The sequence below is a fragment of the Vipera berus genome, assembly GCF_964194415.1.
Source record: "Vipera berus genome assembly, chromosome: 5".
NCBI lineage: Eukaryota > Metazoa > Chordata > Lepidosauria > Squamata > Viperidae > Vipera > Vipera berus.
Window position 1 is genome coordinate 16,632,920 of NC_138207.1, and position 288,358 is coordinate 16,921,277.

At 40.7% G+C, this 288,358-nt stretch overlaps 1 protein-coding gene across 1 annotated transcript; it reads left to right on the plus strand.

Moving 5' to 3' along the window:
• Positions 1-6,767: 6,767 nt before the first annotated feature.
• PLD1 (phospholipase D1) lies at positions 6,768-141,793 on the plus strand (the record flags this gene model as incomplete). The annotated part of the gene is made up of 26 exons (XM_081329791.1): positions 6,768-6,788; positions 55,848-56,030; positions 58,973-59,100; positions 61,431-61,576; positions 63,737-63,845; positions 67,630-67,695; positions 74,776-74,834; positions 77,956-78,048; positions 83,831-83,983; positions 84,137-84,286; positions 87,341-87,424; positions 94,736-94,817; positions 98,665-98,775; positions 100,534-100,740; positions 104,683-104,884; positions 105,752-105,880; positions 106,729-106,847; positions 107,022-107,135; positions 109,595-109,705; positions 115,249-115,337; positions 125,007-125,120; positions 132,016-132,065; positions 133,014-133,148; positions 136,837-136,990; positions 139,185-139,299; positions 141,569-141,793. The coding sequence occupies exons 2-26, from the start codon at positions 55,877-55,879 to the stop codon at positions 141,791-141,793; spliced, it is 3,099 nt and encodes a 1,032-aa protein (XP_081185917.1). The 5' UTR covers positions 6,768-6,788; positions 55,848-55,876.
• Positions 141,794-288,358: the final 146,565 nt, after the last annotated feature.

The window sequence follows — 288,358 nt, forward strand, 5'->3', positions numbered from 1 at the left end:
GGAGAAACAGACCATTAATAAATCTTTCAGCTAGCTACCCATTCTTTGCTTTATGGATGTTTTTGAATACATGACTCGCGGTAGATTTTGTCTAGACTGGGCTTGTGAGCATCTGCATACTTATTTGAAAGTTAGTGCCCTAAAACAGCACTGCAGAGCTTTTTAACTGAATGTAGAATTTGTGCACATTCATAAATGAGTTGTGAGATAGCAAGGACAATGTGTGCAAATCACAACAAGGAGGAACTGTGGTGTCCAGCCATGATGGCATGCCATAAATGGGCTGGGAACACAAACACACCCCCTCTCTTTTTCTTCCAGTCCTGATATATTTAATCTGTCAGAGTCTGTGAAAGAGAATTCAAAATTGCAAAATATTAGAGCTGGAACTTTTTCAAGTCCCTTTTGTATCAGGAAAGTGAGTGAATCTTCCCCATTGGTTTGAGAAGCAGACAGCAAGAAAATCAAAGAATCCCCATCTTAACAAACTGAAATGGGTTTCTGAAGGATACACATTCTGATTCCAAGATTCTGTAACCTAACCCCATTTTTCTTTTCAATGAAGCTGGTTACTGTAATAAAACCCTGTGAGAACCTAGCCTTTTTGATCTTGAGCAGCTGCTTTGGGTTTGACACCAAGGGGAAGACCTGCCCTCTTTGCAGTTACAGAATTTACAAGCCCTCACCCCAAACCTGACAGCTGACCCTCTGTAGCTTTGATCTCCACCGCTTTTACCTTTTTCAGGCTACAGAAAACACCTGGAGTTTTAGGATGTTTCCCAGGATTATGCAGCTATCATGTGAGCTTAAAAAAAGATATTTTTTATGGAAGTGCCAACAGGTATAGTATAGGTACCCAGACCTGCTTTGAAACACCATTTCAGCTTTGATCGAAGATGCTACTGATCCCTAGCCTAGGAGAATTTTTCTAATTCTATAATTCTATGCTAGCTTTCCTCCTCTGTGGTTCTCCTTGTTCCAAAAATTGTTTTACTGGGCTTTTTTCTGTCTCTGGTTTAACTTCCGAATGGTCCGGGTAAGGTTATTCTCTTTTAGGAAGCCATAGCTTGGATATATTAACTCTGTGAAAACAGGTTTGGATATGAAATGCCTCTCCTAGTTTTATTTTTGGAGTTGGTGTGGAGCAATACTGACAAAATAAGAGCATCAGTGACAGAGAAAAAAAAGTGTATCTGTGGGCAGATCTGGACTAAAGTCTGCACGAAATAGTTGTTGTTAGCTGCGAAGTCGTGTCTGACCCATCGCAACCCTATGGACAATGTTCCTCCAGGCCTTCCTGTCCTCTACCATCTTCTGGAGTCCATTTAAGCTCACGCCTACTGCTTCAGTGACTCCATCCAGCCACCTCATTCTCTGTCGTCCCCTTCTTCTATTGCCCTCAATCTTTCCCAGCATTAGGCTCTTCTCCAGTGAGTCCTTCCTTCTCATTAGGTGGCCAAAGTATTTGAGTTTTAGCTTCAGGATCTGGCCTTCTAAAGAGCAGTCAGGGTTGATCTCCTCTAGGACTGACCAGTTTGATCACCTTGCAGTCCAAGGGACTCACAAGAGTCTTCTCCAGCACCACAGTTCAAAGGCCTCAATTCTTTGGCGCTCGGCCTGTCTTATGGTCCAACTTTCACTGCCATACATTGCAACTGGGAAGACCACATTCTTGACTATGTGCACTTTTGTTGACAGGGTGATGTCTCTGCTTTTTAGTGTGCTGTCTAGATTTGCCATGGCTTTCCTCCCAAGGAGCAAGCGTCTTTTAATTTCTTGGCTACAGTCCCCATCTGCAGTGATCTTGGAGCCCAGGAAAATAAAATCTGTCACTACCTCCATTTCTTCCCCATCTATTTGCCAGGAATTGAGAGGGCCGGATGCCATGATCTTGGTTTTCTTAACGAAATAGTGGAATGTACCAATTTCAGCTAGAATTGGTTACAAATGAACTTTCAAAATCTTTTGTCAAATTGATGGGCAGAGAAATTGCATGGATTTCCCAGAGGATCAATTCTCCGATTCTTTGTCAAGGGTAGGATTTCTCTTTTGTGATGTCAGCCATCCCATTTATGGTGACACCCCTTTTTGGTGCCATCAACAAAACTCAATGGAAGAAGTTACCTTATAATTTAACTGAGCCATGGCATACCAGGGAAAATGCAGCCCACTGTGGAGGGCTGCAAAGGGCGGTGCAGCAAATGTTTCATGTGCCACCTGTGAAAATGTCTTAGAAACTCTCTTCAACTTTGAAAGAAGTCTCAAAAGCTAACTTTACTAAGAGTAATAAAAAAGTGTAGCATTATAAATACAAAAAAATATTTTATGTTTATTTCTTTATTTACACAATAAAGTATGACATGAATAATCTCTCTTTTGTATTCAATTCCTAAATGCTAATGATTAATCTTTGGTGGGGGTGGGGTTTGTACTCAGTTTGTAAATTTAAGAAAACCCCTAAAACTAATTCAGGAGCCCTTGGTTGCATAAATTTTATCCTGCCTTATGACCTCTCTAAAAATGCTTCTTCTTTTAGGAAGATGCATTGCTCCAGATTTCTGTTGAGCAACACTGCACTTAGTTGATACTAAGTGATACTAAGTTGATACTAAATACTCCCCTGTGTGTTAATGATTTACCTGTGGAGATGGTTACCAGCATCAAATTCCTGGGTGTGCAGATAACGAGTAGGCTGGCTTGGTCGTTCAACAGCGAGACACTGGTGAAGCAGGCACAGCAGCGCCTGCATTTTCTGCATCGCATGAGAAAAGCACATCTTCCTTCCCCACTTTCTATAGAGGGATGATCGAGAGCATCCTGTCATACAGCATCACAGTCTGGTTTGGAAGCATCACTGCTTTAGACAGGAAGGCAGTGCAGACAGTGGTGAGGATGGCTGAAAAGATCATTGGCAGTTCCCTCCCTTCCATCCAGGACACAGCACATAAGCGTTGCTTGAGCAGGATCCACAGTATTGTCTGGGATGCTACACATCATCTTCACGACCTGTTTTCCTTGTTACCTTCTGGGAGGAGGCTTCATGGTATCTAGAGCAGAACATCCAGATTCAGTCACAGTTTTGTTCCATACAGTATCAATCTTGTGAACTCTCAAGCTTCCTCTTGCCGCTACATATTCAAGATGGCCAGCGATCAATATTTATATGTATTTATCTGTAAGGGTGTAGGTATATACCTATGCATGTATATAACATGTTTATATGTGTGTTATGTACGTGTACACTTTTGAGAGCAGGGAACAGAATTTCATGTTTAATGTGTGCCCACAATTTAAAAAAATGACAGATTATCTATCTGTCTATCATCTATCTATCTATCTATCTATCTATCTATCTATCTATCTATCTATCTATCTATCTATCTATCTATCTATCTATCTACCCATGCATCTATCTATCTATCTATCTATCTATCTATCTATCTATCTATCTATCTATCTATCTTGATAGTTTTGGCATCAAAAAGGGTTAAGCTGTCAGTGTTCAAATACATGCACGGGAAATACATAGCAGAACACCCAGGCATGCCTGTGTGTGGTATGTGGTGTGTGTTTGTAATTCTGTGTAGCTTCATGCCTTGAGAATCTAGCATTCTGATACAGTAGCTGAGTCCAGCAGAAAGCACCATCCAGCATTTGAAGAGGCTAAAATAGTAAGCACACAGCTTTATAAGGAGATATAAATACTAGGGCTAGCAAAAACTTTGGATGCAATCTCCAAAGGGTGTTGTATGCTGTCAATCTTGTCAGTATGCAAGTATTTAAAGGTACAGCTGACATATTATGTTCTCCTGCACTTGGAAAATATTGCACAGCCCTAACTGAGAGGAGAGGTCCCAGTACAGAAATAGACAGACAATTGTGGCTTTCTCCTGGCTGGTCCTTTTATAACCATTTCATTCACTGCACCACCCAGTCTGTTGTAAATGAGAAATGGTCTAGATATGCCACAATACGGAGCAGGAGCAGTCATTTGGCAACAAAGCTTATGCAGAGAACAGGAAAATGTCTTCTCTGTTTTCTTGCTGCCTCAGCAAACGAAAGGTCTCAATTTAGAACCAGTTTGGTAAAGTGGTTAAGGCATCAGACTAGAAACTGGGAAACTTAGAGTTCTAGTCCTGCCTTAGGCACAAAGCCAGCTAGGTAAACTTGGGTCAGTCACTTTCTCTCAGACCTAGGAAGAAAGTAATGACAAATTGTGAAATCTTGCCAAGAAAACAACAGTCTTTTCCAGGTAGTTGGCAAGAGTCAAAAGACCAACTCGAAGACATTAAACAAAAGTTCTGAATTTGGCAGCTTCAGAGCCATTATGATTTAGGGATTATGTCGTATTAGAATGGGGAAATTTGGATTCAGTTCCACCAACAGATACGTGGGAACCCACTAGCAGGACTCAAGCCAGTAGCAGCAACAACTGGGGTTAAATTTGGAGAAAGGTTCTATCAAATAATAATACTATAGTATTTACAGCTAGAAATCCAACTCTCTTCCTCCTCCCCATGACAAAAACGTGTGTGTGTGTGTGTGTGTGTATGTGTGTGTGTGTATTTCAAGGATGTTCAAGGATGCGGCTTTGATCTCTTCAGTTTCACTCATTTATTTGCTCCTGAGGAACTCAAGACATCATAAATAATCCCCTGTCCTCCAGTGTTATCTAGATACAACAGTCTTGAGGGATTGTTTGGGATAAGACTTAGTGACTGGTGCAAGGTCACCAGGGAATTCCCACGTTCTGTGTAGAGCTGCATCTGGACTTTCATATCCCCATCCTGTCTACTACACAATGCTAATCTTTTGGTTTCCATTGCAAATTCCAGTTCCCCTCAAAAGTCACAAAACTGTGTGAAAGGGGAAGGTCTGTCAGTTTTCTTGATATATATATGACTGTGATATGCTGTTTGGACACCAGACCAGCCTTTCTCAGATGTCTTCCACATGTTCCCATCTAGCACGGCCACGTATACAATATAGAAGATGACCTTTTTTCATATTTCCATAATAATTAGGGCTTCAGTGACTTATTGCTGACTCAAGACGCAAGTCTTTTGAATAAGCATTGGCTGCAATTCAAGAGCATTTTGGAGCATCCCACAATGAACATGCTTGTGGCATGTTATGTATATGTGCTGAAGCAGAGCCTGCACAGAGTTGAGATTTATTTTTGGTGGCTAGATGGACATATCCATACAGTTTTCCTGGCAACATTGTGGCAGTGATTTGCCTTAGGATTCTTCTGGAATAAGTTTTTTTAAAAAATTTCTAAACTGTGGAAGGTTCTGGAAGTTTATCATTTAAGTACTCTCCATATCCAACTATGTTTAACCTTTTTGCTTACTTAGGTGCTGCCGTCTGAGTTGGGCATATAACTGAGGATCATAACAAAACTTGATTGTTAACCACGGTAACATTACCACTGAGTATGGATCAAGGGGTACATCTCAAATCTTCCCTCCTCATTAAATAACCACCACAGTGGCTGATGTAAGAGGTTTTTGAATGATCACATGTACCTAGATTATTATTTTGGTGCTTGTTTTAATAAATGCCACCAGACATAAATGCCCTGTGGTCCTAACAACATTGCACAATTATTATTTAATTTTCACCAGTCAGTTTACAACTGGTGATGCCACTTGCCTTCCTGTTCATCCTCTTCATAAGTAACGCCTGTAACTGGGTTATTTGTATAATAATTTTAAAAAGCACTACAGGTAGTCCTTGACTTACAGCCATTCATTTAGTGACCATTTGAAGCTGCAGCATAGCTGAAAAAAGTGACTTATGACTGTTTGTCAAACGTATGACTGTTGCAGCATCCCCAAGCTGTATGATCGAAATTCAGAGGCTTGGCAACTGATTCATACTGCATTTATGATGGTGGCAGTCTCCCAGCATCATATCGTCCCCTTCTGTGACCTTCTGACAAACGAAATCAATGGGGAAACCAGATTCACTTAACAACTGTGTTACTAACTTAACAACTGTAGCAATTAAGTTAACAACTGTGGCAAAAAAATCATAAAATGGAGCAAAACTCAATTAACAACTGTCCCGCTTAGCAACAGAAACTTCGGGGTCCATTGTGGTCATTAGCTGAGAACAATTAACCAGTGGAATAGCTTGCCTTCGGATGTTTTGGGGGCTTCATTGCTGGAGGTTTTTTAATAAAAGACTGGACAGTCCCTTGTCTGAAATGGTATAGGATCTCCTGCTTGAGCAGAGGGTTGGGCTAGAAGATCTCCAAGGTCCCTTCCAACTCTATTCTGAATTTAATTCCTTCATTGACATTCTTATTTGTGTCGTGGCTTAAAATCCTCCAAAGCAATCTGACGTTTGTCCTTTTTAGATCTCCGAAAGCACTGTTCAGAAAGCGCTTAATATCTTTGAAACAAAAACAGAACTTTGAGAATGTTCACTTAATATATTCTGGATGTGAGGCATCGGATGGCTTTTTTTTTCTCTCTCCACCTTTTAGGGTTTCCTCCTTCCATTCTAACATTCTGCTTGCCAGGGTGTGGTTTTCCCTGGCTGAGCAACTTCATAGGCTGAAGGATTTCGTGGGCTGGGTTTTCCCTCAAACTGCCTCTGGAACCAGCTCTGAGCTATCGGGTGCTGAAGAGACGTAGCAAAAACGCCGCCGACTGTTGCTTCCCCTGCACTGTGCTTCTTTTTCTTTTGCTGAACCACAGCATGAATATTTAACAAGGAGAGAGGGCTAAGTGTTGCTTTTTAGAAGGACAATGGGGCACTTCCCTTTCCTGGGGCACAAGGTTAGTAAACTTCAAACTTCGTCTTCCTTGTGTCAAATGTCCTGTCATCCCTCATGACTCCGTGGAGCAACCAGTGGAATAAAACGGTCTTTTTTTTTAAAAAAAAAAAAGACTGCTGTATGGCTGCTGAGAGGGGGGAAATGACTTTATATTTAAGGAAATGGTGTGTATGCTTTTGGAGGAAAGGCAAGGGTGATGATGGAAATTTGGTGCTAAAAATGTCCCTGCTGTCTTGTGCAAGCTTCTGAATTGCTTCTTTCGCTTGGATTTTTTGAGTCCTGTTTTTAGTTTGCTTTTGGTGGAGTTTCAGGAAAAGGAGCCGAGAAGTTTTTGAAATGGGGAATGGGGAATGAGCTAAACTTTTAGAAAAAAAAACGGGCTGTTCAAAGTTTCGGTTTGAAAGTGTGTTCTCCAGCTACTTATGTACTGTAGGTTAGACACCTCTGCCTATTTTGCTAAGTAGAAGGTGGAGAAATTGCTAGGGGTGCTTTAAAATCGGCATGCCTTTTATTCCCATGGGGATCTTTACCAAACAAAACCAGTCAGCATCAGGCAATCCTAAAATCAGATAATATGCAGATACTGTATGCACATATTTGACAACCATTCTTGAACTTGTAATGAATAATCATCAGATGGGTCCATAAACTGTACCAATGACACAAAAATATGTATCTGGCAAGGAAACAATTTGTGAACATGGAAGGACAGACAGACTGATCATATTCTTTAAAATTGTTCTTCGTTTAGCTATGAAACTCAGTGGTAACCTTAGACCCATCATTAGCTCCAACCTAACAGACTTTATAGGGTTAGTCATATGAAGAGAAAACTAAGTAAATGGGTGAAGAATTATGTAAACCATCCAAAGTAATGGGGACGGGGTAAATTTGTCAATGCAGATAAAACTGCAGTTGTTGAAAATGCCCTTTCAATTTAAACCTCCAGAGGGTGAAATGACAGTGGACAGTTTATGATCACCTGGATGGTTCTGGTCTGGTGTTTAGTATCCTATCAACTGCATCCAAGTGACATTTGCTGCAAGATTTAGAACTGCAGAGCAAGCCTAAATGGTGCCATCCAATTCTCCAAATTCTTGATAAACATGCTTGCCTTTGTAGCAATTTGAGTTCAGGAAATCAGGAAGCAGTGTGTGTCTTCTCTGCAAGACTCCCAGTATGACCTTTGCATCAATTGATTTGCCTAGAAAGCAGACATGGGGAGCAGATCTGATGTTATTTGTATTGTTCTCAGAATGAGGGATTTGAAACCAATGCATGTGTTCATACATTTTATAGATGGAAATGGAAGTCAGCTAATTAGGATTAGGGTAGGGCTATGAGATCTGTGTTGCAAAAATATAAAGCATCACTAGATGGTAGCAAAAAATATTGAAGGACCGCCACCCCTGCTGCCATCTTGTGGTAATTTGGATTTTTGAAGCACTGGTCTGATGGCCTAGGTAAGGGGATATAATCTTGAAAATAATAGAGGATGTATTGCATGACAAACACTGGAAGTTGTATTTCAACAACTCTGGAAAATGTCAGCTTGGTGAAAGCTATTTTTCAATATTCAAGGACAGACTCCTGAGAAATATACAAAATGTTTCTGCCGATACACTCATTGACAGAAATTTTGCATCAGTACTTCAGGTATAGGAGACTAAGTAGACCACAGGTGTCAAACCTGATCCTGTCACGTGATGTATTGTGACATATCACGACATTTTTTGCCTTTGCAGAGCCGGGCTGGGTGTGGCCTCCATGTGATGCATCCAGCCCACAGGCTGCCAGTTTGACACCCCTGAAGTAGACCATACTAGAATTGCCTTGTGCATTTGGCAACTCTTCAAATGTATTTGGACCTCCACTTATGGATTCTTGGCAGATATGGTTTTTGCATTGTCAGTGCAAAGGTTTGGAGGACTGCTTTCTGGAGATTGTTTCTCAGCCTCAGCAACTTTACCATGTATGAACTTTTCCTGAGTGGAAAAGAAGCAGTAATATGGATACAAAAAAGGAGGAGTGTTCAAATCACTGCACGTGAAGCTTTGATTAGCATTTGCATAAAGGAAAATCTGCCCAAGAAGAATTGCTTGCGGGCTTCTTCCTGAATGCTTCTTTTTAAGCATCAAGCATTTGGGAATTGAGCCAGCATTAATTCACCCGGTAGGAAATCGCATATTAACATTGACTAGAATATAAAATCAGTAAACCATTTTGCTCTGCCTGCATTTCTTCAAGTCATACATGTAGAAGGTAGTATGTTTATTGAATAACTTGCATGGCATTCCTTCAGTAGTAGTGTACTTCTTAAAAGGGAAAGTCAAGAGCCAGCTTAATTGTGTGACTTATTTATTGCTGAAGTTTTGGAATTCCTTGGAGCAAGTTTGCAAACGAGGGCTGGCAGGCTTTCCAACCAATGTATCTTGCTTTCTTTGCTGTCCTTGAGCAGAATCTATTCAGGATCAGTTTGGACCTTTCTGTGGTTCAGATGTGGGCTTTATGTTGAGCATCCACTGCTATTTGTTTAGCAATTACTGTTCTTTGAATGCAAAATTCTCTGGTTGCCTGTTGGAAGGCAGCATTAATGGTGATGGGTAGGTTGCCCAGTCAGATTTCCCCCTGATGTGCGGGGGATTGTAACAGTCAGCAAGGTAATTTTGTCCAAGTCCCAAAACATCTGGAAGACATCCTATTGGAGAAGCTAGTACAACAAAAGAACTACATTAGAGATAATTTTAGCTGCTTCTTTGTCCTAAAACATCACTTTTCTTTTTACTGAAAGTAAGTTCAAGCAGGTTGTAATAAAATAGAACAAATTTCAAAAAATTAAGCCCAAACTTGACATCATATCCTATCAGTAGCCGAAGCTCAACCCAAAGCATAGATGAATAGGTAGGATCTTTGATGATACAAAGGATTCAGCACCAGTTGGGCTTGGATGAGGAAGGAATTCCATAATTGAAGAACTACCAATATTGAGAACATCCTCTGCCAAGTTGCCACGGGATAAATATCTGGGAAGAATGCCATTAAGATGGCATCCCAATTCGACCTTAATTGACAGGCAGGTACATAAAGGAAAGGAAGATTCATTCACACTGTTAGCACATTTTTAAAAAATCTTCAGCCGTACCCATCCTGAACATTACACCAAATCATGGATGAAGTAGAGCTGGTCTGCTGTAGTGGTTAAGGCTCCAGGCTAGAAAATGAGACCATGGGTTTTAGCCTAGCCTTAGGCACAGAACTGTGACCTTAGGCCAGTCACTCTGTGTCAGCTGTAGGAAGAAGCAATGTCAAACTAATTTTGAAATTTTGCCCCCCAAATTGCAGGGACTAATCCAGGCAATTACAAGGAGTCAAAAACTGATTGAAAAGCACGTGTGTGCGCATGCACACACACACGCACATACAGAGAGAGAGAGAGAGAGAGAGAGATTGAATAATACACAAAAAGTACAAAAAAAGTGGCTGTAGCTATTGCTATCATAACCTGATCTCTAAATTTCTTTGTCAAAGATAAATTACTTGGAGACCAAGTAATCCAGCTGACAGTCCTTGAAGTTTAGCCTAGTCAGGAAACAGATACCATGATAATTATTGGAATTCTACTTTGTTGCTGTAGGATATATTAACAGAATCCCAAAAGCCTGGTAGAGATTCATCCTCTCCCTTATATACAACAGAGAATAAAGATGGGGTTATCTTGAGGGGTTTTTTTTCTTTTCATTCCTTCCTTTTCCAAGAGCTAAGCTGATGTTTATTTAACTGATCTTGCATTCCTTCTTCAAGTATATCTTCACACTTCTCTACACTAACCTGGACAAATAAATGGGGACATTTGTAAGTGTTATTGTGGTGTCCTTGCTACAACTCATATACTGTAGGTCAGACATGTCAAACACAAGGCCCGGGGGCCGGATCCAGCCCGCGAAGTGGTTTTATGTGGCCCGCGAAGCCATCTTGGAAACAGTGAGGGAACGGCCCCCAGTGTCTTGGCCCTGGCCCAGAGACCCTCCTTCTGCCAGAGACCCTCAGATCTGTCCCACTCCTGCCCAGGCCCCCATAGGCACCCTTGATGCGAACAATGTCGAGCTGGCCACGCCCACCCAGTAGGCCATACGCACTCTAGCCACGCCCACCCAGTAGGCCACACCCACCTTGGCCATACCCACACGGCCCCCTGAGGACAACCGCAATGCTGATGCGGCCCTCAATGAAATTGAGTTTGACACCCCTGCTGTAGGTGATTATGCGAATGGTTTGTGGTAGATAGTGTTTTTTCTTCTTCTTCTAAACTTGACAATACATAGGTGATCTTGAACAAGGCAAAAAACAACACCACACATTTGTGCTGCATTAATGCAGAAAAATTATATATACAGCATATATACACATGACATCTGAAATAAAAGTGAAATTTCAAAATTTCAAAATGTTGCCATGGCATTCATAGAATTATTATTATTATTATTATTTTGCTTTTTAAAAAAAATAGTGGGTAAATATGTCTTGTCTTCACACCAGATAAATCTTTGAAACTGGTCTCAAGTGGTACTAATCTATTTTGGTGTCATTGCACACCAAATTTATAAATGAGAGCCGTCTTAAAAATAAAACCAACAAATCTTAGTGCTGTCAATATATTGTTTGTTATTGTATTTTACGTAAGTTATTATTTTTATACAGTGCAAGCTGCATAAAAACATTGGTACAGTCCTCCTTCAGCCACTACTCCTTCAGTGACCATTTGAAATTACATCAGCATTGAATGGGAGGATTTTTCATAGATGCTTCATCACAACATCCCTGTGAGCACATGATTACCACTTGTGTCCTTGGCAACCAGTTTGAAATTACAATCATGGCAGCATCCCAAGGTCATGTGATTGTCATATGCAATCTTCACTGTCAGTTTCCAACAAGCAGTCGCATAGGTGACACAGATGGTAGCAGAAATTTGATCAATAAATAAAAGTCAATGGGGAAGTCAGCATGAGTTCACCAATGGCAAGCCCACAACTGCAAGACGCAGCAACTGCATGAGATTCACTTAACAATGGCTACTGAGGCTGCCATCGTAAGTTGGTGTGGTCATGTGAAGTTGCATCTTATGACCACATCACTCAGCAATGGAGTTCCCAGTTACAATTACTGCCAGTAATACCTTACAGTTTCATTCGTTATTCCAGGGGTTCTTAACCCCCGGGCCAGGGCCCACTATTGGGCTGTGGTCCATTCAGAACTGGTCCGTGGAAGTATACTCGCAGCTCCACTTGTGTGAGTGGCAGATACACGTGGTCATGCATGAAGCTCCTTTTGTGCAAGCCGGTCCGCCATGCTGCAAAGACTGGGGACTGCTACATTATTCCATACTTGTGCATTCATACCTTGAGGGCGATTGTTTTTCCCCCACAACATTTATTTACAGTCAACAGCAGATTTAGTCTGGATACATTCTTACTGCTAATAATACTTGTCTAATATTTTTCCCAGTCTTACTTCTGGCTTCCTGATTATCAAATCTTTTACTGAAGTCACAAAAGCTTCTGTTATGATTATTTCCTTAGTGGAAAGTTGCGGAAGGAACCATGTCTCCGCATCTTCCTTAGAAGGACTAGCTTCAGCCAAAGCAGAAATCAAAATGTGACTTTCGTCTGTTAGGAAAAGCTGGATTTCAGATTATCCTGGACATGTATGGGCGGGTTCTTACTGGCCAGGGATTGGATTTAGGAGCGGTGGTGGTACAGGGGTTTCTGAAAAAAACTGTTTTTAGAGTTCAGGAACTCCTTCACCCTTGCAAAGTGAATCTGGAAGAACATGATATCCAGTGAAAAAAATTGTGAGGCAAGGAACTTAATCGTTCCACTACCAGCTTAAAATGTTTGTTTCTCAATTGCGTTTTAGGCAGTAGCCAGGAGATCAAGATCTTCAGACTGGGAAAAGTAGTTAGGAGAGAAGATTTATTTGTGCTTCTTGTAAAAGGAAATTCTCCTTTGAATAGCCACCAACTATCAGCAAAAAGGCTTAAGAGGAGACATTCTTTCAAGTAATTAAAATTATTTTTTAATACTTCTTTTGAATACCCAGGATAGTACAGAGAGCTGTGAATGATAAGGCTGGTATTCTTATTTTAAATTTCTGGGAGCCTACAGGAGATGGAACTTTGCCAAGGCTATTTCCCTATAGCTGCAATCTCACCCTGTGATGTGAGAAATTTCAGCTAATAAGTAACTAATTATTATTGGAATTTGGAACACAGCATGCATTTCCATTGAATTCACATTCACTGACCTTTCATTGCAAAATATGAAGGTTCACACTCAAATAAACAGAATTGGATGTTTGTGATCAATCATACTGTCAGTTGAGGTCCAATTTTCATCATAAAATGTCTGAAATGTCCTTTGAGACTCCCAGATGGCCCTCTTTGGCATAAATAATAGGGACAAAATCCCACATCAGTTGTCAGAATGATTGATTGGCTTCTTTCTTTTATTCTTCCTTAGTAATTAAAAAAACCTTTCTCCTTTAGCTAGTTAAAGGAGGCACTCTGAGCAAGATTTGAAATAAGAAAATCTGGTTGTTGTTTTTTTAAACCAATGGTTAACTTTGCTGAACTACCTAGATCAGGAAAAGAGATATTAGTAAAGGTGATATTTGATTATTTCTTTTGTAACCCTTTTCTCCAAGCTAAATCTTTTATTACAGTACTAACATGAAAAATTATTTTTCTTTAATTCAAAACAATTTACAGTATCTTAAGCCAATTATCTTATTAGGATCCTTTTAGATCTGCTAAAAATATGGGGATGGGCCCTTTCTTAAGGTTGGTTGTCGACTTAAATTCAAAGCTATCTTCCTTTGGGAAAGATATGCTAACTGCTTTTTTTCGGGAGGGAACTTCAGACACAACATTTATGTCTGCCTTCTCCCCTCGCCCCTCCTCTTCCCCGCAGAGGTAATTGCATATAGTCTGTAATATGTATTTGGAGAAAAAGCATGCAAGGAAAGGTTTAAACACCTTTTACCAGAATGCTGTGTTTTTTTCTTTAATATTAAATAACAGGGAGTTAGAAGTTGCTAAGATGTGTAAAGGGACTAAAATGCTTACCCCTTCAGCTGTACTTATTGAAATAATAGGTACAGATATTCCTTCACTTGCGACCACAATTGACCCCAAGATTTCTGAGGCTCAGCAAAACACTTATTCAGTGAATTTTGCCCCATTTTATGACCTTTCTTGCCACAGTTGTTAAGCGAATCACCTGCAGTTGTTAAATTAGCAACACAGTTGTTAAGCGAATCTGGCTTCCCCATTGACTTTGCTTGTCAGAAGGTTACAAAAGGTGGTCACAGGGCCCCCAGGACACTGCAACCGTCATAGATGTGAACCAGCTGTCAAGCATCTGAATTTTGATCAGACCATGGGGATGCTGCAGTGGTTTTAAATCTGAAAAATGGTCATAAGTCACTTTTTTCACTGTCATTGCAACTTCAAACAGTCACTAAATGAATGGCTGTAAGTCAAAGACTCACCTGTATTGACTCAGCCTTCCATCCTTCCGAGGTCGGTAAAATGAGGACTCAGATTGCTGGGGGCAAGATGCTGACTCTATAAACCGCTTAGAGAAGCCTGTAAAGCCCTCTAAAGCGGAATATAAGTCTAAGTGCTATTGCTATCACACAGTCCCCTTTGCTTTCTCTAATTTAAATCTAATCTCATTCAAGATTCATTGGGTGCTGTCTATCATCAACAGGTTAAGTCAGGTTAAGCTGCTGTGCTGATCCTCTTCTGTGTGAGGAATGTCTCATCCTTCATCATCGGGGCTAAAATGTGTTCAGCCAGGATGTTAATTAGTAAGCAAGTCAACAAAGCAGAAGGTTCTTGATAAGTCTTCTGCTTTTTACCTTGTTAAAGGGTGAGTTAAATGGGGAAGCTCATAGGTTCAAAATGTTGAAATTCCTGGAACGTCAGCCTGTACATTGTGAGACATTGTACAGCAGTCAAAATAAGGCCGTGAGGAAATACATTTTCTGGATCAAGAGGAGTCGGAAAGATGCCACATTCCTGGCACGTTACAGTGCTAAATGAATGGAAATGGCCCAATTTATATGGCTTCAAAAAATAAAGACGCTTGAGTCAAGTTCACCTCCTGGTGGCTACACAAACACAGCTTCGTACAGAAAACATCTATTTATGTAGATCTATTTATATAACACTCAGATCCTGAGATTCCAGATGGCCCACAGTGTAGGACTAACCTAACAACCTCAAAAATAGATTTTTGGAAACCCTGCAGAAGGGACTTGTAATTGTCTTCCTTGTGACATTTTGCAGCTCCCCAGATTAACCTACTGACTCGAGAGGCTCTTGTGGTTTCCTACACAAATACTGCAGGTAGTCCTCAGATTATGACAGCAACTGAAAGGGGAAATTGTACTGCTAAACAATGCAGTCGTAAAAATGCAATGTCATCTGACCACATCACTTAGCACTGGCAATCCCGGCATTTCTGGCTGCCAATGTAACCCCAGGACTGCAAGTCATTAGTTGGAAAGAGATGGGAGTCTTAGTCAAGGAGTGAGGTTAGGTTGTGTGGGTGCCATGGGCAGGCACTAGAGCAGGGGTCTTCAAACGTGGCCCTTTTATGACTTGTGGACTTCAACTCCCAGAATTCCTCAGGCAGGCATGCTGGCTGAGCAATTGTGGGAGTTGAAGTCCACAAGTCATAAAAGGACCAAGTTTGAAGACCCCTGCACTAGAGAGTATGGGCAGGCCAGCAGGGGCCATGGGTAGGCATTACACAATACTAGAATATCAATTGGGGATATGGGTGTGTGCCCTGTGAAGCGCAGGTAGGTGGGTACTGCTACAAAGAGTATTGTGATACTCTGTGCTAAATAACCATGGTTTATTACATAAGGCATAATTGTCTCAATTGGCAGAACATGCTAAATTGTGATTTAGGGAAAAAAACAGAGGATGGATTTGGGCAGCACACTGAGACAAAATTCAACAAGGCCCCTTACAGCTTTGTATGTTTCCTGATCACCCCCACTGTACAGGTAGTCCTTGACGTACGACCACAATTGAGCCCAAAGTTTTATGTTGCTTTGTTGTTAGTTGCGAAGCTGTGTCCAACCCATCGCGATCCCATGGACAACATTCCTCCAGACCTTCCTGTCCTCTACCATCTTCTGGAGTCCATTTAGGCTCATGCCTACTGCTTCAGTGACTCCATCCAGCCACCTCATTCTCTGTCGGCCCTTTCTTCTCTTGCCCTCAACCTTTCCCAGCATTAGGTTCTTCTCCAGTGAGTCCTTCCTTCTTATTAGGTGGCCAAAGTATTTGAGTTTCAACTTCAGGATCTGGCCTTCTAAAGAGCAGTCAGGGTTGATTTCCTCTAGGACTGACCGGTTTGATCACCTTGCAGTCCAAGGGACTCGCAGGAGTCTTCTCCAGCACCATAGTTCAAAGGCTTTAATTCTTTGGTGCTCAGCCTTTCTTATGGTCCAAGTTTCACGGCCATACATTGCAACTGGGAAGACCACATTCTTGACTATGTGCACTTTTGTTGACAGGGTGATGTCTCTGCTTTTTAATGTGCTGTCTAGATTTGCCATGGCTTTCCTCCCCAGGAGCAAGCATCTTTTAATTTCTTGGCTGCAGTCCCCGTCTGCGGTGATCTTGGAGCCCAGGAAAATAAAATCTATTTGCTAGGAATTGAGAGGGCCAGATGCCATGATCTTGGTTTTCTTAATGTTAAGTTTCAACCCAGGTTTTGCACTCTCCTTCTTTACCTGCAACAAGAGGCTCTTTAGTTCCTCTTCACTTTCTGCCATTAGAGTGGTATCATCTCCATATCTTAGGTTGTTGATATTTCTCCTGGCAATCTTAATTCCAACTTTTGATTCCTCTAACCCTGCCTTTCTCATGATGTGTTCTGCATATAAGTTAAATAGGTAGGACAACAGTATACAGCCTTGTCAGACTCCTTTCCCAATTTTGAACCAATCAGTGGTTCCATGTCCAGTTCTCACTGTTGCTTCTTGACCCGCATATAGGTTTCTCAAGGGACAAATAAGATGGTCTGGTACTCCCATCTCTTTAAGAACTTGCCACAGTTTGTTGTGATCCACACAATCAAATGCTTTAGCATAGTCAATGAAGCAGGAGTAGATGTTTTTCTGGAACTCCCTAGCTTTCTCCATGATCCAGCGTATGTTGGCAATTTGATCTCTAGTTCCTCTGCCTCTTCGAAATCCTGCCTGTACTTCTGGTAGTTCTCGATCCACATACTGCTGGAGTCTAGCTTGTAGGATTTTAAGCATAACTTTACTAGCATGTGAAATGAGTGCAATGGTGAGATAGTTTGAACATTCTTTGACACTGCCTTTCTTTGGAATTGGAATGTAAACTGATCTTTTCCAATCCTGTGGCCACTGTTGAGTTTTCCAAATTTGCTGGCAAATGGAGTGTAGCACTTTTACTGCATCGTCTTTTAAGATTTTGAATAGCTCAGCTGGAATACTGTCACCTCCACTAGCTTTGTTGTTGCTCAGCTTTCCTAAGGCCCATTTCACTTCACATTCTAGGATGTCTGGCTCGAGGTCAGTGACCACCTCATCGTGGTTATCAGGGATGTTAAGCTCGTTCTTGTATAGTTCTTCTGTGTAATTTTGCCACCTCTTCTTAATCTCTTCTGCCTCTGTTAGGTCCCTGCCATTTTGGTCCTTTATCATGCCCATTTTTGCATGAAACGTTCCCTTCATCTCTCCAATTTTCTTGAAGAGATCTCTGGTCCTCCCTATTCTATTGTTTTCTTCTATTTCTTTGCACTGTTCATTTAAGAAGGCATTCTTATCTCTTCTAGCTATTCTCTGGAATTCTGCATTCAATTGGGCGTATCTTTCTTTTTCTCCCTTGCCTTTCGCTTCCCTCCTGTCCTCAGCTATTTGCAAAGCTTCCTCAGACAACCATTTTGCTTTCTTGCATTTCTTTTTCTTTGGGATGGTTTTAGTTGCTACTTCTTGTACAATGTTGCGAACCTCTGTCCATAGTTCTTCAGGCACTCTGTCTATCAGATCTAATTCCTTAAATCTATTTGTCACCTCTACTGTGTATTTATCAGGGATATGATTTAGTTCATAACTGAGTGGCCTAGTGCTTTTCCCTACTTTCTTCAGTTTAAGCCTAAATTTTGCAACGAGAAGCTTATGTTGCTAAGCCAGACATTTGTTAAGTGAGCTTTGCCCCATCTTATGACCTTTCTTACTACAGTTGTTAAGTGAATCACTGCAGTTCTTAAGTTCGTAACATGGTTGTTATGTGAATCTGGTTTCCCCATTGACTTTGCTTGTCAGAAGCTCACACAAGGTGATCACATGACCATAGGACACGGCAACCATCATAAATATGAGTCATTTGTCAAGCATTTTAATTTTGATCATGTGACCATGAGATGCTGCAACTTTTGTGTGAAAAGCAGTCATAAGTCACCTTTTTCAGTGCTGTCGTAACTTTGAATGGTCACTAAATGAACTGTAGTAAGTCGCGGACTCCCTATATATGTTATGGAATATATACACTTATTGCAGACCTTTGGAAAAAGATTGGAAGGACACATTGACAGTGTTGAGCAAATGGTGTTTCAGAATAGGTAGTACTCATGATGTTTCCATTTCTCAGTTTGTCAATGTTTACCCCATGAAATTAGCTTGGAGACCTTCACGACAATGTCTGTATATGCTTACTTTGATTTGTAAAGCAATTACATTGATGTAAGACCTGTCTTCCTTTTAATACACATTGCTTAGGCAGCAGAACCTGAGTATTGATTTATGCATCCATTTTCTGTTCATCTTTCTAAGCTCTTTAAAATATCTTCCCTTGCAATGAAAGGATAGAGGGAATGCTGTGTGGGAAGAGAAAGACTTTCAGCTTTCTGTTCCCCCCCAACCTCCATTTCATTGTTTGCTGCTGAGGTGATTGAAGATATAAAGGCAGGCAGATGCCTTCACTATTTCTGCCCACATATTTTAAATTACATAAGAATGAATTTCAATATATTGACCACGTAGCTTGTCATTTAGATGTTTTCCCAATGCACCATTCCACTCCCATCCACCCCAGAATGTTGTAGGAGCTTTCTCTCAATTAAAAGCAGATGAAACAACATAAGTGAAAAATTATATAATCACTGCTCTTCATTTGTCAGACAATTCACCCACTCTGATGTATTTTAGAGGTACTGTAATCACCAGGAACCATCTGCCAAAGCAGATGGAAAAGGAGAGAGGCTGTGAAGACTTCTAAGCGAGCAAATGAGCTTATGGGTAGAGTACATGTGAGAAGAAGAAACCACTACGCTCACAGTGGACAAGTTGACTATCTGTTTCCAACTTTGGGACTTATCCAGTAGGCTGACATTAGCTCAGAAGGAAGAGGGATGAAGACTCAATTAACTTACAAACATACAAGCAAAGCACATCTGGATATAGATGGACGGGATCCATCTACAAAGCAGTCAATCTTCTATTCTACATGCAGGATTGAGTAACAGAATAACAGAATTAGAAGGGACCTTAGATGATATGATAGAATAGAATAGAATAGAATAGAATAGAATAGAATAGAATAGAATAGAATAGAATAGAATAGAATAGAATAGAATAGAATAGAATAGAATAGAATAGAATAGAATAGAATAGAACCTTGGAGGTCTTATAGTCCAGTCTCCAGCTCAAGCAGGAGAACCTATACCATCTCAGACAAGTGGCTGTCCAGTCTCTTCTTAAAAACCTCCAGTGATGGAACACCCATGATTTCTGAAGGCAAGCTGTTTTTTAGTTCAACCCCCTGCTTAAGCAGGAAATCTTATACCATTTTACAAATGGCTGTCCAAACTTTTCTTAAAAACAATGAGGGATAGAGCACCCACAACTTCTGAAGACAAACCATTCCACTGATTAACTGTTTTAACTGTCAGGAAATTTCTCCTTGTTTCTAGATTGGTTCTCTCCTCGATTAATTTTGATCCATTGCTTCTTGTCCTGTCTTCAGGTGCTTTGGAGAATGTAGTACTAAAGACTGAGATTTCAATGCTCAAAGTGCCACCTTTTGGGATGGGTGGGAGATGTTTCTTCAAGCCAATCTTGCCTTCTCGTGACTACCTGAAAAAGTCTATGCAGTTGTCCTGTAAGTGGTTTGTCTTTGCCTTCTTTCTAAGAGAGAGACTGGCTCAGATCATCCAACTGGCTTCTTTCCTTAAGCCAAGATTAGAACTCACATTTCAACATTCCTGATGAGTACCTTAACCATTAGACCAGGGGTCCCCAATCCCCAGGCAGCCTGTTCAGATCTGGGTCATGTGCATGCCATATGGGTGCATGTGAGTGCTAAGCTCCCTTCACATGAGTGGCGCCCACCTTGCACTTATGTGTGAATCTCCCCTTGCGTGAGCAGCAGCACCTATCACTCGCAGGTCCTCTCCCTCCTCCCCGGCTGGGCCGCGAAAAGTTGGGGAGAAGTTGGGGATCACTTCAGTAGAACATGTAATTTTTTTCTTACTTGTTTATAATAGCACCAATCTTAGTCAGGGCTTTTTTTCTCATAGAACGCTCAGAACGGAGTTCCGGCACCTTTTTTGGATGGAACCTTTTAGGGTAGGCAAGGCGGGTTGTATGACATGTGTGAGTTCCGGCACCTTTTTCTTTTACAAAAAAAGCACTGATCTTAGTGCAGGATACATTATGTTAACAATGCTAGCTAAATAAATGCATCAGTAGAATACTCAACTTAAATTACACACACTTAAGAAGACCCATGTAAGTTTGCCCCACCCTAAGATAGTGGGGTGCTACAACTAAGAAGGATCTCACATGTTTGTTTAAGATGTAGATGGATTTTCTTCAGACATTGTTTCACATGAATAAGCTATATAGTATTTCTATGGTATGATGAAGAGAATGGTGAAATTATATAAACTATTATGTGATAGCAGTTATGAGTAGATTATAACTGGTGAGACCCGCATTCTAGTCTCTCTTATCATGGACACCTATTTAATGACTTTGAATTAGACCATATTTCTGGGGTGATTATTGTTACAACACAATGAAAACGGAGCTCTCTGTGAAATTTCTTGAGTACCCGGACAAAAAGCAAGATATTAAACTAAGATAGGATAAAATAGAAGATAAAATAAGAGATGTTTTCTTTACTCATTTTTGCAAGCATCATTTAAGTGGTTTAAGAAATGCAGATCTAAGCGTTTATATTTATTTATATTTATTATGGAGAAAAGCTTCCTAATTAATTTGGTCTGCTTTGGACCAGCATTTCTACGGCGATGCCCTCATGGATTAAGGAAAAACCAACAAACAAAATTGATCTTTGTTTAGGGAAAATGCAAAGGGAGATGTATGGTTTATTTCTTTATTTATATACTAGCTTGCTTCCTCTAAGTCCTGTCAGGTTTGGTTATTATGATGTATGGTTTAACAATCATTAAGAAAGGTAACAGAAAGTACATTATTTTATTTTATTTTATTCTTTTTATGGCAAATTGAAGCAGGAAAAAAATTCTGCCTCCACCCAAAAGAACCACAGAATTAAAAAATAATAATCTAGGGCAAAACCAAGATATTTTTTTTAAAGAATCAGCACACACAGCCATTTATGTTCAGTATTTGTAGCCAGAATATTTTTGCAGACATCAAAAATAGCAAGAAAATTTGAACAAATAAATTTGTCATTGTATGTGTGTGTGTGTGTGTGTGTGTGTGTGTAAATTTTTTTTTTGAATTGCTAACAAAAACTTAAAGGGAGACTGATATTCTTTGTTAGCAATTCCCCCCCAAAAATTTACACAAATATGAGCTGTCACTATTGTAGGAATGTTGTCCATGGGGTTGCGATGGGTCGGACACGACTTCGCATCTAACAACAACAACATCGTTTTTAAAATCTCTGATATATTTATTTTTCTCCCAGAGCTGCCTCCTAATTACCTCTGATCCAGAGAAACACATAATGTCTTCTGTCTTATTCAGTATTTTGGGATAACAAATTCAGCTCTAAACCTGAATTTCTTCCAACTCTGTCAGTCTAGTCTAGTCTAGTCTGGTCTAGTCTAGTCTAGTCTATTTGATTGGAATCTTTTAGAAATTTGCTTAAAATTAGCAAGATGTAACCTTTACAATAAATTTTAAAATAGTATTATGGGGCTAACAGTTGTTGAAAATGATGCCTTGATTTTTATACAGTTTAATAGCAACTGCAAAAATTCTCCATAGCTTTTCATTGGAAGAACTTAGTAAAATAGCATAAATAATAGCTTGGCGTTAATGGGCATAGACTGCTGTATCAGTCTCAGTTGTCTTTTGCCAAACTAACAAATAAGAAAGGCAATGAATAACTCTGTTCTTAGGTTTCATTATTGTAATTCACCTCTCTGTGTTGTTGTTTTCACCAGTATAATTAATCTAGATATTTACAGTAAAGAAAATTTGCAACAATTTAAGAACTACCTGGTAAGAATAGGCCATACTCTGCAAATTCTGTTTTCCAGAATTCTGTTTCTGGAAAAAATGTAATAATCCATCATGGAATTTTGCACTGTAAAAAATAATTAGGGTCTTTGTGTCCTTCTCTCTGTTCAGTGTAGGACTTTGGATAAAAGTTTTATTTTTGAAACTGTATGTTTATCTCTGAAACATCCAAACCTTGGTTATATAGTATTTGACCAGGCTGAGCCTGAGGGAAGGGTCAAACAGGTCATCAGTTATGAGTCCCTGCATGCCCACAAGAGATCTAATTTCCAGCCCACCTTGAGGTCTTTCTACTCTTATCTCCTGCTAATTTCCCTTGGCTGCTAGTTCAAATTCTTGTAGAGAGCTTACAATACATGTTTATACCCCTTTGAACTGTCGGGATCTCCCGATGGCTCTTGATAGGTTATTTCATTTTGGCTCCAGACTCTTAGCACACACCCTTTGAAATCACTGTTGGAGGGAGTGAAGTCTCATTTGATTTGGGTGCCATAAAGTTTTATATATATATAATGTCACTCTCATCCTGAAAGGCAAATTTCTTGATGGATATTAGAATCTGATCTTCAGTCACATATCTCCAAATGAGTTGCATGCCATGAAGTTGAGTCTGATTTTAATTGGCCTTTCTAGATCAGCTCCTAGATCTGTCCAAGATTTTGAGGAGTGGAGTTCCTTCCACTCCAGTATCCAGATTGCTTTATCTGGAGCTTCTGGAAATTAACTTTTGAGAATTGCATGAATATATCAGTGTGGATATATTCTAACATCATAGAACATGTAACCTATCCCTGTAGATCAGCCGTTCCCAACCTTTTCTATATCCTGCATCCCTTAGAATGCTTCTGATATATTCTTGCACCCCTTACAAAAGTTTGAAGTAATGGCAACGAATTATGCATATACATTATAATTTTGAAACTTTTAAACCCAAGTTTTCGCACCCCAGGTTGGGAACCCCTGCTGTAGATAATTGAAAGGGCAAACTCAGCTTTGTGACTGCCTGGTTATTTCTGGTGTTTGACTTGAAAAATACTTTTTTATCTCCTTGTGGTTTTGGGGCGGCAAAGCAAAATTCCAATGTTGCTTTAGAACATTTTACAATAATGGAACATTTTACAGTAATATACCCTTGTGTTTATTTCACATTAGAATTTTGCTACTTTCTAGTGTTGAAATACAATTCTCAGAAATTCTAATGAATAGACTGGCTAGGAATTTTAGAAAGGTCAGTCCCATATGGAGGTCAATAGGCTGATGAAAGCTAAGTCACTGCTAATTGTGCACTAAACTATAGTGGTTTCAGTGTGTTTATTCACATACCATCATTAAACAATACAACTGAAAACAAAATTATCTATGTTCGTTTATCCATCCATCCATCCATCCATCCATCCATCCATCCATCCATCCATCCATCCATCCATCTATCTATCTATCTATCTATCTATCTATCTATCTATCTATCTATCTATCTATCTATCTATCTATCTATCTATCTATCATATTTAGAAATCACCTATCTCCCTCATAGATAAGCTTAGCTTTCTCAGTGTTATTGTTATGTTTTCTTTTAGTGGTCCAGCCCCTGGAGTTAATTTATGATACAGTATATTGTGTGAACTTAAATCAGTTGTAATTACATTAAGCAAGCTATAAATGTGAATAAAGAGCTATGAGGGTATTTATAGACCAGCTGGGAAGTTCACCGATATATTGATGACCCTACAGTTACTCAGGATCCTAGTTCAGACTATTTTTTTTAATCAGTGGACCATATTGGTCTTATACAGATCTTCTCTTGATATTTCCACCAGGAGACATATAGTAACAATGTCCCCCACTAATGACTCCAGGTCAGTTATAAATATACCGTAATAAAACCAATAACTATAAAAATAATACTCACATAATCAGCAGCTGAGGTAAAAACAAAATCCTCAGAACTACCACTAGCAGATTAACATGACCTCTCCACAGATTCTGCCACTTACCCTGATCCCCAAGTGTGGTGACACAATCATGTCTTTTAAGTCCTCATGAAAGGCCAGTAGGTCAGGGGCAATCCAATTTCTGATTGCATGACATTCCATAATTTGTGGGGCTTCTGGGCCACCCCAGATGGTCCTCTCTAATAGATGGGACCCAAAGCATACCTGTCCTTCCAGACCTAATGGGACAGGTAGACATCATTGGAGAGTGACAATGCTCAGTTAGTCCTTTTGGTTGAAAGCTTGTGAAAAGAAATTGAAGAAATATTCCACAGTGAGTCACATCACATATTTCCAATGATATTTGCCCTGATGCAGGATGAAAAATATTATGAGGCTGTTCCTGCAAAATATTGAAAAAGTAAAATGCATTTTTATTTGAGCAGTGGTATTTTAAAATGTGGGAAATTGTTTTGGCTGCAAAAATGAACATAAGACAAAAAGAGATTTGAGAAAACCTATTAGAAAGGATAAATTTATTCAAAACTGGACATCATTCATTAGTTTTCTTAATCAGTTATTACTATTTGGACAAGATATATTCTGGATAGAATTGTTGTCTATGGATATTTGCCAAGATCCCAAATTATATGTGTTTTCATATACATCTAGTTTTTATTCTTATCATTGGTTAATTTTGCTGTTACTATTTTTGATTTAAAATGCACAAACATAATTCAGTAAGTAAATAAAGAATTCTTTATTTTGGTTCATCAGAATAACCATATTTTATTGAACAAACTACAATTTTGTAAATTCACATTTCATGTTAATTGATAAACCATGTCTTATAAACTTTAAAACCTGGGTAAAAATTATACAACACTACAAGTGAACAAACCACATTATGTCTTAGAAAAATGTATTCATCCAAATGTATACTTAGCAATAAAACTAGTTGGATCATCTTTGTTTAGTTGCTGTCTCTTACAATTTGGGCAAAACACCAGGAATTATTTATCACATTTTTAGTGCCATCCTGCTTCTTAAGAATACCTGTAATGTCTACCGCACCCCACCCCACAAACACACAATTGTGTTAGGTGATGGAAGATGTTTAGCCCAATTTGCCTAACCAGAATTACCCAGTTAGGATTAGAATGAATTAGAATACGGTAATTGGATTATAATTGAGTTTGCCATCCTTACAGATATACACATATTTCACACAATTATATATCATCTAGCTCTCTAAGATTTGTATGTTTCTCAGTAGCTAAATATGATTGCCTTTTTGAAGGACAGGTGGGGTCCTACTCCTAACCCCTCAGAGCAAGTTGGGAAAATTTGATATCTCCCAAAAAGATTGACTTAACTACCACCGATACCCAATAGCATCTGTGGATATGCAGCACAGAAATCTGTCTTTTTGCTTTAAAACTAGGTGGTCAATCATTACAGAAAGTCCCAATAAACAAAGCAATCCAATAGAATATAATCAGGAAGGATGTTGTGTAATGTGTTCTTTCCCAGTAAAGTCTAACTGGGAATATATATTTGGTAAAGTACAAGTTTTGCATGAAGAAAATACCAGTCCATCAAAGCTTCAAATCTCCTGCAGTCAAATGTTCTTAGAAGGTTTCATGAGAAAACAGCAATATCACTTAGACCTATATACCGCTTCAGAGTGCTTAACAGCCCTCTCTAATTGGTTTACAGAATCGGCATATTGCCCCCAACAATCTGGGTCCTCATTTTACCCACCTCGAAAGGATGGAAGTCAATCTTGAGCTGGTGACAATCGAACTGCTAACCTGCGGGCAGCCGGCAGTCAGCAGAATTAGCCTGCAATACTGCATTCTAACCACTATGCCATCACGGCTTTGTGCCACCCATTTGATGGCATAGAAGATCAGAGATGGGCAGAGGCCTTCCCTACATAATTAATTTGCCATTATTCTACATTAAGCAGATTCATTCTCTGTCCATGAAGAGGATGTTTTTCACTGTGGGTTGAGATGCATAGTGCAGCAATATACTGTACAATAGTAACCTACATGCTATGCCATAATGTGGTTTGTTTGCTTTTCGGTGTTCTCTTTTTCCATTGTTTATGGCTTATAATAGTTTCATGGGCAAACCCAGCCAGTGTTGGATTACTTAATAAGCCATTCTTAAATATAACTTGCTGTATAACAGCTGCATAAATTGTTATGAAGGTCTCAAAAGGGATTTATATGACCCCAGGACACTGCAACTGTCATAAAGATGAAATAGTTGCCAAGCATCTGATTTTGATCATGGGACAATGAGGATGCTGCAACAGTCATAAGTGTGAAAAGCAGTCATAAATCACATTTTTTTCAGTGCTGTTCTAACTTTGAACAGTCACTAAGTCAAGGTCTAACTGTATACTTGGCCCTCAGTAAGAGGATCTCTGCCAATTCAAGTACTGAAAACCATATAAGGAATGGCTGCCGGAATTGGGTATGTCCAGTTTAATGAAGAGAAGGACTAGGGGTGACATGATAGCAATGTTTCAATATCTCAGGGGTTACCACAAAGAAAAGGGAGTCAAGCTATTCTCCAAAGCACCAGAAGGCAGGACAAGAAACCATGGATGGAAATTAATCAAGGAGAGAAGCAACCTAGAACTAAGGAGAAATTTTCTGACAGATAGAACAATTAATCAGTGGAACAAACTGCCTCCAAAAGCTGTGAATGCTCCAACACTGGAAGTTTTTAAGAAGAAACTGGACAGCCATTTCTCTGAAATGGTGTAGGGTTTCTTGCCTGAGCAGGGGGTTGGACTAGGTCCCTTCCATCATCATCATCATCATCATCATCATCATCATCATCATCATCATCATCATTATTATTATTATTATTATTATTATTATTATTATTATTATTATTATTAATCATCGCACAGTCAGCCAGATGTTCAGACTGGATTTGGCATTTTTGTCTACCTAACGAGTCCTTACCAAGGACCTGGGATAGGCAGATGTGGATGTTTGATGGTATTACAGATATCGTCGCAGGATGGAAGCAGTTCCTAATAAGGCTGCCTTTTGCAATTGACTAATGGCGAATTTGTCAATGCCAATGGTGTTCAAGTGGTGCTCCAGTTATTTTGCGATTGCACCCAAGGCGCCTATTATTATTGGTACTACCCTTCCTTGCCTTTGCCACAGTCTTTCTATTACTACTACTACCACCACCATCACCACCACCACCACCAAGGATTAAGGGACCATCTCTTTTCACCATCAGTAAAACCAGTGTAACTGACTAGGTTGAGCTCTTATGATATGAAACATTGTCATCTCCTCTGTCTCAGCCCACTTGGTGCAGTGGAAGGAGTGAAGTGCCAGATAGAATTCCAGTGCTGTCATTCATTTTGACAGACTAGAAACATCATTCAAGAATCTGATTTGGCAGGTGGTTGCGCCTGGTCTCTTATATAAGGATCCCAGAATAGCTTTCAGAATGATATACAAAAGCAACAGCAGGGACTGGTACTGTATGTTGCTAGTGTTAAGATAATTAAAAGCATGCAGTTACTTTTCTTTTTTCTTTAAAAAAAAGACTCTTGGAAATATTTATGATAGCCAAAGAAAATGTATGACTGCAAATGCAAGTGAAACACTGCTGCTTTGGACATTTTCATTAAGCTAATAAGGAAAGCTTGGCACAAAAATCTATTTTGTCTTCCATATTCTCTTATATGCATTGTAAAGATTTCTGGGTTTTCTGTTTTTATCTTGCTAAACCACGGCTTAAGCATCCTTTGGTGAATAAACGTAATGGCTGTTTTGCACACATCATACGAAATAAAACCCAAACAAACCACATTATGGCTACATATTGTTGAAATGTAACCAGACATTTGTGCCTTGTAGAATTCTTATTTTAAATGGATTTCCTTAGCAACAGTAGAGCTTATCAGAAGTCAATGAAATTTTCTTACTTCAATAATTTGATATGCACATATATGCCCATAGCTCTGTTCCCTTTCGGGATAAGCAACATTATGCAAAGGAATAAGAAATTCAGAAAGGAAATATAGGTAAACTAGTTGCTATATTTCTGTATTTCTCCATAATTTTCTATTCCTGTGTCTATCCTCCTTCCTGCCTCTACTTCAATAATGATTTTATATAATGCCTTTTATCTTTTTTTATCTTATCACTGTTCTTTTAGAGGTTTTCATCAACCCTACCCAGTCACAACTTTTTCAGCCTATCACTTAGCTTCATATAGTCAACGAACCAATCAATCAATCAGAACAGAGAGAGAAGGGACCTTGGAGGTCTTCCAGTCCAACCCCCTGCTCAAGCAGGGAACCCTATACCATCTCAGACAATTGAATATCTAGTCTTTTCATAAAAACCTCCAGTGATGAAGCACGTACAACCTCTGAAAACAAGCTATTTTACTGGTTAATTGTCTTCACTGTTAGGAAGTTTCTCCTTAATTCCAGGTTGCTTCTCTCCTTGATTAAGTTCCATCCATGGTTTCTTGTCCTGTCCTCTGGTGCTTTGGAAAATAAGTTGACCTCCTTCTCTTTGTGGCAACCTCTCAAATACTGGAATACTGCTATCATGTCTCCCCCCCCCCCCCGTCCTTCTTTTCTCTAAACTAGCCAAACCCAAATCCTGCAACTGTTCTTCATATGTTTTAGTCTTCAGACCTATAATCATCTTGGTTGCTTTTGTCTGCACTTTTTCCAAAGCACCAACATCTTTTTTGTAATGTGGTGAGTAAAACTGGATGCAGTATTCCAGGTGTGGGCTTACTAAGGCTTTATAAAGCAGTACTAATACTTCACATGATTTTGATTTTATGCCTCTTTTTATACAACCAAGGATTGTATTAGCTTTTTTTGGCTGCTGCCGCACATTGCTGGCACATATTTAAGTGATTGTCCACTAGTACTCCAAGGTCCCTCTCACAGTTACTGTTTTTTAGCCAGATTTAACCTAATCTACATATAACAACAACAACAACAACTGGAAATAATGAACCAGAAAACTTAGACCAGAAAACACGTAAACTTTTGAATATGCACCATGCTCTACATCCACAAAGTGACATCGACAGGTTGTACCTGCCAAGAAAAATAGGGGACAGATGGCTATTGCAAATCCACCAAACTGTAGAAGAAGAAAAACTAAGTTTGAATGACTATGCAAATCAAAGTACAGAAAAATTGCTGCAGGCTGTGAAAACAGAGAGCATTATAAAGATAACAGAAACAAAGGCATGATATAAGGAAAAAGGTCTGGATGACAGATTAAATAGATGGAAAACCAAAGCTTTGCATGGACAGCATTTGAAAAACATTGAAGGAAAATGTGATAACAACTTGACATGGGCATGGCTTAAGATGGGAACCATCAAAAAAGAAATGGAAGGCTTAATACTGGCTGCTCAAGAACAAGCACTACAAACTAATGCCATGAAAGCGAAGATACAAAAATCCACTGACAATCCAAATTGCCGACTTTGCAACAATAAAGTTAAAACTGTTTCACATCTAATATATGAGTGCAATAAAATCATGCAAACTAATTACAGAGCTAGACATGACTGAGTTGCTAAATTAATCCACTGGACATTGTGTAAAAAATACGACTTGCCTGTGTCTGTAAAGTCATGGGAACATAGGGTGGAAAAAGTTGTCGAGAATGAGAGGGTGAACATCTTCTGGGACTTCCAAATACAGACAGATCGCCATTTGGAACAAAACACGCCAGATATCGCAGTTGTAGAGAACTGAAGCATACAGCTGATTGATATCACTGTACCAGGAGATGCCAGAGTCGAAGAAAAAGAACTGGAAAAAATTATGAAATACCGCGACCTGGCCATTGAAACTGCGTGATTATGGATGAAACGTGTAACAGTGATACCCATTGTCATGGGGCACTGGGAACTATGTCCAAAAACTTTGCAAAATACATCAGGAAATTGCAGCTTCCTGCAATAACTCCAGCAAAGCTACAAAAAACTGCACTACTCGGAACATTTTACATTTTAAGGAGATACCTGGTTGATACCTAGGATGCTGGCAGCAACCCGTGTCAACCATTAGTACCAGTCAGTTTGAGTGTTCAGTTGACTGAGTTTCATGTTTAATGAATAAAAGTTATATAATAATGATTTATTTATTTTATTTTTAATTCCATTTATATCCCGCCCTTCTCCGAAGACTCAGGGCGGCTTACAAGCTTAGCAGTAGCCTTCATTCTATGTATATGCCTGCTTTCACACACACCCCCAAGCGGCATTATTACAAAGTCAGCTTAATTGCCCCCAACAATCTGGGTCCTCATTTTACCTACCTCAGAAGGATGGAAGGCTGAGTCAACCTTATGATGATGATGATGATGTAATATAGTTGAATGGGACCTTGGAGGTCATCTAGTCCAACCCCCTGTTCAGGCAGGAAACCCTATACCATTTCAGACAAATGGCTGTCCAGTCTCTTCTTAAATACTTCCAGTGTTGGAGCATTCACCGCTTCTGGAGGCAGATTGTTCCACTGGTTAATTGTTCTGTCAGGAAATTTCTCCTTAGTTCTAGGTTGCTTCTCTCCTTGATTAGTTTCCATCCATTGCTTTTTGTCTTGTTTCTTTGTACCTTTGGTTTTTCCTGCCTAAGTGTAAAACCTTGCTTTTCTCCACATTAAATTTCCTTTTGTTGGCTAGGGCCCATTGTTCAAGTCTACATTGGTTTTGCAACTATTATTTTCATTCATTTTCTGTAGATGATCAGATCGCTCCACATCTTTTCATCCTGTTCATTCACCTTTAAGTTCTTTCCACAGTTCTTCAACACCCATTAATTGTTGTCTTATTTGACAACAGGCCCTTTAAGCAAAGCTTAAAGCTTGAATGTAATGGCCCATTTTGAGAAAAGGATGTCTGTTAAATCCACATATACATAATTGACCTAATTTACACTTGTATAAGTGTGCAGTCAACATTCTTACATCATTAGTGTCAATCTAGGTCAGTTGCACATTAAGTAACTACACAAGCAATGTAAATGAACAGGAGTGAGGGTAAAATTCTACACATAATAACACAGTTTAATGAAGAGAAGGACGAGGGGTGACATGATAGCAGTGTTCCAATATCTCAGGGGCTGCCACAAAGAAGAGGGAGCCAAGCTATTCTCCAAAGCACCTGAAAGCAGGACAAGAAGCAATGGATGGAAACTAGTCAAGGAGAGAAGCAACCTAGAACTAAGGAGAAACTTCCTGACAGTTAGAACAACTAACCAGTGGAACAACCTGCCTCCAGAAGTGGTGAATGCTCCAACACTGGAAGTTTTTAAGAAGAGACTGGACAGCCATTTGTCTGAAATGGTATAGGGTTTCCTGCCTTAGCAGGGGGTTGGACTAGATGACCTCCAAGGTCCCTTCCAACTTATTATTATTATTATTATTATTATTATTATTATTATTATTATTATTATTATTGTTGTTGTTGTTGTTGTTGTTGTTGTTATCAAATTAATTTAAGAGAAGACCTTCTTGATGAGTGATCTTGATAGATGAAGAAATGACTTTATTATAATAACTCTAACAAAAGAATTAGAATGCTACATATTAGTCCAATTAATAGAAAGGTCATCCATATTTGATGAAGACATCTTTGTTATGGCAAATCATAACATGGCAAATCATAACATGCAAGAAACTGGGAAACTGTAAAAGAGAAAGGGTTACCCATGACCTAGCATGGCAGGACAACAAAATAGCCATATTTTATGTTTCTTGAGTGCTATCTAATAACTATCCTGCTTTTGGATCTTCTACTCAAGTAGGGGGTTGGACTGGAAGATTTCCAAGGTTCTTTCCAACCCTGTTGTCCTATGTTCTACTATGATAGCAAAAGGCAGCAACAGATTTCCCAAATGGAATCCGATAACTGCATGGACGTTTCTATGTAAACTGTAAGTCACTAAAATCAAGCTTGACTTGAACAAACTTTTAATTATTATTTTTTTGAATAAATTGCTTGGATGGAAACTGTTTAAGTCTGTAATCTTGTGCACATTTATTTGTCACATTTTTAGCCTGCTCAATTCCTAAACAATTAATTGGTGTGAAAACCCTCAAAGTCCTTCTTTCTATGGATAGATGTGTTGTTAAGTTAGTCTCCAACTCATTTAGCCTATATTTGAGCTACAAACCAAAGAATTATGCTTTGGATTTTTTTGTATTTGACCTCAGCCCTTTTGGTTTTATTTTTACAATCTACAGTATGAAACTTCAGATATATTAGTGTACAGCTTTCACTAGCCAGCTAGTCTATTCAGACTTAACAGGTTGGCTAAGGCAGTTCTGAGGCCATCAGTCAGTCTTAAAATCTGTAGCTCAAAGATTGAGGAAAAGTTGTATATCAGCTTCTGTGAGAGGAAGGGATTGACATGAAAGGCTTAGAAGAATTGTCAGATACAGAATGATGGATAAACAGCTAAAAAGGAGCCACTGATTAGAGCAAAGACAATGTCTAGAGTTACTGGTGACTGGAAAGCCCTTGTGGACTTTTTACATAAAAAAGAAGAAAAAAATGAACTTGTGGTTCCTGGTTTTGATGATTAGATAGCAATTTTAGAGAGAAAGGTTAAAATACAATTGTACTTATAACTTCCGTGAAGAAGATCAGAAGCCACTTTTTAAAATCTTTCTTTATATCTTTTTCTTTTCTTCTACGTTCATTCATTTTGCACTGTTAGTTTTTTTCTTCCTTCCTTTCTTTTCTTCTTTGTTGTTCTATTTTAATTTGCATTCTTACTAGTGTTAAAATTTTCAATGAAAGATTATATAGATGGATGAATGGATGGATGGATAAATAAGAATTGTCAGAGACAATTGATACAATCCCAGAACAGCTGTTTCCAGATGAGTCAGGGATTGCCAATAAGAAAACTCTCTGTGGCATAATTATAACAACATTTTGAGACCCTGTAATTAAGGGAATGACTAGCTATGTTTAGTTCAGAGGTGGACCAAGCTGTGACTATGAATTTTGTTTTTATGTGGAGTTATTCAGCTGCAAAAAAAAGGTCCAGAAAGCTGGAAGTTTGTTTTGTCTCCATTAAAGTTACTGATTAAAACTCGTGCTGCTCTCTTTGCTCCATTACTCCTCAGACCTAAGAAGAGTTTGGCTGTGTTATTAATATGGATTTCTGAGGTGGGTTTTATGGAAGGATTAGCACTTTCATGGTTTTATTCTCCCGGTTTTATCTTTCCAACCACCTTATGTGATCCTTTGAGGCTAGAAGCTTCCTATTGTTGTAAAGTTATCTCACTACTTCTGATGTAATTACACCACTCTTTATCATCCCTCCATGTAAAAAAACACACTAAAATAAAATTTCTAGCTTTCATTGCTGTGAAGATAATGGCACACAGTCTTTGGGCAATGTAAGCTACAGTAATATCTCAGTAGACAGATGAATAAATTTGATTGATTGAGAAACATACATAGTTCTTCACTCCCCTTAAATGAAGGTTTTGAAGGGATTTTATTATGCTTAAGCTTAATATTAGCAGTGTTATTTATACTGATGTTAGTAGCGATATTTTATAATCATTTTATAAATATATATTTTTGTAATGTGCAGGCTGTAAGGTTCCCCTCTTAACTGCACAAACTTCTCTGGGATACTCAGGAATTTTAAAAAGCCAAAGAAACTCCTGAGCTGAGGTTTCAGCAAGAAAACAATTTTTATTTTGATCAAAACAGAGACAGGTGTCCTCCTCCCCTTTTGTGGCTGCTTAAAGAGATGAAGGTACACACAGAAAAGATTTCTTCCACTTTTTATACCCTTTCAGAACAAAGAGACTCAAGTCTCAGTACCAGGAGTAAGAAAGCACAGAAAAACAAATTCCAAGCTGGTGACTCAGACACATCAATCCAGGCTAGCGCACCTTCCCCCCCCCTCCCTGTTTCCTGGACCACTGAATCTCATCTTACTCCTTTCATGTAAGCTACACATGTCAAACTCCTGACGTCACATGACGTCGCGCAACATATCGGGACGGTTTTGCCATTGCCGGCAATGGGGTGGACGCGGCTTCCGGATGATGCATCTGGCCCACGGGCCAACAGTTTGACACCCCTAATGTAAGCAATCACCTGTATATAGAGCATAAAACATTTGCTTTTATATAAATAATTTCCCAATATAGGGCACCTACAAAGCTGCTTGCACATAAACAAAAATATATATTTATAAAATGATTATAAAATATCACTATTAATATCTCGCTTAAGCATAATAAAATCTCTTCAGTTTTCAAAATGTATCTGTCACTAAGCAGGGTTGTTGTTTTTTTGTTTGTTTAAAAATGAGATGCTTACAAAATGTCATTATGGCCTAGAATGCATTTATTCAAGTATAAACAAAACACACTGTAGCTTTTCATTATATGTGAATTAAGCCATTGACTGAATTCGTAACTCATGTTCCACCATGATTTGTTTTACCACGGTTTAATAAATAAGCCAAAATTGACTAAATTTGTGCGTCACATACTGAGCTATAAATTAGGCTATACCTCATTTGTATTATATATAGTATGGTTAGGTGTGTGTCATGTATGTGTTTCACTTTTTTTTATTTTTTATTTTATTTTAATTCCATTTATATCCCGCCCTTCTCCGAAGACTCAGGGCGGCTTACAATCTAAGCAATAGCCTTCATTCTATGTATATGCCTGCTTATTAGGGCTTTCACACACACCCCAAGCGGCATTATTACAAAGTCAGCTTAATTGCCCCCAACAATCTGGGTCCTCATTTTACCTACCTCGGAAGGATGGAAGGCTGAGTCAACCTTGAGCCTGGTGGGATGCGAACCTGCACTAATTGCAGGCAGCTGGTGTTACTTAAGGAGGCATTAGCCCACTGCTCCACCAAGGAGCAGGCAGCTAAATTTCATTTTTGATGTGTGCCGTTGTGCCCATAGTAAAAAAAATGACAATAAAGGTTATCTTATCTTATCTTATCATCTTATCTTATTGTCAGGGTTCTATCCAATATATGAACTTAACCAGTACTGATTAGTTGTGTTACCCAAAAAAGGTGAGTCAAGATACGGACTGAAATCAGCCTTTCAATAAATTCCTCCAGATTAAATAGAACCTGAAGTCAATAAGAAGAAAAACTCTTTGTTAACCTTTTGAGTCATCTTTGCAATTATTATCAATCTTATTTGATTTGAACACATGGTTAGGACCCCATCCAAGTAACAAGCTAGCAACTCAAGATGTTCTCATGAAAAAAAATTCCAAAGCTATCTATTTTTTTATTTTCCTCCTTTCCAATTGTGTATTCAGGCTTATGGTTCCTTGTGAATGTCTCCTTTTATGAGAAGCATGACTTTTTTAATGACTGTTTGTTTAACACTGTCAACATCCAATCTAGTGAAATACTATTTTTTTTTCTTTTTATGGCAAAGAAGGCCTCAAACATTCGTCTGAGTTATGAACACCGGGCATACTTCTTTTTTTTTCTTCTGAAAATGAACAGGATGTATTTTCTAACTGTTGTGCTGACCTGTGGTTTCTTCTTTCCAGACCAAAAAGAAAAACAGATTGAGATTTTCACTCAATTTAGTTTTAAGCCATTCATGCAAAGGGTTTCAGCTGTAGGAATAGTTTTAATGAGAACTTGCCTTAGGCTTCAGTCATATACACTCATCTCTCTATGTTTAAACCAAATATAAAATGTGAGGACACAGATTACATGTTGTTCAGAGATAATAGGTTTGGTTGTCTGCATCCCTTCAAAAAGGGGACTGGAGGTGAATGGTTGAAGCAATTGGGTATGTCTAGTTTAATGAAAAGAAGGACTAGGGGTAACATGATAGCAGTGTTTTAACATCTACGGGGCTGTACAGAGAAGAGGGGGTCAATGTATGTTCCAAAGCACCTGAAGGCAGAACAAGAAGTAATGGATGGAAACTAATCAAGGACAGAACCGATCTAGAACTAAGGAGAAATTTCCTGACAGTGAGGACAATCAGTGGAAAGACTTGTCTCTAGAAGTTGTAGGTGCTCCAATATTGCAGGTTTTCAAGAAGAGATTGGACAACCATTTGTTTGAAATGGGCAGTGATGGCAAACCTTTTAGAGACCGAGTGCCCAAACTGCAACCCAAAACTCACGTATCGTTGGGTGCTGGGTGGGCATGGCCCATTGGGTGGGCGTGGCTGCGGTAGTAGCAGACTGGGTGGGGGGGGGAGTTCAATCAATCAATTCCAACTATGCGAGATCTTTTTTTTCCCATGAGAAGTTGAAATTGATTGATTGATTGATTGAACCTTTTTTTTTGCACATGTCAGCGGAGACCTAAAGTGAAAAGGTTTTATAAAACCCAGCTGAAGGCCTAGGGCTGGGGCGACGGCGTGCATGCCCACAGGTGGCACGCATGCCATAAGTTCACCACCACATGCATAGGGTTTCCTGCTTGAGCAGGTGTTTGGTCTAGATGAAGTCCAAGATCCCTTCCAACTCTGTTATTCTGATAAAAATGGGGAGGGGGGAAAATAAATGGAGGACCCTAAGGGTTAGCAGCTGACATGTTTTAAGAAGATACGGAAAAGCTGAAATGAGTTTTACAAAATATGAAAATGAAGTGTGGATATTGTTGCAATAAGCTAGTCAGAAATATTCACGGAAAAGAAACATGGAATTCCCTGGCCACCTGTAAGCTAAACAAATCTAACACATCAGGAAAAGTCTGGTAAGACTATTTCTCTTGAGGTGCTAACGCCTGGTTTGGGAATTTTCTTAAGGAAAGTCATTTAATCACATGAGCCACCTTCTGTGATTGCAAGTGCCTAAATTTACCCTTTCGGGGATGAATTGGATCACAGGTTTTTTTGTTTTTGTTTTTAAAGAAAAATAGCTGAGTTGGAGGAGAAAAGAAGGCATAATGTAAATGCTGGTTGTTTGAAGGCTCATAAAAAGACCATAACTCTGGTCTTACGGAAACAGAAAAAGTGTTGAATACAGTAGCTTGTGCCCTGATAGGTCCTCCCTGTATTGTTTGCAGTGTTGAACGTAATGTAGAATTGCAGGGCAGTTCCCAATCATGCAAATCTGGCACCAAAACATTATATTGGTTACAAAAGAAATTTGTAGAGGTCGAGTCTGATGACTGACTCTGAGTCAGACCCATGCAGTGTTTCAGATTTTTCCATATTATTCTACAGGAAGTTGTGAAATATTTTGCTATGCATTTAAGTAACTTATAGAATATCTATTCTTATAGCTATCCTGGCTCCTCCGATCATCCCCACTTGCCACTACATTTATCCAGATGGTATATCTTAAAGTGTAATTGTAATATCCAAGGATGATGTCCACAGTGAAGTTGGCAATTAATGAGCTTTCTGCAAATTCTGCCCTTTTGCAGTCTTACCCTGGAGAATTTCTTGTTATTTTTGAGCACAGAAGGGGGTGATAATGGGAAAGATAACTGAGGTTTCCAGCCAGATATTCTGGAGATATAAAGGGATTTTTAAAATTATTTTTCAGTGGTGGGGAGAGAGAGACAGTTGAAAAGTTTGCTGAATTGTGCGTTTTTAAATAATACAAAGTTCACAAAGAGGGTAATTGTCCAATACCTATGATAGCTTCCATTTTGGAGAAACATGCCCATGAGTATCTTAAAATAGCTAACAAAGTTATAATGAATTCTTGCCTTGTTTGCTTCTTTTCTCCTGAACATTTATCATTTCAAGAACATTTTTTTATATGCCTATGGAGATTCTCACTCATCCACATCCTGGTTGTTCCAAGCGTGCTTTTTCAAAAGCAATAGCAATAGCACTTAGACTTATATGCTGCTTCACAGCTTTGCAGCCCTCTCTAAGGCTGTAAGAGTGCTTTACAGCCCTCTCTCAGTGGTTTACAGAGTCAGTATATCATCCGTAACAATCTGGGTCCTTATTTTACTGAGCTCAGAAGGATGGAAGGCTGAGTCAACCTTGAGCCAGTGAGAATCAAACTGCTGGCAGTTGGCAGAATTACCCTGCAATACTGCATTCTAACCACTGCGCCACTGCAAGAAAAGGCAACCCATTTGCACTATTCAGGTGACCCTGAGGGCACAGTTAAACCATCAAATGGCCTCAACCACTCTCAGAAAGAGTTCTAACAACCAGCTGACTGTAAGGAATATAAATGCTTCCATTCTCCACCATTCAGTCAGAACTGAAGAAGCTTCTTGGATGAGAAGTGAAACTCCTTCAAGGAAAAACAAAAAAAGTCCAGTTGCCTTTTGAAAAAAGCACCTTTGGGACATTTTTTGTTATAAAGCTTCCAGTCCAGGGGAGATTATGGCTGTTATGACAAAAAATAAACGGAGCATCCACAGCCTTCCCATTCTCCAGATGCGCAGAGTTCAATCCCACAATTTTCAGCTGCGTAAGAGTTGTATTGAGGAATTCTGGGAGTCAAAATCCACATATTTGGAGGGCAGCCAGGAAAGAGAAGACTATGCCAAGTCCTTTAAGCAGCTAAATTAGAGTTCGTTTTGAGTTGATCTCAACTCTGTGACTTTTATAGACACATCTATGTAATTTTCTTGGCAATAGCATGAAAGCACTTTCTTCATCCAAGATGCCTTTTGACTTCTAATCAGGTTAAAAGTTAAAAATATTCTTTCCCTGTTGAAATTCTTTAGGGAGGCATTCGCTCTAGAGGCAAATTTGACTTGAAAAATGGCACTTGCCTTCAGCCTGCTCATATTAGAAAATACTTAATAGGCTTTCATATGCTTTTTAAAGCTTTGTTCAAAGTAACATTGGTTTTCATTGTTTTCAGTGAAATGCCGTGAGTGGTACCAGTGAATTCAAAGAACAAGATATAAATTGCTTAATTAATTGAGCAATCAACTCTGGAAATGTAGGCATTTGGAGATGGAATGAATTCTGCAGGGCATTTGAAAATTGAATGAATATCTTGCAATATCTTGCAATATCTTGCGCATGCCCAATATCTTGCAATATCTTGCAATATCTTGCGCATGCCCAAGATGGCGGACGTGCTCGGCTGAGCTCCGCGAGCTCCAGCTGCTAGGCGTCCCTTGGGAGCCCCTCACGAGCCTTCGGGCTTTTGAGATGGGGATTGGGGGCTTATGGCATTAGGCAGCGAGGCAACTAGGAGGTCGACGAAGCTGGCAGTGACTTACTTAGACTCTATCTACCGAGCTGCCCGTCTGCTGGCCCTGCTGTCCTCCGGCTGTTTCCTTTTGCTGCTGCCTTTTCCGGACCATTTGCAGCTGCTCGTGGCCGACGCCGGCTGTTTTTCTTTCTTGCTGTTCCTTCCCGGACCGTCTGCAGCTGCTCGTGGCCGACGCCGGCGTTTCCTGCTCTTCGGGCCGTTTTGGGCCACCTTTGACGCTCCCAGACTGGCTCCGGTTGGCGAGGAGAACGCCCGTGGGTCTGTTCGGGCGGCGGCGATGGCGGCGACGGCAATGGCGGCGACGGCGTGGGCGTCGTCTCTGGCGCTGGTTGTGGTGGTCTTCGGGCCGCGCTTGGCGCCGGCGGCGGCCCGCGCTCGGCGCTGGCGGCAGCACGCATTCGGCGGCGACGGCGAAGATGGTGTGTTCTGGCCGTTTCCGGCGGCCAACAGCTGGTGGGACGTTTCTGGGGCCTGCTTTCGGACTGCTTTCGGCGGCACCGGCGTTTCTGGGACTGTGTGGCCCGTTCGCGGTGGCCGGTGGCTGGCTTTGGCGCTTTTTGGGCTTTTGGCCCTTTCGCCGGCGGTGGGGTCCCCATGTTGCCCTAGGTCGCCTCGGGCCGCTTTCAGCGGCGGTGTCGCCCTCGGGCCGTTTCGGCGGTGGAGAGGGCGATTGTCAGTCATCTTGGCGGCGACGGCGTCTTCAGGCCATTTAGCGGCGGAGAAGACGACCGCGGGTCATCATAATGGTACAAAGATGACGTGGTTCCTGCACCGCTTTTGGACTGCTTTTGCAGCGACGACGGTGACTTTGGACCATCTTCACTATCCTGGCCTGCCTACCCTTTTTGCCTCGGACATATGGACATATATACTTATCATCTTCCTGCCTACCCCCCCTCTCCCCTTGGATTTTGGACACACCTGGGTATCGGCCACGGTGGGAGAGTGGCTTGACTTTTCCATTTGCAGCCCCATAGAGGTGGGAGCTCTATGGGGTTTGCCTACCCAGAGGATATCTGGTCCACCTCCAGGAACAGAGTTGCAACCCGTCGTGAGAGGGCGGGGGGCGGCCTGTCTCTGGGGGCACCCAACTGAGTGGCAGTGAAGTTGGGTGGGGACCCAGATATCTGTCTTCATGTTTCGATCCTCCCATGGACATAACTAATGGGATGCCTATCCTGGACTTGCTAGACTCATGCGACAATACACCAGCACGGACTTGTACGCCCTCAGGGGTGCCCCCCTCTCCTGGGTGCGACCCGCCTCCTTAAACACTCCTAACCTCGATGACGGGCCCGAGTATTGGGACCCTGAGAGATGGCTGGGCAGGGGCAGGGGCCGTCAACACAAATTTAATAGAAGGCCTCTGATTACTTTTTTATCGAAATTTTTTATGGGGTTAGGGAGAGGGGTGGGAGATAGGGGTTGTCTGGCTATGGGGGGTGGCCAATCAACCATGGCTCAGGCCAGACTTGGGTCCGACCGCTCGGGGGGAGAACGGGGTGTGGTTGTCTCCGGGGCTCATGAGTGGGTCGTGGGATTACCGATTCCCACGACGGGGAATGGCAGCAGGTGGATAGACAGAGGGCCATATCGTTACCGGGAGGGCCATCTCCGCTATTTGCAAGCGGTGAGGCGCTCCGACCCTCTTCCTCTTCCTCGAGGTTCCGGGAGCGAGGATGTGCAGCCTCCTGAGCTCCGGCTGGTGTACCTGAATGCCAGGTCCGTGGTTAACAAAGCTCCCCTCGTTAGGGATTTAGTTGAGGGTGAGCACGCGGACCTGGCTTGCATCACGGAGACTTGGTTGGGCCCAGAGGGTGGGGTGCCTTTGGTTGACCTCTGCCCACCAGGCTTCCGGGTGCTACATCGGCCAGGAGCTCATGGTAGGGGTGGGGGTGTGGCGGTGACTATGAGGGAGACCTTATGTCCGCGGGAGACCACCGTTCCTCAGATAGTCGGGTGTGAGTCTCTCTTTGTGAGATTTGGTTCTGAGGCGCAGTTGGGCTTGCTGCTGGTGTACATTTCGCCTAGTCGCGCAGCGGCAGCCCTGCCCGAGCTGCTCGATATCCTCTCGGGGTTGGTGGTTGAGTTTCCCAAACTTATTGTTTTGGGAGACTTCAATCTACCATCCCTGGGAGGTTCATCTGAGCTAGCTCGGGAGTTCATGGCTTCCATGACGGCCATGGACCTGACGCAAGTAATTTCTGAACCAACTCACGAGGGAGGCCACACCCTTGACCTGATTTTTTTATCTGGACGGTGGTTGGATGATCTTGGTGGGGGCTCTCCATTTATTATGCCCCTGTCATGGACCGATCATCACCTCCTGCGGCTGGTCTTCCGTTTTGCCACCCCCCGCCGTGGGGGTACGGAGCCAATTAGATGGTACCGCCCCAGACGCTTAATGGATCCTGATAGATTCCAAGCGGCGCTGGGGTCCCCACCTGCCTCCATTGCTCACAACTCGGCGGATGCCTTAGTGGAAGCCTGGGAAAGGGCAGCCACTGAGGCACTTGACCGGGTTGTACCCTTGCGGCCCCTGACCCGGTGCAGATCCCAGCGAGCTCCATGGTTCTCCGCGGAGCTCCGGGAGATGAAGCGTCGGAAACGGGGCCTAGAGAGCTGCTGGAGGTCTAGCCGATCCGAATCCGACCGGTTGTGGTTAAGAACCCATATTAGGTCTTATCTCGCAGCGATGAGGGTGGCGAGGTGTAATTACTTCACCCTCATCGCGTCCGCAGATAATCGCCCGGCCGCCCTGTTTAGGGTGACTCGCTTAATCAGGAGGTGAGGGAGGATCCCTTGCAGGGTCGTGCCGAGGAATTTAGTCAACATCTGTCGGATAAAATCGCTCGGATTCGGACCGGTTTGGACTCCAGCTGGGCAGAGTCTGGCGATCAGGACACGGGCGGTCTTGTCAATGTTATCTGGGAGGAGTTTGATTCTGTGACCCCTGATGAAGTGGACAGGATTATGGGGAGGCTGAGCTCCACCACATGTTTATTGGACCCGTGCCCTTCCTGGCTGGTTTATGCAGCTAGGGAGAGAACACGAGGCTGGCTCCAGGCGGTCATATCTGCTTCTTTGAGTGAGGGTTATTTCCCCACCGTCTTGAAGGAGGCGGTGGTGAGACCTCTCCTCAAGAAGCCTGCCTTGGACCCAGCTGTATTGAACAACTTTCGTCCAGTCTCCAACCTTCGCTTTCTTGCGAAGGTTGTTGAGAGTGTGGTGGCGCATCAGCTCCCTCTGGTCCTGGATGAAGCAGATTATTTGGACCCCTACCAATCGGGTTTCAGGCCCGGGTACAGCACGGAGACGGCATTGGTCGCTCTGGTGAATGATCTCTGGAGGGCTCGGGATAGGGGATATTCCTATGTCCTAGTCCTATTAGACCTCTCGACCATGGTATCTTGCTGCGGCGTCTCAGGGGATTGGGAGTGGGAGGCACAGTTCTTCAGTGGTTCTCCTCCTATCTCCTGGGACGCTCGCAGTCGGTGTTGGCAGGGGGGCAGAGATCGACCCCTAGGTCTCTCATTTGTGGAGTTCCTCAGGGGTCGGTTCTCTCGCCTCTCCTGTTCAACATCTACATGAAACCGCTGGGTGAGATCATTCGTGGTTTTGGAGTTGGGTATCATCAATATGCTGATGATACCCAACTTTTCATTTCGACCCCAAACCACCCCAGTGATGCCCTCGCTGTGATGTCCCGTTGCCTGGAGGCGGTACGGGTCTGGATGGGGAGGAACAGACTTCAACTCAACCCTGACAAGACTGAGTGGCTGTACATTCCGGCATCCCGGGACATTCAAAATGTTCCATCGCTTTCTATGGGGGGTGAGCTCTTACCCCCCGTGGATAGGGCTCGCAACTTGGGAGTCCTCCTAGATTCACGACTTACCCTGGAAGACCATATAGTAGCCGTGACTAGGGGGGCTTTCGCCCAGGTTCGCCTGGTGCGCCAGTTGCGGCCCTATCTGGACCGGGATGCCCTGTGTACGGTCACTCATGCGCTCGTGACCTCTCGCCTAGACTACTGTAATGCTCTCTACACGGGGCTTCCCTTGAAGACCACTCGGAGGCTCTAACTGGTACAGAATGCGGCCGCGAGAGTTGTCTTGGGAGTTTCCCGGTACTCCCATGTTACACCTTTGCTCCGCGAGCTGCATTGGTTGCCAGTTGTCTTCCGGGTGAGGTTCAAGGTCTTGATTATGATCTTTAAGTCCTTACATGGCATGGGTCCGAGATACCTCGAGGACCACCTGCTGCCGGCGTCAACTCCCCTCCGCCCTGTGCGTGCCCACAGAGAGGGCCTCCTCAGGGTGCCTCCAGTCAGGGAATGTCGACTGGTGGCCCCCAGGGGGAGGGCCTTCTCTGTGGGTGCCCCGGCACTATGGAACCAACTGCCGGTTGAGCTCCGGATGGCCCTGGCTGGCTGAGGAATTCTGGGAGTTGAAGTCCATAAATTTGAAAGTTGCCAAGTTTGGAGACCCTGGTTTATATATTCTAGTGGCTTGCCTGTCAGTGTAGGTAGAGATGGTCTTAAGAGATTCTTTGGTTGGGCTGTTTGCTGTTGGCTTGCATGGCAGTGTTTTGATTGAGGTATTGTTTATTTCTTGATTATTAGTCTGATGTTAATGTTGGTGTTAATCTGTGTATAGGCTGATAATGTTAACTGATTTGAGTAATTAAATGTCTGCAAGGAAACAACCAAGCTCAGAGAGCACCAAGGACCCCTCATGTACATATGTCTCCACAATTCTACCTAACAACAAAACCATACTTACTGTTCTGCAAGAGGCTGGCTGGAGCCCTGAATACAAGAGTTCACTGTTGTTGCATTAATGCTGCAACATTACGTTTCAAATTCCATTTGTAATTCTTCTTCCTTCTTCATTGAATTAAAGATCAGATAATGTTCTAATTCTAGTGCCAGCCTGGCATTTGTCTTGGAGCACATTCCTTCCCCAAATGAAGGAATCCATGTGAACACCTGCCTTGTTTGCACAAAGTTCATGAAACCTTTACCTATCGTGCTTTTAATTATTTATCACAGGGTTCCAGTTAAGCTATTCATTATCAGCAGGCAGTAAAGGCGGAATTGAGAACCATCTTCTTATTAGCTGTACCATCTTGTGCTTGGCACAACCAAGTTCTGCTTCTCTGATTAATAAGGATTCTCCATTAATTAGTAACCTATTAACTCATTGTTTAGAGTTACCTGTTCAACACCTGTTTCCAATGGAACAGCTTGCAAGATGATAGAAGGACATTGCTATCCTATCCTGCTTTGATACGTTTAGCAGGATTTAACTACAAGTAGTCCTCGACTTACAACAGTTCATTTAGTGACCATTTGAAGTTACAACAGCATTGAAAAAAGGGACTTATGACTCTTTTTCACATTTAGAACTGTTGCAGCATCCCCGTGGTCATGTGATTTACATTTGGATGCTTGACAACTGACATTTATTTATTTATTTATTTATTTATTTAGTTAGTTAGTTAGTTAGTTAGTTAGTTAGTTAGTTAGTTAGTTAGTTTTATATACCGCCCTATTCCCGAAGGACTCAGGGCGGTTTACAGGGCAAAGTTTAAAAACAATATAAAAGTTAAAATAGAAACAGAATTAAAATAAATTAAATTAATTACTAGCCCAACAAATTAAAGCAAAGTTTAAAACTTAAAACCCCTTAGTCCAGGCCAGATAGATCAAAAAGCCACGTTTTCAGGTCCCGACGGTTGCAGTGTCCCAGAGTCATGTGATTCCATTTTGCGGACCTTTGGACCAGCAAAGTCAGTGGAAAAATCCGATTCATTTAACAACCCGTGTTGCTAATTTAAAAACTGCAGTGATTCATTTAACAAATGTGGCAAAAAAGTCATAAAATGAGGCAAGGCTCACCTAGCAAATTTCTCACTTGGCAACATAAATTTTGTGGTCAAAATTTGAGGACATCAATGGTGGTTGTAAGTTGAGGACTATCTGTATGTGTAAGTGTACAGGTAGTTCTTGACTTATGACCACAACTGGGAGCAGAATTTCCATTGTCAAGCGAAGCAGTTATTACACGAGTCACACCTGATTTCATAACCTTTTTTTTTTGTCTTGGTTGTTAAGCAAATCTGGATTCCCGCATTAACTTTGCTTGTTTGAAGCTGGCTGTGAAGTTCACAAAGGATGATCACATGACTCTGGGACATTGCAACCATTGTAAATACATATCCCTTTCCAAGCACTTCGTTTTTGATCATGTGACTGTAGGGATGTTGCATCAGGACTAGTTGTAATCATTTTTTTTAGTACCTTTGTAAGTTCACATTGTCACTAAATGAATGGTTGAAAGTCAAGGAAGATTCTTTGGAAATGTAAGGTGAAGTTCTTTGTCATTTATTACTGGTGTATTTATTGTTATGCGTTGCACAGTCTGCCTCAGTATCCTTGGGGTAAAAGGACAGAGCTTCCTTTTCTGACTTTTGTCCTTTCCCACTGGGTTCAGCAGCCTTTTTTTTCCGTTCAAGCAGAGCCACAGCTGGTCTCTGAAGTGAAAATTTTAAAAAAAGTTATCAATTCATTTCCTTTTAATTATTTCCATATAGCCCTTGGGAGCCAGGGTTTAATGCATTCAGCTGCAATGCTATTTGGAATTTTTACTTTTATTACTTCTATCTATCATGGGAAACACCAACGGTCTTGATAAATTATTCTTTCAGAGCAAAAAGAAGGAAAATTCTCAATAACGTGGCTGTACATTTCCATGTTGCGTGACAGCGCCAAGTTATAAAATGGCATGAATCAGAGACTTCAAACAAATATAAAAGTAGACACAAATGCTGTCTGTTTCTTTTTTAATCTTTAGTTTAATACGTTAGTGTCTTAAAATGATCTTCTGAGTGGTTTAGGATCATTACAAATACCATGTTATACTTCCATTTTAATTGCTCCTGGAGATCTTAATGCTAAAACAGCACCATCCACATGCCAACAAGAACACTGAATTTAGCTGAAGCACAAGATAAGAAAAAAGACTGACACCCCTCTTTTTCTAGCATGTTCACTGGCCATGAAACACTGATCTTGTACAAGCTTTTGGTAGCCAACAAGGACATTGATATTTTGGAGGAGGCTAGGAGTTGCAAATGGGATAGTCTGCTGGGAGTATTTATAGTTATAGTTATAGTTTATCATATTTGTATACCGCCCTTCTCCCGAAGGACTCAGGGCGGTGAACAGGGCACATATAAAATACAAGGTACAAAAGTTAAAAAGAGAATTAAATGCAAAGCCCATTAGCTAAAACAATAAATAATAATGTAAAAACCACAATAAAAAACCCCAACACATCCCCCATCAGGCCAGGCCGTCTTGTTCAAATAAATAGGTCTTCAGATCGCGTCGGAAGGAGCGAAGGTCGGGCCCCGTCCGGAGCTCAACTGGCAACCGATTCCATAAGTCCGGGGCGCCCACAGAGAAGGCCCTCCCCCTGGGGGCCACCAGACGACATTCTCTGACCGGTGGCACCCTGAGGAGGCCCTCTCTGTGGGAACGCACAGGGTGGAGGGAAGTTGACACCGGCAGCAGGTGATCCCCGAGGTACTCCGGACCCATGCCATGTAGGGCCTTGAAAACCATTACCAAAACCTTGAATCTCACTCGGAAGACAACTGGCAGCCAATGCAGCTCACGGAGCAGAGGTATAACATGGGAGTATCGGGAGACTCCCAACACAACTCTCACGACTGCATTCTGTACCAGTTGGAGCCTCCGAGTGGTCCTCAAGGGAAGCCCCATGTAGAGAGCGTTGCAGTAGTCCAAACGCGAGGTCACGAGCGCATGAGTGACCGTACACAGGGCATCCCGGTCTAGATAGGGCCGCAACTGGTGCACCAGGCAAACCTGGGCGAAGGCCCCCCTAGTCACAGCCACTATATGGTCTTCCAAAGTAAGCCGCAAATCTAGGAGGACTCCCAAGTTGCGAGCCCTATCTACGGGGGGTAATAGCTCACCCCCCATGGAAAGAGATGGAATATTCTGAATATCCCGGGATGCCGGTATTTAACTATGAGATGGTCATTTCAGGACTCACAACACATTCCTCATGTGTGCTCCACCTTAAAAAGTCAGGAAGGCTATGGACAACAGAAAAGTCCATAACTATGTTCAATCCATACTGTTGTGAGAGATGTACCATACCATTTCTTCGCTTTGAATTTAGAGCAGAGGTGACCAACCAGCGGTGTTCATGGGACAGAGTTCAGATTTGGTAAGATGGCAGATGGAATGTTGTAAAGCAAGTTCTAACTCTGTTGTATGTACAATCCATTTAAACATCCCCCCCCCCAAACAACCCTCAGAGTGCCTCTAAAGTGCACAGTGCCATCTTCTGACCATGATCCAAAAATGTGCAGCATGCAGTGTTTTGGACTTCTCTTGTTTTAGCCCAAGTTTCCTTTTACCACAAGACCTTACACTTCCTCCCTATTAGTGTCAGAGCCCAATTTAAACTCTTGGTGTGGTGGATGGCTGTTCTTCAGTCCCTGCCCCACCACATGGCTTGCCATGATCCTGTTTTTTTATTCAACTGATAGACTTTTTTCCATCCCCATTTCACAGGTTTTCCACCCCATTTTTTTGCATTTCAAAACCTGGTCTCTGATTATGAAATTCTACCTCACCATCTCTACCCCGCCAGGTCCACAAATTTTTGGGATAGGTTAAAGAAAGTTTTGAAAACATACATATTTTATAAAATAATTTGATCGATAGGAGAATTTGGATAGAAGTTAAAGTTGAATAGTAGGGCTTATTTGTTGGAAAAGATACTCAGACAACAGAGGTACCGTGTTTAGAGATTCAGGATTTTAGAGTTACATCATAATTACTTGTACTGTGACTGGGGTATATTGCCTTTGTATAATTTAACTGTTGTTAGTTTTTACTTAGTTTTGTTTGGACCTCTCCATGGGGCCCATTATGCAAGCAAATAGCATTTTTCTTTATTGCTTGCTTACTTGAAAGTGATTAATGTTATAATCTTGAAAACCAGAATGGGTGATTCTTGGTCCAAAAGTTCATGTGCCCCTTTTTTATTTCCCCTCACCCCTCCTTAGTTATGTTACTAAAAAAACAACAGCATTTATTTCTTACTACTTGGAGTCGGGGAGCTCAACAAAGATGGAATACAATTTCTAAAGTAGAGTTCACTTGGTTTACAAAGAAAATGAAGAAAAGTTCCTAAACTCAGTCCTACAACCCATCCTGGAAGAGGGTGAGTGCCATAATCTAAACCCTTCACTGCAACCTGTTGTTCTTCCCAGTGGTAAGTGTGATCTTTAGTCTCCAAAAAGTTCTCCACTCCTGTTACAACAACCAATACAGTAAGTCCCACCTCCATTGGGACATATTGCTCTGCTGTGAATAATACATTTCATAAATAAATAAAAGAACATGAATAAAAGATGCCTTCACTAGAATTTCTTCACCATGGCATGGTGTCTGTGCCCTCTAGAAGCAAAAGAATTTTCCTGTAGTGCAGCCATGGCAAACTGTTGCAGCTCCAAGCTTTTTTTTTAATCTGTATATTTCCCAGTGTCACTTAAAACAGAAGTCCCCAACACCCAGTCGATGGACTGACACCAGGCCGCAGCATGCCAGCAACCAGGCCGCGCAAACAAGTGAAGCCCCATCCATGGAATACAGGCAGAATGCAAAATCATGTCCCCCAACCAAACCCCTCTCCACAGAACTGGTCCCTGGTGCCCAAAAGATTGGGGGAGGCTGAATTAGATAGTGAGATGGGTGATGCATAAATTGGATGGATGGATGGATGGATGGATGGATGGATGGATGGATGGATGGATGGATGGATGGATGGATGGAGAGAGAGAGAGAGAAGCAAGCTATCTTAAAAGCTGATGATGGCCAGTTCTATTTGCCTCTGAATGACAAATCTCTTGAAGGGGGTTTCCTGACTTAGACAGAACAGCTAAAATAGGTAAAAGGATGAAGAATTTCTATTTCCGCTATGTTGTCTCATGATTTAATATGAATACGTGATGCAATTATTGATTGAAAGTTGTGACTCTTGAAGGATTATAAGGTTTCTTTGACTTCTGTGTTACTCATTATTGTCAGTAATTAATGTATTTGTTTGCATGCTTGTCCATTTCTTTTCTTGGAAGGTACTGAGAATTGGCTTGCAATAAGACAATTTAACAAAAATGGTTTTCCTGCAATTAGTTTGTCTATAATCCCGAAAAAGCTTTTCAGGACCAATACAATCCAAGGACTCCCTGTCTTCCAAGAAATGGTATCCATAAATTTAAAAAACCATCCTGGATGCCATGTGCAGTGCCCATGGACACAATTGCTGCAGGCAATAGAGCTGCACAATATTTAGGTGGCAACGCTGCTAACATCAGATGTTTTTGCATTGACAACAGATGGAAATGTAGCCATCTTTTCCCTTTCGCTTTTAGAGTTAGATGATGCTGGGGGGGGGGATGTGAATGAGAATCCAGCTAGACATAACAACACTAAACTTAGCGTGAGAATCAAGGTTATTGAGCTCAGAGCTGATAAAGAATTGGTGGGCTGGAGAGCTGGAGAGGAAGCCTGCGCTTCAAGCTAATTGGGGAATGTGATTTATGACTGTTAATTGGAGGAGGGAACTGTGCTTTGATACTATGTGCCCAGGGGAGGGGAATTCAGTTTTTGGCTTCGATTATGTAGTGCCGATATTATGCTACTCGAATAAAAGATCCTTTAAGGTAAACGATGCCTCAAAGTTCTTTTGAAGAGTTTCATCTGTCGGAACCATGACATTAGGATTCAAAGGCATCATCTGCTTTAGAGTATGGGGAAGTATGATTTTAGCATCTACCAGCAACTCTTTAATGTCTTTTCACAAGATCACATAGCAGCCTCAAATTAGATTGGCCTAAGGAGTTGAGGTAGACTCTATGTTTGACACCTGCTTCAACACTCAAAGTGTAATAGAAGGGAGAAGTATTTGTACTAGAATTTTTGCTGCTCAGTAGCGGTGCAGATGCAGGTAATGCACATCATTTCCACGCTGGACTGGGAAAGAAAATTTCCCTGAAACTCTGGAGTGCTGTTGCCAGTCAATATTGAACATACAGGTGCCACTGAATCAACAACTTGGCAGTGTAAAGCAGTTTCCTGTGTTCCTATGAATAGGATTATCCTATCTGAGCTGCAAAACACCAGACAACCGGTAGACAGCAGCAAAGAGTCAGAGCTTCTGTATCCTTTTGCTGCCATCTAAACATCTACATTTCTGTAGCCAGATATAATGGCTAAATAGAAGAGAATATCCGTAGCTCAGGGTTGAATGAGGTGGAGTCCTTGGTGCTCTCTGAGCTTTGTTGTTTGCTTGCAGACATTTCATTACCCAACTAGGTGACATCACCTGTGCTGGTGATTTGGGATTTTGCTCCCTATTTATATACCCTAGCTTACCCTGCCAGTGTTGGTGGGGTGTGGTTTTCTCCTTGGTAATTTCTTGATTGGGGTATTGTTTTCTGCTTGTTTGCTTGGTATTGATCCCTGCTTATCTGGGTGTTGGCTTCTGGAAAGGATGTGTTTTAGTCTTTCTGATTCCTGCCTAGATTTTTTATTGTCTCTTTTGAATGGTGTGTAAATATGGCTTATGGCTCATATGGTTTATGGCTCATATGTCCGAATGCCAAGTTTCCAGGAATTCCCTAGCATTTTTGGATTTAGCTTGGTCTAGGATGCTCACTGTTTCCCATTTGAAACTATGGTTGAATCTGTCCATGTGTTGCAAGATTAAAGAGTTTCATCATGTCTTCTGACTGCTAGTTGGTATTCATGGATGCACTCTGCTAGTTTTCTACATGTTTGTCCCACATAATGACAGTTACAGTCCTTATGTTGTATGTTGTACGTGACACCTGTTTTTTTTCTCCTTGGGCTACTCGGTTACCAAATCAACTCAGCTTCCAGACACAGTGGATGTATGGTAATAAAGTTGACTATTCAACTCATTTCTTGGCTCTTGCTACCAACTCTACATTCCTTTTCAACATTTATCTTAGCAAATAGGTAGATTAAACAGGGTAATATAGAGAGCATATAAATGAAGAGGGAGTCTTAATGTTTGATTTCCCGTTGCCTTGTCTGATCTGCCTTCTGAACAATGAACGAAATGGATGATGGCATGTCACTATTGTTGCAATGCAAAACAAAATAAAACACACCACCACCCACAAACAAGAAAAACCAGTAACCCATCTCTTTGTCTTAAGGGGAAATGACCCAGAAGACTATACATCCAAGGGAAAAATGCAGGACTTTTCATACAATTCGTACAAGAAGAACTGGAATTGCAACTCTGTTCTGTTGGACCCTTCCTGAAGCATGCACCTTGACTGTTCTTTTTTCTTGTGTGTGTGTGTGTGTGTGTATGTGTGTGTGTGTGTGTGTGTGTGTGTGTGTGTTTTAACACACCCAAGCTTGGTACTGGTTGCAAAGAGTGCGCACATAGTCTGTTCTTGTTCGGAGCTGTGTCCCTTTTAAAAAAATTCAGGTATAGCGGTAACCTTGTTGCTGCTGAATATTTTAAAGGAAGAGAACACTAAAATTGCTTGCTTAATTAAATATGTATGCCAGTTACAGGCTTTTGCATTTAAGATGGCTGGAATCAGCTTGGCAGGAGGAAAGGGAAGGATAATGGGGCAGAGAAATAATTCATTTAAAAAATTAATCAGTATATGGGCCCATTAGTGGGTATATGACAGAACAAAGTAAAACAGTCCAGCAAAAGCTCAGTTCTTTATTTGCATATACCATATAGACAGAATCTTGCCCAACTAAACCTTTAATACTCTCACCTCAATGGATATATCCTAGAGCAGGGATCTTCAAACTCGGCCCTTTTATGACTCATGGACTTCAACTCCCAGAGTTCCTCAGCCAACATGCCTGGCTGAGGAATTCTGGGAGTTGAAGTCCACGGGATATAAAAGGGCCGAGTTTGAAGACCCCTGCCCTAGAGAGTGGCTATCTTAAATCTCTTTCTCTTCCCTTGATCCAGCGCCAACTATGCTGTCTCTTGTCTCACTCCCCTCGTTGGAATGTGCTCCCTCCTTCCTGGATCCTGCTGCTTAACTATAATCCATCACACCGCCGCCTCCTTCACAGAAACATTCCATCACAGTATATTTCAGAAGGGACTTCAGCTCTCTGCCTTTCCAGTCTCTGACGATTAAAAAGACAAGGCCACCTTGGCAACAATTGGGAATGTGGAACTATTTATCTTTTAATATATCTGTTACCAAACATCTCAAACTGGTGTGGATTAATCTCATGAGAAGGGACGCGGTGGGTTAGGACGCTGAGCTTGTCGATCAGATGGTCGGTCGAATCCCGAGTGCCACATAACAGAGTGAGCGCCTGTTACTCGTCCCAGCTTCTGCCAACCTAGCAGTTCAAAAGTACGTAAAAATGCAAGTAGAAAAATAGGGAACACTATGGTGGGAAGGTAACAGCGTTCTGTGCGCCTTTGACATCTAGTCATGCCGGCCACATGACCATGGAGATGTCCTCGGACAAGCGCTGGCTCTTCGGCTTTGAAACGGAGATGAGCACCGGCCCCTAGAGTTGGAAAGGACTAGCACGCATGTGCGGGGGAACCTTTACCTTTACCTAATCTCATGAGTCAGCTAAGCAAGGACATTATACAGGTAGTCCTTGATGTATGACCACAATTGAGCCCAAAATTTTGTTGTTAAGCAAGATAGTTAAGAGAATTTTTACCAGTGGTGGGATTCAAATACCTGAACAACCGGTTCTCTTATTGGATGCAGGCCTGGGCGTCCGAGGCCTATAACGGACTTCCGGAAGTGGCATCCATGCACTTCTGGCAGGCCGTTCTAGGCCTGGGAGGCCTCCTGCAGGCCTCCCAGGCCTAGACTGGACTTCCAAAAGCAGTGTGCATTCAGCCAGTTCTCCGAACTCAGCAAAATTTAGCTATCGGTTCTCCCGAACCGGTGCGAATCGGCTGAATCCCACCACTGGTTTTGACCCATTTTATGATCTTTCTTGTCAGACTTGTTAAGTGAATCACCAGTTATGAAGTTAGCAACACGGTTGTTAAGTGAATCTGGCTTTCCCATTGATTTTGCTTGTCAGAAGGTCATAAAAACTGATCACATGACATCGGGACACTACAACCATTGTCAGTACATGCCAGTTGCCAACTGTCTGAATTTTGATCATGTGACCATGGGAATGCTGCAATGGTCATAAGTGTGAAAAATGATCATAAGTCATTTTTTCCAGTGCTGTTGTAACTTCAAATGGTCACTAAATGAATAGTTGTAAGTCGAGGACTATCTGTATGTGGGGAAAATAGGAGGAGGAAGGATTATGAGGTATGCTGCCACTTTGAATTGTTTATTTTAAAAAGAAACCCATATAAAATAAATAAGTGTATCATAACATAATTGTCAGATGATATAAATTGTATAATTTGCTCATTTGCTCAGTAACATCATGGTATGCAATACAATATTGTGGCTTGCATTGGACTCCAATTTGTGGAAGTCTGATACGTGGATTTGATTGCTGATTTTGTTTTATTTTAGGCTTCCAACTTTAGAGAATTCTTTATACATTGCTTTGTTTAGATGCATAGAAATCAATTCCCTTAATTAAGTTTTCTTGAAATAATAACTACAGTGGCTTGGTTCACACAATGTGGCCAGCCACAACGTGGCCAGCAAATCATATTATGGCTTAGTGAGAGATACAAACTTGTTTGTGGCTGTTGGTTTTTTCCTGTTCTTGTTAAGAAATTACTCCCTGTGTGTGTTCTACAGAAGAGGATTCTTGGAAGAATCCTATATATAACCCATATACCCTATATGATGGGTCTTCATCATTTCAAAAACAACCAGTATTGATGTCTATTAAACTGAACACATAATAAATAGTCTTCTCATTTATACATAGTACATGATCAAAACATTAGAAATCTGGTGCGCATAATCAGTGGTATTCCATACACATCTGATTGTCACTTGGTCAATAACCTTCCTTTTTGAACTTTTGCTTAGCTGGCTGAGGGATTCTGGGAGTTGAAGTCCATCCGTATTTAAGTCGCCAAGGTTGAGAAATGGTGGACTGTGCTATTTGCTTCTGCACATCATCAGAGAGATGAAATACTGAACTTTAGTTCTGAGACTTATTCTCAATGGAAATGCCAAATGTACAAATCTTATTGGCCAGAGTTGAGCAAAGGAGATGACTTAAGCAAAACCATGCTCAGATCCTGCTAGGCACCTTGTATAGATTCTCCAGTTTTTAAGTTTGGAATTCTCTGGACCATCACATGTTATGTGATGCTTTGTTTATACTTAAGCAATAAAAATAGTTTATATCCCAGAAATCCACATGAAATTGAATCACATGGAACTCCAATGACTGGTCATGTTGTTTGGTCCTTGCTAAGTTTGTATTTTCTGTATTTTCTGTAGTGATGTCTGTACATGTTGAAAGAGAACCAGCAATATGTTCTCCAGAGAAAGAGATTAGCTCACATGGTGTAATAAGATGGTGGATTTGTTGTCACTGTGAGTTGTGGTGGTGGGGGGCATGAAAGGAGGCTCAGCCAATCTCAATGTATACATGGTTGTACTTTGACAATAAAGGTTCATTCATTCATTCATTCATTCATTCATTCATTCATTCATTCATTCATTCACTTCCTTGATGGGCAAAATTAGCAAGCAGACTATGGGATTTTCCATTAATGTTCAGTTTGTATCACCTATCTAGCTCCCTCAAGAAGGAAAATAAATATTGTACTAATCTTGTAACTATTTCTCATATGAGCGGTGTGGTGGCCTAGTGGTGAAGATGCTCGCCTCCCACTCTGAAGACAGAGAGTTCAATCCTAGGTAGCGGCAGATGTTAGTCTCTTAGGGCGCAAAGAAAAAATATCTGCTGCAAACTCTGTGTGGTGTCAGAAAGGACACCTGCCTGAGCACCATCTAGTTGCCTCAACTCTATCCTGAATAGGGACTACAGGGTCGTGAAAAGGAAGGGTGCCTGTCTCTCAATCATGGCTTACATGAAGACGTAGAATAATTCTTCTGATACAAGAGTGGTCATCTGTTCTTTAGATAAACTTTTGGTTCTTGAGTTACTCCATTCTGTCTGAACTCTTTTTATCTTGCAAGATAGAAAGGCAGATGGTTGAATTTCTTGGCCAGGCAGGCATGCAGATCAATCTTTGGTGCAGCAACAAACTCTAGTCATAACCACCACCAGTAATGCATTTTCCTTGCTCCTTCTCTCAAACAGCCCCTTGTGCGCAAGTGTAAACCTTTAAGATGTCTCTCAGCAATAGAAAGCAAGTGAGCACTTCAACACTGAGGAAAATCGCTGCCGACATGAGTAACTTAATCGAAAGTCTGGACTCAAGGGAGCTTCATTTTGAAGGAGAAGAATTGGATAGTGATGTGGTACATGATCCAAAAGCTCCCGGTAAGTCAATAGCTCAAGCGCATAAAAGGCTTCTTTGAAACCTGAGGGTTCTTTTTAAAAAGAAGGTTGATAGTTCTTACTGAATGAGGGGGAAGAGATGTGATTCAAATGTGATTGAATTAGACTGAATCGGAGCTCCAGGAGCCTTGATGCCCTTTGTAAAGTCTTCAGCAACCATCCTGGCTAACATTTCTCTGTTTCCTGTACTATTAACCCTACTTCTTTTACCAATTAAAAACCAAAACTCTACATTTAATAACTCCAAAAGCTCCTTTATTTTTTCCAGGTGGTGAAACCTTCAAAATCCCAACAGATTATATAAGGCCTTCTGGTTACCAGAAAAAAAAAGTTTGAAAATTTGGACCCAGGTTTTTTTCTTCCAGGAATTTTTGGTAACCGGGTTAAGAGAGGAATAGGAGTGTTTTATGTCCAAAAGACTTGCAGTCCCATTCCTTCCCTTATTTTCCAGTTTAAATATGAAACTGCCAAAATCCAGTCCTTTTGTCACTGTGTTTCAGAGGTGACATCTTGCGCTGCTTTGGGAAACAAAAAGCTAAGTGTTTGGCAGCTGCATGACCTGTGCCTTTATCCACTCCTGTTTTAGAAGTCTTGGAGTCAAGTCTTACAAAGATCACGAGAAAGCAAAGAACTATACTGGGTGCAAAATTTTAACATTTTAAAATTTTTATTTGATAATATTTTGTTTTAATTGTTAAATTCCTCATGCTGTATTGATTTTTTATGTTTGTGTGTGTGTGAGTGAGAGAGAGAAAGAGAGAGGAGAGAGAGAGAGAGAGAGAGCAAAGGTAGGAGAATAGAACCAAATATTTTTAATTAATTATTTTTAATTCAGTATGGAATCTGAAGTGGTACCATCTATTCTCTTAATTCAGTGTTTGTCAGTCTTAATCGATTTTAAGATGTGTTGATTTCAACTCTCAAAAGTCCACACATCTTAAAACTGGTGGGGGAAAAACACCTTGCCCTGAATCATTCTGAAATACAGTAATGGCAGGGGGCTGTACATAACTAGAGATGAGAAAAACTTGGAATTTTCTAATCTGCTCTGAGCTTTCTCTTCAAAGAGGTTTGCTAACAACTGCAACTCCACATGACAATTAGGTGGAAGAAAAGAGATACAGAAAACCCCAGGCCTTTACCATTATTTAGCAATTACTGTGTTGGGATTGCTGTGGCTTCGACTGGTAGTGCTGGATAAATTACACATTGATAGATAAACATCAGCTAGTTGAGAAGGACAAACTTATTCATCCACCATCTGCTTATGCATGTATAAATATAGTGTTCCTACTTCTATCTTCGACTGAGCAACACGACTTCGCAACTAACAACAACAACAACTTCTATCTAGCTGAAGTTATTCATGTCCAAAGGACATGTTGAAACCAGTGTAACAAGTTAACTATAAACAACAAGTCCTGTTGTTTTCAGTGGCCTGGTTCATTCAGTGTGCTGTGCCATAATGTGATGTGCTTCCCTTAGAGGCACCCAATCAACTATATTTTATTCAACAACCAGTGGTTTAGTGCAATATGCAAGCCATATGGTAGTTAATAGTATCATTTTTAAAAAGCTTGTTTGTATGTAAAAATTACTATGGGCTATCTTGGATTGCATTGAGTTTACTAGCATTGAGTCCCTGATTATCAGAGGTGGGTAGGACATATCGTCAGAATGGACAACCACTGTATGACTTGCCAGTTGCTCTACAGTTGTACTGGAATCTGGGAAGAGACCTTGAGGTCAACCATGCAAAAATGCTATGAAAGAAACCCTTTGCTATTGTGACAACTAGCCAAGGGAAGTAGAAGCTAAAGCTGTTGACAAAATCTGTTGACGAGCCCTGTGCTATGAAGCCTCCACCAGAAAACCATGAGTGACAGCACCCACAGCTACTACAACAGTGTACTTCCAGGGACCTGGAAGTTGGAGATCCATTGTTGTAGTAGTTGTGAGTGATGTTGCTCATGGTTTTCTATCAGTTTTTGATAGTACCTCTCTTCAAAAGTGGTGGAGGCTTTAGATAGATAGATAGATAGATAGATAGATAGATAGATAGATAGATAGATAGATAGATAGATAGATAGATAGATAGATAGATAGATAGATAGATAGATAGATAGGTAGGTAGGTAGGTAGGTAGGTAGGTAGGTAGGTAGGTAGGTAGGTAGGTAGGTAGGTGGGTGGGTGGGTGGGTGGGTGGGTGGGTGGATGGATGGATGGATGGATGGATGGATGGATGGATGGATGGATGGATAGATAGATATACTGTAGCTATAACAAGTTGTGTGTGTGTGTGTGTGTGTGTGTGAGAGAGAGAGAGAGAGAGAGAAAGAAAGAGAGAGAGAGAGAGAGAGAGAATTTAATATATAGATCAGAGCATATATGTATATGCTACATGGCTGATTTGTTTTGATACAGCCCAAAGTGTGAATCAACCTTGATTTGTAAACCACAGTTGATTGACATTGTGTGCCAACTGTGTTTTTTATTCAACAAAGTATGATTAGACAAACTATAAGTTACTGCCTGATTTGATCCAGGATGTGAATAATGTTTTGCAGTAGAACAACCCAAATTCAGTCCCTGATCTTTCAATCCAAACAATCAATTATTTTAGGTTTTTATTGTGAAACTTGTCTTAAAAAATGTATTAAATTTCGTTTTCTTTTACATTTCACTCAAATCACCCTCTTGGCATCAGGTTTCCTATCTAAAGGGGAAGTGACTAATGCAAAATAATCTGGAGCTTTTATTCATTTGAGAGGAACTGCTACACCCCATGGAGCGCTTGGCTGAAGGAATCCCCATTGTGCTGCCATGTCTCAATCTGTCATTTAACTGCTTTTGCTGTAACCTGTTTAACGTGCGCTTTAAAACCCATGTAAATAACTGATACCTGGCCATCTCATTCTTTGCAGTGGGCATTCCATTCTCAGCCATTTATAACACTAAAGGATTTAAAGAGCCACACGTGCAGCTCTACCTAACCGGGTGTCCTGTCCGAGTACGGGTTCTAGAAGTGGAGCGTTTTACGTCAACAACCAAGGTCAGATCTACTCTCTCAGTCATACTTTCATGTTTGGCAAGGCTGCAGGAGGCCTAGTGGGTCAAAATATTTTTTTAAAAAAATAGACGACTATTTTTTTTAAAAGCATCGAATATTATGTTTAAAATCTTTTTAACCTGATCCATAGAAATGGCTGGGTAGGAAGTTTCTGTGTGCCATTTTTTAGAAATTGGTACACCTGATGATTTGCACCGGAATCGTCACTACTGAATCTTAATCTTTAATCGAGGGAAATTTTCACCAAGTGTGATAGAAGGACAAAGGAAAGGAGGAAGATTATTTTTTTCTTAAATTTATATGCCTGTCAGAATCCATTTATATCACATTCATAAATGTATGTTTAAAACATTATTTTCCCCCCCCCATGGATTCTGCCATCTCCCGAGGAAGGAGGAGTGCATGTGGATTCAGCCTGCCTTAGGTTATTTCAAAAACCAAGGGAACCTTTTGAACTGGGGGAACAAAAGGGAAGATTAGAGAAGAAGGCATCTGGCCTGTGTCTTCGTTTAATTCTGTAGAGGAAGAAGGCAATAGCCATAAAGATTCAAAGTTCCTTTTTTCCCATGAAAGGGATGACATGAAGTAAAATGATGGGGGCTGACCAAATGGGGTTGAGGGAAGGGGGGTTGAACCGGGATCCCTTTATAGAGTTTCAATTTGTAAAACAATACTAAGTCCTGTCTTGTATTTCCACAACCAAGCATGTCCTAGTAAAAATTCCTTTTGGACTAGAACTGACTCCAAGAGTTTTTGTTTTCCTAAGACGTGGTTTGGGGTGGGTCCTGACAATGCCCCTGGTTTCACTATCCAAAGATTGCTCTGAACCAATTTCATTCCAGTTTGACCTTTGTAGCTTTTCCATGCATCAGTGAAAAGAGGTGTTTTGTACAGAAGAGGATCGCAGAATCCATTTTGTGCCCTGGCAGACTTCCTCCTTCCCTCAGATTAAAACATAAAAATCAGATTTATCTGAAGTCCCAGTTACCCTTCAAAAGTAAAAAGGTGAAGTGGTTAGAATGCAGTATTGCAGGCAAACTCTGTCCACAGCCAGGAGTTCGATTCTACTGGCTCAAGGTTGACTCAGCCTTCCATCCTACTGAGGTCAGTAAAATAAGGACCCAGATTGTTGGGGGCGATATGCTGACATTGTAAAATGCCCAGAGAATATAACATTAAAGGTAAAGGTAAAGGTTCCCCCGCACATGCGTGCTAGTCGTTTCCGACTCTAGGGACCGGTGCTCATCTCCGTTTCAAAGCCGAAGAGCCAGCGCTTGTCCGAGGACGTCTCCATGGTCATGTGGCCGGCATGACTAGACACCAAAGGCGCACGGAACGCTGTTACCTTCCCACCGTAGTGGTCCCTATTTTTCTACTTGCATTTTTTACATGCTTTCGAACTGCTAGGTTGGCAGAAGCTGGGACAAGTAACAGGCGTTTACTCTGTTACGCGGCACTCGGGATTTGACCCGCCAAACTGCCGACCTTCTGATCAACAAGCTCAGCATCCTAACCCACTGAGCCACCAAGTGGTATATAAGGCTAAGTGATATTGCTATCTTGGTCCTATTTTGCTCTTGAATCACAAAAGAGGTTCTAGGAACCAGTTATAGTTCATGGATCAATTCTCTGTGATTTGTGGCATCCAATTGCTTAGGAAGAGCAGGTAAGTTACATCTTTTCTCTGAAATGGTACTTATGAGAGGGGTTTTATGTACTGAGCTATTTTTATGCAACTTTTATGGTTGGGGAAATAATGTCTAATTCCTTTCCCCATAATATGTTTCTTTTTCAATGACACTGATTCAGGATAAATCTTGCTGAAATGTAATACAGGTAGTCCTCGACTTTCAAACATTCATTTAGTGAATGTTCGAAATTACAGTGGCACTGAAAAAAGTGACTTGTTTGTCACACTTAGAACCATTGCAGCATGCCCGCATGGTTGCCATCTCCCAGATCATGTGATCATCACCCTTTGCAACCTTTTGACAAGCAAAGTCAATGGGGAAGCCTGATTTCACTTAACAACTGTGATACCGGCTTATCAAGCACAGTGATTTTATTAATTGTGGCAAGAAAGGTCATAAAATGGAGCAAAACTCACTTAGCCATCTTGCCTATCAACAAAAATTTTGGGCTTGGTTGTGGTTGTAAGTCGAGGACTACTTGTATTAAATGAGAGCCTTGGTTAATTGATCTACAAGAAGGTCACTAATGGACTCTCTGTAGAACGTGCTAACATGAAAGAGAAGAAGAGAATGACTAAATAATCTTCTTTGAGCCTTTAACGTCTGGTTCCCTTTTTGAAGGTGCCAAGCCCCCGTGTTTACACCATTGAGCTGACCCATGGGGAGTTTACATGGAAAGTGAAAAGGAAATACAAGCATTTTCAGGAGCTGCACAGAGAACTCCTTCGATACAAAGCTTTTATCCGAATTCCCATCCCAACACGAAGGTGATTGCATGCAAATCTTTCTAAGCAGGGGTTTTGTTTGCGTGTAGAGTGGGAAAAGCACTCATACCTACCCAATTTTCATCCAGTGGTATGCTATGATTTGGTGAGAGCTCAGCACATTGTGATGGCTTTGTGATTTTTCTCTCGGACAATATTGTTCAGAGTTGTATCAGCTTTAGCACTACAGTAGTCTTAGTATATCTGTACCACCATTTGCCAAAAAGTTCCAAGATGGCATAGTTGGTTCTTTCTCTTTTTTAAAAGGAGGAACATGTTGTTTAACTCTGTGAGGTTGGATAAGCTAAAAGATAGTGAATTACCTAAAGTAGGGCCGTCATGTTTGAATTATAAGCATGCAGATGGCTAGCTTTGTTGAGTAGCTGATATCAAAGAAATACAGAAGGTTCTGAAGCTTTGCCGCCACTAATTTTCTTCAGGGTTTTTGCAGTTTAGATATAATAGCTCTAACCTAAAACACTTCCTCACCGAACAAGATTTTGAATCCGTATTGCTCCTACACTGATGCTCTAACCCAGAGGTAGGTGGGTAGGCCTCCATGCAGTCTCCCAGAACATTGATTCAGCCCCTAAGCACTCTCCAGAAGTTGCTGTCATGATCTTATTAACACCGTTCTGACCCCATCCCCACTTTAACTACTGCTGGCTTTCAGTGGTTAATTTTATGGCATTGAACATAATGTTTCAAGTGGTTGGGGGTGCCCACAGATGCTTTTTTCAAAAGGCAACTGGACTTCCTTTGTTTTTTCCTTGAAGTCGTTTCGCTTCTCATCCAAGAAGCTTCTTCAGTGCACATTTGGGACAACCATGACCTGGATGACTGAGAATTTCCATAGACATTTAGGATGGGGGCACCGTTGCCAAAATTTCAGCAGGCCAAGAATTGGCTTCATGTAAATTAAGTTTCTTTGTGATTGCATGGGAATGGGATAGTAAAAATAAGCAATGTCTTAAAAGCAGTTATGAACATCTGTACCAAAGCATCATGCACTATTGTAATGGTTGGTCACATAGTCAGCCAGAAGATTAGACTGCATTTTGCATTTTTTGTCCACCTAGCAAGTCCTTCCCATGGATCTGCAATAGGCAGATATTGTTGTTTAATGACATTAAAGGTATTGTCAGGCCAGCACCCTTAATCACTACATCAAGCTAGCTCTTATAATGCTTGCTTGTTATTGCTAAGAACCAGGTGATCACCATGACTCTGGAAAATTCTTTGGCAGTAAATCCTGAAGAAGGCTGCTCTAGCTAATGGAGATTCTCTTCAAAGAAGCAAAATTGCTGAGGCAGCAGTTTTATGGGCAATGTAAATGCAAAAAATTAAACTCTTGGTTTCATTACCTACTGTATTTGTGATCTTTTCAGTCAGTTCTGGACAAATCCCTGCAGTTTTCTTGGCAAAATTCCAGAAGTGGCTTGCCAGTGACTCCTTCTTAGGGATGAGAGCATGCAACTTTCCCACCATCATCCAACCAGCTTCCAAAGAGGTCTTCTAGTTTCTAGTTTGATGCCTTAACCCCTGCACCAAACTGGCCCTCTCTTGGCTATCTACTAATGTTACTATTACCTACTATCTACTAGGTGACCTACAAAAATGATTGCTCTTAATGGTGTGAATGTTTAGTTTAGAGATAATTGAAATCACCACTTTCGGACCAAAGTAATTGTTTAAAATTTTCAAGCTACTGTATATCAGAGATAGCCAGCTTGATTTGGTTCAGAGATGTTGTGGTCCAATCACCCATAGATTTGAATATCTAAAGTGGCCTGATTTAGATATCTGAATTTCATTGAATCAAATCCAAATCCACTTGAAGATTCTAGGTAGATCAACTCAGTAATCCAAATCAGTTTTATGATTTTAATTGTTCAGAAACATTTATTGGCTAAGACAGTACTTAATTGTTTATGTAAGTGAAGTGTGGTAAGGGTACATTTCGGACATTTTGTGCTGGATGAAAATACAAGCCTGAAGGTGGACATGCAATTAATGTATCCATGTGTGTTTTATGTTATCTTTCCCAGTAATTAAAGAAATTTGAATCATTAGCTGCAAGTGTTTTCCTTTTAACAATGAGGATATTTCTATTGGCAAATTCACCCTTCATCTCTGGGACACATTCAATGTTGTATTTTTTAGACACACTGTGCGGAGACAGACTGTCAAAAGGGGAGAAGCAAGACAAATGCCGAGTCTTCCACGCACCTCTGAAAACATGGTCAGAGAAGATCATCTCTCCAGTAGAAGAGTAAGATCCTTCATCTGGAAAATCAGTTTTAAGTTGTTTTTTAATTTTAATTTTAGACTTTGGTTACATACCTAATTATAGTTTCCATAAATGAGGTTATGCATACGTTTCATGCATAGCATGTCATTTGTTTGTTCCTATTTCACTGCTCCCTTTACATGTGTAATTGATAAAGCTAGAGAGCTGGAGAGCTGAATATCTCTTATAACTAAGCTTTGAGCTATACTTATGACCTCCTAAGTATATAGGGTAGATCAGGGGTCTTCAGATATGGCCCTTTTATGACTTGTGGACTTCAACTCCCAGAATTCCTCAGCCAGCATGCCTGGCTGAGGAATTCTGGGAGTTGAAGTCCACAAGTCATAAAAGGGCCAAGTTTGAAGACCCCTGGGGTAGAGTGTATAGAGTTTAATCATTATCATTAATCATCAAGTACTGACCTTAGTTCTATTTTTGACTGGGCTTCCCCAGAAGGAGGTAGTCTGCAACTTTGGTGGTCCTTCTAGACTCATGGCTTACCAGTTGAAGCTATTCCTAGGAAAGCTGCTCGTGGCCTTCTTCATCACAAGGCTCTTAGACTCTAAAGAGATTTAGAGATGGCCTTCAGGAAAGTATGGAAGACTATTAAAATTGGGGAAGAGAAGAATGAACTGTTAAGCAGAACTTGGGGGCGCAGTTATGCAGTCCAGAGACTGAAGGAAAACCTGAGAAAGATATCCCTTGATTTTGTTTAGTATGAAGGAGGGAGGGATGATGAGAGAGAGGGAGGGGGGAGAGAGAGGGGGGGAGAGAGAAACTTGAATAGAATTTTAAGGTTCTGTTTTTCCATCTTTTTTACAATAATAGTAGCATTCCTGGAATCCTTGAATTGCTTGTTTTTTTTACCCCACCTAACTTAGAAGCCTTGTAAATCCCACTTTTGATGGGACTGGCTTTGAAGACAATGCAGTTGTCTGCATGTAAGCCATCTGATATCGTCATACTGTACCAGCGGTGTGGCATTGCACTGGTTGTTGGTTTATTTCCAAATAACAATCATGTTGCTTATTAAATTATGTAAAGCCTATATGGATTAGGACCAAGAATGCATTTTGAAAGTTACCTCTCTCCTCTGAGATGTGGAAAGAGAAGATGAAGCAGTGAGTAGTCTACCCTTGAGAACAAAGCCCTGTGTTCTTGAGAATAAAATCTCCTTTGCCCAGTATGTCTGGATTTCATTTTTTATTTGCTCTTCCATCCTCCTGGCTTGTGAGCCCGCAAATTAATCTGAAATAGTATAGGATCCCCTGCTTGAGCAGGGGATTGAACTAGAAGACCTCCAAGCTTCCTTCCAACTCTTTTTTATTCTGAGTAGCCTCTGAAATACAAGCAGTGCCCTCGAGTTTCGATCTTTATAAGCCTGCATTTGGAGACGGAGCAAGTTTGAGTGGGTACTGGCAATTATTACAAGTAGTCCTCGACTTGGGATCACAGTTGGGACCAGTATTTCCATTATTAAGCAAAGCATTTGTTAAGTGAGTTGTAGGCAGTTTTCCGAGCTTTTATGGCATGGTGAAGTGAATCATTCAGTTTGGTGATTCACTTGGTTGTTAAGCAAATCTGGCTTTCCCCAGTGACTTTGCTTGTCAGAAGCTCCCTGGAAAGGTCATGAGTGGCGATCACGTGACCCTGGCACCCTGCAACCTCCGTCAGTACATGCCAGTGGCCATGCACTTGAAATTTGATCAAGTGACCGTGGGGATGCTGAGATGGTTGTAAGTGTGAGTCCCAGTATAAGTCACTTTTCCAGTGCCGTTGTAACTTTAAACCATCGCTAAACAAATAGTTGTAAGTTGAGGACTACCTAATTATCAGATTTAGGATGATTGCGTATGTTCTATTTATTTTCTTTTTTACTCTTTGGATCATGCGATTCTGTTGGATGGCTTTCATAAACTGCTTGGATTTCAAATGCTCGGTGTAGAACTGGCTGTCTTAAATGAGCAAATGAGCCCCAACATTTCTGTTATTAAGCGAAACATTTGTTAAGTGAGTTTTGCCCCATTTTATGAACTTTCTTGCCACCGTTGTTAAGTGAATCACTGAAATCGTTAACTTAGTAACATGGTTGTTAAGTGAATCTGGCTTCCCCATTGACTTTGCTTCTCAGTGGGGAAGCCAGAAGGTGATCTTGTGACCCCAGGACATTGCAACCAACATAAATATGAACCAGTTGCCAAGCATCCAAATTTTGATTATATGACCACAGGGATGCTGCAATGGTCGTAAGGATGAAAAAGGATCGTAAGTCACTTTGAACGGTCACTAAATGACCTGTTGTAAGACGAGAACTACCTGTACTGAACAAACAACAGTGTTTCCACAACTTCCTTACTAGCGATGTCTGTGGTAGGTGGGGTCTCAGAAAAAGTCAAGATGGCAGTCATGACTCATGAGATCAAAGCCTTGCCCCTTTTTAACACATATACAATTCCTATTAAAAGGAATAGAGCTTTGATCTCAAGATTGCAACTATTCTTCTTTTACTTTTTCCACCTTTCTTCTGTAAACACTGCCGATTATTATCTTGTTTAACAGAGAAAGAAATGACCACATTGTATATAAAATTCATGCAGATGTACAGTACTAAAGAAGGATTATGTTGACATTCAAATCCTAGTCAAATTTTAAGCATGCTTTGTGTGCTAACTCCTGTCATGGAGATTTAAGGCTTTTGTTTTGTTTCGTGTTTTTTTTCCTTTAGTTTCTCTTTCCCAATCTTTTACTCTGTTTGCCAGAAAGAAAGATTATCTTGAATTTAAAAGATTCTCCCTGAGAGCAGTTGTAGGCAGAGAAAAAAGGAGGAAAAAAGCTTATCTTTTTTACTCTATTCTCAGCAAATCTAAATTCATCCTCCTGTCTTAAAAGTTAATTACTTGAGGGGAAAAAAATCAGTTGTCCTTTCATGTAAATCTCCAGCTATTTCAGATTGCTTTTTATCATGAGGCATTTCTCAGATTCAACTGCAAAGTAAAATCAATTACCTTTTGTTAATTATCTCATCTTTTCATTATCATTATCCTCATAAATCATCCTCCTGCTAAATCTTTATATCCTATTTCCTCTACCTCTCTCTCCACTTGCTCTCTTTCTGTCACCCATGCAACATTTCAGTGTTGTTATTCCCTCCAGAAGAGATCTTGTTGTTTTAGTTTGACTCTTCATAACAACTCTGAGCTTGGTTGTTTACTTGCAGTCATTTCATTATCGGACTAGATAACATCATCAATGCTACTGAATGTGGGGTTTATTCCCTGTTTATATACAGTGACTTGCCCTGCTAGTGTTGGTGAGGTTGTGGTTTTCTCCTTGGAAGTTCCTTGATTAGGGTATTGTTTTCTACTTGATTATTTTCCTGGTGTTAAATCCTGCTTATCTGTGTGCTGGTTGCTAGAAAGGACCTATTCAGGGCTTTCTGTTTCATTCTTAGTTTTTGAATGGTATGTAAATGTGGTTTACCTCTATGTGCCTGTTGATGGCTAATTTGTCGAGTTCCCAAGAGTTGCCTAGCATTTTTGAATTTAGATTAATGTAGGATGCTTAGTTTTCCAGCTGAAACCACGGTTAAGTCTGCCCATGTGTTGTGAGATTAAAAAGTTTTCATCATGCCTTCTGAATGGTAGTTGATATTCATGGATGTGCTTTGCTAGTCTTCTGCCTGCCTGTCTTAATAATGGCTGTTGCAATCCTTAACTGGTGTGTTTGTGTTTCCTTTGTATATTGTATCTCTGTGTTTCCTTTGCAGAAACAACTGGAAGATTATCTCACAAATCTCTTACAAATGTCCCTGTACAAGAATTATCATGGAACAGTAAGTGACCTTCAGATAGTATTTACTTTGTTAGTTAAAGTTATTCTGTGATTATTATCTGATTGTTTGGTAAAGAAAGATTAAATTAGTGGTGTCAGTTATAATTGACAAATTGACTTAAATATGTATAAATTATAACTTTAAGAGGTTTTCAAAAGGGTTTGGGCTGCCATATCAGAAATATTTGGATTTGGGGTTTTTTTTAAGGTGAAAGAAAACATTTTGATTTTGTAAATCCTAGCTTGTATTTAGAACAATATAAACCTAGCTAGTTACAACTTTTTCAGCAAATCATGGTCAAAGAACAACGCTAATCCAGCCAATCTGAAATTTATGTGTAATGTTCTTTATGATATCAAGGTGTTATTGGCTGAATCTTGTGTTATAAAGTACTACTGTAATGGAGAAATTAGCTCCCATTTTTCTTATTTCCTGTAACGTGGTTATCTTCTTGCTCTCTGTTTTCACTGCTTTTTTTATAAAGGATACCCTCTCATTCATTGAATTAGCATAAGACATGATCCCCAAAAATATAACATTTATAATATGTGTATGTAGTGGGAAGGAGCATATCACTAGATGTTTACCAAAGTTTAGGATTCAGTAAATTTGTGAGAACCCAGAGGCAACTACATCTAGTCTTCATTTAGTGATTGCCTTGTTTTGCAACCATTCATAGTTACTACAGTGATAAAAAAAATAACTTTGCAGCCAGTCTTTGTATTTATAACCTTCACAGGTCCGTAAAGCAGGGCTTTTTTTCTCATGGAACGCTCAGAACGGCATTCCGGCACCTTTTTTTTGCAAAAAAAAAAAAAGCTCCCTCTATTGGCTTTAGGAGTAAGCAATCTTGGCCCTTTTTTATGACTTGTGGACTTCAACTCCCAGAAATCCTGAGCCAGCCACGCTGAGGGGAAAGAGAGAGGTTTCCAAGCTGAGCCATGCTGGCTTAGGAATTCTGGGAGTTGAAGTCCTTGAGTCATAAAAGAGCCAAGGTTGCTTACCCCTGCACTAGAGGAGGACATTAAAATTATTTACAAGGTTACTTCTTTAGGAACTAAACTTTTAGAATCTAAAACAGCTAATTCAAAAAAGCCAACAGGAAAGAACCTCACATTTTTCATCTGCTTCTGTCTTTTGGAAGGTAAAATTAGATAACAAAATAATCTATTTCCTATGTTAACGTCTCTGCAATGAAATCAATAAAGGTAACAGGAAAGAAATGAGAAACATTTTTCTCAATGTAATATGTCTAATTTAGCTGATGCTAGAAAAAAATAGTATCTTTTGTACACTCTTGAAAACTATTTTGAATCTATAACAATCTATTACAACTTAACCACTTTAAATTAAACAATTCTTAAAAATGAAATATTCTTAATTTGGACTTTACTTTTACTGTTTGGACTATTGTGTGTTTTGAAAAATAGATTATTTAGAATCTAGTTATGTTGCATTTCAGTCTTTAAATAATTAACTTAGTATATATGATGAACAATATATGGTGTTTTCCATGGTGAGCTTAACATCAATAACAACATTTATTAAAAAGGCTAAAATAATTTCTGGTGGTATTATCTGTACATTAAAATTTTGTTTAGTCACAATCTTTCACTTTTCACATTCTGGACAAGCTGTGGTCATGTATCCTAGCAAAAGATTTTACTTACATATGTGCATAAGTGTAGTCAGTAGCATATGCCTTTTTAAAAATATCAAACATGCAAAGAAACAAAAATAAGTCCAAAATATCTGTATTACATCCAGAAATGCCAACTTTGCAACTAATATTTCTCATCCATAACTATGGCACCCTAAGGATACCTGCATACATGCAAATGCTTCTCTGGGATCAGTAACGCAGCAGGGATTGCTTTTTCCTTCCAGTAACAGATTGCTGGGAAATACCAAACATGGCCTTGAGAATTCCAATGTTTGTTACAAATTTTTCTGGATGTGGTTGGAAAGAGGCTGTTTGGCGCTGGAGACCACTGCCACAAGGAACAGAGCAGCTCCGGGTGGGGGCTCAGCATGGGCTGCGGCGTGGCAACTGCGGGGAGGGGAATCCCCATGGCAGTTGTGGGGAGGGGAATCCCCGCGGCATGTGGCTCCGAGCCGCAGGGGTGGAGGTGCAAAGGACGGGTGGCGACGCTGTAGCAAGACACCGGCATCGCTCCCAGTGACAGCACCTCTGAGTTCCAGCACCTTTTTTTTTAAGAAAAAAAAGCACTGCCATAAAGCAAAGGAAAACTGAAGCAAGATCATAAACACAGTTGTCATTTCAGTAAACAACTGAGTTGTGGCCCCAATTGTAGTTGCTAAATGAGGACTACCTATACTATTGAAGAGATTGCTACTCTTATCTTTGTTATAGCCAAGAACCTATCTACAAGGTGAGAGTTGTGGTGATGCAGTGGTTAGTATGCAGTATTGCAGGCTAATTTTGCTGACTCACCTGCTCAAGGTTGACTCAGCCTTCCATCCTTCCAAGGTCGGTAAAATGAGGACCCAGACTGTTGGGGGCAATAAGCTGTAAACCACTTAGAGAGGGCTATAATGCACTATGAAGCTGTATATAAGTCTTATTGCTATTGTTATCTCTACTTCACTAATCACATGCAAATGTGGGAATCTGAATTAATAAAAGTTTAATACAATAACGTTCAGCCACAATTTTCCCTTTCAGTTTCTCTACCTGTTTTATGGAACTAATATTGCATAAAAGACATTTCTGCTTGAAACATTGAAGAGTCTATTAGGCAGAGAACAATGCCGTCAGAAACACTTAAACTTCTATGTGCAGAGACTGTGTATTGCTCCTTCTAGCTGTTGGGATGTAACAAGAGAGAACTGTTTATGACATGTAGCATTCCTGGAATTGTCTAGTTGCCATTATTGAAACAGAATGCTGAATTAAACAACCCAGCAGGTCCCCTCCCCTTTATGTTTTTCAAAAGGTGATTATAATTTGTCACCTGTTTGTGTAGGCTTGAACTAGTGTACATGTGTAATAACATAATTGCCTTCTGTTCATAAATGCAATATTATGCCAACTTGGCACTTGGAAATGTTGAGTCATTGGAGAGGATTTAAGTAGACAGTGCTGCAGTGTAAAATTTCGCTCCTGACATGTTTTCATCTCTTACAGTGGTTCTCCAAGGTAGGTGTTCACTTTCTTTGTGGAATTGTGCTGCTTTTTCAACAATTAATTTCTGGTAAAGGTAAAGGTTCCCCCGCACATGCGTGCTAGTCATTTTCAACTCTAGGGGCCTGTGCTCATCTCCGTTTCAAAGCCGAAGAGCCAGCATTTGTCTGAGGACGTCTCCGTGGTCATGTGGCCGACATGACTAGACACCAAAGGCTCACGGAACGCTGTTACCTTCCCACTGTAGTGGTCCCTATTTTTCTACTTGCATTTTTACGTGCTTTCAAACTGCTAGGTTGGCAGAAGCTGGGATGAGTAACAGGTGCTCACTCTGTTACACGGCACTCGGGATTCGACCCGCCAAACTGCCAACCTTCTGATCGACAAGCTCAGTGTCCTAACCCACTGAGCCACCGCGGCCCTAATTTCTGGTAGCAGGAAGTAATTCAAGTCCATTGAAGAATTATTTCAGAGGCAGAGTTTTGGATCAAAAGGACAGCATACATGCACGGAAAGGAATACATGGGTGTGCCTGGACATGTATCCCAACAGTAATATTTCTTTGTTCTGCACATTCTGAAGAATAAAGTCACTTCCTGTATTAGGGAATACTTTTAATTAACAGATACTGTCTACGTCAGGGATGTCAAACTGCCGGCCCACTGGACATGTCATCCGGAAGCCACTCCCACCCCATTGCCGGCAATGGCAAAACCATCCTGATACGTTGTGCGACATCACGTGATGTCATGAGTTTGACATGTCTGGTCTAGGTTATGGTCTTCCAGGATTACTGTTTGTGTACTTGATAGGTTTGTGCCTTTTCTGCCTTCTGGTTCTGTTGCAATATTGAATGCTGAGTTACAATCCAGGATTCATCCTGAATCCTATTATGCTTATCTTTTATATCATTCTCTTGGATGCTTTGATTATAGTCATTGTTTATGCCAAAGATCCTCTGATCTGTTGGGCTTTTGTAGTTTTCAGTGACGTTGGATGGTCAACAGTGTGTTTGCAAGACTTTCTCTTGGGTGCTTTTTTCATCAGTGATGATCAGCTGATTCTGCATCCATTTGTAAAGAAAGAGATAAACAATCTGTGTCTTGCATGCGGTGCTTCACTTGGATCCCTATAGCCAAAGTGAGTCGGTGGGATTAAAAATGTTTACCCAGTTTTTCTGCTATTTGCATCTGGAGGGAGAGTTATTAAGGCCTGAAATTAGTGCTTTAAGCCCTTCCCTCTCCTCAAAGGGCAATTCACTCCTTTACCAGAGGATTAAGGCCAAAGTGGGTGTCTTAAGTCAGAGCACAAATCCTTAGTATGTTAAGCTAAGAATGTGGTCATAATCATAACTGCCTTTGTTTCTGGCTTAAAAGAACCTGAATTTTGTGTTTCAGGGCTAGCACGAAAGATCCTTTGGGACTTGTCTCCACCAAACAGCTGTTGCCAATTCACATTTAATTCTCCCTCCCTCTTAGAGGAATTTTCCCTACATGTTTCTCTTATTCCATCAGGAGATGTTGGATGTTGACATTGAAATCTTCACAGGCCTTACTTTATAACCAAATTCATTGGAAAATCTGGTTGAGACCTTGAGTATTCCTTGGGAGGTTAAGGGAATCTATAACTTCAGATGTAGGCATAGAACAGGGGTCTGCAACCTTGACAACTTTCAAGACTTGTGGACTTCAGCTCCCAGAATCCCAGAATAGCATAGCTGTTAAAAGATCTTAAAAGATGTTACTTTGCTGTCTTTTATGGGATTTTGCAGCTTTTAAGCTCAAGGCATTCTACAATACTTTTCTGCAGTACTGTTTCTCTTAAGGATTACTCTATAGACATGAAAAGATGGCAGAACTGCTGGACATACTGTGCAGAACTGCTCCATGCACCAGTATTTAGAAGGCGAGGGCTGGGCAGCACAAGCAAACAACAGCCAACAACTTAAAAGCCAGCCATCAACACACCCCAATAATCATCTAAAAAGTCACATACAACAGAACAGAATAGTACACACTCTGCTAGAGAGAGGTTTCCTGAGGATGGTCTCTAGCATGAGTCCAAAAGCTTGGAAGAAAAAACTATCCCATATTGGATCCTGCAACAAATCTTTTCACTTAATATGTTGGCAAGTCTAACCCTAGGCATCTAGTTTTTTTCAGTGCATTATCTTACCTAGAGACAACCATATTTAACAATGTTCCACTAACATGGCTAATATTTTTTTTTATTTTGGCCCTAAACCATGTATGACAGTACAATATGTGATTATAGCCAGTTTGCCTTATTCAACAACTAATTCTAAAACTAAAACATAGCTAGCGCAATGGATACGGTTTGTTGGAGAAGCCATAGTGCCTTTTTTCATGTTTAACACTGAAGCCATACAGTATAGCCTGGCTTGGATTACTGTGATGGTTTAAGTTCATCGCAGTAACCCAAAACCAAATAAATTAGTTCATTATTTATTAAAATATCTGAATTGGGGTTTGGCTCAAATATGGTTTGTGATTCCAGGAATAATTTATATTTTTCCCCATTATGGAGATAGCAACACCTGTATGTGCCTTGTCCCCAATAGAGGTTTCCTGCTGACCTCAACAACAACAACAACAGAAGTTATCCAACCTTTGACAAATGCAAACATTCCAAAGTATATGAGTACAAAATTATAGTTCTATCATCTATAGGCAATACAAATACTCAAGAAGCAGGAATTTTATATCATTGTGGACTTCTTTCTGTTCTCTAATCTTGGTTGTTTCCTTGCAGATGTTTTGTTGTCTAATCAGGTAACATCCTCAGTGAACTGGTGATGTTATCTAGCTGGGTAATAAAATGTCTGCAAGTAAACAACCAATTTCAGAGACCATCAAGAATTCCACAGTTCAAATCTGAGCTATATTCCCTTTTATTAGCATTGCATCATTCTTAACCTGAGTAATACCTCAACCCATAGCTTGCTTCTCTGAAGTTTTCAGAGCATCACAACAACAATTTTGTGGAGGAAATTTGGGCTGAGAAATGGTGGTTATCCAGTATCCCAATGAGGTATAGTGGTTGAATGTAATCTTGGATTTTCTCTGTTGTCAGCTGAACCACTAAAACACACTGGTCCTTTGCTTATAGAAGATTCTAGGTTCAGTTCCTCTCTGGGAGAAATAATCAAGAGTATAAACATTGGAGAAGCTTCTAGATGAATCCCGGGATATCTGCCATTATTCAGAGGCTGTGTTGCCATAACATGCCTACTGATAAGTTTTCTCAACCCAGGTCTCTGGTTTTAGACCAACCCTACAAAGGTTGGATTTACACTACATACTAAATACATTTAGCTTGTTTGTGGTTCTGCATTTTGTGTAGAGGCCACAGAATAAACAAGATGGGTCCAGATGAAACTGATTCACTTTAAGTCCACTTTTTCCATTCTCCTTGCCCACAAGAAGTTTGACCTCAGTAGATAATGGTCATCATGGAAGTTTTCAATAACGTTTGCTCTGGGATTTGTGGCAAGATTAAATGTTGTAGAATCCTACCCGTTTCACTGCTATTTTCATATGGGATCCTGTCAGGTGAAAGAAGTCAGGAACCAGGATAGAAAGTACTACACCTTTATTTCATACTACTTATACATAAGAATCTCAACCACTAATGATCAAGGTGAATTGGTCCCAGATAAGACTCAATGGACATCAAAGGGGCCTGAATTTAAATCTCTTATGGAGATGTACAGACTTCAAACTGATGATGCATTTAACCCTGCCCTCAGGCTTGGCCTAGTTGTCCCCTACATATCCCCTGTCACAGGAAATAAATCTGTTTTTGGTGGAAATTGATTTAGCATCCCAGTAACATTGTAGTAAAACAATACGTAGACTATTTTTGCATTAAATTAATGGAAAATGTTCCCTTTCCCTTTGTATTTTACTTTTCAGATGGAATTCATTGGAGTAAGTCAGCTGTCATTCATCCATGATCTAGGACCTAAAGGCATGTAAGTCTTGGCCTCTTTATGAATATGTTTATTGAAAACATTTCTGTTTCCTGTTCTCAGCTTCTGGTTTACAGAACATTTAAGTAGAACATATAACTGCTCTGGAAGGTAGGGCAGTTATATATGTATGGTGCCATTCATTTGTTTGTTTACTTAATTCCTCACATTTCTATAGTTGCCCATCTCACAGCAAAGTGATTTTAGGCAGCTTACTGTACAACGGAAACAATCCTAAAAATCCAAATGTGAAATAACTATGATTTAAAAAACAGTCAGCAATATTATTGCTGTAACATGACAGTGGACAGAACTGATGTTAAAAACAATGCAGACATTTCATTAACTCACCATTGCATTGAGATCCTCAGGCCTGCTGACACAGCCATGTTTTAAGGCACCTCTAGAAAGATGTCAAGGATGGGGTAAATCTCACCTCAGAGGGGCAGACAATATTCCACAGGGTAGGGGCCACAGCAAAAAAGGCCCATCTTCTTTTGTAGACAGGACCCACAGTATACCTCTTCTGCCTGACCTGACAAGGCAAGTAGATATAATTAGGTGGAGGCAGTCCCTCAGATAAACTGGCCCCATGCTAGGAAGGACTTTAAAAGTCAAACCCATCATTTTGAATTGGACCTGGAAGCAAACTGGTAACTGGTGCAGTTCATAGGACAGCAGTGTTTCAAAAGTGCTTTTTTTAAAAGGAAAGCAGCCTTTCTTGTTTTTCCTTGAAGTTATTTCAATTCAGAACTGAAGAAGCTTCTTGGATGAAAAGTGAAATGTCCTCAAGGAAAAACAAAGGAAGCCCAGTTGCCTCTCAAAAAAGCATCTTTGGGACAACCATGACCCGGATGACTGAGAATCTGCATAGACATAGGACAGGAGTGTAACATGTGCCAGCCTGGAGACACACATAGCTGCCTGTCCCGCTGCATTAGGCACCAGCTGAAGCTTCTGGATATTCTTGAAGGGCAGCCCCAGGTAGAGCATAGTACAGTAGTCCATTTGGGAGATGACCAGGGTATGAGTGACTGTGAGCAGAGCCTCCCAGTCCAGGAACTGGTGCACAACACAAAATACAAACACAAGGGCATTGAAGCTGTATGTATAACCACACACAGGCCCAGTTGATGCAGATTTTTGATCTTTCAAAGCTTTCGTAGGGAGAATTGGCTAAATATTCAAGTTGTATGCAGAATGATGCACAGGTGACAACACTTAATGTGACTAATTTTGAAAAAAGCTAAGCAGGGCAGTGTGTGGATAAGACTGTATGGGAGAACACTGGGAAATCTTAGAACTGTAGGATAGCTGAAGAAGGTATTGATAAACTACACTACATTCATGTTGTTGCAAAAACACGGTATGGGTGTGTTGGTGGGTGTCCATGTAATCACCAGAAGCTGCGCTCAACCTGAGGGAGATTTTATGCAGAAAGAGATTTGCAGGATGAGAAGCTGTGAATTTTTCAGCCACCTCCTGCTTCTATTTCTGTAGCAACTAGAGTTAGTGACAACTTGTCATGAAAGATTTCCCCCCTCTAATTCCTGCAAACTGCAACATTGCCTAAAGCGATGGCGAACTGATGACATATATGTCACAGGTGACATGCCATGCCTCCAGATCAAAGGCAATCCATTTACACAACCTGATTAAGAAAAAGCTATGAATGTGTGCATGAAATCATCTCAACTTGTGAATTCCAGAGAGTTGAAGGCAGATTCTAGCTGGATGTTCTTTTTTAAAAAAAACAAACTGGAATTCCTAATGATAAGAATTCAGCAGAAAGTTGGCAAGCTCTCCTTTGCTGATATATTTGCTGGATATATTCAAGCAGAGATGGCGCAACTTTCTATCCAGGAACATTGGATTCCTGTCCTGAACGGGATTGGATTTGATAACTTAAACATCTGCCCCTAACATTACAGTTCTGTAAATCTGAGACAGACACAGCTTTATAATCGGTCATGAATAGACTTGATTGTACTAGCTGGCTCTACCATGCTTCACCACGTGATTCTTTCAATGTTCCTGCTGGCTTATTTCATATTTATTGTATTATTTGCCTCTGGCTGGTAATCCAGGAAGCAAATCTTAAAGGACACATGCTTTGCTTTTAGTTTAAGGCTTTCACCTGTTACCAACCAAAGAAATAAGCAAGCCATTCATTCAAGAAGTCCACTGAGAAATAGATTTAGGTTAGAGCAGGGGTAGGCAACCTTGGCTGGCTCAGGAATTCTGGGAGTTGAAGTCCACGAGTCATAAAAGAGCCAAGGTTGCCTACCCCTGGGTTAGAGCATGACATGGTGCATTCATTGTCAACCAAGCATAAATTGTGATTGAATGCATCCAATTCAAGGTATTGGTATCAACACTTAAAGTCCTGCAGGGCAAAGGCCCAGGTTATCTTGGCAAACCTCTTCTCCAGGTAGACTCTGCCCAACCTATTCGTTCAGCCTGGGGTGGGATATTGTGGGTACCCTGCCTTCTAAGTTTAGAGGCGAAGAAGGCCAGAAGCACAGCTTTGCAGTGACCACACAACCCTTTGGGGTTAAATCATATGAACACTATATCTGACATATTAGGGATAGCAATGAAACGATTCAGCCAGCCTTTTGAAGTTTGAAAACCCGTGCACAGAATGCCAGTGAGTTTTATGTTAATTTTATGTTCAATTTTCACTCTGTAAAATTTGATGGATTTTAATGATGCTTTAATATTGGATTCAGTAAGGAAAGAGTATATATAAGTATCTGCCAATAAGTAAACCTTGCAGACAAATTATAGAGATGGTTCCTGATATGAAAAAGGAAATGCACCAGGTGTCTCTTCCTTCATGTTTGAAATTGGTTGAAAAAAACCCTGCAGAACTGCACGTTGTTCAGTGATATCCAGTAGACCAGTGTTTCTCAACCTTGTCCATTTGAAGATGTATGGACTTCAACTCCCAGGATTCCCAAACCAGCCATGCTGGCTGGGGAATTCTGGGAGTTGAAGTCCACACATCTTCAAGTGAACAAGGTTGAGAAACACTGCAGTAGGAAAAACAAACTCACAAATAGGTTTTTCTTCTAAAGATTTGCTTAAATCATTGCACCCCCTTTTTTCCCTTTGTTTCCAGAGAGGGTATGATTATGAAAAGATCTGGAGGACACCGGATTCCTGGCTTGAATTGTTGCGGGCAAGGAAGGCTATGCTACCGATGGTCAAAAAGGTACTTTTGTAGAAATTCTGAATTTCTTTCTAGATGGTCTTTTCCAGCATTAAGCTGAATATATTAGCAGCAAAGAAGGGTAGCTTTAAAAAAAAAGCTGCAGGTGGTACAAGTAATTTTTGCTCTCTTAACAGCTGTCTGGTACGTTTTAAGCAGAAGAAACATTTTGAAAAGACCTGAATAATATTACTCTCAGAGATGCAAAACTAGTGACAGATGGAGTTGTGTATATTAAATTGGACTCCTTTTGCATTCTGTTTCATGAATTACCTGGCAATAACTCATAGCTCACCTTTATTCAAGCACCAGGAGCCCATTTCTAATACTTTTCTGCTTTGTTCCTTTTCCTTTCAGAAAGACCAATAGGGATCAAAATTTTTTACCTTAAAAACAGCAAGGACACAACGTGGGGGCAGGGAATAGTGAATCCAGATTTTTTCCCCAGAACATATTGTCTAGATAGGTAGGACAAACACAGGTTTTAATGTAATTAAACAAATAAATACAGTTCAGATTAGATAGCCTTTATGACAAGGCTAAACGTTGGTTTACCTCAATGCTTTGTGTGAAAGTCGGCATGGAGATTCACAGATGGATGACGTGTTCAGGCATAGCATGAGAATCAAATGCATTAAAACTACTGTGTTTTTAGTTGATAGCTGGGGTTCATCAATCAATTCAAAACATTTTAATTTTAAAGACAGTGCCCTCAGTTAATGTCCTTATTATTACAGAGAGCCAGTCTGGTGTGGTTAAATTACCAAGCTGAAATAGGGAGATCATGAGTTCTAATCCCATTAAGGCACAAAGCCAGTGCCCTTGGGCCAGTCACTCTTTCTCAGCCCTAGAAGGAAGAAGAGAATAGCAAACCACTTTCAAAAATCTTGCCAAGAAAACTTCAGGCATTTGCCATGATTCAATATTCTCTTGAAGGTGCAACACACACACAAACACACACACACACACATTATTACTATTATTCCCATTTGATGAATAATCAATGCATACTTTTCTTCTTCAATGAATGATTCATTGATTAGGAATTGAAACACCCTCCTACAAAGGAACAGAGTAAATTGCACTTCAGGTTAGCAGCTAACTAAGCCATTTATTAATTCAATTTAAAGTGACAGTATATACTTATAAAATATGCCACAGCCTTACTTCAGGCTTGTTTTCAGGTAGGAAGGGCATTCTGCTCATTAACTATGGCTTCTCTAGTTCATGTTTTGTTTCTTTCTTTGAAACATGTTTTGCCTCGTAGACTCAAGGAAAATGCAGTACAAACCTTGGCTACCAATTTGCTGCCCAATGTTCCCGGACAATTGTTGTCCTTGGAGAGCACTGGGGTGTCCTGAAACATTTACAAAATCTCAATTCAATTAAGCAGCGTGGAGACAATGTAGGTTTTGTCCTAGAGTACATGGCACCATCCAATCACTGTCGCCAATAAGCAGGCTGGACGGCCTCTGTTGCTCATTTGCATTTTATGGAACACCAAGTCTCAGCCTCCCAAAGCAAAGAGACAAAAGCTGATCTTCCCAAGACAGAAAATAACAGAATCTGCTGCATGCGCAGTCAGCATGTCCAACTATTCTTCCACCACTACCCCATTCAAATTAAATAGCTTTTAAGATAAAATGAATACTATCTCGAGGCTCACAAAAGCTTCACTTACAGTTGATTGGAAACCCTCTTGCAGATTTTGTGTGTGTGTGTGTGTGCCTGCGTGAAACAAAAACCATGAGTTTAACGATTTATAGTTTTAGAGCGACTAGATTAAAGAAAGAAGTGAGTTATGTTGTAGCCCTAGAATAAGAAACCACTTTGTCCCAACGGTGCTTTTTCAAGAGGCAACTGGACTTCCTTTGTTTTTCCTTGAAGTCATTTTGCTTCCCATCCAAGAAGCTTTTTCAGTTCTGACAAAGAATGTCCAGTTGTCTCTTGAAAAAGCACCGTTGGGACAACCATGACCTGGAAGACTGAGAAACTCCATAGACAAGAAACCACTTGGTACGTGTTTTTTTTCTTTACTATTTTTTTTTCTTTTCTTGCACTTTTAACTCTCCTTGATTTCTTTCTTCCTTTCTTTTTTTTCTGTATATTAGTATTAGTTTTTAATCTTTTTTTAAAAAAAACCCCTTTTAATAAAATTATACCAAAATGAGGCTCACAAAAGTAACAGAATTTCAGGGCGGCCACCTGCTGCACTGTGCAAAACCTTGTGTAACTACACCAAATTCTCCCACAATCGTATACAGGTACCACCTAGCTTACATTGAGTTCGACTCTGGGCAATTCCACGGACATGTTATCTAATTTTCTTGGCTGTGATACAGAAATGATTTGGAACAGGCTACTTGGCAGACAGAAAAGGAGACAGCAATAAGTGGGCAAATGTTAATGGCTGGCAGATGGATGCTTCTCCCTAAGTAGCGAAACAGACTTAGTTTTGACGCTCTGCTATTAATGATGGCATCGCTACAGCACTTCTAAATTGCATGAGGAATTGGCACATGAGGTGATTTGGAACAAGTCATCATTCTGTAGCAACGAAGTGGAGAAATATACCAGTTCTGGTCCCGCTTGTGAAGAGGAACACTTTGAATGCTCCCATGACACGTGTTGTGAATTCATAAGAATTAAGAGCTTCACCTAGGGAAAGCATATGGCCAGAGTATGCCTATGGTTTCCCACCCCCGCCGCCGATGTGTCATTTCCTGTACCAAGAAATACAACTGTCAAGGAATGCATACCATCACAGATGAAGAGGCAAAACATAAAAATAACAAGTTGTTACTAGTCCTTATGAAGTAGTCTGGAGAAAGCCCTCCACCCCAGCCATGATTTGAGATCAGTGAAGAGTTCTTCCTTCTCCTGTGGAAAACATGCATCCATTTTGAGAACTGGTTTTGTGAAGCATTCACTTTGGTATTCTGAATATGGATGTGCATACCCTGACGGTAAAAATAGTTTGAATAGGAGACTTTCTCCTCCCCATTCCTCCCACAGCACTTAGGAAGTCTACACTGAACGTAGCAAAATCTGTTCAGTCTTCTCCTATCCCAGTGGTTTTGTGTGTGTGTGTGTATATACATGCACATGCACACACTTTTTCTCTCTCACTCTCTGCTGCACAGTCTGTTGCTTAGCAATACATCTTTTCAAAGCTAAAGTTGCAGTCTCCTTTTTATAAACTTTAATGGAATTAAGTTGGTGTGTTTTGTAAACAACTTTTACAGTAATAGCTGAGTCTTAAAGTGTTGAGTCTATAATGATGGGTGGAAGCGTTTCAAAACAATATGCTCCAGAAATTGGAGGCCAGGAATCACCTAGCCAAACAAACATTGAATACTATTTTTGTTGAATCAAGTCCTAGACTTAAAGGTGGTTTATGTTACCAGAGCACATTGACGAATGTGTCTTTTCTGAGTCACTTCCAGCATTGAGGCTCAGAAGACCCAGTGAGTCACTGAAGAGCTTAGCAACTAATTGCCTAGGAAAATTTGGACCTGGGTTGCATGGATATGAAAAGTGCCAGAATGGAATATTCCACTCTACATGGCCCTGGGCGATGTCATTTCTGAATTATAAAGTCGGAGACATGGAGAAAATCACAAATGCAAAGCAGAAAGGAACAAGTATAAAAACTTTAGTCCAATTAAAAACTCCACTCCAAAGCGTAAAAAAAAACATCCACATTAAATTGGGATAATGACAACATCTATAGAGCCACAGAAATATAAGGTTGAAACACCTAATTCTCACAGTTGTCTAATATGTATGTATATCAACCCTTAGAGTGTGGCAATGGTATTATTATTTATTCCTTTTATTATCTTCTTTACTTCCCCCTTTTATTGGTATTATGGTTTGTCACACAGTCAGCCAAATGTTCAGGCTGCATTTAGCACTTTTGTCCACCTATCAAGTCCTTTCTAAGGACCTGAGATAGGAAGATGTGTATTATGGTTTGTCACACAATCAGCCAGATGTTCAGACTAAATTTGGCATTTTTGTCTACCTATCGAGTAAATATTTTCCCCATTGACTAGCAAGTACACTGAATGCTTCTACCAGAGACAAATTCCTGGTATGTCTAATCATACTTGGCCAATAATGTATTCAATTCAGTTCAACTTTCTAACTGCCATAATGTTTAAGGGGGAAATCAGGGGTGTTCAACCTTGGCAACTTTAAGACTTGTGTACTTCAACTCCCAGAATTCCCCAGCCAGTAGGTTGAAATTGTAGTCCACAAGTCTTAAGTTGCCAAGGATGGAGACCCATGTGCTAAGCCTTTCAGGTTTGGAATCTCAGTTCTGGTTTGCTTTAGAAAAGGCAGCCATGTTTACAAAACTACACCTTTGTAACTGGGAATTGGGTTACCCTTAGTTGAGTAAGACATTAAGTCCAGGGCTAGAAGCTCACTCTTTGGGAATATTGCTACCTCTTAGCACAGTAGCCTCCAAATAATTTTTCTGAAGAATTCATTCATAAAAATGTCATCTTAGTCAGCCTTCCACATCAAACTACCAGCTCTGATTGTTATGTTGTAGCTTCAGAACTTCAGCAACTTCACAATTCCCAGCCAGCTGTTCTTTTTCTTTGCATCTGACCCATATGATTTCTTGTACAGCACCTAGTTCTTGTAGCAAAGTTATTAACAGAGGATGCAACAAAGGATTTTGTGGTAGATGCTAATTAGCACGTAGAAGCTATGACTAGCCCAAGGTGACTCAGCTGACTCCCACACATAAAGGAGAACTATAGATCCTGGTGCTGAATTAACTCATTTTCTAAGTTTCTGCTATACAAGAGCCAGTTTGATGTAATGATTAAGGTATCAGGCTAGAAACTGGGAGATATTGAGTTCTAGTCCCACGTTAGACCCAAAGGCAGCTGGCTGACCTTGGGCCAGTCAAGCCCTAGAAAAAGTCAACAGCCAATGACTTCCAAAATCTTGCCAAGTAAACTGCAGGGATTTGCCCAGGCAATCGCCAGGAGTCAACAGTAACTTGAAGGCAAATAAACAAAAGAAAGACTATACAAGGAACCATAAATTAAGGAAGTAGCTAAACAATACATTAAGCCACAATCAAATAACAAAATGAATGAACCAAAATTACTGGTTTGTTGCAACTAGCCAAAATTAGTAGGTTCTGTGAATGCATCTTTTAAATATTTAATTAACATATATTTGAGAGTATATCCAAGCAGTTAGAAGTTTGGGGGGAGTTATGACCTTAATGTGGTGTTATACTGCACATACAGTTTAGGCAACAATATCTTTGCTTACTATGTAGTTCCTAGATTTTTTGTTAAATGGAAATCAATATATTGGCAACAACCTAAAAGTAAGTTGAACTCTGTGGGAATGGAGCATATAAATATAAATAAAGTCTTACAGGTTCAGGTTAAGACAAAGCTGGTTTAGATGATTCACTGGTTACTTAACAGCTGTAAATTGGGAGGGTATTAACCATACTTACTGCTGTTAATACACCTTAGTGAACTGAGTCTGGAAATTGCCTACCTGCCTTCTCTTCAGAAGAGGAATAACTGTAATTGTAACTATGCTTTACCTAACCTAAAGCAATCCACAGAAAATATGATACAGGAAAAAAAGTATGCAGCAGGCAAATTGTGTTGCTTTAGGAACAGACTGGGGAAAAAGTATTGTTGGGATTATAGCAAATATGGTTTAGATGCATTAAATGTTAATATGATTAAGTTATCAATATAATCTACTGATTTTTTTTGTACTTGTATTCCTTCCCCAGGTGGTTAGTGGTAAAAGACTCTTTCTTATTGTACATGAAACCAGACAGTGGAGCTGTTTCTTTTGTCCTCTTGGTTGATAAAGAATTCAGCATAAAGATTGGCAAGAAGGACACAGAAACTAAATATGGGTTACGAATTGATAATCTTTCCAGGTAAGAAGTTCCTATAGTACCACATGGCTATCTCCCTCTGCAATTCTGGTTCAGTGGGTTGCAAATTGCAAGTTTTCTGCTGCTTGCTTATGGCAAATGGTGATTGTGTACAAGTAAAGAAGTGATAAAGCTGAGTGTTTGATTCTTCTCCAGGTCACTGATTTTGAAGTGCAACAGCTACAGACATGCTCTCTGGTGGGGCCAAGGAATAGAAGAGTTCATTCAGAAAAATGGCAAGAACTTCCTCAGACATCACAGATTTGGTTCCTACGCAGCCATCCAGGAGAACACCTTAGCCAAGTGGTAAGAGAAGACGTTCCATTGTTTAATAGCTGCTGATAGCACATGGCTGTAGGTATCTGTAGCAGAGCACCTCAACTTTAGCCACTGTTAAGATGTGTGGATTTCAACTCCCAGAATTCTCCCAGTCAACATTCTGGCTGGGGATTTCTGAATGCTAAAGACCACACTTGTTAAAGTTGTCAGGGTTGAGAAAGACTAGTCTGTAACAAGACAACATGTGTCATGTAGGGCATCACACCAATGATGCAATTATGTATTTGTATCATGGTATCCGTTCAAAATACGTAAGTCACACTGTTTGCAAGTTAATGTTATGATTCACATGTCATACTTTATGATAGATAGATAGATAGATAGATAGATAGATAGATAGATAGATAGATAGATAGATAGATAGATAGATAGACAGACAGACAGACAGACAGACAGACAGACAGACAGACAGACAGACAGACAGACAGAACCAACTGTTCTCCTCAGGATGTTAATAAATGTGGATGAGTCAGACTTAAGTCTCCATATGATGATAAAGTCAGAGTTTCAATGTAATTTTGTTTTTTCAAACAAAAGAAAAGAGAGTTTTCTCTGCTTTTGCCCCCACTGTACGTAACCACTTGCCCCATGAGGTGAGGTTGGCCTCTGCATTCTGGCCTTCCTGAAGAGTTTGAAGACCTGGCTCTGTCAACTGGGATCAGAGGATTAGAGAGCAGCCATCAATCCTGGGGGTGCCTCGTGCCTTGAGGGTGCTCCCTCCGTTTTTTAACTTGTTTTTAACTTAGTTTTTAAAGTCTGTTTCCGACCCCGTGTTCACAGTATTTTTTATGGTTTTATAGCTTTCATTTATAAACCACCCAGAGTCACTTAGACAATGAGATGGGTGGTATCTAAATGTTGTTGTTGTTGTTAGCTGCGAAGTCGTGTCCGACCCATCGCGACCCTATGGACAACATTCCTCCAGGCCTTCCTGTCTTCTACCATCTTCTGGAGTCCATTTAAGCTCACGCCTACTGCTTCAGTGACTCCATCCAGCCACCTCATTCTCTGTCGTCCCCTTCTTCTATTGCCCTAGATCTTTCCCAGCATTAGGCTCTTCTCCAGTGAGTCCTTCCTTCTCATTAGGTGGCCAAAGTATTTGAGTTTTAGCTTCAGGATCTGGCCTTCTAAAGAGCAGTCAGGATTGATCTCCTCTAGGACTGACCGGTTTGATCGCCTTGCGGTCCAAGGGACTCGCAGGAGTCTTCTCCAGCACCATAGTTCAAAGGCCTCAATTCTTTGGCGCTCAGCCTTTCTTATGGTCCAACTTTCACTGCCATACATTGCAACTGGGAAGACCATAGCCTTGACTATACGCACTTTTGTTGACAGGGTGATGTCTCTGCTTTTTAGTGTGCTGTCTAGATTTGCCATGGCTTTCCTCCCCAGGAGCAAGCGTCTTTTAATTTCTTGGCTACAGTCCCCATCTACAGTGATCTTGGAGCCCAGGAAAACAAAATCTGTCACTACCTCCATTTCTTCCCCATCTATTTGCCAGGAATTGAGAGGGCCAGATGCCATGATCTTGGTTTTCTTAATGTTAAGTTTCAACCCAAGTTTTGCACTCTCCTTCTTCACCCGCAACAAGAGGCTCTTTAGTTCTTCTTCACTTTCTGCCATTAGAGTGGTATCATCTGCGTATCTTAGGTTGTTGATATTTCTTCCGGCAATCTTAATTCCAACTTTTGATTCATCTAGCCCTGCCTTTCTCATGATGTGCTCTGCATATAAGTTAAATAGGCAGGGCGACAGTATACAGCCTTGCCGGACTCCTTTCCCAATTTTGAACCAATCAGTGGTTCCGTGTCCAGTTCTCACTGTTGCTTCTTGACCCGCATATAGGTTTCTCAAGAGACAAATAAGATGGTCTGGTACTCCCATCTCTTTAAGAACTTGCCACAGTTTGTTATGATCCACACAATCAAAGGCTTTAGCATAGTCAATGAAGCAGAAGTAGATGTTTTTCTGGAACTCTCTAGCTTTCTCCATGATCCAGCGTATGTTGGCAATTTGATCTCTAGTTCCTCTGCCTCTTCGAAATCCTGCCTGTACTTCTGGTAGTTCTCGATCCACATACTGCTGAAGTCTAGCTTGTAGGATTTTAAGCATGACTTTACTAGCATGAGAAATGAGTGCAATGGTGCGATCTAAATGTAATAGCTAAAATAAATAAAAATAGCTATGAGGATTATGTTCTGATTGATATTAGAATATTGGTCACTAATTGACTTGTTTATCACACCCCTGCTAGAAACATAAAAACTGCATCCGGTCCCCATTTAGCACAGCAGCATTTTGTGTGGTCAACTGGGTGCAGCCATGAAACTCAAAAGTAGGTTCACAGTCAGTGGCCCTCTTCTATTGTCGGTCTCCAGCAGATGATGCTTAAATATATTTTACCTCTTCTGCCGTTGCTCTTCAGCAATTGCTGCTTAAATAGCCTGCTGAGATTCATTGATGGTATGTAGCCACCCAGCCCTATTTTCCCTGAATTGTACAAATCCCTTTTTAAAACACCAAAAAACTGCTGGTCGTTGTCATGTTTAATGACAGCAATTTCCCCTGTATTACTATCTATGCAGAAAGCAATCCTTCCTCTGCCTTTGAATTTCTTTAGTATTTAGTTTCACTGGATGACCCCAAGGTTTAAGACTGTGAAAGGAGAGAGAGAGAAAAAAAACTTTCCACATTTTCTGCACCATGCATGGTTTCACATATCTCCATTATGTTTGTTTTCTACACACATCTTTATAGCTCCAGGCGGCGGGGGGGAAAGTTCTACAGTTATTGCTACAATCTTTTCTGTAAAAAGTCCTACAGTGATTGCTTCAATCTTTCCTGACTATGAAGATGTTCTAGTCCACTAGTCATTTTCATTTCTTTCATTTTTCCTGCATTTCCTCCTTTTCTCTGCTTCTTCCAATGTTAAAAACAAAACAAAACAAACGTACTGTATATTGTTATCTTTTGTTTCCGGAATTCCAGTCCTGTCTATTTGTGTAATGTTGTCATTCCTTCTAGGTATGTCAATGCCAAGGGGTACTTTGAAGACGTAGCAAATGCCATGGAAGCTGCCAAGGAAGAGATTTTCATCACAGATTGGTGGTTAGTATTTAACTGACATGATCAGATTCCACCCTTCCTGCTCAGCCTCCTTCTAGCCTCTCAAGGTACTTTCTAGAATATTTTAATTATAATGTAGCACTGTTAGGGTCCTTTCACATGGAAACTTAACAGCAGGACCAGATGGCTTGGCAACATCTTAGAGGAAGAAGCAGTGAATAAGAGAGACTGTGCTGCAAAGGTCTTTTCAGGACACTTGGCTGAGGAAACAGACAAACCAACTAAAACTTTTAATCTAACAGAAATTACTTTAATGTACTGATTCCTTTTCAGCTTGTCTCTTTTTGCATGGGGGAAAAAATAAAAATGGAAAGTCTCTTATTGGTGTTTCTTGAACATTTAGCAAGTACAGATAGTCCTCGCCTTACAACAGTTCATTTAGTGACCATTCAAAATCACAATGGCACTGAAAAAAGGTGACTTATGACCATTTGTCAAGTTTCCGACAGATGAGGTTTTCAAGTGACTCCGAGGCATTGTTTACCTTAATAGTCCTTTATTAGCCCAATACATCGGCAGCTGAGTGGCAGCGGCTGGGCGGAGGTCTGGGACACCTATCTATCCTCTGTTAGATCCTCCTTACTGACTTATCATCAACTATGGACTGCCTTCTATCTGGACTACTCCTTATGCCTTTCCTTAAATATTCTTGCACGGACTTGCTCGCCCTCAGGGGTGCTCCCCCTTCCTGGGTGCGACCCGCCTTTCTAGCCGCTTAGGATCTCGAGGAAGGGCCCATCTATTGGGACCCCGAGAGATGGCTGGGCACGGGTAGGGGCCTTCGACGGAAACCTAACAGGAGGCCCCTAGTTAGTTTTCTTTGTAAATTTTTTAGGGGGCTAGGGAGGGGGGAGGGTACTCTTTTTGGTTGTTTGGACAAGGGGGGCAGTCCAACAACCTCTGTTCAGGCCAGTGCCAAGGTAGATCGCGGGGGGGAGGAGCGGGGGTCGGTTGCCTCTGGGGCTCCAGGGCTGGTCGTGGGAATACCTATTCCCACGACGTTAGGGAATGGCAGCAGGTGCAGGAGCAGAGGGCCGTATCGATCTCAGGGAAGGCCTCTCCGCTGCTTACAAGCGGTGAGGCACTCCGACCCTCTGGCTCCGCCCCGAGGTTCCGGGAGTGAGGATGTGCAGCCTCCTGAGCTCCGGCTGGTGTACTTGAATGCCAGGTCTGTCGCTAATAAAGCTCCTCTCGTCCGTGACTTGGTCGAGGGTGAGCAGGCGGACCTGGCTTGCATCACGGAGACTTGGTTGGGCCCAGGGGGGGGGTTTCCTCTGGTTGACCTTTGCCCACCAGGTTTCCGGGTGCTACACCGGCCTCAGGCTCAGGGTAGGGGCGGGGGTGTGGCTGTTGTCATGAGGGAGACCTTGTGTCCGCGGGAGGCCACCGTTCCCCAGATAGTCGGGTGTGAGTCTCTCTTTTTGAGATGCGGCCCTGGTGCGCAGTTGGGCTTGCTGCTGGTGTACCTTTCGCCTAGTCACATAGCAGCAGCCCTGCCTGAGCTGCTCGATGTCCTCTCTGGGTTGGTGATTGAGTTCCCGAAACTTATAGTTTTGGGGGACTTCAATCTACCATCGCTGGGAGGATCATCTGAGCTGGCTCGGGAGTTCATGGCTTCCATGACGGCCATGGACCTGACGCAAGTAATTTCAGGACCGACTCATGAGGGAGGCCACACCCTTGACTTAGTTTTCTTATCTGGACGGTGGTTAGATGATCTTGGTGGGGGCTCCCCAATTGTCATGCCCCTGTCATGGACCAATCATCATCTCCTGCGGCTGGTCTTCCATTTTGCCACCCCCCGCCGTGGGTATGTGGAACCAATTAAATGGTACCGCCCCAGACGCTTAATGGATCCCCAGAGGTTCCAGGCGGCGCTGGGGTCCCCACCTGCCTCCCTTGCTCACAGCTCGGCAGATGCCTTAGTGGAAGCCTGGGAAAGGGCAGCCACTGAGGCTCTTGACCGAGTTGTACCCCTGCGGCCCCTGACCCGGTGCAGATCCCATCGAGCTCCATGGTTCTCCGCGGAGCTCCGGGAGATGAAGCGTCGGAGACAGGGCCTAGAGAGCGGTTGGAGATCCAGCCGATCCGAATCCGACCGATTGCGACTAAGAACCTATACTAGGTCTTATCTCGCTGCAATAAGGGAGGCGAGGTCTAACCACTTCGCTACCCTTATCGCGTCCGCAGATAATCGCCCGGCCGCCCTGTTTAGGGTGACTCGCTCCCTCCTGAATCAAGAGGTGAGGGAAGAACCCTTGCAGGGTCGTGCCGAGGAGTTTAACCAGCATCTGTCGGACAAAATCGCTCGGATTCGGACCGGCCTGGACTCTGACTGGGCAGAGTCTGTCGAGCAGGACGCGGGCGGTCTTGTCGATATTACCTGGGAGGAGTTTGATTCTGTGACTCCGGAGGAAGTGGACAGGATCATGGGGAGGCTGAGCACCACCACATGTTTATTGGACCCGTGCCCTTACTGGCTGGTCTATGCAGCCCGGGAGAGGACACGCAGCTGGTTCCAGGCAGTTATATCGGCTTCTTTGAACGAGGGTAGCTTCCCCGCCGTCTTGAAAGAGGCGGTGGTGAGGCCTCTCCTCAAGAAGCCTGCCTTGGACCCAGCTGTATTGAACAACTTTCGTCCCGTCTCCAACCTTCGCTTTCTTGTGAAGGTTGTTGAGAGTGTGGTGGCGCATCAGCTCCCTCTGGTCCTGGATGAAGCGGATTATCTAGACCCGTACCAATCGGGTTTCAGGCCCGGGCACAGCACGGAGACGGCATTGGTCGCTCTGGTGAATGATCTCTGGAGGGCTCGGGACAGGGGACATTCCTCTGCTCTAGTCCTATTAGACCTCTCAGCGGCTTTCGGTACCATCGACCATGGTATCTTGCTGCGGCGTCTCAGGGGATTGGGAGTGGGAGGCACGGTCTTACAGTGGTTCTCCTCCTATCTCCAGGGACGTTCGCAGTCGGTGTTGGCAGGAGGGCAGAGGTCGACCGCGAGGTCTCTCGTTTGTGGAGTTCCTCAGGGGTCGGTCCTCTCGCCTCTCCTGTTCAACATCTACATGAAACCGCTGGGTGAGATCATTCGTGGTTTTGGAGTTGGGTATCATCAGTATGCTGATGATACCCAGCTTTTCCTTTCGACCCCAAACCACCCCAGTGATGCCCTCAACGTGATGTCCCGTTGCCTGGAGGCGGTTCGGGTCTGGATGGGGAGGAACAGACTTCAACTCAACCCCGACAAGACTGAGTGGCTTTGCATACCTTCATCCCGGGTTTATTCGGATATTCCACCTCTTGCTATGGGGGGTGAACTATTACCCCCCGTAGATAGGGCTCGCAACTTGGGAGTCCTCCTAGACTCACAGCTCACCTTGGAAGACCACATAGGAGCTGTGACTAGGGGGGCTTTTGCCCAGGTTCGCCTGGTGCACCAGTTGCGGCCCTATCTAAGCCGGGATGATCTATGCACGGTCACTCATGCGCTCGTGACCTCTCGACTAGACTACTGCAACGCTCTCTACATGGGGCTGCCCTTGAGGACCACCCGGAAGCTCCAACTGGTACAGAATGCAGCCGCGAGAGTTGTGTTGGGAGTCTCCCGATACTCCCACGTTACACCTCTGCTCCGTGAGCTGCATTGGTTACCAGTTGCCTTCCGGGTGAGATTCAAGGTACTAGTAATGGTGTTCAAAGCCCTTCATGGCAGGGGTCCGGAGTACCTTAGGGAACACCTGCTGCCGGCATCAACTTCCCTCCGCCCTGTGCGTTCCCACAGAGAGGGTCTCCTCAGGATGCCACCGGTCAGAGAATGTCGACCGGTGGCCCCCAGGGGGAGATCCTTCTCTGTGGGCGCCCCGGAGCTATGGAATCAGCTACCGGTTGAGCTCCGGACGGCGCCCGATCTTCGCTCCTTTCGCCGCGAGCTAAAAACATACTTTTTTGAACAAGCTGGCCTGGCCTGATGAGGGGATTGGGGGGGGGTTGTTATTGTTATTTTATTGGGGTTTTAAGATGTATTTTTAGTATATGGGCATGTATTTAATCATTTTCTTAACTTTTGTAATCCTGTATTTTTATTCTTGCCCTGTTCACCGCCCTGAGTCCTTCGGGAGAAGGGCGGTATAGAAATATTATTAAATTAAATTAAATTAAATTAAATGCTTGCTAGAGGAAGCTGGAATCTGAATCCCCTCCCCTTTGCACAATATATTAAACACAATTCTCCACCCTTCTGTTTCTGTCATGAATCACATTCTCCAATTAATTTGAAGAATCAGTTTCTCTTCTGTTAGACAACCCCTGCCAAGTTCTTATCTTCTCTTATTTCAGACAGCCTTGAGGTACAATCTTCCTCCTCCCTCCTCCCGGAAATAATAATAATAATAATAATAATAATAATAATAATAATAATAATAATAATAATAATAATAATAATAATAATAATAATAATAATAATAATTTTATTTATATACCGCCCTTCTCCCGAAGGACTCAGGGCGGTGAACAGGGCAAATATATAAAAAATACAAAAATACAAAAGTTAAAAGAAAATTAAACATATGCCCGACTAAAAACAGTAAATACAAATATTAAAAATGACCATAAAACCCAACCCATCCCCCATCAGGCCAGGCCGGCTTGTTCAAATAAGAGTGTCTTCAGATCGCGACGGAAGAAGCGAAGGTCGGGCGCCATCCGGAGCTCAACCGGCAGCCGATTCCATAGCTCCGGGGCGCCCACAGAGAAGGACCTCCCCCTGGAGGAGTTAGTCTAATTCTAGAGTTAGAGTTAGTCTAATTCTAACTCTTAAAGTAATACACAAGTTTAACACGTAAAATAGCTACTTCTTCATCTCTTGTTAAGCAAGAACATTCGATGTTAGCAGCGTTGACACCATTTTTCAGAGTTCCAACCTTTGTAGTATCCCCATGAACATGTGATCAAAATCCAGGCACTTGGCAACTGGTTCATACTTAAAACCATTACTGTGTCCCAAGATTACATGATCACCTTTTGCAACCTTCTGACAAGCAAAGTCAGTGGGGAAGCCAGATTTAGTAACCATTTAGTAACCATAATTTAGAGCTACTAAATTATCAACTGCAGTGATTCACTTAACAACTGAAGCAAGAAAGGTTGTAAAATGGGGCAAAACTCACTTAACAAATGTCTCACTTTAACAACAGAAATTTTGGGCCCAGTTGTGGTCATACGTTGAGGACTACCTGAGCCACAAAAAGAATGTTCATATAATTGGAGGGGATTACAGGATTAGGAAAAGAGGGGTGAAGCAGTAGGGAATAGAGTAATCTGGCCCCATGTTACCTTGTTCAGCAACAAACAGCCACAGTGCTTATAAACTGGATTCTGAGTTCAGCTGACTATTTGGATCCAAGCCAAGTCCCATGTAAACATGAAGTTTTAAAGTCATACTTGTTGGTTTTCTTCACATGTAAACAATGTGCACTCTAAACTTGCAATAAAAAGTGAAGGTAATGCTGAGCTCCTGGTGACATCATGGATATGTCTCAGTCAACGGCAGTGTGGAAATGATTTGCTATTGCCATTTTCTGGGAAAATTTTGTAGCTTTCAAGGCTAATCTTTTAAGTCCTGGAATCTTTTAGTGGTTTCCCATCCCAGAACTGATTAAACCTAACCCTGCTCATCTTCCACCTTCAGACAAAAAAGAGATAAGCTGGACTATATTACTGAATAAATGGAAACTGCAAAACTTGTCATTGTAATGGCAGGTATCAAATTTGCCAAAGAGAACTGGAAAGTATTAGTGTGTTTCAAAACATAGAATCATAACTTTTGCTCTTCACTGAAAACCCTTTGATGACTTATTTTCCTCATCTGTATGGATGTTCTGAGCATCAAGGAAAGTTGTGGCCTATTTGTTGGGAGGTGGGAAATGCTGAGTATAAAAAGATGACCCCCAAAGAGCTATGGCATTTTGAAACAAGAGAGAAGGGGGGGGACTAGTAGCACTAGTCCAAAAATTTATATAATATAATTCAGATATTTTTCTCCCTAATATCTCATTCCCAATATTGGCTCTAGAATGGAAGAAAGGAACTTAGAGTGATTAAAGCAAGAATTGGATTTAGGCCAGTGGTGGGATTCAAATATGTGAAAAACTGGTTCTCTGTGTGGATGCTGCTTCCGGAAGTCCATTCTGGGCCTGGGCAACAAAAAATTGGCTACCAGTTCTACCGAACTGGTACAAACCAGCTGAATCCCACCACTACATTAGGCCAAGGCCCAGATGCTTTGAGGTTAATGATTGATGTAACATAAATCTCTGTAACCATTGGCAGCTTTTCAACTCTTCCCTCATAGCAACAGCTCAGATTATTTTGCAACCTTTAAATGAAAAGAGCGTGAATGTGAAGGAGAAACAAATCATAGGCTGGGTGTTAGTTTTGGGTATTTGTCCAGTGGAGGATGTATTCAGGTAATGTCCTCAATATTTTGAGACTACAGCAGTAATGACACCTGTGGAAGAATACCTACAGTGTGGAGATGGTGCCCCTTGTTTTCTTAAACCTGTTCGATTCAGTCTGTGTGGCACATTAGTTGACTATCACAATCCCAGAGTGGCCTTCCAGCACGGGCCTTCAGATTTTCCTAACTGTAATGATAATTTGAAAAATGGTAATAAAAATGCACGGTGACTTGCTGTTTGCTTTTACACAAAACCTAGACATCCTCACTTACTATTTAAGAAATATGTCATTTCCCTAGCTTGCTGACACCAAGACACTAGGGAAAGGGTTTAACTTTTTCTCATCATGCAGGCCCGCCGTCATTTGATGTGCTGCTTGTAACCTTGATTATTTTTCCCTCTGGCTTTGAGAAAAAAAGAAAAAAAAGGAGAATAAAACAGTTTCTATCCCCAAATTTCATTTGTTCGTATTTTTCCTTCCAAATGTTTTTGGAAAAAATAATTTTAGAATGAGAAATGAAATATGCAAGACAAAGATCCTCTAAAACCTAGGCAACAGAAATATTTTTCCACCCGGAATGGTTATATTTCCTGTTGGGAAGATCAGCAACACTTGAAAATGACTGTCAGTTTTAAGGAGGCATTGCTGTTTTATATTGTAATAGAAAGAGATCAGGGTCTTCTTTGCTGGCAGACTCTCTCGCTTAATTGCATGGATTGGGGCCTCTGCTCGTGTTCATTTCAGAAAGTGTAGTGAAGTGGACAACAGTTCCACCGAGAAAAGCTCGCTAGTGTATTTTTCAACCACACCTATTTGCTTTTCTACCTTTTTTTCATACAGGCTGAGCCCCGAAATATTTCTGAAGCGGCCTGTGATGGAAGGGAATCGCTGGAGATTAGACTGCATTTTGAGGCGAAAAGCTGTAAGTGTGCAGTATTTTTCAAGTCTTACAAATCTGCGAAAGAGAAAAGAGGTATCTCTCATTTTTCAGGCAGGGACTCAAGGTATGACTGCATTCATGATGTACTAACTGTGTCCACTCAACACTCTTAGCTTAAGTCAGGTGAAGACGCAGTGGATAGCCTTTGCACACTAAGCAAATATTGTGTCTTGGGTGGATGCCGCTGCAGATAACTGAATATGGTTAATCCAGTTTTTGAATTGCCTAACATGCTGGACAATGAACTTACATTACGGCCTATGTCAGGGGTAGGCCAGCTATGGCTCTGGGAGTTGAAGTCCACGAGTCGTAAAAGAGCCGAGGTGGCCTACCCCTGGCCTATGTTAATGCAGTATTCTAGGCTGTTTGGATGATGACTACACTAGTGTGCTAAACTTGCTGGGAAAGCCAGAATCAGTCTGGTGATCAGTTAAAATAATTATGGCTTATATGGTAAGTTCCAGCATGGTTTCCTTCTGTTCTTTTCTGCCAGTATCCAGATGGTATATCAGATGCCATAGAGGTTTCCCCCGTGTTTTCTTAGGAGTATGCTGTTTGCTTATTGGGGCGCATTTGTGTATTAATGGAGAGCTTTTTCTGTGTATGTGTGTATATATACAGATAGACAATCATACACATACATGGAGGGGAATATTGTATGTTTTAGCTTATCTTTGTGTTTGCACAATATGAACCCAACATTTGCCTGAATAATATTCCCTTCCCCTCCCCTCCCCTCCCCTCCCCTCCCTTCCCTTCTTCCTTCCTTCCTTCCTTCCTTCCTTCCTTCCTTCCTTCCTTCCTTCCTTCCTTCCTTCCTTCCTTCCAGAGCTGTGCCAAGCTCCTGTAAAACTGAAATATTTATCTTTAGATGCATTTATACTACAGCCTCAGTGCTCATTGCTTAAACTTCATTACATTTCCTGGACTGATTTTGGAAGTAGAGGAGTTTGCTTCAGTGGGCTATTCTTTTTTAGGTCCATCTCCAGGGATGGGATTCAAATATGCGAACAACCAGGTTCTCTGTGTGGATGCCACTTCCAGAAGTCCATTCTGGGCCTGGGCAACAAAAAAAATTAGCTACCGGTTCTGCCGAAGCGGTGCGAACTGGCTGAATTGCACCACTGTCCATCTCCCTTTCACACGACCACCTGTCTCATTTTCAGTAACCTTCCTTAACCTCTGTGCCAAAGCCCTGAATATTGTTAGGGATAGAAAGTTCCTCCTTCCTAAACCTCTCCTCGATTGTAGGTGATTCCAGCAACACTGTTCAATTTGCAAGCATTTTCCCATGTTCACTTTGAAGGCATCTGCACTCAAGAAGCTCTCGATGCAAACTGGAGGGAGTTTAGGTCTAATGCTAGCTGCGTCCTGTGTGATCATCTCTTTTGGCCTGTTCCCAGGGACATCGGTGGCATGAGCAGAAATGGTATAAATTGACTTTCCAGAGAGATGATGTCACAGTGTGATATGATATATATTCTATTATTCTGTGTTCAAAATGGACACTCATTAAATTGCTAGTGGTAGGCATTGACCTTCTCCAAGAATATAGGTCTAATTAGGAGAGTTCTTAACATGTGCCTTGTTATTGAGCTTGAGGTGACTAATTACTTTAATGGAAACTTTCTGTCGTCTTTATAAAATACTTTTGCCAATGTGGTCAAGGTCTTTTTTTTTTTGAGTTCTTGTGGTTCAGAAAGAATTATTCCCTTTGTGTCAAGGATGATCCCATCCTAGACTATCACCTTGAGATGGCGATCAAATCACTGATACACTTCTGGCAAACATAACATAATTTTATTGTGGCAAAAGAAGAAAAGGTCATGTCACAGTTGAAGTCCCTTGGGTTGCTCTGCTTCTAGATCTTAGATTTTAAACTGGGTGATATTTTTAGTTTTAATTTTGCATTTAGCAATATATATATTTTTAACCATGCACAGGTTGCTAAGTTTCATGGTTATTTTAGATTAAGATAATGTTTACCAGCATCAAAGGAACATAGAGCAGAAGCAGAGCTGTTTAGTGTTTTGGAATATTTAGTGAGCTCATCTGGAATTTTGACACCTCATTCTGGGCACACTCAGTAAATGCCTGCTGCAGGATGGATTGCTGGTCTGTAAATAAGACATGCATTTATCAAAAGAGAAACTTGTTCTTCCAGATACCTCCTTTAGTTCTGAATGAAGATCCCTTAGGATCTTTGCCTTTTCAAACTATCCAGAAAGATCTCTTTCTTTTCCCATGTCTTTTCTTCAAGGAGGGCGAGAATCCTGCAGATAAAGGGTGCCAGCCTCATATAGCATTTGTTATTGGGCATAGAATCTAGAATACTGGAATATCCAAAATGAAAAAGAACGAAAGGAAAGGAAAGGAAAGGAAAGGAAAGGAAAGGAAAGGAAAGGAAAGGAAAGGAAAGGAAAGGAAAGGGAGAGAAAGAGAGAAAGAAAGAAAGAGAGAGAGAAAGAAAAAGAAAAAGAAAGAAAGAGAAAGAAAGAAAGAAAGAGAAAGAAAGAAAGAAAGAAAGAAAGAAAGAAAGAAAGAAAGAAAGAAAGAAAGAAAGAAAGAAAGAAAGAAAGAAATTCTCTTCTTGAAGATGTGGTTGAAGTTCTATGCTACATCTGAAGTTATATAAATTGAAGCTTTCAGATTCTGGAACCTATTCATTTGTTAATGTCAACTTTTTTCTTTATATTAGTCATCAATAGCACTTAAAAACACCTCAGTCAAAACATCTTCAAATTATAAAAGTTATTAGCCAGAAAACCATATATGGAGAATAACCTCTGGACACTGCAGCTTACTTGTCCTGCTCAAGTATTCTCACTGCAAAATGAGAAATGAAGAATCCCTCTGGTAAGGAATTCCACATCAGAGGATCACCACCAAAAAGATCCTTCTCTAGGAAGTAGCTTGTCCCAGTTCAAAAGTTAGGAAGCCTGAAGTAGGCTTTCATGGATAGTTGACGCCGATACAGAAATCAAGCTGTAGCTCATAAAATCCAAATAGCAATAAGTAAAATGTGTATTTTGTTGCATTTAATGACTGTAGTCCATTTTCTTCCCATTTTTGTTTGTTTGTTTTAAGAGCGGGCAAATCAAGAGGTTTTTCAAGCCCCTTTGTTCAGCTGATTCACCAACTAAAGAGCCTTGGTGGAGCAGTGGGCTAATGCCTCCTTAAGTAACACTAGCTGCCTGCAATTAGTGCAGGTTCGAGTCCCACCAGGCTCAAGGTTGACTCAGCCTTCCATCCTTCCGAGTTAGGTAAAATGAGGACCCAGATTGTTGGGGGCAATAAGCTGACTTTGTAAAAATGCCGCTGGGGGGGGGGCGAAAGCCCTAATAAGCAGGCATATACATAGAATGAAGGCTATTGCTAAGCACATTGATTTGTGCTTCTTAGATTGTAAGCCGCCCTGAGTCTTCGGAGAAGGGCGGGATATAAATGGGATTTTAAAAAAAACTACACAGTGTGCTTACAGAAAATTGACCTCACATGTTCTTGCCACTGTCAAGAAAGAAAAAATTGTAAATTGTAATTCAAACTGTGAAATAGGTTGCCATATTTTTAATTCTGTGCAGAAAAAAATAAAACAAAATCTTGGCTTTACCCATAGATTTAAGCAATCCTACCTACTATGGGCCATTAGTAGCATCATTCTTCTTCTTAACATCCCTTCTTCTAAGTCTAACCCCTGACCCACAAAAGATTGCCCAGCTTGCTATTGTAGCATAACCCCAACAAATAAACACTGGTCTAAAGCAATCATGAATCTTTTAGTTGGTTCTGCATGCAGCAAATATGACTGGTATTTTTTTTGTTCTGACAGCAACAGGGAGTGAGAATCTTTGTGATGCTCTACAAAGAGTTAGAGCTTGCTCTGGGTATCAACAGTGAATATACCAAGAGGACTCTAATGCGCCTACATCCTAATATTAAGGTATTTGTATCCATTGTAACAATTACTGTTATGTATGGGGTGAGCAGCAGCTCTGCAGGTACCACCAGGGGACGCTGTGCTGTGGTTGGATTGGCTGAAAGGGTTTCGGCGGGAGATACAGATGGATGGATTGGCCAGAGCATCACCTAGCTAAGTATATAAGGGGTCCAGGTAACCCCCGTTGTCCAGTACGCACCTACCACAAATAAAGAGCTGACATGCGGTACTCATCTGCCTCCTCATTGCCATGCGGTCCACAACCCACTACACAATAATTACACTGTTTATTTATCTTCAGGAATAGCTGCTCCATGTTGAGGCGGTGAGTTCCATGGAGTAACTGTTGCTCTATTCACAAAACAACTTCAAGATTGGCATGGGAAGAAACAGTACTTTAGTGCTGTACTCAAAATCATGTTCTATTATGTTTACAAGGACATGTCCGAAAGATATACACAAAGTAGTTTCCATTCTGTCGTTTTGGCCTTGCCAGTAAATCAGTCCTGTTCGTTCTTCTAGAGAAAATCACATGCCTTGGTTCAGTTTTATTATAGTCATAGACCAGATCAAAAGAAATTCCAAGGATAAAACATACTGAAATATACATAACACATGCTATTCCCAAATAAACAACGCTATAAAGAACTGTGGAAATGTAATGTTGCCAGTTGTAATAAAGTAGAACTAAATAATCAGCTCATCTGAGCAAAATGATACCTAAAACCTTCTTGTTGATACTTATTGAATACTAGAGATAGCAAAAGAGTACAAGTAGCCCCAAAGGTGCTTTTTAAAAGGCAAGTGGACTTTCTTGGGGGGGGGGGTTCCTTGAAAACATTTAACTTTTCATCCAAGAAGGGAAATGTCTTCAAGGAAAAACCAAGAAAGTCCAATTGCTTTTTGAAAAAACGCTTTTGGGACAACCATGAACTGGATGACTGAGAATCTCTGTAGGCAGTAGAGGTGATCCTTGATTTACAACCACAGTTGGAACTGGTACTTCCCTTGCTAACCAAGGCCATTGTTAAATGACTCGCACAACTCGTACAACTTTGTTTTGTCATGGTTATTAAGTGAATTGCTGCAGTTGTTAAGTGAATGATGCAATCATTAAGTGAATATTTCCTTGTTGGAAGCCAGCTGGGGAGGTAGCAGGTCAGGATCAGATGATTCTGGGCTCCTGCAATTATCATAAATATATGCTGGTTGAACACATGACTGTGGGGATGCTGCAACCGTCGTTAGTGCAAGGACTAGTCGTAAGTCACTCTTTTCAGTGCTGCTGTAACTTCAGACAGTTGCTAAATGAATGGTTGTAAGCCAAGGGCTGCCTGTCTTTTTGGCTGCATTCATTGAGACAGTATCAAGATGATCAGACAGGTCAAAGATAAAATGAATCTGAGTGACCAAGGCATTTATCTAGAAGCAGAGATAACAACTCCAGACATAAATCGGGGACAATAAAATACAAAATGACTCAAAGTTGCTCCTTTTCCCTGTGAGCATAGAACCTTGCTTCACTGTTGAGTGTCAAGAAGGTGTTAAACCTAGCCAAAGAGAAAGTCCTCCTAAATTTAGGAATAATTACACAATTGGGGCAGCATGCTGGTTGAATGCGATGGAGAAAAACCTACTCAAAAAGGGTATCTTACGTATTTATTTACCCATATGGAATTTCTGATCATCTAAGGTTTCTACCTTAGATTAAAATCTTCATCTATAACTCACTTGATTTTAAGGTCAGTTTTTCCTTTCCAGGTAATGAGGCACCCTGATCATGTGTCATCTACTGTTTATTTATGGGCCCACCATGAAAAGCTGGTGATCATTGACCAATCCGTGGCTTTTGTTGGTGGCATAGACTTGGCGTATGGCAGATGGGATGACAATGAGCACCGACTGACAGATGTGGGCAGTGTGAAACGCATGACAGCAGCCAAATCTGAGTCTTCAGGGAATCTTTCTGTAAGTATGATTTCTACAATCTGAGAAGAGCACACATTGGGAAGAGCACACATTGGTGAGGTGGGACTACACAAATCAGGGAAGCTACTTGTGAGATTGGTGCTACCTTCAGCTTGTTCAGGAAACATCAATATCAAACCTGTTCCTAGAAACCAGGAGATTTTAAGTTCTAGTCCTGCCTCATGCATGAAAACTGGCTGGGCGACTTTGGACCAATCACCAGGAGACTGTGAGTTCTAGTCCTGCCTTAACCATGAAAGCCAGCTGGGTGATTTTGGGCTAGCCAATCTTCGTCAACGCAACCTACCTCACAGGGTTGTATTGTGGGGGAAATAAGGAGGACAAAAATGTGTTGGATATAATTGCTGCCTTCAGTTATTTGTAAAAATAAGGAAGGTGGGATATAAATAAATATTTGATTGAATTAAAGATCAAGACTTAAAAAGTAAAATGATCACAGTTAAAATAAGATTTTCTTGTTTGGCAATGTTCTGGAAACCCTTTAAGGACTTTTTGCTCACACTAGGATTAATGTTTTATGAGTTTGCTTATAGGTAAAGGATGGAATATGGAATGAAGAGATATTTATTTAACCTTATAGGGGGCAAAGAGTTGCTAAATTTGTTTTTATTTGTTTAGAACTCATTTTTCTTTATTCCTTTTTATTTTCCCCAGCACTTTCTATTCTTTCCTTCCATTACGTTTTCTTTCTCTATGTTGAGTTTTTATTACTTTTTAATACTTAATTAAAATTTTTAATAAGTTATATTATTAAAAAAGCAAATATATGTATCAACGTACACTTTCCCAAGATAATTTTGTCAAGATAAAATCATATTCACAAATACCTCATAGATCTGCGGGGTTGTCTTTTATGACCTTTCTGTCAGGTTCCAGAGAACTTTGATTTAGGAAACAACAAGGAATGTATGACATTTTTTATTTATGGTCCTTTCCTACCCTGATTTAAACTGATAAGATGCCACAAAGAAAAGGCAAAGGAACACGGGATGACTTCTATCAGATTTTGATTGGGGTTTTTTTCAGAGTTGATTTTGTATTTTGCTCACTTTGTTAAAGCTGTTATGATTCGGTGTCAGCCTGTGGTCCCAGCAGTGGAGTCTGATGAATCTGAGGAGGAGGAGGAGGGGTTTGGAGAGCCTTTGGTGTCAGAGGGAGGCTCTGATGCACTGCAGGACTCTCAGCCTGGCCCCCTACAGTCATGTTCCTCATGAGACTCAGCTGTGTGAGCACGAGGTTTCGGACTCAGCTGAATCTGTTCAGAGACGCTAGAAGCAGAAGGCAATCCAGCAGAGCAGAGCAGAGAAAATCAATGAGGCAACTCAGTGAGAGGAGGAGAAGGCAGTGAGAAGCCACGCCTTGGGACTGATAATAAAAGGTGAAGGTGTGGGCGGGGCTGGTTGCTGAAGGCAACCATTTGAAGACATTCTGAAAGAGTCCTGGTCTGTTCTTGATACTTCTGTTTAACTCTTGTCTGTTGACTCTTGTTTGATATTTTTATTTATTTATTGAAGGAAATATGCTGTTGCTTTTTTGTTTGAACTGTAAATAAATTTGGTTGGGTTTTTCCAGCCTGTTGACTGTAAAAAGGAAAAAAGGGGTTGTCCCTGACACACAAACAGAGTCGGTCGTAGGCTGGAACAGACAAAAGTGTGTGCTTTTTCTTAAAGAGATTCTAAAGTTAATTTACTAATATCCCCATCCAAAATTAAATTATACAGGTATCTTGCACTTTACTGATCTCCAAGTCCTCAGAACTTAGTGCTGCGTCTGTGTAAAATAAATACATACAAATGTTTTATAGGTCAGCTGCCTTCCCTTTTAAACTGTGTCTTTCAGAAAACCAACAAGAAATTGAGAAAGTAATTCTCCTACCTTGTTTCAGATTGACATTTAGACAGCTGCTCAGGTCAGTGGAGGTGCCTGGCAATTGGTTTAAGATTTCTACCAGGCTCAGCTCATGGGAAGTCATTTTATAAAGGGCTGTATCTATCAAATAAGATTTCCTGCATCCAGTTTCTGGTGCCTTTTAACCTGCAGTGCTAACACTGTTTTCCCTGCTAACAAGCCAATTTAACGTGGATTGCAGACACCCTGTGATGCTGTAGAAACTGAATATCTTATCTACCTTCAGTTTCTATCTGAATATCTTTTGCTGGATCAGTTGGGACACCCCAGGTCTTATTTTATTTTATTTTTTAGAATTTGAATTCTTTATTGCCCAAGTATGATTGGACATGCAAGGAATTTGTCTCTAGTGCATAAGCTCTCAGTGTGCATACAAGCAACAAATGATAAATCATGATCATAATCCTGAAATACAGTCATCATAAATCATAAGATACAACACTCAGGGATAGTCGTAGGATACTCAATAAAAGCAATCAACATAAATCATGAGACACAGACAACAAAGTCATAAGATGATAAAGGAATAGTTAATAGGAAAGATGAGAAGGATAATGCAGCCCTACTAACTGGTTTGACATCCTAGCATCAACCCTATCAACCCTAGCATCGAAGGCCTTAGTCTAGACACCTTTTTTTCCAGATCACATTAGCTGGTATATTTCTTAGAGTATCAAGGGTTTAATCAATGTTAGATTGAGAAGGCTAGGAGTTGCGATCTTGCCAGATTGGAGAATGCCGGTTTCTTCTTTCCTTTCAGTCGTGGACACACATGCATGAAACCATCTGTCCATACACCAGCATCACTTGATGGACCTAGTGGGGTTGTGAACTAGCTGGAGTTGTTTCAAGATTCCAGGAAACATTCTATATGGGCTGCAACTGTTAGCATATTCAGCCACACTGACATTTAGCTCAGAATCCAGAACTCATCTGTTGAAGAGAACTGTGATTTTAGATTATTGCATAAGTGTTTCCTCTAATATTTTTTTTTATAACATGCAGTGAGAAATCTTTTGAGTGTAAACACACGGAACCACAACTCGTTTTGCAATATCCATGCCAAAGAATTGGCTTGGATATTTACTTCTGTTTGCAGTTCCATTCTTGCAGTTCATTCTATGTGTTCCCTTTAAACCTGTCCATCTTTTCAGAAACGGCATGTGATGTAGTTCTTGTGGATCTGGGTCGCTTTTGAATGAAAATAGGAAGGCTCTTCTTCATAGCTCATTCGTTTTCCCTGGAGAGCAGCTTTGATTCATTTGGTCCAAAAGCATCTGTGGGCAAGGAGAGCAAGTGATGATAAATATGGGATGTTTTTGTTTTTTAAAAAGACATGATTTGCACATTTATATTAGACATCATGATATCATTACATAAATGCACTATTTGCATTATGACATCATGATATAGGTCCTCATTTTAATGTTGTGATGGCTTTTACGGATGTTGGCAGATTTGATATATCCTCATTTATAGGTATATGCATATAAGGGCTGTTACATATTCTGAATATACAGAGATACATGTTGATTACAATTGAGTAAAGGTAAAGGTTCCCCCGCACATGTGTGCTAGTCGTTTCCAACTCTAGGGGCCAGTGCTCATCTCCGTTTCAAAGCTGAAGAGCCAGCGCTTGTCCGAGGACGTCTCTGTGGCCATGTGGCTGGCATGACTAGACGCCAGAGGCGCATGGAACACTATTACCTCCCCACCGTAGTGGTCCCTATTTTTCTACTTGCATTTTTATGTGCTTTCGAACTGCTAGGTTGGCAGAAGCTGGGACGAGTAACAGGCACTCACTCTGTTACGCGGCACTCGGGATTCGACCCGCCAAACTGCCGACCTTCTGATCGACAAGCTCAGCGTCCTAACCCACTGAGCCACCACATCCCTTTACAATTGATTACATACCACCAAATCAGGTGTCAATTCTTAGCAGCCACCTTCTCCAAGACAGATACATAAGCGCATACTTAAATTGAACCTTATTTGTCCTTTTTCTGCCCTAAGTCTTTAGCTGAAACTGTTCAACCTCAGATGGAGCCTCCAGTAATTACACCTCTTCAAGGATGCAGTGACAATGCCCCAGAAGCTTCAAGAATGAAAGGAGTAGGGAGACCCAAGAAATTTGCCAGATTCAGCATCTACAGACAGCTCCATCGACATACTATGCATCACGCAGATAGCGTGAGCAGCGTAGACAGTGATTCTTGTGAGTGATTTGTTTACTTATTCATTGTATTTTTGTGCCATATTTCAGGGTCAAAATCCCTTCAAGGCAGGTCTCAAGAACTTTGAGGATGATATAAAAAAATGAAAAATAAAAATGAATTGATGGTTTTATTCAAATAAAATCAATCAATCAATTACCGTAAATTTCTTCATAAAATAGGGAAAAGTTGAGCAACATAAAGGTAGGTGGCACTCAGGTTATTATATATGCTGTACTCAAGGGAGCAAAATAATATCTCTTCTTATCTTCACAAGGAACATATGATGAAGCTGGGATGATTGAATGGCTTCAGGTCAATGAGATTTACAATCTAATGGCAATTTGGAACTGGGTCTCCTCATTCCTAACACCAACTATTGCTAGACTGATCTCCAGGATATATAAAGAAGGGTTGTGCCAGGCTTCTGAAATATTTTTTTAAAAGATGCTTCAGAGAGTACAGGAACATGAACATAACTCCTGTTCACACTTCTTTGTTAGAGTGATCACTTACTTCACTTAACTGTTACTGGTGATACGAAATCTCACTGTAATGCATGCTGACTAGTGTACATTGAAAGTAACAATAAAGATATTATTCTATTCTTTGTAAGATGGAAGGAACAGAAAGAAAATAGGAAAAAGTTCTTTGCTCTGGGAAATTAACACGTGTTGTTGGAGGCAGGGAAGGAAAGAGAAGAGACCCTTACTCTATTCAATAACATTCTGCTTGCTCTGCTTTGCGGTTGCATGACTGGTATTAATTTAAAGAAGATTAAATATTTTCATAATAATTGAGATTACTGTTAATACCAAGTTCCAAAAATCTGTTTTGTGTTTGTGTTGAATCTGTTTTGTTTGAAACAGGTAAAGGCTCAGTCCGCAGTCTGAAGACTGGGGTTGGAGAGCTTCTTGGTGAAACTCGATTCTGGCATGGAAAAGATTATTGCAACTTTGTGTTTAAAGATTGGGTCCAACTGGATAAACCCTTTGCTGGTAAGCATCACTGCAAGTTAGAATCATATCTGGACAGTCAGTGGGACCAAGGAATTTGTGACAATATTTCGCTAGCAGAGGGCAAAAGCCTAGATCAGTGGTGGCGAACCTATGGCACGTGTGCCAGAGGCGGTACTCAGAGCCTTCTCTATGGGCATGCCTGCCGCCACCAGCAGCTTGCACAGGTCCATTAGGCCACCAGCGGCACCCGGAGAGGCAGCCCTGCCCAGCACAAAGAAGGCAAAGCAGCCGGCTAGCAAGCTCGAGTAGAGGTGGTAGATCACACCCCCATGCGCTCGCTGGCCTCTGTGTGCAGGGGCTGATGGTGTCAGGCAGCAGCTGCCCCTGCCTCGCCTTGCCTTGCCTCACAGCAATGGCACCCCTGCCCTACCCCCTGCCTCACCCTGCAGGACAAGCCTCCTGCCCTCCGCCCCACCCACCAGAGACCCTCTGTATCTCACCCAATACTGCCCTGCCCCCACAGGCATCCTCCCATGAGCAACATCAAGGTGGCCACGCCCACCCAGTCTGCCATGACCACCACAGCCACACCCACCCAGTGGGTCACAACCCCCACCCACCCTGAGGGCACCCACCCACCCTGAGGGCACCACAATGCTGATGGGGCCCCTGGCACTTTGCGATAAATAGGTGGGTTTTGGGTTGCGGTTTGGGCACTCGGTCTCTAAAAGGTTCGCCATCACTGGCCTAGGTGATTGGGTATCTTATTTCCCACAATAGCCAACCAAGTGTTGGTAGCATACCCAAGAACAGCTGGTGGTTCTTTGGGCTGTTGACATTTTGTTTGTTTGTTTGTTTGTTTGTTGTTGTTGCTGCTTCCCTTTTAGATTTTATTGATCGCTACACCATGCCAAGGATGCCATGGCATGACATTGCCTCTGTAGTCCATGGCAAAGCTGCACGGGATGTAGCGCGGCACTTCATTCAACGCTGGAACTTCACAAAGGTGGGTTTCATATAATTTTTAAATTATTTAATTGAACAATTATTCAGTGATTAGGAAATCTTCTGAATCCCTAGTCTGTAAGAAGTAAAATGATGTCACAGTCATACTGCATGTTAAATCTTAACCTGAGTACATTTTTTTCCATTTTTTTCTTTTTTCTTTTTATGATACAAGATGATGAAATCCAAATACAGGTCCCTTTCATACCCTTTCTTGTTGCCAAAAACTCAGCGAACAGCTGATGAGTTGAAGTATCAAGTCCCCGAGGCTGTGTACGCCAAAGTGCAGGTAGGAATGTTGGAATATTCATGAAAACGTATAACTGCTCCATAACTGGCAAGTTAGACATTGGATTCCTTCTGTCATCATAAGAAGCCTTATAAAATGACTCCAAAATTGAAATTGTTCTGAACCGTAGATTAAATGCCACTTTTCATCTTTCTACATCCCTGATGGATCAGGAGAGGTTGTGGAAGAGATCCACAGCCTTTTATTTTTCTTACCCACTGAAAAATGTCTATATAAAATATTCCATTCTTCAAAACAGAGACAAAGTTACCCCTGAGGATATTTACTCGTAGGTAAAGTCACTCAGTGTTCAGCAGCCTTCTGGAATCTACTAACAAAAGACATTTCCCAGTTGTATCGCTAAAGTAGGCTTCCATTTACCACTTCAATTTCATTAAAAAAAACTTTTAAACAATGTGGCAGGAAAATATGTTTCTGGACTCCTAAATCATGAAGAATGGGAAAGGGAGAAAGAGAAGACAGATACTCTTCTCTGGAAAAGCTCTTCACATTTCTCAATTATTTGCGAGATTGAGAGTCGCAGTCTAAGATGATTTGAAAAATGTTAGATTGGGAAAGCTTGTTTCTTGTTCCACAGGAAATAAATCTTAGGAGTTGGAATGACTTGTCCAAACACAATTAGTTGGTAAGAAAAAGTTTCAAAGGAGGTGATTGTGGATGGGATTGATTGTTCTCTTGTAATGCTGTGAAATTGAAAATTATTTGTCTTCCTTGACTTTATGATCTGCTGGCCTTTGCTTTTGCAAGATAAGGCCCCTGGCTAGATAAAATTTATTTTCAACAGGAGAATCATCATCTCAAAGCAAAACAAACAAACAAAAAATGTTTATCAAACATTTTTAAAAATGAGAATGATTGATGGAAACTTTTGCTGGAACAAAGAAAGAGTTATTTTGCTCATTGTAGGCATGGAGCAGAGGTAGGCAACCTTGGGTCTTTTATGACTCATGGACTTCAACTCCCAGAATTCCTCAGGAATCCACGAGTCATAAAAGAGCCAAGGTTGCCTATCCCTGGGACAGTCACAGCAATTTGAAGATAAAGCTTTTCAAACTGAGCGTGACTCCTAAGGATGTCTTGTACACAACCATGGAGTTTCCTTGGTAACAGTACAACAAAAGTAACTTGCCACCGCTGTTTTCTGGATTATTATTATTTTTTTAGTTTCTCAGTCTAGATAGCCCTAAAGATACCACTTCTTGTCCTTCTCTTTTTGATTAGCTAGGAGGCAGCAGTAGCCACTAACAGACAGCTTCCAACAAGCAAAGTCAATGGAGGAAGCCAGGTTCACTTAACGACTGTGTAGTTCACTTAACAACCACGGCAATTCCCTTAACTTTGGCAAAAAAAGGTTGTAAAATCAGGCACAACTCATTTAAAAGTCAGCTTGCTTAGCAACAGACTTTTTGGTCTCAGTTTTGGTCATAGGTCAAGGACTATACCTGTACTAACCTGCTTAGGTTATCCAAAGTTGACTATATATTGCAATTTAAGCAGTTTTATCAACACATGCATGTACCTTTTGAATATAGACAATATAGGACCATTGGATCCAACTTGCTACCCAGTGCAAGAATGTAAATTAAAGTAGATCTTAGACAATTCCTTCTCCTACACATCCAGTGAGGCAGGACTCATAATTTCCCTTTGTCATATTGTGAAACTGTTCTTAGGAATCTGCTTTTCTCTTTTTTAAGTCCACTAGTTCATGACCTGCAAGAGTTTTAGCAGATGACATCATTCTTTTCAAACAAGAGGAACAAAATGCTTTGTTGTGTTAAGGCTGGTAAGAGGGGTAGGAGCTGTTTGAGGTTTTTCTACTGATTTTCTTAGGAAAACCATCTTCTGCTGACAGAAATCCCTTCCTCCTCCTTCTCCCTTTTGCCTCCTCAGATGAAGCTAGTGACAATCTGAGATTATTGTCTGATATTCCCTTAGTTGCTTCCTGTTTGGAAAATGGATAGAGTCCAGCAATAGAGTTTACCTCATTCTCAGCTCGCCAGTTCTTGCATGTTCAGTGTCCCAACACCTTCAGGCAAGGCTGAAAAGCAACAACTGCAGTCAGTCAGCGAGTGGGTTCGCATCTCACTCAGTGCCACTGTTTGCTTGATGATAAGCCACAAATAGGGGCTTCAGACGACATGCTAATCCAGAGGTCTTCAAACTTGGCATGCTGGCTGAGGAATTCTGGGAGTTGAAGTCCACAAGTCATAAAAAGGGCCAAGTTTGAAGACCCCTGTGCTAATCCAACAAAAAGTCATATTAAGACTTGCTGCCAGAAACTGATTCTTAGGAGACAGAGCTGACAGAGCCAAACCATTGCATATAGTTCGTTTTTTATGTTAAAACTGGGTGGGTGCTGTGAAACAGAAACTCCTTGTATATGATTATCTATCTATTTTTTTAAAAAAAACAACAACTGGTGTTTACTCTCCCAGGTGCTTCGTTCTGCTGCCGACTGGTCTGCTGGTATTAAGTACCATGAAGAATCGATCCATTCTGCCTATGTGAGCGTGATAGAAAACAGCAAGTACTACATCTATATAGAGGCAAGTAGTTGCTATGTGTAGAAGACCTGGCTCAGTTCAGTGAAAGTAGCGGGAGGCTATATTTATAGTTTTCATATAGGTTGAAATTCTTCAGTGACATAAATAGTGCTGTCTTTGCCTATATGTGCCCAAGTAGGAGTATTTTCATGTTTGGAGGCAGCTGCCTTAGAAGGCCAGGTGGGTTGTCCCCTGGAGTTGGATGGAATCATTGGGCCTCTTCTCCATCACATATCTTATGACTTATATGTTGTCTTCTGTAGAAATCAGGCCAACAGTAACATAAATGAGGCTTTCCCAGCTTGATTGCCCACCAGATGGGTGGACTTCACTTCCCAGAATTCTCAGTAATGTTCACACTAGCTGGAGGACCCTGGGAGTTGAGGTCCACATAACTGGAAGGTTCTCAGTTTGGGGAAAGATAATATGAATTTACTCCAGCATTTTATAGGAGTCTGCTTCTATTGTGTAATTTTGGCCTGTTTATTGCTTTCTGGGTTGAAATGGTAGACTTTCAAAGTGCAGAATGAGTCACAATTCATTATTTCCTTCATGCACACAGAAGTGTCATGTTGAGTGTACCTTCAGAAACTATGGCTCATCGTTGTAATAAACTTTTTGTGTTTGATGAGAATGATCAAGGATACTGAAGATACTCAAATTCTATCAATGAGAAATATAAATTAAACATTCCTTTGCAGAGCTCCAATAATTTCAATGCATTTTTTTTTGTTATTCTTGATTGATTGGTTGATTGACTGATTTATTTATTTATTTATTTATTTATTTATTTATTTATTTATTTATTTATTTATTTATTTATTTTATTTATTAATGGGATTTATATCCCGCCCTATCTCCTGGAGGACTCAGGGCGGCTAACAACAAAACATATAATGAGTACAGAGATTAAGATGAAAATAAAATTAGAATCATCTGAGCAATAAATTAAAATTAAAAATTAAAATAAATTAAAAATTGTAAATATAATTAAAATGCCTGTCAGTCCAGGTCAGCCAGGTGGAAAAGGAGTGTTTTGAGGCCGCGGCGAAAGGACTGGAGATTTTGGGCCATCCGAAGCTCAGGGGGGAGCTGATTCCATAGGACTGGCGCTCCCACAGAGAAGGCCCTCCCCCTGGGGGTCGCCAGTCGACATTGCCTAGCTGACGGTACCCTGAGGAGGCCTTCTCTGTGTGAGCGTACTGGGCGATGGGAATTCGTTCCCGGCAGCAGATGGTCCTGCAAGTATCCCGGGCCTAAGCCATGTAGGGTTTTAAAGGTAAGTACCAGCACCTTAAATCTCACCCGGAGGGCAACCGATAGCCAATGCAGCTCACACAGGAGGGGTGTAATATGGGAGTATCGGGGTGCTCCCATCACTACCTGTGCAGCTGCATTCTGCACCAGCTGAAGCCTCCGGGTGGTCTTCAAGGGCAGCCCCATGTAGAGGGCATTACAGTAGTCTATACGGGAGGTAACGAGTGCGTGGGTGACTGTACATAGGGCATCTCGGTCCAGAAAGGGGCGGAATTGGTATATTAGGCGAATCTGGGCAAATGCCCCCCTAGCCACGACTCCAATATGATCTTCAAAACTGAGTCGTGAATCTAGGAGGACGCCCAGATTGCGTGCTCTATCAATTGGAGGTAGCATCTCTCCTCCTATAGTCAAAGATGGAACCTCTTGGACTAAACGAGATGACGGTATGTAGAGCCACTCAGTCTTGGCCGGGTTGAGTCGAAGCCTGTTCTTTCCCATCCAGATCTGTACCGCTTCCAGGCAACGGGACATCACATCGAGGGCATCACTGGGTTGGTTCGGGGTGGAGATGAATAGCTGGGTATCATCAGCATATTGATGATATTTCACCCCGAAGCCACGGATGATCTCTCCTAGCGGCTTCATATAGATGTTGAACAGGAGGGGTGAGAGCACTGATCCCTGAGGCACTCCACAACTAAGGGGCCTAGGGCTTGACCTCTGCCCCCCTGTTAACACCATCTGCGAACGGTCCGAGAGGTAGGAGGAGAACCACCGCAGAATGGTGCCTCCCATTCCCAACCCCTCAAGACGACGCAGTAAGATACCGTGGTCGATGGTATCAAAAGCCACTGAGAGATCTAATAGGACCAGGACAGAGGAATAACCTCTATCTCGGGCACGCCAGAGATCATTCACCAGTGCGACCAATGCCGTCTCCGTGCTATACCCGGGTCTGAAACCCGATTGGTACAGATCCAGATACTCAGCTTCCTCCAGGATCAAAGGGAGCTGTCGTGCCACCACGCTCTCAACGACCTTCGCAAGAAAGCGAAGGTTGGAGACAGGACGGAAGTTGTTTAAAATAGCTGGATCCAATGCAGGTTTCTTAAGGAGGGGCCTTACCACCGCCTCTTTCAAGGCGGCAGGGAAGTACCCTTCACTCAGTGAGGCATTGATAACTGCTAGGAGCCAGCCTCGTGTAACCTCCCGAGATGCATAGACTAGCCAGGAGGGACACGGGTCCAACAAACATGTGGCGGCACTTAGTTTACCCATGATCTTGTCCACTTCATCCGGAGTCACAGGATCAAACTCTTCCCAAATGTTCTCAGCCAAATTCATCGTTTTCCTCTCGTCAGATACTGCCCAGTCAGAGTCCAGACCAGCCCGAATCTGAGCAATTTTGTCCACCAGATATTTACTAAATTCCTCAGCCCGTCCTTGTAGGGGGTCCTCTCCCGTCCCTTGATTTAAAAGGGAGCGGACCACTCTAAATAGGGCGGCCGGGCAGTTATCTGCGGACGCAATGAGGGTGGTGAAGTAAGCGCGCTTTGCCACCCTCATTGCCACAAGATAAGATCTAGAAAAGGATCTTAACTTTGTTTGGTCAGACTCGGATCGACTGGTTCTCCAAATGCTCTCTAGGTCCCTTCTCCGGCGTTTCATCTCCCGCAGGTCCTTGGAGAACCAAGGAGCGAGTCGGGACTTGCGCCGGGTCAGAGGCCGCAAAGGGTCAATGCGGTCGAGAGCCTCCGAAGCAGCCTGTTGCCAGGCATTAACTAAGGACTCGACCGGGCTGTGGGAGAGGGAGGTGGGAATCAGTCCAAGCGCCATCTGGAATTTATCTGGGTCCATCAGGCGCCTGGGGCGGAACCATCTGGTCGGTTCCGCCTCTTGACAGCGGGGGGTGACGTGACGGAGGCCCAACCGCAGGAGATAATGGTCTGTCCATGAAAGGGGTTGCGATGTTGGAGTAACCCCATCCAGTCCATTAAGCCATTGCCCAGAGATAAAAATAAGATCAGGCATGTTTCCTCCCTCGTGAGTTGGGTCCTGGGTAATTTGGGTCAGGTCCATGGCCGTCATGGAAGCCATGAACTCTCGGGCCACCTCCGATGCACTGCCCAGGGAAGGTAGATTAAAGTCTCCCAGAACCATAAGTCTTGGAAATTCAACCGCCAATCCTGAGATGGCGTCAAGTAGCCTGGGTAGAAACGTTGCTGCGCAGTTTTACAGTTTTATCTGACCCAAGCTGCAAAGACTGGGTGAGTTACAAAGAAACAATATTATAACTTAATGTTATAATGTTGCTTCTTTGTTAGCCACCCAGTCGTGGTAGATCAGGGCTTTTCAACCAGTGGTACGGGTACTACCTGTGGTACATTGGCACCTGGCAGGTGGTACACGGCCATCCTAGAAAAGTGGTAGCAGGGGAGGGGAATGAGCTGAACCGGTGGCAGCACTGCACAAGCCTGAGCGAGAGATGGCTGGAGCTGCAGGGCTGTCAGGGCTCAGCGAAAGCACCAGGATCAGCACTTCTTCGGGGCTGTCGGGGCTCAGCGGAAGCTCCAGGATCTGCGCCAGGCTCCAGGTGGAGCCCGGCGCTGATCCTGGCGCTTCTGAGCCCAGAAGAAGCACCGATCAGCTGGAATGTTGCAGCATCTCCAGGTCTTGTGATTTACATTCAGATGCTTGGCAACTGATTCATATTTATGGCGGTCCCAGGGTCATGTGAAGTGACCAAAACCTGCTGCAACCACCCAGCAGAGGGGAGGGGATAAAAACCAAGCACCCCTCACCTCACCCCCACTGCCAATGCTCAACAGAAATGCTCACAACAATGAAACCCTCAGACAGGAGGAAGAGTGCCACCGGGCGGGCAGGCAGGTGTCTTGCTCGGCTGTGGCTTGGGGGGCACTTTTTCCAGTGCCACTGTAACCTCGAACAGTCACTAAACGAACTGTTGTATGTCGAGGACTACCTGTACTTCATCACTTTTTTCCTTTTTTTGTGTGTGTGGTCATCAAGTTTTTAACACTTTGCTAGGCAACTGGTGGTACTCGGATGTTGCCATATCCTAAAAGTGGTGCAATGGGTGAAAAGGTTGAAAAGCCCTGTTGTAGATTATACTATACCATTATTACACTCTACCAGAGTATAACCCATTATACTATAATGTTATAATCGAGAGAAACAAAGCAAATAATTTTGTAAATGAAAATCACTGCGATAACAGTCCATAGTTAAAGGCCACTGGAAAAAATGTAGATTTAATTGTCTTAAATCCTCAAAGAGCAGGGGAAGAATATTGCACAAAGTGGTGTCTATCACTGAAAAGATCTGCTGCCTTCTCTGTGCTCCATGCAGCTCTTCAGAAGAGGCATCTCTCGAGAAACTTTCTTCCTTCCAAGAATTGAAGAAACTTTAATCTGTCTGCTAGGGAACCTTTCTGCATGGCTGAGAATTCTGGAATTCATTCCAAGATGCACTCTTTGATGAAATAGTATATTCCAGCCAGAACTTTCCATGACCTTGTGTTTTTCAGAAGTGTTGGGAAATAAATGTCCCAGAATTCTCAAGCAGCCAGCAGGAATTCTGGGAGTTGTTTCCCAGGGCATTGAGAGCACAGCTTTCTATGTAAATAGAAAGCACTGGGATTTTGCTCAGTGCTTTCCTGAGGCTAAGGTAGTAACTGGAAGAGAAGGTTATTAATTATAGATTCCACTTTTAGAAAAGCCAATATTCTCTGACTTCTTCTCGTCAGATTTCCCAAAATAATCTTACAAATAATCCCAGAGCTGCTCCTTTAGAAAGGGTTGCCTTTCCATATATTGTACATTAAGGTAAAGGTAAAGGTTCCCCCACACATGCGTGCTAGTCGTTTCCGACTCTAGGGGCCGGTGCTCATCTCCGTTTCAAAGCCGAAGAGCCAGCGCTTGTCCGAGGACGTCTCCGTGGTCATGTGGCCGGCATGACTAGACGCCAAAGGCGCACGGAACGCTGTTACCTTCCCACCGGAGTGGTCCCTATTTTTCTACTTGCATTTTTACGTGCTTTCGAACTGCTAGGTTGGCAGAAGCTGGGACGAGTAACAGGCGCTCACTCTGTCACGCGGCACTCGGGATTCGACCCGCCAAACTGCCGACCTTCAGATCGACAAGCTCAGCGTCCTAACCCACTGAGCCACCGCGTCCCTATTGTACATTAAAAACATGCAATAACTCAGTTTTGTTAGCAGCATAAATGTGTGCAATTTCTTTCTGTTTTTCTTTCCCCCATTATAGAACCAGTTTTTTATTAGCTGCGCCGATGACAAACTTGTGTCGAACCGAATTGGTGATGCCATTGCACACAGAATTCTCAAAGCTTACAGGTAACCTAGCTGCAAAAAAATGGGGGGGGGTGTTTTGCAACTATTTTTGCAGTGGAAAAAACTTGCTGAGGAATTCTGAAATTGAGATCCAGACCTACTTAAATTTGCCAAGATTGAGAAACATTAGCTTAGAAACCAGTGATGGCGAACCTTTTAGAGACCAAGTGCCCAAACTGCAACCCAAAACCCACTTATGTAGCGTCGGGTCTGGCTGGGCGTGGCCCATTGGATGGGTGTGGCCCATTGGGTGGGCGTGGCCCATTGGGTGGGCGTGGCTGCAGTGGTAATGGCAGACTGGGTGAGGACTAAAAAGTTCAATCAATCAATTCCAACTTTGTGAGATCTTTTTTTTTCTGCCAGAAAAAAAAGAAGTTCTGCCAGAAGTTGAAATTGATTGATTAAACCTTTTTTTTTGCATAAGGCAGAGTAGGCCTAAAGTGAAAAAGTTTTATAAAACCCAGCTGAAGGCCTAGGACTGGGGTGACGGCACGCGGGCCCATAGAGAGCGCTCTGCGTGCAACCTGTGGCACGTGTGCCATAGGTTCGCCACCACGGGCTTAGACTTTTCTAGCAACCTAGGGGAAGCACAGTTAAAAGCCTTCTAAGTTAGATAGTCAAAAAAGGTAAAGGTTTACCTGTCAAGTTGTATCAATTCTAAGGCATGGTGCTCATCTCTGTTTCTTGGCTGACGGAACCAGAATTGTCCAGATCAGTGCTTTTTTTTTGTAAAAGAAAAAGGTGCCGGAACTCACACATGTCATACAACCTGCCTTGCCTACCCTAGAAGGTTCCATCCAAAAAAGGTGCCGGAACTCCGTTCTGAGCATTCTATGAGAAAAAAAGCCCTGGTCCAGATATATTTTATATGATGAGCTAATTAAAAGTTAGATAATCTTCAAGAATTGGCAGATTTTATGGAATTTGCTGGAATGAGAGGGGTTTGCAATCAAAACTGAAATAGACGTGGCCTTCTTTTTTCTGATAAAACAAAAATAAATTTTACTGTAACTTCAAGCAGTAACTTTACAGTCCTCAATACTGCACTGATATTACCGGTATTTTATACTTTAGCTATCATATGAAAAAAAGAATAATAGAATATTTGTAGCTCAGGGTTCTTGGTGTTCTCAGAGCTTAGTTGTTTTCTTGTAGACATTTCATTACCTGACTAGGATACACCATCAGTGCTAGGTGATATGCTAGGCTAGGCTAGCACTGATGATTGTAGCTAGGCAAGTAATGAAACACCTGCAAGAAAACAACCAATATCCCCAAGGAACGCCAAGGGAAAAATATTGCTTCCTTTTGCGATGATGGAAATGGACAGGCCATATTCATCCAGACTATTATTATAAGTTCTCAGCCTATTCCTGAAATGAATTAAACAATAAATATCCATCAGTGGCTTGTGGCCAGAAAGATTACTGTGTAGATTTCTGTCGTTGTGTATGTTTTTTTATCTCATGATTGATGCAGCTTTTCAACAATATGGGCCCATTGTCCAAGGCAGATTTGTCACACCCACAAGTATAAGTCTGGATTTATAGGCAGAATGTTGAAACTCAGGGGCCAAATAACATGTTACACCTTCTCACTTGATGTTGCCAGATATTACCACGATTTTCCTTCTCTATCTAAATGCTTGATGAGAACTGAGGTTTGTGTGTGTGTTTGTGTGTGTTTGTGTGTGTGCGCGCGCGTGCGCGTGCACACCTGTGTGTGTCTTTTCCACTTCTCTTTGTTTAATCACTTAAGTGATATGTAAAATGTTGCTGTTTACCTGAATGGCAAGTGACTACCTTTTATATAAGGGAATGAAAGGTCTTGGCAGGGTGGAATATTCTAACCTAACAATGTCTTGAAGAGCATTGTAGCTTCGCATAGTCTGGGCGAGAAAGAACATTGAGAATTGTCTGGAATTTCTGAAAGGAAGGCTTGCATTTCAAGAAGCCCAATCATTAGCCGCTGTAGCCCTGGATCATCTCTGAACTGTGAGACTGTTACAGCAGCTTTGGATTTAACAGCTTTCATGTATAACCTTTTCAGTTCCTGCTTTTTTTCCTAGACTGCTGCTTTTCAGTGAGTTTATGACAGTGTTTATTATTATTATTATTATTATTATTATTATTATTATTATTATTATTATTATTATCTGGAATCCTCAGGCCCAAATATAAATCAGTTACCGAATGGCACAATTATTTTAAAAAAACCAAATGGGATATACAGGTAGTCCTCGACTTACAGCAGTTCGTTTAGTGACCGTTCAAAGACACAACGGCACTGAAAAAAGTGATTAAATGACTGATTTTCACACTTATGACTATTGCACAAACACACACCCCCACCGATCACGCAAATAAAATTCAGACGCTTCACAACTGGTTCATATGTGCCTGTAAAAGAATTATTTACATCTGGTCAGGAGCAAGCCTTCCTAAATTCAGGGAGATTTGTTTGGAGTTATGCGTGGTTAGGGTGGCATTACTTATTACAGGTAGTCCTCGACGTATGACCACAACTGAGCTCAAAATTTCCATTGCTAAGCAAGACAGTTGTTAAGTGAGTTTTGCCCCATTTTATGACGTTTCTTGCCACAGTGGCTAAGTGAATCGCTGCAGTTGTTAATTTAGTTAACACAGTTAAGTAAATCTGGCTTCCCCCTTGACTCTGCTTCTCAGGTCACAAAAGGGAATGACGTGACCCCAGGACACCGCAACTGTCATAAATACGAGTCAGTTGCCAAGCGTCCAAATTTTGATGACATGAGCGCAAGGATGCTGAAGTTGTAAGCAGTGGTGGGGTTCAAATATGTGAACAGCCGGTTCTCTGTGTGGATGCCGCTTCCGGAAGTCCATTCTGGGTCTGGGCAACAAAAAATTAGCTTCCGGTTCTGCCAAACTGGCTGAATCCCACCACTGAACTCTGGGATATATGTGCTTGATCCGTGCTTGGACTTTTCTGCTGCTTGGTCTCGAGTCAAGAAATCCTTAAATACATGAAACAAAGCACAATGGGAATTTACCAAGCTTTCAAAGAGGCATTAATTATAAGAAGAGGAGCTGCCAGGAAGTCCTAGAGAGAAAGAAAAAGATGAATCTCTAGATTAGCATATGAGCCTTCTATCTTAATTTACTGAGAGATGTCCATGCCATTCTTTCCTCTTCTTTATTAAGGTGTCTGTGGTGCCATTCCAATAAAGACACAGAAGAAAATAAATAACCAGAACACAGATATAAGCAGTGGTGGGATTCAAATATGTGACCAACCGGTTCTCTGTGTGGATGCTGCTTCCGGAAGTCCATTCTGGGCCTGGGCAACAAAAAATTAGCTACCGGTTCTGCCGAAGTGATGCAAACTGACTGGATCCCACCACTGGTCATAAGTGTGAAATACGGTCATAAATCACTTTTTTCAATGCCATCGTAACTTTCAACCATCACTAAATGAATGGTTGTAAGTTGAGGACTACTTGTATTTTGTAGTCAGTTTCCACAATTTTTTTTTAAACTATTGAGCCTCTAGGAAGGCCTTGGCTGAAACCTTTCCAGGTTGCTTACAGGTTCAACAACTCTTGTTAGCCGAAGAAGTTATGCAAATGAAAAGTGCATTTACATAATTCTAAATGGAGCCTTGGTTTTCCATGGCACAGAATATAGCTAAAGAGGCAGAATATGTTTCCCTGGGTATAATTGTGATTCAGGTAGTGGCATAGGCATTGTAACAAATTGTATTCCTATCAAAGCAAGTGATCAATTCTCAATCCCCAGAGCATTTGCAGAAGCTTGATTGATAGTGAGACCTGCGGCTTGGCTTCCAGATCAGCATTTATGCTGCAAGAGCCCAAATGTTTCAACTAAATTGGATCTCCAGAATTCCATTTGGTAGCAAAACAAAATACCAAGCTACATTTTCTGTTTTTCCACTTAGTGTTCTGCAGACAGATAAGCAAAAATGTTTCTCAGTAAGAGAATTGGAGAAAAGATACCTGATTTTTGTGTCGATACTCTGAGCACTGGGGATATTATCCTTCCCATCGGAGCCTGGAGGCGACATATATCACCTTTGGCAATGCTAGCTAGGACTTCAGGGAGTTGTAGTTTGGCTACATCTGAATTGCCCCAGTTCCCCCATTTCTGAGTTATAGATTTGGATGGAATATAAGACAAGAAAAATATGTCTTCTGAGGTAAGATAAGATAACCTTTATTGTTATTTTTTTATTGTGGGCACAATGGCACACATCAAAATGAAATTTAGTTGCCCGCTCTCAAAGTGAAACATACATGACACACACCTAAACATACACAACATATGTATAGACCCACACCCCTACATATACAGAGTGCACTACATAATGGTGAACAAAATCTATAGTTTCAATTCTTATCAAAATAAGTTGAAATGATTGAGATCTAAAATTGATAAGTTCCAATGACAATGAAACCAGTCATATACTGCCTCCTGTTGGCCAGTAAGTGGTAAAAATAACAGATATATACTGTATAAAATACTTTGCCTTTGCATCTTCTGGTCTGTAAATTTTGCTCTTGTGTAATTATTTAAATGGTTCAGGTAGTCCTCAACTTATGACCATTCATTTAATAATGCTTCAAAGTTACAAAGATCTTGGAAAAAGTGATGACCTGTACTTGCGCTTATTAATTATTATTAATTGTTTTATTCAGTATCTTAGTATGATTTATGTTGATTGCTTATTTAGCATCCTATGAGCATCACTGAGTGTTGTGTCTTATGAATAATGATTGAAACTATGATTTATGATCTATGAACGATCATTTTGTGTTTGTATGTACACGGAAAGCTTATGCACCAGAGACAAATTCTTTCTGTGTCCAATCACACTTGGCCAATAAAGAATTCTAGTCTAGTCTATATTGTTGTGCCACCTCACAGCCCCTGATCACAATTTGGTGCTTGAGGACTACTTGCGTTTACAACCTGTTGCAGTGCCCTGCAATTACGTGATCATGATTTGCAATCTTTTTTGCTAATTTCCAGGAGGGGGGGAAACATTGGGGAAGCTGGATTTTAATGACTGGTGCTGTATTTTTGCTGTAAAATTTGTCATAAGATCAGGTCCAACTTGACTGCAATGACTTACAGTGGAAATCCTGATCCTCACTGTGGTCATAAGTCAAGGACTGCCTCTAATGGAAAGGTCAGATGGAGAATTCCCACCCTCTGAATATACACCTCTCAGTCCTTGAGACAATGGAAACATATTTAATAAATACGATCACATCTTTGCAACTTCAGTTTCTCTGATAAATAAATAACAAATGTTCTGTTTTTCCAGGCATGCTGTAGCTGTTTTTAATGAAGTAGGTTGCTCCTGGGTGATTAATTTGTCTAATTAATTTTGAAAAGTTTCGTTAATTAACTTCACATATGTGCTCTCTGTCCTGTCTCACACAGATGATAGTCTTTAATTTTAAGCCAAGTTTATGTTTACCCTTGAAAACTAATTTCAGGAAAAGCACACAGACAAAGTACCCTAGTCTTTACAAAAATAAGGATGTATTTTTATTACTTATATAAACAGTGGATTTTAGGAACAATCCATTTCAAACAGATACCAGGTCTTCTTATCCCTGCTAGCTTCAGAAGCTATTAATACAGATGTCTTCTTGTTACAGTTTTGGACCCTCGTCCCTCGAGAGCAGTTTGTTTGGGCTAGATAGAGCTTGATGTGGTTATGACTACATCCTTCTCTCTCTCTTATTCTGACTTTACTTTTCCCCCAAGTGATTCGGAAAAAATGTTCTTTTTAGCCAGAAGTACAGTATGATCTGATCCCTTTAAGAGAACATTTGAACATTGAACTAGGAGCTGGTCCACAGGCCATATATCTATGGCTAAAGATTGCCTACTCTTGATTGCCTACTCCAGGTATGTCCAAGCCATGACCCTGGAAAGCTAGTATGTGATTTATATACATTAACTATATTACAGGTAATCAATCCTTGGCTTACTACCACTATTGACTCCAAGGTTTCCATTGCTAAGCAAGACAGTTGTTAAGTAAATTTTGCCCCATTTTACGACCTTTCTTGTCACAGTTATTAAACGAATCATTGCAGTTGTTCAGTTAATAACACGGTTGTTAAGTGAATCTGGCTTCCCCATTAACATTGCTTATCAGAAGGTGATCACATGACCCTGGTATACAGCAGTGGTCATAAATACAGGGCAATTGCCAAGCATCTGGATTTTAATTACTTGACCACAGGGGTGCTGCAGTGGTCGGAAGTGTGAAAAGCAATCATAAGTCGTTGTTTTCAATGTCATTGTAACTTTGCATGGTCACTAAATAAATGGTTGTAAGTCAAGGACTACCTGAATATATATTTTACATGTGTCCCAAGACAATTCCTCTTCACTCAGGGCAGCCCAGGCAAACAAAAGTTTGGACACACACACACACACACACACACCATGATCTCTATACAGTGTAATTCTATGCTTTGGGGTGTTCTGTATGGTTTGCAGGGAGATTTCAACTTATTATGCATAAATTCAATCCCTGATGACTACATGAATACAATCAGTGCATTAATAGAGGTTTTACTTGGTTCAGCTTTTCCACAATCTTCTACAGATGCTGCTGTTCATAGTGACGTATATCCATAAGGGATTTGCAAAATTTGCTTAGAATCGACTCCTTACAAAACTGAAATATTCAGATATTATCTCACACTTTGGAAGTGTGAAGATTGATTGATTTCCCTTTCTGTTCAGCCTGACCTCCAATGGCAGAAATAGTTGCTGTACTTGAAATGAATATATAATTTAAAATTGCACTCTTTGCAACCCAGAAGTCTCACCTCCTTTGTGACTTGGTGAAAGGAGTTTTCATTGCATTAGCCTCCTGGCATTATTGTCATATAACTTCTCATATGTCTGGTATTAATTATCTAAAATTATTTTTAATTGTTTAATATGATGTTGACTGTTTCTTTTTCAAAAGCCCCAAGTGCCTTTTAATGGCTCAGAAACTAATTACTGATGGATTTCCTTCCATTTCCCCAGTCAATTTTATCCAAGCCATATGATGTTCGCCACCTACTGGTTACGGCCTGTCTCCTTGGATTACATCTCAATACAAAGTCATCCTTTTTAAACATTCCAAATTGTAACATGTGTATTTGGAAGGCTAGTCTCCATGTCAGTTCTACACATTGGCAACTTACACATTATGGGTATAGTGCATGCATGTAAGATTTCTAACTAAAGAGACACAAGGGCTTCTCCGGAAATAAAATAGCCCAGAAATTGGCTGGACAACATGATATAATATGTCAATTAGATAAGAGCAATACTTTCGGATTAAAAGGGAAAGGCAGTTTGCAAATCAAAGTGAGTGACAGAAGCTGTATTTCCTAGCTTGGCTTCAGAAATATTCATATGATTTTATTCGGTTGTTGTTCTAAGAAGATGAATTTTTTAGGAAAATATGGATTTCTCTTTGGTGTGACCTGTATTATAAAATTATTTTTTTGCCCAGTACAACTTCAGTTCCTCCAAATAATACTGGGAATTAGATTTTGGGTAGATTTGGAGCTCTCTCTAGTCTAGTTAATTTCCCCAGCATGATAGTCTCCTGAAGTGTGAGGCTACAGTTTCTACTATCTCTATCAGAGAGACTTACCCAGCACATGTTTCTAAGTGTTTTCAATTTTTTCTGAGCATTTTAATCAACCATTTTAGAACCACTATATATTTATGGCTCATTTTATTTTGGTTTACTTATTTTTGTTTTTATTTAAATATTGCTGCTATTTTTATATATATGTAGCTGTTTTTATTATTAGTTTGATTGCTTTTCAATATATTTTATACTGTCTTTTAAATAGATACTAGACAACCCATGGGTCATTCTTTGGGTCATCCTTTCAGATATTTTTCCTTACCTGAGCAATTTCTAACCTTCCCTGCATGGTTTCCCATTGACTCTCTCACTGAAAGCTTCACAGGAAGGAAGTTGCAAGTCCCAACCCGCTGCCTTTCTCCCACTGTCAGCTAAAGTCATACGATTGCCATTGACTTCCTCCTTGCCAGCTCCCCAGGCTTCCCCAGTGACTTGTGGGAAGGCGTCAGGGAATGTTGTAAATGAGGATCATGTGACTGCAGCAGCACAGAGGTGGTTCTAAACAGCAGCAGCACTGAAATGGCAAAAACAATCCAAAATTTCATTCTCACTAAAGTAATGGTCTGGGCATACTTTAAGTTAACCCATTTGAAGTACCTTGGTTGAAAAAGCGTTGCCCTAATAGGCATCATTTCACCCTGTTAAAGGTACAGACAGGAGAGTTTTAGTAGTATATAGATCTCTATCCCAGAGAGAACTCAGTTTTGTTGGATGCTTTAAAAATATAATAAACAACATTGTAGCCCAGGGTTTCTGGAAAGTGCCAGGATGGGAAAGATCTTAGCAGTGCTAACAACTTGATTAAATCATTTGAAATCTATAAAATACAAGTGCTGCCAAATGTAATTTGTTCATCAAACAAAGATTTACCAATCTTTGTTCAATGTCTGTTCTTGCTTGTTTGTCTAGTGATTTGGTGTGGTGTATGTGAAATGGGAGGGCTGTGAGAAGCATAGCAGAACTGTAAAGTGAAGATAATCTGTGAGAGAATTTGCTATTTTTATGTTCTACCGCCCTTTCACATGTTTGTAAAAATTTGTGAACAAGTTTTACAGATCATCGTTCTTTACGTAGACAATTCAGAAATAAACCCCACCTAAACATTTCTCTGTGTTTATATATTTAAATAAATCATCAGTTCCCTGATCTTCCAATATACATCTTCAAATAAAAGAGAATATCTATAGCTCAGGGTTGAACTATGGCATCCTTGTTGCTCTCTGAGCTTGGTGGTTTTCTGGCAGATATTTAGTTACCAAAAAGGTAACATCATGAGTGCCTGTACAGGTAGTCCTCAACTTATGACTGTTTAATGTTGCTCCAAAATTACGACAGTTATAACAGGACTCTTTATGGCTTGTAAAGCACTTCCAACTCATAGTTGAACTATAGAGTTCTTGGTGCAGATATTTAGTTAGTCTAGGTAACATCATGAGTGCTTCTACAGGTAGTCCTCAATTTTTGGCTGTTTATTTTTATGGTGGTTCAAAATTATGATAGTCTTGGAAAAGGTTCTTTAGCCCATAATGCACTTTCAGCTATTGCAAAGCATCCCACCCTTTCCTGCATTCATGTGATTGTGATCTGAAAGCTTGTCAACCTTCCTGAGAAAGTCAGTGGAAATTGGCAGAGAAGGTTGCAAGCTGCTGCTGCCTGCCAATAGGATTCGTTTTTCAAATTGTTTGAGAGCAAAAGGGCTGCCTGCCAGAAGATTTCAGCTCTGCGGGAAGCTGAAATCCTTCAGCAGGCAGCTCCTTGGTCCAGCTGCTTAAAGATTCTGGGAGATTGCTTAATGAATGTAATCAGGAGTGCTGGGTTTGTGGTTCTTGAGCAATACAGTCACATAACTTCTCATTTAATGACCTTTCACTCAACAATCAGGATTCCAGTCCCAATTGCAGTCATGAGCTGAGGACTACCTGTATTGTACTGAATTGCCAGTGCTGTAAAATACACAATATTGTCACAAAGCTAAATTACTTGTTGTTTTTCTTTTAGGGAAAACAAACGGTACCGAGTCTACGTAGTGATTCCCCTGCTGCCTGGTTTTGAAGGTGATATTTCAACAGGAGGAGGCAATGCTCTTCAGGCCATTATGCATTTTAACTACAGGTAACTTTACAGGTCTGGCCTGGATCCTTTTATTTTCAAAAATGTAGTAAAGTACTTTAGTAGGGAATCTAATGGATGCTTGGCCCAGATTCAAAAAAAAAAACAAATTGAGAGGCTCCAGAGTAAAAGAAGCCCTTGGCCATAGGGCCATCTGCTGAAACAAACTCTTAAGATGTAGATCTTCATTGCTGCCTAGATTTCATGATGAGCAGAACTTACTATGGTGCCTGCAATGCTAGGCTAAAAGAATAACAGAGTTGGAAGGGACCTTGGAGATCTTCTAGTCCAACCAGAAACCCTATGTCATTTCAGACAAATGGCTGTCTAATCTCTTCTTAAAATCTTCCACTGTTGGAGCACCCAAAACTTCTGGAAGCAAGTCATTTCACTGATTCATTCCATTAGGAAATTTCTCCTTACCAATGAAGGTGAATATATGGGTCCCAGGATAATGTTGCAGGATCCAATCTGGGTCCTGAGGATGGGTTCCAGTACAAGTCCGAAAGCTTGGAAAACTAAAGCTCTGGTCCCAGTGACTGACCCAGATTGGATACTGTAATTTCTCCTTAGTTCTAGGTTGGTTGTCTCCAGTGGTGGGATTCAAATATGTGAACAACCAGTTCTCTGTGTGGATGCCGCTTCCGGAAGTCCATTCTGGGCAACAAAATGCCGAAGTGGTGCGAACTGGCTGAATCCCACCACTGGTTGTCTCCTTGATTAGTTTCCATCCATTGTTCCTTGTCCTGTTTTCAGGTGCTTTGAAGAATAGCTTGAGCCCCCTCTTCTTTGTTGCAGCCCCTCAAATATTGGAACACTGCTATCATGTCACCCCCTAGTCCTTCTTTTCATTAAACCGTTCTGCAACCATTCTTCATATATTTTAGCCTGCAGTCCCCTAACCACCTTTATTGCCCTTATCTGTACTCTTCCTAGATTCTCAACATCTTTTTTATGTCAAGGCAATCAAAACTGGATGCAATATTCCAAGTGTGGTCTTACCAAGGCATTTCTTTTTCTTCCTCCGTAATGTACATCAGACTAGAACCAAGATGCTAGCTCTTGGACACATCCAATACATAGGATCTGTAGACTGAAGCGTAGTTGAGATTTTCAAGAAGATTTTCTTCATCTTAGCCCTTTCTGCTAAAGAGAAAAGTTACTCTGTAGTTTGAAGTGGGAGATTGATCTTCTGGGAAAATAAACCTGCTACTGTGATGGGAAAAAGTGTAGATAAAAATTGTTCCAGAGACTGTGATTTAAAGTTTCAATTTGTCAGATTCAAGGAACATCTAGGAAAAGCAAGCAAGAATCATTTGCTGGAGTAATCCTTTTCCTCCAAGATAGTGGTAGACATATTAACCAAGAATCTATGATTAGATCTGTAGAATTTATTTCATTTTTATAACCTTTCCTCCAGTTTACTAGCTGGTAAAGTCATGCCCAATTAAATGCAGAATTCCAAAGAATAGCTAGAAGAGATAAGAATGCCTTCTTAAATGAACAATGCAAAGAAATAAAAGAAAACAATAGAATAGGGAGGACCAGAGATCTTTTCAAGAAAATTGGAGAGATGAAAGGAACGTTTCATGCAAAACTGGGCATGATAAAGGACCAAAATGGCAGGGACCTAACAGAGGCAGAAGAGATTAAGAAGAGGTGGCAAAATTACACAGAAGAACTATACAAGAATGAGCTTAACGTCCCTGATAATCACAATGAGGTGGTCACTGACCTCGAGCCAGACATCCTAGAATGTGAAGTGAAGTGGGCCTTAGAAAAGCTGAGCAACAACAAAGCTAGTGGAGGTGACAGTATTCCAGCTGAGCTATTCAAAATCTTAAAAGACGATGCAGTAAAAGTGCTACACTCAATTTGCCAGCAAATTTGGAAAACTCAACAGTGGCCACAGGATTGGAAAAGATCAGTTTACATTCCAATTCCAAAGAAAGGCAGTGCCAAAGAATGTTCAAACTATCGCACCATTGCACTCATTTCTCATGCTAGTAAAGTTATGCTTAAAATTCTACAAGCTAGACTCCAGCAGTATGTGGATCGAGAACTACCAGAAGTACAGGCAGGATTTCGAAGAGGCAGAGGAACTAGAGATCAAATTGCTAACATATGCTGGATCATGGAGAAATCTAGAGAGTTCCAGAAAAACATCTACTTCTGCTTCATTGACTATGCTAAAGCCTTTGATTGTGTGGATCATAACAAACTGTGGCAAGTTCTTAAAGAGATGGGAGTACCAGACCATCTTATTTGTCTCTTGAGAAATCTAAGTAGCAACAGTGAGAACTGGACACGGAACCACTGATTGGTTCCAAATTGGGAAAGGATTCTGGCAAGGCTGTATACTGTCGCCTTGCCTATTTAACTTATATGCAGAGCACATCATGAGAAAGGCAGGGCTAGATGAATCAAAAGTTGGAATTAAGATTGCCGGAAGAAACATCAACAACCTAAGATATGCAGATGATACCACTCTAATGGCAGAAAGTGAAGAAGAACTAAAGAGCCTCTTGTTGTGGGTGAAGAAGGAGAGTGCAAAGCTTGGGTTGAAACTAAACATTAAGAAAACCAAGATCATGGCATCTGGCCCTCTCAATTCCTGGCAAATAGATGGGGAAGAAATGGAGGTAGTGACAGATTTTATTTTCCTGGGCTCCAAGATCACTGCAGATGGGGACTGTAGCCAAGAAATTAAAAGACGCTTGCTCCTTGGGAGGAAAGCCATGGCAAATCTAGACAGCACACTAAAAAGCAGAGACATCACCCTGTCAACAAAAGTGCGTATAGTCAAGGCTATGGTCTTCCCAGTTGCAATGTATGGCAGTGAAAGCTGGACCATAAGAAAGGCTGAGCGCCAAAGAATTGAAGCCTTTGAACTATGGTGCTGGAGAAGACTCCTGCGAGTTCCTTGGACTGCAAGGCGATCAAACCGATTAGTCCTAGAGGAGATCAACCCTGACTGCTCTTTAGAAGGCCAGATCCTGAAGCTAAAACTCAAATACTTTGGCCACCTAATGAGAAGGAAGGACTCACTGGAGAAGAGCCTAATGCTGGGAAAGATTGAGGGCAATAGAAGAAGGGGACGACAGAGAATGAGGTGGCTGGATGGAGTCACTGAAGCAGTAGGCGTGACCCTAGATGGACTCCAGAAGATGGTAGAGGACAGGAAGGCCTGGAGGAACATTGTCCATAGGGTCGCGATGGGTCGGACACGACTTCGCAACTAACAACAACAACAACAAAGTCATAGGAAATTCTACTTCTCTTGTGCTTGTGTTAAAGGAGAGGATGTCTTTAAATTTTAAATTATAGATTGTGTTACATTGTTTAGGGTTTAGATACAGCAAATGTTGGCAGTTTCTAGATTCAGAGTAGGGCCCTATCCTACCGAGTTTCCATTGGCAACATGGAAGGAAAAGGAAGGAGAAAGGAAGTAAAAGGTGATATCAAAGTTAGCATGCATCCGATTCTCTGACTCTGGTTACATTCACATAAAATAGTTAGGTGAGGATCTAAAAGATTCATTTATGAAGCATGTTTAGTTTGGGTAGCATTAACCTTAAGAAAAAATGTTTGGCTTTACATATTATGTTATGTTTACTGAGGGTTCAGTTTATTGTATGAAGCTGTAAAAATGGATTAATGTGTAGTACTAAGGCTAAGCATGTCCTCGATATGATGGCAGACTAAAAGTGGTCCCTCTACCCAATCTTTAAATATTCAAAATAAGTGGAGAACATATGCTCATGAAGTATTTCTTGTAGTCAAATCATTGTTGTTAGTTGCGAAGTCGTGTCTGACCCATCGCGACCCCATGGACAATGTTCCTCCAGGCCTTCCTGTCCTCTATCATCTTCTGGAGTCCATTTAGGCTTACACCTACTGCTTCAGTGACTCCATCTAGCCACCTCATTCTCTGTCGTCCCCTTCTTCTCTTACCCTCAACCTTTCCCAGCATTAGGCTCTTGTCCAGTGAGTCCTTCCTTCTCATTAGGTGGCCAAAGTATTTGAGTTTCAACTTCAGGATCTGGCCTTCTAAAGAGCAGTCAGGGTTGATCTCCTCTAGGACTGACCGGTTTGATCGCCTTGCAATTCAAGGGACTCGCAGGAGTCTTCTCCAGCACCATAGAGTCAAATCATACACAGGTGTTATTGACTATGTGTCAAAACGAGGCTGCTATTGGGGTTCATTTGACTCAAAAACTGGCATTTTGAGCAGGAATTCAAAGAAAAAGGTCCCATCTTTAGGATTATCACAGTGATAAGAAGCATCAGTGAGAAGGAGTAGCTTCACATAAAGCAGCAATATAGTTGAAGCTAAATAGGTGTTGGTCTGAGTGATGCTTTCATAGAAAACTACTCAGGTACCCAGCTATATCCCATCCAGTTGGGGAGGAAAGACGATGGAGTGCTGGCAGGGAACCGTGCAGCTGTGATGGACAACAGTGCCATTGGAAACTCCACAAACATCTCAGGGACTTCACCAGTCCAAGCCCTGAAGTGGAAATGCAGTTTATAAAATAAGCAGTGTAAAACCACTATGAAACAATATTTTATAATAAGTTTTTGAATCACTTTAAGCATCTTCAACCCCCTTTCCTCTTGCCAGCAATCCAACAGGGTCAGTGTTAGACCTTCTCAGAGCTGAACAAAGCTCATTTTATTATGTATTTCTGCTAAAGAGTCAGCAGAGGGAGCACTGAGTTTGGGGTTGTGTCTCGCCAAGAAAATCTAGAATGCCTTTTCTGGCTTTTTAATTAATCTTTCTTCTTTCCTTTTCCCATTGTGTATTGTGACTGGGGCTGGAGCTGGGGCAGTCTACCTCTTTGTTTTACAGATACCTACTTCCAGGGCTTTTTTTCTCATAGAACGCTCAGAACGGAGTTCCAGCACCTTTTTTGGATAGAAACTTGTAGGTTAGGCAAGTCAGGTTGTATGACATGTGTGAGTTCCAGCACCTTTTTCTTTTACAAAAAAAGCACTGCCTACTTCAAAATAAATTAAGTGATACATATGGGCATATATATTTTTAATGCTGATTTTCAAAATGATGTGAGGCAACTAGGTAGGTCTAGTCCAGGGGTAGGCAACCGCGACTCTTTTATGACTCATGGACTTCAACTCCCAGAAATCCTGAGCCAGCATAGCTGGCTCAGGAATTCTGGGAGTTGAAGTCCATGAGTCATAAAAGAGCCGAGGTTGCCTACCCCTGGTCTAGTCAAACAAAGAGAAGAACTGGGGTTGATATGAGAGCAGTCTTCCAATATTCGAGCAGCTATTATAGAAAAGAAGGGGTCAACCTATTCTTCAAAGCACCTGAAGACAGGACAACAAGTAACAGGTGTAAAAAAAATCATTAAAGAGAGACCAACCTAGAACTAAAGAGAGATTTCCTGACAGTGGGAACAATGAATTAGTGAAACGGGTTGCTTTCAGAACTTGTGGGTGTTCCATCACTGGAGGTTTTCAAGAAGACACTGGACAACTGTTTGTCCAGAATGATATTAGGGTCTCCTGTTTGAGCAGGGGGTTGGACTAGAAGACCTCCAAAGTCCCTTCCAACCCTATTATTGTGTGTTGTATGTTCTATGTCTTACATATTGGTATCATTCAGTAGACCAAATCTGGTATAGGACTTGCTTTAATAATGCCCATTTACAATTGTGTTCAAAGAGGATCTTTTGTGTCTACCTTGTTGCCTTGAAGAACTCCTAAGGTGGAAACATGCCAGGCTTGGAAAATCTGTACAGTGATTCCTATTTAGGGTGGCATATATATATTTATTTAGAAGCATAAGAAGCTCCCTTATTTTCCCAGTATAGGCACCTATTTGACCAGGTGTCCACTAATCTTTTTTCCAGACTACTGTCCCCATCATGTATTGCTTCATGATGGGAGTTTTCCAGTTCTATATCTGTGCTCATATGTAATTTTCCTTCATACAAATATGTCCAACAGTTCTGAGACACAGTCAGAAAGCTTTCTTCGAATAGGTTATTGGGGACAAGTCTTAAGTTCACTATATGATTGACAAGTCACAGGAGCTGTTGCATAAAAAGTAACATTTTCATCAGGTTGATCTCAACTCCTGCTAATGTCATAGACCAGGGGTCCTCAACCTGTGGGCCACGGCCCACTACCGGTCCCACAAAACCATCCCCTCTTTTTCCCCTTGCCCCCATCCGGGCCTCCAACCCCGGAAAGGTTGAGGAACTCTGTCATAGACACAACCATGTAGTTTTCTTGACAAGAGAAATGGCTGGCCTTGCTTTCTTCTAGGATATTTTATTGATTTCCCAGTTCAGCCTACTGCTCTGTTATTAGATGAGGATCTCCCATTGCTTAGCTTTTCTAGATCAGCCGAAGTCAGCCAGGTATTGGACAACACTGTTGTTTTCTTTGCTTTTTCCCCTGACTTTCAAAAGGAGCTCTGCAACCTGAATTCATATACATTAGGACATAGCCTTAAGGCTTCAGATTTCAGGTTGCACAGAGAAGCGTCAGAGGCTTCAGACTGCTGACTTCCTTTAAGACTTAGAGAAAGCAAAAACGTTTTCTTGGCCTTCTGCAACTTAAGGTTGTTCAATGTTTTCTAGACCTCATGATCTCTCTTCTCAGTGCAACTTTCGGAACTGCAGATAGATTAGATAGATTAGATGATAGATAGATAGATAGATAGATAGATAGATAGATAGATAGATAGATAGATAGATAGATAGATAGATAGATAGATAGATAGGTAGGTAGGTAGGTAGGTAGGTAGGTAGGTAGGTAGATAGGAGAGAGAGAGAGATGTATCTGATGATTTCAGCTAAACACATTCTTATAAACTCATTCACATGTAGCTCTTTTGTAAATGTAATGGTGACTTTAATTTTTCCAGGACCATGTGCAGAGGAGAAAATTCAATCTTGGGACAGCTGAAAGCTGAAAGTAAGTCCTTTGCCTGGGTCTCTGTGTTCCCCTCACCATTGGGTCTTGAGGACACCAACCAAACCTTCTTGATTGATTTACCATAAAGCATTTAGTATCTGGAATAATTTCAGGATTATGTAATTGCTAATGTAGGAGGCTTCAAATGTGTCAGGGAAATCTTCAAAAATAATGAAAACAAACTAGCAAAACAACATCTGGGTGTCTGGGGAAGGGGGGAAAAAAGCCCTGCTATCTTATCGCATGCATCCCTTTGGATGTGATTCTAAATGAGCTGCTTCTCCTGATTTTACTTGATGTCATTCCAGCAAGTCGACTCCCTCGGCTTAGTCATAAGGATCTGGGGAGTTGAAATTTGAATTTATGCCAAAACTGCTAGGTAGTCAAATTGAGAATGTTTTTTTTTTCCCTTTGGTAGACCTTAGCTGAATGATAGAATAAAAATGCCCATCTAGATGCATGAATCCACTTTTCAGAGATAGATGTTTGCACCCATGTTACATGTTCTTTTTTTCTACTGCAGTTACAGAATATAGGATTAGTGGGGTTGAATGTTATCTAATCTAACTCTTTATTATAACTTGATGCAGAAAATCCAGAGTTGCTGTCCTGCCCTCCAAGACATCTTCCACCAGTCTGATGCTATGTCCCATAATTCTAACCATCATTGCTAGAGATCATGCTAGCCTGGATTTATAATAATTAAGTATGATATATCTGAAGTGTTCTAGACAGTAGGCAGGTCTTCCTAGGTAATTGGCTTAACGGGCTATTACTGTCAAGAAATGTATTCTAACAATTAACCCAAACCCACATTTCCATAATTTAAATACTGTAAAAAAAATGTAAACTGTTTTCATTTCTTCTACTTTTTAAAGTCCTAAAGTTTTTCTGTTCTTTTTTTCTCTTCTATCTTTCATCCTCCATTTCTTAATGGTAACCCTTCAGTTGGAAATCAATGGATTAATTACATTTCATTCTGTGGACTTCGAAACTATGCTGAGCTGGAAGGGAAACTCATTACTGAACTGATCTATGTCCACAGCAAGCTGCTGGTTGCTGATGACAACACAGTCATTATAGGTAAGGGAGAAATGTGCTAAGTGCCAGTGTTTGGGAGTGGACCATCCCTGCCATATATCTCGGCAGATTTCAAGAGGGCCATGGGGCCACTTTGGAGTTTCAATTAGAAGGCAGTTTGAATGACTCACTCTTTGAATCAGTCACTGAAGTGGATGATTGATTTGTCAATTCAGTCTTTCTCCAAATTGAATAGCTGATGCAGATCTGAACGTGGGTGTGTCACGTACCCCTAAACATAGAATTTAGGATTTATAGCACTTGAATTCCACGTCAGTAGATACCTCCTCCTGTTGCTATGCTGGTTCCAAGTTTGCTTCTGGGTTCAAGTGAAAGTTCTGCCTATCATGTTTAAATCTCTACATAACTCAGAGTCTGAATAACTTTAAGAGCAACCTTCCTACCCAGATTTGATCTGATATATGCATTTCTTGGGTTCCCCATCCTGTTAGAAGTGAAGCATGGGGGGCGTAATTTTTCAGTATACTGTGCTTTCTGGACACCCACCAAAGATGAGGAATGCCCTCCAGCTTCTGATTTTCAAGAAGGATTGGAGAATTCTGCAGAATATGGGCACCCATGATATTAAGGCTGTCTTATGTACAAGTAATTAGGTTTTGTTCAGTGACTAAGTCATGTCTGACTTTTCGCGACCCCATGGACCATAGCACACCAGGCCCCACTATCCTCCACTTTCTCCCTGGGTTTGCCCAAATTCATGAACATTGTGTCAATGACACTATTTAACCATCTCATCCTCTAGCATCCCCTTCTCCTTTTGCCTTCAATCTTTCCCAACATCAGAGTCTTTTCCAATGAGTCCTCTCTTTTCAATAGGTGGCCAAAATATTTGAGCTTCAGTAGTTAAGTTAAACTAGTTACATTATTGCTTTCTTGGGATTTTTTAAATTGTAAACCATCTTGGGGTTTTTGTTTTTACAATAAGTAATTGCATAATTAAATTTAGGAAGCAGCCAGCCTAAGATAGGTACATTAGAAGCACATTAGTTCAGGGAGGGAGACATGAAGAAACAAAACAAAATTAATACCAAGCAACAATGGTTGTATTGCTCTACAAATAGAAAAATCCAATGGCCATAGTTATACAATACATTTATCCAGAACAAACTGTATTCCCCAAAGAAGATTCTTCTGGCTTAAAGGCATAGGATGGCACATAAAAAAGAAAGAAAGCTGACATTTTAAAACAAAATGCCTAATAGGTGAAATATCTTCTTACGTTACTCTATCTCTGGAGAAGAATAAATGCCTACAACATTGAGCCAACCCTTACATACTTAAAGCTGGCCTTGCATTTCCTGTGTTTCAACAGTTTTCAACTGAAATAGTCTTCCTGGCAGAGTTGTTGACACTATAATGTATAGATCTACTCTGCAGAAATCCTGTGGAATTACTGAAGAAATAAATCTTTATTTTTTTCCTGATTTGAACTGAGAATTATTTAGCCTTCTTTTGTAGGCTGGGATTTATAAAGCTGTTGGTATTTCTCCACACACACACACACACACAGAGAGAGAGAGAGAGAGACAGACAGACAGACAGACAGACAGACTTTGTGACATTGCTGTTCTAATTCAGTTCAGTTGGTTTACTGATTAGTCCTTTGTCGATATCAAGTAGTTGTAAAAACAATAGGAAAGTAGGATATATTAATAATATATCATTGCTCTGCAGTTATGTTCTATGTGATCCACCCTCTTAATATTTTTATAGAAAAACAGAGTTCCCCCCCCCCAGCTGTGTACAAGTATGTTCCCTGCAATATGTGTAATAATTTATTCTTGGTCTCCCAATAGTTCTTGGATTTTAATGACTTAAGCAGGGGAAACAATATATTATCAATATGTCCTCCTTTTCTTTGTATTGTTTTTATAGCTTTTCAATATGGTCAAATGATTAATTAAAAAAACAAATTGTCTTGGATATTACTTTACGTGGCTTTGACTCTTTATACTAAACAGTACCTTGGATATACAGCCTCTCTTCAGCAACCTTCATCTTCAGTTTGCTATCTACTGTCACACCTTTTTTTTCCTTTCCTTTTCTTATGAAAGAGCAATGGATTGATTGATATGCACACATATGCACAGATTGGCAAGATGATCCAGCCTTCTCTTTCCCATCTGCCAGTAAAGGAAGTTTTTAAACAGGCCCTAGTGAGTACCTTAAATCCATAGCTGTGCTGAGAGCTAACTAAGCAAAAAAAGATAGAAAATATTGCTCAGCATGTCTACTACTCTGAATTAAGGAAATGTCCACAAGACATAAGAGATGCATCTGAGGCTGGCAAAAGACAGAATAGCATAGAGCTGTTCCTCCTCAATGAATTATAAGCAAACCTTTTCAGGTTATTTTTGGTATTTGAAGCAGAAAATGCCAGAAACTGTTCACCTCCCCTGCTCCAATTCATTGCCGTTAATTTGATGTCTTTCCATGATAAAGATCCCTTTTTCTCCAATATGCAATGACTAGAAAATTCCTGTAAAGGAAAGAAAAGTGTTATCATTAGATTTGCACTGCAAATCAGTCCAATAAATTATTTTTTCTCAACAAAGAAAGAAGTAACAATTTGGTTTTTGGCTCTTCCTTGAACACCCTGCGTTTAGATCCAGTTAAGCAACGGAGCAGTTGCTTACTCAAAATTTATTCATCTGATTATAGATCAGCTTTAGGTCCAAGGTGCCCAGAAGGATTCCATGACCTATGACCATGGTGGTGAACCTATGGCACATGTGCCACAGGTGGCACGCAGAGTCCTTTCTGTGGGCACGTGCGCCGTCACCCCAGTCCTAGGCCTTCAGCTGGGTTTTATAAAACCTTTTTGCTTTAGGCCTCTGCCGCCATATGAAAAAAAAAAAGATTCAATCAATCAATTTCAACTTCTTGCGGGGGGAAAAAAAAGATCTCGCAAAGTTGGAATTGATTGATTGAACTTTTTAGTCCCACCCGGTGTGCCGTTATCACTGCGGCCACGCCCACCCAATGGGCCATGCCCACCCGGCACCTGATGATGCATAAGTGGGTTTTTGATTGCAGTTTGGGCACTCGGTCTCTAAAAGGTTCGCCATCACTGACCTATGACAACAGGTGTGACATACAGACGTTGGACTGCAACTCCCATTAACTAGAAATATTGGTTAGGATCAAAGTGAACCAAAGTTCAGGAACAAGTGAAGACCACAAATTTTTAATTCTTGCCCTGTGGTATCTATACTACTTAGAGATCCAGCAGAACCCACCATAACATATTCCCCATCTAATTTTTACCATAATACTATCATGGCCATTTTTGTCCCAGACTCCATATTGGAACAAAATTCTTGCAAAGCCCAAGTAATTGGTTTCATCAAATCCTGAATTTGAAAGCCATCACTTGTTCTAGACAATTGCTGATAAAAACTACGGTATATTTTTACTTATTTTTGTATAAAATGTATATAGTCCTCCAGATCAGCTATTAGTTACCTAACGAAATAAGACCTAACATTTTCTTACATTTATTTATTGTATTCTTTCAGAGCTTTTATTACCGTGGATCAAACTCGATGACTGGGTAGATTATGGTAGAGTTCGAAACACAGGACACAGCTAGGGTCCTCTGAACTATTTTTAAAATAGTTGTTTATTTATCCCTTGAATTTGCAACTTTGCCAATGCTGTGTCGTTACAGGCTCCGCCAACATCAATGACAGAAGCATGTTGGGGAAGAGAGACAGTGAAATGGCTGTCATTGTGGAGGATACCGACACGGTTGCTTCAGTGATGGATGGGGAAGACTACAAAGCAGGAAGATTTGCCCAGTCTCTTCGCCTTCAATGTTTTAGGTACCACAGCTGACAAAACTGCTTTGAGAAAAGTAGGAATAAAACCAATCTGAAAAGCATTTCCAGTCATCTGATTGCCTTAGAACCCACAGAATAGACAATCCTATGCTTTTCTATTCAGCCAGGTCTTCTATTTAGTTCAGTGGGGCCTATTCTCAGTTTAATAGTAAATGATTGCAGCTGTAGGTATATGTGTTAAGGTGCTTTTCCAAAAGGCAACTGGACTTGTGTGTGTGGGGGGGTGTTTCTTTCAAAAAGTTTCACTTCTTATCTAAGAAGCTTCCTGAGTTCTGAACCTTTGGGACAACCATGACCTGAATGATTAAGCATCTCCGTAGACGTGTATTAAAGTGGTCCTCAGCGACGGTTCGAGCTTTCAACAGAGCTGGAAAAAAGGGACTTAACATTAATCCTCACACTTATGGCCATTGCAGCATCCCAAGGGTCACTTGATCGAAATTTGGGTTTTGGCACTCAGCATATACTTATAATGATTGGACAAGAGAGACTGTACAGTAGTCTGTCCTGAGCCTTCTACCCATTAAACCATAACCTGGACGAATGGTTTAACCTTTCCTCTTTTCATTTCACAACTTCTCATCATTTATTTAGCTTCAAAGTCATTTGCAGTAAATGTGCCTTCCTTCTCCCTATTTTGAGGGGGAGAGGTTTAATTGCCTTTATAATAATTGCTGCCTGTTCAAAGTTCTTCCTTCGAAAAATTGTTCAGAATTAAAGCTGCCACTGTCAGTGTGGGAAATATAATTAACAGACCTTCTTAATTTACCCCTGCTATCTAACTGGGCAGATAAGCAGCAAAGTAGCTCCCACAAAGTGAACACACATTGCAGACACTCTAAAATCCGGTCCTTTCCCACCACCTACTATGAATGTCAGTCAAGAAAGTCACAGGCATTTGCAGAATGCAGGCTGGGAAAGCAAATTCTGAAAGGTGCATTGCAACACATAACTCCACCTCATTTGTATTTACCTCATAGCACCATATGAGACTGGACAGTCACTTGTCTAAAAGGGTATAGGATCTCCTGCTTGAGCAGGGGGCTGGACTAGAAGACCTCCAATGTCCCTTCCAGATTCTATTCTATTCTATTCTATTCTATTCTATTCTATTCTATTCTATTCTATTCTATTCTATTCTATTCTATTCTATTCTATTCTATTCTATTCTATTCTATTCCATTCCATTCCATTCCACTCCACTCCACTCCACTCCACTCCACTCCACTCTATATTCTACTCTATTCTACTCTATTATCAGGCTAGAAACCAAGAGACTGTGAGTTCTACTCTCCCCTTAACACTGGTGGGATTCAAATATGTGAACAATCAGTTCTGTGTGTGAATGCCGCTTCCGGAAGTCCATTCTGGACCTGGGTAACAAAAAATAGCCACCAGTTCTGCCAAAGTGGTGCAAATTGGCTGAATCCTACCACTGCCCCTTAGGCATGAAAGCTGGTTGGGTGACTTTGGGCCAATCACCAGGAAACTGTGAATTCTAGTCCCTCCTTAAATATGAAAGCCAGTTGGGTGACCTTGAGCCAGTCATTCCCTCTCAGCCCAACCCGTCTCATAGGGATGGGAAATAGAAGGAGGAAGGAGTATTATGTATCTATGAGGGTTCTCAGTCATCCAGATGATGATTGTCCCAAAGGTGCTGTTCACTTACTTGCTTTTTTTCCTTGAAAACGTTTCACTACTCATCCAAGAAGCTTCCTCAATTCTCAGTTCAGTTCTTGAAGTGAAGAAGCTTCTTGGATGAGTAGTGAAACGTTTTCAAGAAAAAAAACAAGGAAATCCAGTTGTTTTTTGAAAAGTATTTCTCACCTTTAGAAAAATAATAAAGGCAGGATTAAAAACATTAAATACACAAATAAGAAAGACGTGGAGCGTATCTGATCATGCACATTTTGCCCCTTTGGCAAGATATAGGTTAGCTGCTAAAACCTGTGTAGAAGCTTCGAAACAAAACAGCCAAACGTTGGGTTGATAATCACAACCATTCTTGGTTTGGTTTCTATTGGAAGAATGTTCTTATATTTTATTAGCACCCTGTGGGATTGCATTTCAACCTTCCCAATCTCAAAACTGTTCACACTATTAACAACACCTACCAGTTTAATTGTGTGCAATTTTCTTTTTCTTTTTTCCCCTTTTCTCTCGTCCAATTCTTCAGGGTTGTTCTTGGCAGTTCCATAGATCTGAATGATATCCAGGACCCCATAAGTGACAAATTCTTTAAAGAAGTGTGGGTTTCAACAGCAGCACGCAATGCCACTATTTTTGAGAAGGTGAAGTATGGGATTGTGCTTCACACTTGTTATTGAAAGGCACGGGTATTGACGGCAAGCTGTTTGCAAAGTACAGCTTGCCTTCAGAAGTTGTGGGTGCTCCATCATTGGAAGGTTTTAAGAGGAGACTGGACAGCCACTTATCTGGAACGGTATATGGTCACCTGCTTGAGAAGGGGGTTAGACTAGAAGACCTCCAACTCTGTCTCCAGTGCTTTTTTTGTAAAAGAAAAAGGTGCCGGAACTCACACATGTCATACAACCCACCTTGCCTACCCTACAAGGTTCCATCCAAAAAAGGTGCCGGAACTCCGTTCTGGGCATTCTATGAGGAAAAAAAGCCCTGGGGCTGTCCAATTCTTAGAAGTCACCCAACCTCTCTTTAATAAGTCCCTGACTTGTGTGTTTATGTGTTGGATTTGTCCCATCTTGGCCATTTATCAAAGAAGAGCCTTCGACTGCATTTGTAATGAAAGGAATACTTTTACTAAGGCAAGTGGTTACAAAGCATAAAAAGCCAGATCTGAGGTTTACACACAAAAGTTGCCAACTTACCTCCCCCCCTCTCACCGTTATTTTCCTAGCATCCAGTTAGATTCAAACATATTGTTTTGGTAACAGTTCTAATGTTTAGCAGGCTCGGCAATGGTTCGCATTCCATTCCCAAGCCTGTGGCCTTGGGGTCGGTCAGCCGATGTCTCTAGCAGCCACTCGGCATGGTTTGTTTCTTGTCTTCCCCTCCCCACCTGAGAGCTCCGTCCCCCCAGGGTTCATGGCAGTCTGGCATCAGCAAAGCAGTGGAAAGGCGAAGTAGGATGGCAGCACAGACACTGAACCACGGGGAGGGAGGGAAATATTAAGCTATGTATGTGCTCCTGCTCGGCTCACACCAACTTTTGGAATCAAGTCCCAAAGCATTTCACATCCGTATTAGAGAATGTCTTGATTTAGGGATCAGTGATGTGGTATTGCTATGAATGCCCACACAGCAACACTTGAAGGGGACTCCAGAACTTTAGAACTAAATATAACTTTAAAAACAAATATATCAACTGACTGAAAGTTTGCAAGGTCACCCAATGTTACAAAATGCTTGTGTTCTCCTGGGGTTTTAGTTTTAGTTTTCTTGTGTGACATGCCTCAGTTATGAAAGCCTTTACACTGGTGAAATTTGGCAATCTGCAAGATGGTTGGCCATTTTAAAACATGCTTGTTTACTTTTTACAGCCCAACACCCATCCCGAAGGTGCTTTTTCAAAGCCAACTGGACTTTCTTAGTTTTTTTCTTGAAGACGTTTCACTGCTCTTTAGAACTGAAGACATTTCTTGGATGAGAAGCAAAAATCTTCAAGGAAAAACAAAGAAAGTCCGGTTGCCTTTGAAGAAGCACCTTTGGGACAACCACGACCTGGATGACTGAGAATCTCCATAGACAAACCCAATACCTGAAAACTTGCCTACCTTTATCCTAGGTATATGGTGAAGCAGTTGGGTTATATCTGTAGCATGATCCCAAATCCCCTGATCAGAATAACAATCCTTAAGCCAAAGGAGCTCTCTCTCTCACCTATATACAGGTTGTCGTTGACTTACAACCATTTGTTTAGTGACTGCTCAAAGGTACAACAGCACTGAAAAATGTGAGTTATGACCGGTTTTCACACTTACAGCCACTGTAGCATCCCCATAGTTGGGCACATGTATTTATGACAGTTGCACTGTCCTGGAGTTATGTGATCACCATTCATGACCTTCCCAGTTGGTTTCCAACAAGCAAAGTCAATGGGGGACACCAGATTTGCTTGACGGCTTAATGATTCACTTAACAATTGCAACAACTGTGTCAGAAAAGGTCATAACATGAGGCACTTAACAACTGCCTTGCTTAGCAATGGAAATATTGGGCTCAGTTGTGGTTGTAAGTCAAGGACTACCTGTATATTTATAGCTGGCAGCTTTGCTTTCAAGTGCTTGCGAAAAACCAGTGATAATTTTCTTCTTAAGTGAAAGAGGGCTGGAGCGGTTTAAGGTCCTAACGTCAACCAGAATGTAAATATAAACATTAACATGACTTGGTCTCCAAAATATCTTGGAACGGGGGGGAAACCCAGTGTGTTGGAGATTATGAAAATCCTTTGTTAAAGTTCTAAAATTCAATGAACAGAGGTACTATGACTAAGCAGTTGGGCAAGTTTCTAGTATAGACATGTCCTTAGAGAGAGAGATCTGTTCTCACACCTTTTTCTTCACTCTTCCTCCTCTCAATTAGGTTTTCCGATGTCTACCTACCGATGAAGTCAATAACTTAACTCAGCTGCGGGATTTCATCACTAAACCAAAGATTGCTTGCGAGAATCCCACTAAAGCAGCTGAAGAACTGAAGAAAATCCGTGGATTTCTCGTACAGTTTCCCTTTCGCTTCCTGGATGAAGAGAATTTGCTTCCCTCTGTTGGAACAAAAGAATCCATAGTGCCCATGGAGACGTGGACTTAAGTAGAAATCAGCTTGAATTTTTCTTTTTAAGTAGACAAAACAGATCTGGTTTGGCTTCTGGTTTCACAAGAACTTTTTGCCATAAGAAGGAAAAGCTGCACCAATCCAAAAGTGCCTTTTGATGGTAGGGTTTGAGAGAAAATAACAGCCTAGCAGAGACAGTGTTCGAAATAGCAGGTAATTGAGAAGTTATGTTCTCAATGATAGCAGGGTCATCCAAGCAACCTGGAAAGAGGGAAGAGGGGAATGAAAGATACTTTCTCTAAATGTCTACAGTCATGCTTCAAGACACTTTCCATATCCCATGCATGCTTAACCTACATATATGGTTATCTCAAACAGAACCTACAAAGTCTTCGTTATAAGTAACTGGGATAAGATATCCGCTTATACCAGCCATCTTTTATTCTGGACAAAAATGGGTAATTGATTTTCCACAAAGATAACTAAGGTTACTGCTTGTACAAATTATCTTTCCAGACAAAGTGAACTGCATCTACATTTCCACTTTAAAAGCAATCCACGTGTAACAGTGACAATGCCTTGACTCCTTTGTATGCCCTTACTGTTGTTTATGTCTTTGGAACTTGTTAGATAGGTAAAGGTAAAGGTAAAGGTTCCCCCGCACATGCGTGCTAGTCGTTTCCGACTCTAGGGGCCGGTGCTCATCTCCGTTTCATAGCCGAAGAGCCAGCGCTTGTCCGAGGACGTCTCCGTGGTCATGTGGCCGGCATGACTAGACGCCAAAGGCGCACGGAACGCTGTTACCTTCCCACCGTAGTGGTCCCTATTTTTCTACTTGCATTTTTACGTGCTTTCGAACTGCTAGGTGGGCAGAAGCTGGGACGAGTAACAGGCGCTCACTCTGCTACGCGGCACTCGGGATTCGACCCGCCAAACTGCCGACCTTCCGATCGACAAGTTCAGCGTCCTAACCCACTGAGCCACCGCGTCCCTTTTGTTAGATAGAGTATTTCTTTATAAATCCTTTTTAAATTCTGCGAATAGTACAGCAACTACTGAGAAACACTGCACGATGCCACTTTGGGCTTAACTGTGATCTTTCTTTCTGGAGTAAGTTATAGAGGTTTTGCATAGAATTTTTTTTTAGTGCTGTATTTAGCAGGAGAAATAATTTGTCCTGCCTGTGTCTTGTTGGAACAATAAGTGATGAAGATTTCTAAAAGCAGTAGTGGTAAGTCACCAGATTTGTTTTGTCCCCCTGATGGCCGAAAAAAGTGTATTCATGTAACGATTTAGCAAAAATCTTTTTATTCTCTTGAAGAGGGACCAATTAGTTCTTCCCTTCCTGCTAAGAAACACATGGCCAAAGAATTCCTTGTATGCCTACTGTTAAATAGCAGGTTCTTTGGCGCAGGAATGAAGACGCGAAGCTGAGTACAGGCTAACTCATTGTAGTCATATTAGGAACTGGAATTACTTCCAGCCATTTGGAGTGGCTATCCACTACTATAAGGAAGAGCTGTCCCTGAAAGGGCCCAGCGTAGTCTATGTGAATTCTAGACCAGGGAGTGTGTGTTTCCTCCCACCTGTGAACTGGAGCATGTGGCATTTCCAGCCTACATTGCTGGCATGTATAACAATCGTGGACTTGAGCCTCAATGTCCTTATCAAGGCCAGGCCACCAGAGGTAACTTCTAGCTAAAGCTTTCATTCTGACAATGCCTGGATGGCCTTCATGTAACGATTGTAAAACCATGTCTCTTAGGGAAGTGGGAATTATGACTCTGTTTCCCCATAAAATGCAGCCTTTATGTACAGATAACTCATGCCTCCTGACAAAATAGCTTTGAAATTCTGAGCCTGGACTTTTTTCCAACCAGCCCGTGTATACCCATGACAACACTCTAAGTATTTAATCTGTGGCAGTTTCAGCAGCAATGTCCCCTGCATGGAGGGGAAACTCAGGTATGTCCTGTATGGACAATATTCTAGCAGCAGGAGCCAGATCTGGATCCATTAGTGGCAGTGGTAGTCTGCTGAGGCCATCAGCATGGCCCATTTCCTTGCCCGGTTTGTGAATTAGTTTAAAATTGTATGCAGATAGGAAAATAGACCATCTCAACATTCTTGGAGATAGTATGTGGGGGGGTTTGTTTGTCCGTTGTGAAAAGTCCCAACAGAGGTTTGTGGTCAGTGTAGACCATGAAATCCTTGCCATATAAATAATCATGGAATTTTTTTATTCCAGCAACGATGGCTAGGGCCTCTTTGTCAATCTGAGCATAGTTGCGCTCAGCAGAAGACAATGTCCTTGAGTAAAATGCTATAGGAACCTGTTTCCCATTTTTTTCTATGTGACTTAAAACTGCCCCCACCCCATAGGGAGATGCATCACATGCAAGACATACAGGTTTAGACTTTTTGTAGTGAGTTACAGTGGACTTTTCTGACAATAGTGCTTTTAATTCCTGGAAACTTTTTCATGTAAGTTAGTCCATTTCCATGGAGATTTTTTATCTAGAAGCCTGTCGAGGGGCTCTGCTATTGCTGCCTTATGAGGTAAAAATGTGTGATAGAAGTTTAGGAGGCCCAAGAATGCTTGTAGGTCTCCTTTTGATTTGGGCCTAGGAGCCATTTTAATGGCCTTCACTTTAGAATCAGTGGGGTGAATGCCGTTAGCATCAATTCAGAAACCCAGGAATTCTGTTGAAGAAACCCCAATACTACACTTGTTCTTTTTTAATTTGAGGCCTGCTTCGCAAAGCCTCCGCAAAACAGCCCTGAGCCTACTGGCCAACACTTCTGGGGATTCCCCTGCAATAAGAACATCATCAAAATAAGGGCAGACACCCTGAATACCCTTGAGTGTACGCTCCATGATTCCCTGAAAAATACCTGATGCAACACTGACTCCAAACTGTAAGCATTTTACTTTGAAAGCCCCCCTGTGAGTCACGATCATTTGAGCTGTGGCTGTGGCCTCATCAACCAGCAATTGCTGATAGGCCTGTGCTAAATCAAGTTTAGCAAAAATAGCAAGGAGGCTAAAATATGGTTGACCACTGGAACCAGGTAAAAGTGTTGCTTAAGGGCTTTATTTAGAGTGCATTTATAGTCAGCACAAATGTGAATTTCCCCATTGTCTTTAAGTGGAGTGACTATAGGAGTTTCCCACTCCCCACCATCAACAGGCTGTAACACGCCCTGTTCTACAAGCTTATCAATTTTGGAATCAATTTTATGTTTTAAGGCAAAGGAAACTCTACGAGGCTTAACCCTGATTGGAACTACATTGGGATCTAGCTTAAAAGAGATAGGTGGGCCTGTGTATGTTCCAAGAGTTGAATCAAAAACATCTGCATATTCTTCGCACACTGACGCAAGGTCTACAGTTTGCATCCAGTTTATGCCAGTAATCTGAATACATAAGGCATCAAACCAATTGAGTCCAATGAGACTCGTTCTCTGGCCCCCTACTACTATTACATCCAGGTGCCCCAAAAACCCTTTAAACTTTACCAACAAAGTGGCTTCTCCCTTAACTTTCACGTGAGTATTTTGAAAATCCGTTAGGATTATATCTGAGGGTTTTAGTCTGGCCCAATTGTTACTGCGCCTACACACAAAGTTAAAAGTGTCTTGAGAAATGATTGAGACTGCAGAGCCAGAGTCCAATTCCATCTTACATGGAACTCCTTGTAGCTCTACCATGAGCTTAAGTTTGGGTTTCAGGGGGCGTCGAGCCCCGGTGCAGCATCTGCTTCTAGGGCTTCTGAAAAATCCCACACTAACTGGACCCTGGGCCCCAGTACCTCTCCTCGTCGGTTCTTCTGACTGGTGTTTGGGTGGCCGGTCTCTCTGGCGGGCTCTGCAAACCACCATGATGTAGCCTGTCCTTCCGCAAGCTCTACACGTGGCTGAACGAAATCTGCAATTGTCGCGAAAATTATTGCCGCCACACCCCTTACATCTCGGTAAGAGAACTGCCTTGTAACTGTCCTCTCTCTGCTGGCTGTTGCGGTGTTGTGCGTTTGGTTGCTTTTGGAGTCAGTTGATTTCAGGTTCTTCTTCCTCAGAAGATTCTCCGGTGCATTTGGCGTCCTCAAGGTGGACTGTTTCTTCGAACCTTGTCAATTTGGCAGGCTGTACTGTTTGAATGGTGCCCCCGGCAGCTTCTTCGGCCATCACCTCATATTGTGCTTCAGAAAACGTTAAATTTGGCGTAGCAAATAGTCTCTGCTGATGCGTTCTGTCCCATAGGCCGCAGACGAGCCAGTCTCATAGTCGCTCTTCTAAATTTGAAAATTTGTATAGGCGTGCGGCCTGCCTTAAGCCCGCTATGAACTCCGAAGCTGACTCCCCGGGAAGCTGCACTCTTTGGTCGAACTTGAACCGCCAAGCCATTTCAGACATCTTGGACTGGAAGTGCTCGGTTAGCTTCTTTTTGAGATCTGTTTAGGAGACCGCTTCGATTGGTGTCGGCGCGAAAAGGTTCTCGGCTAAATCAAAGGTTGCTGGGCCGCACATGCAGAGTAGCGTTGTGGCCTTCAGTCTTTCTTCCGCGATCTGATTGGCTCTGAGGTAGTTTTCTACTTGTGATAAATATGATGGCCATTCTTCCGGGTGTTTCACGTCAAATTCTCGCAGTTTGCCAACCTTCAGCATTCTTTCTTGCTGGTTCCTGTGTTCTTCCGGATCCTGCTTCAGGCTCAGGGAATGAGTCCACTGAGCATGAGGTTGCTAGCGTAGCTTGCTAGCTGACCTTGAGAGAGAGGGGGGGAAAATGCCTCTTCCCTCCGGCGTGTGCTGCCTTTCCCTCATAGACTTCAGCTCTTTATTCGGTGAAGCAGGATCCCACCTTCATCACCACTGTTAAATAGCGGGTTCTTTGGCGCAGGAATGAAGACACGAAGCTGAGTACAGGATAACTCATTGTTTATTTCTTGCTGGAACTGTACTGAGCGAATGGCTGCAACTAGCCGCAATATATAGTCTAGCCCCTAGGTGGCAGCCAATAGGTTTGAATCAACCATTGCCGCCTGGAGGTAGCCAATTGCAGCACAGGAGACTTGTAGTCTCGGTTACTGGAGAGCTGTTAGCTGCTCCAGCAACCCACGTGGTATTTAACAAGAGCCCAGTACATAACACCTACCATTCAATGTTCCAACATTTGAGGGGCTGTCACAATTATTTTCCAAAGCACCAGAAGGCAAGACAAGAAGCAATGGATGGAAACTAATCAAGGAGAGAAGCAACCTAGAACTAAGGAGAAATTTCCCAACTGTGAGAACAATTAACCAGTGGAACAGCTTGCCTTCAGAAATTGTGGGTGCTCCATCACTGGAAGCTTTAAAAAAAAAGACTGGACAGCCATTTGTCTGAAATGGTATAGGTTTTTCTGCTTAAGCAGGGGTTTGGACAGAAGACCTCCAAGGTCCCTTCCAATTCTATTGTTATTCTATTATTCTGTTTTTACTTTCAAACAATCTATGATAGAGGCTACCGAACATTTTTAAGCACTGCAACAATGGGTCAAGGTTAATTGTTTTTTTCACAGATGCAATTACAATTTAGGTGTGTTCCGGGCCCCAGACAGCAAAATTCCATGACGCTAATTTGGGAGTTGTGATTGGAAAGACTTTGAAAACTGCAAAAAAGAGGATAGGAATCATATTCCCTTCATCTCCAACCAGCATGGTCAATCAAAATAAACAAAACTGAGCTAAATGACTAAACAGATATAAACTCTTGTCCTGTTTCCAAATTCCTGTTTCTAAATGTCATAGAAAGTACAGGAGAACATATGCCGTATTAAAAGGCTAGCAGTGTTTAAGTAAAGAGACCTCCTCACTGAGGGAGATGAGTGGTTTAGAAATAGGAAATTTAAATAAATAAAAAGTAAATAAATTAGGCCTACTTATCAGAATTTGAGATAGGCAGGAAAACTGTAGTAAAATTTCATCCATTTTTTTTTCATATCCTATCTTGCAAAAAGTTATCTGAAGCCTTACACTGTGACATACTGTAATAGCCAGACCATAGAGTTGTATGTCCTGACTAATTTGGGGCCATACATTAACTTCTGGCATTATCTTCCTATGATTAACAACTGCTTGACTATACTTTAATGAGTGATGCTTACGACTGATCCTTGAAAGGTCGCCTGACTGCCATCTGGGCAATTGGCAACCCTCTTGCGCTTTGCAATGCTTGCAGCATCCCACAATCATATGATCACCATTTGCAATCTTCCCTGCCAGCAACCTCAATGGGGGAAACTGCCAGGGAAGATTTTAATTCTCCCAGGTAGGTAGTTCACACACTCCCCCCATTCAGTAGCAGCCAGCCCTGGCTCTGCTGTGCTCATGCTGTGCCTCATGAGCGATCTGCACACCCTCCCTTGCCCTCCCTTTCCCAGGGGCAGCTACCCCTGCGGGGCTCGTACCATGTCTTGTTGGCCACCCACACAATCTCCTCACCCAACAGCCGCCACTTCGCTGCCTACTACTTGCAAACCACCTGGGACCATTTGCTTAGACCTTGGCTCTTTTATGACTCGTGGACTTTTCCCAGAATTCCTGAGCCAGCATGGCTCAGCTTGGAAACTCCCTTTCCCCTCAGCATGGTTGGCTGAGGAATTCTGGGAGTTAAAGTCCACGAGTCATAAAAGAGCCACGGTTGCCTACCCCTGGTTTAGACAATAATCTGGACTCGGTCTAATCAGATTTTGATCTCTCTATCTTTAAAAAGATAAAAGTTCCCCCGCACATGCGTGCTAGTCGTTTCCAACTCTAGGGGCTCATCTCCGTTTCAAAGGACGTCTCCGTGGTCATGTGGCCGACATGACTAGACACCAAAGGCGCACGGAACGCTGTTACCTTCCCACCGTAGTGGTCCCTATTTTTCTACTTGCATTTTTTTTACGTGCTTTCGAACTGCTAGGTTGGCAGAAGCTGGGACGAGTAACAGGCGCTCTCTTTGTTACGCGGCACTCGGGATTTGACCCGCCAAACTGCCGACCTTCTGATCGACAAGCTCAGCATCCTAACCCACTGAGCCACTGCATCCCTATCTTTAGGACCTCTCAAATATTACAGCGTTTCATCTTCTAGCATGGGTGATATTTTAGATCTTATTGAACGACAAAGGCTAGCAGCACGGCCAAGATGCTGGGAGTTGTAGTTGGTCATCCTTTGGAAGGATTTTGGAGGTTGTATGTTTGGCCCAAATATGATTGGTTTAACACAACATATTTCACTTATTTTTTAGTTTCATAGCACATGAAATCATAGATTAAAAGAGGCTGGATTTTCACTATGCGTTGAGCAACAAAAAATATTTAACTGACATTAAAGCTGCCCAAGATTAGCATGCTGTTTAAATGGAACTGGTTAGGTATGTCTTTGTAAAAAGCCCATATTTCTGATCTAGACTGTGTTTGTTTCATCTTCTAGAATGGGTGACATTTCAGATCTGAACTGCAGATCAGAGCTGAACTACAATTCCTAGCAACATGGTCAAGGTGCTGGGAGTTCTAGTTTGTCAATCTCTGGAGCGTTTCCCTCCTTTACACTGTCCTTGGCTTTTAAAAGACTGTAACAAGGATTTTATAGTATCTCGCATAAAACATAATTGGCCTTTCCATGTTCAGTTTAAGCACCTGTTGGCTACAATGCAGAAGCAATTTAATAAGGCATAGAACAGTGCCTAGCAAATGAGAACCAATATTTGTCATGTTGTTAGTTGTTAGCATGCTTGGTGCTTCATGCTGCTAATTACCGGTAGTAATAAGGGTAGAAATCACAATAATTTAAAATGAGAGATTATGTTGTGCTTTCGATACTTCTTGCAGCATAAACTTTAAAGAAAAAAGTTGTCTAAATAATTATAACTCTAAAGTCCTTTGTACATTGTTTCTTAAATTTATACTCCATAGCACTTCTGTAGTTTTCTCTTGACAGTAACCATCTCATGAGGGGCTAGCCCAAAGTCACTCAATGACCCAAGGTGGATTTAAATCTGAATCTCCCTGGTCCATATCCAGTCCTTTAATCACTATGCCATATGATTACCCAGAAAAAGTTTGTTTGCATTATTTTGCAGTAAACATTGGGGCTCACCTATCCTGCCCCCTTATTAGAAAATCTGGAAGAAGCACCTTTAACGTATGTGCAACATTTCAGTTAGAATTTCACTTTAACACTTTTCTTGCATGAAATGCACTTTATAGATCTGGCATAGGAATCTGACCTATTGCAAATGTTGGGTTCCAACTATTATCAGCCCCTTGAAACATTGATTAGGTTGATAGAAACTAATTAGCAACATCTATTTAACATCTGGCTACAAGTTTTCCAGTTGCAGAAATGGCAGGCCCAATGTGTACACTCACCTTGTAGTCCTGATTGAAGGGAAGCAAACTTGGGACTTTGTATGTTTGCCCCAAAACTGATTGGTTCACCCAACATGTTTAATTTATTTAACTTATTTTTCTGGTTTTATAGCACGTGAAATCAGATGAATTAAAGAGGCTAGACTTTCACTGTGTGTTAAGCTACACAAAAAAATTAAAAACTGCCCAAACTTAGCATGCTGTGTGAATAGAACCACTCTTTAATTTAACTGCTTAGGTATATCTTGTAAAAAGCCCATGAATTATTTTTTGGTCTAGTTTATGTTTGTTTCATTATGCTTCCAAGTATTCTGTTAGAATTGTTTATTTTGTTCTGACAATGACTGGTAAATCATTGTGGTAGAAGAATATTAACAAACGTGCACACTTAAATTTTTACTATATGAAATACAAATGATCTAAAGCTGGTTTCTCAAATGTGTAAATGATCTGGATATAACCATGTATAGTACCTTATTTGACTAGTAGAAAATGAACAGAATATCATTGACCACCCATAAATTAGGGAGGTTATCACTTTGTTACAATGGGGAAAGTACCTTGCATTTTTAGAATAATTCTAATTATGCAATTCTTCACATACATTAACACATGCACATTGTACAAAATTGGAACCTTTCACACACACACACACACACACACACACACATCTTTTTAAGATATATTTTCTAATTCTTTAATATTCTTATCAGGCCCAGGAAATTATCAGAACAATTATATTATGCAGTTCCTTCGTTAAACTCCATAGTCTTCACTCTTGTATAAAGCCAGCAAGAAACATGTACCAAAATTACATAAACTGTAATATGGCTGGTAATTAATGGGCTTTTTTGCTATGCTTTTTGCTACTATTCCTCCAGTAATTGTCTTTTGCTGTGGGGAGCATCAGAACTGTCCTAACTCCATCCTGTTAAATGTTAAATTGATAAGAGAAAATATGACTCTGACAAGCCAATTTACTTGTAGACTACAACCTCTGTTATGAGATCCATTCTAGTTAGAACAATATAATCCACAATATACGTAATCCTTACGGTACAGAACATGAAACCGATACAGCTAAAATATATCTTCCATAGCATCCTTCCTGCTCACTCAATTTATCTTAAAAGCTTCATCTTGTCACAATATTGTCTAAGATGTGTCAGATTGTGTAATGTTGGCCACAGTATAGAACCTTCTCAGCTATGGTATCAGTTTTATTCAACTTTACCCTGTGAGGATCACTTGACCATTATATTCTGCAGACAGGTGAAGAAATTGTGTTTGGGGTATGATATTTTAGCCTCTTTTTATAATTTAAACTGGCTAATGGTATATGCTGATTCATGTATTGGTCTGTATCATTCAATGTTAAGTTCTTATTTTTTTAGTTGCTGAGTACTTGCTGCATTGCAGAATCTGTACATGTACATGCGGATAGGGTCTGGGAACAATGGCATTCATGAAGGGATATACTGGGATGAAACAGAGTTTTGCGTTGTTCACATTTCTACTGGTGTTAAAACTTCTAAGACCTTCAAGCAAGATTATCCTCTTTGCTGTAATTGCTGAGACTTTATTGCTTGGTGAACCAGGAACCCATGAAGTTGAAGGACAAAACTCAGTATTGATTGAAATAATCCTGCAACCAGAACACAGTCTGAATGAAAGTTAGAAATTACTGGAATTTAAGGGGTTTTTTTTCTTTTCAGTTTGACCTTTTAAGAAGAGAAGAAAAAAGTTCTCTCTCTCTCTCTCTCTCTCTCTCTCTCTCTCTCTCTCTCTCTCTCTCTCTCTCTCTCTCTCTCTTGTCACTAAGTCCTTTATTTTCTCAGTATTGCATTTTCCTAAAATAGATGTAGACGCTGGGAATAATTGTAATTTATTTGTCTCCATCCTTGACACTGAGATAATGGGAGAAGAAACAACATTAGCTTTTTAATTGGCCAGTCAAGCTGCTGTCACATCAATGGAGTGTTATCTAGGTGGCAAAAAGCTTGTAGTTTTATATCTTCGGAGAGGTTGGAACAATTTTATGTATTTGTGCAACACTGTGAACATTACCTTCTGTGAAGGATACATAATTATCTTTTTTTTAATTGCTAGCCTTGCTAACGTCTGCTTTCACTATTTTTTCTCCTTTCTTCTGTAATTGGGAATACTTACATGTTTATTAACTGAAAAACAGAACTTGAATATAAAATATTGGATCCATTGCATTATGTGTCTTCATTTTAGGCATAAAAACTGAAAACTCTAATCTCCTTTCACAGTGGACCAGGTGGAATGCCGCTCTTATTAAAGGAACAATTCCTTAATGTAGTGGGTTTTTTTTTAACTTTAACAACTTTAAAATGTGTGGACTCCAACTCCCAGAATTCCCCAGCCAGCCTGGAAGTTGAAGTCCACACATCTTAACCGTTGCTAAGGTTGAGAAAGACTGCAGAAAGTTAGTGCCTGCTGATGCTAGATTTAGTAACAGTGGTGGGAAACAAGAAATGCTGTTTGCAGACAGTAGAATATGGGATCCTCAGAAAGTCATTACAAAATATATTTGGCAATACCACAAAAGTGGATAGGAACCATGCAAAATAGGGTTGGTTAAAAATTAAAAGGCAGCATGAAGATGTTGGCAATTGAAGTAATGCTGTTTTCTAGGAAGATCTCTGTAAGAGGGTTAATAGGGACTAACCTGACACCAACATAAACATGCTTGTAGCTCTGAGAGACTCTCTCTAGTCCATATAAAAATACCATGCTTTGAATTTTAATTAGGAAGAAAGCTCCCATTCATTCCAGTCAAGCTTTTATGTCATGAACATCAGGAGTCCTTTGGAGACCTGCTTTTTCTCATTTACTGTTGTTGGTAATAAAATGTATGTGTCATTTCTTTGTTTAGGACAGGGGTCTCCAAACTTATCAATATTTCAGAAGTTGTGGATGCTTCATCACTGGAGGTTTTTAAGAGAAGACTGGATAGCCTCCTATCTCAAAGGATACAGGATCTCCTGTTTGAGCAGAGGGTTGGACTAGAACACAGATCCCCAACCTTTTGGGCACCAAGGACCAATTATGTGGAGAGAGGTTTTCCCACAGACCAGAGGGGGTGTGGTTTTGTGTGCTGCCTGCGTCCCGCAAATGGGGCTTTGCTTGTTTGTGTGTCCTGGTTGTTGGCAAGCCGCAGCCCGGTACTGGTTCACGGACCGGGGGTTGGGGACCCCTGGACTAGAAGACCTCCAAGGTCCCTTCGACCTCTATTCTGATTAAACCTTAAGACTTGTGGACTTCAATCCCCAGAATTCCTCAGTCAGCCACACTGGCTGGGAATTTCTGGGATTTGAAGTTCACAAGTCTTAAGAGTTTTGAAGTTTGAAGACCCCTGGTTTAGGAGAACTGTTTAGAGGCCAGGGTGATGGATGAACTTCAATGGAAGCCATCTATTGAATGAGATGGGATTTGATCAAATTCATGTATTTTAAAAATTCTTATGAGGCTAGGTTCTTCCTTTTTCCCAGGCCAAATATTTGGAAGTTCATTCCACCCCTTAAAAAGAACATACACACATTTGAATAGCCATCAAGTATTTCCTAGCTGTAACCTGTTAATTTTTTTTCCTGAAGCCACCTGAACCAAACGGGCGTGTGCACGGCGGCGGCGCTAGTGTGCACATAGGTAAGTGGGATGCACACATGCACAGACTGCACATGCCCATGGCACATGCGCTGACACGTGCACACTGACGCAAACAGGCCACCGGTGTCTGGCAGCAGTGCTAGTGTCTCCGTGCATGCACAAATGGGGCTGCTAGTGCTCACACGGAGGTGCTACAGTGAGTGGGGCGGGGCTTGCCAGCTATTCCCAGGGCCCAGTGGCCAACAGGCCGAGGCCCAGTACCAGGCCACAGACCATAGGTTGGGGACCTCTGTTATAATAGTGTACATATTTATGGAGGAATACTATTTATGATTAATTATATGTTAAATATGTTAAAGATTCAGTTACACTGGCAAGTGATGTACCATTGGAGGACTTGAAAGGCTAGATTAGGTCAGATTATCATGGAGAAAATCTATGTGGCCACTAAGAGATAATAATAATAAAGTTGGAAGGTACCTTGGAGGTCATCTAGTCCAACCCCTGCTCAGGCAGGAAACCCTATACCATTTCAGACAAATGTCTGTCCAGTCTCTTCTTAAAAACTTCCAGTGTTGGAGCATTCACAGTTTCTGGGGGCAGGTTGTTCCACTGGTTAATTGTTCTAACTGTCAGGAAGTTTCTCCTTAGTTCTAGGTTGCTTCTCTCCTTGACTAGTTTCCATCCATTGCTTCTTGTCCTGCCTTTGGGTGCTTTGGAGAATAGCTTGACTCCCTCTTCTTTGTGGCAACCCCTAAGATATTGGAAGACTGCTATCATGTCCCCCCTCGTCCTTCTCTTCATTAAACTACACATACCCAATTCCAGCAGCTGTTCCCTATCTGTTTTAGTCTCCAGTCCCCTAATCATCTTTGTTGCTGTTCTCTGTACTCTTTCCAGAATCTCAACATCTTTTTTACATCGTGGTGACCAAAACTGGATGCGGTATTCCAAGTGTGGCCTTACCAAGGCATTGTAAAGTAGTATTAATACTTCACATGATCTTGATTCTATCCCTCTGTTAATGTAGCCTAGCACTGTGTTGGCTTTTTTGGCAGCTGCAGCACACTGCTGGCTCATATTTAAGTGATTGTCTTCATGGCACATAATTAATATGTTAAATTTGTCTGTGACCAAAGTGATTCAAAGTTTAAACAAATGTCATAATCATTGCAATTCACAGCAGATGGCTGTCCTTGGATGACCTCAAAGAAAGACAAAAGAAAGAAATTAGGAAGATTTGGGCCTGAAGGGTACTTGGGTGGAAAAACCAGTGTATCAACCTTTCAGAATTTTTTTTTAAAAAGAAAAGGCAAAGACAAACCGTTTCTTTACTGTTGTCAAGGAAGCAACATGGCTATTTCTATGCAAATAAATGTTCAAGACCAGAATATTATCATATTTCAAAGTTGTTATAGCAAAGTTTAGGATCATTTTTCAGGCCGGTGCCTAAAATTGTCTGTTTCTCCCACTTAGTGAAGAGCTGACAGATTGTATCACAAACTAAGAAAAGGAAGGGGAAAAAATGGGATTGAAAAAAACAAAGACAGTGAGTAGAAATGGCTGCCAATCAACAGTCTTTAATCCATGACTTCTGTTTTCCAATTAATTATGTGCTTGCTTTGTGCAGATCTGCATGATTATGGCTGCTAAAAAAACAACAACTATTATCTAATTGGATCTGGTCAGAGCCCATTATAAGAAATGGGCTGGAAACAGATTTCCAACTTCTATGCTTACATTTAAAGGCTGCAGCCAACCTTTACTGTTTCCTTGATAAACCACATAATGACTGGGTAGTCCGCCACAATAAAACAGGATTAAGATCTTGGTTATTTGAAATGCTGTTGGCTCTTGGTGTCTTTAAGAATTTTTTGTTAAAGCCTTAAAGTCTAGTTCAACACATCCAAAATAAACATTTGGAGTTTTTTTTAATTCAAAAAAGCAATCTTTCAAAAGGTAATATTAAAATATCAGAAAGATGGGTTTTTTTAAATCTTAATTTTAAAATGTATGATCTGTGCAGGATCAGACCAAAATTGATTCATTCCAGCATTCTGCTTCCGTAGTGGTTATAGTCAACAGGAGGCCCCAAAGAACACACTGAATTGAATATGAAAGGATGGTGGCACTGTTCAAAAGAAGATGAACAGGAAATTTATTTTTAAAACCTTGGCTTCAGAGAACATGCATGTATCCGTGGTTTCATATCTATTCATACAACTTTTTGTGTACATGAATTGATATAAATTCATGCAAATTCATATTTAGAGATATTGGAACTAGACATAATATGCAACAATCCATATGCACTAAAAACTTAGGATGAACTGGGAGAAATATTAAATCCCACCGATTTAAATGGTTTATATAGGACCATCTGGGTTCAAATATATGTAAACATATGGGGACATAGGCATTCTTCACATATACAAAAATCCAGGAATATTCAGCCAGCCATGATAATCTATTGTGAGAATTCGAAATGTGGTAAAACTTTGCCGGAATAATAAGAAACAGCATTTGAAATAAAAAGGGGGCTAAAATATTATCATGCTTTTCCAGATTTCTGTTACATAAGGATTAGCCCACCCCAAGAGGAAATGCAAGAGTGGTCAGCAGGTTCTGTTGTCAACAAAACCAGATTGAAATTCAGACCGAAATGTTGTTGCTTATTTGACGTTTTTAGCTAGTTTTTTTTTTAAATTTCACAAAAGATTTTATGTAATAGCAATAGCACTTAGACTTATATACCACTTTGTAGTGCTTTATTACAGCACTCTCTAAGCCAGTGTTTCTCAACTTTAGCAACTTGTCAAGATGTGTGGACTTCAACTCCTAGAATTCCTCAGCCAGCATATTGCCCCCCAACAATCTGGGTCCCCATTTTACCGACCTCAGAGCCGGTCAGGATTGAACTGGTAGTGGGCGTGGTACTGCATATTAACCACTGCATCACCACAGTAAAATAACTTCAATTATATCTAGATTCACTAATCAAATTTAAAATGGTTTTTAATGGATTGTGGTTTAAATGATGACATAGATGACATACAGCCATGGTTGTAGCATAATATGGGAACTAGGCCATCACATAAAGCTGTACTTGCAAGCAATAGAGCTGCTGAATCGGGAATTAGCTGTTCTTAAGTTAAACAAAACTGCTACATCAACATACATCAGGTGTTTCTCAGGGTCACCGAGAGAGCAACCAAGTCTCCATTAACTTGAGAAAATGGGCCAGATTTAAACTCCAGTGGGAAAATAGACCTGTATGAAGGAATTGACCTTTTGGGCAAATCTTTATTGACATGGTTTCATTCTTAGCTGCAATAAAAAGACTTATCTAACCAAGCTCTGTCTTAATGTCTTTAGAAGTCTGGAGAATTAAACTCTGGTGAAGCCTGACAGTAATGTATCAGTTAAAAACAACCTTATGTAAATATAACACAATCTCAGGCTTAGGATTTATTGTGTTGTATGAACTCAGCCAATGAGTGTATTGGCATGAGCCATGCCTTCCCCAGACTGGGATCAGTTTCCAGTTGACTTCAGTGCTAGCTAGTATCCCAGCTAGCTTTGTGATCTGAAAATCCCGTGTCTGTAGGCTGAAGTAAGATTTTTTTTAAAAAATCCAGCAGGTGGCAATGGCAGTGTCAGTCCATTTTGATATTGTGGAGTTCTTGGTGCTGTCTGGTGGTTTGCTTTCAGTTGTTTCATTAGGACACAGTTGTCAATCTCACGACATCATTTGACATGTCGCAAAGTATCGCAACTTTTTTTCCATTACCGGCAATGGGGTGGGTGCGGTTTTGGCATGATGCATCCGGCCTGTGGGCTGGCAGTTTGACACCCCTGCATTAGGATAATATTATCTAGTCAGATAATGAAACGTCACTGAAGATGTTACCTAGTCAGGTAATGAAATGTCTGCAAACAACCAACCAAGCGGAAAGAGCACCAAGGATTCAACAGTTCAACTCGAGAGATGGATATTCTGTTCTATCAGAACCATTTTTTATTGTTTCCAAAAGAATTGGTTCCACAAAATCATCAGTTCTCAGGCACAACTCTTCTAAGGAAAAGACACTTTATTGACTTTAAAAAGGTAACGGTAAAAGGTTTCCCCTGCCCAGTTGGGTTCAGTTCTCTGTTTCTTAACCGAGGGAACCAGCGTTGTCCAAAGATGCTTCCCTGGTCATGTGGCCAGCATGACTATATACCGAGGTGTACGGGATGCTGTTACCTTCCCACTGAAGTGGTACCTATTTATCTATTTGCATTTGCATACTTTCGAACCACTAGATTGGCAAGAGCTGGATCAAGAATAGGAACTCATCCCATCACATGGTGCTTGGATCTTGAATTGCCTAGCTTCTGGTCGATAAGCCAAGTGTCTTAACCACTAGGCCTGATTCACTGCTTTCTGTCTCTATGTCCAAAAACCAAAAGAAAACATTAATCACAGATTCATATTCTCTCTCTCTCTCTCTCTCTCTCTCTCTCTCTCTCTCTCTCTCTCTCTCTCTCTCTCTCTCTCTCTCTCTCCCCTCTCTCTCTCTCTCACACACACACACATCCAGGTCTGGATTACACACAAAGCCTAATTCCTGTAAACAATAAATTACAATTGCATTAAGCAGAATTTACCACTTGGTCTAGGTTTGGTTATCATGCCAAATCTAATTAGTTTTCCTCCAATGATCCAGATTATTATTTGTGGCGTGACTGTTTTCTTTCCAACTTGAATTCCTTTCTTAAGATAGAACAGTATACTTGAAAACATGGCGCTGCTTCTTTTCCAACAAGGTGAATGAGGCTTTTACATCTTCTGAATAAATGTTTTAAAGCCTTTTTAAAAATGTTCACAATAAAAAAAGGAATGAAAGAATTTCTGTAGGCATAACCCCTGCTTTTTTATAGAGTTAGAAAACCAGGAAGATTGGGGCATGCCCAGTAGGGAACAGGAAGCGGGTCATGAAATACACCAGCTATATCAAAAAGAATAGATAGCTTTTTCTGAATCTGGATGGCCCTGAGGCAAAAGCCTTTCTCAGACGGAAACAGAAAAGGATATATTGAAGGTCTTTTGATAACCCTTTATATCAAATAGTTAAGGTGTTCCTTTTATTTATTTTTAATTTTAAAAAATTCTGTACCATCCTTTAAAATCAAGTTGCTTCAAAACCAGCTATGCAGAATTCTATTAGAATGTTTTTAATGCCAGTGGCTGGATGATAACTAAGTCATCTAATATTATATCCCGATTCATAGCTAGGTTTATCCCAATTTTAAAAAGGAGTAAGCTCTGTGAATAGAGAGAGCTTGGAAGTGAAAGGTTTATCTCAGGAGGACGATAGAAAACTGCCTGATTAGAGGCAGTTTGAGAACCTGCTATTTCAGCAGGTCAGAGAAGAAGAGAAGATGATGGCTTTATATCAGACGTTGTAATATCTACCCAGTTACAAGATGTGACATGAAAAGAAATGGGAGATACTAGCATTTGGGGACATTTTATTATATTGAGAAATGATTTCTTAGTTGGTCACTATATCTAATTTTCTTCAGTTTAAAATAGATATTTAAAAAAATACGTACATATCTATTGAATTTTGAAGTATAAATCTTGTTAATTCTCAACTATATATAGGGGTTGCAATTTGCCCCAGAGAAGAAGAGACAGTCAAGCTATGTATTCTCCAAAGCACCTGAAGGCAGGACAAGAAGCAATGGATGGAAACTAATCAAGGAGAGAAGCAACCTAGAACTAAGGAGAAACTTCCTGACAGTTAGAACAATTAACCAGTGGAACAACCTGCCTCCAGAAGCTGTGGATGCTGCAACACTGGAAGTTTTAAAGAAGAGACTGGACAGCCATTTGTCTGAAATGGTATAGGGTTTCCTGCCTGAGCAGGGGGTTGAACTAGAAGATAGATAGATAAGATCGATAACCTTTTCTTGTCATTTTTTTTTACTGTGGGCACAACAGCACACATCAAAAATGAAATTTAATTGCCCGCTCTCAAAGTGAAACACATACATGACACACTCCTAAACATACTATATACAACATATACATAACAAATAAATATTAAATACTGTCCATCTTGAATATATAATAGAAGGAGGAAGCTTGAGAGTTCACAAGGTTAATGCTGTATGGAATGAAACTGGCTGAATCTGATTGTTCTGCTGCGGATACCACAAAGCCTCTTCCCAGAAGGTAACAAGGAAAACAGGTCGTGAAGAGAATGTGTTGTGTCCCAGACAATACTGTGGATCCTGCTCAAGCAACGCTTCTATGCTATGTCCTGGATGGAGGGGAGGGAACTGCCAATGATCTTTTCAGCCATCCTCACCACTCTCTGCACTGCCTTCGTGTCTAAAACAGTGATGCTTCCAATCCAGACTGTGATGCTGTATGACAGGATGCTCTCGATCGACCCTCTATAGAAAGTGGTAAGGACAGGGGAAGGAAGATGTGCTTTTCTCATGCGTCACAGAAAATGCAGGCACTGCTATGCCCACATCACCAGTGTTTCGCTGTTGAGCGACCAAGGCAGCCTACTCATTAGCTGCACACCCAGGAATTTCCATCATTATCATCATCATCACTATATTTTCTTTGCATTCTGAAGGAACATGCTCACATTTAATTGTTTTCAAAACAGTTGTTAGCTTCTTTTGTAACTGAGATTACATAAATCCGAGCATATCCTCCTCCTTTCCCCCCACTAAAAGTTAACTTTGGGGTAAGGATGATAATCAACTGAATTGAAATTATTCCTATTGAGAAATAAATCTTCTAACATCAATGTCAAGATCCTAAAATTTGTAGTTTTAGCCAATCCTCCTCCCTCAACCTTCAAAGTTGTTTATATGAAAAATAAAAGGATAAACATGTGATTCCCTCCTATACTTTATTTTTTTCTTTTTAGATTCTTTATTTTTCAATAAATTGGAAAATTTAATATGGATGGCATACTCATTTGGTCACCTGGAATAATAGTAGAAAAGATTATTAATATTATTCTTCTGCAAACATTCAAAAACATCATATATATATTGTTAGCAAGCCAAAACAATTTACACAAATATGAGCTGCCACTGCTGTGGCTACTGCCTGTAGATGGCCTTGGGCTAGGCTGAAACAGGAAATAAGATTTGTCCCGTGTCTGGGACCAAGCAAGTGTATTCTGAATGCTTACAAACGTTTAACACACACACACACATATATATGTGTGTATATATATATATTCTCTATATATAGAGAGAGAACATTATACATTATACTTGTTAAATTAACAAATTGCTTCTAATTCAGAAATAACTAGAAAATTCACTCTTCCAATTAAAAAAAAAACCACTGGCACTAATACTACCAAGGGCTATTGATGTAAGTAGAATGTGTACAATTAAATTTATCTTTTTTATTGTCAGTTTCTTTTTTTAGCTTTTATTTTGGAGACCAAAAAGCATTATAAAAGGTTACAACTTAAATACAGAAAAGAGTTTTCCCATCATTTCTTTTTGTAAGTGCTATCAAAGTAGTAACAAAAACTGACTAGGTGCATCTGCTGGGTAATTATTCCAATTTCAGTAATAATGAATACTTTGCCCATTTTCTTTAAATAGGTCACTGGCATTTGTTTCTCTGCATGCGTCAAGAAACTGTTATTTTGTTCAATAACCTTGTATGCCCAACTTTTAAAAAACATTATTTAGCTGTTCTTAATTGTTGTTATATTCCTATATTCTGAGAATTTAGATTTCCAAATGATTCCTTGTATTTTTTAAAAAATGCATTTCTGAAGAATATTCTGAAGAAACAAGAAATCATTTCTTCTAACAGAATGTTACAGTTTTTTGGAAAAACCTCTGCAGATATTCAAAATTATTAGCAACAAGTTTAATTTAGTACAACTGTTCCATCATGTTTTCTGCTTTTTTACAATCAAATTCTTCTCCTGCAAGAGAGGAAAAAAGGGGGACCTCTCATTTCTTTTTTAGTTCAATATAAGAACACATTTATCCTCATTACATTTTCAAGGAGTGTGCATGATTACATAATAATAGAAAGGGGAGATTGAGTTGGCACTTCCCCTCCCCACCCCTTATTTCTCCAACTGCTTCATCATAATCTTATTTTTTCACCGCACCCAAAGATTTCCTTTAATGCCATGGGAATATTTTAGTGATTTGTCAATCAATGAAAATTGTCCTCTTTTATCTTTGACCATGGTATGACCCTCACTGAAACATAGCCAAGTAGCTGGGAAGAATAGTTGTCTTCAAGAATCTCTGTTTGCCACAATAAATTCTTTCCAAGATTCAGATGGATCATCTCCAAAGCAACCTTCACCACTCCAAGCAACCTCCTGCACCCAACAGCTAGGTAAGACCACTAAAGATCCTCATAGAGGGGATTAGCCAATTTATAGCCCTTCAAAAATCTAGGCAGCTGTGTTTACCTTTTGGCGACCCTGATCCAGCATCCCTGCAGTTTCCTAAAGGAAAAAGCCAAAGGGAACTAGGTATTGATGGAACATCTTTCTTTTGTGGATAATAGCATTCCAGCTAGCTTGTTCACTGTGTTCTGTCCGAGGTCCTGATCACTCCTACTTAACTAAATTAATCCCTGAAGTTAAGGGAAGTAGGAAAGAAATGAAAAGAGGAACCATTGGGGTAGGGGGAAAAAACTGTAAACTTGCAATATATGATGGACTAAGATGGAGCTCAAAGTTGAAATCTAGAGCAACAGAGCCAAGGCATCTCAAAACTGACCACCTATTACAATATTAATAACAGATCTGAAACCAAGGTGTGCTGGGGCTAATAAATTGTCACCTTTACTCTGACAATATTTTTAGTGATCAGATAGATGGCTATTTACATCATTATAGATGTTTTTATTATTATTTTTTTGTTGAAAATATATTGTTCTTTCCATAAAAAAATAGTAGTTCTTGTAAAATAATATTAATGTCTGCTTAAAGATATTAATTTACAGCAGAGAAGTTCAGAGACAGAAGATTCCCTAATCATAGATATTGTAAGAGAAGGATCGTGTTAGTCTATGGTGGCCAACAAGCCAGAATCTGGTAGCACTGGATGTATCCGGATGTGCCTGATGAAATGAACGGCAGACCATAAATGCTTGTGCCTTTTAATAAAATGCATTAGTCAGGAAAGTTGCTACCAGATTCCTGATTTTTTTAAAAAAAAAATCCTGGTTCATCTCAACTGTTTTGTAATGAATTATTTTAATAAAAAATATATTTCTCATTCATTGTATTTGTGTTAGAAGCACTGAGGCACTTCCGGGTTGAAAGCATTAGCCAATCACATCACCATTACTCAGGGGATGCCCTTTCATGTGCCTGTTAATGTGCCTATTGAAGTGGTATTTATCAACTTGTGTTTACATGCTTTTGAACTGCTAGGTTGGCAGGAGCTGGAGCAAATGACAGGAGCTCACCCCGTCACACAGCAGCACTGAGGTCTCGAACACGGGCTTGCTGATTGTCAGCATTCTAACCATGTGAGCCATCACGCTCTACTATTTCTATTCCTATTTCTCAATAAAATGCGGGAATAATGCTAGCAGATGGATGACAATGATGATTTCTCAGTAAAATATACAGTTTAAATTTTGTCGTGATTGGTTCTTTCAGCCCAAAATACAGACACATGATGAAGAGGAGGAGGAGGAGGAGGAGGAGGAGGAGGAGGAGGAGATAATAAGGGTGATGATGATGGTGATTTCTAGACATCATATTCCAGAATCCTTGAACATGAATATGATTCAGCAGCCAAGAGAGATATTCATCCTGTCCTCTAGATGGCACCTATAAACAAAACATGATCCTGTGATACTATGCTTTTCATCATGAGAAAACTTCCTTGTTTTTCAGTTAAAAGCTCCAGATTTGAAGATGATTGATGATGATGATGATGACAGTGATGATTTTGTCAAAGTTCTCCTAATTTAGATAAATTTACAATTCCATTACTGATTATAAGCCAGCATTAATCCACAAACATTTGTTCAGTAACATCAGAGTCAGGATAAATTTCTTTCCAAATTTGATGGATCTATACCCATCTACTTTTTTGGAAATCCTATTTTGATTTATATGGGTAAAATTATGGGAAAATCTTTAAATGTTGGTGATATTAATATGATGTTGAATTATATAGCAAAACTTTGGAATTGGACAGTTTATCGGAAATTATGGTGGGAGTTACGGTTAGAGGGAGGGCTAAAGGAATCTTATTGAGAAATTGGAAATTTAATATTATGCCAGATTTTAGAAATATGTAATTTATCCATCCTGAAAAAACCCCAACATTTTCCACGAATCAAAGAATGAAGCCATGTGCATTACTTTGGCAGATATTTTATAATATTATATAATGACTTTTAAAAAATCTCATTATTCTACCTCATTATGTGGTATTTATTCATAAACCAGTGACCATTGACAAGTCTAGTATATAAGATAGATGGTTTTTTATATATATAAATTTGTTTGGATTGCTTTTTTCTTGCTTTTCTGGTTTCTATTTGAAAGTTTAAGCGTGGTTATCTTTAATTTTTTTGATGTGTATTTTGGTGTTTTGCTTACTTTATATTTTTATTTTATTTATTAAGTTTATTTGCTGCTATCTCTCCATAAGGAGACTCTTTTTAAAATAAAGATTAAATATTTTTTTAAAAAGATGCTTAGGAAATCAATGTATGTGTACATAAAGTAAGATAAAGTTGCCATCACCTCTGAACTCAATTCTTGATACCCTTTTTGGATCCCTCATGATGCTAAAATCTTACATGTATGGCAATGCGATCATATGCATGCTGTGTACATCATACCTGTATACTTGCCTGTTGAAGTCTGGTACCATTATCTAAGCTCCATCATTATTACATTATGTGTGTTTTGTCTTTCCCTCCTCACCTCCCCATGGCTGATGTAACAGAGATTAATAATTAAGATCTTCCCTCCGCCCTGTGCGTTCCCACAGAGAGGGACTCCTCAGGGTGCCACCGGTCAGAGAATGTAGATTGGTGGCCCCCAGGGGGAGATCCTTCTCTGTGGGCGCCCCGGAGCTATGGAACCAGTTACCGGTTGAGCTCCGGACGGCGCCCGATCTTCGCTCCTTTCGCCGCGATCTGAAAACATACCTGTTCGAACAAGCCGGCCTGGCCTGAGGGGGGATTGGTGGGGTTTTTTATTATCATTTTATTGGGGTTTTATTAATGTACCTATTGTTTTTATGGGCATGTATTTAATTACCTTTTAATTTTTGTAATTTTGTGTTTTATTCTTGCCCTGTACACCGCCCTGAGTCCTTCGGGAGAAGGGCGGTATAGAAATATTAATAAATTAAATTAAATTAAATTAAATTAAGATCTAAAAGAATACTATATATTAAGGAAGTTACAAACAGAGAGAGAACCTTGTATAAGGGAGAAAGAGAAAAATGAAGACGGAAGAGGAAGTGTTTTATTCTTCCTGTAAGAAGCAAGCTGAAAAGTGCCAGATCTTTCAGTCACGGGACAACAGAACAGAGAGAAATGGAGGAATCAAGAGGGAATCCCTTGCTTGCTCTTTGTACAGGTTATACTTGACTTATAACCAGCCATTTAGTGACTGAAATTCAAACCGTTTGAAGAAAAAAAATGACCAATGAGCGTTTTTCACACTTACGACTGTTGCAGCATCCCCGTGGTCGTGTGATCAGAATTGGGACACTTGGCAACTGGCAGGTATTTATGAAGGTCGCAGTGTCCTGGGATCATGTGTTCGCCTTTTGCAAACTTCTGACCAGCAAAGTCAATGGGGATTCACTTCACAAATGGGTTACTAACAATTGCAAGTGTGGCAAGGAAGGTCATAAAATGAGACAAACCTAGCAACTGTCTTGCTTAGCAATGGAAATTTTGGACTCAATTGTAGTCGTAAGTCAAGGATTAACTATAGCTGAAAGATTCCTTTGTGGTCCTAGGATAAAGAGTCCATGGAGTTGATAATTCTGGAATGGCAACTCCAACCATTTTTATGGGGCCGAGACCTGGTCTCCTTTCCTTTTCCACCATTCAGTTCAAGAGAGGAAGTTAAAACCCTAATTAAAAACTAATAAGGCACTAAATATTTTATTTGTATGAGAGGATACAAATCCTCCAAAGCCTTTATGAACTCTGATGGTAGTTACAATTATCTTTTTCAGGAACCCAAAGATAAAACTTTAGTTAGGCTACTGTTCATTGCACTTCCTTCTAGATGGAAACATCATTATTCACGATGAAATGCAATAAATAACTTGCTACTTGATCTTAATTGCTCTTCCCACAAGGCTGGTTTCACTCTCACATTATGAATCACTGGAATGAATTTTTTTTCCTGCCTACCATCACTTCCTTGTGTCCTAAAATATTAAGATTTCAGTTTTATTTAAATATGTTATAATGAATGTGATGGGAGCATGATATCACATAGAGAATAAATATTGAGACAGCAAGGAAACCAGGTTTGGTGGATAAATCAATTTCCTTTTTTCAGGTAGATAGTAGTCTTGTTTTAATGTCACAATTAACAATGTTACCACTGCAGTTTATGCATAAAACCAGAGGATGCCTTTTCTGAAATTAGTGCAGTGATGGATAACTAAAATAGCTTCCCGATGCCTGTCTTTCATCCTACAGTGCTCTGTCTTACCATCACTAGGAAAAATGAGTGGTATGGTCTTCCACCACTGTGATACGAAAAATATACTTCAGATACACCATAGCATGCCAGATCTAGATGAAGAATGGTGGCCAAAATCGATGACCCTTAATAACCGTAATCAAACAGATCATGTAGATCTAACCAAACCATTTCCAGGAATGCAGCTGCCCCCAAAAATATAGAGCCACCTGAATAGAATCAGGACAGGACAGGACAGAAGTAGGGCAAAACTCTTTAAGAAATGGGGAATGGCCAAGAGCCCAGAATGTGGCTGTGGCAAATCAGAACAAACAATAACTCATATCGTTTGAGACTATCCCCTCAGGAAATTTCAAGGCACCTGGGACGCTCTCATTGCAGCCATACCAGAAGCAGTTACGTGGTTAGCTTCCTTAGATATTGAATACATCAATTCTATTGTGATTCTGTGGCACTATATTATGGTATTTTTAGCATGGTTTTGCCTTAATTTAATATTTTATCTCATCTACTGTATTGTCCACACATTTTAAATATGCATGTATTTGCCGATGCTTTATTTAAATTTATATTTGTGTTTGTATGTACAGTATAAGGTGGTTTATTAGTGTTGTATATTGCTGATTGCATGACCTCCGTAGAAGCCATACGCTAAATAAATAAATGTGAAAAATATGTATCATTGTCCTCTTGGCACCTTTTTCCCACCACTTGCATGGGTCCAAGAAAATCTTAAGCATGTTCCTTGACAAACAAAATCTTATCTTTTTTGTTGAATGGCTCCAACAGGCCATACCAATATTTAGAACAGAAGGTACAACTGTTTTTGAATCAAGGGATTTGGCTGGTCATTAAGTAGCTTGTTAGAGATTGCATTCCAAGAAGTATAAAGAGGGGCAGGCTAAAAACATGCATTTAAATTTAAATTTAATTAATGTAATTGGTTTAAATATAATTTAAATAAATCAGTTAAATTAACTGATTTAAATGTAATTTAGATAAATATAGAAACAATTTCAATTTTAAAAAATTCATAAAGGCTAAGGCAGCATGAGGGTGATTTAAATTTAATTCATTTAATTGTTTTAAATTTAATTCATTTATATCTAAATGAATTAAATTTAAATTTAAATCACCCCCATACTGTTCTTCTCCCTTTATGTAACTTTATAAATTTTATTTGCTTTTATATTTGTCTTTTTTAGATAAAGTCATCCGATCAGTGAGATCGGCAGCATATAAATTTAATAAATAAATAAATAGGATTAATTAGAAAAGATGTGTTTAATTTCCATGTGCTTCAATATTGTTTACATCATTTAAAAATTATAACTTGGCAACAAATATTTTGGTTGGCGGACATTTTTGGGGAATCAGATTGAAGGCTTTAAAATGCTTCCTGCGATCTCTGATTCTGTTTTTAGAATAGTGTTTCTCATGTTAGGCAAATTCCAGAAGTAGGGACGTTATTTGAGAAATTCACTCCTGAGAAATTTGGGAATTGAAGTCCACACACTTAGAAACTGACCAGATTGACAAACGTTGCTTTAAAACTGGGGTGTCAAACCTGCAACGTCATGTGACATATCATGACTTTTTTCCCATTGCCGCTGGGCGTGGTTTCGCCATGACACATCCAGCCCACGTGCCGGCAGTTTAACACTCCTGCTTTAAAACATAGATAGGCAAGCTTGACTCATAAGCACTAGAACTGTGGTTGTTGTAGTTGTTACATCACAGTTACCCCGCAACCCACCAAATGGAACCTATTGTAGAAGACCATCATAAAGAATTTTGAAGTCAGGAATTTGTTTTGAGCTCTGAACTGAACAAAAATCACTTTCTATTTTTCATGTCCCTATCAGCATTCTGAATTTAGGCCCATTTTTCCTTGGTAGTGTGTACTAAATAGTTGTTGAGATTACAATCCTTACAACTAGCATGCTGAATTTTGGAAGATGATTTTCCAACATAACTGAAAAGGGTCACATTACAGAAATATTTTATGAGCCAGGCCTTGTAATTTTAACTATTCACTCCTAAGTTGGGTTTGGTCAAATTAAACAGTACTGAAGATATAGGAATCCATTTATGATTTAGCCATGCAAACTTAGAAGTCAATTAGCAGTCATCACAAAATAAGAAAACCAAGAAATTGAAAGAGTGAAGAGTAACAAAGATGATGAGAGGCCTGGAGGTTAAATAAACATCGGTTGGAGGAATTGGATATATTTAGCCTAAAGAAGAGAAGGCTAAGGGGAAATAGGATAGCAAACCTCCAATACTTAATTAGGTCAAGAACCAGTGAGGGAGACCCAAGTCTCTTTAAACATTATGATTCCATGGAATTATCTTATTCAAGGTAAGAACTTTAAATCATGAATTTTTATAACCAGCTTCAGGAGAGAACTACACCCACTTTTTCTCTCTAAACCTGTTAAATGAAGAGTCCCTTGTGACAAGACTAAATCAAGAAGATAATAGAACTTAACATTAGGAAGTGTTTGAACAAGCTGTTGTCCAACGCACATATGCAGCTTATCATTTATGAACCTCAGGGCAATCCTCAGAGGCCAATAAAATTCTTCAGCTTTCTGGCCCAGCTGAGACAGCAAAAATGGGGCAAGGATATTTAGGCTTGGAAACCACAGAAGGGTAGCATGGGGTTTGCAACGTTACACCTTATTATCAAACTGTTCTACTAGTCTTGTAGAAAGAACAGACTCTTTTTCTGCTATGTTGTTGGAGCAGGAAAACCTATTCAGTAGAGATCTTTTTAAAGTTCATATAGTTTCACAAGGAACATTATTGTTATACATAGAAACCATTTCTCTGTTTCTCCCAGTTCATTCTTCTTGATGTGTGCAATTTTAAAATTAGATCTAATTTATGATACGGACTTTCAGCATGTTCAACAATGTTTAATAAAAGTAGTTATTGTATGTGTCAGGGTATGTTGGATGATGTATCATTAAGTCAACAAAATAATTCAGAAGGTGATATATTGGCTGGTAAATTGATGCACTGACTTAGGAAAAAGTCGGGTCCCTGTATTTTTAAGCACAATTTATGGTAATGTTTTAAGTTTTAAATTGAATGGAATGAAGAAGAAAATAACAGTTACTGAAATTCATCTGAAATAGTTTTATCATAGGCCAATTCAATGTCACACTATACCGTATAACCATTTGTGCTTCAAGACTTTTTGATCAAGTTAGTGGCCAGCATTTGAAGCCTTGGGAATGAATGTGGCTGATCAATATAATTCTTCTAATTTAAAAACTTCTGGAGATGTAACACATTTGCTCAGGCTTAAGGCACTTGTGCTAGCTTGCTAATACTATAGAATTGTTGGGAGGTGGGTAGATCTGCTCCTTTTGCAGCACAGGAGGCAATTGTCTATACAAAGACACATTGTTTTAACATTGTTCTAGAAAGAGACTGATCAATTGTCCTAGTTATTTCTTGAGTACCACTGGCACCCCAAGGCACAATTCTGCCTCCTCCATGCTTCCCCATTGTGTGTGTATTTATTTATTTAAAGCACCATCTAAAGGTTCAGGTGCTCAAAGAACTGACAGAATTCTCTAAAACTGAAAATAAATCCAAATGTTTGTATTTTTGAGATAAAACTTATAAATCAGGCTTTATCATCTGGGTAACAAGCAATCTGCCTCACTGTCAAAATTTCCACAAACAGACTTAGTCAGGGGAGTGTGGGTTACAGGTATCAAGTGCAGACTGGGGCTCAGATATAAATGTACACTATGCAACTTAGAAATAGGCTGTCACAGAAGATATGCCAGCAGAGAATTTTCTCCTTGAGGGGGCCTTAAATATTTGAGACTTATTTACTCTTCACACAAGTACAAGTGAGCAAGTTACAATAGAATAGAGCTGGAAGGGACCTTGGGGGTCTTCTAGTCCAGCCCCCTGCTCAAGCAGGAGAACCTAACCAATTCAGACAACTGTCTAATCTCTTCTTAAAAACGATTTCTGAAAGCAAGCTGTTCCATTGGTCAATTGACCTCACTGTTAGGAAGTTTCTCCTTAATTCCAGGTTGCTTCTCTCTTTGGTCAGTTTCCAATCATTGTTTCTTGTCCTGCCCTCTGGTGCTTTGGAGAATAGTTTGATGCCCTCTTCTTTGTGGCAGCCCTTCAAATACTGGAATACTGCTACTGGTATCATGTCACCCCTGTTTCTTCTTTTCTTTAGATAGCCAAACCCAAGTCCTGCAGCCATTCTTCATATGTTTTAGTCTCCAGGCTTTTGATCATTTTAGTTGGTCTTCTCTGAACTTTTTCCAAAGTCTCAACATCTTTTTTGTAGTATGGTGACCAAAATTGGTTGCAGTATTCCAGGTGTGGTCTTACTAGGGTTTTATAAAGCGGTACTAACACTTGGCGTGATCTTGATTCTAGGCCTCTGTTTATACAACCCAGGATTGTATTAGCTTTTTTGGTTGCTGCTGCACACTGCTGGCTCATAGTCAAGTGATCGTCCACTAGGACTCCAAGGTCCCTCTCAGAGTTACTGTTTTTGAACCAGTTCTCGCCTAATCTGTACTTATACCTTTGATTTTTCCTGCCTAAATGTAAAACTTTGCTTTTCTCCACATTAAAAAATAATTTTGTTGGATAGGGACCATTGTTCAAGTTTGTCAAGATTTTTTTTTTGGATCCTGAGCTTGTCTTCTGGGGTGTTGGCTATTCCTGCCAGTTTAGTGTCATCTGCAAATTTGATGAGTTCCCCTTCTACCTCCTTATCTATGGTAAGTGTTTCTGAAGATATTAAAGAGTATTGGGCCTAAGATGGAGCCTTGTGGTACCCACTGCTTACTTCTTTCCATGGGATGTAGTACCATTGAGGACTACTCGCTGAGTACAGTTTGTCAGCCAGCTACAGATCCATCTGGTGGTGATGTTGTCTGTCCCACCTTTTTCTAGCTTACTAAGCAGCAGGTTGTGGTCTACTTTGTCAAATGTCTTACTGCAATCTAAGCATACTATGTCCACAGCATTTCGCTGGTCTACTAATTTAGTCACTTTATGAAAGAACAACGTAAGATTGGTTTGGCATGTTCTGTTTTTAACAAACCTGTGCTGGCTACTGGTTATAACTTTGTTTGCTACTAGTTGTTCACAGATCTATGTTTTTTATTATCTTTTCCAGGATCTTCCCAGGTATTGATGTTAGACTGATTGGTCTGTAGTTTCCACATCAGCCCTTTTCCAATCCTCAGGTACTTCCCCGGTGCTCCAGGATTTTTGAAAGATATGATGCAATGGTTCTGAGATAATATCTGCCAGCTCCTGAAGAAATTAGATTTGGCAAAATTCGTTCCATCAGATTACTGACATTCTCAAAATGCTGGAGAAATGAACTCGTTCATTCATGAAATGACTATCACGGGATATAACTACTATTTAAAAATCATGATCTACCAGAATACTCTTTGCCTCCCTCTTATCCCACTTTCTGTAGGAAACTGTCTACTTCTCTTGCTTTCTTTTGACCTTTCAAACTTTGCACTGGGTTGAACATCCCCATTATTTTTATCTTCTAAGAGTTTACTGGGCTCATTTGGGATCCAAAGGAATTGGTGTCCTGATTAATGGGGTTGGGGGAGGAAAGGCAGAAAAATGTGATGTGGGTTAAATGCATAATGTATTCCTCAGCACAGTAAAATCATGGGATTAAATTAAGCATAAAGAAGATCAGATTAATAACAACAGGTACGACAACCAGCCTGAGGATTGGCAACAAAGATATTGAAGCAGTGGGCAGCTTCTTCTTCTTAGGTTCAACCATCAACAGTAAAGGAACCAGCAGTCAGAAAACACAGACTAGCTCTTGGTGAAGCACCCCTGCAAGCTTGGAAAAATATGTCCAAATGCCATGTTATGTCCATATCTACAAAGATGAGAATTGTGTAACCCATGGAATTCGTCTTGATGCTCTATGCAAGTAAAAATTAGATTCTAAAAAATGGGACAGGAAGAGCACCTTGCAACATCTTTGAACTTTCTTGTTAGATAACATTCCTGAGTGTATTCTGAAGTTGAGTCATGGCAACTGGACTTTTTTTTAAAGTGGAAATGGACTGAAGAAGCTACTTGGATAAGCAGCAAAATGTTCCAAACCAAAAGACAAAAGCACTCCAATTGCCATGACCCAGCTTCCAGAGAACTGTACCTGGATGACTGAGAATCTTTATCAACACTCATGGAATCAAGCCAATGGAACATTGAAGGAATCAACACAGAGTTCTCACTTCAGGCACAAACTGTCTCAAATTATCCTTCTTTGGATACATTAATTTGAAGACCCTGATCTGTGGAAAAAGATCTGCTAGGAAAGATGGAAGGAAAAAGAAGAAGAGGACAACCAGCAACAAACTAGATGGACTCAGTTACAGTGATGATGGGGCACCATTGGGAAACTTTAAAGAATAGGTTAGGGATAGAATGTCATGGAGAAATCTATGTATCTGGCTAAATATCTATGGAGACTTTCATTGTACCAAATGTGCTTTTTTCCAAAGGCAACTGGGCTTTCTTGGTTTTGCTTGAAGACGTTTGCTTCTCATCCAAGAACTGAAGAAGCTTCTTGATGAGAAGTGAAACATCTTCAAACAAAACAAAGGAAGCCCAGTTGCCTTTGGGGAAAAAAGCATCTTTGGGATATCTATGTGGCTACTAGGAATTGACACATACATTCAATCAATCAATCAAAATTTTGCCACTATTGATGTTGTCCAATATGAGGAAGCAATAAAATAAAAATTTCTAAAATGTCACAGATGGGGGCGAAAAAGGCAGAGAAATCTAAGAAAATAGCAGCTGGTGTATCAGCAGCTACCACATGATATTTTGAATCCCATCATTTCAGCTTGATTGCTGCGTACTTTCCATTCCTAGAGATTGTTTTCAGTCAGTGTCAAAACAGCCTACTTTTCATCGTTTCTGGCCTTGTAAATCAGAGTGGTGCATGGCACAGTACCAAACACTTTCCTGAAATCCAGATAAATTATGGCAGCTGTTTCACCACTTTCTGGCAGTGGTGATGGTGGGATACAAGTACATTTGTGAGGTAAAAATTTCCATTAATGCAATGAGGCTACAGTTCCTTGGGAAAAGTGGATATTTCTCAACATTTTGTAATCTAAATCCATCAGCTTAGCTGTTGGAGGACGCCCTGAAAACAGGCTCAGTAGAGCAATAGATAAAGAGGATTTGGTGTTCTGTCCCTCAGCCAGATTATGATTTGCATTCTGGGTTGACCGCACTGATTTTATTGCCGTTACCAATCCTTCTGTAAATAAATGAATCTTATCCATTAGAATATTGATACCCACCTCTTTCAATTAAATCGTTTAGATGGCTTCCCTTGCATCATGAAAGCAATCGAGTGGTTACAATAATTTTTCAAAAGCATTTCTGGCAGATGAAACATTTCCAAGAGCAATTAGAGACCACTTTCATCCTACAAAGTTACAGCATAGAAGGCTCACCTTTAAAACCCCAGACAGAAATACCCTCTCGCAGAATACTTAATTTATTCCACCTTCCTTTCTCATTATCATATCATATCATATCATTCTCCAGATATCGTTACCGGGAGGGCCGTCTCCGCTGTCTTCAAGCGGTGAGGCGCTCCGACCCTCTGGTTCTTCCCCGAGGTCCCGGGAGCGGGGATGTGCAGCCTCCTGAGCTCCGGCTGGTGTACCTGAATGCCAGGTCCGTGGTTAATAAAGCTCCCCTCGTTAGGGATTTAGTTGAGGGTGAGCATGCGGACCTGGCTTGCATCACGGAGACTTGGTTGGGCCCAGAGGGTGGGGTCCCTTTGGTTGACCTCTGCCCACCAGGTTTCCGGGTGCTACACCGGCCACGAGCTCAAGGTAGGGGTGGGGGAGTGGCGGTTACCATTAGGGAGACCTTATGTCCGCGGGAGGCCACCGTTTCTCAGATAGTCGGGTGTGAGTCTCTCTTCATGAGATTTGGTCCTGGGGCGCAGTTGGGCTTGCTGCTGGTGTACATTTCGCCTAGTCTCACAGCGGCAGCCCTGCCCGAGCTGCTCGATATCCTCTCGGGTTTGGTGGTTGAGTTTCCCAAACTTATAGTTTTGGGAGACTTCAATCTACCATCCCTGGGAGGTTCATCTGAGCTAGCTCGGGAGTTCATGGCTTCCATGGCGGCCATGGACCTGACGCAAGTAATTTCAGAGCCAACTCATGAGGGAGGCCACACCCTTGACCTGATTTTTTTATCTAGACGGTGGTTGGATGATCTAGGTGGGGGCTCTCCATTTATTATGCCCCTGTCATGGACCGATCATCATCTCCTGCGGCTGGTCTTCCGCTTTGCCACCCCCCGCCGTGGGGGTACGGAGCCAATTAGATGGTACCGCCCCAGACGCTTAATGGATCCTGATAGATTCCAAGCGGCGCTGGGGTCCCCACCTGCCTCCACTGCTCACAGCTCGGCTGATGCCTTAGTGGAAGCCTGGGGAAGGGCAGCCACTGAGGCACTTGACCGGGTTGTACCCTTGCGGCCCCTGACCCGGCGCAGATCCCAGCGAGCTCCATGGTTTTCCGCGGAGCTCCGGGAGATGAAGCGCCGGAAACGGGGCCTAGAGAGCTGCTGGAGGTCTAGCCGATCCGAACCCGACCGGTTGCGGTTAAGAACCTATATTAGGTCTTATCTCGCAGCGATGAGGGTGGCGAGGTGTAATTACTTCTCCACCCTCATCGCGTCCGCAGATAATCGCCCGGCCGCCTTGTTTAGGGTGACTCGCTCACTTCTCAATCAGGAGGTGAGGGAGGATCCCTTGCAAGGTCGTGCCGAGGAATTTAGTCATCATCTGTCGGATAAAATCGCTCGGATTCGGACCGGTTTGGACTCCAGCTGGGCAGAGTCAGGCGATCAGGACACGGGCGGTCTTGTCAATGTTATCTGGGAAGAGTTTGATTCTGTGACCCCTGATGAAGTGGACAGGATTATGGGGAGGCTGAGCTCCTCCACATGTTTGTTGGACCCGTGCCCTTCCTGGCTGGTTTATGCAGCTAGGGAGAGGACACGAGGCTGGCTCCAGGCGGTTATATCTGCTTCTTTGAGTGAGGGTTATTTCCCCACCGTCTTGAAGGAGGCGGTGGTGAGACCTCTCCTCAAGAAGCCTGCCCTGGACCCAGCCGTTTTGAACAACTTTCGTCCAGTCTCCAACCTTCGCTTTCTTGCGAAGGTTGTTGAGAGTGTGGTGGCGCATCAGCTCCCTCTGGCCCTGGATGAAGCGGATTATCTGGACCCCTACCAATCGGGTTTCAGGCCCGGGTACAGCACGGAGACGGCATTGGTCGCTCTGGTGAATGATCTCTGGAGGGCGCGGGATAGGGGACATTCCTCTGTCCTAGTCCTATTAGACCTCTCAGCGGCTTTCGATACCATCGACCATGGTATCTTGCTGCGGCGTCTCAGGGGATTGGGAGTGGGAGGCACAGTTCTTCAGTGGTTCTCCTCCTATCTCCTGGGACGCTCGGAGTCGGTGTTGGCAGGGGGGCAGAGATCGGCCCCTAGGTCTCTCGTTTGTGGAGTTCCTCAGGGGTCGGTTCTCTCGCCTCTCCTGTTCAACATCTATATGAAACCGCTGGGTGAGATCATTCGTGGTTTTGGAGTTGGGTATCATCAGTATGCCGATGATACCCAACTTTTCTTTTCGACCCCAAACCACCCCAGTGATGCCCTCGCCGTGATGTCCCGTTGCCTGGAGGCGGTTCGGGTCTGGATGGGGAGGAACAGACTTCAGCTCAACCCTGACAAGACTGAGTGGCTGTGCATTCCGGCATCCCGGGACATTCCAAATGTTCCATCTCTTTCTATGGGGGGTGAGCTCTTACCCCCCGTGGATAGGGCTCGCAACTTGGGAGTCCTTCTAGATTCACGGCTTACTTTGGAAGAGCATATAGTGGCCGTGACTAGGGGGGCTTTCGCCCAGGTTCGCCTGGTGCGCCAGTTGCGGCCCTATCTGAACCGGGATGCCCTGTGTACAGTCACTCATGCGCTCGTGACCTCTCGCCTTGACTACTGTAATGCTCTCTACATGGGGCTTCCCTTGAAGACCACTCGGAGGCTCCAACTGGTACAGAATGCGGCCGCGAGAGTTGTCTTGGGAGTTTCCCGGTACTCCCATGTTACACCTTTGCTCCGCGAGCTGCATTGGTTACCAGTTGTCTTTCGGGTGAGGTTCAAGGTGTTGGTCACGATCTTTAAGGCCCTACATGGCATGGGTCCGGGTTACCTCAGGGACCACCTGCTGCCGGCATCGACTCCCCTCCGCCCTGTGCGTTCCCACAGAGAGGGCCTCCTCAGGGTGCCGCCAGTCAGGGAATGTCGACTGGTGGCCCCCAGGGGGAGGGCCTTCTCTGTGGGGGCTCCGGCTTTATGGAATCAATTGCCGGTGGAGCTCCGGATGGCACCAGACCTTCGAACTTTCCGTCGGGGCCTGAAGACCCATCTGTTCGAATTAGCTGGTCTGGCCTGATGGGGGATTATGGGCTTTTAATTGTTTTTAATCTGTACTTCTGTTTTAATTGGGCATGGATTTAATTCTTTTTAATTTTTGTATAGTGTTTCTTATGTATGCCCTGTGAACCGCCCTGAGTCCCACCAAGGAGAAGGGCGGTATATAAATCAAATAAACTATAAACTATAAACTATATATTGGTGTCTTGGAGCCTTTGCACTTTTGCACTGGATCAGGACCCAGTTCAAGCCCAGTTCCTCAACTATAGAGTTTCACTGGCTGATGTTATTTTCAGGTGAAGCTACCTCACAGTGTTTTTATATCAAAACATTGGAGGACATATGTTTTTTGTATGCCCTCTTGAGCTCCTGGTGCAATCTAAGTTTGTGAACAAACTATCATATTCACCGATAGTTGAATTTCCATGATGATGTTTCCTTGTCCAAATTTTCAACACAGGTATAACTCATGATGTTCCTCCTAGCCTGGTGATCCCTCCTATTTCTTCTCCAGTGCTTTCATTTTGACTAAGGTTTGGACAATAATCACCAATCTATTTTCCTGAAATAAGATAGATCTAGCTTGCCAAACTCCAGTCCACTGGATGGCAACAAAGTTTGTTCGGATACCCTTGCTGCCACCTAATGGTTGCTGAGTGTTTTGCAACTGATAACTGTAGCCCTATTGGAAGTCTGATGCTTTAATATTCTGATTTTTCAACACATGCCTTACACACTATTGCATTAAATGACTAGCAAGGAGGAAGAAACCCCCCCCCCTTAATTTTCAAGGTATCAACATCAAGAAAATCCCTGACCATACTAGCTACTGGAGTGTCTGTAGTGTATAGTTAGAAAAAACAATTAAGATTGGCAGCATCAAAAATGTAATCAAATCTTTATCTGTTATGATTGCAGTTAGTGCAGTCTTCCCTTAGGCAGGGCAGGCCCGCTGCCAATCAGAAAAAGAAAACAACTGAATAGATACTCAGAATAGTTTGATATGGTATCGGGAAGATTGTTATGTAAAGGAACCTTTTTTTGCACTTGAGGCAATTGATCCTCCACAGACATACACACCCATACACACCCAGGATATCCAAATCTTACTGAAACCTTCACGGAGTGAATATGCTATGGAGTTTTTGTGCTTATTTGGCACCCTGCCCAGTTACAAGGCAAGTGGGTCATATGCAAAAATTTCCCATCTTTCACTCTGCAATGGTCTACAACTTTGTTGGCTCCCTGCCTCTTAGATAAATGCCAAGGAAACTTCTCCTGTTGGCTTTTCTAAGAAGGGGAAAAGTTTAGTATAATGGAAATATATGTAACAGAAAACACCAGCAGTAGCACCTTTTACTCCTTCCTCTAATTTTGGAAGTGCAAAACATATTTCTTATTTTATTTATAGTTTTTCAAAAAACACCTCATCCTTTATTATTGTATAATTAACCAAATGCAGTGAATATACATAATATTCTTTCTTCATTCTATTTTTCTCACAGCAACCCTATAAGGTGGGTTGGGCTAAGACAGCGTGGCTGGTCCAAAGCCACCCAGCTAGCTTTCATGCCTAAGGCAGGACTAGAATTCACCATCTCCTGGTGATTGGTTGAAAGTCACCCAGATATCTTTCATACCTAAGGTGGGACTAGAACTCAGAATGCCCTGGTGATTGTCCCAAAGACACCCAGCTGGCTTTCATGCTTAAAGCAGGACTAGAACTCCAGAGCCAACTCACTGCAGGACAATTTAACAATTCAATTATTCAAAATAAATAAAAATCTATTTTAATTTTAGTCATTCACATTCCATTCTGTCCCTCCTTTTGCATCCTTTCTTTAGTGACTCTATCCCACCATTTCTTTGATATTAGTGTAACTCTTATCCCATCACAAATTGTCCCACAGTGTGTAGGCCATGGCAAATTGTCATAGACTCCTAGAACTCACAGTCTCCTGGTGATTGGCTGAAATTCACCGGTAGCTTTCATGGTTAAAGTGGGACTAGAAATCACAGTCTGCTGCTTTCTAATCTGATGCCTTATCAGCTAGATCAATGCCTAGATCCATCAGAAGAGATATATTCTGAAGCATTTTGAAAATAAGGTAGAAAAACACAGCTCTTTCATAAAGGAAGATAACCCTTTGAAATTGGATGACACAATGCAGCACACAGACAGGGGCATCCACAAAAGGAGTCAAAACAGATACAACCATGATCAAACAATTAAATCCATCCTCCTTGTACATGTGTTGAGCATGCCGCACATGTAAAACACAGATGAGAATTTGATTGTTTGGGACAGCCGCCATCTTGAATTTTTTTGACCCCTGGTAGTGAATAAAGAAAAAGCATATGCCAATCTTTTAGTTTTCTGTAGCAATAACAGTGCTTTGAAACAGATGTCTATCAAATATGGGGAAATTAGTTAATTGAAAAATCTCACCAACGTGAATGAGGTCCAAGAAACTGATATATGCGTGCCTGTGGTGAAATATTACCCATTTCCTCAGGCATACATATTTGAATATATCCAAGTAAAATCTGAAGGATATAAATGGTGAAAGGATCAAACAGCGCAGCATTTATTTGCAGTCAGTGCCAAAATATTGTGCGTGGCAAAAGAGAAGAAAAGAGATGTATCTGAGGTCCAATGGTGGGTCGCCTCTATTCTTCTCCATCAGCAGATTTGGACTTTGATGATCTCTCTGGAGAAGGAATGCTGTGGCAGGGAGGTTAATTGACTCAGCTGATTCCTGCTTTGCTACAGGAGCTGGTTCTAAAAGAGAAGCATAGAGATAAATTATGCATTAAGCCTTTCTAACTAGAGGCTGTCACAGAAGCAGAACAAATGTCAGCTTTTACATAGGAACCAAAGCTGCTGATCTCTGCCAATTCATTCCAAGGTAGCCCATTCTTGGTCTTCCTCTAGGTCTTCTACTTCAAGGCCTACCAGCTGTGTCTGCTGGGTGTGGTCGAAAAAGTTAAGATGGAGGCTGCAACAGTACGATTTATAGTTTCGACTGCTTTTTTTGTATCTGCCGCACCGAAGCAGCCCACTGACAGTCGGAAGAAAAGACTACAACTAAATAGACATTCAGATAGTCTTATTTAGTGGAAGGCATCTTGCTATGCTAAGAAAATGGGGGTGGGGTGGGGGTGGTTTGCATTTGATGCAATTATTATTATTATTATTATTATTATTATTATTATTATTATTATTATTATTATTATTATTATTATTATTATTATTATTATTATTATTATTTTCACCAAAGAGAATTAGAATCTTGTCAAAACCTTGGCGTCAAGCGCAGGAAATACGGAAATCCAGGCAGTTCAAATGAATATAAATGTTTATTGCAACCTTAAGTTCTGTACAAGAATCTGAACTACTAACAGTCCAAGCAAATTGGTGGTAGATCAGAGTCAACTGAATTCAGTTGGGCTCAGTGGTGGGATTCAAATATGTGAACAGCAGCTTCTCTGTCTGGATGCCACTTCCAGAAGTCCATTCTGGGCCTGGGCAACAAAAAAATTAGCTACTGGTTCTGCCAAAGTGGTGCGAACCGGCAGAATCCCACCACTGGTTGGGCTGGACTTAGATCTCTTGTGGGTGCAAAGGTACTGAAGACTGATGATGGGTTTGACCCCTCCCTTGGGCTTAGCCTGGTCATCTCCTACACTTGGACTTAATACATTATGGAATTACAGGTAGTCCTCAATTTACAACCATTCATTTAGTGATTGACCAAAGTTACAATGGCACTGATAAAAGTGACTTATGATCAGTCCTCACACTTACAACCATTACAGCATCCCTATAGTCACATGATCAAAATCTGGGTGCTTGGCAAGTGGCATATATTTACAGTGATTGAAGCCATTTGCACCCTTGGCAGCCGGCTTCTGACTGACAAAGTCAGTGGGGAAGCCAGATTCACTTAACGACCACAGGATTCATTCAACAACTGCAGAGATTCATTTAACAGCCCGGAGAAAAGGTCATAAAATCAGGAATGAGTCACTTAACTGTCGTGCATTAGCCATGCAAACTATGGTTTCGACTGTGGTTGCAAATTGAGAACTACCCATATATTGTACTTGTTTTGCACTCTTGTCTCTGCTACAAGGCATCTGGGATGGTGGGTAAGAAGTGAACATTTCATCTTCTTTTCAGGGATCAGCAGTTGTGTCAAAAGAATCAGGATGGAAACTGTGGCTAAAGCTTAACCAGTTTTAATTTGCATTTGTTTTGGCACCCCATGGACACCCTGCCAAGTTTGAAAAGAACATTAATTTATACAAGGAGATGGAAGCTTAAAAAACCCCAGCCATGATGTTAACCACAGGAGTAGGCTTGTTGCTTGTTTGTTGCTTCAAGAAGCCATATGAAAGAATGGTTAAGCCTCTTTAGCCCCCAGCAGCTTCCTGACTGAAAGCCACCACACCTATCCCACAACATCTCTTCCGAGAACAACATTTATCTCGCAGATTCCAATCTGGGTCAGTCACTGGGACTCAAGGTTTAGTCTTCTGAGCTTTCGGACTTGCGCTAGAACACCCAGAATGTGTTTCTGGTGAGAGAGAAGTTCTCAGAGGATGGGCTCCAGCACAAGTCTGAAATCTTGGAAGACTAAACCTTGGATCCCGTGACCGACCCAGACTGGATCCTGCAACATTATCCTGGGGCATGTATATTTGCCTTCATTCGTAACATTTATCCCACTCATTTCTTCAAATGCCAGCCTGGAACAAGGCACCTGCAGTTTGGTAGAAATTTGGTCTGTGCCAATATTGAATGCACGCACCCATGGTTTCCCTCTATCTGATTTCAGCCTTCCAGGTGCAATTTAATCTTTCAAAGCCCTGCGTGGCAAGGAACCAGGTTATCTGTAGGACTGTCTCTCCCTCTGGGTATCTGCCTGTCTCAACTGAATGGATGTGATGGGCATGCACCTCCAGGCCTCTTCTCTTAAACAGGGCCATCTTGCAGGACCTTGTAAATGTGCCTTTTTCATGGCAGTCCCTGCTCTGTGAAGACCATTCCCCTGAAGACCCAGCAAGCATTTGGACAAGATGTTGGAAGTGGGAGAAGAATGTTGCGGGTTGCAGTGGGAGAAGAATGTTGTGGGTTGCATTGGGAAAGTGTTGTTGTGGCGCCAGGTGTTTCTGGGTTTGGTTTTATTGTTCTGTTTTTATTGCCTGCATGCATTGGCAGCTGCTAAGAGTTTAATATGGGTGGCTATTAAAAATGTTTTAAATAAATATTACGCCTCAGCTGACTAGATGGGCAAGCTGTCCCAAGGGAGAGCAAATGCAATCCACAGATTTTCTAAGTTCTTCCTGTTCACACCTTTGGTGTGCAATCTGCGGCAACAAGCCGTTAACTGGAAAACAGTGCTGTTTCTCTCATACCCACACATTCCTCACAAAACTGAGGGACTACAGGATTCCTTCTTTTAATCCAGGGGTAGGCAACCTCGGTTCTTTTATGACTCATGGACTTCAACTCCCAGAATTCCTGAGTCAGCTGACTCAGGAATTCTGGGAGTTGAAGTCCATGAGTCATAAAAGAGCCGAGGTTGCCTACCCCTGTTCTAATCTGTACCAGTTGATTACCAGTGGGAAGTAAGAACCCTAGGATTAACTTTAGGAGCAGAGACAGGGTTTTTGCTCTGTATGGTATTCACTGGAATCACTCTGGTGAGATAGTTAAAAACATCAGGCTACAAACTGGAAGATGGCGAGTTCCAGTCCTGCCTTATGATGAACACAAAAAGCTAGCTGGGGGATTTTGTGCCAGCCACTCTCTCTGATTCCTTCAGAAGGAATCAATGGCCAATCACTTCTGCAGTCATGCCAAGAAAACTGCAGGGACTTGTGCAGACAATGACCAAGAATCAACATTGACTTGAAGGCATAAAAAAAGTAATCACTAATTGCCTTTGTTTAAAAATGCTTTACTCAAATAGGAAAAAAATAGATTTGTCCACAATGAATGAAGAGTGACAAAAGCTGGACAAAATGATTAATCTTGCGGGCTTCAGATGAGCAAAATCAATGGGGGAAGCCAATTTCCTTTAATAATTGCATGATTCATTTAACAACTGCAGTGATTTGCTTAACAACTGTGTCAAAAAAGTTGTAAAATGGGACAACTTACTTAACAACTGTCTTGTTTGGCCATGACGTATCTGGCCCGCGGGCCAGCAGTTTGACACCTATGGTCTGATGTAGAAAGTGCTTTTGTAAGAACCCAGCTGAAGGGATTAAGAAACTCTGCATCACACTAACCCACGGTTTGCTTAACCATGTTTTTTTAAAGAAATAACAAACCACGATTTATTGAATACTCTGCATTTAGACCAGGGGTGTTAGTCGGCCTGCCGGCCAGATGCATCATGCCAAAACTGCGCCCACCCCATTGCCAGCAATGGAGAAGAAGCTGCAATACGTCGCAACACGTCACGTGACGTTGCGAGTTTGACACCCCTGATTTAGGCAGATTCAAACATCTATGCATAAGGTATGGTATAAAATCATGCCTATTCAAATTTAAAAAAAACCCTATTAAGGTGTGCGTGATGGGTTAGAAATCAAGCTGTCCACATTTTCCTCCGCAGTTCTGCCACAAGTCATCACCCACTAGCTAAATAAAGGCTGAGAAACAGGACTGGTTTATAAAAATAACATCAACCACACTGTTCTGGTTTGCAATGAAATAATTATCAGCCACTTACTGTATCTGCAGGCACTTATCCTGCTTGCTGTTTTTGCAGAATGCATAATTCCTGTAAGTTGCTGCTGTGAATGTATTGCTGGAGACGTTCTTCTCCGCCCTGGATCTCCTCTGGAGAAGGGCTGTTTTTGCTACCTCCTCTGGCTGAAGACATGACTGCAGGTTGCTTCTCTAAGTGCCTTGGCACTCAGCACTAATGACCATAATAAGGCATTCATTCAGGTCCAGCGCTTGCAAGAGGCTGCCTCGTAAAACAAATGCAGATAGTGTAACGGTCAAGAGAGAAAGTGAGAGAAAGAAAGAAAGAAAGAAAGAAAGAAAGAAAGAAAGAAAGAAAGAAAGAAAGAAAGAAGAAAGAAAGAAAGAAAGAAGGAAGAAAGAGAAGGAAGGAAGGAAGGAAGGAAGGAAGGAAGGAAGGAAGGAAGGAAGGAAAGAAGGAAGGAAGAAAGAAAGAAAGAAAGAAAGAGAAAGAAAGAAAGAAAGAAAGAAAGAAAGAAAGAAAGAAAGAAAGAAAGAAAGAAAGAAAGAAAGAAAGAGGAATAGAAGGAAGGAACTTCTGTTCTTTGGTCCACCTTTCTCCTAATAAAAATCACTGTCACTGTGAAACTTAAGTGATGCTCAGCCTAAACGCCTGGGAAAAGAATTTTAGTGTTTCAGTTTAGGTGCAAAGTGAAACCCTCGGAAGCTGGAGCTTATGGTGCATACAGTAGTTCTCGAATTACAACACTTTGTTTAGTGACCGTTCAAAGCGACAACGGCACTCGAAAAAGTGACTTGTGACTCTCTTTTTTACACTTATGACAGCTGCAGCATCCCCATGGTCATGTGATTTAAATTCAGATGCTTGACAATTGGTTCGTATTTATGACCGCTGCAGTGTCCAGTGGTTCCCTCGTGACCTTCTGACAAGCAAAGTCAAGAGGGGGAAGCCAGATTCATTTAACAACGGTGTTGCTAGTTTAACAACTACGCTGATTTCCCTTAACAAATGTGGCAAGAAAAGTTGTACAATTGGGCAAAGCTCATTCATTTAACAAATTTCTCACTTAGCAACATAAATTTGGGGCTCAGTTGTGGATGTAAGTCAAGGACTACCTGTACATGAAAATGCAAGATGGTTTAGGTTGGACCAGACCAAAGGGCCATCGACTCCAGCACTAAAGTTTCTTACCAACTGAACTCAGCTTTTGGTGACTGTATGGGTGGATGTTGAATTGTTTTCTTGGCAATAACACTGCCTACTTTGGGGGTTTTGCTTTGACTTCCCACTCTAGTCTGCAATCCAGGGATTTCTGGTAGTCCCCCATACAATTATTGATCAGATCCTGCCCCGTTTCACTTTTTGAGATCAGCCCGAATTGTCTAAGGGTGGCTGTGATGTTCCCCAACGAAGCATAAACTGATGGTCAGGAAGCCATTAACAGAGAGATAGAATCAAGATTATGTGAAGGGCTAATACCACTTCACAAGGCCTTGGTAAGGCCACACTTGGAATACTGCATTCAGTTTTGGTCACCACGGTATAAAAAAAGATGTTTAGACTCTAGAAAGAGTACAGAGAAGAGCAACAAAGGTGATCAGGGGACTGGAGGCTAAAACATACAAGGAACAGTTGCTGGAATTGGGTATGTGTAGTTTAATGAAGAGAAGGACGAGGGGTGACATGATAGCAGTCTTCCAATATCTCAGGGGCTGCCACAAAGAAGAGGGAGTCAAGCTATTCTCCAAAGCATCCGAAGGCAGGACAAGAAGCAACGGATGGAAACTAGTCAAGGAGAGAAGCAACCTACAACAAAGGAGAAATTTCCTGACAGTGAGAACAATTAATCAGTGGAACAACCTGCCTCCAGAAGCTGTGAATGCTCCAACATTGGAAGTTTTTAAGAAGAGACTGGACAGCCATTTGTCTGAAAAGGTATAGGGTTTCCTGACTGAGCAGGAAAGTCCCTTCATTATTAAGCCCAGCAACTAGCTCTAATGGATTTCTAACTTGCAATACCAGATATTCAACTCTACTTCGTCAATGGCATTAATGCCAATTAAAAAGAATATTTGTAGCTCAGCGCTGAACTGTGGGGTCCTTGGTGCTCTCTGAGGTTGGTTGTTTTCTTGCAGATGTTTCACTACCCAACTAGGTGATATCATCAGTGCTACACAGAATGACTTGTTTGCTGCAGATCAGGTTCCAGTGTATTCAGTTTGTTTACTTCCATGTAAATAGGCAAATGAGAAGTATTTCTCAATCCAAATGTTTGCATCTCCACCCAGAATTCACTGGAAAATTGTGAGACTTGAAGTCCACACGTCCTAAAGAATTGCCAAGGGTGAGAAATACTGTTCTAATGTTTCTCTGATGAAAGGGTGGGGGGGGATTTTTCTCTTATTTGCTATTTTTAAGCTGAAAGGGCAAACTTCTGAGTATTATGACTTCTTATTATAGGTCAGACATGTCAAACTCGCGACGTCACATGACGTCGCGCAATGTATCAGGAGAGTTTTGCCATTGGCGGCAATGGGGTGGGCCCTGCTTCTGGATGACGCATCCGGCCCATGGGCCGGCAGTTTGACACCCATTATAGGTGTTGTAAAACACAGGTGCTGATAATAAGACTCCGTGCTGAAGAGAAGAAAGCCTGAGTCCATATAAATGTAGTTGAACTACATTTCCCAGCAGTCCCAGCCAAAATATGGGATATTGGGAGTTCCAGAGACCCACATACCAGTAGTTCCTTTCTCAGCTAAAGCCAGAATCCAGAAAACTGAGTATAGGTAGTGCTCAACTTACAACCACAACTGAGCCCAAAATGTATGTTGCTGAGCAAGACAGTTGTTAAGTGAGTTTTGCCCCATTTTATGACTTTTCTTGCCACAGTTGTTAAGTGAATCAGTGCAATTGTTAAGTCAGTAATGTGGTTGTTAAGGGAATTTGGCTTCACCATTAATTTTGCTTGTCAGGTCACAAAAGGTGATCACATGACCACAGGACACTGCAACCATCATAAATATGAACCAGTTGTGAAAATATTGATGTGCCCATGAGGATGCTGCAATGGTTGTAAGTGTGAAAAATAGCCATAAATCACTTTTTTCCAGTGATTTGTAACTTTGAACAGTCACTAAACAAATGGTTTTAAGTCAAGGACTATCTGTACACATGTTAAGTCATAGTTTGTTTGATCGTGATTTATTACAATGAACAGGGATTACACGCTGCACTAGATACCTTGGTTTATAAACACACAACAAGCAAGTTACTAAGAATTTGGCATTAAAGCATGATATCACATATATTTGACTTTGTTGTGTCTCTCCCAACCCTGCTGGCTTCACAGGGCGATTGTTGTGGAGAAAATAGGAAGAGGAAGGCGTGTTGGATATGTTTGCCAGTTTGTGTTATTTGTAAAATAATAAAGGCGGGATACAAATAAATAAAGTACATAAAAACATTGCATTTCTGTCATTTGCATAATGATGTTTTAATGTACAGGATGTCACCTGGACACCTATGGCCTTATGTTGGCCTTATGTTTCTTCTGACCCTGAATTACAAATGTAGGAGTCCCAACCAGCTTGGCCAATTCAGCAACATTGAAAAACTAAATTAATGCGACTGAATTTTTCAGAAATATGTTCTGCTGTACTGAACAGCAGAGTTGGCCTGACACACTAAACTAAGCATCACAAAGCATTTGCATTTCAGCCTCATGCATTGTGTGAATCCAGTCCATGTAATTCAGTGTCTCACACTTAAGCCAGAAAACTGTGTTTAGTAAACCTGGGTTAACCATGGATACGTTGTGTGAAAACAAGGAAATAGGTGAGGGGCACCTTCCATTCAAGTTCAGCCATGCTGCTTAAGGTTGTAATCTAACTAATCCTTGATGACAATTTCTCCCAAGTGATTTTGCTAGGTACCTAAGCTCTAAAATAAAGCCTATAGCTTGTGCGCACATATGCATACCTGCACCTACAAAGCAGACGTTTAGGAACTCATAGCCAAGAAAGCCTATTGGAAAAAGTCTTGGCTGCTATAAACAAGACTAAGTTAATTAGATGGCTTTTCCAGAATAGTTCCCTTTTTTTGCAAAAAGTAACGCGCTTGCTGCAAATCAAGAGCGAATGCCAGAGCCTCTATTTCTTATACTACTGGCTAGCTTTCTTTGATTTTAACAGCTTATTTAAGTCAAAATAAAACCATCTTCCACCCCACCCAACCCGGCAAGAATTTTAACGGTGCATTTGGAAACGACTGCCACCCCGCGAAGCTTATTTTTCAGATTGGAGTTCGTAGTTTGGCAGAGCCAAGGGAAAACGACAAAAAAGGGAGCACTTAAAAAAATAGTTGAAAATAAGGCGTGGTCAATTTCTTATTCAAATAGACGAAGTCAGAGTGCTATTGGGCACATTCGAAAGAGAGCGGGGGGGGGCTGAGATTATTAAGAGTGATTCAAAAGTCTCGGTCTTATTTTGGAATTCTTACTGTTGACTCGTCTTCGGTCCATCTCCGGTTCAAACTCACAAGTCCAAGCTACTTGTGAAGGTAAATTTTTTTTTGTTAAAAAAAGGCCATCTGAATGCGACTCGGGCCAAGCCCGAGTTGACCCTAAAGAACAATACCTTCCCTCCCCCTCCCCGGCGAAGCTCGCCAGGCTTGCCCATCCTATGCAGCTTTACCCCAGGCAAGGCTTTCAAGCAGAAGTTGCGTGTCTCCGCGCCGAGTGCCGTTTTCTTTGCCGCCTGCCTCGGAGCCATCTCGGATGCTTTCAGACGACGATTCAATTCTAAACCCAGATTTCTTTTATTTTTTAAATTGCAGACATCGCAACTTGGGGTTTTGTTTCTGGTGGCGATCCGGGTTGAGGGGGTCGGGAGAAGAAGATCGGGCTGCGTTTCGGCAGGCGCGATCAGCCGGAACTGGGTAGCGACACCCAGCAGCAGCAACAACAACAACAACAGAGAGCAGAAAGACCCGCCGGCGCTGCGTGCTTTTTATTTCCTTCCTTCCTTGGCGCTCCTCTTTCCACCCGGCTGATTTCCCGGGCATTTCAAAAGGAAAACTCCGCGCCATCAATCCCTCTCCCCACCACCATCACCACCACCCCAGCCGCGAACCGAATTAGCGGCTCGCACACGGACCGCGATTCCGCCGCCGCCGCCGCCCGGCTCTCCAAGGCGCGCCCAGGCGCCGCCCCTTGAGCGGCTTTTTCTCCTCCCAGGAAGCCGCCGTGACGGTGGGGCTCCTTCTCTCCGGAGCAAGTGGACGAGGTGACGCGCCGCGCCTCCTCCGAAGCCGCCGGTGCTCAGCCTAGCCAGCCGGCCGGAGCCCGGGCAGGAGGAGAAGAAGGAGGAGGAGAGAGAGCCGGGCATGCCTCCACCGAAGCACTCGCGCCTTTGAGGGACTCGGCCGCCGACGCGACTCCCGCCTCCTTTCTGACCCCGAGGAGCCGAGGGTGGAGCCCGGCTTGGGGCGCACGCGAGCGGGCATCGCGCCCCGGGCAATTCATTTTCCTGGGCGCCTCGTTTGGAGAGGTCTCCGGTTCCCTTTCTCGCCGGCTCCCCTATCCCCTCGCCCTTGCCTGGAGGAAGGGAGACGCGAGGTGGCGGCGGGGAGGGGGGGGGCGGGAGAGAAAGGAAATTTCTCCCCCTCGGTCGATCGCGACGCATGAAGAGGAGAGAAGCGCCCTAAGGACGCCCGCCTCCCGAGAGACGAGAGACGGACGACTCGGCGATAGCTGCCCGGCGGGCAACGGCGTCGCTAACCTTGGTCTTGCTGCGCTCCTTTCCCATCTCCACGGGCGGAGGTAGCCCCCCTCGTAAACATGGCGAGTGATTCTCCGGCTCGGAGCCTGGACGAGATAGATCTGTCCGCCTTGAGGGTAAGGGGGGAAGCCGAGCGAGCGAGCGGGGCTGGGGAGGGGGGATTAAAACCCACCCGAATAGCCCTCTCTGTCCCCCCCCCGCCATTCTTCCGTCCTCTGCCCCCCCCTGCCCATTGCCTCCCACCTCTCCGTTTTATTATTGAAGCATCGCCTTTTTTTTAAGTTTGCCAAAAGGGGAGCTGCTTTCAAATAATAGGATGGTTGGTGTTGGGGGGGGGGGAGAAATAATCTAGATTTAATCTAGGTTATTTTTTCCCCCTTTCCGGGACACAGAGGAATGCAGGAGCTCATTGATGTTTTTTTTCTGAGAATGAAAACGAGCGAAAAGGGCCCCCCGGGGGGGGGAGGAGGGGTGGGGGGGTGGGAGAGGGAAGAAACATCTGTCTCTTACTGTCTCTCTCTTTTTTTTTAATGGTGCATCTCTCAGCTGTAAGTGGAAAGGAAAGAAAGGGGTTGATTGAGGGGAAGAGGTGTTTTGGAGATCACCTTTTTGCACATTTGGAAAGCTCTTTAATTTCACCCTTTGCAAATCAAGTGTTTCTCCCCTTCCCCCCCTCCCCCCTTTTGTGTGTGTGGCTGCCTTCCGCTGTAGAATCGGCAGTGCTACTCCTGTAGTTAGAGAGAGGAGGAAAGCATGGGAATGTTTCTAGGCAGATTGTGTGTGTGTGTGTGTTGGTGTGCATTTGATAGGTTGCCACATTTTCTCATCCTTAAAACGTTTCCCTGGCGTCCAGCTGCCTTCTCTTAGTTTGCCCCCACTTTTTGAACCATTTACCCTTTTAGCCTCCTTATAACAAAAGAAATGCATAGCTGTTGCAGGAGGTGGGGAAAGATCAGGGTTCTGCAGGATTAATTGGGTGGTTTTTACATGTGGCTGCTGCTAAATGCTAAGAGAGAACATTGCCCAGCCACAAGCAGTCTCACTGTGCACTGTTTGTAGACTTGGATGCAAACTGAGCGAGTTTGCATCTGCTTCAGGGTCAGCCTTATAGATTGCTGTAGTGTCCATTTTGACAATAGGTTGAAATGAAATTGCCCGAATCTTGGCATGCTCCCTTCACTTCTCCTGAAAGAAGGAGGGGGGTAGGGGTGGGGATATTTCCTGGCTATTGCAGCCACATGACACGCTACACACACGTTATTGTGGAGTGGAGATAATTGATTTTATGGTACATTTTCCCAGAGTGTCTCATTTTGCATAGATTCTTTGCTTCTGCAGAAGCCTTTGGAGGATTCAATGCAGGAACAACTCCTCCTTGTAATCGGAATTGGGCCTTAAGTATTGTTACACTCTGGTTTGATCTCTTGCCATAGTATTCATTTTATTCTTTTAGTAGTGGACCCACTTCAGTTTGGGAAACTATTTTATTACTAGATCCCTAAGACCTCAGGTATAGAAGACACGCATATTACCAAAATACGCTGAAAACTAAATTTGTTTTTGGAATCAGTAATGAGCATACCTCACAAAGGCTAGATTATGACTGGGTAAATCATGGCTGTGTTTACATTACATTCTTAGCTATGGTTTATTCAATCATTGTCTGAGTTCTCACATACTAAACCATCAGCCAGCCACATGTGTGTGGTTGATTTGTAGCAAATCAAACCAATGTGATTAGTTTACGGTTTCATCTGTTATGTGAACACAGTAGCAGTTGAGTTAACCAGCTAGTAAATATCCACATCAAATTACTCAAATTTGCATAATTCAGTAATGAGATGCAGGATGTTGCAACTGTTCTGGTATTAGGGAAGTTGAAATCCTTGTTGATCATCTAGATTCCTAGAAATCTACCTTTAGATCTCTGTGAACTGCTTTACTAGGTTTACATTTGACTGGCAGCGATTCAGTTTGCTTAATATATTTTCTGGATTTGCACACCGTAAATGGTAAACCCAGGTTAATAATGCACAGTGTTACCCAACATGCTATGCTCAAACAAATAATCCATATTATAGCCCATACAGTAGCATGCTAAGACCTTGCTGAGCTAAACTACAAACTATTCAAGCTTATCTCCCCTAGCTTGTATAGCTAGCTTATAGTTCTGTATGTCATGTGAACTGATACATGTGGGTCTATGGGTCTTAAATGAGTACAGCATGGTTTAGTTAACCATGGGTAAGTGGACACATTTTTTGGTTTTAGGCAGGGCTGATGGATCTAAGAAGTTGCTTCTGTTTTCTTAATTCAGTGTGTCAAACTTAAATTCACCATGTAGTTCATATGTATTAAACATTTGCTTAGCCATGATTTCAGAATAAACTATAGCAGATTCTAAACTATGGTTTAAAAATGGCAAAGGCTGCGTTCCCTTGGTATACTAAGACAATCAATATGTGGCTAAATTGAGAATCTAGTTCTAGTTACTCTGTTGTGTTCTAGTCTTACGGAATCAGGATTGAGGCTTTTTTTTATCAGATGGATGTCCCCAGAGTTATTGATGTTGAAATGCATGTATCATGCTTATCAAAGACCATTTGAACGTCAGTGTTACAGAGATCTGTATGTCTGTTTGACACAATGTAATCCTTCAAGGTCAGTGCATTCGAATCAGCTGAGGCACACTGAACAATCTGATCCTGGAGCTGTAATGCTATAAGGGTTGATACTGTGTGGTACATCAGATTTACCTTTGTGTAAACAGAACTGAGGGAGAGATTTCTTCTCTTCTTAAAATACACACATCTATCCAGATATTCTGGAGGGTATGATGAATTGTTCAGTATTAATATAGCTATGAAACTGGCTTCTGGCCTGAATACAGTATTTCTTTCCCTCAGTAGCATGTTTTGCTTGCAGAAAGAGCCATGCTAAATCCTTGCTGAAAAGAAATACAGAGCAAGAAATATGAAAGATACCAACTTAGCAATCTCAGAAAATTGAGTAAACCAAGGCCCTTTTATGACTTGTAGACTTCAACTCCCAGAATTCCTCAGTCAGCATGCCTGGCTGAAGAATTCTGGGAGTTGAGGTCTGCAAGTCATAAAAGGGCCAAGTTTGAAGACCCCTGGAGTAAACAGTACTAGGCTAAATAGCTTATCTGCTATGTAGCAGTTCCTGGCACCTGGGTCTAACCAAGTCTTGAGGTCTTTCCCAGTTCTCTTATGTATTTCCAATGGAAATATCTGGGATTGAACTTGAGGCATTCATTTATTTGTTTACTCATTCAAATTGTTTCCAGCTGCCTTCTCCAAGGACTCAAAAGTGGTGTCCAACTTAATTTGGAAAAAGTTACCTGAGCAGCTAAAAAAATGGAGAAAAATAACCATATTAGAATAGATATATGCAAAGTTTTTGTTCTTCCTTTCACTCATGTCTGGTTTTCAAAGGCTTCCTGGACAGTCCCTGTAGTTTTCTTGGCAAGGTTTTTCAGAAGTGGTCACCATTGACTCCTTCCTAGGGCTGAGAAAAAATGACTGGCCCAGTGAGGGTGAACATTTTGGGCGTGGTGTGTCAAAAATTCAGAAAGCGCCTAACTTGACTCTATCAGGGCACACACATCCTGGACAAAAGAGAAACAATTCATAACATAGTAATAAATTACTTTAAGGTATTAATAAACAAAAACTTACATAATTGTGAATATTTTTTGAAATGATTATCTGTGGCAGTTCCAAGTTGCATGAGGTCAGGAAACTTGGTGGAATCCTCTTGCGTGGTGGCCTTGCAGTGTCTAAAAAGATTAGGAAAGCACACCCTGTTCTTGCACAATTTTGGAGGCTCCAGAGGCGTCACAAGAGCATGGTCCTCTCACACGACTTCCAGAGGGTCCGTAAGCCTGCTGTGTCACCAAAAACAGCATGGCATGTGACCTGTGACACACATATCATAGGCTCGCCATCACTGGACCAGCCCAAGGTTCAGTTGGCTTTGTGCTTAAGGCAGGACTAGAACCCATAGTCTCCCAGTTTCTAGCTTGACGTCTTAATACCACACCAAACTGACTTGCCTACATACAAACAAAAGAATCAATATACTTGGCATTCAGGTATATACCTGGCTTAGAGGTCTTTGGAAAGTGGCTTTTGTAAACCATATTGCTAGAATTGAACTTGGAGCTCAAGCATCTTCTTCCAAGTGAAAGCATTATGTGCCAGGCAAGAGTCTCTTACAGTACTATATGCTGCAGATAGTATCAGATAACAGGTAATCCTTGACTTAGAATGATAATTAAGCCATAAGTCATTGCAATTGTTAAGCAGGTCACCAGTGATCGGGCCTGACTTTGTAATCTTTTGCAGCCATTGTTAAGTGCCATTTTAGCTGATAGGTATTTTTTGCTGGGAACCCGGCAAAAACCACTGAAAATTGGAGTCACATGACTGCAGGATGCTGCAACCGACTGTAAGTGTGTGTCATTTGCTAAGCACCAAAACATGACCACATGAGTGTGGGTGGGTGTGTCACCATCAGAACTTTTAAATCAGGTCATAAAATTCTGGGGGGTGGTCCATTGTAACCAGACAGTTGCTAAGAGTTCAGACAGTTGTTCAGTGAGTTTATCTGTAGATAGGTAAGAGACTACAGGAAGTCCTCTACTTACAACAGTTTGTTTAGTGACCATTCAAAGTTACAATGCCCCTGAAAAAAAGTGACTTATAACAGTTTTTCACGGTTATAAACTTTGCAGCCTCCCCGTAATCATGGGGTCAAAATTCAGATGCTTGTCAACTGGTTCATATTTATGACTGTTGTTGTGTCCTAAGGTCATGGGATCACCTTCTGACAAGCAAAGTGAATGGGGAAGCCAGATTCACTTAACAACTGGGTTACTGCAGTGATTCACTTAACAATTGTGGCAGGAAAGATTGTTGTTGTTGTTGTTAGTTGCGAAGTCGTGTCTGACCCATCGCAACCCTATGGACAACATTCCTCCAGGCCTTTCTGTCCTCTACCATCTTCTGGAGTCCATTTAAGCTCACGCCTACTGCTTCAGTGACTCCATCCAGCCACCTCATTCTCTGTCGTCCCCTTCTTCTCTTGCCCTCAATCTTTCCCAGCATTAGGGTCTTCTCCAGTGAAAGATTGTAAATTAGGGCAAAACCCACTGAACAAATGTCTCGCTTAACACAAATTTTGAGCTCCATTGTGGTCATAAGTCAAAGACTACCTGTATAGACCATTAAAAGGTGAAGTGAATTTGGTTGCTATAACTATACACACACATTAACAGACAAATATAAATACAAATACACCCGCCCCCTCTCCTTCCAGTAATTGTTAAGAGTTACTGCAAGGGCATGGTGAGGCAAACCTATAATTATGCAAAGACTTGCAATCAGAAATCAATAGTGATTTTGCTGCCTGAGCACAGAGGCATGGAGCCAGGAGTGATTTCTTAAGTCAATCTGACTTTTATTTCAGATTATCCAAATTATGAAGTATTATCAAGTATAGGAAAATAGTGAAGTGCAATTGACACATTTGAGGAAGAAAAATATAAATGCAATTCAAGCCATGCTGATAAAATTACACTTGGATATTAAAACTGCATGTGAAATGTAGAGAGGAATTTTGAGCAAAAGATGTTTTGTGTTCCTGGAGGTTGGTTAATCCATCACACAATGAATAAGAGAATATTTGTAGCTCAGGATTGAATTGTGGGATTCCTTGATGCTCTGAGCTTGGTTGGTTTCTTGCAGACATTTCATACTAAACTGGGTAGGTAACTAAAGGTAAAGGTTCCCCCGCACATGCGTGCTAGTCGTTTCCAACTCTAGGGGCCGGTGCTCATCTCCGTTTCAAAGCCGAAGAGCCAGCGCTTGTCCGAGGACGTCTCCGTGGTCATGTGGCCGGCATGACTAGACGCCAAAGGCGCACGGAACGCTGTTACCTTCCCACCGTAGTGGTCCCTATTTTTGTACTTGCATTTTTATGTGCTTTCGAACTGCTAAATTGGCAGAAGCTGGGACGAGTAACAGGCGCTCACTCTGTTACGCGGCAATTGGGATTTGACCCGCCAAAGTGCTGACCTTCTGATCGACAAGCTCAGCGTCCTAACCCACTGAGCCACCACGTCCCTTGGGTAGACCCCCCACAATCACACAATCATATGAAAGAGAGTTGCATATTGAATCCACTAAGGTTTCCTTGGACTTATATGAAATGTAAGATTCCAGTTTTCAAATCCCTTATATAAGTCCAAAGCAACCTCAGTGGGTTCAATATGCAACTCTCTTTCATGTGATTGTGTGATTGTGGGGGTCTAGTTACCTATCCAGTAGATTAAGTAGCTGACAAATGTATGGCATTTTTTTTTAAAAAGTCAAGCATAATACTTATACTAAAGCTGAACATTTGAAAAAGAAATATACATATTTATGTCAAGCCATGCTGATACTTAAATGTTGATTATTTACTTTTTGCCCCTTCAATAATCTGGTCATAGAATTAAGTGATCTACTGATACCTTGAGGTAGTCATTTCAATTCACATTTGATTCTGGTATAAGCACAGGTATTAACCATACAAATAGCAGGTTTGCATATTTCCCTTTTTTGAAAGGTGGTGATCAGTGAACTTCTGGCTTCAAAGAACAAGGGTAAAATAATTTATGTAATTAAAGAAATTGAGATTGTTTGACTAAAAAAAGTATAGGTTATGAGTTTTGGGGAGTGATGTGAAGTAGACCCTGTTGGCTGATTAAAATGCTGTTAAAAGATAAGAAAAAACCTGCTCTTAGTGACTGGAGTTTCTGGGATAGATTTGTCTTGTTTGATCAGTATAATTTTATTGCATTTTATGTAACATGTTTATGATATGTTGCCATGTAGAGGTTGTTGAGTTATGGAGGACCTTGCCAAACCAACTAGCACATGCACTATCTATGGGGTTTTTCTGCTGTTCACCTAGAACTGCCATAAGAATCTATTTTTGGTCATTTTAGAGATACCAATTTAGTTTGTATTAGGAATTCCACCTAGATTTTTAGTGGTGTATCATGAACTATCTTCTACATATTGGCATGGCCAGGACAAATTCCATATTGATTGAAGGATTTAAAAATAACCCTTCTACCTGTATCACATTAAACCAGAGAATCTGATAGTAAGTCTAGAAGAGCATACCCATCATTCTAATGGATTGTATGCCACTTTAGACATAACTCAGATTGTGTACTTTTCTTTAGTTTTTAAGAAGATGTTCTTCTGCATCTATGTTGACCTTTGTTGATGGTGTCTTATTAGTTTTATTGTTAGCTTGGTGTTTAGTGCATTAATTAAAAAGAAACAAATTGTACTTCCAAGTCAAAGATCCAGGAAGTTTGAAATTTCTTCATCCTGAATCAAAGATAGGGCTCTTGAATGTCAGATATTATTCAGCCAAAATCTTCAGTGCTTTGTTAATTTTAGTTTATTTTGCTGTTGCACTAATTCCAGGCAACTTGTTCAGAGTTGAATGTTGATATGAGTTTGGATGACATCCAACAGTGTAACTATGTATTCCCATAGCCCCGCATCTATAAAAACAATAATTTTTTTCAAAGGCCATTTGTTTATATTACAGCTAATCTTTTTCAATTAAGATAAGATGCTTGTGTGCTAAACAGAATGCATCTATCGCACTGTTGCCAGGGTGTTCCCATCAGTGTGCCATCAGTTCCATCTGAATGCCAAAAGATGGGAAAGTTGTAGGATACACAAAAAGATTTTGTGGAAATTGTGTTTTTGTTTTAGCATATCCTCTGGCACGGACATCTTTTATTTTAGCACTATGCTGAAGTAAACTAGTGGTAAGCGTATTCTAAATAGTATCCCTGCTTAACTTTCATTGAGCTATTTGTAGAGTGTCCTTAGAGGCACATATGACCACAATAGCCTGAAACTTTGATCAAGGCCTGTGAACTTGCCAGCTACATTTCAGTTTAGTTTAGTTTGCTGCTAGATTTTATTAAATAAAACAGAGGCAGGCCTGGTTAGTTCTTACATGGGAGATCGTTAGGCTTATAGCAGGGGTGTCAAACTCAATTTCATTGAGGGCCGCATCAGCATTGTGGTTGCCCTCGGGGCCGGGTGGGTGTGGCCTGGGTGGGTGTGGCCTACTGGGTGGGCATGGCTAGAGTGCATATGGCCTACTGGGTGGGCATGGCCAGCTCTACATCGTTCGCATCAAGGGTGCCTATGGGGGCCCGGGCAGGAGTGGGACAGATCTGAGGGTCTCTGGGCCAGGGCCAAGGCAGTGGAGGCCGTTCCCTCACTGTTTCCAGGATGGCTTCAGGGGCCACATGAAACCACTTCGCGGGCCGGATCCGGCCCCCGGGCCTTGTGTTTGACATGTCTGGCTTATAGGATAGCATGAGACCTCAAAAAGCACTCTGAAGAAGGTAGCCTGAAGCACATCTCACCAAGTAATTATGATATTAGCTTTCATGGATCATTAAACTTGTCCTCAGATGCAAAAGTTAATAAATAGTAAATACATGGTCTGTCTGTATATATGTGAGCAGGATCTCTCTCTCTCTCTCTCTCTCTCTCTCTCTCTCTCTCTCTCTCCCCCTCTCTCCCCTTTTAATCAGGAAATTTCCAAGTAGTAATACTAGTCTTTGCTATTAATACCAAGCAAAGGGAGTTTTGTCCTACTTTTTCGAAGGGTGACGGTGGCTTAAGCATTGAAGTATAATACAGGTAGTCCAGTTCATTTAGTGACTGTTCCAAGTTAGAATAGTACTGAAAAAGTGACTTATGACCACTTTTCACAGGAGCCTTGGTGGAGCAGTGGGCTAACGCCTCCTTAAGTAACACCAGCTGCCTGCAATTAGTGCAGGTTCGCATCCCACCAGGCTCAAGGTTGACTCAGCCTTTCATCCTTCCGAGGTAGGTAAAATGAGGACCCAGATTGTTGGGGGCAATAAGCTGACTTTGTAATAATGCTGCTTGGGGGGGGGGCAAAAGCCCTAATAAGCAGGCATATACATAGAATGAAGGCTATTGCTAAGCACATTGATTTGTGCTTCTTAGATTGTAAGCCGCCCTGAGTCTTCGGAGAAGGGCGGGATATAAATGGGATTAAAATAAAAAATAAATAAAATTATGACCCTTACACCATCTCCATGGTCTTGTGATTTACATTTGGATGCTGGACAACCAATTCATATTTATGACGGTTGTAGTCTCCCAAGGTCACGTGATCCCCTTTTGCGCCCTTCTGACAGTCAAAGTCAATGGGGAAGCCAGATTCACTTAACAGCCGTGTTACTAATTTAACAACTGCAGCAATTCACCTAACAAATGTGGCAAGAAAAATCACAAAATGAGGCAAAACTCTCTTAACAAATGTCTCACTTAGCAACATAAATTCTGGGCTCAATTGTAGTCGTAAGTCGAGAACCACCTCTGTTAGCAATCTTTTCTTTCCCAGGAGAATTTTTATATAGACCCTCAGCTGTTTCTAGATGTTGCTGTATGTTCAGTACAAGTCTGTCCCCTTTCTCTGCACTCCACTCCTGGCAGGGTAATTTGGAGTTAATCTTGAATGGTCTTTAAGGATGCCCTTACATCTGTTTAATTGCACTTTCGGGTCTAGGTGCATTCTTGGGAATTTGTTTTGTATGCCACTATAATCCTTGCTACCATCAAAAATAAGAAAGGATCTAATGATATATATAAAGGACCTGGAGCCATTAACCGGACAGTGTAAAAAGTACCATCCCACTTTATCTCATTTTGCTGGAAAAGTTCTGTCTGATCAATATCCAAACTGCCAACCCAACTTGCAGAAGGGAACTTTTCACCCAGAACGGAAGCCAGCTATGCTATGCTGAGGAATTCTGGGAGCTGAAGTCCACAAGTCTTAAAGTTGTCAAGGTTGCAGACCCCTGACTTAGAACTCTTCTCAGCTTGTGAAACTGAGAACCTCTAGCAATTCTGCCGGGGATGGGTCAAATATGGTTGGAGAAGAAAGTTTTGAAGGTATCCGAGAAAAAGCCATTCTAGAGCTTTATAGAGTTAACCTGTACTTTGAATTTCACACAGTGCAGGCTCTTAAGAATAGTGTGGTATGTGGGGATCTTGGTGCTCTCTGAGCCTTGTAGCTTTCTTTCTAAATTTGATTCCCTTCCCTTTTGCCGGTTGAAAGTGGCTGATGAGATTTGTGCTTGTTGGGATTATCAGCAGATTAGTGCATATTGAATTTTTCTTTGATGTCTCTGCTGCAACTACCGTACTTTTACTGTGGATGAAGACAATGCAGAAACTCAAAAGGGAAAAGCCACTTGGGTCTATACTAAGCATGTGGCTTGGACTATAGAGAAACCTCTGGCATCACCTCTTCTTTTTGGTACTTCTTGAGTCCCAAATGAAAATGTGTCCTAGACAAAGATTTTCCCATCAGGAAACTGCATATGTATAGAACAGAATTTAGGAACCAGAGCCATTCTGGTTGGCATTCTCCTCAAGAGATTGTTCATTATTTTACACTAGAATAATCTGATTTAATTCTTACTTTCTGTCAGGAGACTAGAAAGCAGTTGGGTTTGGGGAAAAGGCATTTAACAAGGAGAACAAATCATAATTCTCTTAATCCTTTCTGCTTTAGCTCTATTTAATTATCAGTGTTCTGGAAGCAACTGCTAGTTAAAAACCTTTTCCATCTTATCCTCCTTTGACTGTTAATATGTTCCCTTTATTATTCATCCTTGAGGTCTGTGCCACAAATCCAGCAATGTGAGAACCTATGCAACTAATAAATAAATAAATGAGATGGCTGTTGCATTGGCGGCCAAAATAATTTGTACTTCATAACAGCAAACAATCCCATCTATTCTTCTGCCTGCAAATGAAATAGGTAGAGAAAATACTTTTAAAAATTTTATCTTCAATTTTTTTCACCCAGTACAGGGAAACATTGTTCTTACTATTGTGGGCCAAATTCTGAATGCTGCCCCAACAGGTGCTTGTGTGCAGTGAATCAAGGTTGTGATATAAGTTGTTGGGAACCATCGCAGGACTGGAGAGCTGAAATTTAAGTTAACCATCGTGGTAATGTGTGCCGTGCATGGAAAGAGTGGAGAGTAACTTTTTGTTTCTTTAATTGTGAAGAATTACTGTCATGACTAAGATCTCAAGAATTGGCCAAATAGTATAACTCAGAGTTACTGAGTTGCAGGTCAAGCCAGTGATTGCAGAGAAAAGATGAAATTTACTTCAATAGGAGAAAGAGTTAATTTCAATAGGGTTTCTATCAGGAGTTAATGCCACGGTTTGTAGAGAGAAAAATGAACACTGAAACTTAGAAGGAATAGAAATCTTTTTCTTCTTCCCTGTCTTTCTTTATATTACTCTACTCCACAAAGATTGCCAGGAATTTTTTTGCTTCCATTTAGGTTAAACCGGGGCCAAAACCTATGTGAGAATGGAAATGCAACAAAGCATCGCAATGTAAAACAATACTGCTTAGGATTCTAATCTCTTGCTCAATTGCTATACTTCTCTTATTCTATTTCCTTTTCCTAATCATAATTGCCCAGTATTGGACAGTTGAGCATGCTCAGGGACCCATTCAGCTGCGTTTTGGGGTTATCCTTCCACAAAGTTCTTCAAGCCTGGAACTTCTCTTAAGCTTCCTATTTTACTCTCCTCTTGCATGTATGAGATGTTTTGACAAATGCAAAACTATTTTTGTGGTTTTAGTTTTTGTTTTGCAATGAAAAGCACTGTAGACAAATACATTGATGGTACTATCAACCTGAGGCAGTGCGGTGACTCAGTAGTTAAGACTCTGGGTTTGTTGGTTGGAAAGTCAACCACCCAGGTTTGAGACCCAAGCACCATGCAACGAGATGACTTCCCATCCTTGCCCCAGCTCCTTGTCAAGGATGAAACTTTGGCAAATATGTGGCTCTGCATTTTAACTTACCTTTAGATTAATGGGGGGGGAGGTGTTACTTTCAAGTGGGTAGATGGAGAAATGAAACTTCTTTGATTTAGCTGAAGACCTTGAGAGCTTGAAGTCTTGTCAAGGACCCCAGAACAGGTGTGGATTTGAAGCAGATGGTTCCCATAACAAAGTGAACTTGTTGATATGGATTATCTTAATATGTTGGGGATTTGGCTGGGAAAAATATTGTTTAAGAAAATTATTGTTTATAGAATTTGTGTGGGAACTTTGCTTTGATGTAACCAAATAGCGTATTCAATAAACAGTAACATTTTTGGAAACTGAATGAACCTGGAGTTTTATTTGGATTCTCAAGCTGGATGTTGACACTCCTGTTAACCTAGCAATTTGAAAGCATGCAAATGTGAGTAGATAAATAGGTACCACTTCAGTGGGAAGGTAATAGCACTCTGTGACCTCATGCTGGCCTCATGATTGCAAGAATCAAGCGCTGGCTCAGTGGCCTTGAAACAGAGATGAGCACCACCACCCATAGTCGGCAACAACTACTGGAGTAAAATCCGCATGGACTCCTTTACCTTTTATCTTTTACTATAAACTTGAATAGGAACAGAGTGGATTGTTCTGTCCATAGACCACTCTATAAAAATGATGGATTGTAGTGCTAGGATTTTAATAAAGGTAAAGGTAAAGGTTCCCGCGCACATGCGTGCTAGTCGTTTCTGACTCTAGGGGCCGGTGCTTATCTCCGTTTCAAAGCCGAAGAGCCAGCGCTTGTCTGAGGACATCTCCGTGGTCATGTGACCGGCATGACTAGACGCCAAAGGCGCATGGAACACTGTTACCTTCCCACCGTAGTGGTCCCTATTTTTTTACTTGCATTTTTTTTACGTGCTTTCGAACTGCTAGGTTGGCAGGAGCTGGGACGAGTAACAGGCGATATGTAACTCAGTTGCCTCACTTAGAAAAAAAAGTTATGTAATATTTTGTTTCTGGACTGCTTTCTCTTGAAAGAGTGGAAAAACAATGAATCCATGGCCAGAATAGGTCATAGTGTGAGAAACTGTCCATAGGATGAGACCATGAACGGTACTCCCCATTCTGTTGCCAAATTAAATTTATCAAGACACAAGTCTTGGTGAATTATTCCAGTCTACCACAAAGTCTCATGGCCTGGTCTTGTGATAGTTAATTAAAAATTAGTGGTTTCTGTTAATGTTTTTCAAGTCCTATGACACAGATTCTATTTAAATGTGGTATCTTTATAGTTTTAGCTATTACAAGGGAGTGATGGTAGGCTGCTGAGTGATTAAGGGACAGTGGAAAGAATCTGCCCAGGTAACAAAGATTTGGCCAATCCTGCCGTTCATAAACTGATCTTGTATAGCTGTGATTTTTAATTGGACCTGACCTGATCACAGTAGCCATCTTGTTAAAGGTTACGTCTTCTCCCCATGTCAGCAATTTTACAAAAATACTCATGACACACTCCTCATTTCCAAGTGTGCTCACCAGTTTGAAAAGGCCATTGATCTCCTGTGAGGTAGACATGTAAAAATTTGCTTTCTTCTTATATTGTTTTCATATATATTTAATTACCCAGCATTGATGTTCTGTTTTTGCAAAATGTGCATTTATTTTTTCCAGATAGTTAGTGTGTTTGCCATTGCCTTCTTCTTGGGGCTGACAGAGTGACTGGCTTAGGTCACCCAGCTGGCTTTGTTTCCAAAGTAAGAATAAAATCCAGTCTTCTGGTTTCTAGCTGGCTGGAAACTTTGGCTCTTTTCATTTACACACAGACACACAGAAAAAGAGAGGGGGGGAGGGAAAGAGAGAGGGGGGAGGGAGGGGTTGGAGTCTAAGATATATATACTGAGCTTCAAACATGTTTTTCAGTCTACAGCATTACACGTACATATCCTTCACACCATTGTCTTTTGGGGTAAACATTTTTAAGCTTATTTTCTGATTATGTGTAATTTCTTCCATCTGAGATTTCATCTGGCTTCTACCTTGCACATTGTTAATCGAGCTGGCTCAAGGATATGATTATGTTTACATTTTAGTTGATTGGATTGGTGCCTTGGATGGCTGTTACTAATAAACTGTAGTTTATTATTATTATTGTTTGAATTATATCTGTTGGTTATAACAGTGAATGATAATGGTGTAAATTGGATTTATATTTCCTTTTCATTCTTATCCCATACCTTTAATTAATTTGGTGCATTATTTCTTAGTTCCTTTCCAGTGTCTTGTATTAACAGTGCTTACCACAAAAGGGAATAATATGATAGTTTTATATGTTGTAAACATGAGTAGCCCTATTTGAAATAAAACCATAATTTAAAAGTTCTGCCTAAAGTAAATTGTATGTGAACGGATCCTCATTAGTTTGAGCCAGTAATGAAAAAAGTGGTCCCATAGTTTCTCTCACTTTGGCCTTTTTATCTCTCTATAATTTTTGCATTGCTGTGTTCAAGGATACCTGTTGTGGCCAAATGTCATAATAGGAGTAAATCAGTTTGCTAAAGTTTTATTTGTTGTTAGATGATCACCCCTTTTCTTTGTTTGCTAGAAGTCTTTTCTTTGCTAAAGGACACATAGATAAATGGGACAAAAACAAATTTCCCTGACCGAGTACATTGGACCTCATGTTCTTTATTCTTGGATTAATGCTCAGAATTCAGAATCGTAAAGCTAAAACCAATATTTTGTCAGGTTTTATGCTCTCCTGCAGTGCTGCAGAGTAGTTTGCAAGGGCAAAAATAAAGCTGTGAAGGTGGAAACTAGTTCCCTAATCCCAAACTATAAAATATTTAATAGCCTTTCTTCGCGCTCATACTGAACTAGAATTGTCCAGATCATAAATCTGTCTGTTGGTATATCAGTGACCTGCTATTTTTAAAAATCTGTTCCATTCCTCAGTGTGGAATAAAACTACCTTGTCTTATGCCCTTCTGAAATTGTGACTGCAGTGTTCACAGTCCCTGACCATTGATGGTAATGGTTGGAACTAATGGAAATTGAAGTTCAAAATGTTTTCAAGGTGCCAGTTTGCCTATTTCTGGCCTTTGTTTATTATCTGCTTGATGGTTATTCTTTTATATAGAACCAATGAAGGATAAGATACTAGGGTCAACAAAAATTGACCAAAACAATATGCAGATTTTTTTTTAAAAAAACTCATAATAAACTGGAATAAAACATGATTACATAAGATGCTAATATAGGGGGGGGAAAACAAAAGTTAGGAAAGGAAGAAAAAGAAAAAGTACAAAGTACAAATTTCTGACTATTCATTACAATAGATTCTGAAAAATACATCAATGTTTTGCTTTGCATTTCCAAACATTTCAAACCATTCAAGAATCAAATCCTAAAATCAAAGTTTCATTTTTTCCCCAGTTTCGAGCAAAAAGTCCAGAAGAAGTTTCAAAGTAGAAACAAAACTAGATAAATTATTTTCTTTAATTAAAACAGTCAATTTCACCATCTTTTCCAATTTTATCACTACTAGCATCCACTTTTTCGTTGTGGGAGTTAGTGTGTCTTTTCATCTTTAAACATAAGATTCTTGCTGCTATCAAGATGAATCATAATTAAGGTTCACATTTTTCCCCCAATTCTTTATCCATCAAAGTTAAAAGGAAAACTTCTGCTTTCAATTTTATGTTTATTTTAAATGTTCTTTTGAGTCCCTTTGCTTCTAGTAACTAACTATAATATTTTTCCCCATGAACTAACATGGTTTTATGCCGCTTAGGAAAACACATATAAGATATCCTGGTTTATTGTCTTGCTGCTATATCCTGTTTTTTTCCTGTTTCACTAGCACTGATAATGTTACCTAGTTTGGATAATGAAATGTCTGAAAGAAAACAACCAAGCTCAGAGAGCACCAAGGGCTCCTCATGTCATCCCTGAGCTACAAATATTCTCCTTCATTTTTCTGTTTATGTTAGCTTATGCTTTGTCCAACAAATTTAAAGTGACATGTTGCCTTGTTTATCAGCGGTTTGCTATATATCCATGTTTGTATATGATATTACACCAACCCAGGGTGGCAGCTGCAGCAGGAGATGTTGTTAATCAACAAGCAGTATAATATTAATCACTTTTGCCTTTTGAAAAGTTAATGAAGTGCATAATGATCCATGGAAAACCATCTCAGAAGTATGTTTTTCCCTTCCCTCCTGAATACAATGGGGGAAAAAAATCTTAATTGGCTAGATCAGAGGTCCCCAACCTTTTGGGCACCAGGGACTGGTGCCATGGAGAAAGGTTTTTCCACAGGGTGTGGTTTTGAATACTGCCTCCATCCCGAGGATGGAGCTTTGCTTGTTTGTGTGGTCCGCTTGCTGGCATGCTGCAGACTGGTGCTGGTCCACGGACCAGGGGTTGGGGACCCCTGGCCTAGATCCATGCATCCATGGAAGGTAAAATAGGAGCTACTGGTCTCTGGGCAATTTTCAGTAAATTGGCAGAGATGTTAGATTCCCAAATGTTGACCAAAATTAGTTCAGTTTAAGTAGGATGGGAACTGTACATTGTGACATTCTGAGCCTCTATTCCAAGAATGCCACAGCTTGCCTTTTATCTTATTGATTTTCTTTATTCTACTTGGAGAAAAAAAAATAGGCCGGTATTTTGGAGTGAATTGCTAGCTCTAAAACTTTTGTCCAATGTTCCTACTCTGAACAAAGTATTGCTCCAATCTATGATTTGTAATTTTCTTCTTGGAGGATCAAAATATTCATTGCTTCTTCCGCTTAATGGCTTATGAAGATGTTAGCCACAACAATTAAATGGCTAAAGGGCTACCTGAAGTATGACTTGAGCGAACGGGGGATTGCATTTTCTTATCTCTTGGAGTACTGGAAGATCTATAGCTTCTGTTACAGGTGAAACTGTTTTAGAGTTTGACACGTTTTGTATTATTTGTCTTCATTATGTGGAGTTTAGCCATTAACACAGTATTTTGTATTTTTTTCTGTTAATTTTGTTCATGAGCTCAGTGTCTGAGCTCCGTGATCCTACACAGCCTCATTCTCTTCTTGAAGAATTTTGATAATGACTCGTAGTAGTAAGCAGAAAAGGGTCAGATATCCAGGGAGGAGAATCTATTCTTTGTTTATGAAGGGAAAAATAAATACTCTGGTGATTAGAGAGATTAATTGATAAAACACACAGCAGTATATGGAAAAGATTTATCTATTATGCAGAAGAAAGAATTAATAAAGAATCCAAAGCTTCTGTTTTAATTATTGCCTTTGTTGGTAGTCCTAATGTTGATTTTTTAAAAAAAAACATGTGCAAAGTTCTGGTTATTTTGGCTATTTCATTTCATTTTTATTCATTTTGTATATTTATTCAATGTTTATAGCTGCCCATCCCAGACAAGTGACTCTGGGCAGCAAGCCATTATAAAATCAAGTAAAAATCAAGTACAAGAATAATAGAATCACAAATATATACATATATTCATATATTCATGCCATATACCTATATGCTAAGAAAGGTTATAGATATTAATATAACAAGAGCCTTGGTGGAGCAGTGGGCTAATGCCTCCTTAAAGTAACACCAGCTGCCTGCAATTAGTGCAGGTTCGAGTCCCACCAGGCTCAAGGTTGACTCAGCCTTCCATCCTTCCGAGGTAGGTAAAATGAGGACCCAGATTGTTGGGGGCAATCAAGCTGACTTTGTAATAATGCCGCTTGGGGTGTGTGTGAAAGCCCTAATAAGCAGGCATATACATAGAATGAAGGCTACTGCTAAGCTTGTAAGCCGCCCTGAGTCTTCGGAGAAGGGCGGGATATAAATGGAATTTAAAAAAAAGAAAGAAAAGAAATGGAGCAGAAAGACAAACACACATTTTCCAATCATATACACATATACACTGGATGTTTTGTTATGCTATGAAGAAATGTTATGATTATTAAATGCTATGTGTTTTTAGTAGACAACAGTGCTATAGAAAATTGCTTAATCAGTCAAAAACGAAATGTAATCAGTCAAAAATGAAACATTGAAATCAATAAAAAATAAAATTACTTAAAAACAATCAAACACAGAATGAATGGAACCGCAACAGCAGAGGTGAATATAAGAATCAATTATTTTCAGAACGGCTTTGATTTGGAGCAAAGAACCAAAATATCAACAAATTCTTCCCAATTTACAAAGCCTGGTAGAAATGAAACAGCCAGCAATGCTTTTCAGTACCGGTATTTGTTGGAAAGCCAGTGGCTGTAGCAGGGGTGGGCAGTTGTGGCAACTTTACAACCTGTGGACTTTAATTCCCAGAAGCCCTGAACCAGCCTCCCCTTAGTATTTCACATATTATGGCCCAAGCAACGGTTATAAATTTATGGAGATGTGTAAAATAATCTAACATGCATCAAAACAAATGGTCTTCTTTAGAGATAACAAATTTTTATTGCAATACTTATTGTTGGCTTGCACTTAGACGTCCTTATGTGCATCTTCCAATGTTTATATGCACAAGTAACCTTGAGAAGTAAGAAGATACGTTGAGGGCCATTAACTTCCAGCAGTGCTGTGGCCTAAGCTTTATTTATTTGGGCAGGGAAAGGTATGCTGCAGACCCTGTCAGTTAACTCTGGGGGTCTAGGAAGAGAGCCTTCTCTGCCATTGTATTTTCCCCTGGAGGTGATTCCGAAAAGGATCAAAACGTGGTTCTACAGCCTTGTTTGGGGAGCCCACAGGAGCATGCAGTGCCCAGAGAGCCCTCCCTTCTCCTTTTTAACCAATCGTAATAGCATTTATCTAATTGTAATAGCATTTAATCATTCTTTCCTCCTTTTAAAATTCCAAATTTTAATTTTCATATGCTGTTCTTATATTTTAACATTTCATTGTACACTGCTTAGAGTCCTCCTTTGAGGGAGATGGGCAGTTCAAAAATGTGAATACTAACTAACAAACTAACTAATGGGTCAGTAACTTTGGGTCAGCCCAACTACCTCACAAGGTCGTTGTGGTGAACATAGGAGGAGGAAGGTGTGTTGAATATGTTCACTGCTTTGTTTTTGTTGTTAGCTGCGAAGTCGTGTCCAACCCATCGCGACCCTATGGACAACGTTCCTCCAGGCCTTCCTGTCCTCTACTATCTTCTGGAGTCCATTTAGGCTCACGCCTACTGCTTCAGTGACTCCATCCAGCCACCTCATTCTCTGTCCCCTTCTTCTCTTGCCCTCAATCTTTCCCAGCATTAGGCTCTTCTCCAGTGAGTCCTTCCTTCTCATTAGGTGGCCAAAGTATTTGAGTTTTAGCTTCAGGATCTGGCCTTCTAAAGAGCAGTCAGGGTTGATCTCCTCTAGGACTGACCGGTTTGATCGCCTTGCAGTCCAAGGGAATCGCAGGAGTCTTCTCCAGCACCATAGTTCAAAGGCCTCAATTCTTTGGCACTCAGCCTTTTTTATGGTCCAACTTTCACTGCCATACATTGCAACTGGGAAGACCGTAGCCTTGACTATACACACTTTTGTTGACAGGGTGATGTCTCTGCTTTTTAGTGTGCTGTCTAGATTTGCCATGGCTTTCCTCCCGAGGAGCAAGCGTCTTTTAATTTCTTGGCTACAGTCCCCATCTGCAGTGATCTTGGAGCCCAGGAAAATAAAATCTGTCACTACCTCCATTTTCCCCCCATATATTTGCCAGGAATTGAGAGGGCCGGATGCCATGATCTTAGTTTTTTTAATGTTAAGTTTCAACCCAAGTTTTGCACTCTCCTTCTTCACCCGCAACAAGAGGCTCTTTAGTTCTTCTTCACTTTCTGCCATTAGAGTGGTATCATCTGCATATCTTAGGTTGTTGATGTTTCTTCCGGCAATCTTAATTCCAACTTTTGATTCATCTAGCCCTGCCTTTCTCATGATGTGCTCTGCATATAAGTTAAATAGGCAGGGCGACAGTATACAGCCTTGCCAGACTCCTTTCCCAATTTTGAACCAATCAGTGGTTCCGTGTCCAGTTCTCACTGTTGCTTCTTGACTCACATATAGGTTTCTTAAGAGACAGATAAGATGGTCTGGTCCTCCCATCTCTTTAAGAACTTGCCACAGTTTGTTATGATCCACACAATCAAAGGCTTTAGCATAGTCAATGAAGCAGAAGTAGATGTTTTTCTGGAACTCTCTAGCTTTCTCCATGATCCAGCGTATGTTGGCAATTTGATCTCTAGTTCCTCTGCCTCTTCAAAATCCTGCCTGTACTTCTGGTAGTTCTCGATCCACATACTGGTGGAGTCTAGCTTGTAGGATTTTAAGCATAACTTTACTAGCATGAGAAATGAGTGCAATGGTGCGATAGTTTGAACATTCTTTGGCATTGCTTTTCTTTGGAATTGGAATGTAAACTGATCTTTTCCAATCCTGTGGCCACTGTTGAGTTTTCCAAATTTGCTGGCAAATTGAGTGTAGCACTTTTACTGCATCGTCTTTTACGATTTTGAATAGCTCAGCTGGAATACTGTCACCTCCACTAGCTTTGTTGTTGCTCAGCTTTTCTAAGGCCCACTTCACTTCACATTCTAGGATGTCTGGCTCGAGGTCAGTAACCACCTCATTGTGATTATCAGGGACGTTAAGCTCATTCTTGTATAGTTCTTCTGTGTAATTTTGCCACCTCTTCTTAATCTCTTCTGCCTCTGTTAGGTCCCTGCCATTTTGGTCCTTTATCATGCCCATTTTTGCATGAAACGTTCCCTTCATCTCTCCAATTTTCTTGAAAAGATCTCTGGTCCTCCCTATTCTATTGTTTTTTTCTATTTCTTTGCACTGTTCATTTAAGAAGGCATTCTTATCTCTTCTAGCTATTCTCTGGAATTCTGCATTCAATTGGGCGTATCTTTCTTTTTCTCCCTTGCCTTTCGCTTCCCTCCTTTCCTCAGCTATTTGCAAAGCTTTCTCAGACAACCATTTTGCTTTCTTGCATTTCTTTTTCTTTGGGATGGTTTTGGTTGCTACCTGTTGTACAATGTTGCGAACCTCTGTCCATAGTTCTTCAGGCACTCTGTCTATCAGATCTAATTCCTTAAATCTATTTGTCACCTCTACTGTATATTCAACAGGGATATGATTTAATTCATACCTGAGTGGCCTAGTGCTTTTTCCTACTTTCTTCCGTTTAAGCCTAAACTTTGCAATGAGAAGCTCATGGTCTGAGCCACAGTCAGCTCCTGGTCTTGTTTTTACTGACTGTATAGAGCTTCTCCATCTTTGGCTGCAGAGCATATAGTCAATCTGATTTCTGTGTTGACCGTCTGGTGATGTCCATGTGTAGAGCCGTCTCTTGGGTTGTTGGAAAAGATTGTTTGCTATGACCATCGTATTTTCTTGACAAAATTCTATCAGCCTGTGCCCTGCTTCATTTTGTACTCCAAGGCCAAACTTGCCTGTTATTCCGGTTATCTTTTGGCTTCCTACTTTAGCATTCCAATCCCCCATGATGATAAGGACATCATTTTTTGTTGTTAGTTCTATAAGATGCTGTAGGGCTTCATAGAACCGGTCAATTTCATCCTCTTCAGCATTGGTGGTTGGGGCATAGACTTGGACTACTGTGATATTGAATGGTTTGCCTTGGATTCGAACTGAGATCATTCTGTCATTTTGAGGATTGTATCCCAGTATTGCTTTTCCTACTGTTATTGACTATGAAGGCTACTCCATTTCTTCTGAGGGATTCTTGTCCGCAGTAGTATACCTGATGGTCCTCTGAATTAAATTCACCCATTCCTGTCCATTTTAGTTCGCTGATACCTAAGATGTCAATGTTCAGTCTTGTCATCTCTTGTTTAACCATGTCCAGCTTGCCTTGATTCATGGATCTTACATTCCAGGTTCCTATGGAGAAAAAATCTTTACGGACTTTCCTTTCCTTTCACCACCAGACACATCCACAGCTGAGCGTCCTTTCGGCTTTGGCCCAGTCGCATCATTCTTTCTGGCGCTACTAGTATTAGCCTTCTGCTCTTCCCCAGTAGCAGATTGGACGCCTTCTGACCTGAGGGGCTCATCTTCCAGTGTCATATCGTTTTGCCTTTTGGTACTGTCCATAGGGTTTTCATGGCAAAGATACTGGAGTGGGTTGCCATTTCCTTTCTCCAGTGGATCACGTTTTGTCAGAACTCTCTGCTATGACCTGTCCGTCTTGGGTGGCCCTGCACGGCATAGCTCATAGCTTCATTGAATTACGCAAGCCCCTTCGCCACGACAAGGCAGTAATCCATGAAGGGGTCACTGCTTTGAGTTATTTGTAAAAATAAAGATAGGATACAAGTAAATAAAACTTATATTGATACAATTTTTATTGCAAGCAGAAATGAGGATGTTTCTTGCATTTTACTACATACATACATACATACATACATACATACATACATACATACAGTAACTTTGTAGTACTCAAAACCTGCACTGGTTGTTTTGCTCTGTGCCATGATGTCATTACAAGTAGAAACTGAAGTTGGGATAACAGGCTCCTGTTTCACTGAAGATAAAGTAATATGAAAAAACTTCCATTTCTCCCCCCCTTTATCTCAGTTCCTGCTCCAAATACGGTTTTTCCAACCCTTTATGTTTACTTGTAAAGTTTAGCTTGGTATACTACTTTCTGCAGGAGACGGACATTTCCTTCCTAAAACAGCTTAATTAAAAAAAAATACTTTTGTTCTTTGAAATGTTATGGAAAACGTAAAACATGTTTGCTGTTTTTTTTAAATGTGGTAATTCAGCCTTTCCTTTAAGATTCCATTTCAATGTTTTTTTTATTGGATTCCTGTATTGAGCAGAACTTCCTTATGTTCTTAAATGAAGTTGGGGATGAAGATAGCCAGTTGCCTGTGGTTGGTTGACATGTGATCTAAATTTGTCCTGTAAGATCAGTTGGCCTGTTTCCTGCTTTCAAATGGAAGCTAAAGAAATTACATTTCCACAAAATAGTAGCCAAGAGCACTTTAGATCCTTCTTTTTTTGTGTGGATGCAGCTCCATTTTATTATTAAGTGGAGAAGAGTTGCAGTTAGGAGGGAAGTAGGTGCTCCTTAAAATTGACAAAAAAATGTTCAGACATTACATTGTACCTGCAGAGGGAACCTTCACAATTCCAGAAGAAACACCAATGTTTTAAGGAGTCGCAGACAGTATAGGTAATCCTCAACTTACAACCATTCATTTAGTGACTGTTTGAAGTTGCAGTGGCATGGAAAAAGTGATTTATGGCCATTTTTCGCAATTACAATGGTTGCATGCTGTCATGGGATCAATATTCAGCCACTTGGCAACTGAATATTGAAATGGAATCTTATGTTTATGATGGTTGCAAGGTCCCAGGGTTCATGTGATCAGTTTTGTGACCTTCTGACAAGCAAAATCAGTGAGGAAGCCAGATTCACTTAGCAACCGTGTTACTAACTTAACAACTGCAGTGATTTACTTAACAATTGGCAAGAAAGATAATAAAATGGTGTAAAATTCACTTAACAGTTCCCTTGCTTATCAACGGAAATTTTGAGCTCAGTTGTTGGTTCCATTTGCCAAACCAATAATTTAATCTTATTCATATCCTTCATCAACCCTCATTTTAAAAATTAAGACAGTTCCTCAATTGGTCATTTATATAATATATTTATTTCTTGTCTTCTAGTCCTCAGGCATCTGATAATAGTTTTACTAGTCTTGAGAGTGATTGATTTGTTGAGGCGGAAATGTACTAGTGCAGCAACTTGTTAGATTATCCTGGTTTGGCCACCTCACTTTCTTTATCCAGTCACATGAATTTGTTCTGTCTGCTTTGCCTTATCTATAAACTCTGGATAGAGAATATGTTGTACATTGCGTGCATGTAATCAGCTATGAAGTTCTTGAGATGATTACTTGCCTTTTCCATTGCTATTAGGAAGAAGTCAAAAGGGGCACCGTTGAGTTTGTGATGTCAAGAGATTTATCATGGGGAAGGTCGCCAGAAACGAGCATTAAAATAGAGGCGAGGGAGAAGGTTTTGTTAAAATCTGATGTCTCATTCGTATTGGCTTCTGAAAGGTAGTCCCGTAAATGATATTCTAGGACAGTGATGACAAACCTTTTAGAGACCGAGTGCCCAAACTGCAACCCAAAACCCACTTATGTGTCGTCAGATGTCAGGTGGGCATGGACAGTTGGGGGTGTGTGGCCAATTGGGTGGGCATAGTCCATTGGGTGGGTGTGGCTGCAGTGGTAATAGCAGACTTAGTGAGACTAAAAAGTTCAATCCATCAATTCCAACTTTCTGAGATCTTTTTCCCCACGAGAAGTTGATATTGATTGATTGATTGAACCTTTTTTTTTGCATACGGCAGCAGAGGCCTAAATCGAAAAGGTTTTATAAAACCCAGCTGAAGGCCTTGGACTGGGGCGACAGCGCGTGTGCCCACAGAGAGGGCTCTGCGTGCCACTTGTGGCACACGTGCCATAGGTTTGCCACCACGGTTTTAGGAGTTTCTTCTTTCTTTTCCCCTCTTCCTCATTCAACATGACATGACTTAAATTATTTCTTGTCTATTTCATTTCCCCTAGCATTTTCCTCATGCCCTAGTAACTCTCTTTGCTTTCCTTTGTTCCCAGCTATTTCATTTGCTCAGTCCTGTGATCTGTTTTTTCCCCTCTCTGATTTGACAATTTCTAAACCAGAGGTTTCCCAATATTTCATTGGATTTTACAAAATGGCTAGCTAAAATAGATTGGTTGCATGAAACAAAAGAAGTGTTCTGTATCAGCCTGCTACCGGCCCTGCAGAAAAGGCAGGGACAACCCCTTTTACAAGAAGGCAAGAGGCTGGAACTAAGCCTACCAAATTTATGGATACAAAAGCAAACAAGACACGAACCATGAAACAGGAGCTATTCAAGCGGTTGCCTTCAGCAAACCAGCCCTCCCACGCATTCCCCTTTTATACAGTTCAGGGCGTTGCTTCTCTCTGCCTCCTTCCGAGGTGCCCCATTGCCTTCCTCTGTTTACTCCTGATTGACTGCCTCCTGCGTCGGGCATCCTTGAACAGGGCCAGCTGTGGGTCATCTTCATCCACGCTGTCAGGCTCACATAGCTGGGTCTCCATCGTGACCAGGTGGGAGGGGCCTGGCTGAGGGCTCTCATCAGCAAGCTCTCCAACCCCCTCAGCAAGCTCTTCAACACCCCCCTCCTCCTCTGAGTCGTCCGACCCAACTGCCGAACCCACAGGCTGACCCTGAATCACAACAAGAAGTTGCATCACAGCGGTGTTAACTGCTTTAATGTGATTTACCTGATATGGGAGCCTGGGTTACGAGGGCATATTAGAAAAAGAAGAATGGACATTTTTATTTACAAACATTTACTTGAGATGTCCCCTCCATCCTGTGTTTCATTCAGAGGTTATCTTTTTGTGTGTGTGTGCCAAGTGCTAAATTTGGCATTGGGGAGAGACAAGAACAAAAATGAATTTATTTTAATATAATATTAATATTATATTATATTTAATAATGTACTTAAGCATATCCCTTTTGCGTTTATTTTTCCCCTCTTCTGTTATGCCAGACATCTAATGTTTGGAAAGGCTCTGGGATCTGTGCCCCAAACTTCAGTTTGTGCACGTCCATTTTAGCCTGATATTGTATAAGATCCTCCTGTAGCCTGATGTCCTTCAGATGTATTTATATGTACTGGGACTGCAGTGCCAGTTTTTCTAGCATGTGTGAGAACTAGGCCTGACAAACTAGTGTGAAACGAACAACCTGAAACCAGACAAGTCCATTACCATAACAAGGAACCAGGGGAATTTTTCCTCCTTCCCAGAAGGGAAGTCTCTAGTTGGTTACAGTGTGTAGGTGGGAGAAAGAGGTACCTAGATTAATTGAATTAAGCGTCAATTAATCATAAGCAGGCTTTGCATTTCAGAATAGTTTTTCTAGTTCTTGAGGCAAACTTGTTATATCTCTCTCCTCTTGAACTGCTGCCTGCTAAAGCTAACAGTAAGGTTAAATGCTCCATGGAGTTGGACCACAGACTTTCCTATCCTCTGCTACCTGATCATTTCAATGGAGGTGCCAGCCATTAAATTTGGGAACTTTTGTTTGCATTGGAACGACTCAGCCACAACACTATAATTACACATATTAAGCTGCCAGCAAGAGTTATTTCTCAGTGCATGCTCTGCTGGGCCCGTGTTCAGTCACGGGTAAGATTTAAGACCTTAATTATTTTTATGCTGATTTTATTATTAATTGATATCCAGTGTTTATAATAAAGTCTGTCATGCAGCTTGAGTTGATTCAATAAGAAGGTTGATTTTTCTGGGGTTTCTAAATAAAAAAAACATTTTTAAATACCCATGAATCTAGGATCTATATGTTTATTGGTGGCATTTCAGTTCACCCCAAAAGCCCTCCAGAACAATTCCAGTTTGCCTAATTTTTGGAAGTTGCATATGGATCCAGTTTCATTTCCAGATACAGGAAAACCTAGACCAGCCAATCCAAAGCTATGTCTTCCAGATGTGTGCTATGCTGGTCTGAGAATCCCAGCAGACATCTGGAGGACCCTATTATGTGTGTTCTGATAGATGCAGAGTTGAGGTATGTGACTGAGGCAAGGATACAAACAAAGAGAGGAAGGAAATGTTTTAGACAGAAAGTGAGTAGATAAACCAACAGATTTTGAAATCTAGATGAAAATTGAGGACTTGTGTTTTGTCTAGGCTTAATCTAAAGTATTTGTGGTTAGTCCAAGTTAGAAGGAATCAAGAAGCCTCCAAATGAGAAACGATTATCTGTTGAATGGCTGTTTTGTGATTGTTAATATAGAGACCCCCCTCCTATTCTTCACGTCCTCTAGAGGTGATGGTGCTTGTTAAAGGGAAGCAGATGCATGTAAGATCACAAGACCAGCTCTTCGTGCTAATGACACAACATCTAAGAATTGCTTCATATGTCTGGAGAAGGACTTCAGTGTTACTCCAGTTTCATAATATGCTGAGCACGTTATTGGCTCAAGAAGGATGGAAGAACAAGTAGTAGAAGCGTTAGCAAATGACACTTCTGTGTGAGAACTCTTTGATGAAAATGTATTATGCAATTTGTGGTCATCACAAAAAGTCCCATTTGTGTTACTCTTCCCGGTCTTCCACCAGCATACCTTTTATGTAAGTTTCCTGAAGATGCAAATAGTGTGGTTGTAGGAATCAAAGTGTTCTTTCTAAAGTCTCCTTTAAACATACCAAAAAGTTTATCTGTATCTTTTAAATCAGAAGTCCCCAACCTTTTGGGCACCAGGGACCAGTTAGGTGGAGTGAGGTTTTTCCATGGACCGGAGGGGGTGTGGTTTTGTGTGCTGCCTGCATTCTGTGGATGGGGCTTTCCTTGTTTATGTGGCCGGGTTGCTGGCATGCTGCAGCCCGGTACTGGTCCACAGACCGGGGGCTGGGGACCCCTATTTTAAATGATTAAGCACAGGAATTTCAAATGAATGCAGGCACCAAAATTTCAGATTCTAGGCTCAGAAATTATAGATGGATGAACTCATTTATGCTTTTTTCAATAGTGCTTTTGTTTATCTCAGCACTTTTAGGGTATTAACATATGATAATCAGAAATATATATATAACCCCCCACCCAATCAGAGCACACCTCCACCCACAGAACACACCCCCTCTGGCAGTTTAAAAAAGAGGAACAAACAGCCACTACCACACACTTCTCCCAGAAGAACGAAGCTGAAGCCACCAGCCTGAGGATGACGGATGAGATTTCGTCGAAACGTTGCTCTTATACCTTCAATTCTATGTGGGAAAAAACCCGAATGACCAAATATATATATCACAGGTACAGTAAAAGACACTATCTCAAATCTGGCACAACATCTAATCCTAGTTTTCCCATTCATTAATTCAGTGCTGTCACTCAGCCCTAATCCTCAAAACACAATCAAAGTCTGCTCAAGAAGATCAAAACAATTAATGTAATTAGCTAGGAAGGTGATGTGCTGGGAATGTCCTAAAAAAGGAGCTTCCCTGCAATTAAGGTATTTCACAATATTCCTGAATTACCAGTGTTTGCTGGCAATGGGTGCCATAGTGAACGAGTCATGAAATATATCCTTTTACCAGTGAAAGCAAAAGATAGAAGTTAAAAGAAAATTAAGGAATCCAAGGCATTAGGACAGAAACAAGGTCATCACCACAAAGACCTAATCATGTGCTTATCACCACAAAAGTCTACAAAATTACCTTATTTTCTGGAGGCAATTGTGACATTGAAGAAATGCACACACAAGCAAAATGGTGCACTCTGAGCTTGATGGTTTTCTTGCAGGTGCACTGATGATATTACCTAGTTTGGTAATAAAACATCCCAAGACAATCACAGAGCACCAGGAATCCCACAATTCAAACCTGAGCTACAGATATTATTTTCTGTAGGCACTTGATATTCCTTTCTCCTACTCTACATCCAATTCCTATCCACATCTTGAGCAAAGGATGCACACAAGGGTGTCAACATGTGTAAGAAGGCAGTGGCACAGAAATAAAAGGGTTAGGACCTGGATTGTGAAGCCACACCTGGCATCTTGCAAACCTCCTATAGATGTTACTTGATACAGACCACACAACAGAAAACTAAGGCAGAATATATGCTCTTTTACAACAAGACAGCACTGAAATCTACCAAGGCTGGGAAATCTCATTGCCATCAAGAGTATTGTCTGCAAGTGTACTGTAGAAGACTTTACCAGAGGTCAAGAATAATACAAAACAGTGGCTGAGAGAAAGAGAGAGCTCAAGATTTTGAGAGTCACATTTTACAGGGGCTTCCTTAAAGCAGTAGTATCTTTTTCTCAGGCTTGTGTGGGCTCTAAGTCTTTACTGCGATTTTGTAGTTGTGTGGATTTTTGCACTCCAGATATGGCAACCCCTTGGATGAAATAGTTCAGGATAAGTATGTATGCCCTTACAGTAGATAAAAAGTTCTTGGTGCCACAGAATATTTCCCTGTTCAGTACGTCAGCTGGGTGTTGAGGTCTGCGCCAAACACTCTGCTTAATTGTTGATGCAAATTCTGTTAAATAAATCACGTTCCGTAACCTTATCAAAGCACAGAGAAAGATGGAATAAGTGGAAGAATAAATGTAGTACAAGTTGGAATATCCAAACTGGAACAGTGCAGTGTAGACTCGGATTTTGGTAAGATGAACAAAGAGAATTAAATTGTCCACGCTGTAATATAGATTATGAACATGAGTATGAACCAAAGAAGCTTCTTGGATAAGAAGCAAAGAGAAAGAAACAAGAAAATCTGGTTGCCTTTTGGAAAAAGCACCCTTGGGACAATTTCCTCATGCCTCTTAGCTCTGTCATTATGGTCCTGCAGTTGTTTTGATAAAGCCCAGAAATTTTTCCACTTGTTTGCTTCCTCTTTATTTTAGCTTTGCTAGTTCAGTTATAATCTTTTTTGTATCCTCAAGATATGTGGGATTATAGTACTTATCCTTTGCAGGATGGTGGAAGCTGTATTTGCAGGACCCCAGGTGGCTGATATCTGCCCTATGTTTTTGATTGTACATATTCAGCAGGGTCTTGGATAAGTTATCTATCTTTCAAAACACCAAATGCCTTGTAGACAGGAGGATAAAAAAAAACCTGTCCCATGGCCATCCTTAGAATGGATTATAGTATTAATTCTCAATAGTATTCACAATAGTGAAAATGGTAACTTTGCTTGAATAGTGGAGACTTTGGACTTTGCCAGTTCATAGGTATGTGTGTGGATACAAGCCTTGGGATCTGAAATAGGGGGCTGTTGGGAGCAAAGACTGTGTAAAGCTACAGAACCCTCCCCAGGCACCAAAGATTTATAAAGCTGTAGCAGGTTGGGTAGAATATTCTTTAGCCAAGCCTGAGATAAATACAGGTAGTCCTTGACTTACAACCATTTGTTTAGTATCCATCTGAAGTTGCACCGACACTGGAAAGAGTGACATATCATAGTTTTTCACACTTAATGACCATTGCAGCATCCCATAGTCATGTTATCAAAATTCAGAAGCTTGTCGATTGGCATTTATTTATGATGGTTGCAGATATCCTGGATCATATGTGATCACCTTGAAACTTCTGATGAGCAAAGCCACTGGAGAAGCCAGATTCATTTAAGAACCATGTTATGAACTTAAAACCGCAGTGGTTCACTTAACCAGCAACTGTGGCAAAGAAGGTTGCAAAATGGGACAAAACTCATTTAACAACCGTCTAGCTTAGCCACAGAAATTTTGGGCTCAATTGTGGTCGTGAGAAAAGGACTACCTGTATTTGCCTTTTTGCTTTAGATATCTTGGCATTGTATTTCAGCATTGTATCCAGGATCCCAAAGCCACAAATCACAGGCACCAGGTCTAAACTGGGTACATTTACATGGAATCCCATCTTGCCCATCTGCATTATTCCATTGGGAGTTAGAGATTCCAGAAGAGAAGTGTGCAAAGCCATCTCAGATTATTTTATGGACATCATAGTGATTTAAATTATCTTAGGGGATAAGGGGAATTATGGCTTGTGGAGCTTCTGAATTAACTGGCACCCTTTTTTATTTCTTGTCCTGTTACTTTTCCTGAGGAACATGGACTTGGTACAAAGTGGTCTTGGCATATAAAATGTGTGAAACAACCAGTGGTCTTACTCTACTTAACCTGCCCTACTATCCTCTGAATGTATTAGACTTCAAATCCAACTGAAGATCATGAGAATTAAAGATGAACCAATTTGGAAAGCTGTGTAGGACTGTCTTAATTACCTTCTCCTATTGGTATTGTATGATTATATTACTTTTTGTTTGTAAGTACACTGAGAGTTTATGCACCAGAGACAAAATTCTTTGTGTGTCCACTGACATTTGGCCAATAAAGAACAAAGAATAATGCCATTAATGTGAGATTTACAGTACTGAACCTATAACTCATAGTATATCCAGTCCCATAAGATTTTCAGATGAATAGAGCTGCTATTTTCTTCTGTCTTGTTTAGCATCTAATGTCATGGACTGTTTCTGCTGTCAGTGAAAATCGTTCTGTAGAGATGCTGTCTATTTATAAGCTACTATTATCTGGTACTCTAATTGTTTACTTCTCTTGGGTACAGTCTATGGTGGGGAAATTGCCTGTGTTGTTTTTCATCAGAGGGAACATGGCCAAATTGGTAGTGATGCCTTCTGTATGTAATAAAGGTTGACCCAGAACTGTAATATAAAACAGGCTTGCAGCATGTAATAAATGAAGAGTTTTGATATAGCTGTCTGTGTGGCTGGCTGATGTCTAGATGGATTTAAATAAAGAAGCAAGTAAGGTTATTTTCCTTTTTATCTGTCTGGGAATGAAATAGTTATATATTTAGATGTAGATTATTTATATTAACTGGTGGCCTAGAAGAGATTCATATATCACCCATGCTAGCCATCTTCTGTATCCACTTTAACGTATTTCTTAAGAATGCCTTGGTTATTCAGTAGAAGAGTTCACCTTCAAGAAATTAATTTTAATTTACTGAAGGACAGTAATCCCTTGGGATAGAATACAGAGGTTTTTGCGCAGCATAGCACATTATTGTAATGATTTCACAACAGTTTTGTGAATGTAACTTATTTATACTATTTAGATATTTGGGGTTTTAATGTAGGCGTTAGGGAATTCTCCATCCAAGATTATTGAACGTGATTAGGTGAGCCATTAGTGGCTGGTCCATAGTTTCATAATTCAGTCTTTCCATGTTTGATGTCATCCACATATTTTAGAATTGCAGTTTGTGGACTTGCCAGTTGATATATCTATTGTATAAAAAGTTAAAGGTAAAGGTTCCCCCCGCACATGTGTGCTAGTCGTTTCCGACTCTAGGGGCCGGTGCTCATCTCCGTTCCGAAGAGCCAGTGCTTGTCCGAGGACGTCTCCGTGATCATGTGGCCGGCATGACTAGACGCCAAAGGCACACGGAACGCTGTTACCTTTCCACTGTAGTAGTCCCTATTTTTCTACTTGCATTTTTACGTGCTTTCGAACTGCTAGGTTGGAAGAAGCTGGGACGAGTAACAGGTGCTCACTGCTACACGGCAGCCGTGGATAGGAAAGTATTACAGAGGGTAGTGAGCACAGCACAAGACATTGTGGGCTGTTCCCTGACACCACTGGATGACATCGCCAGGGCTCGTTTCCTTGGAAGAGTGAGGAAGATTCTCAGGGATGACTCACACCCTGGACGGTATCTCTTTACTCTCCTACCATCCAGTAGGAGATATAGGAATATAGCCAGCCGTACCAACAGGCTGAAAAATAGCTTTTATCCGTGGGCTGTTAGGCTTTTAAATGGGACATAAAGCAGAATTGACTTGGGAGGCCGGTGTGTGGTGTAGTTGGTTCACATAGTGTGGTGGGATGGAGGGTTTGTTGTCACTGTGTGTTGGGGGGAGAGAGCACGGGGGGAGGCTCAGCTAATCTCAATGTACACATGTTGTACTTTGACAATAAAGGTTTATTATTATTATTATTATTAAACCCTTTGAAATTTGAAATTAAAAAAAAAATTCAACCCGCCAAACTGCTGACCTTCTGATCGACAAGCTCAGCGTCCTAACCCACTGAGCCACCCTTATCTATTGCATATGAGATCTTAAATGCTCTGAGAGTTATACTTTTAGTCCCAGAACGACTCAGATTAGGGAAGGAAGCTTTATTAGGACCCCTGGCAGCACAGTGGTTAAAATTCTGTGTTGCAGGATAACTCTGCCCACAGCCTGGAATTCAATCCTGACCAGCTCAAGGTTGACTCAGCCTTCGATCCTTCCAAGGTCAGTAAAATGAGGACCCAGATTGTTGAAGGCAAGATGCTGACTTTGTAAACCACCCAGAGATAAGATAAAATAACCATTTTTGTCATTTTGTTTTACTGTGGGCACAACAGCACACATCAAAAATGAAATTTAGTTGCCCACTCTCAAAATGAAACACATACATGACACACACCTAACCATACTATATACAACATATGTATAGACCGGGTTTCCGGTGGCTGCGCGGCGCCGGAGACAGCCTTCCCGGGCTGCCCGCGGCTCAGCTGAGTGATTTTCGCCCGAAACAGCGCCGATCAGCTGTTCGGGTGAATTTGAAGCCCCCTCCTCGGGAGAAGAGGAGGGGGTGAGGCCCCAGGTAGGGGTCGAGTTCTCCGGGGCCGCCTGAGCTTGGAGCTTGGGCGGCTGAAGGATCGAACTCCCCCGTAGCCTGGGTCGCTCCCAGCTGGCCAGCGCCTCTGCTCCTGATTTCATGGAGCAGAGCCAGGCGTCTGCGACCACCCCTGCCTGAAGGAAGGACTATGGATTAAAAGGAGCAGGCAGAGCGGTACAAGAGGAAAAGGTGAAGAGGATTATTTTATTTTACTCTCGAGCTTGATGGACTTTTTTAAACTTTAAGTGAAAGTGCGTCACAATTGAAAGTTAAAGATGGCGGCTAAACCTCCCCCTAAAACTCTTCGGAGTGGTGGATCTTCTCCGGTGCAACAATCATCATTACAGGCGTTGCACCCTCCTGATGTATTGACACCGAAGGATTTACGAGATGCTTTGGATAAACATGCCCAGGTACTTTTGGAATCAATTAATCAATCAATTGGTGATAAATTTGCACAGATGGAGGAGAAATTGAAGAAGTTGGAGGAGAGAATGGAGGAGAGGATGGAACAGAAGTTCAGGGTGATGAAGGTAGACATTTTGTCTTCAGTGTATAAAGTGGCTGAATGTGTGGAAGATTTGGATGAAAAAGTGGAAGATTTGACTCAAAAGAATGCCATATTAGAAGCAAAAGTACTGGAGAATGAAGATTTAAGAGATAAAATGGATAGAGAATTGAGTCTTGCTCAATATTTCCAGATGCAGTTTGCCATTAGAATCAGAGGTTTAAAGGAGAATATTAAGGAAGATCTAAAGCAGCTGGTTTCTGAGGCTCTTGAAGTGGTATTGAATCAGCCAGCATCCAAAATAAAAGGAGGCATGGATAAAGTGTTTCGTGTGAATTCATGGATTGCTAGACAGAGAAAGTTGCCTAGAGATGTGGTGGTTTATTTTGCAAAAAGGGAAATTAGAGATGAAGTTATACAAGCTGCCTATGATACTAAAGTCGTGATTGCTGATCAAGAAGTTCTGGTTCTAAAAGAAATTCCTCCAAAGATTTTAAGGAGAAGGAAGGATTTTACATTTCTTGTGCAAGAGCTCAAGCAACGAGATATAAGGTTCAGATGGGAGATCCCAGCTGGGTTGATGGTGATGCATGAAGGTAAAAGGTACCGTCTGGTTACTGTGATGCAAGCGCATGATTTTTACAATAATGTTTTAAAAGCAACCCCATTAACACTTCTGGAAGCTGCAAAGGGATCTGGAGAAGGAGAACATCAAGAGGCTGAAGATGGACAGACAGAGGAGAATGGTGCTGGAGGAGATCAAGTTATAACACCTTTGGATGATCCCAGAGAACAGAGGGTGACGCGTGCTGCTTTAAAACGATCAAAAAAGATAAAAGAACAAGAACAGCAGAAGTCTATGGAACTTTCACAACGTACTTACAGCCAAGTAGTGGGAGGTGGGAAAAGATTTGGGTGAGGAATGTAAAATTTAAACAAGTTTGAAATCTAAGAGAGAATTTTTACAAAATGTTTTATAGATGGTATTTAGATTTTAAAAAGCTAAGTATGTATCTGAATCATTAGCCTAAATGTTGGAGGTGCGGTGATGAAGACGTAATATATTTTCATATATGGTGGACTTGTAAAAAGGTTAAGGCTTTTTGGATAAAAGTCTGGTGGAACATACTAAGTTGATGTTGAATTTAATTACGGCAGCAAGACTTTTGATAGGTTAGTACTGGAAAGAGGAACTGCCGACCATAGAAGAGTGGGCTTTAGAGGTTTCCGACTTGGTTGAAATGGCGAAGATTTCGGCCTATTTGCAAGATTACTTGCAGGAACGCTATATTATGGAAGGGAGAGAATGGTTTGAGTTTATCCAGAATAAGTATAGGGTTAAGAAGTTTTATATTTGAATAAGGCTTCTTTCTTTGTTTCTTTTTCTATATTAGTTTTTTTATATATATATTTAATATTACTAAGGTTTGTTTTATCCTATATAAGCTAGAGAGTGATAGATTCTAGAGTTTATGGTTGTTAGTATATGGTTGTTTATGATTGTTTTTTTTTATACATACCTTGTATTTAGCTCTGGGAAGTCGGGGGGGGGAGGGGGGGAGGGGGGGAGGAAGGGGGGGAGGGAGAAGGGTGGGGGAGGGGGGATTTTCTAAGGGAAAAATTGTATGTTAAAACTTTTCAACATATGTATAGACCCACACCCGTACATTACATAACAAATAAATATTAAATACTGTCCATCTTGAATATATAATGGCAGTAGGAGACTTGAGAGTTCACAAGGTTAATGCTGTATGGAATGAAACTATGGCTGAATGTTGTAGAGTCTAAGAGCTATTGCTATTAGATTTGAAGCTTAGATTAGAGAAAACCGAACATTTTGAGTTCTTACAATTATTGCATTATTAGTCCCTAACCTCATGACTTAACCATTACAACCAGCTGGTGCTCTCTCTCTCTGCTTCTTAAGTGGAAGTGACTGTATTTCCACTTTTTTTTTTAACGAGCAAATAAAATTACTTTGAAGACTCATGTGTGAATGGAACTGGCCTTATACTGACATGCTAATATGGCATATACTAAGCCATCACTTCCAGGAAGTTGGTGGTTATTCATTTTGTGTACAACCTGACCTATTTTAAAGAAGAGTGATTTATACCAACTAACTCACCTTTGTGACCTCTTGAAAAGGTCAGGTGTTGTGTTAACCAATTGGGAAATATGATTCTTTCTAATTCTGCACGTGTATGTAGTCTCTCTCTCTCTGTTTGTTTCTTCCAAACATTTCTGCTACAAATATAAATTCACAATCCTTTCGTGGTATTCCTGGTGGACACAGCAATTTTCTGAACTCATTTTCTTTTCTGCAGAGTTGGTCCCAGTTGGGAACCCAAAATATCTGGAATTAATAAATCAATCACTTGTTCAAAGTTCACCTAGATGTTTTCTTTGAAAAAAGTAACAGCAAAGAACTTAGTTTCCAAAGGATTTAGAACAGGGGTGTCAAACTGCCGGCCCGCGGGCTGGACGGGTCATCCGGAAGCCGCGCCCACCCTATTCCCGGCAATGGCAAAACCATCCCGATACGTTGCGCGACATCACGTGACGTCGCAAGTTTGACATGCCTGGTTTAGAACATCAGATTACAAGAATAGCAGATAACATTAGTTGGTTTAAAAAACTGTTTTTTAAAAAATTAAAATAGGACGCATCCTTCATTTTACAGTAATACAGGTTTGCATTCAAAATGTGCAAGGGTAGAAATTGTCTACATCCACATGAAGGTGTACACTGTATTGCACTTTTTGAAAATGTATGCAAAAAATTCAGCTGGTACCCACTGTGTTGGGCTAGAGTGGACTATCAATTGGATTCCCCCCCCCCCAGAACACTGTTTGAATTTAAACATGTTTCAGAGAGTTCTCTGGTATAGATAATCAATGAACCTGCTTTAAAATGCAACTTTCTTCATCATTCCTGAATTGAAATTAGCTACATTTAATGCCTGCATTTGAAGAGTGTTCCCATTGTGGGATCCTTGGTGCTCTCTGAACTTGGTGGGTTTTTTCAGGGTATTTCATTACCCAACTAGGTAATATCATCAGTGTTAGAAGGGGGTGGGGTTTGCTCTAGCACTAACGATGTTACCTAGTTTGGTAACAAGAAAACCATCAAGCTGAGAGAACACCAAGGCTCCCACAGTTCAACCTGAGCTACAATAATTCTCTTTTAATGGTTCCATTCTTCAAGTGCTAAAGGGCTAAGTCATAACTTGGTTTTCTTATTTTAGCCTAGTCTGTTTTGTGAACTCAGTCACTGGGACTTGGCATTTCACAGGGAATACAGCCAATTTTGGCTTGTGCAACTAACTGTGAATAGAATAAAAATTGCAGGTTGTGACATTTTTCCACATCAAAATAGTAGTCAAAGTGAATTGCAGAAAACATACACTACACTACACACACACACACACACACACCACACACTGATTCACACGTTAGAGGTTGCTACTCCTGGCTTAGAAAGTCTAAATTTTATTTAATATATATAATTCATAGTCATGATTATGTGAGTTGGGCAGCTATATAAATCTTCCAAATAAATAACTCCAGATAATGAAAATATCCATTATATATCCAGGCAGCAAAGAAATATTTGATAATTACCCTGTTTGCTCTACTGTCTTCAAATCTCTTGGCCCCATCTGTCAGGCTCCAGATGTTTTGGGACCACAATTTGAAGACTTTCACTGTCTTATACTGCCAGCACATCTGGTGGGTGTCAAATTAAGGATTTTAATAATTAGGATTTGATTATTGCCCTGAGTAAGTCTTCACAAGAATTGATAATCTAAAGACAGTTGCTATGCGACTGTATATCTACACGTTGCACTTTTGTTACTCATTCATTTGTGTATTTATTCCTCTGCCATAGAAAATATACCAGAATTTCATAGAATACAGTAGCACTGAGAATAACCAGTTAGCCAAGATCTAAAACAAAACCTAAATAACTTTCCAAACAATAGTAACAGGAAAGTTATTTTCTGTGAAAAAACATTGCATTAAATCGGAGGTATCAAACTCGCAACGCCACATGACGTGTCGCAACATATTGTGACTTTTTTTCCATTGCCGGCAATGGGGTGGGCGCAGACTCGGCATGACGCATCCGGCCCATGGGCCAGCAGTTTGACACCCCTGCACTATATAGAGATAGTTCTTGGCTTATAACCACATTTGGCTTATAACCAAATAACAAGATAATTATTAAGTGAGTTTTCCCCCATTTTACGACCTTTCTTACTACAGATGTTAAGTGAATCCCTGCAATTGTTAAATTAGTAACACGGTTGTTAAATGAATCTGGCTTCCCCACTGACTTGTCTGAAAATTGCAAAAGTTGATACATGATCTCAGGGCACTGCAACTGTCATAAATACACGGAAGTTGCCAACTGTCTGAATTTTGATCATATGATCATGGGGATGCTGCAATGGTAGTAAGTGTGAATAACAGTCATAAATCATTTTTTTTTCTGTACTTGAGAATAGACATGGAGAACTTCTGGTTTTGCGTCGTAGTGACGCAGCCGAGGGATTGCGGGGCTCCGCACCCCAAGGCTGGTTTCGGCTTGCCAGGGGACTCTAAATGGCTAAGTCATAACTTGGAGAGACGGCAAAGAAGGAGCCCCCCCCCCCCCGGTTGAGCACAGAAAGACGGCAGTTGATCTGTTTGATCCAGGGGAAGCACTGGAATAGAAGAAAGAAAGGCTAGCTGCACTCCAGTGACTAGCATCCGAAGTCCAAAAGCACCAACTAAGAACAACTGTGAACAGCGTGTTTGGAACTGGGTGAGAATATAGATCTTCTCTTCTCTATTTTGAAACTGATTTCCTGGAAAAGATCCCCAAGAAGCAAAAAAATCCTCCAAAAGTGAGAAGGAAGGGTATTATAACTCCACCCTTCCATAGACGGAAGCAGCTAATTCATTTTTATGGATGACAGAAATACATTGAAATGGATTAATGTAAAGCTGTAATTTGGATAAAATTGAAAACTATGGAAACTTAAGATTTTCCATTTGAAAGAATATTGATGAAACTAAGAAAATAATATTTTGTCTTAAAAGTTGGAAAATAAATAGCAATTGACATCTAGTGGTGGATCAGAGCATAGAAGTACAGCTGCCCTGCCTCAGAAATTGGCAAGATGCCCAGAAACAGAGCATAACTTGTTCCTTTGATCCTCAGTCACTCTTAGCTAAATAGAGAACAGCTGGGAATGGAGGAAAGAAAATATACTGGGCTTTCTATTGCAGAATGAGAAACACAATTGTTATAAAAACTGCTGACCTTCTTGGATCATAAATACTTACTGAGCTGTTTGCAATGAAAGAAAGAAAAACCTTGACTTTTTGGCTGTCTTTCTAGAGGGGAAATTACTGGATTGTTTTTAAGTGGTTGAACATTTTTATTTATATTTTTATTTATTATATTTTTATACTGCCCTTCTCCCGAAGGACTCAGGGCGGTGTACAGGGCAATAAATATAAAAACAGAATACAAAAGTTAAAAAACGATTAAATATAATGCCCAAATTTTGGACTGTTCATAAAGATAACTATATAAGACTGTGGTGTTTGGAACTTAAGACTGGTTGATTTGATCAAAATGGAGGTTGCATATACAACCAAAAGTGGTAGGAAACCACACTCAATATTCTTTTCTAAAATCCCCAGTCTGGAATATCAGAGATCAGCAGGAGTAATACTTCAAGACAAGATAAATATCTTCTAGGAGGAAATGCGCTACATTGCAATTAATTCAAATAACAATTGTTTCAAATCATAATGAGATTAAAAATAATTTTAATGATATAAATGAGCACATCTTTGACCTAAGCTCACAATTAAAAAAACTCTCAGAAAATGATTACAAAGAATGAACAAATAAATCAGATGATAGAACAAAAACCAGAGGAAAGTGACCCAAAGATGGAGGCTACAAACAAAGAAAATTACAGCTTAACACAAAGAAAAATCTGCAAGATTCTGCTGTAATATTGGAAATGGAAAAGACACTTTATTTCTCAGGACCTCAAAACAAAACTGATGATAAGAAAGAAGATTTGATAAAATGGACTATAGAGCTGTCAAGAGAACCACTAGAGTTTGGGACACAAAAGATGAAAAGAGAAGTTGAGGGAGAAGGAAAGTAGAAGCTTCTTAAAGAATATAAATGGACGAAATTCCCCCTCAGAAGCGTCTCACCTAGTTTGTCTTTCCCATTTTTAACAACACTTATAAAAATACAGGAAAAATCCCCTGGCAAGCTGAACACACCGACTCGGAAAGCTACTTGTCAAAAGAAGAAGGTGAGAGTTAGACTCAAGAGAGATGATTTTACCTACCAGATGGAGTACTACATGACTAAACACTTGTTTGAATATGGTTAAAAGAATAGTTAAATTTTGGGTATGAATGGGTTCTGTAGTAAGAGAGATGTGATTTATAAGTAGTATAGTATTTCTTTACGAAATGGGAAATGTAAAAATAATGGATGATTTAAAAGAACGAAATGTTTTGGATATTCAAATGTAATCAATTTGGAGAAAAATATAACTGACAAGAAATGTTGTGAATACTGAGGGGAATTTAAGCTTAAATAAGAATTCTGAAAACAGGACCTATAGCAATTTACATAAGATGATTTTTTGCAAATGTAAAATAAGCTGATTAAAAAAGACACTGCATATTGATGTTATTGTTATTCGTATAACTACTAGAAAAATGTCTATATTCAACTTTATATGTATTGAAAGTACTAAGATTATATTTGCTCAATGTTGGTAAAAAGAGAATATTATTGGAAGAAGAGAGGATCAAGGAAAGGTATTTCTAGTTAGTATGTTGATTATGAAATCATAGCAATTAACTATTATTGATTGTTGTTAAATATATGAACCTAGACAGCACATTGTTTACCAAGTACTAAAGATTGTTATTGTAAAAAAAATCAATAAAATATATTTTTTAAAAAAGAGAATGGACATGGAGGCAGGGTGGGAAGTATTGTTGTAGGCTCCATAAGAGAGGTTAGAGAAAAGAAAAAGGCAAATGATTCTAAATGAGATTTAAGTCTAAGAACAAAATTATTGAAGACGTATCTCCCAAAGGCAAAACAAATAGTTCCCATTCACTCAATCCTCTTTCTACTTATCCTGCTCTCTGGTGGAAATATATGGCTCACCTACAAGAATGTTGTTAGAAGAATGGCTTCCTATTTATTAACATATTTCTGAGTTTGTAGAAAGTTCCTGGGGAGCTGAAAGAGTGATTTTTTTCAATCTCCCTTTTTCCATCCATCAAGTGAGCACAAACAGTATTTGTACTTCACTTCTAGACAAGTAACAGCAACAATAATATAACAATACATTAAATTTGTATGCCTCCCAGCTCTGAGTGCGAGTTGGGAGAATCAACAATCAAAGAAATTATAGTAAATACCAGTAAAAGATAAAGATGAAAGATGGCAAATGTGTGATGAAGTGAGGAGTGAAATGGAGACTGGGTTTGTATTTTTACTGTTGTAATCCCTGTGGCCTACTTTACTTGATTAATGCAATGTAGAATAGTTCTTTTATAGAAAAGAACTTTTGATCCAGAAAAACGTTACTAAAGCTGCAAAGTCCTAATGCATAATACTAAAATCTTCTTTAGAGAAAAAGAATGCCATAATTAATTAGCTGGAATGTGCTGGGAAGGATTCAGATCTGATGTTACTGGAGGCGAGCTCTGGAATGTCCAGAGAACTGATCTCACTTCGGCTACCTATATGATGATTAGGATATTCTAACATAGGAGTGATGATGTTATGACAATAACAACAACAACAACAACCGAGTTGCTAAACTAATCCACTGGGCATTGTGTAAAAAATACGACTTGCCTGTGTCTGAAAAGTCGTGGGAACAGGGTGGAAAAAGTTGTCGAGAATGAGAGGGTGAAGATCTTGTGGGACTTCTGAATACAGACAGATCGCCATTTGGAACACAACACTCCAGATATCGCAGTCACAGAGATCCGAAGCGAACAGTTGATTGATATCACTGTACCAGGAGATGCCAGAGTCGAAGAAAAAACTGGAAAAAATTACGAAATACCGCAACCTGGCCATCGAAACTGGGTGATTATGGATGAATCATGTAACAGAGATACCCATTGTCATCCGGGCTCTGGGAACTATGTCCCAAAACTTTGCAAAATACATCAAGAAATTGCAGCTTCTTGCAATAACTCCAGCAAAGCTACAAAAAACTGCGCTACTCGGAACATCTTACATTTTAAGGAGCTACCTGGTTGATACCTAGGATGCTGGCAGCAACCCGTGTCAACCATTAGTGCCAGTCAATTTGAGTGTTCAGTTGACTGAGTTTCATGTTTTATGAATAAAAGTTTTATAATAATGATGATGATTATGATAATGTTGTTGTTGAAAGGGACCTTGGAGGTCTTCTAGTTCAACCCTCTGCTCGGGCAGGAAACCCTATATCAATTCAGACAAATGGCTGTCCAATGTTGGAGCATTCACAGCTTATGGAGGCAGGTTATTCCACTGATTCCACTTTAGACCAGGTTAATACTCAGAATACAACTAGAATCTTCTAACCAAAGCACTATTTAATTCTTCTTTCCTGCTCTTACAATGGAAGAAGCAAGGGGTCTCATAGTTGTCCCAAAGGTGCTTTTTCAAGAGGCAGTTGGACTTTCTTTGTTTTTCCTTGAAGATGTTTCACTGCTCATCCAAGAACTGAACTGAACTGAAGAAGCTTCCTGGATGAGCAGCGAAACAGCACCATACTAGAAAAAAGATGTTGAGACTTTGGAAAAAGTTCAGAGAAGAGCAACTAAAATGATCAAAGGCCTGGAGACTAAAACATATGAAGAGTGCCTGCAGGACTTGGGTTTGGCTAATCTAAAGAAAAGAAGAAGCAGGGGTGACATGATAGCAGTATTAGAATATTTGAAGGGCTGCCACAAAGAAGAGGCTGGTGGTGGTGGTCAAACTATTCTCCAAAGCACCAGAGGGCAAGACAGGAAACAATGGTTGGAAACTGACCAAAGAGAGAAGCAACCTGGAATTAAGGAGAAACTTCCTAACAGCGAGGACAATTAACCAGTGGAACAGCTTGCCTTCAGAAGTTGTGGGAGCTCCATCACTGAAGGTTTTTAAGAAGAGACTAGACAGTCACTTGTTTGAAATGGTATAGGTTCTTCTGCTTGAATAGAGGGCTGGACTAGAAGACCTCTAAGGTCCCTTCCAGCTCTATTCTATTCTAAATCTTCAAGGAAAAATAAAGAAAGTACAATTGCCTCTTGAAAAAGCACTTTTGGGACAACCATGACCTGGATGACTCAAAATTTCCAGAGACAAGGAGTCTCATAATTTAATCGTCTAATCTGATCCTTATCTATTTTTTTGCTGCATTACTGTTTCATACATGCTTGAATATCCTTTAATCACCAATACTTTCAGATTTCTGCTTTTAAAAATCTCCAGTTGAGATCTGTATAGGTATACAACTTGACATACAACTGCAGTGGAGCCCTGCCCATTATGTTCGCATGTCTTAACAGCTGTAAAATATGACTGGTTTGATTCTACAACCTTTTTTTGTGTGACGGTTGTTAAGCGAATCCTAAGTGAACACTGTGGTTGTTAATTGAACCAATTTCTACGGGGAAAGTTTTGCTGAAAATCAAAATTGCTGATAGTCAGCAAAATAGTCTTAAAACACTGTCACATGACTGCAAATGGACGTAAATGCATTCATGTTGCAAGTGCCCAATGTTTGGTGAAATGAATGTGTGTGTCTGCGTGTCTATATCTGTGTGTGTGAGAGAGAGAGGAGAGAGAGAGAGAGAGAGAGAATGCTGCTGCCTGCCATTTCACACCACACACACACACACTCCCCAGTGCCTTCACGGAGGACCTGATCCTGGACTGAACATCTTGCTGCTCCTGCTGCCCGCCTACCAATGCCACCAATCAGCGCCTCCACAACCTGGCAGAGGCCCACCCCTCAGAGCCCTGATTGGTTGCTGGGAGGTGCGGCAGTTTGTCCCTTGAGACAGATTGCTGCAGTACAATGATTCCTCTGCAAAACATCTGCGGCAGGGAAACAGAGATGGAAGGCTGGGGGTCCATTGGTATTGGAGAAACATTTTCTCAGCCAGAGGTTCAGCTGAGTCTGAACGCTCACTCTGAATTGGCTATGGCTGGAGGGTGTGGGGGGGTGAAGGGACTCGAACATGTGGCCTAGAGCCCTGTCAGAATGTTGAATCCAGGTTGTAAGTCCCCTATTTTGGGTTGAATATACATTGGTTAAGCAACTTGGTTGTGAGTCAAGGACTACCTGTAGTATACCTACAAAAAGTTTTGTAATTTGGCTAGTGTAAGTTATTTGCTTTGCCGTTATCCAAAGCGGAATTTTCTCCCTAGGATTTCTAGAAGTAATCTCCCCATACATCTCTAGAAATGCATATGAATGCATTTCACATGACCCTGCAAATGCATACTTGCAAACAGTGCTTTTTTTGTAAAAGAAATAGGGGCCGGAACTCACACATGTCATACAACTTGCCTTGCCTACCCTACAAGGTTCCATCCAAAAAAGGTGCCAGAACTCCGTTCTGAGCGTTCTATGACAAAAAAAGCCCTGCTTGCAAATAATCAAGGCCTATAAGGTATATTATAAACTAACAAAAATGCTACATAGGATGGCTCTGGGTGCTTTCAAGTATGTTGTTTTGCTTAAGCATCATATTGATTATTTAATAGCTGGACCTTTGGCTCTTTTTGAGCTAAAGCACTGCAACACAAAGTGATTGTAGCAGTCTAGGAGAAGAACATATGCCACCTCTCCATAATGCAGGTTTTTCTATAATAGTTTTAAAAAAATCATTGAATGATGCATCTGGTTGCTAATGATACAATTTCCCTTCTCCCTCAGTACAAATTGTTTTTGTGAGATTAATAATAATAATAATAATAATAATAATAATAATAATAATAATAATAATAATAATAATAATAATAATAATAATAATAATAATAATAATAATAATTTTATTTGTATACCGCCCTTCTCCTGAAGGACTCAGGGCGGTGAACAGGGCAATAAATACTAAAATACAAAGATACAAAAATTAAGAAAAGATTAAACAAAGTGCCCAATAACTTACAACAATAAGTTAAAATACGTTAAAACAATAATAAAACCCAAACCCATCAGGCCAGGCCGGCTTGTTCAAACAAGTAGGTCTTTAGATCCCGTCGGAAGGAGCGAAGGTTGGGCGTCATCCGGAGCTCGACCGGTAAACGGTTCCACAAATCCGGCGCACCCACAGAGAAGGACCTCCCCCTGGGGGCCACCAGACGACATTCTCTGACCGGTGGCACCCTGAGGAGGCCCTTTCTGTGGGAGCTCACTGGGCGGAGGGAAGTTGATGCCAGCCGCAGGTGCTCCCTAAGGTACTCCGGACCCATGCCATGTAGGGCTTTAAAGGTCATTACCAGTACCTTTAATCTCACCCGGAAAACAACTGGAAGCCAATGCAGCTCACGGAGCAAAGGTGTAACATGGGAGTATCGGGAGACTCCCAACACAACTCTCGCAGCTGCATTCTGCACCAGTTGGAGCCTCCGAGTGGTCCTCAAGGGCAGCCCCATGTAGAGATGCCTGGGTCTGCTCACCACATTTCAAAAAAGGATATAGTAAAGCTGAACGGGAGCCAAAAAAAGCATCTAAAATGTACAGAGAATTCAAACACATTCTTTGCAAGAAGCTAGTCAGTTGGGGATTCTTCAGTTTTGAAAAATGGCAGTTGAGGGGCAGAGAAGGTGATCGATGTGTTAAAAAAATCAGGCATCAGATAGAGGTAGACAGAAAATTTTATTTTTGTCACTTTTCTTTTGTAGCATTTGGCTTTTAGCACTACGCAACCTTTAATAAGTTCACTAATTTTTTTTAAAAAAAATTCATCATACTGTTTTATAAATTATGCTACCGTATGTATGAAATACTGTAAAAAAACAAGATACTTTCCATCTTTTTTTGAATAAAAAGCAACCATCCCAAGATAAATCTGATAAATCAACATTCATATAGATTATGACTTTTATTAGATTCTAGATGAAATGTGAAAAGAAAGGACATGGTACCCATTATGGCTATATTTACATGTGTTCAGTTAGTTAAGATGTAGCAGATGCATTTTTCATCACGTAAAGTTTGGTTAGTTTAAAATTCTTAATTTACACAACCTAGTGTAATTCTCTCTTTGGCGCTAGGAAACTCACAGGGCTCTGGAAACGTTGTTTAGGGTTTTGTCTGCATGAGCATGGCTGAAGAATTAGGCAACCCTGGATGATTTGACCAAGTTACACAGTTCAGTGCTTTGTCCAAACCCAGTCCATCAATCTTAACTAAATCTCAACAGCTTATGGATGTCAATGCTTAAGCCCCTGAGTATGTATGAAGGCAACCATAGAGATGCTGGAGATGTTTGAATCATTGGGAGGAATACTATGTTGTTTGGTGGTTTATCACAATCATTTTGAAAACCACCTTGTGTTGTTTGAACATGTGTTTATGCCCACAAAATACTTGCTGTGGAGTCCTTGATGCTTTCTGAGCTTGGTTGTTTTCTTGCAGAATTTCATTACCCATCTAGGTAACATCATCAATGAAATGTCTGCAAGCAGACAACCATGCTTGGAGAGCATCAAGGACCCCATTGTTCAACCCTGAGCTAAAAATACTCTCTTCTATTGGTAATGGGCCCGTGAGCTTTGATGTGTTGGACAATCCCAGCAGAACTGTCACCTGTATGAGCACACAAATCCACAGATAATAAGGAGAGGCCTTTATAGAGTGGTTGTGCTGAAGCACCAAGAGCATATAACAAACACCTTGATATTTCCTGCTGCTAGGAAATTGGAAAAAGCATTTTGCTCACTTTTCCAGGCTCCTGTCAAAATCGTTCATACAACCCCAAGAAATGCCCTTAAAGGGAACCTGGGAAGAAAAGACTATCAAGTCTGCAAATTAAGATTTCATATTTTTGCTTTGTGGATTTTTGCAGCTAATCGGAAAGGTTTGTTTACTGACTTTTTATGCAAAACCGCAGTGCAGTTTGGCATAACACCTATAACTCATGCAGTTATTGAGAAGTGAAAGTACAAAAACCTCAAATGGCTTATTTACTGAACTTTGCTGGAACATTTCCCACTGGTAGATTGTATGACGCTCTACATGTTACCTGATCTCACAAAGCTGTGCAGAAACCAACAGTTAGAAAAGATAGGTGATAAGTTGCAGAGCAGTCCCTCTCTGAGAATGGTGCAGGACATCAGCAATTTCCATCAACAGCCAGTGTGTGTGAGAATGTGACTTCTTTTTGAATTTCTTCACTTTTTGGACACACCAGAAAAAAAAATAACCTTGAACCCTTCTTCTGATTTCTCTGTAATTCTTTAAATGGCATCAGAATACATCAGAGCCATGTGCAGCTGGTCCCTGGGTTCACTTGTTCAATGACCATCCAAATTACAATGGAACTAAATGAATGTGACATTTCAACCAGCCAGCAAAATTGCGCATGCCTGTGGCATCCACCTGCCCGGCTGTGACACCAGTGCATTTACCTGCACTCTGTAGCACTTTCCCACAGCACCCACCTGCCTGTGCTTTGTAGTACCTGCCTATGGCACTTGCTTACCTGGAGTTCACACCTGCAGCTGGCCTGCTTGCCTGGGACTCCTACCTCTTTCTGCTTAATGACGTGGGCGGTTCTGGGTTACGATACCAATTGGGATTGCCGCGATTTCCCTAAGTGATGCAGTCTTGTAATGGTGCACTTTACAACTGCATCACTTAGCAGTCGAAATTCTGGGTGGTGGTGGTTGCTGTTGTAACCTGACGACTAATTGTGCTTCAAAATTTTAGCATGCCTGCAACAGAAATTGGTAAAATAATCATGGGGAAAATGTGCTTTGTTACACGCTCCACAGTGAATCTATCAGATACATTGCTACAGAAAATAGATGAAGAAACAAAGGGAAAGACAGATTAAAAACATTTATGGAGGGTAAATTTGTCAAGGGCTTTTAGTTGTTATGGCTGTCAATAATCCTCTGGTATCCTAAACCTAATGCCTATTAATATTAATTGTTGGTGAACAGGAGTGGGAAGATGCTATTATCTTAATGCCCTGGACATCTCAGGAACACCTGGATAAGTGTTGAGGGACATAGGATAAATCTTTTTATTAGGTAATTTCAATATTTATATATGACAAATAATTGTATTTGCCAAATAACATATATTTTCCTACATTCATAACATATATCATTCCCAGGAAATGCAAGTATGTTTATAATACTCTTTGTGGTATAAAAGTACTGTTTATGGCAGTCAAGCCTTTTGTGGAATAAAAGAATGGCAAATATTTAAGCGTCTAATCTAGAATAATGAACTTCAAGACATAGAGAGCAGGTTTAGCTTGGATGGTATATAATTGACAATTCAGCATACAGGGAGTCCTCAATTGAGCCTGGAATTTTGGTTATAAATCCGGGTGGTTAAGCACCTGACCTCGGTTTACCATCATTTTTATAATGGTTGTAAAGCAAGTCACTGCAGTTGTTTAGTAAAGAATGTGGTCAAATGGGATTAAAAATAAAATAAAAAATCCCCATGTCTGTTAAGTGAATCCACAATATCCAAAGGACATTTTTTTTGCCCTTTTCTGCTGGAAATTGCAGTCATGTGACCATGGGAAGGCTGCAGCTGGTCATAAATGCGAGCCAGTTGCCAAGTGCCCGAAAAGTGATAATGTGACCATGGAGGTGTAGCAGTTGTAGCTTAGAGGATGGGCGGTAGGTACGTTTTTTGAAACCAGTATAACTTTGAACGGTCATTAAGTGACCAGTTGCTAAGTGAGAAATTCTTGTAGTTCTTACGTTCTTCTTTCTTCTGTATTCCACTGAGGAGTATCACTTCTTCCTGTGTCTCTTTTTGTGCATGGGCACATTTGAGGTTGGCAAATTTTTTTTGATAAAGTTTGATCCTTGAAAAGTCTGCAAGAGATGTAGGAGAAATACTTAACTCAAAAACATGGCTGTCTATTTAGTTTCTTGGCCAAATAGATCTCAATCATTGGATTAGTTCAGGGGTAGGCAACCTTGGCTCTTTTATGACTCGTGGACTTCAACTCCCAGAATTTCTGAGCCAGCTGGCTCAGGAATTCTGAGAGTTGAAGTCCACGAGTCATAAAAGAGCCAAGGTTGCCTAACCCTTGGATTAGTTCAATAAATTTAAAGGAGAACTTCAGTAAAGGAGAACATGGAATGATGGATCCTTAGTGCTCTCTGAGCTGGGTTATTTTCCTGAAGATGATTCCTTACCCAAGCTAGATCATCAGTGCTATGATAATGCTAGCACTGAAGATGTTACCTCTGAAGGAGATGGGCGGTTAAGAAATATGAAGTATAAATAAATACCTAGTTTGGGTAATGAAATGTCTGCAAGAAAACAACCCAGCTCAAGAGAGGACCGAGGATCCCCTCCGGTAGAGCATCCCTATTATGCTAGTGATGTATTTCCACTCAAGAACCATCGTGGAGATCAAAACTTGAGTTTTGAGAGAAGGAAGACTCTTTTCAGGCGGCATGCAAAGGAGGTGGTTGATAAGAGCTGTAGATTAGGAGCACATGAAGAAAGTCCATGTGATAATATAGGAAACTTTTTAACCTAGGTTTTCTTATGGGTAGCAATACTTGAGGTTCACAAGCAGAGGATTTTTCTGCACCTAACAAACAGAGTGATCCTGAGTGCTTTCCAAATATACCCAATGCTTAGATAAAAAATGATCACATTCTTAAACATAAGGAACTCTGAAAAGGTAAATGGAGAGTGTTGTCCAAAAGTGTACCATGGGTGTGATGCTGCTGGTGGTGGTGGTGGGTTTCCTTAGCTCCATGATACCTAGTAGTCCTCGACTTATGATCACAATTGAGCCCAAAATTTCTGTTGCAAAGTGAGACAGTTATTGAGTTTTGCCCCATTTGTTGACCATTCTTGCCAGTTGTCAAGTGAATCAGTGCAGTTCACTTAATAACCGAATTATTAAGTGAATCTGGCTTCCCCATTGGCTTTGCTTGCCAGAAGATCGCAAAAGGGGATCACATGAGTCCGGGACACTGCAACCGTCATAAATATGAGTCAGTAGCCAAGCATCTGAATTTTGATCACATGACCACAGGGATGCTGTAACTGTCCTAAGTGTGAAAAGTCCCGTTTTTTAGCGCCATTGCAACTTTGAACGGTCACTAAATAAATTGTTGTAAGTTGAGGACTACCTGTACTATGTCTGGATCTTCAGTATGCAAACTTTATTTACATCCTTTCTCTTCAGTTAATACATTTCAGCTATTAATTTTGGAAAGTGACACTTAAGTGAGCCTGTTTCTAGGGCCTCTGAATAATTTTTTTACTATTTGCGGTTAAAATGCAAGTAATTTTGCAAGCCCATGTTAAAGTCTCCAGACTGAATGTGGCAAAAGATTTCTCATGATTTGATGACTGGTGTTTTTTATGTCATCATAACCGAACAGTTTGAAATGAATTAGTTTCTTGCAGAGAGAATGTTCTTAGTTTCTCCAGCCTGACGTCTTCACTTAACATACCACAGTAATCTACTGTTCATTGTGTAGATACGGTAGTGATTCTGGTCATATGGCATTAGCAGCTGTAAGTAGCCGTGGGGATTTACAAAAGAACCAAAGAGCATTGAGTTTTAACAGTGGTGCTTGTGTGCTTAAATGAGCAAATGTGCTTTATATTAGCATCTGGTATTAAGAGACTTCCTTGTAAGATTTCAGCAAATAAGGAAATAAGTTGATGTCTAGGTTGATTAAACCCAGATACTGTAGTTTGTAAATCTTGACTATAGCTTGGCATATTGCTGAAACACAGTGAGTTGTGATTTCTTAAATAAGGCATGATGAAAAATATATGAGTACCATGTTAGTCTTTTGCTTTCTGTTATACAGATAGTCCTCAACGTTTGACCACAGTAGGGACTGCCTACTGCCACACTTAAGCACTGCCATTTTGAGTGAGGCATCATGTGATCCAGCCTACTTTTATAAACTTTTTGCTGTGGTTGTTAAGCAAATCACCATGGCTGTTAATAGCAATAGCACGTAGACTTATATACCGCTTCACAGTGCTTTACAGCCCTCTCTAAGCGGTTTACAGAATCAGCCTATTGCCCCCAACAATCTGGGTCCTCATTTTACTGACCTCAGAAGGATGGAAGGCTGAATCAACCTTGAACTGCTCAGAATCGAACTCTTGGGAGTGAGCAGTGAGTTAACTGCAGTACTGCATTCTAACCACTGTGTCACCAAGTAAGATATCACACAACTACAACTTGTAATCTTCCCTGCCGGCTTTCCCATTGACTTTGTTTGTTGGAAGCTGCTGGGAACATCGTACATGGGGGTCACATGACCTTATAACTTATAACACTTAGACTTATATACCGCTTCACAGTGCTTTACAGCCCTCTCTAAGTGGTTTACAGAGTCAGCATATTGACCCCCAACAATCTGGATCCTCATTTTACTGACCTCAGAAAGATGGAAGGCTGAGTCAACCTTGAGCTGGTGAGAATCGAATTGCCAAACTGCTGGCAGCCGGCGGTCATCAGAAGTAGCCTGTGGTACTGCATTCTAACCACTGCGCCACCATGGCTCTTACAAACTTCTCTTATAGCTTATTACAGGTAATCCTTGATTTATGACCATTCATTTAGTGACCATGTTAATGACAGTACCAAAAAAAAGTGATTTTGTAAGAGAGGTTTCTATTCTACCGCAGAAAAATGGATCTAGGGCAAGGTTAATCTGAATCTGATTTACTGGATTTGAGTGGATTTATTTTGGCACATTTTGTGCTATGAAGTTAGTGGCAAGGTAGTTGTTAAATTTTCTGTTTGAAAAAAAAATGTTATTGATGGAGGCCAAGTGCCACACTCAACTTTCTTGGGCTTGAGAATAGGACTGAAGTTTGGGAAATGGAAGGCTAGATTTTTGAGTAGCAAGTTTGGAGGATGGCAGTTCTTAGCTGATTTTTGCTGATTTTGGAAAAGGTTAGCAGGAATGGACCCAGTTAAGGTTTTGAGATTTCCACAGTTGAAAAAGTCACACATGCACATACACTGAAATTTGCATAAAGACTTCTCTGTCCTTATTGACAATGTAGTGATTTTGGAAAGATCTGAATACTTGGGACAAATGCAATTTTGTTATTGCTTTTAGCTGCTGCTTCTTTGGGGGCAACATATAAACAATCTGGGTGCAATATGTGACTTTGAGAGATAGTGATAGCTGAAGTAGGTTTTTATCATGGGAATATCAAATATCAAAAATAACTACAGTATTGGATTGAAATGATGGAGATAAATTTGCAAATTAACTTTTGCAGCATCTGTCCAGTGGACATCTGTTATTTTTTTTGGAAAATGTATATTGCCAGATAATTAATGAAAGCTAATAAGATGTGGTATTCCTTGATTCTTTTTAAATCTACTAAAGAAAAAAAATGGCAAAAGCATGGATTAAATTCTTCATTTAACCATTTGTATAATATGTTTTTTTACCTGAGAGAAGACAAAGAAGAAAGGATGGGAAGGAAAAATATTCTACTTTGAAGACATAAACACGGCAGAAAGACATATAAGACACCTGCGGAGGGTTACTTACATATGATATTGAGTATTTCAGAATTTTCTGCTTCAGTGCATTGTGCTATTTCTCAACCTTGGTAACTTTAAGATGTGGCTGGTTGGGGAATTCTGGGAGGTGAAAGTTGCCAAGTTTGATAAACAGTGGTTTAGGGCTATATTTGGAAGTTGTTTTTTTTTTAAAAAAAAGCAAAGGATATATATTAGGGCAATTTTAGGACTTGCATTCTAGAAAACAGTATGATTAGTTTTTACACTCATGATATATCTACTATTCTGTAGTAGAGAAGTTTGTAGTTTGAATGGAGGCTAAAGGCTATTCACCTTTGGGGTTAATATATAGTGTTTGCCATTGGTGTAAAGCTATAGGATCCAGAATTCAATCCAAATAATGCCCGATACTCATTTGAAATGGTGCATTTTGTTGATGGAAAAGTCTCTGCTGTAAATGCAGAGCATTTGGAGATCAATCCTTGAGAATTTAATACAGGGAGTCCTTGTTTAATGACTGGTCACTTAGCAAGCATTCAAAGTTATGAAGGACCCTCCCTCCCCCAAGGTATTTTGGGTGCTTGGCAACCAGCTCATTTTTAAGACGGGTTGCAGCATTCCGCAGTCACGTGACTGAGATTTATAATGTTTTTTTGCTGGTTTCTGGCTTTTTTGGCCTGTTTCTGGAAAAAAAACCCCACCCATAGGAATGCCCTTGACTAGCTTTACGACTGCCACATTTGCTTTGTAACTGCCATGCTTGCTATTTGAGGGCCACATTCGCTTAATGACCCCAGAAAAGAAGTTATAAAATTGGGTTAGTCACATGGATGCCTTGACTTAATATTGACATGACTTATGATGGAAATTCTACACTCTATTACAGTCATAGGTCAAGGACTACTATGATTCCATCTTCCAACTATCTGGAAAGACCGCTGGCCAGTGCTTATGAGAGTATATCATTGTGGTAGACCAAAGGCTTAGTTCAAACACTTCCATGAATTGGTCCTTCTTTGTCCCACTAATTGCTTTGTCTGGCTCTATTTCATATTATTATAAGCCGCCTGAAGTAGCCCTATAGCAAAATAAGTGACAAATATATTTAATAAACAAACAAACATATACACAGCACGCACAGAGCAGCCCTGTAACATGTTGTTGCTATTGCATTTGATAGAAATATGCAGGCTTTCAGAGTGATTAACAAGATTAAAGTGTAGAACAAATTAATAATAAATATTAGAAGGAAATACATGTAAAAGAAAAACCCATTTTTGTTTTCTTATAGCAAAGAAGCTATAGATATATAAGGTGACAGAACTTTCAATGTGAAATCAATCAGAAAGTCCTTTGAAAGAATACATGAGGTATTTTTCCTTAGAGGCAAGCAGATGATAAGGATGTTTACCAAAGTGGGAAGAAGTAGGTGGATTTAGAAGGATATGTAGCTAGGTATGTTTGGGAATAAAAAAAATGTTTGGCGTTATAAATATGTTCCATTTATTTATGTGTTCTTGTGCAATGTTGAGCATATTAATTTATTGGAGTGCATATAGGAGAAGATTGCAGTCTGTTCTCTCTAATTCAATAATAACAATTTCTCATTTGGATAACACCTGCAATTTTTGGCAGTGTACTTCGTTCAGGATTCAGTCTCCTCTCTTTATACAGGATCCTCTTATTTGAGTTATTATTTAATGAACCACTGGGTGAACAAATTGGTTTTTTTGAGCCTCCTAATGAATTCTTGCTAGATGGTCCCAGGTGTCTGTTCTTTAGTTCCACTGTTGAGGTGTTTGATACAGAGGGCAAAGCCATTGTAATGGCAGGATGCCTCCGAAAACCTTTTCAGCAAAATTGCATTTACTGCTCAATTCTGAATTATTACAGCATTAAAAGAAAATAGCATAGCTATATTGATTCATGAAGAAAATTTTTTTTTTTACTTACACCAGATGTGCAAAAATACTCTTATCAGAAAATAAGTCACAAAGAGAAAAGCCCACAATGAGGCCAGGCAATTCAGTCGACAGTCTGTAGCTCAAGTCATTCTCGATATGGTGAATGAAATCCACTAAATGTTACTGATGTCAACTTACATTTAACATTGAAGGGCAAAGGGAAGGCTGCTTTCCTCAGCTCTTGAAAGTTTGAAGTTCATTAGTTCTGTAATTTGACTTATGCCATGAGTTGTGCTCAGAGGCTTTGTACACCTAGCAATCATTCATGGACAAAAATATGAACAAGTGTGACATGCCTGGAGGGATAGCACCATAGAAGGAAGGTCAAGAGTTGTTCTCAGTCATGCCAGAAAAACACAGAATAATGGACATAAATCTATTTATTCATTCATTCATTTATCAAATTTACAGAGCCACCTATCTCACCCAAAGTGACTCTGGGGGTGTACAACAATCAGACAATAGCAACAAATAGATATAAAATATAAAAATCCATATTAATATTGGACTAACTAGACTGGTGATCGGCCCAAAGTCACCCAGCCAGCTTTCATTCTCTAAGGCAGGTCTGGAACTCATACTCTCCTGGTTTCTAGGCTAGCACCTTAACCACTTAAGCCAGGTGTGTCAAACTGCCAGCCCACGGGCTGGATGCATCATACTAAAACCGTGCCCACCCCATTGCCGGCAATGGGGAAAAAGTTGCGACACGTTGTGCGATGTCATGTGACGTTGCGAGTTTGACATGCCTGACTTAGGTGAACATTGCTGTTGATAGAAAGAAAATTTTGGCTTTCACAGCCAACAGTTTTTGCCAACCACTTTGATAAAGCAGAATCACTGGATATGAACAATACGCACTTTGAATTGTTTCATCATGTTACAATTTCATTAAAAAGAACAAAGCAGACAAGTGTAGGAGTTCCTAGATGCACAAGGAATGCTAAATTGGGATTCTGTTGAGCGAATAGGCATTATTAGTTACAATAATAATGAATTTAATAATATAATACCACATCTGAAATACTGCATCCATTATAAAAAAGACATTAAGGTTTTGGAAAGAGTGCAGAGGAGCAACTAAGATGATTAAGAGCCTAGAGACTAAAATATATGAAGAATGGTTGCACAAATTGGGGATGGCTAGTCTAATGAACAGAAAGAACTAGGAGTGATATGATACCAGTGTTCCAATATTTGAGGGGTTGCCACAAGGAAGAGGTGGGTCAAAGCACCAGAAGGCAAGACAAGAAGCAACAGATGGAAACTAATCAAGGAGGGAAGCAACCTAGAACTAAGGAGAAATTTCCTAACAGTGAGAACAATTAACCAGTGGAACGGCTTGCCTTCAGAAGTTGTGGATGCTTCATCACAGGAGACTTTTAAAAAGAGACTGGACAGCCACTTGTCTGAAATGGTATGGGGTCTCCTGCTTGAGAGAGGATTGGACTAGAAGACCTTGAACATCCCTTCCAACTCTGTTATTCTGTATTCTGTTCTGTATTCTGAAGATGAGCTATTACTCATCCTATACGGCTAGATTGGAGTACTGTAAATGCTGGAAGTGGTGTTCTGGTTATACTACAGGAGAGTCAAATGGTTAAGCAAAAAGGATAGTCCATCAGCACTGCCCTTTCTTCTTGTTGCCTATCAATATATGAAGATAAGCATCAGATAAAAACTGAGGATCCTGTGACAATGGGAGATCAAAACCTATATTTCTGTGCTTATGCATCTGGATATAAATATGTCCAATTTTGCCCACCAATGCACCCACATTGCATGCATGGGTCAATGCATAGACCTCGATATAAAGTCCTTGTTGTCTCCACCTACAAGATAAAGCTTTGGCGGTTGTTCTAATGGAAGGGAAACTGATTCTTTAAATTAATTAGAGAATATGATTATTGACAAAATTAGAAAGGTGGAGAATTGTGTTTTAATATATTGTGCAAGGGGCGGAGATTTCAGATTCCAGCTTCTTTCGAGCAAGCATTTGCCGGTGTATTAGGCTAATAAAGGACTTTTAAGGTAAAAATGCCTCAGAGTCACTTGAAAAGCCCATACATCAGAAACTTGACATCGCAGATGCTTAGTTTACTGTGGGTGAGAATGGAAGTTCAGGAGATGGAGAGGTGGATCTCTTGAAAAACCTTCAGAACTGTGCAAGGAAGAGTCATTGCAAACAATCTGATGGTGCAGAGGCTGTCTCTTCACCTTTTTCATTTCAAATACTGCCTGTTGTGCACTTTTGCTCGTTCTGTGCCGTTTCATATTTCACCTCTTGAAGCCTTGTGGAAAAGGAAGAAATAAAACTTTTAGGAAGGAAAAATAATAGAAGGCCCTCCAGTTTGTGTCTGACAGATGAGATTTATTGGGACGGGTGGTGGTAAAAGGAAACATTTGTTAAATGGAAAAATAATGCATTTATGCATATTAGCAGCAAAAGTCCCAAGATTCATTATCTATAAAAGTGATTATATGTAATCTGAGATTTTACAGTATTTATCTTGCATCAGGTCCCCGTTTAAACGTATACTGAACAATTTAAATAATCTAAAGGATTTCTCATATTTTGATTCCAAAATGTCGGAAAGTATTTCTTATTTGCTTTCTTCTGTGTCTAATTTTGTTCTTCCGCTCTTCCTAGTCATTTGAGTTTGTAGCATGAAGCAATTTACATTTGGCATCTTTTGAGTTACTCAAAACAACTGTGAGCAGAGGTAGGATTGTGGATATCTACATTGGTAAACCATAAAAAGATCTCACTTTTACCTTGATTTTTTTTCGGGGGGGGGGGGGGAAGTTTATTGTAACCAGTTCATTTTAATGAAGAATGCACCTTCTTCCAATATGTTTTACCTCTCCTTTTATACCCTTTTGAAATATACAATAAGAAGATTCCTTCCATCCATCTCCTTTAGGGTAGAGGAATGGATTCTAATTGCATTTTATCAAAGTGTGTGCAAGTATGGATTATATGGGTGCATCTTATGAATGAGTGGAATTAAGGGAAGTGAGAAGAACATTATCTTTCACAGGGTGGTAGGCAGTCATACCTCTGGGGCAAATGATGTTCCATAAAGAAGGGGCCAACACTGAGAAGTTTGTTTTTCATGGTCCCACCAGATATGTATCCCTAATCGATGGGACCTGAAACATGCCTTGCCTTTCCATCTTGGTAGGTTGAATGGATGTGAAGCACAAGCTGTCAACATTGCTTTTATACTGGGTTGAGGAGAATTTCCAGGTTTCTGAAGAATCCTTGTTCTTTCATCAGAAACTGGGTTGGTAAAAGGAGATTCAAGAGCTAGGTTGAACGAAAGCCAAGCTTACCACTGCTTTTTCAGATTTGTTAATAACTAGCCTTCTTTTCTAGTTACCGTGGCTTTGCTATGTTAACAGCACAGAGAAATACCATTCACAGAATTGTCGTAAACTGCTCTGCTATTTTGAGACATCATAGTTGAGGAAATAGGAGTAGAAGATTCTGAGAAGAGGTAGTATGTAATGTAGAGCAGAAGTCTCCAGCCTTTCCAGGCTCATGACCCAGAGGGAAGGAGAGCAGCTTCCAAATTGGTGTGCGTGCATGCACGCATGCAAACAGGGCCACGTGCTCCGGTGCAGCACTAGCTGCCCAGCACTAGCTGCCCACACATCTGCCCAGGTCTAGTGACCCTGTTTGCGCATGCACAAATGGGCCACGCACACTGAGCCACGCACACCCGCCCAGCACTAGTGGCCCTACCACACCAAATGTGTTATCTTTTTCCCAGAATGAAATGTTCTAGAAATTGTGGTTCTAAATGTGCATCAGATCCAAGCAAAGTGGACAACTGTAATCACGTGGCAAAAAGCACATGCTTGTACAAAAGAAGTTAATGTCGATACAGAATTTTGATCACTGTCAACAGCCACAACAAAAACCCAGAAATGATACAGTATTTCTCAATCTTAGCAACTTTAGGGATGCTGGCCTGGGAATTCTGGGAGTTGAAATCTGTACTTCATAAAGCTGCCAAGGTTGAGAAACACTGTCTTAGACTTAGATCATTCTTTTCTCCCAGTGGAAAAAAACAGTGATGAATTGCAGGATCCTGGAGATCAGTGCTATATCTGTTACTGGATTTATATAGCAATGAAAGCTATATGGTTTGTTGATCAAATCTGGCTTCATATATAACGCTGAGTTATTATTAATGACTTATGAACCAAAATGATTGACTTTGCACATAACATAATGACAGAAAAATCACCAAAATGATGAACATTATGATTTAGTGTGATATGCAATTCAGCTTGTGTTTATTCCGTAAACCTTGGATATCACAATCTGTGACCAAACCAGGCCTAAGCTGGAGTTTGATGAGGGTAATTTGATTTCTTAGCCAAGTGTGAAGCCGCCCAGTACATGTCACAAGCTTTTTCTTGGATATGGCAGTGAATAAAGTACTCACCCGGTTAGATCCAGGCAGCCTTACTGTAATGATTTTCAGAAACCTATCTGGAAGATGCCAATTTGGAGAAGACCTAGACTAAGTCATGTATTTTTGCTTAACTGGCTGTTAGCAGATGCAGAAGATGGTACAGTCCATTGCTCAAGTCCATACTAGGCATGCACAAATGTTTATTTCAGAAAAATGGATGGATCACAGCTAAAATGGCCAGGTACAAGTTGGAGGAAAATGGAACTATTTGGAATTCCATGTCTCTAAAATAGATTGTTTTGCAAACATCTGCCCTAGAGATTTGCTATATGTATGAAAATCTCTTCTGTTTTTCTCCCATTCCCCAATGCTAGTTCTCCTTGTTAGATGTCTGGGTCAACAAAACTGGCTCAATTTTGCACTTACAGCTGTAAATTAGAGTCCACGTGGAATGACTCCTAGCAACAGCCCCCTGTTGTGATTCCATATTTTGCTATTAAAGCTGTTAAAAATCCTGAATTTTAGTTACATTTAAACCAAATCCTTTATTCAACCTCATTTTCAAACATGTGGTTGGATGGGGGAAAAAAAGGTACTTGAATATTTTTTTTCTTATGCTTTTAGTTTTTTTATTGTCTTTATAATAATGATATTTACAGTTTAGCCTTCACTTTACTGTAAATGTATTCTACATGATTATGTAAATTTTACAAGTTATGTTTATGTATTCCTTTTCCTTCTCTTTGCTTTTGTTTTTGTTACCTAATTAAACATTAAAACGATCAAAAACTCTGTTGCTTACAGCAAACAGTTCTCTGGATTTTGCTTTTGATGATGGACATACTTGACCACGTTTATGGGCTGCAGTGGTCTTTTAAAAGCAAGTTTTCTAAATTTTGCTGTATGCAGCTGAATAAGCTGCAGCTTGACAAACAATAGTTTCTTTGTTATTTTTATTTTTTACCTTGTACTTACTTTCTCTTGCTGTCTCTCATTCAAGTGTCTGAAAATAGGAACTTACTGCTATGATGGAAAAACAAGTCTTTTAGATTCTAGAAATGTTTCACTTTCTTTTCCATTTTCTCTGGTCTACTTTGGTCTTTCTTGCTCTGATACAAATGTCCTTCAGATGTGACTCATAAAATCTTTATGCCAAAGTGTTTTGACCATCCCCATCTTGAGAAACCTTCTTTGCTCTCTAAACTGGTGTGAGAGGGCGCATTTAAGACATTGGTGTCGGTATTGTTGCTGTGCTAGTGGCTGGTCCTGCCTTCTACACATTACCAAGGCAATCATGCTTTTTCTTGCAGAATTTCCCTGTTAAAATCACCTAGGCAACCTGACCAATTTGAGATGAGCAGAACCAAAATGGACTACCCAACCAGTGTTCTTGAAACAGACTTCATTGTTTTTTTAACTTTATATAGCAATTTCATTTGGACAAGAGATTTGGATTCTGTTGTAGACCTGATCAATTGATTAATGTGCTTGTGTGAATATTCAGCTTAAATTTTATGAGAGTCAGTGGCAGTCAGGGTACTGGACCACATCTCAGTTACATGCCATCCAAAATTTCACATGTACCTTATCTAAAGCTATTGGAAAAAGAGAATTAAAGTATCCTAAAACCATTGAAAATGAAACAAGCCTTCTTTTGTAAAGCAGTCTCCATTTTAGAAAGCAGCCAAAGTAAATCTGAGAAACTCCCTGTGTGAAATAGTGCTCTTATGAAGCATTGTTTGGATCGGTTTAAATATCTGGTTTTGACTCTCTTTAATTTTCTCGTGTTTTCTTTTTCTCAGGATCCTGCAGGCATCTTTGAACTGGTTGAACTGGTTGGCAATGGGACTTACGGGCAAGTGTATAAGGTAAGATGTAGGTAACTTCCGTAAACATGGGTTTCTATGCAATACATTCCTTTGCTTTTACCCTTCTTTTGTTATTTTGGGATTCTGACTTATTAATTTGAAGTTCTTTCCATTTTCTTCAAGCTTTCTTACTGCAATGGTATAAAATGGTGAAAGGGAACATGACAATGTCCTGTTCTTCTTTGCATAATTTAGTGAATAAGCAAACATGAAGAATACGGGGGGGGAGGGAAGGTTCCTAAATTGATGTGATGCAATATGGCTGATTCTTGATAGTTTAATTTACAGAATCCCAACAGAGGCAGCCCATATGTTTCTGAAAATAGTGAAAGATAAAGCAGTAGGATAATCTTCACTAACATCATGATCACCTTCTGGGTTGAGGAACTGTCACAGCTTTCCAGCTAGACTGAAGAAACCTGTAATATGACTTATCCCCATCTAGTCCTTTCACCTCTTTCACTTATCAGAAGACAAAGTTGACTCTTTTATGGTATGAAGAAATAGAGTCTCAGGACTATCAGCTCGAGTCGTGGGAAGGTGTTAACATAGCTTTTCCAAACCTAGTAGGGTTGGGTTTAGAATGTCTATCTCCATGGCCAGCTGCTGGGGATAATGAGTTTGTAATCCAAAACTGCTGGAGGGCATTGCATGGCAGAAGCCAGGGTTAATGACTACTATACATGCAATCTGGAAATTTCAGTGATAAAATGCTGAGATTGTATTTCACAGTCACTGTCAATTTAATTCCGAGCGCAGTTGTAACAGGGAGGATACTGTCAAGTGACAGGCTTTGTGAAACTATTAAAGGTTGATGATTTTTTTCTTACTTGTTAATTGCTTGTTTGCTTTTATGTTTACAAGAAAAAATGTTTTTATGATAGGCCACAAACATAATCTCTTGGACTGTGCCGCCCTTTATAATCTCTTGAAAAATCTTGTTTTTCACGCAATGGTACCCTCATATATCTTAGACTATCACCACATGGTCCAGATGACCTATATTATGTGTTTGTATAACATATAATATATAAATTGCTTAACTGAGATTGTCAATTTCATCAACATCACATCATTGTGCCAACTTTCAATAGTAGTTCAAGCAGTTCAAATTGTTGTTAGGTGACTCCTACACCCTTGTTAGGCACCATTAATGATCTCCTGCTTCTCCATTGACTTTGCTTGTTGGACGTTGGCACAAGTGGTGATAATGTGACTGCAGGATGCTGCAACCATCATAATTGCAAGATGGTTGCCAGGTGCCCAAATCACGCTTATATGACTACAAGGATGCTGTGACATCCAGACTATAAGGATCAGCTGTAAGTCTTCTCGTTCAGCACCATTGTAACTTCAAGCAGTCACTGAAAAAGTTGTTAAACCTAGGCTATCTCTACAGGTAGTCCTTGACTTACAACCATTTGTTTAGTGACTGTTTGAAGTTACAATGGTGCAGGAAAAAGTGATTTGACTGGTTTTCACATGTAATACTTTTGCAGCGTCTTCATGATTATGTAATCAATTTATGGGTTGCTTGGCAACTGGCATGTATTTATGACAGTTGCAGTATCCTAGGATCATTTGAACATTTGTAAACTTCCCAACTGGCTTCTGACAAGCAAAGTCAATGGGTGAAGCCAAATCTGCATAATAACCGCATAATTCACTTAACAACTTTGACAAATAAGATCATGAAATGGGGTGCAACTCACTTAACAATTGTCTTGCTTAGCAACAGAGATTTTGAGCTCAGTTGTAAGTTGAGGACTATCTGTACTGTATATGGAGGGAATCAGCCTAGGGAAGGATTGGAGAGTAAGGATTTGCAAGCAGAAATTCTATTATTTTATTTATCCTTGGGAGATAGAGTATAAAGATAGGAAAGGATAAATTTGAGCATTTACATTGTGTTAAATTATTCTCATATGTGGCCTTGAAAATGATAACTCACAGGTGAGAGATTAACAAATTTGGAAATGGTACAATTGAACCTGCCATGTTTTTTTTGTACTCCTGTATTTAACATGCATAAACATTCACTTTCTTCTTTCCTGTTCCCCAAATCAGAGGAAAGCAAAATAAATAAATAAAATAGAATTAGCAAAAGGAAGGAAATATTTATTTTGAAATCTGCTTTCTCTATTCTTGTATTGTTGTGTGCTCATCTCTTCAGTAAACATGTTCAAAATTTGCCACTGAACCAAGAGTGGAACAAAATATTTTAGATCTTTTTTGGAAGCATGAATTTCCAAAATAACATCAAGCCTTTACTAAAATTAAATAATCTTCCAAAATGTTTTATTAAAAGTTATTGGCACAAGAAATATTTATTCTGAGGAGCTTCCCCTCCCCCTTACAATATTGAATTTTGAAACTATTTGCTTGGTTTGCCGAGGCTCAGTGCAGGGTAATGTCTAAAGGGTTTCTTTCTGTTGAGGACATAACTACGGTGTTGACCTAGTTTTAAGTATCTGGATAGTACTAATAACTACCGATGGAAAATGTGACAACATCCTTTTTGAAAGCTAAATGTTTCAAGCAAAAAGCACAATAAAAATGTTTACTAATGTTTATATGCTGGTCTTTCTATGTTTATTTATTTGCTATTTGACTTCCTGTTGGAGCTTCAACTTAGATAAGTACAATTAAAATCATTTTAAATATTACTAGCAGTGCATTTATAATTGACAAAAATGTTAAAGCAGTTGTGAAGACAGAAATGGGAAAGACAGAAACATTGTAATTTTATTTGTATTTTCACAGGTAATCTGTGTTTAGACTTCAACAACCCAGATTAATTGATGTTCAGGCAAAAAAAAACATGCTACAGTAATGTTTAAGGCCTAGCACAGGGGTAGGCAACCTCGGCTCTTTTATGACTCATGGACTTCAACTCCCAGAATTCCTGAGCCAGCTTGGCTGGCTCAGGAATTCTGGGAGTTGAAGTCCATGAGTCATAAAAGAGCCGAGGCCTAGCAGCCTACTTGGATATTGAGTTAAACTCAGTAGTATTTTTCAGGGCTCTTTTGTTTTTAATGCTGTCAGGAGACATTTTGAATTCGTTTCAAAGGTTTTATTTGTTTATTTGGTTCTTTATTTATTAAATTGATACAGCTGTTTATCTCACTACCATGACTTACAAGATTTATAAGGTTACAAATTCCCCAAACAGTACAGAAACAACTAAAAATATCCACAGAAATCATTAAAGCATTAAAGAATAAAACTGTTTAAATCCATTAAAGCACAATCTGCTGGAGAGCATCACTTATTTTCCTAGTCATGTAGAAATTAAGTGTGCTTTCCACCAATCTCTTTGGATTTCTAAAATTCAATTTTTTTGTAAAAAAAAAAGGGGGGGTGTTTTGCCCGTAGCCATTGTCCCCCAGTGGGAGGGCTTTCCCCCCTCCAGATTTCTAGAAGAGATAGTTGCTAGTTGAGGGGGTTGACTTGAACTGAGCCTGCTGTTTTTGTCCTGTCCTGTCCTGTCCTGTCCTGTCCTGTCCTGTCCTATCCTATCCCATCCCATCCCAATCCAATCCAATCCTAATCTATTCTATTCACGGTGCAAACTTTTTGAGCAACCATCATCTTTGAGAGGAGAGAAAAAGGAAAGTCAAAAGCTGCAAAAGTTAGTGGGCCAATTTTTTTTTCCAAAATTTCCCCTCAACATTTCCTTAAGTATATGGCTTTCCATTCCAAAAGGAGGAATTGGTTGGCTATGGCTAATTTGTATGTAATTTCTCTGCTTGTAAAATCAGCTACTATTTTAGCTTTCTGTTTTCCATGTAATTTGCATTCGGCTGCTTGACAATTGATTCACATTTATGACAATTACAGTGTCCCAAGGTCACGTGATCACCTTTTGCCGCCACCTGACAAGCAAAGTCAAGGGGGAAAGCAGATTCAGTTAACAGCCATGTTACTAATTGAGCAACTGCAGCGAATCACTTAACAAATGTGGCAAGAAAAGTCGTGAAATGGGGCAAGACTCACTTAACAAATTTCTCACTTAGCAACATCAATTTTGGACTCAAATGTGGCCATACGTTGAAGACTACCTGTAATAGATTTGAAGCTAGCGTTTAGTTTGCCAGTCCATTACATGTCACTCTGTGAGTGAGATGGGCAATTCGAAATATAAATAAATTGTCCTTTCCATTGATGTTTTGTTAATAGGTAGGGGCAGGAATATACAGGTAATACACGACTTACAGCCATTCATTTAATGACTGTTCAAAGTTATAACGACAATGCAAAGAGAAACTTGTGACCGTTTGTAACACTTATGACTGTTGCAGCCTCTCCATAGTCACGTGATCAAAATTTGGATGCTTGGCAACTGACTTATATTTATGATGGTTGCAATGTCCCATGGTCATATATGATCACCTTTTGGGACCTTCTGACAAGGGAAGTCAGTGGGGAAGCCAAATTCCCTTAACGACCATGTTACTAATTTAATAACTGCAGCGATTCACTTAACAACTGTGTCAAGAAAGGTGCTGAAGTGAGGCAAAACTCACTTAACAACTGTGTTGTTGAATTACAGAAATTATGGTCATAAGTCAAGGACTACCTGTAGAGAATGTAAAATTGCTCAGAAGAGAGTACGGGAAAGAGAAAGGTGGTTTACCTTCAATGCAAGTAAGATATATAAGAAGAGGGGATGTCAGATACAAATTTAGGGAGGATGTAAGGCAACGGGGCTGTTTTTTTCCTTGAGGAGGAAAAAGAAATCGTTTTTGCTTCTCATCCAAAGAGCTTCATCAGTTCTGATGATGGGGGGATGGAAGGATAGATATCGACAGTTGAGACTGGGTGGTGGGTGGAAGGATAGGTTTTTGAAGTGGTGGGGGGGGGAAGGGATGGGAGGATTGTATTTCTATGTAATCATCAGGTCATTAGCATTCTCTCTCAGAGCTGTTGAGGCCACTTGGGGATTTATCCGTGCCCTCCAGGTCACCTGAATCAGGGCGCAAATGGTGGTGGAATCTTGTTGGAACTGCTGCAAGGGTGGCCTTGTAAACTGGAGAGAGGTGGTGTCTTATTCCTCCCCCTCTGTTGAGGGAGGGGTATTCAGTTCTAACACAGATGGATTCTTTTACCCCTTTTTCAAGGAGAATACAAGCATTGTAGGGACGTGTTGGCTCAGTGGGTTAGGACGCTGAGCTTGTCGATCAGAAGATCGGCAGTTTGGCGGGTCGAATCCCGAGTGCTGCGTAGCAGAGTGAGCGCCTGTTACTCGTCCCAGCTTCTGCCAACCTAGCAGTTCGAAAGCACGTCAAAATGCAAGTAGAAAAATAGGGACCACTACGGTGGGAAGGTAACAGCGTTCCGTGCGCCTTTGGCGTCTAGTCATGCCGGCCACATGACCACGGAGACGTCCTCGGACAAGTGCTGGCTCTTCGGCTTTGAAACAGAGATGAGCACCGGCCCCTAGAGTCAGAAACGACTAGCACGCATGTGCGGGGGAACCTTTACCTTTACCTTAAGTGCTGAAAATCAACATCAGAGACCACCAGCTGTTTGTCATGGTCCTTCCTATTCATGAGCGACAATAAAGATTTAGTCCATGCTCTGATATGTTACATATAGCCAAGTCTTTGCTGCCAAGGGAAAACCTGACCTTGTTTCTGGTGAGTGAGTCATCTTCAACAGTGGATATGTAATGTAATATTTTGCCGATGTTTTTTCAGTATCTGAAAAAGGAAGGGAGAAGGCATCTGGTGGTTATGTCCCAACACTTCCTTTTTTCTATTTAAAGATTATGGATTCCCCTATTGCTAAAATAATAAGCATTGCTTAAAAAGTGGAACAACTATGTCGGTGTTTCTCAAGCTCAACAACTTTAAGATGTGTGGACTTCATCTACCAGAATAAAGTTGCTTGGGAAACCTTGAACTATGCCAAGGATTGGCTACCTGAAAACTAGTATCTATGATTAAGGAAAGAACCTGAAATACTGCATTTCATTTTAGTTTTCAGATGGATCAATCTTGAACAGATTTGTCAGGACTCAGCTTAGTGCAGTCTGTGATTCCTGCTCAAGAATTAATTGTTCATAAATAGTAGAAACATCTCCTACCCTGCAATATGTTTGACACAGGTATTCTTGGCTCAATATCATGCAGCTTGATTTGAACATGTTTTTATTTGAGTGAGGGCACATTGTTAATGGTGTATCTCTTATGTCAGGGGTCTTCAAACTCAGCCCTTTTATGACTCATGGACTTCAACTCCCAGAATTCCTCAGCCAGCGTGCCTGGCTGAGGAATTCTGGGCGTTGAAGTCCATGAGTCATAAAAGGCCCGAGTCTGAAGACCCCTGTCTTATGTGAATCTACTGGGTTTTATAATTCGACAATAACAAACAGGCTGTGGTGAATCTCTTTAAGTTCTTGTCATGTTAATTTTCTAGCTTAAATTAATGCTGTGGTGGTGGTGGTGGAGAGGGTAAAACACAAGGCTGGATTTGTTCATTGTTCACTGCAAAAGACTTTTCACTTGCAGTTGATGCTTGTATGCATATGCATGCGTGAGGACCCACCAAACCACTGTGCCTTCTTTGAAAAATTCTGGAGTGAGTGAACCAGATCTGACCTTTTTTTGTGCTGCTTAGGAATGCTTTTAGGGCACAAAATGTATTAATTGTAGCTAGATATGCTATAGCTAGTAATTTCTGCTTTTCTTTGTGGCAAGTGGGAGGAATTATTTAGCTTTAAAGATGGTTAGCTCAGGGTGTGCATCTGTGTTCTTTGTTTCCTCTTTCTCTGTAAAAAAATGCTTTCTCATCTCAAGGCTTATCAGATAGTGGGTCGGTCTCCTAAGAAAGGCCTAAGCAGTTACTCAAAGCTTCTCTTTCTATTTTTATTGCTGTTTTGCAATAAAAAGGGTACTGTGGTTGATTTTGAAATCTCTCACTGTTTGTCTACCACCTGCTTGGATCTAATCTTTATCCCCTTTATTCTAATCAATGCCATTATTTTGTACACCTATTGAGCGTTCAGTAGAGTGGGGGACAGCAGGCGAGTGTCGTGCAGAGAAGTTAGGCATTTCCCCCCACTTTTCTGATTCAATTTGATGAAAGAGAATTTCTTTTAAAACGTTCAGCAAGGAAAGGATGTTGAGTGAAATTTTCATGCAAGGAGTGAAAAGATAGCCCAAAGAGTTATGTGTGTATGTGACGTGCGCGCATGCGCGCGGACACACACACACACACACACACCCCTTCTGTTTCATTGTACAGTCACATCTGTAATGGTTAACAGTACTCCTGGCTTCCTACTTCCATTAAACCTCAAAGATAATGTGAGAGAATGCAAACAATATCAAATATTTGAACTAGATGCTGGGTATTGAGAAAAACATACAAAGGAAAAATGCATTAGGATAAGAGTGGCAATAGAAGAGAATATATATATGGCTCAGGTTGAACTGTGGAGTTCTTGGTGCTCTCTGAGTTTAGTTTGAGGGAGCCAACCTAGAAGTAAGGGGGAAAAATTCTGACACTGAGAAATTCCTTGCTTCCTGGAATTATGGGTGCTTTCAAAAATAGACTGGACAACCACTTAACCAGGATAGTATAAGGTCTCTTACCTTGAACAGGAGGTTGGACTAGAAGACCTCTGAGGTCCCTCTACTCCTATGATCCGTTGTTTTGTATTTGTTTGCAGATGTTTCGTTACCTGACTAGGTATTGTCATCAGTGTTAGTGAGTGTGGGATTTGCTCCCTGTTTATTTATTTGCCCTCCCAGTACTAGTGGGGCTGCAGTTTTCTCTTTGGAAGTTCTAGGATTAGGGCATTGTTTTCTGCTTGATTGGATAGGGGTAATTTTTAGAGCAATCCTTAGAACAGGTGTGAGTATACCATAGCTTATACAGGTAGTCCTCGACTTACAGCAGTTCATTTAGTGACCGTTTAAAGTTACAGTGGCGCTGAAAGTGACTTACGATCATTTTTCACCCTTACGACCGTTGTAGCATCCCCATGGTCATGCGATCAAAATTAAGACGCTTGGCAATTGACTCACACTTATGAAAGCTGCAATGTCCTGGGGTCATGTGATCACTGTTTGTGATCTTCTGACATGGAAACTCAACGGGGAAGCCAGATTAATTTTAACAATCGTGTTACTTAACTTAAGGACCGTAGTGGTTGACTTAACACCTGTGGCAAGAAAGGTCGAAAGATGGGGCAGAACTCATTAACAACGGTCTCACTTAGCAACAGAAATGGTTGGGCTGTGGTCATAAGTGGAGGACTACCTGTATACTGATCCCTAATCCTCTTTCTGTAGGTCTTCCTTTCCTTCAGGATTGCTCTGTTGAAATTTGATGGTGAGCCATCAAATGACTGGGGCACAGTTTTCACTTGAAAACAATAGTCCCTAATAAGCTCAATGCACTTTTCTTTATGAACCTTTCCAACACTGGAAGTTTTTAAGAAGAGACTGGACAGCCATTTGCCTGAAATGGTATAGGGTTTCCTGCCTGAGCAGGGGGTTGGACTAGATGACCTCCAAGGTCCCTTCCAACTTATTATTATTATTATAACCATTTCCCCCCCCCCAAAAAAAGTGTGGGTGGGGAAATCCTGCCCTGATTCTTTCAGAGACAATACCACACCGTGACCTTTAGCAGGTGCAAAGAAAAAGCATGAAAAAGAAAACTTGTTTCTGGTGTGGTAGTTCTCCTGCTATTAACTAATGTATAAAATTCAGTGTTTTGTTTTGTTTTTACAAAAAGTATTGCCAGCATGATGAGGTCTAGAAACCTGCTTGCTACTAAATTTAAAACAACTCAGCAGAGAGAGAGAGAGAAGAGAATGTTTTTAGAACTTTAATTTACACCTGTACCTTCTGCTAGAGAAAGGTACGGGTGTAAGAAAAAGTGTTAATAGCTTTTCTTCTATATCAATCAACAGACTGTAGGAGTAGCAGAAAAATAGCAAAGGTTAAGAAACTGCTGCCCCTTGATACCTATATGTAATACAGATATTTAAAATATTGGTAAAGCTTCCTTCATGAAATTTTGCCTTTTAATGAATATATGCTCTCGCCTGAATTCATTTAGTGCTGTAATTAAGTAACTTGCAGTTTTTGAAACCTTACCGCATCCTGTCACACAAAGCCAGAGCTGCATCTTTTAATCTTGATTTCTCACAGTTTTGGAAGGCCATAATTGATTTTCTCTCCTGTCTCTTGATCCTTCTTAAAATTTATATATGCATCTCCCTATATTTCTAGCTCTTTATTTTTCCTTGATGCATTTGATTGAAGAAATTGAATTTTGCAAATACTTCTGTATAAAGTCTTTATGGCAGCTTCACAAAATTCACTTAACTTTGAATATTCCCCTCTTTACCATTGCTTGGGAAAAATCTGGGACTCTCACAGAGTTGATTGAAAGATGGTCAGCCATATATGTTTTGGATGGATGGGTATAGATAGAGAAATAGACATTGCATGCCACTCACAAATTCAGGTGATAATTGCATGTAAGAATTAATGAATCATCAGTACTAATATTAACCAGATTGCGTCAGTATTCCATGTCTCAAATACCATATTCTTCAGTAGAATCCATTCTTAGTACCGATAACAAATCAAGCAGTACATTGGCACTTATGAAGTAACTTTAGATAGGTTTATTTTTATTCAGAGTGCAGAAAGTTTTGCTTAAGAAGTCCGTTTGTATTTCAGAAGATGGTTCTGAAAGGGAAATAGTCCCATGCAGATTGTCAAAACTAGTGAGATCTGGGTGAGGCTGATGAGTTAATGCCAAGACAAATATGGTGCTAATTGTTTGAACCTCTATTGCTTTCATTACCTATCTGAAAGAATGTTAGTGAATAGTTTAATTAATCAGAAGCTCTGCAGTTGAGTGGGAAAAACAGGTACAGCAAGCACAAATAAGCATTTCCTGTGGAACTGTTGTTGAAAAGGCTTCAGTTTCTACATGAACTCTCATATTCCCCAAATGTACTGTTTTGATCTCTCGTGTATGCTTTGTGTGTGTTTGTGTGTGTGGTATACATTTTGTTTTTGATCTATAGGTCATGTCCCTTAGATTTTTTTTTCATTAGTAGATAGAGAGGAAATGAGGCTGAATAAGGATCCCAGCATCTGGAAAACCCTTGTTCAAAACAGATTTTCCTACCTTTTTCACAGGATCAAAGAAATGTTATAATGCTAAAAATTGGGATGGAAAAGTGGGGAAAGAAAGAGAAGACGAAAACAGCCTACTTTCTCAGTGGCTTTTTTTCCATCCTGTTCTTAAAATAGCACAGTCACCATAATATCACAGGACAAGGATAAACAGTGATATTTGCATCATTTTTTGACCATTTCATTGCAAAGAAGCTGGATAACAATATAGGTTTCTTTGTTGTATTTTTAAAGTCAAACAGTATGAGAAATAGCTAATACATGGGCTTTTAGTAGAAGAGAATATAGAATAGAATAGAGCTGGAAGGGACCTTGGAGGTCTTCTAGTCCAGCCCCCTGCTTGAGCAGGAGAGCCTACACCATTTCAGACAAATGACTGTCTAGTCTCTTCTTAAAAATCTCCAAAGATGGGGCACCCATGATTTCTGAAGGCAAGCTGTTTCACTGGTTAGTTGTAGCTCAGGGTTGAAATGAGGGGTCCTTGGTACTTTCTGAGCTTGATTGTTTTCTTGCAGATGTTTTATTAAAAAACTAGGTAATATCAGTGCTACTAGAGGGTGGAGTTTGCTTTCATTTTATATACTCCTGGCTTTCTGTATCGGTCTTGGTGGTTCCTTGATTAGGCTGTTGTTAGCTTGTCTGAGTTGGTAGTTCTGTGATTGGGGTACTGTTCGCTTCCTCACTATTGATCTAATATTAATCTTGGTGTAAATCACTGCTCATCTGGGTGCTGATTGCTGGTGAGGAAGTGTTTTTCTCTTTCTAGTCTTTTTGATTGTCTATTTTGCATGGTATGTAAATGTTTGTCTCTTTGTGCCTATTGATGACCAAGTTGTCTGAGTGCCAGATTTCCAGGAATTTGGCTTGCTCCAGGAAACTATGGTTAAGTCTATCCATGTGTTGTGAAACACATGGACACAGTTAGCCATAGTTTCAATTGGGAAATTAAGATTCCTAGACCAAGTCAAGTCCAAAAATGCTAGAGATTCCTGGAAGCCTATCACTTCAGTAGTTGACAAATCAAGCCAGATATATTTTTGGAAACATATTAAATGAAACCTTTCCAGTAGCCCAATGAAATATGATTGATTGTCTTATTGATAGATGATGAAGATGGGCTGTCTTTGAATTGATTGTCTTTGTGATAGATGATGAAGATGGGCTATCTTTGAATTGGCCTGTCTCTTTAATGTGTTATCCAGGCCTTCTATTGCAGCGTTTCTCAACCTCAGCAATTTTAAGATGAATGGACTTCAGTCCCCACAATTCCCCAGCCAGCATGTCCATACACCTGAAAGCTACCAAGGATGAGGAAACACTGGTCTGTATAGACTATAGCATATGTTGTGACAATTGTGACTCTGCTATGACGTTGGTTACTCATGCAAATCATTGTGTGGTAGAGTTTTATCAAAGGTAGTGGGGTTATTCTAATGGGGTTGTCATTCAGTTTATTGAAAAAATGGATATGAAAGGTAATATAAAGTCATGAATATGAAGCATTTATGATATTTTCCATTTCATTGCTACTTTTACAAGACCGACTGTGACCTGAAGGAATTACTATCACTCATGCAAAAGGTCATTAAATGTATTATATCTCGTTTCCTCAAGGTTTGAATTGTTTCAGTTTTCTCCCTATAGGCATAACCTTTGGACTGCAGCCAATCATGAAGCCAAACAAATACAGCTACAAATATATTTATAAATACTCACCCCCTTAACTTGTGCAAGTTAAATTACAATGCTCTGACATTTAGCAACCTGTCTCACTCACAACACTATTAGTTTGACATTTGAACCCAGATTGTAGGTTTAGGTCCTAAAACTCTATTCATGATTTGTTTTACACTTAATTTCTTGGCAAAATCTTCATCTTGTAGATCTAAGAAACTTGCAAAACAAGCTTGTTGTACCTTTGTCTGCTACAACTTACTCTATTTTTGAATTCCAAAAGACACCTTATGTGTATGTGTACTAAATTAAGACTTCAGGGGTGGTAGTGGTGATAGAATGAAAACCTTTCCTCGACCCTTGTATGGTCTGGATCAGATCTTTGTGCTTCTCCCTCCCTGACCCAATTAATTAGATAATTACATAAAATGAAAACAAATCCAAAAAAACCATGAAGTGTTGTTTGGCCCAAGGGGAGCTAAGCACTGCAAAGGTAGCAGAAATCCAGTAATACGGAAGACAGCCGGTGGCTTATGGCTGTTTTTCATGTTATTCATTCTTGCCCACAAAGATAAACACTACATTGTACTGTAATTAGTGTTACAGATTATAAGGTGTTGTGGAAACACGCTTATGGCGTGAAAGGTTCCTCTCGTCCCTGCTACAAATAAACCTGTTTTTAAAAGCATATTTTCTGGGATATTTTGCCCTCATGCTGTGATAGATATTTAAAAGGCCGAGCTTGTTAGGAGGAAGGAAAGATTATTATTATTGTTATTATTGTAACAACAACCACAACCGCATCAATAATAATAATAATAATAATAATAATAATAATAATAATAATAATAATAATAATAATAATAATAATAATAATCCCCAGAATGTTGAGTGCATAGGCAGCCAAATCTTCCCTGGAAGATGGGGAGAGTCTTGTTACCAGAGCAACTGGTACATCTTGTGCTGCTTGGTTTATGTAGAAGATACAGCTGAACTCCTGGAAGATTAAAGGTGGAGGGGGGGGGAAGAAAGACACAAAACATAGAAGTCAACCCCCACACTCCTCCACATCAAGATGTCATGATAACACTTGTGTTTGAGGAACAGTTTGAGTCAAAAGGTGCATCACCCCTCTTCTCCGAAGCAGGATGAGTTCTTGATAAAATGATAAGGAGGGTTAATATTACTTCTTTTCTTTTTAAACTATTTTTAAGTTTTTCCCCTTTTCTATTTTGAATTATTTGAGTTGGATTTTTTCCCCCCTTCTCCATATGACTCGACCAACTTTCACAATTCAGTTGGCAGCCTATGTATTCTTGTTTGCCCTTTGTCTGTTGCTGGCCCTAAACTGAGCTACGTGGATAGCTTGGTTTTAATTTCTTCATGAAAGGTCAGTTCTCTTGTAACTCCCATGAACTGTTTAGTCCACCTTTTCCCAAACTTGGCAACTTTAAACTGCATGGACTTCAACTCCCAGAATTCCCCACTCACAATGTAATAATAGAACAGAACCAGCAGCCATCGAGGTATTGGGTAGAATAACAGAACAAGAGTTGGAAAGGACCATGGAGGTCTTCTAGTCCAACCCCTTAACTCAAGCAGGAAACCCTATGCCATTTCAGACAAATGGTTGCAAAATCTCTCCTTTAAAACCTCCATATAGGTTTTTTTATTTATTAAATTTTTATACCGCCCTTCTCCCGAAGGACTCAGGGCGGTGAACAGGGCATATAATAAAAATACAAAAATACAAAAGTTAAGAAAAAATTAAATTATTGCCCAAGTAAAACAGTAAAAATATACAAATATTAAAACCCTAAGTTAACTCCCCATCAGGCCAGGCCAGCTTGTTCAAATAAATGGGTCTTTAACCCGCGCCGGAAGGAGCGGAGATCCGGTGCCATCCGGAGCTCAACCGGCAGTTGATTCCACAAAGCCGGGGCGCCCACAGAGAAGGCCCTCCCCCTGGGGGCCACCAGCCGGCATTCTCTGACCGGAGGCACCCTGAGGAGGCCCTCTCTGTGGGAACGCACAGGGCGGAGGGGAGTCGACGCCGGCAGCAGGTGGTTATAGTTATGTTACCTTTGTCTTATCAAGGAATGGGATAAATAGGACATTATTAAATTGATATGCCAGTCTGTATTGAATGAACAATATAGTAATTCACGTTTAACTGTTTCTACTTTCATCATTCGGTATGAGAATAAACACTGTTGAACTGGGGCATTGTTACATCTCCTTCCATTTACATAGCTGGCAAAACATTAAATCTAATAAAAGAAAAGGCTTTCAGGTGAGACAAACACAAGATACTATCCAGGCAATTGGCTGGAATGAAACTGCCATCTATATCAAAAGAGATGGGTGTTAGATCTTTCTGGTAATCATTGCTTTCTGGTAGTTCCATTTCAACTCTCCCATAGTCAAGTGATATCAGATACTGGACTGAGTCTTTAAAGCTTAGAACCAGTTCAGTGCCTGAAAAAAAAATGTTGTCCCAAAGAATTCAGGAAGCAAGAGTTCCATCCGTGAAAATCCACATTAGCCAGAATTTTAAGCAACAAGCCACATTGTCTCTGGAGAAGGACATCTAGCTAAGCACACGAAAGAGATGTTCTTTTTTTTTAATTGAAAAGTTTTAAGATACATTTTTAAAAACATAAACTCCCTTCCTCCCCCTTCCCTCCCCCTTACCCTCCCTTACCCTACCCCCCCCCCCAACTTCCCAGAGCTGAATACAGGGTATAAACTTTACAAACATAAGCTAAAATATGCTAACTAACCAAAAAAGACACATTAAATTCTATCGCACTTTAACTCCCCTTAAACATAACTAAATTACCAACAAATAATGAATAACCAATAATACATCATATAAAACTATACTTATTCAAATGCTAAATGAAACTTTTTAGTCCCGTATTTATTCTGAATATATTCGATCCATCTTCTCCATTCCACAATGTATCTCTGTTGCGATTTCGAAAGAGATATTCTGAGGCACTCGAAACCTGTGTCTTAAAAAAATTGGGAAGTATCACTTCCAGGAAGTTGTATTTTCATAATTACCAATCTGTGAGCCATTTAACAAAGAGCTGATGAGCTTAATATTTAAAATACTTTGAGCAACAGGAACATAAATCTGTTTCTACTTCTAGCAAAATGTAAGAAGATATTAACCATCTTATGGGTTTAGTGAGTAGCTTTGTTCTTGCCAAACAGCAGAAAATTGAAAGTATTAAATGCCTTAATTTGAAGCAGGATCAGAATAGATCTGGAAAGGACTTTGGAGGTTTTCTAATCCAACCGCCTGCTCAAGAGACCCAATACCATTTCAGACAAGTGGCTGTTCTTAAAAACCTCCAGTGGTGTAGCGCCCATGATTTCTGAAGGCAAGCTGTTCCACTGGTTAATTGTCCTCAGTGTTAGGAAGTTTCTCCTTAATTCCAAGTTGCTTCTTTTGCTCTGTGAAGATACTACAAAGTTTCCAACAACTTCTTGGTTGGTCATGAACTTTATTTTGGCTGATTTCTTGTCTGTCACAGGAAGCAAATTTGATTGCATTTCATTTGCCTTTAAAGGCAATTAAAATTAAAGTTAATATTATTACTTTCTAATCATGGCCTTGGTCATTTTTCTCCTTTTGTCAGTTTAAATATTTTTTATTTTTTATTTATTTTTTTTATTTTAATTCCATTTATATCCCGCCCTTCTCCGAAGACTCAGGGCGGCTTACAAGCTTAGCAGTAGCCTTCATTCTATGTATATGCCTGCTTATTAGGGCTTTCACACACACCCCAAACGGCATTATTACAAAGTCAGCTTAATTGCCCCAAACAATCTGGGTCCTCATTTTACCTACCTTGGAAGGATGGAAGGCTGAGTCAACCTTGAGCCTGGTGGGATGCGAACCTGCACTAATTGCAGGCAGCTGGTGTTACTTAAGGAGGCATTAGCCCACTGCTCCACCAAGGCCAAATATTAAAAGCTACTGTTTGGAAAGAACTCCAGATGTCTCAAGTGACCCAAGCAGATCTTTTGAGGGTTACATCTGTCTTGAGATCTGAAGGATAGATCAAGTGCAGGGGTGTCAAACTGCCAGCCTGCGGGCCGGATGCGTCATGGCGAAACCGCGCCCACCTCATTGCCGGCAATGGAAAAAAAGTCGCAATGTGACATGGTGCGTTTGACACCCCTGATCAAGAGCATTCTGCAATAAAGAAATGCCACTGAATATACTGAATTAATATTGCCAAGCAGGCAGATAGTAAAAGTTGTAAAAAGGTTCTTGCAATCCCCTGCACTTAATATTCGGACAGCCAGCTTCAGGGAACTTGTGAATCTAATCTCTGATCATCCTAGTTTTATTTTAAAGTGGTATACTTATTGCCTCATTCAGCTTTCCTATAGAAGGCTATAGTCAGATATAATAACGTCTGAATGAGTAGAGTTATGTTGACAGGTGTAAAAACATCGTTATTGAACTTTGGAAGTTGAAACGGATACTGAAAGTGAATGCTGGCAAACCAAAGATAAGATTGTAAAGAGGCCAGGTACTCTGCACATTGACAAAAATGGATAAACTTTTAGCAGAAGGCAGTAACAAATGAGAATGAGACTATGGAAATGGGAGGAAGGCTAGGATCCTTAGAAAGATCAGAAGGGCTAAAGCAGAATCTTGTCTTGATTTCAGTCAGAAGTTCAATTAAATTTTCTAAAGGAAACTATCTCAAGGAATTTACAGCTGAAGTAAATAGAAGATACCCCTGCAGTTGTGTCTGAGAAAGAAGCTGATGAAGCATGCCACATAGTTTTGATTAAGACCAAGGATGTCAAACTTTGGCAACTTTAAGACTTGTGGACTTCCAACTCCCAGAATTCCCCAGCCAGTATGAATTCTGGGAGTTGAAATCCATAGGTCTTAAAATTGCCAAGGTTGGACACCTCCATGTTGCATAAGAGTTTGGTTACCTGGAGGTGACGGCAACGTGTTCATTTCAAAATAACTGCAGGCAGTCCTCAAAACAGGACATTGCAGTTGAAGGAATGTTAAGGTTTGGCCCCAAGTGACTTTTTTCCAAGCTTGCAATTTCATAATTCCTGGCACAAATTGTAGCAGTGAATATTTTCAATCATCATTTGCTCCATGGCCAGGGTTACAAAAAAAGTTTGAATGGATGTGGAGCCAAAAATCTTGATTTAGTGTCTTTTAAAAAATAATTCAATATTCTTTCCTACTGAGAAAAAACAACAGATTACAATAAAAACCACATTTTAATCTCTCTGTATATTATTTTAAAAGGGCCTGCTTTTAATGACTTCTGTTTTGGGATGTTATCCTATCTGTTATTTGATCAAGCTTGCTGACTGTCGCTTTCGTTCACATGATGGTTAAATGTGTGAAAGTTATAGCTGCAACACCTCAGCAAAGACATAATTTGAACAAATCAAGATTTTCTAGTTTTGTGCTTAATAGACAAACTCACTTGAGATGTTTGTGTGAAAGAGTCAAAATTAAAAGGAAAAAAGTAGGGGGTGGGTCTTCAAAGTTGGCCTTTTTATGACTTGTGGACATTCTGGGAGTTGAAGTCCACAAGTCATAAAAGGGCCTAGTTTGAAGACCCCTGCTCTAGGTGAACATATTCAACACACCTTCCTCTTCCTATTTTCCCCACAACAACAACAACCCTGTAAGATGGTTGGGATAAGAGAGAGTGACTGGTGCAACTGGCTTTCATGGCTTAGAAGGGACTTGAATTCGTGATCTCCTGGTGCCTGGTGCCTTAACCACTGGACCAAACTGGCTGTCTTTAGAAAGCATATGATATTTAGAAATTTTAGAAAGCATATGATAAGAAATGAACCTGTTCTGTACCAGCCTGCTACCGGCCTTGCAGAAAAGGCAACCCCTTTACAGACGGCAAAAGGCTGGAATACGTCTGCCAAATTTATTACAAAAACAAACAAAACATGAAACAAGATACCGGAGCTTTGAAACTCTATCGGAGCGGTTGCTTTCAGCAAACCAGCCCTCCCCCAAACATTCCCTTTATAAAGAGTTCAGGGCGTGGCCTCTCTTTGCCTCCTTCCGAGAAGTCCCACAGCCTTCCTCTGCTTGCTCCTACTTGACTGCCTCCTGCGTCGGGCCTCCTTGAACAGGGCCAGCTGTGGGTCATCTTCATCCACACTGTCAGGCTCACACAGCTGGGTCTGGGTCTCCACCAGGTAGGAGGGGCCTGGCTGGGGGCTCTGCGGAGCCTCAAAGCCATCATCAGCAAGTTCTTCAACACCCCCCTCCTCCCCCTCATCTGAGTCATCCGACCCAACTGCCGAACCCACAGGCTGACCCTGAATCACAACAGAACCAACAACCTTACACTGGGTTTTCTTTAAATAATAAAAAAAATGTTTTCCAACCTAGACCTTCCAGCAAATAAATGGATACTGCTTTTCTGACCATTGTGACATAATTCTCCAACTTATAGAACCCCCTCCAATAGAAAAATGCTTGCCAAAGTAAAGAATAGGGTATATATTGGGAAAACTGCAAACAAATGGCATATAGATTTTCAAAGGGATGATAATAGGAACAAAAACGCATGCCTTATCCACTGCCAAAGCAAATTATTCTAGAACCCATCAAGCTAACTTGTTAGTTAGTTTATTTATTTATATTTCATATTTCTTAACTGTCTGTTGGAGAGGGGCTCTGGGCGGTGATATTAGGAGTGGTGGTGTGGTGGTTGCTGTTTGATATGAAATGGAATGAACACTTTTTCCCCAGGAAGCTCCAGCTACAAAATACTTGCACCAACTGTAGTCAACAATTGTGCAAGTCCTCTTGACAGAAATTAAAGCAGTGGGGGAATGTTTCCGTGGTGCCTCCTAATCTGATGTGTTTGTGGGACCTCTGAAAATATTAAAAGGCCTCAGCAAAGATAAAGCTATCAAGCTTTCTTGTTGTTGTGAATGGGAACTATTTTCATTGCATATTTCTCCAACATGTAGTTTCATGATTTCTTATCTCTGTGGTATTAGCAAACAGGTACACCCACTTTTTCAAGTAGGACCTGCAACAGCATGTTGCAAATGTTCAGAATGACATCCAAATGTCAGGTGCTTACCTGGAAAACTCCATTCCACCTTAGATTTCTAATATTCCCTATTACAGTTCCTCCCTTTTGAGTTACAGAAAGATTGCAACACTGTCCTCATACAATCATTTCTCAACTGTTATCCATCACCTTGTGAAGATCTAGGTCACCACTCTGGAGGTATCCTCCAGAATATGTGCACTTCAGCATTCAGAATTCTCCAGTCACTTGAGAGATTAAAGGACCTGTTTATCCTTGAAAAGATCAGAGGGGATTAGTAATACAGGTAGGCAAGATTTTTGCACTTACCATGGTTGTAGCATCCCCATGGTCATGTGATCAAAAATCAGATGCTTGGCAACTGACTCATATTTATGACCGTTGCACTGTCCCGGCATCATGTGATCACTTTTGGCAACCTTCTGACAAGCAAAGTCAATGGGGGAAGCCAGATTCACTTAACAACTGTGTCACTAACTTAACAACTGCAGTGATTCACTTAACAAGAGGGGGCAGAAATGGTTGTAAAATGGGGCAAAATTAACTTCACAAATGTCTCACTTAGCAACAGAAATGTTGGGCTCAATTGTGGTCATAAATTGAGAACTACTTGTGGTTTTCAAATAACTGAAAAATGCCATGCAAAAGTAAGCTGGGCCCTGTTCTGTATCACACCAAAATTAATACAGAATAAAGGGATACAGATTAATGTAGGGACATCATGGAGGGAATTTGAACAGAGAACTCAGTACCCTGAAAACTGGAAGTGTTCATGTAATGACTGAACAGAAAGAGGGTGCTTTAATTTGGATTCCTGCCCCCCAAGTAGTATGATGGATACTGTGACCTAAATGACTCCTCCCAATTCAATAGTTCCATGAATTCTGGGAGTTGAAGTCTAAACATCTGGAGAACACAGGTCAGGAAGGTTTTGTTTTGTTTTGTTTTTTTGAAAAAAAGTGTTGCACTATATCAGGGGTGTCAAACTCAATTTCATTGAGGGCCGCATCAGCATTGCGGTTGCCCTCAGGGGGCCGGGTGGGTATGGCCAGGGTGGGTGTGGCCTACTGGGTGGGTGTGGCTAGAGTGCGTATGGCCTACTGGGTGGGCGTGGCCAGCTCTACATCGTTGGCATCAAGGGTGCCTATGGGGGCCTGGGCAGGAGTGGGACAGATCTGAGGGTCTCTGGCAGAAGGAGGGTCTCTGGGCCAGGGCCAAGGCAGTGGGGACCGTTCCCTCACTGTTTCCAGGATGGCTTCGCGGGCCGCATGAAACCACTTCGCGGGCCGGATCCGGTCCCCGGGCCTTGTGTTTGACATGTCTGCACTATATGATAAGCTTTCCAGGTTTCTGCGTTGATTTCTTACTACATAAATAGTAGTGTCTATTTATTTGTTTATTGCCTGTTTTGGGGAAACAGTAAAGAAACAGCGAAACTGCCAACATTTTACTTAAAGTGAAATTAAGTGCTTGAGATTTCTTTCAGTGTATGAAATAATGTACAGAAAACACTAATTGTAAGGGGAAAAATATTGGAAAAAGGTGAGGGAAACGAAGGCTCAGAATATACATTTTGCTGTATGACATGTTGTTCTACCTACTGTTAAACTTTTTAAGTCCATAGAAGGCCAACTAATGGAGAGGCATAAAAATCATGGTTAAAGTAAAAGATTTCAAGCTTAAAGCATTTTATTTTAAATTTCAAAAAATTGTGGTGAATTTAAACCTGATCATTCTGTCAATTCTGGAAGTAATTGTAGTTTAAAACATCCATGTTTTGACCCCAAAATAGCAGATGCAGACACAAAAACAGTAATTCTCTAATGTAGAATACATAAGATTGTTTTATAAATCTAAAAAGAAAGACAGGTAAAAATAAATTCTAGTAATTCTCCCCCCCCCCAATTATTCTGAAATGACATATGAAAAGAGACTATGTTTAATTAATTTAATGCAGTCATTGGCATAGTCTGAAAAGAAATATTCATTCATTTATTTGATGTATATCTGTTAGGCGCAAAGAATCAGAACCGTTCATGTGACTGCATCATAGAAGATTTATTCAAACTTATACACAAGAATCTGGTCTACTAAAGTTCACTAAATTGGCGACAGATAAGGAACAATGGAATAAAGGAGGGATTGGACTTAGAGCACTTCTGGAAATGCAATAACTCTCAGGTGAAGGTGTTCTTCATCCTCTCAATTCTGCCTGCTCTTTTCCTACAATGATGACGATGATGTTGTCCATTCAGGCATGTCCTACTCTGGGCAATTCTATGGACCAGGTCTCTCCACCTCTTTTGATCTTACACTATTTCTTTTTGTTGCTCTATGCTCTGGTTGGTGTCAGCTTTGATGGTGTCCAGCTGCCATGTTCTTTGGCAGCCTGATTTCCTTTTTCTGTTAACTCTTCCAAACACAATTGCTTTCTCCAGTGAATTCTCCTGCATGACATGGCCAAAATGAGTGAGACACCGTTTTTGTGATTTTGTCTGGTGCTATACATTGCAGTACTTGCAATATCCCATCTTTATTTGATACAACACAAAGCAGCATACTACTCCCTCCTATTTTATCCCCCAACAGGAACATTGTTCTGATGTTCTTCAGAAGAACAAGAACTTCTTTTGTACGTTCTCTGGGGATCCAGTTCCTAGAATAGTATCATTGAACATTCCTAGTCAGTCATTGGCAGGTCAAGACAAAGAAAAATATCTTTGTGATTAGCACGACCTTATTGCTTAATTTTAGCATCCCCTGGGGGAAGTCTAAATGAAGACATTACAGTAATTCACAGCCTTGGACTCTTCCCATCCGTTCCTTTCTCCATAAGAATGGACAAATAGTTTTGCTTCCAATCTCTTTCTATTCACCCATAACATTTTTCTCCTCCTCACATTAATAAACAATTTAAAATCTATTTCCTCACATCATAACATATTTTAAAGATTTTCTTGGCTCAAAATATAGTACAGCTTTTGTTGCCTTCATTATTTTATTTATCTAGAAAAAAGAGAAAGATAAAATTAATTAGCAAACATTGTCAACCTCCTCAGAAAACAAGAAGCAGTCGTATAAATGACATTAACCCAACAACTTTTTGCAATTGCTATAAATCATGTACAATTAGGGAAGACCTTCAAAAACATGGGAAGAAAAAACTGCCTGTAAAAGCTGTGTTTTCGTGTGGGATCTTCTAGTAGAGAAGTCTATGGGGATTTGTTTCTTTCCAGCTCAGAAACTCCAATGTGTGTATGGTTGATCTAATGCCCTTTTGATGCCAGAAATTATTCATCTTCTTCAGATTTTAAACTATGCGAGAATGCTGATTTAAAACCCCTTTAACCTCCATATGGAAGTGTAAATAAGGATTTTTTTATGTTGTCTGATTACTCTGGGGAGGTATAAAATCTTAATTATCAGCCTGAATATTTATTTTTTTTGCTCTTCTGTACTGGTATGAGCTGCAGGCAATGAGATCAAGTTCTTTTTTTTGTCTGTGCATGTCTTATCTTTTTCCAGAAAAATATATTTTATACCTACTAAGAAAACATTTTAGGTTGACCTGATGAATTGAAAAATATTTTTTTTATCAGCAAAATCACAAAACTTTGTCGTGGTTACAAGAACACAAGAGAAACAACCCTTTAGCCCCTACAGAAGGTCTTTGGAATGACAGCAAATGAACTCAAGTAATGAAATTTTTGTTCTTTCCATGGGCTGTTGAAAGAATTTGAATATATTTAGAGCTCAACTCTCAGGCCTCTTGGCAAAAAACATTTGAAAATAAAACGAAACAAAGCCAACAAAAGACAACAATCTTTTTTAAAAAAAATATCATTTATGAAATCCCTGTGTACTTTGGAGTTCAGAATTTTAAGGATCTCTTAATAGTCTCTGTTAATTCAATGTATCTCCAAGCCACTTTAAGAAGTGCAAAATTTTGGAAAATGCAGCCTTGTCCTTCAAGAGTTCTGAATTGGGCAGACTCCTTCCATAGAAAGATATGTGTAGTGTAATTAAAAGAAGGACTAACAGTGTTCCAATATCTAAGGGGCTGCCACAAAGAAGGGGAGATCAACCTATTCTCCAAAACACTTGAAGACAGGGCAAGAAGCAATGGATGGAAACTAATCAAGGAGAGAGTTGATCTAAAACTAAGGAGAGATTTCCTGACAGTTAGAATAATTAATTAATGAAACAACTTGCCTCCAGAAGTTGTGGGTGCTCCATCACTGGAGGTTTTGAAGAAGAACCTGGACAACAATTTGTCTGGAATGGTATAAGGTTTTCTGCTTGAGCAAGGGGTTGGATTATAAGACTTACAAGGTCCCTTCCAATTCTGTTATTCTCTTCTGTTACTGGGCTCTATATACTGTGGGTGGGTATATGCATCAGATCAGTATAGATTTGTTTGGATTTGACATAGCATGTTGTATGAATTCAATAAATCTGAATTATTCAGTAAATCGTGGTTAAACAAATTGTGGTTTAGTGTAATGTGGTGGATCCAATCTCATTGTCAGGCTCACTATATAACCCTATGCACACACCCACACCAATGTAATATTCTCCTATGAAGCAGGCTTTCCCCTCAGTGTATTTACTTCTCTTTTTAATTTTTCCCAAAGTTTCTGAAAACTTTTATATGGCAGATAACACAAGATTGGATGCTTTGATAAAATGATAAATTCATAATCTACATGATCCCACTCCATTGTATTTCTCTAATGATTTCATATATAACATCCAAAACAAGTGGGATCCAAACTTTGTCAAACCAGAGCTTCAGTGCAACTCTTTCACTGTCTTTTCTCCACCTATTTTCCCACAAAACACTCTTGTTAGGTGGGTTACCCTGAGAGAGTTACTGCCCCAAAGTCAGCCAGGTGGCTTTCTTGCCTAAGGCAGGACTAGAACTCACAGTTTCCTTGCGATTGGCTCAAAGTCAGCCAGCTGGCTTTCTTGCCTAAGGTGGAACTAGAACTCACAGTCTTCTGGTTTCTGGCTGGATGCAAATGAAGGATATTTTTATGAGTTTGGGATTTATTTTACATCATTAACTAAACAAACACTTCCTAATTTAACATAATTGGATTTTCAGCAGTTTTTACAGTGAAGACAAAATATTGAAGTATGCTGTGTTAGCTCTAGGACTTTCTTTAGACAACTTAAGTTTCAGTAAAAGCTAAAATACAAGGTAATAATAAGAAAGATTAAAAATGAGAAGAACAAAAGGGAAAAATTAAGAAAATTTCAAAAAAAGGAAAAAGTTACAAAAAATGACTTCTAACATCATATAAACAATATACCAACTCAATCCAAAAAAGTACTGGATTTTCTTTATTGAAGTACATAGACTTTATTGAAATATGTGAGCATCCCATTAAAATCTGTAATCAATGTGTTGATTGTAGGGAAAAATAAAGAGTACTGTTGAAACTTGTTCTATTCAAATTCCTCACGTTTTTTTTAAAGCTAGAAAATTCTGTTTTGCAGTCTTGTAGCACTTGGGAAACATTGGTATATAGAACTGAACAAAATGTCTATTTGAAATTACTAGATGGCTTGTGACTTTTGAAGGCTGGATAATGAATATGTAAGCATCTTCAAATTCTCCAGTGATCAATAATGAAGCACAGAATGGCGGTCAATTGTCCAACTAGCGAACCCAACAAAAAATTTTCTCTAGATAATTGAGTCCCAAAGGGTAAAGCTTTATTGGATAAACTATCTCAGAACTAAAGAAGCGAAACCAGCTCTGAATTTTCGCATGCAGAAGCTTGCTTAGTTACACAATAGATTCCTGTTCTCCCACCCACCAAGTGTTCCCATTGACCAATAATAATTCTTTTTGTTATGGGAACAGTTCACTTCTCCAGTGAGCATCTGTGGCAATGACCTTGAGGTGGTGCAGGCTCTCACAATCCGTGAATGGCTTCTTGGCATTCCATTTCCTCCCTTCATTTTCTATTCCCCCCTCCCCTGTCTATGGCAAGTTGATTAGTGATACAAGCTAGCAGGGATCATAGTTATTCAATCCTGACATGGACATTCAAATTAATTTATTCGTTCACTTAGTTTTTCCCCCCTTTTATATAGTGTCCAGTTGCCATATATAGCATGAATGATTCTCCGATGGACTTAAAAGCAATTTTTTGAAAGGGTTTTTTTTAATACTAAAGAACAGTTTTCGGGAAGGATAAATTTAACTCCTGAAAGAACATCTTTCTTTACATCAGGATTACCAGTTACATGCCGCTGATTGTCTGCCACTTCTGTCACAAATCATTTCCTGATTTAATAAGCATTTTAATCTAGAATCACACTCTTCTTCACATAGCATTAACTCATACCATTCAAGGGTTATTATAGTCCAAAATAAGTGCATTGTTTTATAGCAAATATAAGTCAAGGCTTGCAACTTACATAACTGTAAATAAGTATCCTTCCAGATGCTGGTAATTTTTTCTTACTAATGGAGGATCCCAGGATGTCTGATACACGCAGAGCTGGAATACCTTAAGATCAAGTTGCATTCCAGCTGGCTGAAGGCCAAGGAGTTTAGCATTTAAGTAGCAGCTGTAATGTGGATAGGTTACAGCCATTATTACACATTACTTTATGCTAGGCAGCATAGATTAAGAGTCTGAGGTAACGTGCAAGCTGAAAGACAAGAAGAGGAGTGGAACAGAATTTTGGGGAAACATTGCAATTCCCCCCCCCCCCCCCCCCGTCCATAAAAACTACATGGAATTGTGTTTGCTGCACAGAAGTGAATGCAAGATTTCAGCTGGTAGGCCCTTGAAGTCCCATCTTACTCTTTGCCATGAGAATAGGACATCAGGAATTTAACTATTTCTGTGGACAGTTAAAATCATACCAGATCTCCATATTGTCCGTTCCTGAATAGTTTGGGCAACCCATTATCTGAAAGTGGGTACAACTATTCCTGCCCATTCATCTGGCGACAAGTAACCAAGAATTGTGTTGAATTCCCTAAATCCCTTCCCCTTCCTTATTAAGCTCTTTATTAAGAAGTGGGCACAGGTAGAGGAGATACATAGAAGGAATTAGCAATAGCACTCAGACTTATATACCATCCCAAAATGCTTTACAGCACTTTCTCGGCAGTTTGCAATGTCAGCATATTGCCCCCCTCCTCCCAACAATCTGGGTCCTCATTTTACTAACCTCAGAAGGATGGAATGCTGAGTCAACCTTGAGCCCTATCAGGATCAAACTCCAGGCTGTGGGCAGTTATCCTACAATACTGCATTGTAATTACTGCACCACTAGGGTTTCTGGGAAATGTGTTAAGTTCCTCTGCAAATTAGGAACAAGCCATTATTGGCTTGGTATTTAGGCTTGTGAACCAGTGAACAAAGCCAATCCCCTTTAAAGGAAACTATTCTTAAGCAATTGCCATGGTTTTAGAAAAGGTTATTTTTTTAAATGTATTTTTAATTGGCGAGCCCCTGTATTCTCATTCTTAAAATGCGCTTTGTGTGGATTCTAGGTCATGCTCGATAAGGTGTAGAGGTGCTGGTTACAAATCTGTTCATTTAATGGTTGTCTACAGAATCATAGAATTGGAAGGGACTTTATGGGTCTTCTAGTCTAATGTTTCTCAATCATGGCAGCTAATTTATTCATTTATTAAATTTGTTTGCTGCCCATCTCACTGCAAGACGACTCTTCAAGATGCGTGGATATCAACTCTCAGAATTTCCCAGGCAGCACTCTTGACACTCAGAATTCTTGAAGTCCATACAACTTCAACCTGCCAAGGTTGAGAACCACTGCTCAATGCACAATCTAGTAGTGCAGAGGTCCCCAACCTTTTGGGCACCGGGGACTGGTTCCATGGAGAGAGGTTTTTCCATGGACTGAAGCGGGTGTGGTGTTGTGTGCTGCCTGCATCCCTCAGATGGGCTTTGCTTGTTTGTGTGGACTGGTTGCCACGGCCTGGTACTGGTCCACGGCCTGGGGGTTGGGGACCCCTGTAGTATGCATCTCTGACCAATCCAGCTTCACGTTTGATAATCTGCAGGAAAGGAAAACTCACCACTACATGTGGCAGCCTTTTCCACTAGCTGACAGCTCATACAGACCTGAAGTTTCTTGTGGCATCTGGTCTGAAGCTGCTTCCTCTTGTACATGCCAACCCTTCAACTATTTGAAGAGTGCATTCCCTTCAGTCTTTGTTACACTAGGCTGAATCTTTTCACTATTTCCTGACCACTCACCATCCTGATAACTGTCCTCAAGTTTGTTCCAATATGCCACTTATCTTTTTTGAATGGTAGGCTGTCTAATCTTTCCCAGCTTGGAACTGTAGTAACTGTAACCCCAGCTCTCAGAATTCTCATTATGTTCTTATATTTAAGTCAAAAAATACCCTCCCCTATTTTAATCCCTAGTAGAAGAGGGAAGACAGATTAGTGGAAGTTCAGGCCATCAGCAGTCATTCATCAATGGCTATCGTATCTACTAAATTGCATCTTTAGAGTATAATAATTTGAAGTGGATAAATACTTCTTGCCCAAAGTTGTGTACCATGTGAATTCATCTACTGGGCAGCTGTGTATTTGGAAGAGAAGGCCATTTATATGAATTTAGCAGGATTCTTTTAAATTCTTATAAAATGGAGGTTGTGAATTATATTTTTCCTTCTTATATTTCAGTTATGGAAGAATTATTTATTCCAAATGTTTCTGAACAATATCTCCCAATAATGCAAGCCAAGCTGGCTAATTATACTCATGAAAATATAGTTTAGTAAAGTTTCAAAGTGAGCAAATTCTTAGCATATTCTGTTAGTAGTCTGATTGTGAATCCATGATAAGCTTATTCCAAACAGAAGTTTGTCGTAATACTTTATAGTGTATGATAATGTACGATTAGGCTGTAATGATTGTTAATGCTGACTACCTGTTTTCTGTTTTGTGTGGTAAGATTTTTTTGGTATGTGTGGTTAATAGTTGAAGAGCAATTTGCAACAATTTAATCCTATTGTCAAAAATGTTACTGATTTTTCACAACTGAAGTATGGATGTGGTTCTCTTCTACAGGGTGAATGATTTTGTTACAAAGCAACATAGTGAATTTCTAATCTTGAGATCTGTTTATATAAGCCATAGCAATTAAGATATTTAGAATTGGTGATGATAATGTTAACTAAGAAGAACACTAGAAAATATGAGGCCAATGCCGGCTTTCTGTTGTTTTAATTTCAACTTAAAATTTAGATAATTTTTTCTGTTTATAACCTTCCTCTCCAAAAGCTCCAGAGATATCAGAGCACAAATGTTTAGTTTCAAGATGCTCGTGAATTAAATTGTAAAGCAAAATCAGAAGCTTATTTGCTTGAATTACTGGGAGTCTCTTTGCAGATCTTCAGGTCCTCCTCATTACACTTTTCCAAAAGGACCATTTTAGCAAGCTTTTGCTGATTCTATCCAGTCCAGTGATTGCAACATTGAGATATTTGGACTTCAACTCCCAGAATTCCCCAGCCAGCTTCATTCACTTCATATCTTAAAGTTGCTAAGCTTGTGAAACACTCCTTGATTAGAGGTCTGGAGACTAAAACATATAGGGAATGGTTGCTGGAATTGGGTATGTGTAGTTTAATGAAGAGAAGGGTGAGGGGTGACATGATAGCAGTGTTCCAATATCTCAGGGGCTGCCACAAAGAAGAGAGAGCCAAGCTATTCTCCAAAGCCCCTGAAAGCAGGGCAAGAAGCAACGGATGGAAACTAGTCAAGGAGAGAAGCAACCTAGAACTAAGGAGAAACTTCCTGACAGTTAGAACAACTAACCAGTGGAACAACCTGCCTCCAGAAGTGGTGAATGCTCCAACACTGGAAGTTTTTAAGAAGAGACTGGCCAGCCATTTGTCTGAAATGGTATAGGGTTTCCTGCCTGAGCAGGGGGTTGGACTAGATGACCTCCAAGATCCCTTCCAACTTCAACTACTTCTTCTTCTTCTTCTTCTTCTTCTTCTTCTTCTTCTTCTTCTTCTTCTTCTTCTTCTTCTTCTTCTTCTTCTTCTTCTTCTTCTTCTTCTTCTTCTTCTTCTTCTTCTTATTATTATTATTATTATTATTATTATTATTATTATTATTATTATTATTCATCTTAACACACTTTCTTAAGTCCAGCCTTAATAATTAGCCCCATACTTTTCTATTTTTATGTATCTAATGCTATCCTATGTAGTGCCTCTTCTTAAAATTTACATTTCATAACCACAAAAGGTGGTCTATAAAATGTACAAAAATTTCCATGAAAAGTTTGGTTTAACATTCTATTCCCAAATGTAGCAAAGTTTCATTGACATAATTTATATAACATCTGAACCCTAAACCTAGGATTACAAATCTTTTTCAGCTTCAAAAGATGGAAACCTTATCACCATTTTGCAATACAAATCCTCTTTAGGTCACATTTCAAACACATTTTAGAGGCTAAATCCAAATTTCATGTTCTATTGAAGTATCTAGTATGTATTCAGTGTTAATTAGAAGTCATAATTCCAACAACATTTTGTTCATGTAACATGCTCTGCCCAAACAAACAAACAAATAATTTTATGGCTTAATATAATGAATTGATTAATACATTCTGAACGACAAAATATGCAATCTCATTTTTGCCTAGTTCAGCATGTTGTGCAAGGCAGCTACATAGGCTATCCCTATCATTTTTACCTCTTTCCTCTTTTACTTCTAGTTTTAAATCATGACCTTTATATATTTTGGGCTAGAACTGTAGTAAAGTTCAGCCAGTAATTCCCATTCATGGGATGAGAAGTAGAGTGCAAAATGTGGGAGGCTTTCAAATTGCTTGAGTATAAACTTAATAGGATAGACCAGGGGTCCCCAACCTGTGGGCCACGGCCGTTTGGCCACCAGGCCACGTGAAGGGATGGCCAGTGCACATGCACTCACCCCCTACTTGCGCTAGCACCACCCTCCTCCAGAGCATCCCGCTAGCACCACTCTACCCCCAAGCATCCCTCCGACACTAGTGTGGCTTTGAGCATCTCGCTGGCGCTAGCACTGCCCTGCCCCCAAGAGTACCGCCAGTGCTAGCGCCGCCTCATTTGCAGCACTTAAGCCTGCACAGCCCCGTTTGCATATGCGACCATTTGTGTGTGCATGCATGCACTCGTGTGCAGCACATTTGTGTGCACGCGCATGGGGTTCATTTTTGTAGGCCCATGGCCCATTTGCGTATAGCAGTGCCTGCCTCCCTTTCCGGGCCGCCAAACCAAATAGGTTGGAGACCTCTGGGATAGACATTGTCCTCATCGTTTTCATAAAATATTTTGATAATTCTAAAGTCTGAGTGTTAGAAGGGGTTGTTGGTTTTTTTTGGTCCAGACAGCATATTTATAATTTTGAGAGCATTCTCATCAAATGGCTGACAAGAGGTATGGAAAATTCACATCATGATAAATGTGAGCAGACACAGAACAGAAGCTTAGTAGATATTAGTGTCATCTCTTTGAGGTAGACCAGACTTGGACATCAAAGTGACGAATAGTGAAACTACTTTTATTATAGGGTTATAAGTAACAGAAGTTTGCAAATCTGAATTTGCCTCCCTTCCTCCCTCCCTTTATCCTCAAGGGAACTTGAACTTTCTCAAATTACATCCCTTCCTTGACTCAGATATCTGTTATCTTACTGTTTCCTTGGCTGCCCCTGTTCCTCCTCTTCCTCCAGGTTATTCTCACAGCCCATTACAGTTGGCAACCATCTTTTCTTTTCCCTGTCTGGATTCTACCCTACTAACTAATTATCTGAATGCTTTTTCCATGCAGGTAGATACAGAGCAATGATTTCCTATGAATATTTTCAGGCCCAGAGATATTGTTGGGAATAAAGGCACTGTAACCATTTTGTTTTGTAATGTCAGTCTCCATGTAATGTTTTTCTTGATTAAAATGATCTGTTTTAAAATTGTTCAAAATGGTAATTGTAAATGGGAAAATGGACCAAAGTCTGTTTTTTTTTAAAAAAAGAAAAAAGATCTGAAAGGAACTGCAACCACATTCAGATGAACATTTCCGTAGTACTCCATGGGATCAGGAATCTGGGTTCCACAAGATTCCTCTCTGTCCCCCCCAAGGCAAGATAATTGAAAAGTCATGATCCTTTTTTACTTTACAAAAATGAAAGGGGTAAAAATCTTAGTTTCTTTTTTCTTTCGTCCTTATGTAACACATTTGATGCCTAGTAATCAGAGGTTGTTTTTTTTCACCTTTTCCTTTTATTTGGATGGAGCTTTTTGCCAAATCAAATCCTGGTTACTGTTTCCCGGGTTTTGGCATCTGTGTAGCCACAGCTGTCCACATGAACTAACAGTAAAAGCCAACTTTTACCCTACCCTTCTGAGAGCAAATTTGCATTTCCTTTTCTTTCCTGGTATTTTGGCATTGAAAAGGGACCTCTGCCCTTCTGCGTTGTCAGATTTAATTTATCATTGCTGTAGTGTTGTGAAAATATTTGTCTTTTTCTTTTTGCTTTGTTTTCTCCTCGCCCCAGCTTTTTGAATCCTCCCTTCCCTCCATGCTATTTTCTTGATTCCTTGATTCAGTGCTATTTCCTTTGGTCATGGAACAGCTTTCCTACCAAAATGGTTGTTCTGTACCAGCCTGCTACCGGCCCTGCAGAAAAGGCAGGGACAACCCCTTTTACAATAAGGCAAGAGGCTGGAAATTACGCCTGCCAAATTTATTACTACAAAAACAAACAAGACACGAACCAAGAAACCGGAGCTTTAAGAAACACGAACTATCCAAGCGGTTGCCTTCAGCAAACCAGCCCTCCCCACACATTCCCCTTATATAGAGTTCAGGGCGTGGCTTCTCTCTGCCTCCTTCCGAGAAGCCCCATTGCCTTCCTCTGTCTACTCCTAATTGACTGCCTCCTGCATCGGGCGTCCTTGAACAGGGCCAGCTGTGGGTCATCTTCATCCACGCTGTCAGGCTCACATAGCTGGGTCTCCGTGGTGACCAAGTGGGAGGGGCCTGGCTGAGGGCTATCATCAGCAAGATCTTCAACCCCCTCAGCAAGGTCTTCAACACCCCCCCTCCTCCTCTGAGTCGTCCGACCCAACTGCCGAACCCACAGGCTGACCCTGAATCACAACAATGGTGAAATTTCGGACATCATGAGTATCAGTAAGTGGTATTTCCCACCTTCTGAACTTCACAGTGGCAACTCAACCAACAGAATAATAGAATTGGAAGAGACTTTGGAGGTCTTCAAGTCCAGCCCCATGCTCAAGCAGAAACCCCATACTGTTTCAATCAAGTGGCTGTCCAGTCTCTTCTTAAAAGCCTCCAGTAATGGAGCACCCACAACCTCTGAAGGCAAGCAATTTCACTGGTTAATTGTTCTCACTGTTTTTTCTCCTTATTTCTAGGTTGCTTCTCTCCTTGATTAGTTTCCATCCATTGTTTCTTGTCTTGCCTTCTGGTGGTTTGGAGAATAGGTTGACCCCCTCTTCTTTGTGTTAGCCCATCAAATATTGGAACACTGCTATCATATCAGCCCCAGTCCTTTTTTCACTAGACTAGACAAACCCAATTTCTGCAACTGTTCTTCATATGTTTTAGCCTCCAGCCCCCTAATCATCTTTCTTGTTCTTGTCTGCACTCTTTCCAATATCACAACTTCTTTTTTATAACCAAAACCTGGATGCAGTATTCCAAGTGTGGTCTTACTACTTTATGTCACTGTTTCATTTTCACCTTTCCTCTTTATTTTGTCTCACTGAAGAATTGGGCTTAGTCTGGGCGGTAGCAGACTTGGGCAGAACCCATGATTCCATTGGACTACTTTATCTTTTACAGCAGGGATATTTTCAGGTGGAGAAAGTGCACTGAACAATTCCTTTCACTGATAAGCAAAATATCATTACAGTGCATAGAAGCAGTTTAATTGTGGCCAAGACAATTGTTTCCATTGGTGACTACCACCATCTCCCACAGTACCTTCAGTCTACTGCTGCTTCAGCCATTATGGGAAATTCAAAATAATGCCACCGGAATCAAGCCATTTTTAAATAATGCCAGAGTGCAATAAGCAGTTGATCCAGTCCCTGTTGACTGATGGTGCTGTTTATTTACATTGATCTCATGGAATTTACTTGCCATCCCTCTCATTTTCCAGTTGTTCTTGCTAGTGCAGACTAAAATGATCTCGGCTTCATCTGCAAGCGATGTGGAAAAACAAACTACTGAAGGATGTTGAGTGGGGATTAAGTTTATGAGCAGCAGCTGTGTTTGAAGGACATAGGCAGTTAAAAGAAGATTATACAAAGTCATATTAGTCTGCCAAAAGCTTATTTCCACAATACACACACACGCACGCACACATACACCTAGATAGATAGATAGATAGATAGATAGATAGATAGATAGATAGATAGATAGATAGATAAACTATAACTCTGGGTGGCAATGGGAAAGGAGACACCTATCATCTTCATGTCCTCCTTGATTTTCCCAGAAGCACAGGTAGTCCAACTGAGCCCAAAATTTATGTGAGACATTTGTGAAGTGAATTTTGGCCCATTTTACGACCATTTCTGCCCCCCCATTAAGTGAATCACTGCAGTTATTAAGTTAGTGACACAGTTGTTGAGTGAATCTGGCTTCCCCATTGGCTTTGCTTGCCAGAAGGTCTCAAAAGATGAGATCACGTGACCCCAGGATGCTGCAACCGTCATAAAATATGAACCAGTTGCCAAGCTTCTGAATTTTGATCACATGACCTCAAGGACGCTACAACAGCTGTAAGTGTGAAAAACGGTCATGTCACTCTTTTCAATGCCTTTGTAACTTTGAACAATCACTAAATGAACTGTCGTAAGTCGAGGACTATCCTTATTTGTGGGCTATGTTTCAGAAGATATTCTCGACTAGACAGACCTTCTGTATAATCCGTCCTGGGTGCTCAAATTAATGTAGGCCATTAACATAATTATCTGGCTGCTCTATATTTGTGAATGGAATGAAGTCAAAGTAAAGGACTGAAGTGTCCAGACTTGCTTTCAGCATTGCTAAAGCAGGCTTTGGCTAATTGGATCTTCCAGTATAAATTAAATAGAAATGAACCCAGAACTGCAAATTGCTGCAGCTTGGTCTATCAATAAAACTATTAACAAATAGGGAGGGAAAGTAAGAGTAAAACGACAAATAAGGGAGGATGGAAAAAATATAGATTTTATTTATTTATTTATTTATTTATTTATTTATTTATTTATTTATTTATTTATTTATTTATTTATTTGCGCAGCTCTTATTAATTGCATAGCAAGTAAACTCTGTGTTTAATTTCTCCATGTGCTCCTATAATGCATGTGGAGCAAATGGCCTTGTCGGTTACTGATAAGATCTCCTGTGGATCTTTAATTAACTCAGATCAACATGTGTTGGAAGCTATTGCAGCTTGAATACTTTTACGAATAATCTAATTGCAACACTTTTAGAAAGTCAATTTTCTGCTCTTTGATGCATTAGATTGCTGTTTAAACCAGCAGAAGTTATAGAGGGAGACTTGCGTGGATTCAGAAGCAAATAGCTGATTGCAGAGTGTGATTAATCAATTTTGGTGAAGGCATGCATATTACTGGCAGAGTATGTATTTCACATGTAGGAGAACTGTCTCTGCTTCAACTCCATCTAGGTCTCCAAACAGTTCTTACCTAAATCCCTGAAGACTTTTTGCAGTTATATATTGCATGTTTTGTTATAAATTATTTAGGGCCAGTCTAAGAAAATATACTATGTTAAGTTATAAACTTAGTTTCAGATTAACATATTATTTTATAAATCCTGGTTCAAACCCTAGTGTGCTGTGACTTATTCAACAAGTTGTTGTCATACAAACAGTGGCTTAGTTTAGTGTGAAAACTCTCACTGAAAAGCCATCTCTATTCTGTACCAGTCGCCTGCTAGTCTTGGGAAGTTAGACATTGACTATTGTTTCACAACTGTACAACACCCTAAATTTTCAAAAGGCCTGGAGAATTCTCAAGGTTTTTGCCATAGTGTAATTTTATATGTGACTGAAAGGAAAACAAGAAATTTAAGTGATGCTTAATTGCAATTACTGGTATGTATAAATATAAAAGAAAATTGATTTTATATCTCATCCTGTTCCCTTCTGCTATTTGTGAGGAATGTAGTTCTTGAGTTGGAAAAAATTACAAACCCATATTATAAAGAATCAAAATTAAGCACCAGGGAACATCCCTATTGCCCAAATTCTGTCTTAGCATCTCTCGTATGTTGGTAAACTGTAATACTACCGTCCCTTTCTTCTGACATGCTAGGTGACGGGAAATTGTAGGGCAGCAATAACTGATAGACTAGGATATTCATGGCTGGTTTATTTGGTATAAGAAACTGCTCACCATCATGGCCAAACAGATCTCTCCCCTTGGTGTTTACCTTCCCTTTCCATGAATCAGTGGCGTAGCGTGGGTTGTCAGCACCCGGGGCAAGGCAAGTAATTTGCGCCCCCTAACCTGTGGATTTTAGCACTCGAGTCTCTTCCACTAGCTCAGGAATTCTGGGAGTTGAAGTCCATGAGTCATAAATGAGCCAAGGTTGCCTACCCCTGAGTTAGGTTCAAGGCAAAAAAGGGTCTCTGGAGAAGAGGGAAAATGCTAGTTTAAAACTGAAACAAGGCAACTTTAAGGTGCCTCAGCTGTGATTTAGGATGAGACAAAGAGAGGACATGGCGTTGAAAATGGTTAATGGGGCATGTTTGTTCCACTCTTAGTGGATGTCAAGATAAACCCCACGAGAGAATGACCTTACAACAGATGTGAATAGGCTTGGACTACGTTTGTAGATTGAGTGCATACATCACATGGAGCGATGATGGGCTTCATCAAGATTTATGATCCCATAATTGGCTAGTTTTCTCCATCTTGTCCTAAACCCTGGATACCAACCACGGTTTATGGCTTAGCATGTGGTGTGGGGTGACCCAACATGTTAGGCAACAAACAATGACTTCCAACTTACAATGCCTCAGCTTCCCAAGGTTATTCCAAAGCCGGAAAAGCCAACCAACCCACCCTGCAGCTTTGCCTGCTTAGGCTGAACCCCAGGAATTCATACTTGCTGCGGCGCCCGACCTATTTTCTGCCCAGACGCTGCTTATCCACGCTACGCCACTGGTCCTAACACACCAAGCAGACAAAGGAGGTCCGATTTACCCCTTCCCCGCGAGGTTAGAAAACTCCGCCACATTCCCTAGAGCAGTGTTTCCCAACCTTAGGAACTTGAAGATGCGTGGACTTCAACTCCCAGAATTCCCCAGCCAGCCGGCTGGGGAATTCTGGGAGTTGAAGTCCACGCATCTTCAAGTTCCTAAGGTTGGGAAACGCTGCCCTAGAGGAAGAAATGTCTGCTTGGGATTCTGCTGCAATTACCGCAGGAGAGCCACCAGCCACGCAAGGCAGGCTCAGGCTGGGGGGGGGGGGCGGGGCGGGGGCGGAACGGAAGCCTTGCCCTATATTCCACAATTAGAACAAGGCGCATTCCGCCAGGCCGCCCCTCCCCCTCCCTGGTTCCCTTCGGAGATCTCTTTTTTTCTCTCTCTCTCTTTTGCGCGCGCCCGCGCGCAGCGAAAACCAGCTCAAGGAAGATTTAAGTTTGCCTTCGGGAGACGCAATTCCGAGCAGAAGATACACCCAGGAGCGACGCCCCTTTCAGCCTTCTCGCCGTCTGCGGGCCTCATTCTTTATTATTACCAGGGGTCTTCAAGCTTGGCCCTTTTATGACTTGTGGACTTCAGCTCCTCTCAGCCTGGCTGAGGAATTCTGGGAGCTGAAGTCCACAAGTCATAAAAGGGCCAAGTTTGAAGACCCCTGTTTATTACAAACGGCGAGCAGCGCTGGACACTCCGCCAAACAGTTCCGAGGGCTGGTAAACGACGAGGTGTGCTGCAGCCCCCCGCCGCGAGTCTACTGCAAGCCACAATCGAGACCACGTGTCTCTCGGGACAAAGGGGCGGGGTGTAATTATTCCTGTTATTAAGAGAACAAAACGGCTGTTACAGATACGATTGCACGCTGGGCAGCGCGCGTGCTTTTAGTGTTAATATGGTGTTGCTGTCACGCCAAGCCAACTCTGGGCAGCCCTTGGGGCTCCCTGAGCAGCTCAGTGTGAGCGCGCCCCCCCAGATGTTGCGCCCGGTGCGGCCGGCCCCCCCTGCACCCCCCACGCTACGCCACTGCCATGAATTTCCAGCAAATGGAATTCAGTGGTACTCTACTTCTTAGTAAGGAGATTCTAGATTGCTATGAAATTGTCCAAAATGAATTGATACGATCATAGCTACATTAGTGGCCATCATGGGATATGATTTAAAAAATAATAATTAGCATACATTGTGTGCTGAATTACTGTCTCTTGTATGTATGCTGACCTCTATCAGTTGTTGCCTTGGTAAACTTAGGATCTTAGAGCACTAGTGACACAGTGGTTAAAGTGTAGTATTACAGGCAAACTCTGCCCATAGCCTGGAGTTTGATTCTGACAAGGCTCATGGTTGGCTCAGCCTTCCATCCTTCTGAGCTTGGTAAAATAAAGACACGTGTTGTTGGAGGCAATACACAAATAATGCTTACATTTTAAACCACCCAGCGTGTTTTGTAAAGCACTATGGGACAATATATAACTTAAATACTATTGCTTTTGCTATTAGTGCTGTTGAGTTAGATTCACAGAGCTACTGTTTCAATATAATTCACAAGCTTTTTTAATTTTGTGTGTGTGTGTGTGTATTTCCATGGTTTTGTGGCTAGATAGCTGAATTTACTGAATTTCTTATAGATGTGCATACCTAATTCCATTCTCCCTACTTTGTGTGTGTGTGAGAGGGGGGGAGAGGGGAGACAGAGACAGACTTTGAAACAGTGATAGCTCCTGTAGACTAGGCCCTACAGTTTTCTTGACTGGTTTTTGGAAGAACTGGGAAAGAGTGACTAATTCAAGGTTATCCATCTGGCTTAATTTCTAAGGTGGGACTAGAACTCATGTTCTCCCAGTTTCTAGTCTGGTGCCATAAAACACTACACCAAACTGTCTCTCACTTCCTGCTTCTATTAATTTTCATATATATTACTTATCTCTTC